Source organism: Leptinotarsa decemlineata, unplaced genomic scaffold (genome assembly GCF_025532065.1).
Source record: "Leptinotarsa decemlineata unplaced genomic scaffold, Ldec_3_MD MMD2_tig00000690_RagTag_RagTag, whole genome shotgun sequence".
NCBI lineage: Eukaryota > Metazoa > Arthropoda > Insecta > Coleoptera > Chrysomelidae > Leptinotarsa > Leptinotarsa decemlineata.
Window position 1 is genome coordinate 629,587 of NW_027412554.1, and position 281,238 is coordinate 910,824.

Genomic DNA, 281,238 nt, shown 5'->3' on the forward strand with positions numbered 1-281,238 from the left:
TGGTTTTGCCTTTTCAAGAAAGCAATTAATTTTGGGTATTTAATATCCATATTTTCTTTTATTTGAAGCATGGTACGTAGCATCAAATACTTGGACCACAATGTAGAGGCTTTTAGTGGATTTGCTAATATCGAAAAATATCCCAACATAACATTTTCTGAGTAAATACGAATATGCTTTTCTTCGGCCCATCGCTTGAAATGTAAATATTGTTTTTCGTATTTATCTTTAGATTTTTGGGGCAATAAAGATTGTACCGTTACATTAACTTGTTCCAAAATATCCGGTGGTGTATTATTTATATCTTCAAAATCGCTTGAATCACTCATTTTTTAAATATTCTTAATATTTTACAGATATACATTATGTATGGTGAATCACACTTTGAAACTGTCAAACGACCATAGCATGCTATAAAATTTGTCATAAAATCGAAAACCGGATGGATCTATGAATCTAACAAATTATCAATGAAAAAATCGTTAAATTTAAATACCTACTAATTTATACCATATTGCAAAATACAGGTTGTTCTATAAATAAACGGTAAACTTTATATTTATATAATAGAATATAGTTTAGGTTGTCAATGCCGTATAAATTATTTCATTGATTATATTATGTACCATATGACGTCACTTTTACTTTTCCTCCCTAGTGAGGAAAAGTACGACTTTGCTCCCTACAATGAGGCCAGGAAATGTATACTTTGGATAGAGGTAGGCGGAAAAATGGTTTCATATTCGGTTTGAATTTGAAGAAAATGCTCATTATTAAAACAATCTGGATTCTGTGTTTCCTCTCCTTTTTTCTCAACTGTGATATTGGAAGCGGCTAACTGAGTTTGCAAGTTGTTTCCCTGTAACTGGTTTGGATTTACAACACTATTCGGGTGGAGTAAGCAGTTATGTTATTTTTCGCATTTCTGTAGACCACAACGTCTTCGATTTTTACATTTGAAAGTACGATGAGACGAATTGAGGCAAGAAAAGAAAACTTTTTTTTCTTTCACCGATTCCCATCTCTTATCAGTGTATATGGAATGAGTAGATTTAGAGCAAAATCGGCAAAACTTTTCCACTGATAAATTTTCTGTTCTGTTTATAAAGTATATTGGAGTGTCCAAGGGTGGTAATAATTTCACTTTGTTCATCAAGGATTCCATTATAAATTCAGGTCGTCCAAATCTAGCCTCTAACGTCTTAAGTATGTCATTGAGATTATCTGGAGAGACAAATAGTGGCTTCACTGCATCTAAAGCTTCATTTCTCAGAGCTCAGAGTTCTTCATCAGAGTAAGCACATGTTTCAGTGGATCGTTGATATAGAGAAATAAACATCGGCCAATCCTCAAAATTGCTGTAACTATTTAAAACGATAAACAATTTCAACTTCAATACTAGATGTGAAATTAATTCACAACAATACATTCATTCATTTTTTTTCGTGAAACCATTCAACATCAACTCTTCATTTCCTGGAATCTGCATCATATTTTTGGAACGAATATCTTTATTGACAATATCTAAAAAGTCAAGAGTCTTCACTCATCATTAGTGTCCGACCGAAACTGGTTTTTACGACCGAAACCGAAGTTCGACAACGGTCTCAGTTTCGGTAGAAACCGAAACTTCCTTAGAAGGATTATGTTTTGAGGGAAAAATAAAGAAAACGTTATAACAATCAGTCAGTCTTTATTTTTTCATCTTTAAATAACAACGTTATGCAGTTTTCGACATTTTTACTTATTGATAAATCAACATAACAAACCCTTACTTAAGAAAAAATATTAATTGCACCTTGAAAATACTTAAAATAGGTGAGATGTTTATTTGAGTAGGTGTAGATCCTTCTTTTAAATATAATTGATGGTTTTTCAAAAATATTCAACATAAAATTTATTATTTAAGTTGTTACCTAAAATCACAGTAGGTACTTAATATTTATGTAATAAACAAAGTAAATCACAAAGTTACGAGTCATGACATGATTAGGCATGTGGACTCGGCAAAATGTCTTCGTCGCTTGTATGAAATTCAACGCGCCGAACATGACCGAACACAGCGCGGGAACTCCCGAATGCAGTTTCGATTTCGGTTGTAGTTTCGGCAAGTTTGCCGCCGAAACCGAAACTTAACCGAAACTTGTTTTTTTGCCGAAACTCGACCGAAACCGAACTTTCGGTCGGACACTACTTAGGAAAAAACTTTAAACAAATCAGATTATTTCTGTAAGTTAAATTCATATATTGGGTTGTCGTGTAAGTGACAAGAATTAAAACCTTCCTTAAACTGATTTTCACTTACAAACAACTGAGCGGAATTTTTTTAGCATGCTTCTATTTGCTTCGATACCATCCACACCCAAAGAATTTTTTTATTTTTGTTTTGCTTTCATACACTGTTTTTATATTACCAGAATTTCGTTGAATTGTCTGATAAAATGTATTTTTATTTTTCTGTTTATGTTTATTGTGAGCATGCGCAACTAAATGCTCATAAATACATCATTGTAATCATTTATGACTAGTTCATCATAAGTAATATCACTATTAAAATATTTTATTTGATTTACAAGATTTTTTATTCTGTCTCCTATTTTCCTCTTAATGTAATGTAATGTAATGAAGTAATTTCCTCAAGAGAATAAAACTAAATCACGACGGTTTTAAACCACTAAACCATAAAATAAGAGAAATATAAAATGAAAATAACTAAACAAATCAATGAACTCAACATCAATAATTCGAAATAAAAAAAAAATAGACTTTATAGTTTCGCAACCAAGGCGTGAAATAAATAAAATACGATTCACAATTACCTAGATTTTTCAACTTTGGTCTCCGACAATTTCCAGTCAAGAGCATAAAAGCATATCATGCAGCAGAACTGACAGTGCATTAAAACAATATTTACTTACTGAGGTGCGCTAGGTTGAAATGAGATAATATTAAAATAAACATAACTCAGTAATTAAGCTGCACACCAAAATGTTTATTTTGTTGAAATGTAGAAAATTGTATTTCCTTTCAATTATGTCTCTTGAGTTTTTCTCACGATATTACGGTTTTTTCTATGCTCCCGGTATTTTGAAGGACTGAAAATTCGTTATTCACTATATAATATTTTCATCAACATTTTTCGCTAGGTTATGTTTGGAGACACGAGCCAGTTTGAGAAGGCAAAAATTATACATCTAATGTGGAAGGGGGGGTGTTTTTTTTATATGATCCCGGTATTTTGGAGGACTGAAAATTCAGTGTTCAGTATATCATCTCCATTAACATTTCTCACTAGGTCAAATTTGGGACACAAGACAGTTTGAGAAGGATACAATTATACATCTGTCTAAATACTTCAATTATTTCATGCACATTATAATTTAAGTTGATATCTCGGGAGTTATCACAAAATTGAAACTATGGCGCGACAAAATAAATTTAAGCGGTTTCACTCAACGATGCGACATTGCAATTGCGTTGATTTTGTTTTACGTATTGAATCCCTTTGTCATTAGGTGGATAGAAACTAACCTACCTATCTAAAAACTATAATTGATAGTTGTGAACATACTTTTGTTTGTGTGAATTTCATCACAGGTCATTATTATTTATTAGTTACGAACTGATGGCTCACTATGAAGCGAAGCTAGTGGGTTGCTAGTTATGATAAACGAGTATGGACGATATTTGTATATTATTCAAAATACATAAGAAGAATCTACAATAAGCATTCAAAGTAACATTTTTTATTCATATATGTAAATAATGATACAAAGCCCAAAAATATGCAAAGTTCATAACATTAACATAAAATATATGTTGTATCGTAGCTTTGCTCGAAGACTTTTTAAAAACACTTTTTATTTGTTAGTTGTTACTTCTTTATTGTTTCTTTGTTTGCTTTCTTAACCTATACTGGTTAGGTTCACCAGGAAACTAGTCGATATTACGATAGCAAGTGACCGTACTAGAACTGTGTTGAATCGCGCCAGGACTCTAGGAGGTGTGACGTTAGTCAGGGACCGCACTAGTAATGCGGGCGAGTCTCGAAGAATTGAATTTATAAGTTTCCAAGTGATGATTTAGCATCTGTGAAGCACAGGAAATGAATCCACACTTTTAATTAAGATGCACTAGTTTCAGGGTGACCCTTATACATAATGCGCAATAGGGTTATAAAAGACCCATTGTATTGGAATATATAACAACTCCCTTTCGTAGAAAAAAGTTAATGCGAAGTTGCATTGACTTTTAGAAAATTCAACAATGGTTTTCCAAAATTACTTGATTTGTTCAATGCACCTCCGTTAAATAAAATAATATAATTAAACATCAAAAGCAATATGGTTATGATAAATGGTTACATGTAGGCATGTACGAATATAAATGTTTTCACGATTATGGTGAAAAGTCTCTTAATGGGTTGTCTTGATCATCCTCATCGGAGTATTCCGATGATAGGTCTGATGTTGGGTCGTCTTCTGGGTAAAATACGTAAAATTCTTCGCAAAGACTTGTTTCTGCTTCGGTCTGAGGGAGAAGGTGGAGAGTCTCCAGGTTGTATGGCCAATACTGCTCGTCTTAGTCTTTTGCATTGGTAACAGCACAACATAATTATAATTATTACATCAATGGTAATGGTAAAGTTAGTGAACCAGGAAACATGTTTATTCACAAAGGGTTCATTAATAAGATCGTCAAGTACTTTAGAATTTTGGTCAAGCTTGTGTTTTGCAATTTCCAAATCGTCTATGTTCAAGTTACTTAGCTTTAAAGGTTTTAAATGAGGCAACTTCAACTTAGCTGGTAAATCTGCACAACATTCATAAGGAATGCTAATCGAATGTGGATCTGCTTCGACATCTGTTTAAAAAATCTGTTTAAAATCTGTTTTTCCGTTAACCTGCTGTCGCACCCCTACGAACGACAACCCTCAGAAGTCGAAACTTGTGCGAGCTAAGGATTAACGAGGTCTTACCTTTTAACGTGTGATTCCTAACACGGGTTGAACGATAGCAAGTGGAGATCGATCGTTCAGACTAGGGCTTGAACCACCGACCAACACGGCAGTCAATTCGAGTGAGTGAACAAATCACCCACGCCGAATCGCTTGGCTACCGACCGCTTGCATAAAGTTTTCAGCTCAAAAATAGAGTTTCGATAGATTACTTCTGTAACTGTGTTTTTATTTTCACAATTGATTGTAATGTGCAATGGTTGTGCAACAATGATTAGCCATGTGTTATCTTCAAGTTTTTGTATGTTATACCCTTGTGTGTATATTATAAGACTTTGACAATTGTCAGGAATATCTTTAGAATTTCTGAATAGTTTCGCTTCACATGGAGGGTATTCATTAATAGGATATACATATAATTTGGAACATAGCAATAGCGTAGGTAATAATGTTTTACATATTTTTGGATCTGGTACAATAGCATATAGTAAGCTGTCATCATCTTTCGCGATATATTTTGAGTTTACAGAAAGGTCGTCATGTAAATCAGTTCTGTTGTCCTTAATTGGGATAGGGAACAGGTTATACATAGTAAATAATTGTGAGTCAATTAAGGGTATTTTCAAAATGAATATTAAATTTTGCTGAGTTTGAAAAGCTTCTAGCTCGATGATTTCTAAATATTGGGCGATTTTTGAGGTTTTCGCTAGTAAAGGTAGATTATGTCTTTGTAAGCTTTGAGAGATTTCTTGCAGTGAACTTACTAGTTGTTCAGGTGTTATTATTGAAGAATGGATTATTCCTAATCTTGCAAAAGTGATAGCGTTTAAGATATCATCTAAGTTCTCTTCAATATAATTATAGCTTATCATGAGTTGATCAGCTAATTCCAAAAATTTTAATTTTATTGTGATTAAGGAAAATTCGTCTGCATAATCTTGAAGTGTAGTCTGTATTATTTGAATATCTATGTTGAAAGTTTCTTCATCTATCTGAAGTTTTCTAATGCTATTATTAAATTTTTTTATGACAGATGTCACGGAAATTTGATTTTTCATTAGATATTCAAGTTCATGTTCGTCGTTATTTATTTTGTTTATACAGTTTGTATAATATTCACCATCGGAAGCGTCTAAGTTTCCTGTAATGGCTTTGAATATTGTTCCTATACCGTCTATGATTCCTCGTTTGTAACGTTTAGAATCAAAACAGATTTCTTGAAATTTCTCTTGAATAGATTTTGAAAGTTGTGTCAAAAGACTGATATGTGTTTTGACTTTAGCGAAAAATGCTCGGGTTTGGATTGTTTCTATATTTTTAGGAAAAATGGTTGAAAGAGATTCTAAAATTCTATTATTATTTTCGTAAGTTTGGTGTAAAACACTCGTATTCTTGTTTACCAGTAATTTCCAATTCGCGTTGGATATAACCATATCCGAATCTTCATGGTAGTATATTCCTAAGGTGTTGTTGATTGGCTTGATCGTGTATTGGGTTGCTATTATCCGAAAAAGCAGGGATAACAGATTATTCCAGTCTATTGTAGTATAGGGTTTCATTTTATCAAAATTATATTTTGATTTTTGTTTAGTTTCCTCATTTACCACAATAGCTGAATTTTGAAACATTTCTTCTATTTTGAAGGGTCCTTTAAATTTATCTTGTAGTTTATTTCCTATTTGAGATTCTTTTATATATACTAGATCTCCGATTTTATATTCGTATTGATTTTTCGAGATCCGTTCGTCAAAGCGTTCTTTAGCCTTTTGTTTGGTTTCTTGCATTCGTTTTCTCGCAATTTTATAATAATAAGATATTCTATTATTTAAGTCTCTTACGTATTTTGTAATAAGGGATTTTTCGTTATAGAGTGTATCCGGGGGTCTACCAGAGGTATGTCCAAAGATTAACTCGTACGGAGTGAATCTATGGGTTCGATTCTTTGAGTTGTTGTACGTAATTACCGCGTATGGCAGTACATTAAAGGGATATTCGTCAGGGTGGTTTGACATGTGTATTCTGATGATTTCCATAAGGGTAGCATGGAATCGTTCTATAGATCCATTCGATTGTGGATGATGGTCTATGCTTGAATGTGTCAATTTAATGATCATAAAGATTGCATAAATCTTTCATTAAGGCTGAAGTAAATTCTTTACCAGAATCACAATGTATTCTTAAAGGGGTACCGTAGTGTTGGAAAAATAACTATAGTGTATTTACAATCGTTTGTGATGTTTTATCTGGAATTGGATATATTTAAACAAATTTTGTCAACTCGTCATTAATTGTAAGGGCGTAATTTTTCGTTGGGACTTCGAGAATGTCAATATTAATTCGTTCAAAGGGTGCTTTAGGTGCTTCGGTAATTACGAAGGGATTACTTAGATTTCTTCTACAAATTTTAGTTTTTTGACATAATTCGCAATTTTTTATATAGTTTTCAACGTCTTTTGATAATCCCGTCCAATTATATTTATTTCTTATGCGTCTGATCGTTTCGTTTATTCCGCGATGTAAGTTCGTTTTTCCGTTATGGTATTGATTTAATATGATCGGAATTTCAGCTTGACTTGGGGTGGTTACTACATTTTGACAAATTATAAATTTGGTATTTTCATTTTCGGCAAGAATGTATGATAACATTTCTTGAACTGGAAGTTGTTTTCAAGATGATACTTTTATATAAAGTTACAAATATTTGTGCTAAAGCATCGTTGTTTTCAAAAGGAATTAATATTATAAAATATTTCCTATCTTTTATTGTTCTGCTGGGAACTATGATTATTTTGTTATAGCTAAATTCTATTTCTTCGTCGTCTATCAAATCTTCTGATATTTTTTCATGAAGTTCAATAGTTTCATTTTGTTGTAGGAGAGTTACAATATTTTTATATTTCTTATCTAGTAATTGGTCGTTAGTAGTTTCAAATTTTGAATAATCAATTAGAGATTTTGTTTCGAGTAATGAAGTAATTTTTCGTTTATAGTTTCGGGTGAAATTTCGGTTTCAGTGTCTGAAAATTCGTTATCTGTGTTTGCCATTAGTATTGAATGAAACTTTGAGCATTCTTTAAGATGATTGATTTTTATTCTTGAAAGAGCATCCGCATTTTTATTTATTCTTCCAGGTTTATATACGATTTCGTAATCGTATTCCTCTAATTTCAATCTCCAGCGAGCTAGTCTGCTGCCAGGATCTTTAATTGAAAATAGCCATGTAAGAGGTCTATGATCGGTGATCAATTTAAATTTTCTTCCATACAAGTAGGTCGAAAATGTTTGACGGACCATACTATAGCAAGTAATTCTCGCTCTAGGTTGAATACTTTGTTTCATCTGGGCATAATGTTCTTGAAGCGTAAGCAATGGGAAGATCTTTTCCTATTGGTCCTTGGGAAAGAATAGCACCGATTGCGAATGAGCTTGCCTCAGTTGTTAATAGAAATTCATCATTAAAATCAGGGTATCTTAGTATTGGGGAATTCATTAGTTTTTCTTTTAGTTCCTCGAATGATTTTTTACATTCGGTGTCAAAATTAAAAGAAATATCTTTTTGAAGCAATTTTGTTAATGGCTTTGAAATTTTGGCATAATTTGGGATAAAACGTCGGTAATATCCGGTTAATCCTAAAAATGATTTTATTTCTTTTACGTTTGTAGGTTGTGGGAAATTTTGTATAGCTTTGACTTTGTCTGCGTTGCGTCTACTGTTGCGGAGTATATTATGATATCGTCCATTGGTCGGTCGGTAGCCAAGCGGTTCGGCGTGGGTGATTTGTTCACTCACTCGAATTGACTGCCGTGTTGGTCGGTGGTTCAAGCCCTAGTCTGAACGATCGTTCTTCACTTGCTATCGTCCAACCCGTGTTAGGAATCACACGTTAAAAGGTAAGACCTCGGTAATCCCTAGCTCGCACAAGTTTCGACTTCTGAGGGTTGTCGTTCGTAAGGGTGCGACAGCTGGTTAACGGAAAAACAGATTTTAAACAGATTTTTAAACAGATATATACTAAGCATCGTTCACCTTGTAAACCTAGTAGAATGTTATCTAGGAGTCTACAAAAAACACTTGGACTATTTTTCATTCCAAACGGCATTCTAAGGTATTCGTAATGTCCGTTTTCAACCGAAAAAGCTATTTTTTAAATATCACTTTCTTGTATTTCAATTTGGTGAAAACCATAAGCTAAATCTAAAGTCGTAAAACATGTGCATTTACCAAGTTTATCTAATATGTCAGATATGTTCGGAAGTGGATATTTGTCATAAATCGTGACTTCATTTAATTTCCTGTAATCGATAACGATTCGCCATTTTTGTTTTCCCGAAGCGTCGATTTTTTTCGGAACTACCCAAACAGGGGAAGACCAGGGAGATATTGAAGGTCTTATAATTCCTTGTTGTAACATTTTATTAATTTGATTTTTGACTTCTTGTTTGTGTATTTGTGGATACCTATACGATTTTGTGAAAATTGGTTTTGCATTGCCCGTATCTATGCTGTGTTTAATTTCGTTTGTAAATGTCAGTTTGTCTCCATCAAGGTAGAAAATGTCAGAAAAATTTAAACATAGTTCAGTGATTTTTTTTCTATCTTCGTCATTTAAATGTTCTAATCACGATTGATTTTTTATTTCTTGAACTCTATCAAAATTTGGTTGTATGGTTTCATCAAGGGGATTTATTTGAAAATTTTGAGTTGATTCAATTTTTTCAAGTTGAATATTTTCAAAATTTATAGTTTTTGAAATTGCGTTTAGATTTATTATGGAGGTTAGAAATTCTCCTTTTTCATTAATTTTTACTAATGCGTTCGGAAGACGTACCTTTTCAATTACTTGAGCTACCAGTATAGCTTCGCAATTTTCTAAGGTCGAATTCAGTTTAATATTTTTTCTGTTCGAGGTTCAATCTCAATGATGTTGGTATTTTTTGAAATTTGTCTCATGTTAGGTTGTTTTAAATTTTCATTTGAGATTTCAATTCGAATCTCGTTTCGATTTTCTTGTTCATCACCTATTTTAAAAAGTGGTACGGTTTTGAAATTTGTTATGTCTAGTATACAATCGTAATGTTCTAGAAAGTCTGAACCTAAAAGTCCATCAAATTGTATATCGAGATTATAAATAAAAACTTTGTGTCGATCATCAGTTTTGAAAGGAACGAGTATTGATTCGTTAATGTGAATTTTTTGATCCAGTGATTCCTTGAATTGTTACGTTTTCTTTGCATTTATTTTTATAATTTTCTACAGTGTGAGGTTTGAAAATAGAAATTCCTGCACCGCTGTCTATTAATATTTTGAATTTTTTTGTGATGTCTTTAATGTAATAGACATTTCTATTGTCCATCGACATTAGAGGTTGATTTAAATGAAAAGTTGTTCTAGTTTTGCTCTGTTCGATTTTTGGATCGACAAGATTTGAGTTGGAGTTTCTACAGGTATATCTGGAGGTTTGGTATCGATAGTTGTAGGAAAATTTTCGTTTTGAACGTTTTCTTGAGGGTTATAATAATTAGGGTCGTTATTTTGCTACCAGTCTTGAATATAATCGGTATTATATTCCTTCATTTCATCATAGTAGGGATTTTGGTCATTGAAACACGCATTTTCGTAATTTCCCGAAAAGTATTCATCATTCACTGTACTATTATCAGTGTAAATAATATTCGGGTTGATGATCGAAGTTTATTATTGAGGATTCTGCTGAATAACAGAAGGTCTTTGCTGATTATTAGATTTATTTTGTTGAGTCGTATGTGGGTTAGTTTGCTGCTGTTGTCTATTCTGATAAGAATTAGCAGAGTACTGTTGTTGCTGCGGATAAGAATATCGCTGATAATTTGAACTCTGATTTAATTGAGGTCTCGCGAAGTTTTGTCTTGGCGTATTATAATTATTAGAATAATGCTGAGCTTGTGGGTAATTTATTCTTTGTGGATTTGAATTAAAGGTTTTTTGTTGAAAATTTATTTTTAGTGGTGGAGGGTTTCGTTGCAAATTTTGTTTAAATTGGGGAGGTTTTGAGAATTTTTGATTTTCAAAATAACTTAGTTGTAATTCTCTTTTGATTCTTTCGGAAGCTGTTAGAATATTACCAGGGTTACTAGCTCTTATAATTTGTCCTAACTTTGCAGAAGAGTTTCGCATCAAACGACATCAAACCCGCTCGTCCACCATTATTTGAAATGAATAATTATCAAAGCAGAAATAATAATGATAACGTTAATTCAACAACATTTATAACAGGAATAATACAAAGTATGCTAAAATGAAGTCGTAAACAAAAAGTACAGTACCTATATGGAAGTTTAAGTCACAATTGTGTTAGCAGATATTTTTTCAAAAGAAATATCAAGTTCTGTAAATTCGTGGTGTTTTTAAACTAACAAGCTACTCTACTATGAAATATCGAATTTATTCCATATTTTGTATGTACATAATACGTGTGGAATAATCACGTTTCGTGTTGATCAGTTATCTGAATCTCATGAAACTCAACATTCGAATGTTTCAAATTCTTCTTCACAGCTAAACTGTTGAGGAGTTTCACTGATAATTATAATTTTATGGGAGAAATTATTTAACACGAATCTAAATTTAGCTGAAAAAACGCACATCGGAAAAAATATTTACTATACTAATAAAAAGCAAACGAATGGACTACAAAAACGGCTGCACATGATCAGGTGAAAAATATCCAGGGAATAATTATGTTCCATTTCTTTCACAGATGTTGACAAAAAAACCTTTTAGAAAGTTTTGATAAAAAATGAGAAACTGGAATGCGATTTTGTTTTGTTGAGTGGTGCGTTGTCATATGACTATCATTGTATTGTCAATATTCTATAGGATATTTTGAATTTTTTTGATATGGCCGAACAGTTTACATTCAATAAATATGCAGATATGCATGTATTTTATGGACGAGCAGAAGCTCGTCGTCTGTATTCCGAGCATTTTCCCAATCGAACGGTACCGTCAAGAGAAACATTCGAGCGTGTCGATCGCAGCTTGAGGGAGACAGGTATAATAATTGATAATTAATTTGAGCACGTTGTTTTATTTCAATATTATTGTAGGTACAGTTTTGCCAAAACGAGGTGGTGAGGGCGCTCCTAGGACTGTACGTACCGTTGTATTGGAGGAAAATATTTTGGAAGCCGTCGCTGATGACGCTTCAATGAGCATCAGAAATCTATCAGAACAGTTCCATACATCCAAGTCCACTATTCATAGAATAATTAGGGAACAACTGCTCCACCCATTTCACATCCAGAAGGTACATGCCATGACACTTCAAGATTTTCCAGCACGACTGGAATATGCCAATTGGTTCATGGATAGGCAAAGAGAGGATATGACTTTTATTAATCGAGTTTTATTCACTGATGAAGCAGGTTTCAGTAGAGATGGAGTTATCAACTCTCATAATCTCCATATATGGGCCGAAGAAAATCCCCATGGGATATTGCAAACCAAACACCAACGGAAATTCAATGTGAATGTTTGGGCTGGTATCATAGGAAACCATCTTATAGGACCATTCGTTCTACAGGACCGATTGAATGGAGAACGTTATTTGGAGTTCATTCAGAACGATTTGAATGGACTTTTGGAACATGTTCCATTGCAAACCCGAAGAGATATGTGGTTTATGCATGATGGCGCTCCTCCTCATTTTAGTTTGATTGTGCGTGACCATCTGAACCATATTTTCCACAATAGATGGATTGGTAGAGGTGGGCCATATTCATGGCCATCGCGGTCTCCGGATTTAAATCCATTGGATTTCTTTCTGTGGGGGCATCTAAAAAGCCTTGTTTACGCTACACCTATTCACACAAGAGATGCATTGTTGAATAGAATAACATTACATTGTGAAGCCATACGAAACGACCCTGGAATGCTATTTCAAGTACAGAGAGGGTGTCTTCGCAGACTAAGAAAATGTATAGAGAGAGAAGGTGGTCATATCGAGCAGTTTCTGTAGCGGATTTTTCATTTCTGTTTGCTCTTGAGGCTCTTGAGTTTCGTTAGTTAAACGTGTTTGCATTATAAAAATTCGTTATGAACATTTTACCTATCATTTCCATTTTCCTTAAAAACTAATATTTTCGAATAATGGTAGACATCTCAGGATAAATGTTGTTGAATTAACGTTATCATTATTATTTCTGCTTTGATAATTATTCATTTCAAATAATGGTGGACGAGCGGGTTTGATGTCGTCGAGTGAAACTACATTTTTATCAAGACTCGTTGCTCCGATCGACTTTCCACACGAGTACTTTTATTCATAAAATTGTCCAAGTAACCTTAATTTGTTGAAAAATATTGAAAAATATCTGTCATTTCAAAGTTTTGGGGTGTGGACCATCGGGGGTAGTCCGTTCCTGACTTTGTAGCAAAACAACTGACTCCTGCATGAAAGCTCATCGAAGGAATTCATTTGTTTAGTCAATTACCAAAATTTGGATGATTTTGAATATTCACTTGAAAAGTTATCAAAGAAAAACATTTTTCATTTTGTAACTTCGAGGGCCCGTTACTTGGTAACGAAGGATTTTAGGAAAAAAAGTTATATGAAGTACTGGTGATATTTTGACCCCATCCATACATTCCCGAGAGGAAAAGAGGAAGTCCAGGGACACCCTGTATATATATATATATATATATATATATATATATATATATATATATATATAAAAAAATGAATAGATTAGTACTCTTTGATCATTCCCATATTGATTTCAATTTAAGAGCCACCGGTATACAGCTGTTTCAGCCTATTGGGCATCGTCAGTACCGGGCAGGCGGTTCTCGATTGAAGACAAAATGAGAAAAAACCAAGAAAGTACTTGATAAAAATAGCTGCGTAAACGCAAGCGAAACATAAGTGGAAACACCTATTGGTGTGACACCCAAGTCAACTTGCCAAGTTTTTATGTCAGTGTTGGTGGTTTGACCAATCAACCGACAACTGCGGTAGCAGAAATTTGGGAAGCTAACCTGAAATGCCATCGGAAAACGAATCCACATGTTTCTAGAAATGATATGAAATCTAGAAAGGTTAATGCAGTCAAGCTGCTGGAAAATAATTCCATGAAAATCAAAAAATGAATAGATTAGTACTCTTTGATCATTCCCATATTGATTTCAATTTAAGAGCCACCGGTATACAGCTGTTTCAGCCTATTGGGCATCGTCAGTACCGGGCAGGCGGTCCTCGATTGAAGACAAAATGAGAAAAAACCAAGAAAGTACTTGATAAAAATAGCTGCGTAAACGCAAGCGAAACATAAGTGGAACCACCTATTGGTGTGACACCCAAGTCAACTTGCCAAGTTTTTATGTCAGTGTTGGCTCTTAAATTGAAATCAATATATATATATATATATATATATATATATATATATATATATATATATATATATATATATATATTGTTGGCAACTCCGCGCAGGAACTGATGAGTCCCTGTCAGTCAAGGGACTCTCTGGCAACCTTCGGACGGCCAGTCATTCCCGATGCATAATGTAGATCGCCCGCTCATGGATTATCTTATTGATTTTGAAAATAGTTTGCAACTTTAATATACGTTCGAGTTTAAAGTTTGTTATTTTCATTTTTCTAATATCAGAAGTAGGATTCTTATTTACGTCATTTGTTTGTTTCTTTCGCGAGTTTGTTTGTCAGTGCAAAAAAAATGGCATGCGAAGCTTCGCAAGTGATCTTGGAGGAATTGATCAAAGCATTACAATCGCAAAAATCAAATTCTACAGAACAAGTAGATCTGCCGTATTTTCGGCCTGAGACGGACGATTCCAGTAAATGGGTGAGCAATGTTGAAATCATTCGAAGTGAGTTTGGTTGGTCGGACATTCAGACTTTAGTGAGAATTGATCGTTTCTTATTGCGTGGGGCTAAGAATTGGTTTGAACGATGGTCGCCTGAAACTCGCGATAGGCTTTTCCACCTAAAAGGAATCTGGAGCATTTATTAGAGTTAGCATGTACCCTTACCAGTGCTCGCGTTAATACCTACGAAACATATGTTCACGAAAAAAAACCGCAAAATTAAAGAGCTTACGTGCAAATTCTGTGCTCGATGTCTGTAATGCCGCGACCAATCGCAACTGTCAAACTATTTCTGAACTTATGGTGTGTTTGTCCTCATTTATTAAGCAACAGTCAGGGGAGTACAGGGCGAATGACGAATCTGTTTCTTGAAAAAGACGATATCCTAATGACGAACTTCCCAGTACCAGTAAAATTACAAAAAAGTGTTTTCAATGCGGCAAATCGGGTTATATTTGTATTAATTGCCGAAGCAAGCGTGTCAATTCACACTATAAACAAACGACAAATAATAACAAAGCTGACTTGTTTAGTGTGGCTGAATCAACAAGAAGCGGACAATGCGCGTTCTGTGCTAAGACAGGTCGCGATGTTTCTAAGTGTTTTACAAAGGCCGCTATAGAGAAACGCCGTAGTATTAATTTTTGTTCGGCTATGGAACTCATGAATAGTGGGTTCATAGAAATTTTTATCGATGAGCATCGCTTTAGGGCTTTAATCGATACTGGTGCCGATCTTTCGCTGATTTCGGAAAAATATTCCTACCTGTTTGAAAATAAATTAGAATCATGCGATTTGTCTTTCAAAGGGATCACTTCTCAAGTAGGTCGTGCTAAGAGAATGTTTACTGCTAACACCAAGGTAAACGATACGCATACAAAAGTCACTTATGTGGTCGTACCCGACAAATGCCTTGATTACGATGTTTTTATCGGTCGTAATTTGTACGAAGACCCTTCAATTATGACAATAACTGATTACCAAGGATCAAGAGTATTGCGACAGCAACTTCCAGGCATAAATCGTATAATCGAAATAAGTGAGGAATCTGATATACAGGTTCCTCAAGAATTTCGTGACCAGTTATTGTCGGTTTTGTCAAATTACTTCGATATGTTTACCATTGGTCATAAAGTTGGAACTGTCAACAATGTAAGTTTAAAAATCCGTCTTGATAAAGACATAATTGTGAATAGGTCGCCGTATCGATTGGCACAAAGTGAACAATCTGTCGTGAATGTCATCATATCTGATTTATTGGAGAATAAAATTATACGGGCAAGTGAATCACCGTTCGCTAGTCCCATACCACTTGTGAAAAAGAAAGAAGGTTCTCTGCGCATGATTTTCGAGAGCTAAACCGGAACACTATTGAAGATCGTTACCCCCTCCCATTAATCGATGACCAACTTGATCGTTTGGGTAAAGGATGTTTCTTCACATCATTGGATATGGCGTCGGGATTCCACCAGATACCAATCGAAGAAGAATATATTCACAAAACTGCATTTGTTGTCCCAAACGGCCATTACGAGTACCTGAAAATGCCTTACGGTTTGGCCAATGCACCAGCGGTATTTCAGCGTTCTCTGCACTTAGCTCTGGGTTCTCTGAAAGACAATATTGCTTTAGTTTACATGGATGACATTTTGATTCTGAGCAAAACCCTACCCAATCTACCATCGATTATCTGGGTAGAGAAATATCAAGTGAGGGTATTCGACCAGGTACACGAAAAATTCAGGCATTGTTAGATTCCCCAGTACCTGATAATGTGAAGCAAGTAAGACAATTCATGGGCCTCGCTGGGTACTTCAGAAAATTCATTCCAGATTTTGCAAGTCGGACGGCTTGCATTACTAGGCTTACAAAAAAATAATGTGCCATTTGAATGGGGCCAAGATCAAGAAAACGCCAGATCTTATGTGATTGGTCATTCAACTTCAAGACCCCTTCTAGTAGTTTATGATCCTGCTCAACCAACTGAGCTCCACACCGATGCTAGCAGTCTGGGCTATGGTGCGATTTTGATCCAGAAGTATGAGAGGATAAGCCCAGAATTGTAGCATATTTTAGTAAACGAACTACTGACAGTGAGTCCAAATTCCATTCGTATGAGCTCGAAACGTTGGCTGTGGTGGAAGCATTAAAACATTTTCGAACATATTTTGATCCAGAAGTATGAGGATAAGCCCAAAGTTGTAGCATATTTTAGTAAACGAACTACTGACAATTCCATTCGTATGAGCTCGAAACGTTGGCTGTGGTAAAAGCATTAAAACATTTTCGAACATATCTGCTTCGTATCAAATTTACATTGGTTACCGACTGCAATGCTTTGAAAGCTACAGCTACAAAAAGGGATTTGCTTCCTCGTGTAGCTAGATGGTGGGTGTACATGCAAGATTTCAATTTTGACATTGTTTACCGAAAAGGGAAAAATTTACTTGAGTAGAAATCCGTCAACCACTGTTCGCCGTATTTCTCATAATAATTGGGCCTATCTGTATCTGTAGAGTAGGGAGGGTGAGTGTAAGCCCACGCACTTAGGCCACATGTGACCCATTGTACATCCTCCCGAGGAGTTGTCCTCCTAGGTGGTCGCCCATCCTGTCCTTTCCAGGAAGGTGGACAGGTCGCTGGGAGACATCTCCTTTATATCGGCAGGTGTAGGCCAAGACTCGCCGAACACACACTCTCTTATTGACGATAACTCCGGGCACTCGCACAGGACATGCCTGACAGTCTCATCTTCCTGTTCACACATCCTGCATAGAGGTGTGTCCACTAGCCCCATATTATGTAGGTGTTTCCTTAGCTGACAGTGGCCAGTCAGAAATCCTACTGTAAGGCGTAGATTTTTCCTGGTCATCGCCAGATATTTCTTCGGCGCCAGCTTCCCAGGGTCGCCCAAGGTGATCCTGGCAAGATTACATCCTTTGATTTCATCCCATCTCTTTAGAGATTGAGCATGGGTGTAACTTTTGACTAGTTCCGCAATTGTCGAAGTCATCAGGCCGTGGGTGCCACTTGGTCCTAAAATTCTTAGTCCAGCCGCTTCCTTGGCTAAAGAGTCGGCAATGCGATTACCTTTACTCCTGTTGTGCCCTTTAACCCACCTCAGGATAATGTTATTATCTATCGAGGCTATGGCTAAATCTTCGTGGCACTCTAGTGCTAGCCCTGAAGTAACACGGTGTCTGTTCAAGGCTAATAGTGCTTGTCTGCTATCAGTGCAGATTGTAATGTTTTTGCCAGAAATTCTTTTCTTGGTTATTTCTTTTGTGGCGATTGAGATACCAGCCAGTTCTGTTTGGACCACGCTGGTATTTCTTCCCATTCCCCACTTAATCCTTAGGCTTAGTGATCTGGAATTGGGCCTACATAGAACAGAACGAAAATGAAGAAATCCAAAACATGCTGACATTACTTCGAGATGGAAAACTTGATCCCAATCAATATGTCGAAAAAAAATGGGTTGCTTTATCATAAACGAACCAATGTCGATGAAACAGTGAATTTGCAGTATTTTGTTCTAAGGCAAAGTCGTTTGGGCTTACTCCGAATTTTTCATGATGAGCAATGCCACATAGGTACCGACAAAACATACGAGTCAGTAGCAATGCATTTTTGGTTTCCGCGTATGCGAAATTTCATTCGGAATTACATACGACACTGTGTTGTCTCCGCTGTGAAGAAAACACGATCAGGTCCCTTACAAGGACTGATCTACCCTGTGGAAAAACCGAATGAACCATTTCACACATTACATGCAGATTGCTTATTCAGAGGGCTATAAACACATATTTGTTGTTGTGGATGCATTCACGAAATATTGTATTCTGATGCCCATGAAATCTGTGACGACTCACGAAGCTCGCGAAAAGTTGCAAGTTGTCATATCACTTTTTGGTACTCCCAAGAGATTGATAAGAGATGCTGCAACCTCTTTCAAAAACACCACGTTCCCAAAATATTTGAGCAAATGGAAAATTGAGTTTCACTATGTTACTCCAGATGTACATCGCGGCAATGGTCAGGTTGAGAGGTACATGAGAACAATTAGAAACTTACTAAGAATTGAAACACATGTAAAGTCAGCAACTTGTGGAAAATCCAACTGGTGTTGAACACAACATTTCAAAAAAGTACGAATGTTTCTCCATTACAACTGCTGATTGGCATCAAAAGTAGCACCCCACTCATTAAAGCTTTGTTGAAAGAGATTTCTCCCGATTTATCGCCCATTCGTGACAGAGAATTAGACAGAAAACGGGTCGCTGAAAAGTTGTCCAAGAAAACCAATCTAGATGAAGCGAATCGGCGACGATGAAATAATTTAAATTTCTCACCTGGTGATTTTGTTTTGATGCATCGGGACTCACAGATGCATATAAGTAAATCAGATTATGAATTTTTGAGACCTTACGAGGTAGTTGCTTGCTTAGATTGTGATCGATTCGAATTCAAGAAGGTTGGCAAAAATATTGTGACAAGAGCAGCAAAGGAACACCTGAGGCGTTGGCCTTCACAGTGGGCTGTGTCATGTGATATGGAGAAAATTCTAGAATTTTTAGAGAACGATGTGCCAGTTGAAAGTAACGGTGATCGTGAGTATGAGCATTTATAAGTATTACGATGAGTTTTATTCAGTTTTTTCTTAAAGTTAAGTGAAATTTCCGGTCTCTGTCCCGTCAGCGGTAGAGCCGAGGTGATGGCTGCGGTCTCACTGTTGATGATTGAATGATCTGAAGGAAATGTGTCGGTCTCTGTCCCGTCAGCGGTAGAGCCGGGGTGATGGCTGAGGCCTCACCAGTTGAAAATATGATATTCATGTGAATTTTTGTTGGTCTCTCCCGTTACAGGTAGAACCGAAGTGATAGCTGCGGTCTCACTACTATTAGAAATATATATATATATATATATATATATATATATATATATATATATATATATATATATATATATATATATATATATATATATATATATATATATATATAACGTTATAATTAATGATATCAGAGAATCAAGTAATAAACCTAAAACCATCTGGAAACATATCAATAATATTACTGGTAAAAAGATTTTAAATAATCAACTCGAGCATTCTCCAACTGAGTTCAACATTCATTTTTCCACCCAAACTTCTGCCCACTTCCAAAAAGTCATTTGAAGATTTCCTTTTACAATCCAACTTAGTTGCGCATACCTCACTTACTTTTCTACCAGCTACAGAAAAGGACATTCATGATGTAATCAACTGTGTTAGAAACTCACCCGCTACAGATATTTTCGAACATTATTATTTAAAGAGAACATTCAATTTCTTGTTAGCCCCATCACTCATTTAATTAATACTATTTTGTGTGATGGGACATTTCCTGACAAATTAAAAATGGCAAAAGTAATACCCCTTCACAAGGGAGGAGACAGAAGAGAGCTCAACAATTATCGGGGAATAGCTTTAGTTCCCATAACGGCGAAAATGGTGGAAAAGTATATGTATCTTAAAATCAGGGAATATTTTGAAAGTAATAAACTGTTCACGGAATGCCAGTTTGGGTTTCGTAATGGTAGATCTACATCTGATGCAGTGACGAGATTTGTAGAGTTTGTAACTGAAGGATTTGAGACCTCTTCTAACTCATTAGCTATTTTTGCGGATGTCAGCAAAGCTTTTGACTGCGTTTGCCATTATATTCTCATAAAAAAGTTAAAATTTTATGGTTTTTCGCACATAGCTATACAATTGATGATCTCATATCTTCAAAACAGATCACAATCAGTGTACTGTAATAACCAAATGGTTTATGGTATCGTTAACTGGGGATATTCCTGTCACAATACATCAGTATTTACCGTCCAGAAAAGAGCTATACGAGTATTAGCGGGTATACCAAACACTGAGACTTGTAAACCATGGTATATCAAATTCAAGATCTTGACACTTCCCTCAGCTATAATATATTATAACTTGATTCATGTGAAAACACACAGACATAAGTACCGGAGGATTGGAGATAACCATAACTATTCCACAAGGACCAGATCCCATTTAGCAATTCCTCACAACAGGTTGACATCCACCCATAAACAGTTGATAGGAATTAAATTATTCAATTCAGTACTCATCATGTTGACTTTTATATATACCTCAGGTTTACCATTTTTATATGTAATTATTTTTTATTAATGATTATTGTCTGTTAGGTCTATGTTATATTCGTAAGGAAGATATTTATTTACCAGACATATGTACATAGTGTGTCTATATATGTTCTATTATTTAACAAATTGTGTTACTTTTAATTGTTCACTGTGATATTTTACATTTATACATTTTTACTTTTTGAATCTATTATATGTGACGTATGTATATGCACTTCTGTGTAATGACATGAATAAAATATCTATCTATCTATCTATCTATCTATCTATCTATCTATCTATATAAAAACAAACATAATTTCCCCCCACCTGAGAACATAAAACTCATAACACAAGTCAACAAGGGAAACCGCATGGACATTTGGGAAAACTTGAACATCCATAAATTTAACAGTCATAAATCACTTATCAAGGAACAAGAACAAATCAAAACACAACAAGACCTCACATTCAGTATATTAAACAAAACCATACACATTCCTAGGGAAAATCTAACACAAAGAAGAGTACCTGATGCAGTACAAATACAGGCAAATTTACCTAAAGTACCTGAAATACCTGAGTTGAGACGTTCGGACCGTATAAAGAGGCAGACGACAGGATGACAAGTTCAGTTTGAGGAGTGCCTAGAAGATGACAGTACGACCAGCTGTCGAAAGCGCTCGCAGATAATTATTAGAAGATATAAAGCTTCAAATCCTTTTTGTGAAATTTAATATTAAAACACTGAAAATAAAAGAAAATTAGTTGCATCATTCAAAAAAAAATAAAAAATATATATATAGAGTTGGTTGAATGAGTAGACCACTCATGATAACTAATCGGTCCTCATACTCTGATCATACAATGTGATCGGAAACAAAACGTCAGATTAAAAATCTGAGAAAGGCATCTTTACAGCTTGAGAATTCGCACTGTGAACCTGTCAAAATAAAACCTTATCATGGTAACTTTACTGAAGTGTGGTATTGTTCGCGACACAAACTCTCCTTATCCATCACCAGTTTTACTAATTCTCAAATCGTCGGGCGAGAAAAGGCTAGCGATAGACTTTACAAAATTGAACTCTCAAACTGTAGTGAAAAATTTTCCGATTCCTCATATTGACGATTGTTTTAAATTTCTTACTGGAAGTAAATTGTTTTGTACATTAGATCTTATGTCAGGCTATTTGCAAATGCCTCTTAATGAACAATCAAAACATAAAACTGCATTTATTTATCCAGATGACACTGCAGAATTTGAAAGAACGTGTTTTGGTTTGGTTAACGCACCATTTGAGACTCATGACTTTGACGTTAGGTAAGAAACACAATCACATTGCCTAAATGTTAATTTGGAAAGAAATCTGTAAAATTTTTGGATTTTCAACCAACAGAAAATGGTTTATTACCTGGTGCTTAGAAACTTGAAGCTCTAAAAAAATGTTCAGTCCCCAGAAATGAACATGAAGTTATACGATTTTTAGGTCTAACAGAATTTTTTCATAGGTTCATCAAAAATTATGCAATAATAACTAGAACTTTGACTGATTTGATCAAAAGTTGTAACACTTTTTTGTGGAAAATTAAACAACAAACTGCTTTTGATATTTGAAAGATTTATTGTAGAAAACTCCTATTTTACAATTATACAATTCAAAGGCTGAAAGTGAGTTGCACTGTGACACATCAAGTTATGGTGTTGGAGGCATATTGTTACAAAAAGGCCCGGAGGATAAAATGCATCTTGTACATTGTGTATCTAAGAAGACCAGCGATGCTGAAAGAACATACTATTCATCAAAACTTGAATTGCAGACCACTGTTTGGTGTGTGTGTGTGTGTGTGGAACTACTGAACGACTGAGACCATTACTTTTGGGTATCCAGTTCACCACTGTAAGTGACTGCCAGGCTCTAGTTCATTTGAACTCGAAGAAAACATTGTTAACACAGATTGCTAGGTAGTATTCGACTTTATCTGAGTATTCATTTGTGAATTAAACATAGAAGTGGAGACAAAATGTCTCACATAGATAGTTAGAGTCGTACTTCAGTAGAAAATGCATCAGATGATGGAATGATTGAGGGAGTTTATGCAAAGAAAATTAATTTGTTCATAATATTTCCTGAAGAAGAATTTTGATGACCAAATTGTTGAAATCTTGAGCAAAGATGAACAAGAAAGAACTGCATGAGAAAATAATTTAAATAAGAGATATGGAATAGACACAGGAAGACTGTTTTAGAGAGTAAAAATAAACAAAGAAATGAAGCATTTACATGTTATCCCCGATTCAATGAGAAAGACAACAGTTGTAAAATAAAATGATCAAATGGGACACTGGTCATTGGATCATACTGTATCAGCAATATTATAAAAATTTAGGTTCAGGGGTGTGAGGAGATATGTGAAAAAGCACATACAAGGCTGGTTCGAATATTTTTTAACAAAGGTAGGTAGAAGCCAGGAATATCACACCCATCACCTTGGACCTTTTCCGGGAAGTACCACAAGAAAAATGTATATATTAATCATGGTGGATGCTTTTTCAATATTCGTGAATTTTTATGCACAGAAAAATACACAGTCGGAGGAAACAAATACAAAAATTAAACTTTTCATCAACGATTACGGTGCACCCAGAGTCAATGTTAGCGACGGAGGAAGTGCCTTCATGAGCAACAAGTTCACCGAGTTTTGTATGATATCAAACAAAAGCTCATTTTTGCACAATTTTCAGAAGCAAATGGTATGGCAGAGAGTAAAAATAAGTCAATTGTATCCTATATTATAACTTCAATTGATTTTGAAGACAAGATGGGACAAAACATTGAATGCAGTGGAAAATGAAATGAATAATGCTGCAAATAAAATAACAGACTTTACCTCTTGCGAATGTCTGTACGGAATTGAACCCAGATTTGAAGAAGTTGCTATGGTTAATTTGGTCGAAGAGGAAGGTAAACAGAAGGATCATGAAGGAGTAAGAAGAAAACTTATATAAGATATACTTTGATAAAAAGCAGTTTAATGGAGATAAGTTTCAACTGGGAGATATAGTAGCCATTAGAAAACCACACATATTCACTGGTCAACCAACAAAAACTCAAATGAAATATCTTGGACCATTTGTGGTAATAGAAATTTCTCAAGGTGATACATACAGGTTGGAGAACTACAATAAAAAGACAGTTGTTTGAGTTTAACTACAGTAGCACATATATCATAAATGAAAATATATCATAATCATGAAGAAGATAATGATTCAGGAGAAGCAGGTGAAAAAAATAATTTGTTATTGAGAAAGTTGGAAGAGATAGAAAAAACAAAATTTACTTATCAAGTGAATATAGATATAGTGATAAATACTGGATTCCTGAATGCCAAGAGTAGGAGAAAATGTTTCAATTAATGACAGACCTAAACAAAGAACAAGATAACCAAAGAAATTGGATGATTATGTTTGAGAACAAATATACATTCAAAATGGGCGAATGTTGTAGCTTATTTATTTTGACTAACCATATAGATGTTTGGAAGAGCAATGTCACGCTTTGAGAGTAATGTCATATACTAAAAGTTAAATTAAACTTCATCAAAAATGCTACATACCCAGAACAAGAAACCGTGAATCCTGACCGATATTTCCAACAGATATAAAACTTTGAGAAGCAGCGCTGGATTTTCAACATTGAAAACAAAATGTTATGAATTTTCACTTTCCTTGAACTTGCAGGAAGTGCAGGTATAGAAAACAGTTTGCCCTTCATCTGCAGATCTCAACTGCAATGTAGCATAAGACATTCTATTATTTCCACACTTAGGACATATTCTCTCAACTATAGGTCCATCATCATCTTCTTCATCATGTTTGTTTTCTTCTTTAATGTTCCTCTTTTTTGCCTCTTGCGAGTTGAAATTAATACAAGTTTCCACTTTGGATGTTCGAAATGCTGTAAAAAGTCAATAGAATTGATCATAAATTAGTTTTCTGTGTTCATTATTGAAAAGAAATGTATACCTTCTTCCTCTGAGAAGACTCTTGCACACACGTAACAGGTTACGCCACCCTTTTCACGCAATCGTGGTAGTATCGACCCACAGTCATCACAAAATCCAGGTGTTTTGACGAAAAAGCTAGACATATCTGTGATTATACACGTGTTATTTTTCAAGTATTGACTATATATTGAAAGTTTTACAACGCAATTATGTTATAAAAAAAATTGTAAACTACCAAAATAACATGATCTACTTTTTGAACTTAACAAATATAAGGTTACCTTTTCTTCTACTTCTCTCTTCCTACACTTTACGCACGGAGAAAAGAATTCTGTGTTCTTTGCTTCACGATTAGGCGGGTTCTTAAATTCAACACTCATGGCAAGGCCGTCAGAGGGCGCTAGAAGTGCTTGAAAGATGGATGTTTGATTTTGGCTTGTTGAAGGGATTTCAAGTTCATTTTGCAAGGTTTTGACATACAAATAAAGTGTTGATAACATACCCCCTAATTGCTCAGGGCGTCTTCGATCCGTGAGTAGTTTCGATCACAAATTTTCAAATGATAAACATATCCTTGCCAAATGGCTTATCGAGTGCAAAAAACATTCAACTTCGAATTATCACGAGTTGGCAATCAAATCTATCTGAGAAGAAAAAACATTAAATAAAATTATTCATGTGAGGGAATATAGAACACATGATGTGTAATATATGTAAATATATATTGTGGTTCGGGAATAGATAGATTTCTTTTAGACCATCCAAAATAGAGAGAGAGAGAGAGAGAGAGAGAGATAGATTTCTTTTGATTCAGAAACTAAACGACGGTCCTGTGATTCATAATATGTAACATTTCAGCCAGACCGCGATAGTGTTAATGAAAAAATTCATGTACTTGTTTATTGGCCAGACGCACCGTCATGTGAAATACTTACTTATCGGAATTCAACTAAACGGAAAGACTAATATTTCAGTTTCCGAACTTTGAATTCTTTAGATTGCGAGTTAAGCGAAATAGGTTGGTGACCTCAGTCGCGCGTGGGCGACGGTTGCTAAGACATGATAATTAGCAACCATCTTACTAAGGCGGAGCCCTAGACTCATTAATTAAAGAATTTGGCAAATCGCGAATAATCGATGAAAGGTTCGAGAAACGGAAGGGAACGAGGACCTGTGATTTCTTCCTGGCTTTCGAGAGTCAGTGGTGCGGGAAATTTTCTGCCTGGACTTTGAAAACAGGCGGTTGGCACGATTTAAGGCCGTAGTCAGGGGGATCAAGGGGGATTATTCACCCCCGAAAGTTCTACAAGCAACGACCATCCGAAAATTATATCAAATACAACGATTGGCTTGGTTAAACATCACAGGAGCCATGAGAATGACACCAACCGCGGCAATGGAATTAATTACTGATCTGTCCCCTCTGGACCTGTACGTTAAGAAGGTTGCGTTAATGGCCGTGTTACGATTGCACACGGCTGGTGTTAACCTCGAAGTAGGAATGGGTCAATTGAGGCTGAGACTATGGCGGGAAGCGCTCACTGCGCAACCTCTGCTGCAGGCAACCAGTGATGCAATTGTACCCAGGTTTGTGTTTAATACACTCTACAAAATACAAATAAAACAGAAAACAGAGTCAGATGCTACAAATGCAATACGTATATATACAGAACGGCTCGAAAACCAAAGAAGGCTCAGGATATGGAGTGTACTCCAGATCACTAAGCCTAAGGACTAAGTGGGGAATGGAAAAAAATACCAGTTCAAACAGAACTGGCTGGTATCTCAATTGCCACAAAAGAAATAACCAGGAAAGGAGTTTCTGGTAAAAAAAATAACAATCTGCACTGATAGCAGACAAGCCCTATTAGCCTAAAACAGCGTGTTACCTCAGGGCTAGTACTGGAGTGCCACCAAGATTTAGCCAAAGCCTCGATAGATAATAATATTATCCTGAGGTGGATTAAAGGGCACGACAGGAGTAAAGGTAATCGCGTTGCCGACTCTTTTGCCAAGGAAGCGGCTGGACTAAGAATTTTACAACCCAGTGGCACCTACGGCCTGATGACTTCGACAATTGCGGAACTAGCCAAGCGTTACACCTATGCTCAATCCCTAAAGAGATGGGATGAAATCAAAGGATGCAATCTTGCTAGGATCACCCTGGGAAGCTGGCACCGAAGAAATATCTAGCGATGACCAGGAAAAAATCTACCCTTAACAGTAGGATTTCTGACTGGCCACTGTCAACTAAGAAAACACATCCATAATATGGGGCTAGTGGACACACCTCTATGCAAGATGTGTGAATAGAAAGATGAAACTGTCAGGCATATCCTATGCGAGTGTCCAGAGTTATTGTCAATAAGAGAGTGTGTATTCGGCGAGTCTTGGCCTACACCTGCCGATATAAAGGAGATGTCTACTAGTTACCTGTCCACCTTCCTGGAAAGGACAGGATGGACGATGACCTAGGAGGACAACTCCTTGGGAGGATGTGGCCTTAGTGCAGTGGGCCTACACTCACCCTCCCTACTCACAGATACAGATACTATTGGAATTATGAAATCCGTTAGACTTTTTATCAAGTCCTTGGCAAAACGAACCAAGTGCTTGAAAGAGAATATTAAAAAAAATTCCCCGAAACACAATGGAAAAACCTTACAGCAATTTCATTTTTTATGTCACTATTACTAAATATAACAGTTATCAACTTGTTAGGCAAGTTGAATAAAAAAACATAGAATACGGCACGACTAAAAGAATGAGATGATGACGACGATGACTAGGAGGGCCTAACGTTTTAACGTGCGATCCAAAATGCCAGAAGGACGCTGAGCTGCATCTTCGTTAACCGTTCCACTCCCGCATCTTCGTTAACCGACTACTCCCGGTCGCCGTCTTTGATGTATCAGGTCGATATTTTCTTTTTTTGCTGGCGTGTGGCGGGGCAGGAGGGTGTCGGCAAAGAGCTGTTGTGCACCTCTGCCCGAGGTTCGATAAAAAAATTTGTGACATTGATCTGACTTCATTCTTGCTACGAGGAGCTCACAATAAATATCTCATATGATTGTGAACTGTTTAGAAATTGATAAAAAATAAGACAAGGTGGTGAAATAAACGTATATTTTTTAAAGTAAGATTATACAATTTAGGACAAAAACTAATCTATTCTAAAGATTTTTCAGAATGATGAGTTTTTGATTTTTTAACATTTGTTTTCAAATTTCTATTGGCAAATTTCAAAGTATAATAAATTCTCACCCTTGTGTGAAGAGAAAATAAATAATCAAAAGAAAATTATTACAAGGGTGAGAAATGTTGATTTTTGAAAACATTGTTTTGAGCTGGTTGCCTATACATAGTTATACATATACATATACTATATATATATATATATATATATATATATATATATATATATATAGTTGCACATACATAGTTGAAATGATTAAGAAAATCTGTCTATAGATGAATGATATGATATGAATCTGGAGGCATATATAAACTTCCAAACTGTTTGGCTTCTGTATTAGTGTATGCCTTGAATTAAATATATACATTTGTTTCATTCTGTGTGGTACTAGCTGCCGTGGCAAAATTTGTACATTTTCTCAAAAGATATCCAAACTGTTGCCTTCGGGAGTGGCTAGAGTTCTATAATAATTTGTTCCTACTCTCAAAGGTTTATAGGGATTTTTGGAACTTTCTCAAGAATCTTCATTCTATTTATGTCAGCATCTATAATATTAGATAGGATCTCACTAGTATCTTCTAGACAGTTACTTCCTTCTGCTTATGTGAAATACTGAAGAGTTAATGTGTTTTTGAAAGTTCTGGTAATTTGAATAGGCATTTTCACAAGTATTTCTCAGTCAATATGTAGAAGTGTCCTTCACTATGTAGGTTTTACCAAAATTGCAGAAATGCCAAAATTCAGAAAATCAGAATTTGATGATAGACAAAAAAGAGGCAGTTTAGCAAACGTTTATTTCGTTTGGTTTTGAATCGTTTTCCTTGAATAAACTTTTTTATATTATTGGGTTGGTTGTTGTAAATCAAAACTTCAATATAAAATACAGATTTCTTAGTTTTGGGTTGCCTAGTTTGCTAATTATGAAGTGTGTCAATCGAATGAAATTCTAATGTTTTTTGTTATTGATGACAGAATGTGAGAATAGACATATTTGATATTTATAGTAGATTATTTGGAACGTATAAATGGAAAGTAGGCTCCAAAAAAGATTATTTGAATATACATTTGATACTTTGATTTTGTAGAGATTTCAGTGGGAGTAATTTTTTTCCTACAGATACATACAAGCCACATCAAAAACTTGATGTGGTTTAACAATTATTTTCATTTGTAGATTTCCAGTGGAACTTCGATTGTTTTGTCATTTTATATCATTACTTGTGAGGCATATATTATTCGTAAAGTTCAATTTCATAAAAAAAAGTTTGCATACTAATGGCCCACTATATAAGGTCTATAACAATTTATTTTATGATTTTCGTCATATGTTCATTCCTTCAATCTTACATAATAAATACTAGAAAAACATACCTTTTTTCGTCAATTGAAAATCGAAAAAAATTAATGCCGACATCACCCTACAAATTACCTCAACCCACAGCTCGACATTAGTTCATTTTGAAACCAGACACGAATTTTTCACAAATACAAAACCACCATCACTTACAACGACTCATTCTGTAATGATATTCCATGCCTCAACTTGTCTCGCTTGGTAAACGCTTCAGCATAGGCTTCAGATTGTGCTGTGATCCTGTGATTCAGTCAGTTGCACTGTAGGTCGACTGAGCATAAAATTCGAGTTGGGGAATCTTGACCAAAATATGGCGGAGAGTGAACTTATTTGTGTTCACTTCTATATGGTGTTACAACACAGGAAACCGTTTAAGATAGTCGGTTGATCGTAGGGGGCTTGTGATATTATTTCCATGTAAAACATAAGAACCCAGAATCAAAATTTCTTTAAAGGTAGGGAAAAACGAAATTTTATAAGACATTGGTGAAATCAACGGTAATGGTTTCGTGTTCTTTGAAATGTTTTATTTAGTTGCTTGAAATTTCAAGGAGAGGTCCAGGGTTCGGAATAGTCACGTTTATTGAGCCGAAACAACTGTGAGACATCGTAGTTCAAGCATATGCCCTTTATCTTGCAAACGATTTCAAAATCTTGTTTTCCAGTACTCCAAAGCCTGAAATTGCAATTTTTCTGAATTGGCTGATCAGATCCTCAAAAATTAAATGTTGGATAGATAATTGAAAAGCTCATCAAACAAATTATTTCAAAACCCCCTATAGCGCCTTTGATCAGTTAGCATCATCAGAAGATGTCTAAGATTAAAAAATCTCAGATGTGTGTAAATATAACAGAAAACATTTACAGGGTGTCTTGAAATACATTGTTTAGGAAAAATACGTGACAGTTCAACGATAGAGTGATCTAACGTTTCAACGTGCGATTTCAATCAGGAACGTATACCGGGTGTGTGGGTGTGATCCCAATTAGGAACGTATACACGATGCCTCAAAATACATCGTTCAAGAAAAACATTACGGTCGTCTTTGGACTGAGGAAAGTAACTTTATTATTTTTCAGAGATACAGAGACGTGTGTGGGTACTGTCACCTTACAATTTTACTAGAGAGCATGAAAATAAAAACATTTATATTCAACAAATTTAGAGAAGTCAACATTATTTCAGTAATGAGTGATTCAATATGAAATGTATTTCATTTGATAATATAATGCATATCAAAATTTACGCAAGAATATAATGCGTTGAAACGGTTATTTTGAACACTTCAAAAACCCATATGATTTGCCTTGTAACGATAATCGCTTAAAAAAATACATAAAAAATATAGCGCGATGAGACGTTCATTTTTGTACGTCTTTAAAAAATCAAAAATAATACTTGACAGAAAAGCAGTAAACCGTTATTGGAAGTCGATTAATCGTTGGGAAATTGTAACGTCATTCGACGTCAGCGAGTGATAGAAAGAAGTAAACATAGCGGCTTCGTTAATAATAGTTGACCTGTGAGAGATACTTTATTTAATAAGGAAGAAAACAAATTAAGATTTTGATGTGCCGAAAGAGCGCTTCAAATAATAATTTATTGGAATAGTCATACAGCGCGTACGGACGAGGGAATTTTGAAATCATTCACAGCAATATGATTTCATACAAAGTTTAGTAAATTTCTTGCGTTAACGCGTTGTGTGAAGATTTGTTCTCGTTTTGATTTTCAGTTTTTTTTATTCATATGAATGATTTGAAATCGGCTCCTTTTTTAAAGAAGTTGCTGATTGCATAATATTTTTTGTGTTGCTACATGAGCATTTAGTGATTACATTATGTACAATATTATTGTGGAATAAATAGTAATTTATTGATAAATGGATGTAATTTTCTTCAGTTCATTGAGCTGGTGCAAAAATCCTTCTGCAGGGCATGGAACACCGAATACATTTCAATCTAATTATCTACCTTCAACTATTTTTCGAATGAACTGAATATGTGTCGAATATTAATGGAGTTTTTTCCCAACACCAAATCGTTATTTTTACACCTCGACACGTGTTTCGATAACCAAGTGATCATCTTCAAGAGAGGAAGATAAAACTAATAACTATTCAAAACTAAAGCTACTTATACTAATCAGGTACATCATACAGGTAGGTAATCAGTAATACCACCCATAAAAGTGTACCACCCTAAATTAATTTTACAATTGGCCGGGACCGAAATTGACTCATTTTATATACTTGACCTCATTTTTGTGATTTCCGTAGAATGTTAGGGAAATTTTAATCATCATTATCCTGTTGTTGATAGAAAAATATACTTAGATTTGGGAAATAATTAATATTTTACATAAAGATGTGTATGTGTCTGTAAGAGCGAGAGACGCGTGTGACGTAATCGAGGCAAAGAGAGATGGAGATGGTATCGATGTTTTACCTTCCTAGCGCAGCAGGTGTTGTCGGTTATTGAATAAATCGTTGTTTATAGCGCAATGTAGCGTTGCCGGTTTTGAAATTAATCGTGAACAACTCGATGAAAATTGGAAGCGCGAAAGTGATATATAATTAATAATAAATCAGATTCAAGAAGAAAAATTACAGATTAATGAGGGTGTATCGTTTCAAAGTGCGATCCCTTAATGTTACAAGGTATCTCAAAATACATTATTGAAAACAAACATGGCGTCGAAGTGTACAGGGTGCGTCAAAATACATCATTAAAGAAAAAAACATGATACTTCAACAGAAGTCTGGCGTTCCAACATGTCAGAAGGTCACTAAGCCTCGTTTCTTTGTTAACCAAGTTAGCATCATCAGGAGAAGGAGGAGATGGCACTAAAGGTGTCGAAGAATTATACGTATTGTGGAGTTAACATTCGAAAATGGGGAAAGCGACCGTTTTACAAACGTTTCGACCGTTTTGCGTGCGATCGTTTTTCGTGCGACCGTTTTCCGTGCGTTTTCGATCGTTTGCGTGCGTTTATTCATTATCGTTTCATCGTTATTGTGGTAACCGTTTTTCGTGTTTCAATATGACAGTCATTTATCATTTTAAGCGTTCCGCTAACCAAGTGAGCATCATCATGAAATGACTAAAGTCCATGCTTTGTCGTATGAGGATTCATTTTGCGAATTTTCAGACTCTTGAACGGAACCTTGTGGAAAACTCAACCTAACTTCTGTTACAGAGTAGTGTTGGTCGGCCAATCAGAATGGAGAAATCAAATATCGCTCGATTGATTGTGCCAGATGAAATTGAACTGGAGAATGAGGTTCGAATAATAATAATAATAATAGTGATAAAACATTGAAATTTTGAAAGTGACGTAGTCAGCGTGAGAGGTAGTGGCATGTGTGTTGACTTGTGGAAATTAATGAGTTATTACAAAAAAATAATTGCGCAACTTTCAGAAGGGCACTTAGTTGAATCTTCGCTAATAATGATCGGATCGTCGCGTCAGCACGTCAAATGAAAGGATAAGAAATGCAGAATACATCGACAAAGTAAAATCAAAGATGATGCAACATATCATGAAAGAACTAAGCCAAATATTCGTTAATGATAATTGAATATCAACGTGCAGTACATCAAATGGAAGGGAAACGAATACAGAGTGTACCGACAGAGAAAAAACAATGATGGCGTGACGAATATAATATCCAACGCCTAATATGAAATAGCATAGGAAAAATTGCAAATTCAATAAAAATCATTGAACAAACTTGAAATTAAAAAATGTTGGGTTATGAACAACTATAAGTTTATTCCAATTGCAGAAGCTTGATTCAAAACGCAGAATTTATTGACAAAAAAATTGAAAAAATCATTGTAAACTGAAACATAGGAGATATTTGGATTCCTTAGGGTGAGAAGGTTTCAAATCCATCAAAAAACGGCCACTTCCTTTTTTCACTTCCGGTCGTCCGATTTCGATGATTTCGACATCGATGGATTCGTTTACATGTCATGAAACATAATTAATCATTTATCGAAACCAAAAGGGCCTTATAACCTATTTTCATTATACTAGCCGCAACGGACCGATGTGGTTACTCATTTCAAACGATTTCATTTGTAGATTATGGAATTTCTACCTGTGTAGTTTTAAAAGTGAATTTGGGATAATGAAATTTGGATTAAAAATATAAAGTACATTATTCTATTGATTTGATTGATTTGATAAATTCATTGAAACATTATTGTATGTATTTTTACCCAACGTCGAAAGATAGGAATATATCTCACTGAGATGATTAATATCTGTTTTTTTATTAATGCAATTTTTATTTTCAGCAATGAAGGCCATTACAAGAAAGGACCTTTTGGTTAAATGTGTTTCACTAGCTAAGACCTTAGTGGCATCAAAATTCATATGATGGTCAAATTTGTTAACATGTTCAGCTAGAGCGCATCTTTCAGGATGGTGTCTACAATCTCTTTTGTGAGAGGTTTTTCTGGAACTTGAAGTTCTTTTTGTACTCATTTTTGTATTCATAACCCCATTTGACCCCCTTCGACGAGCGGTCTCATGTTATGATTCTCACAGATTGTTATTATGATCGAAATGGATTTTTCCAGCACGAAATTGTTGTGACAGGATTTTTCCTTCTATGAGTTTCGATTTATTTTACATTCATAACCCCATTTGACCCTCTTCGACGGTCGGTCTCATATTATGATTCTCACAGATTGTTATTATGATAGAAATCGATTTTTCCAGCATGAAATTGTTGTGAGAGGATTTTTCCTTCTATGAGTTTCGATTTATTTTTGTATTCATAACCCCATTTGACCCCCTTCGACGGGCGGTCTCATGTTATGATTCTCACAGATTGTTATTATGATCGAATTCGATTTTTCCAGTATGAAATTGTTGTGACAGGATTTTTCCTTCTATGAGTTTCGATTTATTTTTGTATTCATAACCACATTTGACCCCCTTCGACGGGCGGTCTCATGTTATGATTCTCACAGATTGTTATTATGATCGAATTCGATTTTTCCAGTATGAAATTGTTGTGACAGGATTTTTCTTTCTATGAGTTTTGATTTATTTTTGTTTTCATAACCCCATTTGACCCCCTTCGACGGGCGGTCTCATGTTGTGATCTCCACAGATTGTTATTATGATCGAATTCGATTTTTCCAGTATGAAATTGTTGTGACAGGATTTTTCCTTCTATGAGTTTCGATTTATTTTTGTATTCATAACCCCATTTGACCCCCTTCGACGGGCGGTCTCATGTTGTGATTTCCACAGATTGTTATTATGATCGATATTGATTTTCCCAGTATGAAATTGTTGTGACAGGATTCTTCCTTCTATGAGTTTCGATTTATTTTTGTATTCATAACCCCATTTGACCCCCTTCGACGGGCGGTCTCATGTTATGATTCTCACAGATTGTTATTATGATCGAATTCGATTTTTCCAGTATAAACTTGTTGTGAGAGGATTTTTCCTTCTATGAGTTTCGATTTATTTTTGTATTCATAACCCCATTTGACCCCCTTCGACGGGCGGTCTCATGTTGTGATTTCCACAGATTGTTATTATGATCGATATTGATTTTCCCAGTATGAAATTGTTGTGACAGGATTCTTCCTTCTATGAGTTTCGATTTATTTTTGTATTCATAACCCCATTTGACCCCCTTCGACGGGCGGTCTCATGTTGTGATTTCCACAGATTGTTATTATGATCGATATCGATTTTCCCAGTATGAAATTGTTGTGACAGGATTTTTCCTTCTATGAGTTTCGATTTATTTTTGTATTCATAACCCCATTTGACCCCCTTCGACGGGCGGTCTCATGTTGTGATTCCCACAGATTGTTATTATGATCGATATTGATTTTCCCAGTATGAAATTGTTGTGACAGGATTCTTCCTTCTATGAGTTTCGATTTATTTTTGTATTCATAACCCCATTTGACCCCCTTCGACGGGCGGTCTCATGTTGTGATTTCCACAGATTGTTATTATGATCGATATCGATTTTCCCAGTATGAAATTGTTGTGACAGGATTTTTCCTTCTATGAGTTTCGATTTATTTTTGTATTCATAACCCCATTTGACCCCCTTCGACGGGCGGTCTCATGTTATGATTCTCACAGATTGTTATTATGATCGAATTCGATTTTTCCAGCATGAAATTGTTGTGACAGGATTTTTCCTCCTATGAGTTTCGATTTATTTTTGTATTCATAACCCCATTTGACCCCCTTCGACGGGCGGTCTCATGTTGTGATTCTCACAGATTGTTATTATGATCGAATTCGATTTTTCCAGCATAAAATTGTTGTGACAGGATTTTTCCTTCTATGAGTTTCGATTTATTTTACATTCATAACCCCATTTGACCCCTTCGACGGGCGGTCTCATGTTGAGATTTTCACCGATTGTTATTATGATTGAATTCGATTTTTTCAATATGAAATTATTTTGACAGGATATTTCCTTCCATGAGTTTCAAATTATTTTTGTATTTGTATCCCTGGGCGGTTTTATCTTTTGCTTCTCACAGTTCAATATCATTCTCAAAATCGATTATTCTAACGTAAAATTATGGTGAGAGGATTTTGTCCTTTTATGACTTTCGATTCAGATTTGAATTTTATCCCCATTTGACAGGCTTTTTTCTTCTAGGAGTTTTGATTACTTTTTATAGGTATGTCTCCATGTGACCCCCTTCAATCATTTCACTATTTGAGCCCTTCTAACTGCTGGTCTCATCTAGTACGTGTGATAACAAAACATGTTTTCAGTGATAGATAATTTCTTACAAATGTACTCATCCCCTATTTATAATTTTTTTTCATTCTGCTTTTTCAGTAGGCACATTCGAAAGAGTTGCCCGAGGTGTTCGTTTAGCGATAATAATAGAGCTTCTAATCATTTTTCACCTTTTTAATGTTTATTTCTCCGTAATAATTTTTCGACGTACGTCTATGTGCGCTCGGGTGTTTTCGGGATTTTGGCTGCTACCTTTTAGCTGCCAAGTTCACACCGGTATAGACTCAACTGGTCTGCACATATTTCTCAACTGAAGAGAAAACTTTCGGGTTCACTATTTGTTCTTCGCCAATTGAAGTACTTCACTAGTGCAAATATATTGAAAACCTCATATTTTTCACTGTTTCACTGTCATATTAGTTATGGTGTACAACTTTGGGGAAACTCATGCCATTCTATTCAAATATTTAGGATGCAAAAGAAGGCATTGAGAGTGCTGGCTGATATTGGATCAGGGATCACTGTCAAGAATATTTAAAAAAAAACTCAGAATTATGCCATTGCCAACTTAATTTCTTTATAACGTTTTGATTGAAATCCATAAGAAGAAACCATCCTTGGCGAAACAATGTCACATCCACGAACATAACACACGAAACGCTCACCACATTAGAATAAATCGATTTCGTCTTCACTTATCGCAAAAAAAATCCATAGAATACTCTCTGTACAATATTTTGCCCCAAGAATTGAAAGAACTCAATCTAAACACACAAGAGAAAATTGAAAAATTATTTGTTGAGGCATTGCTTCTATTCTGTCGATGACTTCAGAACACATTTTTGTGGTAACATACAAGTTACTACTTCTTTTTGATTTTCAAAGTTTTTACATATGTGATTGTTGTGTGAATTTTAACTTGTAAATGTTATGTAAATTTTAACTTGTAAATTTTAGATGTAAAGCCAAACATGACTTGCTACAAACATATTGTATTATGTAACGTAGTCAAATAAATATGTATGAGATATGTAATATCGTTTAATGTCTTAAGAACTAATATCTTGTTGACAAAACACTTTGTAACTCTAATGCGTGTTACCATACGATAGATGCAATATATTAAAAATGGGGAATAAGCTTTTTTCCATTGGCAGGTACTTATTAAACATTAAGTTACAATGTAAATAATACTAAGTTCAGATCATAGATGAGGGAGAGAGTATCTTATAAATATGTATAAATTAAGTTTTTATGTATAAATAAAATTGTCTTAAAAAATTAAAATTGTAAGATAAAATTAAATTAAAATTAAAATAAGATTAAAATTAGAGTTACACTTGTATAGATAAAATTAATATTGTATAAATAAAATTAATGTTGTATAAATAAAGTTGTCAATAGAATTAAAATTTGTATAAATAAAATTATTTCGTCATGAGTTTAGTTAATCATCGTAATATTCTGTCAAGTTATAATAAACCTTGTCGATGAGATGATTTTTTAGGTTTTTCCTGAATATTTCATAACTTTCAGATACTCTTATGGACAAAGGTACCTTGTTGAATATTTTTAAACCGTTGTAAATAACAGAATTTTTTATTAAAGTCGAGTTTGGTTTTGTAGTTCTAAGCTGATCAACCTGTCGTGTATCATATGCTATGTTACCTTCAGTATATTTGAACTTGTTTTTGTATATTAGGCTTGCTGTTTCTAGAATGAATATCGACGTCAGGGTTAATATTTTAGTCTTTCTGAATAACGGCCTACAAGATTCTGTCCATTGGGCTTTGCAAATGTATCTAACTGCCCTTTTTTGTATTACAAAGATAGAATCGAATAACTGGGATGTGCATGCTCCCCAGAACGCTATTCCGTATCTCAAATGTGCATCTACCAATGCATAGTATGCACATTTGGCCGCCTGGAATCCTAATTCATTTGAAACCACTCTAAGAGCATAACATCCTGAGGCATTTTTTTTTTTAAGGTTTGTTATGTGGTCCTCAAATTTTATTCTACCATCTATTTGAAGCCCCAAGCCCCAATATTATTATTATGAATTTCTATTTGTATATACATATATATATATATATATATATATATATATATATATATATATATATATATATATATATATAAGTACTTCTTGATCATTCCCATATTGATTTCAATTCAAGAGCCACCGGTAGACAGCTGTTTCAGCCTATTGGGCATCGTCAATACCTGGCAAGCGGTCCTCGATTAAAAACAAAATGAGAAAAAACCAAGAAAGTATTGTCAAACCAATGGGTGGTTCCACTTATGTTTCGCTTGCGATTACGCAGCTTTCTTTATCAAGTACTTTCTTGGTTTTTTCTCATTTTGTCTTCAATCGAGGACCGCCTGCCCGGTACTGACGATGCCTAATAGGCTGAAACAGCTGTCTACCGGTGGCTCTTAAATTGAAATCAGTATGGGAATGATTGAAAAGTACTTATCTATTTATTTTTTGATTTTCATGGAATTATTTTCCAGCAGCTTGACTGCATTAACCTTTCTAGATTTCATATCATTCCTAGAAACATGTGGATTCGTTTTTCAATGACATTTCAGGTAAGCTTCCCAAATGTCTGCCACCGCAGTTGTCGGTTGATTGGTCAAACCACCAACACTGACATAAAAACTTGGCAAATTACCTTGGTTGTCACATCAATAGGTGGTTTCACTTATGTCTCGCTTGCGTTTACGCAGTTGTTTCTATTAAGTTACTTTCTTGGTTTTTCACAGGCCGCCAGGCCGACCGAGGTGCCCAGTAGTCCCCGCCCGTCGAAGGTTAGTGACATCTGTTCCTCTCTGGACCAGAAGAAGAAATTAGAAATTAGATTTTGAGAATTTTCTAATACAACAAAACATCGATGTTGCACTGGTGCAGGAAACCCACCTTCACAATGAACCTTTTGGTATTCCAAACTACCGTTTTTACCACAGATAACGCGTTGGACGTGCTGGAGGAGGAGTTAGCATTTTTGTCAAACGTAATCTTCCTCACGTACAATTCGGCATTGACTCGGATCAGTTACATGGCACGGAAGCCGTGGGCGTTGAGCTCCAACTGAGAAGAGGTCGTCAATCCAGAAAAAACTCAGGCGATAGACTTGGGGAGACGTAAAGTTTCTCCAGACACAAGGGTCACGATTTCAAGAAGGGAGATCGAATAGCAAACGCGAGTCAAGTACCTATGTCTTTGGGTAGACCGCCGACTCACCTGAGCAAATCACATTTATCATATCAAGAGCAAAGTGCAGATGAGGATAGCTAAACTCTATCCTCTGGTCAATAGAAATTCAAAACTCAATCTTAAAATTAAGATTTAACTATACAACACGATGTTCAAGCCTGTCATCATGTATGCTTCAGGTGCTTGGGGACAAACCGCCCCGTCAAACCTCTATATTTTGGAAAGGTTGCAAAATAAACTTCTCAGGATGCTGGTGAATGCTCCATGGTTCGTGTGGAATGAAGCCATGCGCAGAGATTTGAAGCTGTTAACTATACGGCAGTCCATTCAGTGGAGGAATCAGAGAGTTTTCGAGTCAGCGGAATCTCATGGTAACCTATTAGTTAGGGAAGCTGTAGGCCCCACGACGTCTGTTAAAATGAACAGTTTGTTCATCAAATACTCCAGTCAGGAAGGCGTACACAAGGTCAGAACGGCATAGAGGTTATTGACCTTTATGTCGCCACCAAAACACCTTACGCTATGAACCATTCGTCCTCCTGACGAATATCAGTTGAAAAGGTAAGGGAAAAAATTTCCAACCTGTTAGAAATGAAGATAACCCAGACTCATTTTGTCTTCAATCGAGAGGACCGCCTGCCCGGTACTGACTATGCCCAATAGGCTGAAACAGCTGTCTAGCGGTGGCTCTTAAATTGAAATCAATATGGGAATGATGAAGGAGTACTTATCTATTCATTTTTTGATTTTCATGGAATTATTTTCCAGCAGCTTGACTGCATTAATCTTTCTAGATTATATATTATATTTTATATTTTATGTATCTAGATTATATATATATATATATATATATATATATATATATATATATATATATATATATATATATATATATATATATATATATACTCTCTTTTCGGGGGTACAAACCCCCGAAAAGAGCGACACCTCTCCTCAACCTTTTCCGCCACAAGTTATATTTCTTCTCATTAAGGCGGGAAAAAATGGTCTTGGTCAAGACGTTCGAGTTGGTTTCATCCCGCTCCTCATCACTCCCTCCGAAGGGGTGAACGACTAACCTATGGTCGTCCATCAGAGACGACATTTTACAAGGAATCCGAGGATACCCATTTGTAAAGGGTCTTCCTTATTAACCATACAGTCTCCGTTTGTCTTCAGGTTTCGTTTGGTTCAACTCATTTACATTTATAGGAATACATATAGAAACTGTTCCAAGTGTTAGCACAGCATAATGTTTTGCTTTCCCTCAACAGTGAGTTGATAATCCAATAATAAAGATGGAAATCGTCAGACCGTTTTATTTGAAGTTATTGAATCCTCATAACCATCCGGCGAAAAGGATTATTTATAAGTGAAATGCGCCTTGTAACTGGGCTTATGTATGAATAGAATGTAGAATGCATACAATCTCCTGAATAGTGATTAGGTTTAAAAATCGATCACATGACTCTACTCATTTTCTTCCGCTTGAATAAGTTTATTTTTGTTTTTTTCTCAAGTTAGTCAGGTTATAATATTTTTTAACTATGGTTGCAAGACAGGGAAATATCGGCTATCGGCTTCCACATAGTTGTCATAATAGTAATAGAATTTTCGAATTCCTCTTCTCCTTATCATTAGGAGCTCTTTTTGAAAGAGCAATCAGCTGATATCTTTTAACTGGAAGGTAATATCTAAAGAAGTATATGCTAGAAGGTATGGAAAAGATTCGGGATAAATTGATTGGGGGCTACTTATCAACCACTCCATTTTCCCTGAATGACAAGTTAGGGGACACGTTTTGGGGTTTCCTTGGTATTGTTTAAATCTGTCTAAAATCTGTTTCTCCGTTAATCAGCTGTCGCCCTCATACGAACGACAACTCTCAGAAGTTGAGAAACTTGTGCGATCCGTGAGCAGTGTCCTTACGATCCAACTCAAATCTTCGCTTTTGAGGAAGCTGTTATGGATTGTATTGATCCTTGCCAGGGTTACTGCCATTTCTAAGTCATTCAGTGTTTGTAAAATAACTTGAAGTATCAGGTTGATTTGATCCAATACGTTTCTGATTTCCAGATAGTGATTGAAGTCAAGAACGAGTCTATTGAGATCGGTTTCAATTCTCTTGACTTCTATTGAGATGGTATCTTGATTATGTGTTAATAGAGAGATGGTTTCATTGTAGCTCTCCATTATTCTTGTGTTTAAACTGATGTGTTGGTTCACATGCCTTATTATGTTCTTTTGGTTGTTTTCTAGGGAAGCAGTAGCATTCTCATATTTCCTTGCATCTTCTTGGTCCAAGTTTCCAGAAATTGCTTTGATCACACTTCTTAAGCCATCTATGAGTCCTCTTTTGGGTCTACTGAGAGGATAAAGAGTCTGTAGCTTTTCCTTGGCAGTTTTCAGTTGGTACTTCAGTCCTCGATCGAAATTTTGCAAGTTGAAGAAATAAGGGTCACTTAGTCCGTTACGAATTGCTGTGGAGACGGCATCATATTGGGATTCTATAGCGAATATCTCTTCGTGGATGGGTTGAAGATCGTAGTAGTGGATGAAATCGTGGGTACTAGTCTTGATCTTTGCTTGTCCCATCTTGAGGGGAAGTAGTCCTGGATTTGTCTTGAGGTTCTGGATTTCGATCTCCTGTCCTCTCGTCAGATGAAGGCTGTAAACGGACGAAGAATTTAGTTATCTTATTAGGCAAATGTCTTATATTTTTCTTATGGACGTTTGCATTTTCTGTCTCGACAGTTACTGTTTGGTCTTTTTGGATGGATTTTGGGAAGAAGGGTGGCAGTAGTTTGTTTCTTTTTATTGTTTTTCTTGTGTACACCTTGGTGCAGGGTTTGTAGGTAATAGGAGTTTCTCTTTTCTTGTTTCTCTTCTCTATGATATTTGTTTTCTGTTTCTGTAAATCTTCGTTGATTTTCCTATATATTTCCTTCGTTTTTCCCTGTGTTGTTGGACGTAGTTGTTAATCAAGGCTCGTCTTATGTCGATATCGAATGGGTCTTGACTATTGAGATGTCCGTTCAGAATATCCATAGGTTTCTGTCTTGTTGCTGAATGGATAGAGTTGTTGTATCCTAGGATGGCATAGAGCATCTGTTCTTTGATATCTCTTTTCTTATGCGTATCTCTCAATATTCTCAAGTGCTCGATCAATGTGGAATGGAATCTTTCGACTATCCCGTTTGACTGAGGGTTTTCTGGAGTGGTATAGTGAATGTTGACTTTATGTGTGTCAACAAATTCTTGGATCAGTCCATTTTGGAATTCCGTTCCATTATCAGTGACAATCATATGTAGTATTCCATGATGGTTGATGAATACTAAGAGAGCATTGAGAGTGTTGATAGCATTACATCCCTCTATTGGATACGCCTGGCCATATTTTGAAAATGCATCCACGAACGTCAGGAATTTTTGTCCACTAGCCTGAAAGGTATCCATGTGTATTATTTCAAGAGGCTTTGTTGGGGTAGGTGTCAGCATGAACTTTGGCTTCTCTGGTCTTCGATCATACTTGTTGATTTGACAAGTTTCGCATAAGTTGATAGCTTCTTCGATATCCTTTTTTATATTGGGCCAATAATACAATCTTTTGATCCGAGTTTCCGTTTCGGTGATTCCTCTATGGTTTGTTTTTCCTTCATGCTGCTGCTTGATTATTTCTTTTTGTCTAGCTGAGCAATTGACATCTTCCAAAAGGCGGTTACATTTTATGAGATCGAAAGAGGAATTCTTGAATGTCTCTCTCAAGATTCTGCACATGCTGGGGTAGAATTCTTCATCTTCGAACATCAAAGCGTATTTCTTTCCCGGGCTGATATATTCTTTGAAAAAGTTGAAAACATTTTCGTCCATATTGTCGTTTTCCAACTGAGCATGGTATCTTCTTTTATTCGGAAATATTTCTTCTATCACCGTTCTTGCTGGGTTATAGCTTACTCGTTTGAAGATGACTTGGTTATTGAAGACATTAACATGTTTCTCTGATATTGGTATTTCTAATATTGGACTTTCTCTGGCTGTATGGTTGGTGATGCCATTAGTATCTTCGTCTGGGGTAACTTCCGGGTTCAGGTTCACGCATTCCTTGTCTCCTTCGGTTGGGGGTTCATTCTGAATTTCTTGTTCTTGCGGTATGGGGTCCTTATCTTCAGGAAAATGGTGATGAAAGCAATCTTTAAACAGATCGTTGATGATGTCATCTGCAGACTCAGGAACTTCTGATGGAGGATGTTTGAATAGAGATGCCTTGTCGTCGTCGTAGTTTGCTTCATGGAGCTCCTTTGTATGTATCTCTATTCTGGAGAGCGCATCGGCGTTGGTATTGCTTGTGCCTTTTTTGTACACCACTTCGTAGTCATACTCTTCTAGCTTCAGGCGCCATCGGACCAGTTTTGAGTTTGGATCCTTCAAGGAGAAGAGCCACTGGAGGGAACGGTGATCTGAGTGAATTTTGAATTTTCTGACGAAAAGATACGGTCGGAAATATTTGGTGGCCCAAACTATTGCTAGCATTTCCTTTTCGATGGTAGAGTACTTCATTTCAGTTTCGTTCAGGGTCCTGGATGCATAAGCTATTGGCTTGTCTTTTCCTATGGGTCCTTGGGACAGAACGGCACCTATGGCGAAATTGCTGGCATCTGTGGTCAGATTAAAGGGCTTTGTGAAGTCCGGATACTGTAGTAGTGGTTCATTGGTAAGCAGGTTTTTACAAGTTTGAACACATTTTAGGAATTCTGGCGTATGCTCTATATGGGCATCTTTCTTGAGACAGGAGGTTAACGGTTTGGTAGTCTTGGCGAAGTCCTTGATGAACTTCCTGTAGTCCCCAGGAGTCCTAGGAATCCTCTGATCTCTTTGACAGTTCGAGGTACAGGATAGTCCATGATTGCTTTGACTTTTGCTGGGTTTGGTTTTATCCCATTTGGAGTGACGATGTGTCCTAGAAAGGTGACTTCTTTTTTCAGGAATTGTATTTTGAAACCAGTTTCTCGTAGACGTTGGGAAACTTTTGTGAGATTGACCATATGCTCCTGCAGAGATGTAGAGAAGATGATTATGTCATCCATATAAACCAAGCAGATAGTCCCTTGTAGACCCTTTAGGACACTATCCATAACCCTTTGAAAGGTCGCTGGAGCATTTTTCAGTCCAAACGGCATACGCAGGTACTCGTAGTGTCCATTTTCGACGTTAAATGCGGTCTTAGGGATGTCCTCCTCTGCCATCTCTATTTGGTGAAATCCGCTTGCCAAATCCAGGGTAGTGAAATATTGACACCTTCCCAGTTTGTCGAGGATGTCAGAAATGTTCGGAATAGGGTAGCGGTCGTCTATTGTCTTCTCGTTGACTTTGCGGAAATCCACAACGATACGCCATTTCGCTTTTCCAGAGGCGTCCAGTTTTTTTGGAACGACCCAAATTGGTGAGGACCAGGGAGATTGGCTAGGTCTGATGATTCCTTGGTCCAATAACGAAGTTATTTGCTTCTTGACTTCTTCCTTGTGTATATACGGATATCGGTGTGATTTTGTGTAGACTGGGATTTCGTCTCTGATTTTTATATGGTGTTTGACCTGATTGGTGAATGTGAGTGAGGAATCTGGATGGTGAAAAATATCAGCATATCTTCCGCATAATTTTCTGATATGCATCTCCTCTTCTGGATTTAAGTGGTCTGTTCTGATTAGATCGTCTATGTTGTTGATTGGGTCTCTGCTTCCTGATGGGATTATGTCAGCAGAATAGATATGATACTCTTGAAGATTTATTGGGCTGCTGCGTACTGGTTCGGCTAGAACGATTTAGAGTTTATCTGGACTGAAGTTGACAATTTCCGTCCAGGCTAGATGATCACGGGCATCAGTGAGAGCTTCACAGATGTAAGCGCTTTGCAGTTCCTGTCTTGGTATCATGATAGTTCCATTCTTCTCCTTCACCGGTAGTCGTACTTGGGTCACGCTGTCTGGTTCCAATTGAATAGAGTAGAACTGGGTCTTATTGGTTTCGTAGTACTGGATTGGGAGAGTCCAATGAGGCCATCAAGAGTTTTGTGGAATTTGAAGAGGTAGAATTTCAGAATGCCGTTTGAGTTAAACTCAGGAAATATGGGAATTTCTGCACTGTAATCTTGAGAATAGTTTTGGAAAATGGAAGTGACGACGAAGGTATCTTTTTTGATGCAATCTTTGTAATATTGTAAAGCTAATTCAGGATTGAGAAAGGATTTTGTTGATCCGGTGTCAATGAGGAGTTTGAGGGGAGGATTTGCAATGGTTATATAAGGAAGTTCTCTCTTATCGTCGAATGTATGCAGTTCCACTATATTTCTTGGTTTTGTCCTGGATCCAATGGAAAATTTACATCTGGTTCCTGTTAGTCTTCTTGAACCTGGAATTCTTCAGTTGGTTCTTGATTGGGATAAGAGCAGGTTTCTTCAATATAATAGGGGTTTGCTTCATATCTAAAGTCTTCGTCATGTTGCTCAATGTTGAACATGGGAGCTGGATTGAAATTTGGTCTTGCCTGGAGTTGGGTTCTCATGCTCCTCGTTGGTGCTCCATAAGTATTTCTGGTACTGATGCTCATTGGTGTTGGTTCTTGTCCGTGCTGCCTGTTTGGTTGATTCTGTCCAAAACGTTGTGGTTGGACTGAAGGCCACATCTGTCTCTGTTGAGTATTTGGTTGCCAATGTGGTCTGAAGGTCGGTTGTTGAAATTGTGGTTGGAGTCCCATTGCCTGATGAGGTTGTTGTCCGGGTCGTTGAAAGTGTTGCATGGGTTGGTACATCCGCTGTGGTATTGATTGTTGGGCATATTGGTGATTTGCAGTTCTTTGCTGGATCTGGAGTGGTTTTTTGGAGACTTGTGGGGGTCCAAACGTCTTTTGTAGATAACGGATATTGTTTTCTTCTTGGATGTACTGTATTGCTGTTGCCAAGTCTATTGGTTTCATTGCTCTTATGGTGGATCCCATGGGCTGTCGTAGTCCGGCTGGAATGGTGTTAGAGCTTGTTGTTGGAAAAAGCTTTTCTTGCTGATTTTTATCGTATCATCGGCGGTGTGTAATTCGATATAGTTTGATATTGTGTTTAAAAGTCCCATGACTTTTTCGTAAAAACGTTGTGGTGTTTCGTTCTGGTCTTGTCGCAGGTTTACCAAATCTCTTGTTAAGGAATTTTCATTCCGTTGGTCGGCGAAGTTTTGGATTAGAGTTCCTTTGATGCTGTTCCACTCACTACATTCATAAACTGAGATGACGTCTTTGGCTCCGCCTCGTAGCTATCTGCCTCGTATCAATATATGGTTCTGAAAACAACCGGGGTCTTCAGTATTCCAATATTCGTTCAGAATCATTGTTGATACGTTGATGAACTGGTATAATTCATTTGGGCTTCTATCGTATTCGGGTACAATCCAAAAATTCTTCAGGTCGAATTGTTTTGCCATGTTGATGGGATTTAAAGGTTGGTCAATTGTTTGAGGAATAATGGATGGGCAAGAATTGGTATTTGAAGGTGAATTTGGTAAAACTAAGGTAGGGGACGTAAAATAGTATTTGCAATTGATGAAGTTGAGTTCATTTGTGCTTACAGGATGACGATGATGGCTCGTTGCATATTCTGTCATCAAAAACTTATTTCTATGTAGATATTCCTTGACGCACGATAGTGAAGAGGTATTCTTGTCTACGACTGGAATTCTTCCTGGAGTACTTGCTTTTCGGGGGAACTTGGTTCGGGAGAATAGTGGATCAACGTTTGAGAACGACGAGGATCTTCTAAGGACTCTTCCACTATCCTATCGACTGCGCCAATTATATGTCTCGTTCACACAAAAGGGTTTTTAAAAACTTTTTATTTGAACAGAGTAACAACTAATAACTATGAAATATAAGTACTGGCTATTACAAATCAATTGCACCTATTTATATATAAATTATTGCCGACTTTGCAGATCTCAGCAAAATAATTGATGTCGTCTTCGGGTCATCGAACAATATCCTGCTGATGTAAGGGGTTATCGAACTGTAACTCACGGTTGCAGAATCATCCCAGCTTCAACCAGATAAATTATGTCGAGAAAAATATCTGGCCGAGGCAGGAATCGAACCCACGGCCTTCTGATCGTGAGTCGAGCGCATTACCACCGCGGCCAATTCCAGTTTTTTTCGGGGTTGTCAAATTATTTTTTCGTGACGAAATATAAGTAAAATGGGATAAAGTCATAATAAACTTAAACAATTTCATGTTTTAATTATTTTGGGTTTTAGACAAGATTTTTCCAAACCATTATGACCTGGTCAGGACTTTGTTCTCATGGGTGCGGAGGTTCGTACTCACGCCTATAATCCGGAGACAGATGATTTAAGTTAACTGTCTATAATGTGTATGAAGATTTTGAGAATTTTGTTATTGTTTTGTTCTCTCTCAGGGTATTTGGATTCATATTAGGTATGTTATGTGTAGAAACCTTCAAGACTAAAGTATAATTGTTTTACAAGTGGGGCGCCTTCGTCAAGAAAAAATAATTTTTGCTTAGTAGGATAATGAGGAAGGCAAAATAGGGAGCACTACCTACCAGATATTATTTATAAATCAACATTGAAACCGAATTGAGGACTGACTTTGTTTGTGTATTTTGTAATTTTTGTTGGGCTATGATTTTAACATTGTGGAACGTTGTTTTGTTTTACTATTTGCTCGGGTATATTATATTTTTCTTGCTATTGATTTTAACATGGTGGAACATTATTTTCTTATCCTAGCAGAGATGACTCTGCCTCTGCTAATGATTTATTTAATCGGTATTAATTTTTTAGAAAGGGGTAGAAATGGTCACTAACGTAGCCTTAGTCCATAGGGGCAAACCACCATCAGCAGAAAGATAGACGGTGGTAGAATGTCGACCTAAAAGGTGAGCACCATCATTTTGGGAGTAACCTTACTTATGCCCGGCTTCATCACCCAGGTGAAGACCCTAATAGCCTACGATTGTGACGACAAAGCGACAGAAATTTCTGCAGTGTCTCTTCGCGATGTCGCAGAGTGTCCAGAACCACAGACAACTTATCAAAGTGAACCCAGTACCGTTAAAATAATCCAAAAGGACGAAGTTGCTTTGCCACATGCGTGGACTTGTTTGATCGAAATTACGCGAGTGATTATGCCTTGCAGGATGCACAGCCATAGCTCGATCGTGGCCAGAGGAGTTCAAAATTATGCGAACCGACTAGGTGCAGACATATATATCGCAGCGCGCACTGATACCGATCCATTCGAATACAGCACCAAAAGATTGAGGACCTGGCAATGAATGGAACTACTATCTCTTTGCTAACATTGGAAGGATTAGTAAACCCGAATGGAACCTGCGAAGGAACTACTCATCATGAAAATGGACAACTATGGACAGGGATAATTATGTTAGCCAATGTGAAAATTATTATGACGGCCTTCGAGGCCAAAGTGGAGTTAGACGATAACGAAATAGTTGTTACAGGAAATGTGGTGTGCCCATATTTGAAGGCATACTGTTTTGACCTTAGCGTCGGCGAGGCCACCTGGAATACTACTTCAGAACGGTGTTAATAAAAGTTCAGCTTGCTTCACGCAGGCTTTGTAGAAAAGATAAACAATAAGATATATGATGGAATTGGCCGATACTAGATGAAAATCTATAACTGACGTTTTCAAAAAAACACTTTATTGTGGTTTTCACTAAACAGTTTTACAAAAACGCAACACGTATTTCGCCATACAATGGCTTCTTCGGGCGTGTCTTTATTGTAAAGACACTGCAGTAACTAACGTTACTGATGTTTCCTCCTATGAGGAAATTTTCAAACCAATACAATAATGTCTGTGGTAAAAAACAAAGGAAGTTTTATGTCTCTTATTTCATAATCACGTCGTACCACAAAATAAACTATCATTAACAGGATCAGGTTAACTGAGAGAACCTGAGAAAATGTCTGTCTCTTGCGCGAGAAAAACATTTCACTTTTTTCGCGTTGTGGAAAGGGATTTCTGATTATTCAATATTCTGTGCCTTCAGTTTTCAGTTTCGTCACAGAATTCGTTTGGTGTTTGAATACTGTTGTCCATAGAAATTCCTGTAAGTCAGGTCAAGAGCATGGAATGGAAGTGTCAAGTCAAAAAGGGATATTTGAAATCAAATTAATTATCCATTCTGGCAGCAGGATATTGAATAGATAATATGTTTATTTTGCGAATATAGAGAACGAAATTTTGAAATATTTCCAGTATTCCAGATGTTACACAACAGATAATTTTATATACCTTCCCGAAAAAGATTAAGGTTAAATAAACATTATGGATAATATAGTTGATGAAGTGCTGATTAGATTTTGTAAGTACTAGTTAAATAAGATATCAGTTCACTAATGTGTTAGTTTATACCATTATTTGATTTGTCACACTGCAATTACATTAATTGGAAATCGTAACCTGTAAGGTTGGATGATATTGGGCATGAAGTAATTTTCAGATTATAGAAAATATTTGTAACTACATATTTGATATTTGAAATATGTATTGTTCCAGGGTTCAAGTTGTTTCAAGTTAAATTTACTTTTTGATGGTACAACATTTATTCCAATAAAATTGAGTGTTATTTGCTGTGAAGTTCAGAAAAACCTCTTATTGTATCTACTTCCTGCAAGTTCAGAGATGAAAAAAATTAGTCCCAGAGTACGACATGTACCTACCTAGAAGTAAGTGAAATAAGAAATTATTTATTTACCTTGTATAGTTTGTATTGAATATATGGTAGGCAAATTATCACAAACATCTATAATTTACAACATTGAAAATTAAACATTGAAATCTTTGATAAAAATCAGCAGTAATATTATTCACATCATTTACAACATTTTTAGGTGGTCTGTCTTGATCACAAAATGATTTGAGAAAATCACATTCTAAAATATATTGCATACTAAGCTCTGTAAGAATTGTTTTGTACTGAAACATTTGAAAAATGCATGCATACCCTTCAATATATTACTATAGGTTAAGTACTTTGGCTTTGAACCCTCAAATCAATCGTATGATTTGATATTAGGGAAATTCAAGCCATTCAACTGATTCAGATTTTCATTGTATGTACGTTAATATGTCAATAATCGAATAAATGTATTTCTCTTCATTCTTATTATACTCGTATTCCTTTTTTTTAATAGATTTCTATCCTGTTTGATTATTTTTCTGATCAATTATTCAGTTAGAAACCCAAAATATCATACTTTTCTGTAAACTAAACATTGACCTACAGTTTCATAACTATTCGAAAGGTCTTTGTTTTAGCGATTTGTACTAAACATTATGTAAAATTTTGTGATTTTAAACATTACAAGACTAATGTAATATGTCGGGAAGGTACTGATCAAATCGAAAAAAAAATTCCCTTAGGCTTTTGAAACAAATTTTTAGTTTTTTTGGTTAATGTCAAATTATTGTGTTTAATGAATTAGTTGTTTTGTGTATAGATTTTTGTACATTTACAACTCACAAATAAACTTTATGTACAATGTTATCCACACAAGACAAAGCGGAAATCGTTCTTTTATGTTGTGAAAATGTTCCATATCGAGATGTTGCTTGTATTTTCAATCACCGGCATCTAGGAAAAAATATTCACTTCAGTACCGTGGGAAGGATATTGAAAAGATTAAAATAATCAGGGGTTGGCAGAGAAACTGTGAGAAGAATTATGCACAAAAATAAATTCCATCGCTATAAGCTAAAGTTCATACACACTCTTAAAGAAAGAGATTTCGATATTCGAGTAGAATTTTCATTTTGGTTCCAAACTGAGAGAGAAAATAATATCGCATTTCCCTACAGAATTTTATGAATAGGCGAGGAAACTTTCACGTCGAACGGAAGAGTTAGTTCCCAAAATTGTCGCTGGTGGTCCAACAATAATCCAAATTTTGTAATAGAATGCTGTGACCAATATTCATTCAAGACAAGTGTGTGGTGTGGATTATTACATAACCAACTAATTGGACCATATTTTTTTTAAAGAAAATTTGAATGCATGTGCAGAAATTTCATTATAAATCAGTTTTGGATAATCTGCCTCTAAGTATTAGTTGAAATTCGTGGTATCAGCTTGAAGGGACACTGATTCACCAAACGGTAGAAGTAAAACAGTTTCTTAGTCAGGGGCAAAGTGATCAAATCAAATATACTTTATTGTCAGAAGAAAATACATCTTATAGGTAAAGTCTGAAAATACAAACAACACTACTAGTTAAAATATATAAATGAAATAGAAGACATGAATACATATATTAAGCGAGAAAATATTAGTTCTGGAGTGTATCAGGAGACGAAAGTATCGTCAAAATACTCCTGAACTGAGTAATAGAACCCATCAACCAGAAGCATTTTGAACTCTTTTCTGAATTTATTGTAAACTTTGCCTGGTTTGGTGATCTAAAATATTTTCAAATGCAGTTTTTTTCTATTGGTTGGGAAAGGAATAAAAAATGTTCGTAGATAAACAATTTAGTTTTATGCCAACGTTTCGGACTTTACTAAATCCATGAGCAGGGCTCTATAATAAAATAATTTGAAAAGTGAACACATTAAAAATGAAAACGATATCAAGGGAGACAAACTGATTACAAATAGACGTTTTTGTTTGCCTTTAAAAAAAATTATAAACAATAGAAGGATATCAGATTACACAGGATGGTGGAAACTTATGTGTATTAAAATATTAAGGAATACGATTTAGTTAATTAAAATAAGCACTATTCAGTCCTTCTATGTCCCTTCTAGTGTTAACACTTCCCTGTTTGAAATTGTGGATCATCTTACTAAACAGTCGCGTACCTAATAAAGGTTGAATATCTAAAATTTTGGGGTTTGCAAAGTCAAAACTGTGGTTGTTTTCTTTTGTGTGTTCAACGAGGGCTGTTGTATTGGCAACATTCAACTTCCTTGTATCTCTTTCATGTTCAGGCAACCTGCTTTTAAGTAACGTCCCGTTAGCCCTACATAACATTCTGGACAATCCTTGCAGTTAATTTTATATACGACGTTTGATTGCATATTCATCGGAGTTTTGGTTTTTGTTTCAACAAAAATCTTTTACCTATAGTGTAGCATTTCCAAACGCAGTTTTGATGTGTTCATTATTTAGATCTGATCCAAGTTTTTCAGAAAGGTTATGTATATACGGAATTTTGAAATATTTTGAATTGTTAATTTCCATTGTAGGTTGTCTATTTTCATTTATAATTTTTTTCACCAATGAAGGAGGGTAATTATTTTTAATAAGAAAATCTTCTATAATTCTGATGTTTTTGTTATGAAACTCAGTATCAGAAATTGTGAGTGCTCTTGATTTTAAGTTCCTAATGATATTAATTTTATTGTTGAAACTGTGTTGTGAAAAATAATTAATAATCCTTTCTGAAAAAGTAGTTTTGTGGTACCTGTCGACTTTTAAAATCTGGTTAGGTGTTCTCAATATCTTAGTTTATAAAATTAACTGTAAGTATTGTCCAGAATGTTATGTAGGGCAAACGAGACCTTACTTAAAAAACAGGTTGTCTGAACATGAAAGAGATATGAGGGAGTTGAATGATGCCAATCCAAAAGCCCTCGTTGAACACACAAGAAAAAACAACCACAGTTTTGACTTTGCAAATCCCAAGATTTTAGATATTTAACCTTTATTAGGAACGCGACTGTTTAGTGAGATGATCCACATTTTCAAAGAAAAAAGTGTTAACACTAGAAGGTACATAAAAGGACTGAATAGTGCTTATTTTAATTTACTAAATCGTATTCCTTAATATTTTAATACACATAAGTTTCCATCCTGTGTAATCTGATATCCTTCTATTGTTTATAATTTTTTTTAAAGGCAAACAAAAACGTCCATTTCTGATCAGTTTGTCTCCCTTGATATCGTTTTCATTTTTAATGTGTCTGTGGTGTATGTGTTTTCATTTGGTTAGTCCTCATTTTCGTTTGTACCTATGTTGTCTGACACATATATTTTAAAGGTTTTTTTGACATGGATAACTAATGTTTGGTAACTGCATTTTTTTGTTTCTCTTTCACATAATATGAGATTGTATGAACTTTATAAATTTTGCAATATGTATTGGAATATACTGTTCACTTATCGAATTATTTCATTATAGATCCCTGATGGTGGATTTAATAAAGTCCGAAACGTTGGCATAAAACTAAATTGTTTATTGTAAACATTGATTTCTTTTATTTTAACTGGCAGGTGATTGTACAGTTTGATGCCACTGAAAATAATTTGAGTCCCTAACTAATGAGCTCATGCGAATAGGCAGTTCAATATTGCTAATGTGACTTCAGGTATTATATTTCGTATCTAATATGGGAATCTATGAGAGAAAAATAGGCTGTTACTGATTGGGCATAGTCAAGTTCTGTAAAGATGACTCTCAGTGCGTAGCAGCCTGAGGCAAGCTTCTTGCTTTAAGTTTATTGTATGGTCCTTGAACTACCATTTATCATCTATATTCAGCCCAAGAAATTAATAAGTATGTATACTTTCTAAGATTTCGTTACCAAGGCAGATCTCCGGTAAAGTGCAGCGAATAGTGAGAATGCTGGTTTTATTGATGTTGAAGGATAACATTGCAGTCACACCTTTCTTTCATTTTTTTGATGTCTTTAGAGATGATCTCACGCAGAACGGCATTATCCTTGTTGCGCCATAATAAGGTGGTGTTGTCAGCAGAGAGGGTGACTGTGGCTGACATATCTATGAGAGCTAAGTCATTTATATAGATGAGATAGAATTGGGCCAAGAATCGAGCCTTGAGGCACTCCACATTTGATGGACTGTTCAGAAGAGCATTCCAATGTTTTTACTATTTGTTTGCGGCCCGATAAGTATGATTGGAACCACTGAAGGGTCATGCCTCTAAATCGTACTTCTGCAATTTATTTAGAAGTATCTGTTGACACAGTCGAATGCTTTCGATAAGTCACAGAAAATTGCAGCCAGGGATTCTTTAGCATTGAATTGGGAATAAACTGTTTCTAGTAGAGAGAACATTGCATCATTAGTACCCTTATTTTCTTGGAATTTTCTTGGTGAGGAGTAAGAATGTTATTGTCATAACAGAAGGATAAAATTCTTATTTTGACCAGTTTTTCTACTATTTTTGCAAGGGCAGGAATAAGTTCTATAGGCCTGTAGTTGGAAGGATTATCAGTAGGTCCACCCTTATGAAGAAGGATTATGAGAGAAGTCTTCAGGAACGATGGGAACTCTCCATATTGAAAAGACAGATTGATACAATGTGATAAAACAACCAAAGTTGAAAAACATAGAGTTTCAAATATTTTAATATAAATGCCATCCACACTCCTGCAATTCTTGTTTTTGATATCCTTGATAACCACTATTGATCCTTCGGGGTTAGTTTCATAAAAGAAGAAACTATCAGATATGTCGACATTGCATAGAAACTATAAAGGATTTAAAGATGATGATATATTTCTAGTGAGTTTGCTACAGATCAATAAAAATCATTTAAAGAGTTGGGGTTTGAGCAAACCTCAGCTGAACGTGTATTTGCCTTTCCTCTGAGATCATTAATAATGGACCAGCTTTCTTTTGATTCATTTCCAGCCTTATCCAGTCTTTCTTTTCAGTAGATCTGCTTAGCAAGCTTCAAAGTTTTTCTGTACACTGACCTGCACTTATTATAGTAATCCATAAACGAGGTTTGGGTAGGATCTGTAAATTCCCTTATATGATGTAAAGATCTCAAGTTCTCGGCGGAGGTTTTAATTCCTTTTGTTAACCAGGGTCTTTTATTTATTTTGATTTTTTGAAGAGGGAAAGATTTGTTGAAATTTTCTAATAATCCGTTATAGAACACACCAAAAGGTCGAGTATTATCTAAGAAAGAAAGCCAATTTGTTTGCTCACAACGTTGATAAAACCTATTATAGTTATGCTTGCTGAATAAACAACACACTTTTCTCGACAGTTTTGAAAGCAAAAGCTACAGCGTCATGATCTGATAACCCAGAAGGAATAAAGAGCAATCAGTTACTGAAGACGAGTATTGACAGATATGAGTATGACAGTTGATATGCATAATTAAATTGAACGAGGTAAGGACACTAGATAACAATGAGGTGCTCATAGAGTGTGTCTTCAAAATTGATACTGAGGTCCCCTGCAAGAATAATCGATGAATTAATTTGATAGTTAGGAAAGTAAAGATTCCAAATGTTTTAAGGACAAATAAATGTATGTCTGATGACGGGAGTCCTATAATCGCAAATTACGTATAATTTAGGAACTGATCACATGTTTCGTTCGAATCGGTAGAGCGAAAGATTCGAAATATAATGAAAATTGGAAAAAAGTCAAAGTGACAGTAGCGAGTTTAAATTTCGAGCAAGGGTATAAAATTGGAAACTGAGCAACTTTTTTCTTTGGTATTTTTCAAAATTTACAAAGAAACTTATTTTTTGAGGATTTTCGAAAATAATTTGACAGGTATAAAGTAGCACATGACAAAAGGAAAAGGCGGTTCTTTACTCATTTTTCAAGCACAAATTAACAGCGAAGTCAGAGAAAGCAATGTGTATTATATAATGAAGAACTCAGTAGCTTACAAACAATCTTGAATGGTGTTCTACAAGGTAGTGTGCTTGGGCCATTACTTTTCTTAATTTATATCAATGACCTGCCAAATTCAATGACGATGTTCGTTCACAATGTTATTCGCTGAAGACACTTTTTTCGCTATTCGGAAATAAAATACTGAGGAGTTATCAGAATTAGAAAAGTAAGTTATTCAGGAAGCTATGGACTGGTTCGATGCAAATAGCTTATGTGTGAATAAAAGCAATACCCAAACAGGTATGTTCTTGCTGTCTCATGATCTCTCAGATGATGTGAAATTATTGATTCAAACAGTTCAGCATCGGCAGTCAAACTGTCTACAGGTGTTCGGGCTAGATAAAAAATTTGCGATTTGTGAAATCCGAGAGTGACATTTAAGAATAACGTACTCGATATCAAATCAGTAGGAGTTAATAGGGTTAAAGTTATTTTCTCATCCATTGAGGCAGCCAATGGTCTTATAAATCATGAAACTATCACAAAAAACGATCTGATTGCATACACCCAGAAAAAGGGGATCATTAGAATGGTGGACACCTTTTTCTCTGAAAAGTACCTCGAGAAGCAATTATTTCTTCCAAACAAGTTATGGAAGTCCATAGAATAAAACGAAAAATCGTAGATAAGGATGGCAAAGAGGTTTATGTTGATCGACAAATGATAATAGTATCCTTCTTGGGAAGTGAACTACCTCCGAATGTACAAATCAATCTAGTAAATTTTGTGGTTGAACCATACATTCATCCAGTAGTTCAATGTTTCAAATGTCTGAGATACGGACACACGAACAGACAATGTAAATCCAAACAACAACGCTGCCGTAATTGCTCTAAAACTCACCCAGAAGATGAACAATGCCAGGAAGAATCATACTGTATATATTGTAAAAGTAATGATCACACTTCCATATCTAAAAAGTGTCCTCATTTTTCTCGGCAAAAAGAAATTAAAAAAATAATGGCCCAAGAGTCTTCTTCATTCAAAGAAGTTGAGTTATTATTCGATAACCCTTCATACAGTAAGGTTGTTACTAATAATAGATTTTCGATTTTAAATAATCTACAAAATTTTCCCAATTTGCTCCCCACTCAATTAGAGTCATCACAAGTCAACTTCGTTCACAAACCGGTACGTAGACCATCTTTCACTACAATAAATAATCCAAAAAAACGGAAACAAAACACTCCTCCTTTATCACCTACGCCACCCCTCAATAAAAACCCCCAACTATCTCAATCAAAACCAATAATACCAAACCCATACAGAGATGAATTCATGCAATATAAAGAAAAACTTGTAACAAAAATAACTTACTTCATTAATGGGATATTTAAAAAAAGTACAGTTGAAGTTAATAATATTGAAGAACGCACAGAGCAATTTGTCAGAGATAATATAACTGAAATATTCAATACAGAAAATAATACAGATATAATAACCTTAAGTGATAATGAATCTACGTATTAACAGAAAAATTCAAATATTACAATGGAATTGTCGATCTTTTAATAAAAATAGGGCAAACTTGCAGAATTATTTAAATACATCACCAACTGACATAATCATTTTGTCAGAAACATGGAAAAAGCCGACTCAAAACTTAATAATGAAGGGATACAATACAGTTCACATAGACCGTCCAGATGGAACAGGTGGCGTAGCTATCCTGATTTCCAAGGAAAATATATTTCGGAATATTACATTGAAAAAAAACTATCATAAATACATTGAAATCTGTGCGGTATATATAGAGCAGATCAACCTCTCTGTTTTGTCAATTTATAAACCACCAAATGCACGTGTCAAAAGAAAAGACTGGGAAAATATTTTTTCTCAATTTCAAAGTCCAGTTTTATTTTGTGGGGATTTCAACTGTCATGCAACACTATGGGGTTCAAATAATGATACGGTTAGTGGTAGGGAATTGGTCGAAGCAATCGATAACTATAACTTGGTCGTGCTCAATGATGGAACACCTACAAGAGTAACTAGGCCGAATCAATGTCCTTCTGCCGTTGACTTAAGCATTGCATCTGTTAACCTAATCAGTAAATGTGACTGGCAAGTACTATCTGATACTTGGGGATCTGATCACTACCCAATCTTGATCAATTTTGAAGTTGATATTCTGCCTGGCAAAATCAACCCTACAACAAAATGGAACGAAAAATCCGCCAACTGGGAGAGGTTTCAGTCATTATTAGCAAACTTTGATTTTGAAACAACAAAAATCAATGCAGGAACAAAAGATAAATGTTCTTGTTTTCTGGAAACTATTACGGAAGCAGCATCTCAGTCAATGACCGAGAAATTGCCCTTCCAACCCTCCTTCTCTCGACCATTATGGTGGGATGAAGAATGTACTCAAATCACTAAACAACGAAAAGAAAAATTATCAAATTACAGAACTCTGTCAAATTATGATAATTATCTGGAGTATAAAAATATTGAGGCTAAGACTAAGTTGTTATTTAAAAAAAAGTCATTAGATTGTTGGGTCACATTCATTAATAGGTTGAATAAAAACACTAGCCCCACTAAAATATGGCAATTCATGAAAAAAATATCGAACAAAAATTATCAGATAGGTAGGACAACATTGCATCCGGAATTGATCGATAAACTTTTGGATAATCTTGCCCCAAGTTTTGCCATAAACACTCCTATCAGAATAAATAAGCAAAATAGCAATTCCGCACATGAGGAATTTTATGAAAACTTTACAATAGAAGAAATGGAGAATGTCATTAAATTAACTAATAGTTCATCGCCAGGCATCGACAGTGTCACTTACAGGATGATTGGTTTACTCCCTCTGAATGCGAAGCAATATTTATTAGAAATTTTTAATGACTGGTGGTTGAAAGGTGAATTTTCAAATAATTTAAAAAAAATTATAACTTTTATTGCAAAACCAGGGAAGGATAAAACTCTACCCTCCTCATATAGACCTATTGCCCTCATGTCATGCCTAACAAAGGTTTTTGAGAGGATGTTAAAATTAAGATTGGAATTACATGTGGAAAAAAAAATCTATTTCCAGTTACTCAGTTCGGTTTTCGAAGAGGTTTGGGCACAATTGATGCCTTAGCACATATAGTTACTGATATCCAAAACAATTTTTCTGATAATACGATATTAGCCTGCTTTTTCTTGGACCTGAAAGGGGCATATGATTCTGTGGACTTGAATATTCTCGAGGAGAAATTGAATCACTTTGGTATCGATATAAAGGCTGCCTGCAGGATTACCGAACTATATCGTGAGAGACAAGTTTTTGTGAGAGATTCTCATAACAACTTGCATGGACCTAGATTTGTTTCTCAAGGATTACCACAGGGATCAGTGATGAGCCCCATTTTATTCAATGTGTATACAGCTGAATTGCACAACATGTTTGATAACTCAATCAAAGTCATACAGTATGCAGATGATTTCTGTATATACACGGTTCGTAAGTCGTACGGTGAATGTGTATCGGACCTAGAATGCATAATGTACTGCTTAAAGAATTGGCTCACACAACATGGTTTTACACTTTCCGCCGAAAAATCATGCATCACATTTTTCTCAAGACTTCGCCTCTCTACTCCAAATACGATAAGATTATGTGGTATCAATATACCAGTTAAGCACGAGCATAAGTATCTAGATATGGTTTTGGACAGAAAACTTACCTGGACGTCTCATATTAAGCATGTGCAAAAAAAATGTGAAAAAGGCATGAATATGTTAAGATGTGTAGCAAACACTAAGCAAGGTTCAGATCCAAAAATAGCATTGATGTTTTATAGAGCCTATGTACGCTCTATCGTCGACTATGGATGTGTGTTGTATGGTTCATCATCTTCCACGAATTTAACCTCAATAGATAGAATTCAATATAGAGCAATTAGAATAAGTATAGGAGCAATTAGATCTTCTCCATGTCCTGCAATTCTGGCGGAGGCACAAGAGCCACCTCTATATATAAGAAGACAATTCTCGGCATGCAAGATGTTAGTGAAAAAAATGAGATTCTCATCAGATGGGTTCACAGACAAGATCTGTAGTCTATCTGTAGAGAATTTAACAAATTACTACTGGAGAATAAAAAATAGTCCACCTCTTGCAGAGGCCTTTATAGAGATGAAGTCAATCGGAGCCTTGCCAACAACCGATAAGTTTCCTATTTATCATCTTAACTTACAAGAAATAGTGCTCAAGCCCATTGTCTTAATTCCCCAATATTCGGAAACTCCTAGTGTAAATAATAACCTCATCAAAACCTTGCTGAGTGGCTATAAGCCTAATGTAGAAAAAATATAGACTAATGGCTCCAAGACTGAGCTAGGTACTGGATGTGCGTTTTACGTTTCATCCACCAAAATGGCTCACAAAGTCCGAATATCTAATGATGCATCTATTTATACAGCTGAGATTTACGCGATAGAGAGGGCATTACTATGGATAACGAGCAACAGGGTGAGCGAATCAATTATCTTGTCAGATTCCAAATCGGCACTAGATTCTATCAGTCATCCAATCATGAAAAAATATGACAATGTATTGCTTTGCAACATCAGAAGACACATACATACTATCATTTCTTCTTCAGGTAGAGTTAGATTCGTTTGGGTGAAAGGTCATGCGGGAATACTGGGCAATGAGTTGGTCGATCGCGCAGCTAAAGAAGCTACCCAATTAAGTGAAAAAGAAAATATATATACTTCTCTAGACCTAATAGCTAAGTTAAAAAAAATTCATAAGGACAAATGGCGAGATAATTGGCATAACTATACTATCAAATCTAATAATCCTTATACTCTGATTCATCCCATTCTTCCCATGTCAATTCCACATATTGAATTATATACAGTACCAAGGTTTTATGCCGTCACAATAACACGGCTCAAACTCAATCACGGAAGTTTTCCAGCACATTTATTTAGAATTGGCGCACACAACACTAGGTTATGTACATGTGATGATAACTCTGTAGCGGATTTGAACCATTTATTTTTTGCATGTAAAAACCATGTTCAAGAAACACAAAACCTACTGTCCACACTTACATCCCTCAATATCCAACTCCCGGTAAACATTACAAGCCTTCTAGCAAGGGAAAACAAGTTGATCTGTGATGCATTGATTAGGTTTGTGGTAAAAAGTAAATTAATTATATGACTGACTACATATATCCAACACTCTGTGGCAAAAGGATAATTCCAATGCCAATTCTCCCATACACACACACACACACTTATTGATTCAAAGTTAACTTGGAAACTCCATATTGACATACTAACAAAAAATCTATCATGCAAGGTCTGTGCAATCAGACATAAAAAATAAAGTTGTAATGAAGCTGCCCATACCGCTTATCATGCAATGTTTCATAGTTCCTTAACTTATGGATTGATAAACTGGGGCACATCTATTCATATCTAGAAAATATTTACAATTCAAAAACAAACAATCAGAGCTTTACCTGGAATAGTTCAAATGGAGAGCTGTAAGAATTTGTTCATAAAGTTCAATATATTAAGTCTGCCATCACGTTTAATATACTGCAATGTGATACACATTCAAGAAAATTTACAGAAGTTTACTACAAATAGAAACAACCATTTATATAATACTAGGAACAAAGTTAATATTAGAGCACGAAACCAAAGACTAGAAATAACAAGATGTTATCATTGTACAACTTACTTCCTCAATCATTGAAAAATGGAACCCTCTATAATTTCAAAAGGAAACTGAAGAAACATCTCTCAGAGAATGCTTACTATGATGCGTCTGACTTCAGTTTTACTGGGTGACTATCGTCAATGTAGGTTCTGTCTCTATGCATTTCTGTTTTTACATTTATATATTTATTTACTTCATTTTGTGCTCGTATTAAATATAATTTTTATCAACTACCTACTGGGAAAATTCTAAATTCAATTATTAGCAGTATCTTCTTTACTCATAAAGATATTGGAAATTTGTTAAAACTTTTTGACAGAAGCTTTCATTCATCTGGTCTGAGTCATCCTCAACTTTGAAATTTTAAATAAGGACCTGTTTTTAAACCATAATAAAATTAATTTATTATTATTTATTATGACCCTGGTAATTATATGAATGGAAACAGTATTTTTTTGTGTACCACAGAAGATTCTCAAAAAATACATACACTTCATTATTAGAATAAATTAAGTACCAAATACCTTAAATGTCTTGGTATCTGAACCTTTTATTTCCATTGAGGTTTTTTCACATGGTACAACCTACAGAAGTTTAAAAAGAACATTTATGTTGGGCACCGCACTGTTCAATGGTCTAATATCTCGCAGAATATAACAAAATAATACACTTTGAAACCATTGAAAAATATGAAAATTGGTCTTCGGAAAAATGAACTGGTGTTTTCATCTTTCCTATTTTGATTGAATGTCTTTCGTGAAATTCACCAACATAAAAGATACAAAAACAGGTAATTGATTTTATTTCTCCAGTATCTTCAAAACATTTTCGGTTTCTGGGATATGTCTGGAATTTCGCATGAGTTTTGAATTAGAATATAATGTTCATTGAACCCCTCGAGAGTTGGAATCGGGGCAGGATATGAAAGTTCTTCTTTAACATCTAGAGGTTGTATGACGTGGAAACCCCTTACTGGAAATATTAGCGAGAAACAAATTTCACGTACTTGACACTTCATCTATAATAATGGCAATAATGGAAAAAATATAATTTGCCTGATGATTAATACATTCTCGAAACTCTTGGGAATATTGAGCACCATTTATTTTCTCTATATAATACATTGTAAAATAACAAATACTACATAAAATACAGTTCAGTATTCAAAATTCCGAAGTAAAGGTAGATGAAGTTGTGTGACATCATGATCATATTCTGAAAGTCCATCGAAACTTCCCACAGCAGAGACTGAATAAATTTTCAATATCTCTGCCAATAAAGAAGAAACAGCATAAATCACATGGTATCATTCTGAAATAGTCAATTCGACTGTTCATCTTTTACCGTATATGAAATCCTCATGCGTGGTCTTGAATTTAAATAGCTTATACAGGGTGTTTTTCAACTAAGCTACGATACTTCAGAAGGTGATTCGGTAGATCGTTTTAGGAAAAAAATGTTCGTATGAATATATATCGTAAGATACAGAAAACGGTAATTGTAAAATATCATTAATATACTTAAATTGACGATTGAAATTCGGTACAGATATTTGAAGTAATAAGGCACTGTAGCCAATATTATTGAGGAAAGAAAAGTACGCCACTGCCTGTTTTTTTTATAGTTTTTCATTTTTTTTTAGTTCAAACAACTGAAAATACATTAGTCTTTCGCGTTTTCTTCATATCTACTTACCTTCTTTGGAGAACAAGTGACAGTGATAGTTGTATTGTCATATCAGTAAAATTCAGAGTTGTCAGCAGTGCTTACATCATGAATAATTTTGTTGACATGCACTTTATATTTATGGATTAGTAAATGGAAATGCGGAAGAAACACGGATAATTTACCAGGACAAATATCCTAACATAGTAATTCCATGTGCTATAAAACATTCAGAATGATAAATGCAAGATTATGTGAAACTGGAAGTTTTAGTAAAAATACTGAAAGATTTACTTAATGTGATTGAAGAAGATCCTTCAATTAGTATGAGGAAGTACCAGACATCACATACAACGGGTTCAAGATCTACTACCTCGAAATTTTCAACCAAGATTATTGGTTTGCAGGTATTTTCATACAATGACACACAATAATATTTTTAAAAAAATATTTTATTTACGTACGAGGCAAATGTTTCAGGAGATGCTATTAAGAACTGTTACAATAACCATTTTTGGGCCTACATAAACTCCGTGATATTAGAGAAAATAATTGTTAGCAACAATTTCCGCTGAAAGTTTGGGTGGGAGTTATTTGTGACTACCTAAGCAACTACGAAGCAACTCCGGACATATGTTCACAGTAACTTTGTCCTTAAAATGGCATAACGAATCACCCTCTGAAGTTTAATATCGTGGTTAGGAAATACTGTATATTTTGATGAGTATCATACCTAACCTATTTTCAATGTTTCAGTTCTTGAGGAATCTAGATAATTGCAATCAATTATAACTCCAATTAAATAAATTGAAAAAAATGTGGAGTTTAAATTTTGATTGGTAATTCAGACAGATACTTTTAGGAAAAAAATCAGTGCGGAATTATTTATGTGCTTCAATTTATAGTTCGAACAATTATGGATATTCCAAGCTCTGCAGATAGTGATGAATTGACTGAATATGATATTTATGGCAAAACTCCACCTCGAACGAAAATTTCAAGAAAGAATCGTGAAAGAAAGCAAAAAGAAAGGATTTTGAGGTTAGTACATTTATTTCTTCATCTTTTTAGTGTTTTGTTCATCCATCATTCTTTATCTCTATCCAAATATATATTGCACAAGTGAAGACACTTTCGAGAGTTGGCGTTGGGAAGCAACTGATTGGCAGTTGAAGTTATTTCTACTATGTCTCAATTTTTCTGAAGAATACTTAGTTATTTTCTTCAACGATGATAGAAAAGACTGTTAATCAAAATTAAATGTCAACGATCAACGTCTTCAGTTCTTATTCAGCTGACACCCACTTTCCAGGGATAAAAGTGCCCTTTGAAGAAAGGTGATGTATCTGTATGTTTTCAAGACATAAAAAAACATGTAGAAATGTTGGTGAAAGTGACTTGCAAAATGATTTGGAGCCCACAGTAAAATACCGTTATATGTATACTGAGTGAGAAGGCACATAACTCCGGATAATATGGTTATATTTATCACGTATCAACATATTTCGTCATGCTGAATATCGTAATAAAGAAACTACCCACAGAAGAAATTCAAAATATTTTTTTTAATATTTGGTATCAGCTATGACGTCAAGGATAAACTATATAAACCTTCAACATGGTCAAAGGCAATTATGTAAGGGGAAGATGCTGTACCTCAATACCATTTTACTTCAATATTTTTACACTAATCATGATTCTGTTCGTTTCATAAACTAATGAAACGAACAGAATTTAAAAGGCTAACTAATAAAACAAGTAATATAAAGTTAACAACAGCCTGAGAAAATATTTTATATATAAATTATTGGGTTTAAAAAAAATAGTACTTGGATCAAGGTACAGCATTGCCTGGATAACTTAATCCATATGTGCTGTACCTTGATCGTAGGTGCTGATCCATTGAAGCAAAAAACGATTTATTGACCTATTTCAATATAATTAAAGTTTTTTGGTTAAAAATTCTTAGTGTGTCAACAATCAACTAAAATTTTATGAAAAACACTTGAGTATTCTGAAAATGAAAATCACAAAACGGCAATGAAAAAAGTTTTCTTTGCAGTCTTCTTCCGTATAATTATGTTTAATCATGAAATATATCTTAGCAACTAATTGATACTTTGTAAATCAAATTCATATAGTATTTAAGTGAAATCTGAAGGAAATTAAAAACATCAATATAAGTAGTATCAGAAGAAGATAGATTTATTTGATCATTTTATGTGTAAATTACATTTGACAGAAAAATAGATGACAGAAAAATAGATGGGTACAAGGTATAAAGTTGTGTATAAATAAAAAAAAAGTAAAATTTGTAACAAGTTTACAAGGTACATACAACATATATTCAAATTGTGTGGAGGTATGGCAAGCATATTCCTTGCATCAAAAGTGTGTCTACGAACATGCTCTAAATATTTCGTAGAGGAATAAAAACATTTTTTTTAAATAATTTTTTATAACTTGTTTAAAACAAAACATATTCATATTTTGAATATTGGCAGGTAGTGCATTATACAATCTAAAATCATAGTTTTTTTTGTGATTTCATCAGTCTGAAACGTTGGGGTCTAATGAAATTGTTGTTACGTGTATCATGATTGTGTAAACTGGATTGATTGGGAAACCAAGGAGCCCTTTCGTGAATATCTAATAGACTTGAGTAAACCTACAAAGATAATTTCATGAGTGGTGAATGATTCTCTTCCTTAGCTTTTTTCAAAGTGTCCTTACCAGTTGTAATTTCTGGAGCTACAGAAAAATCTTTAGAGAGTTTATTTCTATCCTCACTCCTCGATCTTTTTTTTCTGTTTTTCTGGTCTTTATTTTTGGATCTGGAGAATATGGATCTTGACTCCCTGTTGGCAGGTTTGTCATAAAGCATGTATTCTTCATCTTCGGTGGAATTTATAGATAACTTATTCTTCAATCCATCTTTTTTCTTGGGTAAGGTTGCATATATTTCGATATTTTTCGTTGGCTGAAGTTTCTCTTTTTCAGGAACTAATAGCTCCCTACTGTTTTGTCTGGAGTGATTACCCTTGTCTCTAGAATTTTGCCTTGAGTGTCTACCACTGCCGCTGCTACCTTCTCGGGTATGTCTTATTTCAGGGGGTTCTCCTTGTTCGAAATCTGCACCTGCGTTATTCTACGATGTAAACTTCTTGCTCTCATCATCAGGGCTCTACAATAAAATAATAAGTGAACAGTATATGCCAATACATATTGCAAAATTTATAAGGTTTATACAATCTCATATTATGTAAAAGAGAAACAAGCAGGTGCCCTTACCAAATATTAGTTATCCATGTCAAAAAAACGTTTAAAATATAAGTGTCAGACAACATAGGTACAAATAAAAATGAGGACTAACCAAATGAAAACACATACACCACAGACACATTATTAATGAAAACGATATTCAGGAAGACAAACTGATTAGGAATGGCCGTTTTTGTTTGCCTTTTAAAAAATTATAAACAATAGAAGGTTATCAGATTACACAGGACGGTGGAAACTTATGTGTATTAAAATATTAAGGAATACGATTTAGTAAATCAAAATAAGCACTATTTAGTCCTTCTATGTCCCTTCTAATGTTAACACTTCTTTGTTTGAAAATGTGGATCATCTCACTAAACAGTCGTTTACCTAATAAAGGTTGAATATCTAAAATCTTGGGGTTTGCAAAGTCAAAACTGTGGTTGTTTTCTTTTGTGTATTCAACGAGGGCTGTTGGATTGGCAACATTCAACTTCCTTGTATCTTTTTCATGTTCAGACAACCTGTTTTTGAAGTAACGTCCCGTTTGCCCTACATAACATTCTGGACAATCCTTGCAGTTAATTTTATAAACGACGTTTGATTGCATATTCATCGGAATTTTTGTTTTTTGTTTCGAAAAAATCTTTTACCTACAGTGTTATCATTTGCAAACGCAATTTTAATGTGTTCATTATTTAGAACTGATCCAAGTTTTTCAGAAAGGTTATGTACATAAGGAAATTTGAAATATTTGAAATATTTGAATTGTTAATTTCCAGTATAGGTTGTCTATTTTCATTTATAACTCAGTATCAGAAATTGTGAGTGCTCTTGATTTTAAGTTCCTAATGATAATTAATTTTTTTGTTAAAACTCTGTTGTGAAAAATAATTAATAAATATTTTTTTTGTTTGCATTGTAAAAGAAATTTGCTATGATTCCTTTGTTTGGCTAATTTGGTGATCAAATTTCTCCACAATTTGAGATTAAAATATGCTTCATCGCTGTAAGTCCTCCTTATTTCACTGAGAAAGCCCATTGTACCTAGTCTGTTGTCGTATCAATCCAAAAAGTATATTAACTTTGCCTGGTTTGGTGATCCAAAATATTTTCAAATGCGGTTTTTTCGATTGGTTGGGAAAGGGATCAAAAATATTCGTAGATAAACAATTTAGTTTTATGCCAACCTTTCGGACTTTATTAAATCCATCATCAGGGCTCTACAATAAAATAATTTAATAAGTGAACAGTATATGCCAATACATATTGCAAAATTTATAAGGTTTATACAATCTCATATTATGTAAAAGAGAAACAAACAGGTGCACTTACCAAATATTAGTTATCCATGTCAAAAAAACGTTTAAAATATAAGTGGCAGACAACATAGGTACAAATAAAAATTTGGACTAACCAAATGAAAACACATACACCACAGACACATTATTAATGAAAACGATATCCAGGGAGACAAACTGATTAGGAATGGCCGTTTTTGTTTGCCTTTAAAAAAATTATAAACAATAGAAGGATATCAGATTACACAGGACGGTGGAAACTTATGTGTATTAAAATATTGAGGAATACGATTTAGTAAATTAAAATAAGCACTATTCAGTCCTTCTATGTACCTTCTAGTGTTACCACTTTTTTGTTTGAAAATGTGGATCATCTCACTAAACAGTCGTTTACCTAATAAAGGTTGAATATCTAAAATCTTGGGGTTTGCAAAGTCAAAACTGTGGTTGTTTTCTTTTGTGTGTTCAACGAGGGCTGTTGGATTGGCAACATTCAACTTCCTTGTATCTTTTTCATGTTCAGACAACCTGTTTTTGAAGTAACGTCCCGTTTGCCCTACATAACATTCTGGACAATCCTTGCAGTTAATTTTATAAACGACGTTTGATTGCATATTCATCGGAATTTTTGTTTTTTGTTTCGAAAAAATCTTTTACCTACAGTGTTATCATTTGCAAACGCAATTTTAATGTGTTCATTATTTAGAACTGATCCAAGTTTTTCAGAAAGGTTATGTACATAAGGAAATTTGAAATATTTGAAATATTTGAATTGTTAATTTCCAGTATAGGTTGTCTATTTTCATTTATAACTCAGTATCAGAAATTGTGAGTGCTCTTGATTTTAAGTTCCTAATGATAATTAATTTTATTGTTAAAACTCTGTTGTGAAAAATAATTAATAAATATTTTTTTTGTTTGCATTGTAAAAGAAATTTGCTATGATTCCTTTGTTTGGCTAATTTGGTGATCAAATTTCTCCACAATTTGAGATTAAAATATGCTTCATCGCTGTAAGTCCTCCTTATTTCACTGAGAAAGCCCATTGTACCTAGTCTGTTGTCGTATCAATCCAAAAAGTATATTAACTTTGCCTGGTTTGGTGATCCAAAATATTTTCAAATGCGGTTTTTTCGATTGGTTGGGAAAGGGATCAAAAATATTCGTAGATAAACAATTTAGTTTTATGCCAACCTTTCGGACTTTATTAAATCCATCATCAGGGCTCTACAATAAAATAATTTAATAAGTGAACAGTATATGCCAATACATATTGCAAAATTTATAAGGTTTATACAATCTCATATTATGTAAAAGAGAAACAAACAGGTGCACTTACCAAATATTAGTTATCCATGTCAAAAAAACGTTTAAAATATAAGTGGCAGACAACATAGGTACAAATAAAAATTTGGACTAACCAAATGAAAACACATACACCACAGACACATTATTAATGAAAACGATATCCAGGGAGACAAACTGATTAGGAATGGCCGTTTTTGTTTGCCTTTTAAAAAATTATAAACAATAGAAGGATATCAGATTACACAGGACGGTGGAAACTTATGTGTATTAAAATATTGAGGAATACGATTTAGTAAATTAAAATAAGCACTATTCAGTCCTTCTATGTACCTTCTAGTGTTAACACTTTTTTGTTTGAAAATGTGGATCATCTCACTAAACAGTCGTTTACCTAATAAAGGTTGAATATCTAAAATCTTGGGGTTTGCAAAGTCAAAACTGTGGTTGTTTTCTTTTGTGTGTTCAACGAGGGCTGTTGGATTGGCAACATTCAACTTCCTTGTATCTCTTTCATGTTCTGACATGGTCAGTTTGTCTCCCTTGATATCGTTTTCATTTTTAATGTGTCTGTGGTGTATGTGTTTTCATTTGGTGGTCCAACAATAATCCAAATTTTGTAATAGAATGTGACCAATATTCATTCAAGACAAGTGTGTGGTGTGGATTATTACATAACCAACTAATTGGACCATATTTTTTTTAAAGAAAATTTGAATGCATGTGCAGAAATTTCATTATAAATCAGTTTTGGATAATCTGCCTCTAAGTATTAGTTGAAATTCGTGGTATTAACTTGAAGGGACACTGATTCACCAAACGGTAGAAGTAAAACAGTTTCTGATTCAGGGGCAAAGTGATCAAATCAAATATACTTTATTGTCAGGAGAAAATACATCTTATAGGTAAAGTCTGAAAATACAAACAACACTACTAGTTAAAATATATAAATGAAATAGAAGACATGAATACATATATTAAGCGAGAAAATATTAGTTCTTGAGTGTATCAGGAGACGAAAGTATCGTCAAAATACTCCTGAACAGAGTAATAGAACCCATCAACCAGAAGCATTTTGAACTCTTTTCTGAATTTATTGTAAACTTTGCCTGGTTTGGTGATCTAAAATATTTTCAAATGCGGTTTTTTCTATTGGTTGGGAAAGGGATCAAAAATATTCGTAGATAAAAAAATTTAGTTTTATGCCAACGTTTCGGACTTTACTAAATCCATCAGCAGGGCTCTATAATAAAATAATTTAATAAGTGAACACATTAAAAATGAAAACGATATCAAGGGAGACAAACTGATTAGGAATGGCCGTTTTTGTTTGCCTTTTAAAAATGTTTGCGTTTGCGTTTGGAAATGCTAACACTATAGGTAAAAGATTTTTTTCGAAACAAAAACCAAAACTCCGATGAATATTGTCCAGAATGTTATGTAGGGCAAACGGGACGTTACTTAAAAAACAGGTTGTCTGAACATGAAAGAGATATGAGGAAGTTGAATGATGCCAATCCAAAAGCCCTCGTTGAACACACAAGAAAAAACAACCACAGTTTTGACTTTGCAAACCCCAAGATTTTAGATATTTAACTTTTATTACGTACGCGACTGTTTAGTGAGATGATCCACATTTTCAAAGAAAAAAGTATTAACACTAGAAGGTACATAAAAGGACTGAATAGTGCTTATTTTAATTTACTAAATCGTATTCCTTAATATTTTAATACACATATATTTCCACCATCCTGTGTGATCTGATATCCTTCTATTGTTTATAATTTTTTCATTTTTTTATTTTTTGAAAGGCAAACAAAAACGGCCATTCCTAATCAGTTTGTCTCCCTGAATATCGTTTTCATTTTTAATGTGTCTGTGGTGTATGTGTTTTTATTTGGTTAGTCCTCATTTTCGTTTGTACCTATGTAGTCTGACACTTATATTTTAACCGTTTTTTTGACATGGTAACTGCACCTGTTTGTTTCTCTTTTACATAATATGAAATTGTATAAACTTTATAAATTTTGCAATATGTATTGGCATATACTGTTCACTTATTAAATTATTTTATTGTAGATCCATGATGATGGATTTAATAAAGTCCGAAACGTTAGCATAAAACTACATTGTTTATCTACGAATATTTTTGATCCCTTTCTTAACCAATCGAAAAAACCGCATTTGAAAATATTTTGGATCACCAAACCAGGCAAAGATAATTTGTATCAATGGTGAAAGATATACAGGTCGTTTTTCTTGTTATTTCGGAAACGGTGAGACCTACAAGGTCGGTTAATTGGATTAAAGTTCCTTTTGAGGGGGGAGGGGAACTAGGATAATCTCTTTTCATATCGAGAATATCAGTGGTTGTTTTTGTCTGTCTGTGAGACAGACAGAAAAACTAGAATTGTCAAATTCAGTTTTTGGCTCTACCGCCATCATTTCGAATGATATAAGAAAAGGCAGAGGCAGAGGAACTTTCAACACTGTTTCATAATTTGTTATAATCTTATATAAATTAATTTGCAACGCGACGTTTCGTTCATTAGATTTTATCATCAACTTTATATTTATAAATTCGGGCCTCTATTTTTTCATCAATTTTTGTAGCCACTGTAATAACAAATTCAGCTTTGTATTACAATACATGTGTTTCCCGACATCTATAACTCCACAAATGCTGAAAAATTACCATAAAAATACTATTGCAAGAGCAAATATGTGTTTGAGAAACGATGGACCGCAATTTGAACATTTAATGAGATATCGTGAACGACACAGATGGTTAGGAGTATTTTAACATTAATTTTTTCTGTTTTTTACTTTGTATACTACATGTTCCGGGCGATATGTGGAGTATATGTATAGCTTCGAGTTCTAGACCCAAAAAATATTGTTGTAATAATTAACTGAATTTGTCACTACAGTGGTTATATAAATCGATGAAACAACTAGTGGTCCCTATTTAAGTTTATGAAATCTAATGGACGAACATCGCATTGCAAATTGGTTTATATCAGATTCTAACAAATATGAAACAGTATTGAAAGTTTCCTTGTTTTTTTTTATATAATTCGAAATGGAGACGGTGGAGTCAAAAAACGAAATTTGACAATTCCAGGTCGACGACATCTTCATCCTCGGATATTAAATATAAATGAGGCTCCTCTAGGCAATCAGTTGCAAAGCCAAGTCTCGACATCGACAAGATTCGTCCTCTGCCTGTCAATCTGTCTTTTACTGCAGCTTTCACTGTAAGGTAATTAGTTTAAGGCAGAGGACGAATCTCGCCTACGGTCGATGTTGGAGCTTGGCTTCGCAACTGATCGCCTTGGGGTCTCATTTATCTTTGATATCCGAGGATTGAGTTCTCTTTTGATCCAATAGATGACGTCTTCGCAAGGAAAGATATCGTCGACCTCACTTAGTCAGCCTTGTCCTTTAAGGACAGTCGAGTCCAGAAACGCGTTTGTGTTTTAGCCTGTCACCAGTGATGAGACCTTTGTTGGGTCGAAACAGCGCTAACAAGCCTTGTAAACAGACTTTTTTATTGTCAGGAAGTGGATAGTAAACATTTTCAACATTTATTAGAGTGAACTGGAGTGAGTTTTGAATAATTTTTTCTTGAAATTATGATATTTACCGTTTGTTTACAGGTTCCTACAACGAATATTAAACTGCTAATCACTCGAAATGGCTAATCCGATTTCCAAAAATAAAAAAGTATTGGATAGAAAATTTAAATACCCATTAAACAACATCACAAGACTCCCCTTTAAAAAAATAGATGTTTTGTTTGAAATGAAATTGGAAGCGCTCCTTCGTCGACGAGTGATGCAACACTATTGTTTTTCTTATCAAGGAATACTAAAAATAATACCTTTTTACGTTCAAAAGTTGAGAGGGGTGGGGACTATTTACGACCGCACGCACTCATTCTGGAGATCTATTTCTGTAGAGTAGGGAGGGTGAGTGTAGACCCACAGCCCTTAGGCGACATGTGACCCATTGTACATCCTCTCGAGGAGTTGTCCTCCTAGGTCATCGTCAATCCTGTCCTGTCCAGGAAGGTAGACAAGTCACTAGGACACATCTCCTTTATATTGGCAGGTGTAGGCCAAGACTCACCGAACAGACACTCTCTTTGGCAACCTCGAGGTGTCTCTCGGTGGCCTCCGCTAGGGTTTTGGAAAGTGCAGCGACATTACTGTCGTTGCGCGGCTTTTTCAACCTTTTTGGTATTCTCTCCGTGGAGGTGCACAAGTGAGGGAGCTTTCCTGCAGGGGCAGCCGGTTCCTTGCCTTTATTCAAGGCGGAGCTCTTGGCGCCCGCCGCAGGAAGTGCCCTTGCTGTTGGAGGTGGAGTGGGGGAGGAGAAGGGTGCCTTTATAGTTGCTGCCACTCCTGCCTCTTTCACTCTGTTTCTCCTTTTGGCCTCGGCGCCACAAATGCGCTTACGCCTTGGCCTTTGTATTATATCACGAGGTGATCTACTATGTCCAGCTTCATTCCAAGCGGTAGATTGGGGCGGATATTTCTATTCACCCCCAGCCACCGCCTTAGATTGAGGTGAGCACTTCTGTCCAGCCTCGAAATTGGTTTTTGTTTTTGTTGTTTCTGTTTTTTCCCCAAGTGGATCGTTCGTAACCGCATATCACCCTGCGGCCATTCAGCTGTCAGCACGATTCCTTACACCTTAGCTTGGGTAGGCTGGTCCACGGTGGCATGTTTTGCAAAGGCTTTAGGAGAATTTTAGTCCCCCACGCCCTACTTATTTCTGCCATTGACCAGGAGTCCCGCGACCCCGTACGTAAGGCCACATTGGCTTCCCGGACAGGGCCTCCAGTCCCTTGGCCGTTCCCCTGTCCGCCACCTGGGGACACGCCCGATAAGTAGCCCAACCCACGGGACATTCTGGAGATAATTAGGTTGCCAAAAACGGCAAAAACGGAAAGTTTTAGTGAGGGCCATCAATGAAAAGTAAGACAAAGGAACAGATCGAATCATGGTATGGCGGAGAAAATTAAATAAGTACAAAATAGTAATCTTGTTCAATTATTTTATTTTAAACCTTAAGATGACAATGTCGAAACGTCGTCGAATAAAAATGCATAGACTGAATAAGACCCTTAATCCAAGATATATATATATATATATATATATATATATATATATATATATATACTGAACTTGTCATCCTGTCGTCTGCCTCTTTATACGGTCCGAACGTCTCAACTCAGGTATTTCAGGTACTTTAGGTAAATTTGCCTGTATTTGTACTGCATCAGGTACTCTTCTTTGTGTTAGATCTTCTTCAGGAGTGTGTATGGTTTTGTTTAATATATTGAATGTGAGGTCTTGTTGTGTTTTGATTTGTACTTGTTCCTCGATAAGTGATTTATGACTGTTAAATTTATGGATGTTCAAGTTTTCCCAAATGTCCATGCGGTTTCCCTTGTTGACTTGTTTTATGAGTTTTATGTTCTCTGGTGGGGGGAAATTATGTTTGTTTTGTATGGCGTGTGTTGCGAGGTTTGATTTATATACTATTGGATTTATGTATGCCTTTTTGTGTTCATTGTACCTTTGGATCAGTTTTTTCTTGGTTTGGCCGATATAGAATTTGTTGCAGTCCGAACATTGTATACTGTATATCCCGTTTTGTCTTTGTCTTATTCTTTTTCATAGTTGCTTATTTATTTTTTTATCTTCTTGTTTGGCTTGTATGTGATGTTGATGTTCAGTGGTTTGAAGACGTTTGTTAGTTTTTTGGTTTGGTGTCCTACGTACGTAAATGCTGTCCATCTTTGTGTTGTTTTGTCTGTTGGGGTGGCTTGATCCTTGTTTCGAAAAATGCCAAAGAAAAAAGTTGCTCAGTTTCCAATTTTATACCTTTGCTCGAAATTTGGACTCGCTATTGTCACTTCGACTTTTTTCAATTCTTATTATTTTTCGAATCTTCACTCTATCGATTCGAACGAAACATTATTCAAATTTCATAATTTTAATGAATACGAGACTTCGATGTCATATCTTACACAGAAAATACCCGCATTGGCCTGTTACCAGAAAAAGAAATGAATACACTTCCAGAAATTCGTCTTTGTTGTTGCAAAGTTCATTTTGTATTTTAATTTCATTGTTAAACTGATTCGGATTTTCAATGTATGGACGTTAATATGTCAGTAATCTAATAAAGGTATTTTCCTTCATTCTTATTACATTTGTATTATTTTTTTAATAGATTTTTATCCAGTTCGATTATTTTTCTGAACAAGTTACAAACTAACCCGAAATATAATTTTATGTAAACTAAACATTGACCTAGAGGTTCATAACTATTCAAAAGATTTTCGTTCTAGCGATTTGCACTAAACATCATATAAATTTTCGTGATTTTAAACACTACAAAACTAATGCAACATGCCAGGAAGAAAATAGTAGGTACTAATCAAATCAAAATAAAATTTTCGCTTAGTAGGCTTTTGAAACAAATTTTCAGTTTTGTTTAATGAATCGAGTTGTTTTGTGTACAGATTTTCGTACATTTATAATTCACAAATAAACTTTATGTACTATGTTATCTACCCAAGACAAAGTGGAAATCGTCCTTTTATGTAGTGAGAATGTGCCATATCGAGGTGTTGCCTCGGCATCCAGCAAGAAATATTCACTTCAGTACCGAGGAAAGGTAATTGAAAACATTCAAAGAAAGTGGCTCTGTGGACAATCGTTTCAAGAAACCACATAATTCAATAAATTATACTGAAGAAGAGCAAATCAATGCTTTTTTGAGCGTTGTTGATAACATAAAAACGAATATTGGGAGTATTAGTGAAGATACAGGGGTTGGCAGAGAAACTGTGAGCCAAAGTTCATACACATTCTTAAAGAAAGAGATTTCGAAATTCGAGTAGGATTTTCATTTTGGTTCCAAAGTGAGTGAGAAAATGATATCGCATTTCCCTACAGGATTTTATGGACAAACGAGGCAATTTTCACGTCGAACTGAACAGTTAGTTCCTAAAATTGTCGCTGGTGGTCCAACAATAATCAAAATTTTGTAATAGAATGCTATGATCAATATCATCCGAGACAAATGTGTGATGTGGGTTATTACATAACCAAATAATTGGATCATATTTTTTTAGAGAAAACAAAAACAGAAATTTTATTATCAATCAGTTTTCTGAATTTTTAGATAATCTGCCTCTTAAGTGTTAGACGAAATTTGTGGTATCAGCTTGACGGGCATGCGTTTATTCGATTACTGACATATTAACGTCCATACATTGAAGATCCGAATAACTTTAACAATGAAATGAAAAACTAAATGAACTTTGCAACAACAAAGATGAATTTCTGGAGGTGTATTCATTTCTTTTTCTGGTTACAGGTCAATCCGGGTATTTTCTGTGAGATATGACATTATAGTATCGTATTCATCAAAATTATGAAATTTGAATCGTTTCGTTTGAATTGATAGAGCGAAAGATTCGAAAAATTAAAAAAATTGGAAAAAAGTCGAAATGTTAAGCAATGGAAACTTGGTAGCTGAGCAACTTTTATCTTTGGCATTTCTCGAAATTTACAAAAAAAATGTTTTGAGAATTTTCGAAAAAATGTCAAATTTGACAGGTTTAGAGTAGCACTTGACAAAATGATTCCTTGATTACTAATCGGTATGTGAAACAAACTAATTCAGGAAGATATATCAATTACTATTCCTTTCATAAAAAATCAGTTAAAATCAATTTAATACTGTTTCAAAAAAAGAATAGAAAAATTAGTACACCCTTCCCTAAAGCAAAAAAATCTCAGAATTCTTTGAGACATATTAATCGAAAACTTCTCAATAAAATAATGTTTAATACTGGCAGTAATACAAATTCCGATGTAATCAACAGAAATGTCTGTAATGATAGTTCACCTATCAATTTTTTTTACAAATCTATACCTAACCTTGGAAATTTATCTTCAAATATCATAAAACTTTTTCATAATGAACAAAATATCAAGATGGGATAAACTTATGAAAGTATTGTATTTTCACCAATTCTTGATAATTACTTATCAACTAAGTCAAGTTTTTTCAGATACACTCAAGTAGGGGGTTGCCATTTGAGAATATGAAGTTGGGGTGGCTGAGGGCGAAGGGGTACGTGAAAACAGGTTAGATATTACATCATTTTGTTTTACCCTCCCTATTATGGAAGTTGTTTTCAGCGATTTCTTATATTTTATTTGGTTGCTCAGATATAGGCATTATAAGTTTTCAAATTGTCACCCTGTACATTAGTTTTCTACAAATATTTAAATTTATTATGAGTTTTCATTGATAAATTAACATTTTTGAATAGATTGTTTTATTTTATTTATTATTTGCATTATCGAATACATAAGTAATTACTGTTGGTTGATTGTAATACCGAGACAATAGGCTAATTTATCTTGTAGAAAAAACATATGATACTTTTCTCCAAATTCTTCAAAGCCTACTCTACCGTAAATGTGTGCTCGCACCTCTTGGTCTTGCCCCTACAATAATATACGAAACGTAACTCTGTCTCTTTCTATCTTCACTAACTTATACATCCCTCTCAACTTCTGTTCGCCTCGCCCGATCACACACTTTCTGTAACGCGCTCGTCACGCATTCACCAGCTTACTCCAAAGTCAAACGCACGTAAATAGAATTCTGTATGATTCTAAGAAAGTTGTTAAGTCTAACTAGAACTAATTCTTGAATGTAGCATACAAATATACATCATTGTGGTGTGATTTAAAAACTAACCGTGCGTCTAAATGCTGATCCCTACAGCTAAGCCAATGAAACAGTTCCCTAAATGTACAGTACAATCTGCACATTTAACAGAGAATAGTTTCTTTTGTTTCAATGCAAGTGCAAGTAACAGCATAACATTTCTGTCGGACATTTTCCTCAGGTGTAATCCGACCTTTAATCACATGGACATATGCAACTGTTGAATCTCCAAAAAAGTCTCGTTCAGATCTGAAATAAACAAGTATTTAAGTACTCGAAGATAATTGTTGATGAAAATCGATTTTTTAGCATACATCAAATCATTACATATTTATATAGGTATTTACAAAAAATTAATGAATCTATCTTACTTGAGTGAACTGCAATAATATAGAATTATGTATGAGATATTATGATATAGATGTAAAATAGTTTTGTAACAATTTTAATGACAAATGTTTATGTATGGGTTATGTTTTGGTATATTATAAACTGCTGTGCTTTTATGAATAAAATATATCAGCTTTCATTTTTTCGATCTCTGCACAAGTAAAATCAATATTTGATGAAAAAATATGGTGTCATCATAAATGCATCTATTTTCGGTAGATTGTCCGATTGTGCTTTGACAAAACAGTTTCAGTAATCGCCCTAGATTCACTGCAAATCTAGATTCATTAGAAATCACCACGGGAATACAGGTTAGAACTATTTTTCTCTCAAACATCTAACATAGTATGAAAATCAATGCCGTTGAATACAATGTTGTGTCATCTGACGTCGCATTTCGTTTCGACTAATGGTGACGCGTTTTGTAAGTTTCAATTTCCCTCCCTTATTTTTCACTTTTTGTATATTTTATGAGTTTAAATAATAACTAAATAAAAAAATACCTTTCAATTATAGTATAACGATAATAAAGACTCGAGAAAAATATTCAAGACAAAATTAAATTTTATGCATCATCTTCTCTATTGTTCTCAGATAAAGGTTTCAATAAATCATACCTAGTACGAGGACGTGTCTTGAATAAATTATGTAAAGGGCTAAACCCTGTTGAGGCAGTTGCTATATTTTTGTATGTAGATAAGAAATTTTGTATTCGCGAATCGATATTATTTTTACTGGTAGTCGCTTCCTTCTCAAGAAAAAGAGTCTTGTTTAATCCTTTATTGATAGTTTTTACTGCTATTTCTGCTGCTGCATTGTCAAATGGGTGGTAAGGTGGGGATTTCAAAGGTTCAATGCCATTAAATTGCAAAACCATTATTATAAACTCATTTGAATTAAATGAAAGACCATTCCGAAATTAGCTCAATTGAAAATTCGAATGCTGAAAAAATTTCCTTCAGCTTTAAAAATTATATCTTGAGACGTAGTGCCAAGAAATTTTGTATCTGTGAGTGAAACCCATTTTGGATCTAACATAGGCTGTCTGTGAAAAAGTAAGAGTTTTTCTTATTGTGGAACTTTTGGAATAACTACTCTGTTTCCCTTCATTAAATAATTTTTTTACTTTATATTAACATATGAGACAATATATTACAAGACAATGACAGGTGATAAGGTATAACATACTATGATGAAGTTCTCTCAGTTCTTTCACTTTGAAAAAGATATTTCCTAAAAAAATATGTTGTATATATTTAACTCTGTTTCAGCGAAAAACCCATGAAAAAGTAAAAATTTCATTACATTTATTTGTAAAAAAATACGTTGTGGCTTCTACTTAACCATCTTCATCCAGAAATACCTAATTGGAAACTTTAGAAGGAAGGAAAAAAATTACGTTCGAAATAAACTCTTTACAAAGTTGTGTAGGTTATACATAGAAGTTAGTTTCAGATACAAACTGGAAGAAAAAGCCCCTTCAAAACAACTACTTTCACATGAACATTGAATTACACGAAACTATTGTGAATTTTTCAAAAACCGTTTACAAAACCGCCAGTTGAAATGATTAACTGAAATTATTACAGTGCAGATATGTTAATTATTAATTCTTGTTTCAGCACTAAATCAACCAAAGTAGTGAAAGTTCAGACTCCCAGCCCTGCCACAATTGATATCATGTATGACAATAACTCAGTGAGTGACGAAAATTCTGAAGAGATTGGAGGTGAAAATGAACTGATGTGCAAATCTGCTATAAAGGTTTCATGCTTATATTTTTTAAGGTTCAAAACGTACTAGCAAAAGGCAGATGCAGTTACTTCGTGGTTCAGAACGTGACTTGAAACTTGATATTGCCAGAGCACAGGCAATTAACACAGAGGACATTAACGACCATCAAGACACTAACATTATGAGAACTCCCAGCTATCAAATAGAGAGTTATAAACGATTCAAAAGCTTAGTTTGCCGAACATTTCCTTGCCAGAAGCAAGAATTGAATAACGTTGAGACTAAGGTTAAGTTCAATCCATTACCAGCAATTGAAAGTACACAACATGATGCTGTCAAGTGTCCTACACCAAGAGTTGAATTCTATGAAACATTGCGTTGTCTTGTCAGAATGGGCGGTGGAACCTCACAAGACAAGAATCGTAGAAGAGGGGTAATTGAATTTCATTTTGTTGAATGATTGATTCATCGTAATTATTCATAGCTGAGGAAAATCAATTGATTAGCAAACTATCGTTGGGATAGTCAAAAATAGATCGACTTGAAAATATGTTGAAAAAATGCATTTTCTTTATTGGTCATATTTTATGTGAATTCTGACACTTTTTTAAATACTCGTATATATTTAAGCTCTGATGTATATGCACCACTTCAACATCAATTGATATTTATGTTTCCAGATAACTCGTGAAGAGGTTCTTTGGCAGAATGAACTGAAAGACTTGATATGGCTAGAATTACAAGCCTATCATGCGGATCGAACTCCTATGGAACAAGATGATTATCTATGTGCTGCTAGAGAATGTGTTGAACCTCTACTTGATGACATAAAAAATTACAAATTTCAGAGACATGTCAGAAGGTATGAATACATATAAAATTGTTTTTCTTTTTGTGATTTTATGCATGCTAATCTCAAAAAAGGCTTAACCGATTTTGCTGCGGTTTTCTCTAAGGAGTTGTAAAAAGCTTATTACAACTCAAAAGAATCTGGTTGGTTGAATTCAACAATCAAATCCAAACATTGATCTATGGCTTCATTTCATAAGATGCTCAAAATCAATACATATCAATGTGTAATTGATCGATGTCTGTAGATGAAAGATATTTGAGAAAAACTATTATTGGGAATCTCTATGAACGCAAAACAATTATTTATAGAATTTTTACTATTTTTAAAAGCGCCATAATCGATTTCGTAGTGATTTTCACTATTATATTTTGAACACTATTACATTTAGCATTGATTTTTTGAACACAGAAAAACAGACCTTTAAATAATCTGGAAATTGGTTATATACCTTTGAGCCAATGTATTCTGGTCTACGTGACGTTACTTTGAATCTAATTGAAGGGTAAATGAAAGTGGTTATTGTTACTAGTTGGGCCCGCTTTTGTTCGTTATTTACATCAATGATACATCCTTGATATACTCTTCTATGAATTATTCAGCTCTTGTTGGAAATACAAGAAAAAGCGAAGCACTGGTTCAGTATCAACAAACACATGATGAATAAGGAAAAATCACAAAACATTATTATTTCTATGGCTCTGCCATTACCTGAATTCCAGTGTGTCAAATTATTGGGTTTTATTATGGACAATAGGCTAAATTGGTCAAGTCACATTTCAAGTTTGAAAAGTATGTTATCAAGTGGCCTATTTTTACTTAGACAGCTGAAACCAATAACAAATTTCACTACGCTGAAAATAGTATTTTGCTCGCTCATACAGTCTCACATTTCTTCCCCATCTACTTTGGGGAAATTCTAGTGATGCCCAATGCATTTTATATATTACAGAAAAAAGCTCTGAGAATTCTTGCTGGAATCGGTTTTAGGAATTCTTCCCGTCTATATATATATATATATATATATATAGACACGTGTTTCGGGCTTTTGGCCCATCATCAGTATGGTGCAGCCAAAAGATAGAAATACAAATGCACGGAGCCACCAGCTCCGTGCATTTGTATTAACGATATTAACTTCTGTTTCTATATCAAGATACTCAATAACTTTCATATTCGTATATATATATATATATATATATATATATATATATATATATATATATATATATATATATATATATATATATATATATATATATATATATATATATATATATATATATATATATATGTATGTATGTATGTATGTATGGAGAGAGAGAGAGATGAAGATGTTATTGAGTGTGTATGAAATCACAAATGTGCAGTTAGCTCCTGTTGGTGACAAGGTGCATATGTGAAGTTTTTAATTTTTGGTAACCAGTTGTTGTCCATCTTTGCAATTGGCTGCACCGCGCTAATGAGGCCAATAGCCAGAAACACGTGTCCGCGGTTTGCCCCCATTTTTCAAGTGTTCTGTCCACGAATTTCCCCCTTTTGATTTATACCATACAAACTCGATAAAATCTCTGTATATATATTTTAATATTAAATGTAAGTCACAAAAAGGATTTGAAGCTCTATAACTTCTATTCTATTGATTCTGTTTTCTAATTTATCTATTGTCTTTTGGGTGTATCCGTTCTCGTTCGCTATTTGAATATGATTTTCCGTTCTTTGTTTCGGGCTTCATTGCTGAGTGATATCCTTAACATTCTATGTGATGGTGGATGGTTTGAACTTGCGGGTATGGTGGAGCTTGTTTGTGTAGGTTTCCTGTATATTGCCATTTGAAATTGTGTTTTGTTGTGGTTATATCCGCTGGTTATGTCCAGGTAGTTAAGTTGTGAGTTGTTTTCTTCCTCAATGCTGAAAAATAGTTTTTGATTTATTTCGTTAATTTCTTTTGTTATTTGATCTATTCTTATTCCATTGTTTTGTGATATGTACAGTCCATCGTCAACGTATCTGAACCAGTTTCCTTTTTCATCATGTGTTTTTATTATTGTTAAGATTGTCTCATCTATGGTTTGCAGGTATATTTCGGATACAATGCTAGATAGTGGGGATCCCATCGCCAGTCCATCTGTTTGTTTATAAATTTTTCCTTCAAATTCGAAATAATTTTGATTGAGTATTATATTTAGACTGAGTTTCATTTGGTTGATGTAGGTTTTGTCTATGTTTTGGTGTTTTAGTTTATCAGATATGGCGTTTATACTTTCGTTGACTGGTATGTTGGGGTACATGTTTTTTATGTTGAATGAGAATAGTTTATTGTTTGGGCTGACCTTTATCATTGAGATTCTGTCCGTGAGTTCCATTGAGTTTTTCACGCTGTGGTTGTTGTTCCTGTTGATTTTGTTTTTCAGTTCATCGGCTATGATTTTTGAAATTTTGTATGAAAGTGCTTTGGTAAAATTGATAACCGGTCTTATAGGTTTATTTTCCTTATGTATTTTTATCTGTGCGTTGAGTTTTGGTGCTTTTGGGTTGTTGACTATGTATCTGTTCAATGTTTTGTTGTTAAAGATCTGTTTGTTGGATTTTATTAGGCTATTACTTTGTCTTTCATATTTTGTGGTTGGATCGTGATTCATCATACTAAAATCGTTTTCCGTTATGTACTTGTTCACTTTCATACTTAATTCCTGTTTTTCAATAATAACTGGTGTCACTTTTTTCGGCTTCAACTGCTGTGAGGTTGTTGGAGATTAACTTCTTTTTTATTGATTTGATGGCTTTCGTGAATGCTGGTTTCTCCGGAGTCTTTTCTGGTTTTATGATTATTTGTTTCAGCGTGTTGATTGCTTCTGATCTGATTTCGTCTACTTTTGATGCTTCTACTTGATTTAAAGCCATCTCTGTGTCAACAATTAGGTTCTCAATGGTTTGTGGTGTGATTTTCTGGTATGGACTGAATTTTGGACCTAGTTCAAGTGTTTGTATTTCTATATCGTTGAAGTGTACGTTTGTTAGGTTGATGACTCTCGGATGGAATGTGTGGTGTTTTCTCATCGTTTCTCATCGTATACACCCAAAAGACAATAGATAAATTAGAAAACAGAATCAAACAAAAAATACATAGCAAGGATCAAACCACCCCAACAGACAAAACAAAACAACGATGGACAGCATTTACGTACATAGGACACCAAACCAAAAAACTAACAAACGTCTTTAAGCCACTGAACATCAACATCACATACAAGCCAAACACGAAAATAACACAAAAAATAAACAACTATGGAAAAGAAGAAGACAAAAATCAAAACGGGATATACAGTAAACAATGCTCGGACTGCAACAAATTCTATATCGGCCAAACCAAGAAAAAACTGATCCGAAAGAGCGCTTTCGATAGCAGGCTGTACTATCATCTTCATGGCAGTTTGATGAGTAATGTGGAGTTAATGTTCACAAAATATTCAACACAGCAATATCGCACAATAATAATTTTTTATCACTACAGTATCCACAAAATTTTATCATGTAATGAATCGTTTTATATGAAAAACTGGGTCAGGGGAAAAAAATCCGTGATCAGGATTTTTTCAAGTTCCTATTCCTCGCTATTAACACGCTTATATTACGTTTATTTGAAGGTGGTTGACAATGTTTCGTGGTGCATTTTATTAGTACGGACTTCCATTGTCTAATATGATATAAAATTGATTTGAAATCCCTGAAAGAATCTCTAGAAAATTGAAAAGATTAGCTGAAAAATAACAATTATGTCAAGCATAAAAAAAAGAAATTACAATGAAATAAAATACAAGCAAAACCAAAAAATTAAAAAATTGAACTGTTAACACGATATTAAAATTAAAATATTATTGACAAGAAATAAAAATTAAGATTTCAAACCAAGTTACTTCAAGACGTTTCGATTGTTAGTATCCACAATCGTCGCAGTTATCACCTGAAGACGATTCTTTATTGAACGACTAATATAATTTTATATGGTTGTTCTTGTAAACACATTAGTAACAGTAATTACAAACAAATGTGTTAATAGAATATAGTTTTTTCTTTAGTTTTATATGCATCTAGACGACCTATCACCTTGCAAAATAAGGTTCATTGATTATACTCCTTGTACTTTGTTAGTGTCCCCAATGTTACTTACTACCTGTTTTGATAACTACTCTTAATTGTTTTCTTTCTGTCACTTTTACCTAAGAGAATGAACAACAGGCTGTCTGAAATGGAAGCTTTGTCACTGTTCATAGATTTCATTCCACATTATTCAATTTCTAAACATTCGAAGATAGCTAAAAACCTGTGTCATGGCCGTGGAAAGTAATCAAACTCTTCTTTGCTTTCATTTCAAATCTGCTCATGAACAGATTAGCCATGAAAAGAGACAATGGGCAACCCATTACTTTCTAGGGACTTGGAGCCTATAAGTAGATAACATATGCATTTGCCGTTTTCGACAAGAATAGTAGTAAGGTAAAATATTTTCTATCTTATAAACTGTGACTCTCGCGATAAACTGACTCTCACGACACTCAACTATTAACTGCCCTAGTTTCTTGTTTTGATATGAATCAAATTGTAGAAAATTCTACTCGGATAATGACAACTTCTGAATCTCTGATTGATGTCATTTGCATTAGTAAGGAAGTAATGGTAAGAAATTCTAATACACTTGATATGAATGGTATAACTGATCATCTGATGGTATTTTGCGATATTGATTTCGAAGGCGAAGCCAACTTATGACAACTTGATTTTTTATAGAAATTTCAAGAATTTCAATCATGAACTTTTTTCTCAAGATGCTGCTAACTTACCATGGGGTGATATTGTGACTATGCAAGATATTATTTCCAAAGTAAATTTTCTCAACGAATGCATCATTATGCTTTTTGACAAACATGCTCCAACTTGCACTGTAAACAGAAAACATAAATCATCCCCGTATATAACTTATAATATCAAATTGATGATGAAAACCCGTGATAGAGCTCATGCCAAATATCTTAAAGACAAGACAGCAGCCGCTAGACAGTACTATGTAACTTTACGCAACTACGTCAATGACGCAGTAAAACGTGAAAAAACAGCATATATACAATTTGTTTTGAACAAAAATAAAAACAATTCAAAAATGACATGGAGAAATCTTACAGATTGGGGTGTTACTACAAAATCATCCTCGCAAACCAATAGCCTGCCAATTGAACTACGTAGACCAGAAGAAATCAATGACTATTTTTTAAACGTGGCTGGACATTTAATAGTTAATAATGACACTCTTTTATTCTACAATAATAATAAATTGCATAAAATCTAATGCTTTAGGTATTGACAATATAAATATCAAGATGATTTCTTTAGTGATACCACACTGTATTGATGAAGTTAAACATATTTTCAACGAGTCCTTCTGACAGGGTATTTTTCCAGATGTTTGGAAGGTTGCTAATATAATTCCAATTCCGAAAAAGAATGCACCTACCACGTTCAGTGACCTACGCCCTATCAGCACTCTGCCCTCATTCTCTAAAATATTCGAGAAAAATGTTTCCCGTCAAATAAGAGCTTTTCTTGAAGAAAATCGAATACTCCCATACGAGCAGTCTGGATTTCGCAAAAAACACGGAAAACAGACTGCCCTCTTGAAAGTAATCGACGATCTTGCGAGATTCAGAAATCAATCAAAAGTCATCATTTTAGTACTGCTTGCTCAAAGTAAAGCTTTCGATTTAGTTATTTTCGATTTACTCATCAGCAAGCTCAAGTTCATAGGATTCGATGACATTTCTCTTAACTGGATGACCAGCTATCTCACAGGCCGATCACAGAGGGTCAAACTGGATGATTACTCATGGTCATCCCTAAAAGAAACAATCTCAGGTGTATCGCAGGGAAGTATTTTAGGACCCTTGATGATTTCAGTGTTTATTTTTGATTACCCTGCTTTCTTATCACATTGTCAAGTACATCTATACGCAGATGATATACAATTATATTTGTCTTCTCATAACACCGATACAGAAAGTTGCGAGGCCAATATAAACACAGATTTGCACAAAACATTCCTATACTCGGAGAATCATGGACTGAAAATCAATCCAAATAAAACTTTGGCCTTATGCATAAGCTCTCAAAGACAAATAGTAGAAACTCAGTGTAGCTTTAGGCTCACTCTCAATAACGCAGACATTGACTGGTAGACAGTGCTAAAAATCTTGGCGTAACCATAGATAGCTCTTTGTCTTTCCATGAACATGCGACAAACATTTTCAAAGTATCATTCTTCAAACTCAAATCGCTATATAAATTCAAGTATCAGTTATCAGAAGAAATGAAACTCGGGTTAGTTAAAACTCTTATTTACCCCCATATCGAGTATTGTTATTATTATCATTATCTTATAATTGAATAGAACTGGCCGATACTTGATAAAAATCCATATTGAAACTAATTAATACAGTTTATTGTATGATTTTCACTTTATATGCTTGAGTAAGCTATTATATAACGAAACACGTGTTGCTGTTTTTGTAAAACCCAAAGTGAAAATCATACAATAAACTGCATCCAGTTCTATTATAAGGAATGCTGATAAGGGTTTACAATTTGATGTATATAGGAAAAACACTAGCACTTTCGGATATACATATCTCTAAAAGGTCCCACCATTGTGTTTAACAAAAATGGCAAGGCTACATGGGCTGTTTAAGTTGCTTGAGCAAAGTAAGATAAGGATATTGAGAAAAAAGTTTTAAAAGAAATAGCTGAAAGTAACGGACATCTTTCATAGTGGATGAGGAAGAGAAAATTTAGGCAGTATCTTCGTAAATCCTCGAGCATTCGGAAAATCGAAGATTCAAAATTTATAGATCAATATGAATCAAAATAAAACAATGGATTGCTCCTAATTTTTGAAAAATGTATCTTTCAGAAAAGGGGAAGTATGGGATTTACGAAATAAACTATGAGAATTGCGATGTTGGTCAAACTAAGTGGACTAAGTGGATTCATAAAACAAGCACATCGACTGCTTAGGAGAACCCTAGGGATAATAAAGGATAACTGTTATAATAATGTATGTTGATCTAAGTATCTTGTTATATCGAAATTAAAATAAAATTGAATTGAATAATAGCTCTCTACAAGGAACAAACTTCACATATTTGGTTTCAAAGATCAGAGAAGTCTAGTGTTGCTCAACATGCCATAGAGACAACATATGAACAGGTTTTCAGATGCCTTCGATGCTTCAAATAACAAAACGAGGCAAAAAATTAAACAAATTATAATGGAAACGATACAAAATGTTTCAAAAGACTTTCAGCAACACCACCATTATTGTCAAGTAAAGTTGAATAGTTTGAATATTTGTCACGTTCCTTTGTATACTTATCAAAATGTCATGTTTTTCAATAGAATAAGCATGAAGATTAAAAAACACATTGTTGGATAAAGAAAAGAGGTTGCAGTATTAAGCTGTTTTCCAGTGATTACCTATTCAGTTTCATCTAAATAAACGCCATTTGGATCGGTGCACTTTTGCCAACGTAACACAAGTCTATTAATTCCGTCGGCATAAAAATTAGATGCTCGGGATTAGGTATTATCGAAGTGCTTGAAAAGATGGTATTTGGTTGGCGAGAGGTGAGTGTGGTGCAACTTTGATTTGTTTAATTTTCGTACGGTAATTTGTGAAACGTGCGGACGGGCGTTGTCCTGGAGTAGGATCGGACCTTTTCTGTTGACCAGTGCCGGCTGCTGCTGAAGCAATTTTTGATACATTTTGACGTTTTCTTCACAATAGGACTCTGCCGTGATGGTTTGGCCCGATTGTAGAAAGTTATAGTGAATCACAGTAGCCGCTGACCACCATACTGTAACCATGTTTTTTTATGGGTTTTCTCATTTGGGGAGTGCCTGGTTAGCTCATCGGTGTCCAATCAGTCCTGAATGTCTCCTTTTCATCACACTTGACTATCCGATCCAAAAAAGGATCGGGGAATGCCTGGGTAGCTCATCGGTGTCCAACCACTATCTTGAACGTCTCCTTTTCATCACACCTGACTCTCTGATCCAAAAAAAGGATCGTTTTGGTTGCGCAGAAGTAAAGAATTACAGACCTAGAAACATGACAGTTTCGTTCAAATCTTAAGGCACCCACTTTTCGAGCTTTTTGACTTCTCCAATACGTTTTAATACATCAAAAACCGCATAGGAGCTGACACCCCGTATTTCGGCCATCCCACGCACTGTTTGTGATAGGTCAGTCTCCATCGGGATCCTCAAATTTTCGTTCTGGATTACTGTAGGTCGACCACTTCAGAGCTCATCTTTGAGGCTGAAATCTCCGGAACGAAATTTCGCATACAAACATCGAACGGTGCGGTGCGTTCATTAACACTATCATTGTCAAATGCCTTGTTGATTTTTTGGGCCGTTTCGGCACCGCTTTGTTTCAATTTGAATTGGTAGAGAAAAATTGGCCGAAAATCGCTTAACGACGTCATATAAGTAATAAGCTGAAAAGAGGCAAAACATTAAAATTTGGGGTAAGTCAATAGCATCAATTTATAGAGTACAAAATTCTCTATCGATCAGTATTTACCACTACACAGTAGAATAAATAATTATTGAGATAAGGAGCTACAAAAACATGACATTAAAACGTACAAAACTTTTGAAACATAATATTTATAAATAATTTTTTCGAGGTCGAACAAAAGTAGAACAGTCATTGCTGTGGCGAAGAGAAAATACTAATACTAATACACATTTAATGTATGGTTACTACCGGAAGTATTAATATATTAATAACTTAAGTGTTCGGATTTCATAGAATATAATTTGAAGATTTGAAATACCTAGTTTTGAAGTGTATAAATGAACTGAGAAAGTGCATGCTTGAAAAAACAAGTGTCGTCTGTATTGCTATTGTAAGTAAATATCATTATCGTACAACATTCATTGATAGAAAAACGAGGTGAAGGAATGCAAAGAAGCATAGAATATCAGATGTAGGCACAGTAGATTGTCACTTATCAGCTATCAGTAGTAAACAAATTGTGTAGAGTGACGATTGTCCGTCAATTCATTTTAAGCACTACTAATTAACATTCACGATCGATAGCAATTGGATGCAATGAGTGTTTCTCTAGATGCCGTTTTCAAGTTAATAGAAAATAGTACCAAGGAAATAAAACAAGAGATAAAAAAACCTAAAATTAGAACTCATAACAGAAATTGAAGATCTGAAAGTGAAAAATAAAAACTTAGAAACTCAAAATATTACTTTAAGGAATAAAGTTACCAGTTTAGAAAATAACTGAAAAAATGTAATTTTGTTATTTATGGAATTGATGAGAGTGAAAATGAAGATACCTATGAGAAAGTATATGATAGTCTCCATGTAGAATGTGATCAGACAGAATTTCGAGATATATACAGGATTGGCAAATTAGAAGTAGGAAAAGCCAGACCGATTGTCTGTGAGGTGTTAAGTTACAAACAGAAACAAGTAATTATTGCGAGTTTCATAAAGTTATCCAAGGAACTGAAATCAAAAAAAATATTTTTTGGATACGACTATACAGAGGAGGATTATAATAAAAGAAAATTTTTGAACGAGTGTAGAAAAAAAGCGATTTCCAGAAACCACAAAGCTAATATTAAAAATAACTCGTTGATTATTAATGATGTTACATATTCGTACGAGCAATTGAGAAAAGGAGAGTTTTTTGGTACTGTAGTTGCAGAGGAGGATATTCCGGCAGAGGGGCAAGAAGAAAAAAGACGTAAAATCTCAACACGTTCTCAGAAGAAACCGTGAAACCTTATATTCGAATATTTGAAAATTTTTGTATATAACGTTTGCGTTTATTGAATAATTTAGTTAAAAGTTTTTTTACCGTAATTATTGTATTTTCTACTAGATTATTACGGAATAAATTTATTTGTGATGGATGATTATATAAAAATGTTTGATGCTGTGTCAGTAACTTGTAAATCGGTAGAAACAATTCGAGAGTTGGACAGTCAAATAAATACATGCAAAAAATGCAATTTAAATATATTTCACAACAACATACGGAGTTTACAAAAAAACTTCGATGAATTACAAATCATGTTGATGGATTTAAATACTAAATTTGATGTAATTGTTCTAACTGAATCGTGGAAATTGCACAATACAGAATTATACAACATTCCTGAATATGACATGATTTATTCTGAAGGTGACTTGAATAGGGCCGATGGAGTAGTTGTATATACAAAAAAGTGTCTTACTGCAAATAGCAGTATAATAGATTCAAACAAAACAAAAGCAGTTGAAATTAGCTTTGAGGTAACTGGCAAAAAATTTAAAATCTTATCGGTATACAGGTCACCGTCTTCATGTCCTCTTGCTTTCAATAGTACGCTGGAAACTTACCTTAGGATAGACAACCAATATGCTGACTCCAAATTAATCATTGGTGATATGAATATTGACATACTCGAAATTAATGAAGTCAGTGTTGAATATCTAAATATATTACAAGAATACGGCTATATGTCATTAATAAATAAAGAAACACGTGTAAAAGGTCAATCTAAGACATGTATTGATCACATTTTTATACAAACTAAAGATAGCCTTGATAAAATTCAACCTATAATTTTTAAATCTACATTGTCAGATCACTTTTCCCAAGTGCTTCATTATGATCTTCAATCTGAAATAAAAGAAACGAAACCTGAAATTTTTTTTAAAACTTATATTAATTTCGATAAACTAAATATACTTTTGAAAAATGAAAATTGGCATGAACTTCTGTCAGAATATGATGTCAACAAAATTACTAATCTATTCGTTGAAAAATTAAGTTCCTATATAGACTTGAGTAGTAATACTTTTCGAATCAAGAGAAGAGACGTTAAAAGAAGTCCATGGATAACAAACAGTTTAGTAAAATCAGTGAATACAAAAAATGATTTATATAAAAAAGTACAAAAAAACCCAGGTGATACCGTGATTTTAAATGAGTATAAGAAATATAAGAATATGCTTAGTGGTTTAATAGATAAGACAAAAACTGATTATTATAGGAAAGAAATACGAAATAATGAAAATAGCCCCAAACATATGTGGCAGTTCGTAAAAAAAATTCAAGGAAAAAACAGTTCTGAAAAAATAGTAATTGAATCGGATGGAATGAAAATTAATGATAGCTCAATAATTTCGGAAAAATTCAATGAATACTTCACAAATGTAGCTACAAAACTAGCAAATAAAATAAAAAACCGGGAAAAAAAATCACAACAAAAAGATTGAGTAATTCCATCTATTTGAACGAGGTAGAGGAAGATGAAGTTAGGAAGGTAATCAGAGAGTTGAAGTCCAAAAAAGCACCAGGCATTGATAATATCACAACGGATACTTTTAAAAATTGTATTGAATATCTAGTGAAACCCATAACGTGTATTGCAAATAAGATGATACAATTAGGTATTTTTCCTCAAATTGCGAAAGTTGCAGTGGTCAAACCCTTATTTAAGTCAGGAAACAAGATGGAAATGTCAAATTATCGGCCTATATATTCACTACCAACCATCAGTAAAATTTTGGAAAAGTTGATCAAATCAAGAATCTTAGATTTTCTGAAAAAATTCGATGTCATCTCAAAAAACCAATACGGATTTATGGAAGGAAAGTCGACGCAAGATGCAATCGTGAACCTAACTTCAAAGATATACAAAGCTATTGATTCTAAAGAACCTGCAATATGCATATTTCTTGACCTTGCGAAGGCTTTTGATACTGTCAGCCACACGGACTTATTAGAAACCCTAGAAAACATTGGATTCAGGGGAAACGCACTTAAACTTCTGAAAAGTTATTTGGAAGAGAGAAAACAATGTGTAAAAATTGGAAATATAATGAGCGGGGAGAGAAATGTTCAATATGGTGTTCCTCAGGGAACAGTTCTCGGTCCAATTCTGTTTTTAATTTATATTAATGATATTTTCAACTTGCCTGTAGATGCTGAAATAAGTTCATTTGCGGATGACACAGTTATATTCTTCAAGGACAGTAACTGGTTCAGTCTGAAACAAAAAATCATTAAATCATTTCCTATAGTAGTAGATTTCCTAAGGAAAAAATTACTCACCATAAATTTGAAAAAAACCATTTATGTACCCTTCACAAGCTACGAATCGAACTTACCCCCATTCACGAAAATAGAGTTTGAACATGGAGATGAGATGATATTGATTAAATCAGATAAGAAAGTTAAGTTTCTAGGGATATATCTTGATTGCCACCTAAAATGGAACGATCAAATTGAAAATGTCATAAAAAAAGTAAGATACTGCTTACCCAAATTTCGATATTTAAAAAAATTTTTTGATATTAAACATTTGAAAATAATGTACTATGCCTTAATACAAACTCATTTGATTTATGGTATCATAGTATGGGGTGGAGCCACGAATTTATATATGAGACACTTGGAAATCACACAAAAATGGATTTTAAAGGTGATCACTGGAAACGGTTACAGATATTCTAGTGATCAGCTTTTTAAAGATGCTGAAGTACTAGATATTCATCAGTTATTTGTTCTGTATCTGGCATTATACCAACACAGAAATGCATATAACACCAAAAACATTGAACATAGTTATCCGACTAGATACAAAGAATGTTCCCTAAGTATACCCTGTATGCTGAAAACAATAGGACAGAGATGTCATTTATATCTTGCACCAAAAATTTATAATATTTTGCCATACTCATTTAAAATACTCAACTCGGTATCTCTATTCAAGTCTAAAGTACGGAAATGGTTAATGAGTAAACCGCGCAATGCAATCCATAGTCTTATTGACCTGAAAAATAACTAACATTGCATTATTTACAATATTAGGACACAATTAAACGTAATATTATTCTTCTTATTTTTTTTTTCAATAATTATTAAACCTTATATTAACATATTTCATTAACATATTAACATATTTCTACATCATTTATATATACATATTTATATTTATTTCAATTACATAGGTAGGTACAGCATCAATCCATCGATTTTGAAACGATTATGAGAAATCAAAGTTGAGAAGATATGTATACCCACGCAAAGGATTTCCTTTGTGGGTTTCTTGAATTTGTTCAAAATAAATTAGGATCATTGTAACCAATGTATCGTATCAATGTGTTTTACATATTATTCGTGCCTGTAACAGTTTATGTTATGTCTTTGCCTGAATAAATTCATTATTATTATTATTAATTTAGCCGTTTCGTATGGACCGAACCGAATAAATTGGACTAACACTAATTGTTAACGCTAAATAATAATAAGAATAATTTTTATTTCAACCTAAAATACATAATACTCCGCTCGTCTTATCTCAACAAGTGAGGAACAAAAATACACACATAATCACAATTTAGAGTATAATTTTTTGGATTTATCAAGTAATCATAGTTAGTCTTCTAGAATAATTACTATAGGTTCAAAGTGAGTGGGTCTATTCGACCCACTAGCCCTTACTAGCGCCCGACGAAGCAGGATCATAAAAGTTTTTTTTGGGATTATAATCAATTGTCCGATTATTGGACCGTACGTAGCCAATAATATTATTAGAGCATAAAATGGTGTTAACTTGGAATTAATTTATCATTCTCCTTGACAAAGCTTATAGCAAAATACATGTCGATGTTTTGAAAACCTTTTATAGCCGAAATTTCACACTAAATTGTGATAGTATGTATTAGTATGGATTTTCATCAACTATCGGTCAGTTCCATTTAAATGCGTGTTTGCCAGATTGTTAAAATAACGTCATTATCCTCCGACATTAGATGGAATATTTCCATCTCAAGTTCAATATTTCAGAATTTAATTAGAAGGCATGCCAATGTACAAACATTTCGAAACTAACTACGAAACTAACAGAGGTGGATTTGTGATGTGATGGTTTTCATAGCATATTATAACTAGAAATTTATGAAAACCCACATTCACATTTTAATATAATTTCATTGTTTTCAGTGTTTACTTTTGAATTCATATTTATAGGATATGTTTAGCGAGTTGTTTGAACTTATTTAAAATTGATTGTTTTTATAAGTCAAAGTCTCAGCAATGACTGGAGAGCTCCTTATTCACTCGTATTTATAATTCTAGGAGGTGAAGGGATGAACCCTCCATTGAAACATATCTGTTGGTTTCACTATGTTGATGATAATTTCGTTATTTCAAGCTACGGATAACAAGCATTAGAAACGCAACATCCACTCCATTCTCCCATGCATACACTTCAGCATATAAATAGGAAACAGAAAGGCTGACTGAAAATTAGGTGACACAGTTTATAGCAAACCTACTAATACTGATCAGAACTCTAACCACCATCCAGGGCAAAAACATGCTATGATGAAAACATCCCAGCAGAAATGCCCCAATAATTTACCTCGATCTATTTTTAGGAGAGATTAATTTTTGGGAAAGGAATGTTTTAGTTGTCTACTTCTCCGTCTTTATACAAAAAAATGTGGGAATCTTACAAAGAAACCAAGGAAGCAATCAATTTCAAAAAGGTAACTCTATATAAAGATGTGTAGAGATCATGCAAAGAATTAACTTTGAGACACAAATTGAAAGAAAAACCTTCTTGAAACAGCTACTTCCATATAAACATTGAATTACAGGAAAGAAAAATACTTTTGAAATAAATATTTTTATATGAACACCGAATTATACAAAAAAATTTTCTTTATTCAGTTTGTATTTCAAACGTTCGTTATGGAATTGAATCAGATATCATTCACAGATCTATAAGTATCCCATACAATTTCAAAATAAGAGAAAAAGGTATATGGGTCAACAAAACGTGGTATCCAGTACTCAAGAAGACCAGCAATGGAGTAAATACAACTTCAGTAGTCATCCCACCTGTCAACAACAACCAATCAGAACAACTTAGCACAAGTGCAAACCAATCACGAGTGAGCATTCTCATGTTACCTCCACCACTCCCTAAAATTATGAATACGAGTGAACACGGAGCTCCCAATCAGTTGCTGAGACTTTGAGATGCTCTTTCTACCTCACAGTCAACGCATATACCATTGAAAATGTCTGCCCCAGTAGCAGACGAAACGTTTGCTGCTGCGTGTTTCATTTGTTCATGGTCTACCAGCCCACATTTTGTTATTTCTAATAGTTATAAGTTTTTGTAATAAAGCACTGAGTTCTCTATAGTTTTGTGATGAAGCATGTTCTTTCTACTTTTCCAGGTATTCTTTTCAAAACAGTGACAGTGGGGTAGAAGATGACTGTCCAGGATGTATATCGGTTTACTGTCTAGCGTGTATGGAATCTCAAAATGAAGCTCTGAGAGACGTTGACAATCTTCTTATGAGATTAGAGGAAGCTGAAAGCTTATTTCCTTCTAGTAAAGCATTTGCAGAATTGTATCCTTTGTATAGCTCACCAGAAATCGTAGGCAGAGTCAAAGCTATGTGCTTGTGGTACAATCTGACAAAACATCACAGGCTGAAATTGAATATTCTCGGAAGACTTCTAACCACTTTGGATAGTAAGCATACATGTTGGGCTATATCTGGTGACGATACCAATTCAGGTAATTATTCTCAAAAGACAAGACAACTCTTCATTCATCCACAAAGCTTTTGAAAGTGCAGCACAGAATTATTATTCAACTTGCAAAAATTTCGGGAATCGATTTGATGAGAATTATTTTAAAATTTGAAGTGACAAAAACTCTTCATCGAAAAAAAGCTTTGTAGAACTGGAGGTACAAATACTTTTTATGAATAGTATATTCTAAAACCTAGAAATGTGTATATTATTAAGGCTCTCTCAATTACCGCACCTATAACTTTTGGTCTCTCCTGGTATCAGTGAAAATTTTAGTGGTTCATTTGGTATCACAATTTGGAATGATTAGGTGAAAATTATTTTTTATAGCATTAGCAGGAGATTATCACGCCCACTATATTTTTACTATATTTGGAGTCAGCTGTTCATTTAATATATGAAAATTCTTTTTTAATGAAAAACACAGAGAACATACCATTTGTTTCTATACTAATATTAAGAGATAATAAATGCTTACTATAAATGCGAAACGCTAAGAGTGCTCAAACAAAACTTTATGATTTCTCCATAACTTGTCACAGATGGTATAGAGAGGATTACAATACTTTACCGCAAATTTATGAGCCCTCGAGTCGTTCTATATCTGCAGTGGCGTGAGTTTGGGTATTTAATCAAAAATGCTTGTCGAAAATAATAACTATGTTTATTTATATAAGTAATATTGTTATAACACTTTAATTTAAAATATACTCATGCTAATAAATAAGTATGTATAGGTATTCAAGATGATTTAGGTATAAGCAAAAATGATGGTTTGTTATTATTTGATGAATCCGATGAATCTTAGTGAAATGTTATGATTGAAGATTTTACAATTTTCTCATCTAAATGGCCTAATTTTCACATGTTGTCTGTCCTCTTCTTTTATAACATGTTATATACATTTTCGACATTTCTCGGAATCGACATTTTACAAGAACTCTTTGGATAGTTTTTAAGAAAGAAAGTTTGACTTTCTACTACTCCTTCCACGAAGAGTATTTTAACATCTTCTGAAAGTCGTGTTTCTTCCCGCAACAAAACCTTTTTCTTGAACTCAAACGATTTCAGTGGGATTAATTTCGCACTGATGAGATGTGGCAGACGTAGAAAAATAGTATTTCCCTGAAACAAGCTTCATTTGGAGATACAATGGAAAATAGTTTTTTTTTTTCAGTCGCTTTCCTTTTGTATAAGGCGACTTTAAATCGGTTAACCGGAATTCTTAAATGGTTCGACGTGAACTTATAATTTTTTTTGTCTTGCCACATCTTTCCAAAGGTATATGCTTCATTGAGCCGAGTTTCATCCAGATAATAAATCTTTCTACTCTCGCGTCGAAACGTGAGAATAGAAAGATAGGTAATGTCTCCTCCAACAAATAATTTCATCATTTTCTATTTTGTTTTTTCCAGCTCAAATTAATTAATAATAATAAGATGTATCAAGATGGAGTAGTAGAAAGCTAAAAACTTTCTTTGCCAAAAATTAATCAATCCTGAAATATAACCCTTTCAATTAAAACAATAATTTAATTTGCAAACTCAATATTATTTATATAATAATAACAAAAATGTATCGAATCATGACGTCATTCTCTTTTCCAGCAAAAATTGAAGATATCTCGGGTATGCTTGATTAAAAAGTATTTTTCATATAAAGTTTTAAAAATTTTATTCGAAATTGAAAAGTAGAAACAATTTTGAGTGTTTGATTAAAAACAAAAATAATTATTATTTATGTGAGTTTTCCATATTTTTGTTACTCACCATATACATACAACTATAAAAAGTCTTAAGATTTGTCATATCAAATCATACAACAAAATTGAATGTTTAAAATAAATACTACACATTTCACTTTTCAACTGACCCAATTATGTACGCTTATGTAACAGCGACTTGAAAATGATTTATTACTCTGCTGGAGAAGAAGGCTGAAAATCACAATTATGATTTTTTACAAGGCTGTACATAGTATCAATATTTTGGTGAAATAGGAATCTTTCTGAATAATTTGATGGGTTCTAAAATTTATAGGGGCGAACCAGAATCTTTTTGAATGATTGTATTAAAATAATTCATAACTTTTATGTGATCGGTTGAAAAGTCAGGTATGTAAAAAACGTTTATTTCATTTCAGGTAGTCCTTCAGACAGTAAAAACAGCACAACCTCTTCCTCGAGTGATTCGATTACCTCTATAAGGAATGATTTGTTCAATATAACTCCTCTAGCAACGCTCCTATTTCAAACAGCTCAGAATAAGGTATCACCTTATAGACGATATATAGAAAATGTGTTGAAAATAAGGGCTTTGGACAAAAGTTTGAACTTCCTGAATCATTTGCACCGCCACTTGCTGAAAAAGGCTCAATTGACTCTGGTTTTTCCAGAAGATGAAGAAATATTTTCTGAAGTAAACTTCTATTCAGAAGCTGTGGAATTACAACGGTTTGGAGCCTGGAGCCCAGAAGCTAAAAGCCTGAATCTTCCTTCATACCGTTCAATGTTTGTGTTACTTGCTATGGTGCCATTAGAGGTTTTACATGAGTATTTAATGATGCGCCTGGAACAGAAACCAAAAAATCCATCTCATCTTAGTATCAGACAGTTAATGCGAGAATTGAAAGAGGGGTTAAAATTAGCTATCAAAGAGAGGCACTTGTCCCGCAGCTACATAAAAGCAGCTACTTGGGGCACTGAGATCATCACCGAAAATTATCAAGAAAGACTCGAAAGTTTTGACAAATGTCTTAAGCAAGTTTTTATAGACTTCTTGGACTACTTGCAACAGTGGATTCTCTTTGACAAGTCTAAATTTCAGAAAGACGTATTTGAAGAAGAGTACAAATTTTCAGTATTTGTTTACCAAAATGTTCCTGATGTTAAAGAAAAGGTTGGCAATACGTTCACCTTCATTTCGGGGACTATTCTGCAAAGGATCGGTCAGAGACTAATAACTAGGATAGAAGAAATACTAAGTTTAGTCATCAATAGTAACCAAGGAATGAACAAGTATGTATGTTGAAAATTACCGAATTTATAACGTTTTTCTTACTATCTTCATTTCTTACTATCTTCATTCGGGTTTGAAGAATGTCGTAGTTTGGAACTGCATCTTTTTTTTTTAAGTTTCGCCAGCACGAGTACCATCTTCTTCAGATGATTCACCGATCACTCGGTGAATCAAGATGAATAAACCTCTGAATAAGCCGGCTACTCATGCGGGCAAACCCTAAAAAAAAGGATGCAGTTCCAAACTACGATGGCCTTGAAACCCGATTGAAGATAGTAACACTGAACTCTATATTAAAATATTTCAGAAATATGGTAAAAAATTTGTAGAAACAAATTGGAAAATATTGGAATCTTGTTTATAATGATTAATCATTTATACCCCATTATCCCATTATTATCCCAACACCAAACCGTTACAGGTACTGAAATAGTAATATTCGTTACTACACCAAACAGTGCATCACAAATGATGAAATAATGAAAAAAATTATAGGCTAACCCGCCAAAACAAAGTTGAACAGCAATAAAATGCTTCTGAATAGCGATAAACTGACAGCCAAAAAATGAACAGTAGTATCGATGGTTCTCATATCGATGCATTGAGCTGAGAATATTTCAGGAAATAATCTTTACTAATACCACTCGATATAAAAATTTGTTCACTGTTGCATTTTTGTAAAATTGTTTAGTAAAAATCTCACAATAAAGTGTTTTTTGAAAACATTAAAAATTCGAGGTATGAAACTGTTTTTTATTTTTCATCAATTGGTTGATATTAGGTTTGATAGAAGAAGTTGAAGTCTCACATAGGTTCGGTGTCCAGTCTATTGCGGTATTTTTTTTTCGTGGCTGCATAGGTTGAGAATCCTGTTTCGCACAAATATATTGTTGGGAACGGGAGAAGAATATTCAGAGCCATTTCGGCAAGCATTGAATATTCATCACGAATTCTGCACCAAAAATTGTTGAGAAACATCGCATCGTTTTGAACAATGACAAGATACTTGTGTCTTCTGATGACATTTCTAAAAGAGAGTCATATATCTCGTTTGACATACTTTCAGGCTTTTGGAGGTTGGGTAAAAAAGGATTATGAATCCATAAATTCATGAATAAAAAAACTGACTTAATCTCAGTCAAATTTATACTTATTTATTTAAATTAGATAATGATAGTCGAAGAAGAAATAGTAATGCTGATTCATCTATTTTGTAACTGACTGATTGTAAAACAAACTATTATTTTTGTTATCAACAAATAATTGCAATCATCTTTTCAGTTGTCCCGAAGAAGGAAATAAACATTTTCGAAAGCTTGACAAACTGGCAGAGTTTTCATCCTTGACCTTGACTACAACCTCAAGATATTATCTAATTAAATTATATATATATATATATATATATATATATATATATATATATATATATATATATATATATATATATATATATTTCAATATTGAATTTTACAAAAAGGATTTGAAGCTTTATATCTTCTATTAATTATCTGCGAGCACTTTCGACAGTTGGTAGTACTGTCATCCTCTAGGCACTCCTAACCGTTTACATGTTAACTTTTACGTCAATTTATATCTTCAATATATATATATATATATATATATATATATATATATATATATATATATATATATATATATATATATACATATATTGTAACTGACTGATATATATATATATATATATATATATATATATATATATATATATATATATATATATATATATATATATAAAAGTTCTCCCCTGATGATGGAACAATTTATTAAATTATGCTTATGCTTGGTTTTACGTCCGGTACCGATGATGCCCAACAGGCTGTAACAGCTGTCTACCGATGGCTCTTAAATTTAAATCAAATTGGGAATGATCAGAATAGTAATCTTCTTTATCATTTGAATTTCATGGAATTATTTTGCAGCAGCTTAACTACATTAACTAACTATATTATTTCTAGAAACAGGTGGATTCGTTTTCCGATGATATTCCATTAAAGCCTTCAAAATTTCTGCCAATGCAGTTGTCAATTGATCACAATATCAAATCAAACCTGTGAAGCATTTATGCACAGTTCTAATATTTAGTCACAATCATATTTGAATATTTGATTCCATTGGTTCAATTTGATTAGGACATTGACTGAAATTGTGAGAATAATGTATAACTAGGTCCCGAGAGTCACATATAATTCAAGAATAATTACAACTAGACGTTAATTTCATAGCTGTCAGTTTTATCACTGTTGAAAAGAAGTGGTTCATCGCTGTGAAATTTTATATTGGTGGCTCTTTTTATTGAATAGACTACAAGAACACTAACCTCTAAATTAAATAGATACGGTTCATCAATTCGTCTAGTGGCATTTTTTTCTCAACTAGTATGGCTCTTTTTTTCCCAACTAGTATGTCTTGTGCGAGCTAAGGACTAACGAGGTCTTACCTTTTAACGTGTGATTCCTAACACGGAAAACTGTAATTGTCATGAAACTAATTTTTGGGGCCTCCGGATACAAATTCGGTTATATGTGAGCCAGAGCCATAACCTGTTAACTCATCAGTTATATCACCAACAAGCTGTCCTGTGGGGGATATCATATTCCTTCGATTTAGACACGTGGATCACAGAATCTGTATCGTAATACAGGACTATCACATCAAGCCTCTCAACGATCAAAATGAAAAATTAGCTGTTTTTACATAGCTTTGTAACGATTTGGTTGCATATTTCGAATCGATCAACAATCACCTATTTTAATAAAAAAAAGGGCTAATGAATGTAATGAAGTGTTTGGAGAGCAATCTTTCCGCTGTTAGAACCTTAAAAGAAACTGAAAATTGTTCTGCCTTTTCTGTGGTCTAATGAAAATTATTCACTCCACAAATCTTTATGTGGTTGAGGTAAGTGAACCACCTGAAAGGGGGAATCTTTTCAATCTAAACAAAAGCAACACATCATAACCGTAGATTTTATATACCTTCTATCCTTCATTTGCCCTTACCCATTCCTATAATTAACAAAATTCAAATTGACGAACTCATCGTGATATTGTACGAAATAATGAATCATCTCCATTAATTTAGAGATGACCAGTTGTGTAATCTATTCAATAAAAAGAACAATATGTACTATGTTAGAGTTACCCATTTCTTGATTTCTGATTGTTTGATCTGGGGGTATATTAATCTGTAAGTGAATTTACGGCTTTGTTTTCTGACTAGCTTCTGGATTGTATCTCCGTTGAAACCATCTGTGTAATTATATCAATTTCCCTAACCAGATTGTTAGCCAACAAAGGCAGTGAGAATGCTCTGTGCAACATTGAATTGTAGGCTGCTAATTTATGACTGTCTGACAGGGTTTCTGAAAACATTGAACTCAAATTTATTCTGATCGCGTGTAATGGTCAGGTCTAAGAAATTTATCTGTTTCTCTATCTCTGTTTCGGGTGTGAATTGAATGTTGCTATTGAAATTGTCATAAATTGGTTCACCTGAAACAGGCGAGAGTATCTCGCCTGTTTCAGAGGTACTACACGACAGATTTGTTTCAGATCTAACAATCAGAAATCAAGAAATTGGTAACTGTAACATATTTTGGTAAAAGAACAGAGATAATTGTGGGTTTGTTCAGAAAATCAACGTGGAAGTGGCATTCAGACCACATGCCAGGTTATCTGATTTTCTTTTCAATGTCAAAGATAAAGTGGACAAGTTGGAGAAATCTGGAGTTTATAAGCTTAAGTGTCCGAAGTGTAATAGTGTTCATGTGGGACAATGTGGCCGAAATTTCTCAAAACGGTATGCTGAACATGAAAGGTCATTCAGACTAGGTAAAAATGATTCCACGTTGGGGTTGGTAGAGCCACACTGCATCGCGCTCCTTGAGGCTCAACTGGCAGCGACTTTTTGTCGAATCTTATTTTCATCCTGTCGCTGGAAAGCTGTTATTTGGTCCCGGCAAATTCGTGTACAATTTCCAGTCTCTCCTTCAGGTCATTCACATACTCTGAAAGCGGTACCTCTTGAGATTCATCGAAAGGACTGTCATACAATACTTTTATCGGAAGCTTCAACTCCCTACCAGTTAACAACAAGTATGGTGTATAACCTGCCGCGTCATGTTGGGAGCTCCCGTATGCCAACAGAAAAAGATGAACCAATTTATCTCAGTCTCTTTGGATTTCAGAGACAAACATCGAGAGGTAGTTATTGATGGTGCGATTATGCCTGTCGACCATTCCATCGGATTGTGTTGCAGTTGTTCTTGTCTTCTTTATTCCCAACAGAGTCATCATTTCCTTCCATAAATCAGATTCGAAATTGCGGCCCTGATCCGAGTGTAGATCTTGGGGTACTCCATGTCTGGCCATTACGTTCTGCAATAGGGCTTCTGCCACCGTTTTAGCCTCTTGGTTGAGTAAGGCTACTATTTCAGACCATATGACAAAGTAGACCGTCACAACCATAAGGTACTTGTTACCAGATGAGGTCATAGGGATTGGTCCCAAAATGTCGACTTCGATTCTCTCGAAAGGATACCCACTGAGGTACTGCTTCAACTTTCCTCTTTGCCCTGTCTTCGGACCCTTTCTCGAGGAGCACAGTTCACAGCGCTTACACCACTCTTCCACGTCTCGACGGCAATTGACCCAATAGTACCTCTCACGCACTCTCACTAAAGTTCTATTTACTCCGAAATGCCCTCCAGTGCGACCATCGTGAAGCTGTTCGAGGATACTCAGGATATACGTCTCACGATCATCTAGAATTTGTGGGTTCTTCCATCCGGGCTTTCCCATTTCCGAGTGAGTAGGTCATCTCGAATGCTCAAGGAGTCCCATTAGAGCCAGTGCTTGGAAATGTCTTGCTATTCCGGCCTCACTCCTTTGGCAATCCATTCTTGCACAGTTTTCAAGGCGGGATCCTCCTTCTGCGCTACGATGATGTCTTGCCTCGTCAGGAGGGTAGTGTCACCCTCAGAGGCTCTTAACGACCGTACCACACCATGGTCAGGTGATTCCTCAAATTATCTGTCCATATCTCTGGACAAGGGACCCTTACAGGTTGCTACCCTCCGGATCAGTGGGAACCCGATGCGGCGGGAGATAGGGGAGAGTTTATCTCCCTATCAGAGCTGTCTATAATGGAGTCTCTGCCCGCTACCTTATTACGTCTGGTGGGAAGTTCTTCTGGTAGCTGAGTATCCTTGTCATCCTGGCGTTGACAAAATTTGCATCCGGATGTCAGGCATGGTCTTCTTGAGAGGCTATCTGCGTTTCCGTGACTCTTTCCTTCCCGATGTTGAATTTCAAAAACGTAAGTTTGTAACTTTTCAATCCACCTAGCTATTTGTCCTTCTGGTGTTCTGAAGTTGAAGAGCCATCGAAGTGTTGAATGGTCTGATCTGATAAAAAATTTACGGTCATATAAAAAGGAGTGGTAGTGATCCACCGCTTTGACCACTGCGAGGAGTTCTTTTCTAGTAACGCAGTAATTTCTTTCTGACGTTCCCAGGGACTTACTAAAATAGCTGATGACCACTTCTTCCTCTTGTACCTGGGAAAGTACTGCCCCTATTCCATGTCGGGATGCATCCATGTCCAATATGAACAAGCCCTACTCCTTTGGGTATGCCAGGATCGGTGCGCTGATCAAATGTCTCTTCAGGACAGCAAATGCTTGCTGGCAGTCTGGAGACCAAACGAAAGGTGTTCTCTTTTCAGTTATGCAGCGGTCTGGAGATTTTTCCAAAGTCCTTCACGAAACGCCGGTCATAGCTACTTAGTCCAAGGAAAATTCTTACGTCGTGCTTGCTCTTTAGTGTTGGCCATTCTTGCACTGCCTTGATTTTATCTGGATCTGTTTCAACTCATTTTGGAGACACAACGTGTCCTAAGAAATTCACCTTTTCCTGAAAGAGGCAGCACTTCTTAGGATTAATCTGCAAATGGGCATTCCGTAGCCTTGTGAAAACACTCCTCAAGTTTGACAGATGTTCGTCAAAACTTTTTCCGGTGACTATAATGTCATCAAGATAGACCAAGCATGTTGTTCAGGTAAGTCCTCTCAACACCAACTCCATCAAGCGTTCAAATGTTGCGGGTGCGTTACCTAACCTGAACGGCATAAACTTAAACTGGTATAATCCATTGCCGGTGGAAAAAGCAGTCTTCTCTTTATCCTTGGGGCAAACTTCCACCTACCAATATCCGCTTTTCAGATCTAATGTTGAGAACCATCTGCATTCGGCCAAGATATTCAGGGTGTCATCTATTTTAGGGAGAGTGTAACTGTCCTTTCTGGTGACATCATTAAGCTTCCTGTAGTCTACGCAAAATCTCGTCGATATATCTTTCTTAGTCACAACAGGTGACGACCAGGGGCTGTTTGATTCCTTGATTACTCCTTCCTCCAACATGTCCTTAACAATGGATGCAGCTTTGTCTTGTTTTGGGAAGGGAAGACGTCTCGGTGGTTGACGTATGGGATTGGCATCGCCAGTATCGATGCGATGTTGAACTAAATCCGTTCGCCCAATGATTTTGCCCTTCACATCGTTCTCTTCTTCGACGAATCAGGTGTCCTTGCATAGTTCTTCTTCAGACTGATGGTTCCACGTCTTGTTGAAAGAGTTTATGAGATCTTTTGCGGGTTGTTGAGCACGCTGTAGAGGGACTTCTTCTTTTATCCTGGCGATTTTCACGATAGGTTCGCAAGTGCCTATCACTTGCTCTTTCTTGAGAGTCACCGTGTTATTATTAGGGTTGATTATTCTTACTGGAATGGTCTGATTGTTACCATTCACGAGGGATCTGGCCACGATAATTCCTGATTCAGAGCCGTTAGATGGCTCTATCAATGCTGTACTCAAGCCGCCAGGTCCAGCTATTTCCGCTTGAAGAATTTTCTCGGTGTTAGAAGAGATTCTGGAATCTTCCAGTATAACCACCTTGACGCTGTCATAAGACTGAGACGGCACGTCGAAAAAAAAATCCTCATTTCCGACTTTCAGCAGTTTAGCAATGATGAGACTATTATTAGCGAAGATACAACTCAGTACCCTTCTGGCAGTATCTGTATCTGTAGAGTAGGGAGGGTGAGTGTAGACCCTCAGCACTTAGGCCACATGTGACCCATTGTACATGTGTCCTCCTAGGTCATCGTCCATCCTGTCCTTTCCAGGAAGGTGGACAGGTCACTAGGAGACATCTCCTTTCTATTGGCAGGTGTAGGCCAAGACTCGCCGAACACATTATCTTTGGCAACCTTGAGGTGTCTTACGGTGGCCTTCGCGTAGGTTTTGGAAGCTGCAGCGACATTACTGTCGTTGCGCGGCTTCTTCAACCGGGGCAGCCGGTTCCTTGCCTTTATTCAAGGGAATACTTTATTTTCTAATAAGTCATTTTTTGTGAAGGAAACTCAATTTTTTATTGACCTCCTTTGGATATTTCCACCTTCCACAATCAGAAAAATATGAAAATTGTAATGGATAACTTAATTAATGGAGAACTTAACACACGTGTAGAAAGTGCAAACTTTTATTTTCCACCGATGAGTTACCGCGTAAATTCAAAGTGTTTTTCACATTTATTTCATTTCATCTGAGTCTAGACTAATGGTCCTGCATCATTATACCCAGAAATTTTAATTTCAATAACCCTTTGATATTCACAAATCAGATTCAATAATCATCAAGGACAAATCATACGAGTCATGATTATGAATTCAACTTGTACAATTTGGTAATAGTGAAGAATGTTTTTAATTATTTTTTGTCTTATTATTATAGAATTTCCGCGTTTCGCTACACATTGGCTTCCATCAGTTAGTGGTAAATTAAACTCTTCTTCAATGTCTTTTATATAACAGTAGGTAATGACGAAACTTATCAGATAAATGATAAAATCTGGTAAAACAGACATATAATTTATACTTTTATAGGAATAGTGTTATTAATTCACCATAACTTCTCAAATAATTTTCTCAATTGTGAATGGTGATTTTAGGCACAATTTATTCTCGGTTTGCCGAGAGTTACAAACTCTCTTCAATGAAGAGCGTGAGATGAGTCTCAAAACGATGTTTTTTCTCAAGACTAACTACGAAGAGAACTTTGCACCATCAGAAAATATGAAATTTGTTGGGGTGAGCAGAAAAATAATAGTGAAACTTTGGAAGTCTTTGTTTAATTTTATTTTTTACAGGAATCAATTATTGCCTTGAAATGCATTATACCTGACGCCATAGGCAGAGTTCAAAGGTTATTTGACCATATAAGTACTGCTAATCTGGACGACTGTGATAAAACGGCACTAAATATTAGAATAAGAGAAATCCTAATGCAAGTTTACCGTTTTGGATTTGAGGTTGGTTTATACTTTCATTGTGAAGCAATATTTAACCTGGAAATGTGGTGGACGTAATTCCTCAATATCAGTCCATTAACAGTTTTTTTTTAAACAGTGACTCCTTAAAAAAACAAGAAAACTTTTTGTAGAGAACTGTATAGCAAACAAAAAACAACAAGCGATAAATGTGGTTGTTACTGGTGAGAATAAAGTTATTCATTCGAATGAATCGTATACATGTTAACTTTTACGTCAATTTATATCTTCAATTTATTGTTTTTCACTCATCTCTATTGTATGATTTGTAATGTTATTTAAAGGCGAAAATATTCAAAAATCATTAAATTATAGGCCCTGAAGTAGCTTCCCATTAAAAGCGAAAGCTTGGCAAAGTAAAGCAGAGTTTGATTTTTGACTGAGAGACCCTGTTAATCCATTTTACCATACCAGTCGCTATATTTTTTGAATGATGCAACTAATTTTCCTTTATTTTCAGTATTTTAATATTAAATTTCACAAAAAGGATTTGAAGCTTTATATCTTCTATTAATTATCTGCGAGCGCTTTCGACAGCTGGTCGTACTGTCATCTTCTAGGCACTCCTCAAACTGAACTTGTCATCCTGTCGTCAGTCTCTTTATACAGTCAGATCGTCTCAACTCAGGTATTTCTGGTACTTTAGGTAAATTTGCATGTATTTGTACTGCATCAGGTACTACTCTGTGTGTTAGATCTTCTCTAGGAATGTGTATGGTTTTTGTTTAATATATTGAATGTGAGGTCTTGTTGTGTTTTGATTTGTACCTGTTCCTCGATAAGTGATTTATGATTGTTAAATTTATGGATGTTCAAGTTTTCCCAAATGTCCATGCGGTTTCCCATGTTGACTTGTTTTATGAGTTTTATGTTCTCTGTTGGGGGAAATTATGTTTGTTTTGTATGGCGTGTGTTGCGAGGTTTGATTTATATACTATTGGATTTATGTATGCCTTTTTGTCTTCACTGTACCTTTGGATCAGTTTTTTCTTGGTTTGGCCTTGGTTTTTCTTGGTTTGTTGCAGTCCGAGCATTGTATACTGTATATCCCGTTTTGGTCTTTGTCTTCTTCTTTTTCATAGTTGTTTATTTTTTGTGTTATCTTCGTGTTTGTCTTGTATGTGATGTTGATGTTCAGTGGTTTGAAGACGTTTGTTAGTTTTTTGGTTTGGTGTCCTACGTACGTAAATGCTGTCCATCGTTGTTGTTTTGTCTGTTGGGGTGGCTTGATCCTTGTTCTGTATTTTTTGTTTGATTCTGTTTTCTAGTTTATCTATTGTCTTTTGGGTGTATCCGTTTTCGTTCGCTATTTGGTAAATGAATTTCTGTTCTTTGTTTCGGGCTCCATTGCTGAGTGGTATCCTTAACATTCTGTATATGAATGCGTTATAGGCAGCCATTTTGTGTGATGGTGGATGGTTTGAACTTGCGGGTATGGTGGAGCTTGTTTGTGTAGGTTTCCTGTATATTGCCATTTGAAATTGTGTTTTGTTGTGGTTACATCCTATGGTTATGTCCAGGTAGTTGAGTTTTGAGTTGTGTTCTTCCTCAATGCTGAAACATATTTTTTCATTTATTTCGTTAATTTCTTTTTTTATTTGATCTATTCTTATTCCATTGTTTTGTGATATGTACAGTCCATCGCCAACGTATCTGAACCATTCTCCTTTTTCATCATGTGTTTTTATTGTTGTTAAGATTTTCTCATCTATGGTTTGCAGGTATATTTCGGATATAATGCTAGATAGTGGGGATCCCATCGCTAGTCCATCTGTTTGTTTATAAATTTTCCCTTCAGATTCGAAACAATTTTGATTTAAGTATTGTATTTAGACTGTGTTCAATTTGGTTAATGTAGGTTTTGTCTATGTTTTGGTGTTTTAGTTTCTCAGATATGATGTTTATACTTTCGTTGACTGGTATGTTGGAGTACATGTTTTTTATGTCGATCGAGAACAGTTTAGTGTTCGAGCTGACATTTGTCGTTGAGATTCTGTCTGTGAGTTCCATTGAATTTTTGATGCTGTGGTCGTTGTTCCTGTTGATTTTGTTTATTTTGTTTTTCAGTTCGTCGGCTATGAATTTTGAAATTTTGTATGAAGGTGCTTTGGTGAAATTGATAACCGGTCTTATAGGTTTATTTTCCTTATGTATCTATATCTGTGCTTTGAGTTTTGGTGCTTTTGGGTTGTCGACTGTGTATCTGTTTAATGTTTTGTTGTTAAAGATCTGTTTGTTGGATTTTATTAGACTATTAATTTGTCTTTCATATTTTGTGGTTGGATCGTGATTCATAGTGCTAAAATCGTTTTCCGTTATATAATTGTTCACTTTCATACTCGATTCCTGTTTTTCAATAATAACTGTGACGCCACAGTTATATATATATATATATATATATATATATATATATATATATATATAAAGAGAGATTTTATCGAGTGGGTATGATATAAAAATCAAAAATGAAACAATTAGTGGACACAACACTCCAAAAGTGGGGCAAACCGCGGACACGTGTTTCTGGCCATTGGCCTCATCAGCGCGGTGCAGCCAAGTGTAAAGATGGGCAACACTTGTTTGCCGAAAGCAGGAAATAACACATATGCACGGAGTCAACAACAGAAGCCAACCGCACATTTGTGGTTCCAGTTAGATGACCTAGAATTCCCAGGCTACATCTAACACGACCACGTAGGCAGCTATAGCTACCTGCGTGACATCCGGGTCCAGGATATAAATACAAAGAGAGATTTTATCGAGTGGGTATGATATAAAAATCAAAAATGAAACAATTAGTGGACACAACACTCCAAAAGTGGGGCAAACCGCGGACACGTGTTTCTGGCCATTGGCCTCATCAGCGCGGTGCAGCCAAGTGTAAAGACGAGCAACACTTGTTTGCCCCCCTTTTTGGAGTGTTATGTCCACTATTTGTTATATTTTTGATTTGTATCGTACACACACTCGATAAAATCTCTCTCTGTATTTATATCCTGGACCCGGATGTTACGCAGGTAGCTATAGCTGCCTACGTGGTCATGTTAGATGTAGCCTGGGAATTCTAGGTCTTCTAACTGGAACCACAAATGTGCGGTTGGCTCCTGTTGTTGACTCCGTGCGTATGTGCTGTATCCTGCTTTCGGCAAACAAGTATTGCCCATCTTTACACTTAGCTGCACCGCGCTGATGAGGCCAATAGCCAGAAATACGTGTCCGCGGTTTGCCCCCCTTTTTGGAGTGTTATGTCCACTATTTGTTACATTTTTTATTTGTATCATACACACTCGATAAAATCTCTCTCTCTCTGTATATATATATATATATATATATATATATATATATATATATATATATATATATATATATATATATATATATATATATATATATATATATATATATTGTGCTACAGATGCACATCTTCACAGGAGGTTGCATATCTTATTGAGGATCTAGAAGTAATTTCGAACTGGGGTGAAAATAATCAGGTTCAATTCAGTGCCTCAAAAACCCAGACATCGGTTTTCTTCAAGAAAAATGTTTCCGAACCGGATATGGTAATGCCAGGTCAGACAATTCCACTTTCTGCTTCAATAAGTCTGTTGGGGGTTAAAATGGACACCAATATGTCTTGGCACAATCATGTTGCTGGAATTGCAAAAGTTGTACACATTCAGCAACTTTTGATGCTTTATAAAGCTCAGATCATATCCTCCTTGGAGTATTGTTCTCATGTATGGAGATCCGCCCCTAAGCATACCCTGAAGCTGCTAGATTCCATCCAGAAAAGAGCCATCCCCTGATTGGAGACTCGAACATCATTTGCAACCTTGATACCTTGATACTCTGGAACATCGAAGAAAGGTTGGAGCTTTGTCTCTCTTCTATAGATACTTTCACGGGAAGTGTTCAAGTGACTTGGCACATTTGATTCCACCAAGAGCGGTACATATCAGAAATACGCGACAGACTGTGGCTGCTCATCTTTGTGAGGTTCAACTCAGTACACCTTGAACTTCTCTGTTTAAGAACTCTTTCATTTGGAGAACTGCCTTATGTGGAATAAACTTCCTGAGAACGAACAATGTGAATTACCGCATCCAAATATTTTGAACTCGTCTGCAGCTAACCGCAAACGAATCTACTAAAAAAAGGAATAGGAGTGTAATAAGAATGAAGAGAAATACGTTTATTCGATCACTGACATATTAACGTCATTGAAAATTTGAATCAGTTTAACAATGAAATGAAAAACTAGATGAACATTACAACAAAGACGAAATTTTGCAGGTGAATTTATTTCCCCCAGGAAATACCCCAATGCGGGTATTTCCTGGGCAAAATATGACATTAAAGTCTCATATATATCAAAATTATGAAATTTGAATCATATTTCGTTAGAATCGATAGAGCGAAAGATTTGAAAAATTAGAAAAATTGGGAAAAAGTCGAAGTTACAGTAGACAGTCCAAATTTTGAGCAAGGGTATAAAATTTGAAATTTTTCTTTGGCATATTACTAAAAACACAGATTTTTGAGGATTTTGGAAAAAAATGTTGAATTTGACAGGTTTAGAGTAGCACATTACAGAAGTAAAGAGGCTGCTTTTTACTAATTGTAATTTATTTTTATTGTAATTGATTGAAAATGTCCTTATGGGAGGAAACTGCAGTAACATTAGTTACAAATACAAGAGGTTAAAAAACATAGGAAGTTTTATTTCTCATTTTTCATAATGATCTCCTACCACGTAGTAAGGGCTAGATCCATCAATTCACAAATGATTCTTCTGAACAGAAAAATCAATAGTTCTTCTGATAGTGTTTCAATTGAATTTCTGTTTCTTTTCTATTATTGTATTCTATGGCTTTCTTGCAGCTGAAAAAGCAAATGCGTCACTGGAATCAATGAAATCATCCCAGAGCGCCGATTAATTTTTGTTGTTTCATAATTTAATTATTTGTATTACCTTCTTTAATGGACAAATGATATATTCTATGGTAAACTTTGAAGAATAAATAAATTTAATATATTTTCGTTTGTAGTTCTACAAGGAAATGGGAGATTCAACTCCAGCAGAATATCGTCCTCGTTTGGTTGAAAGCTTGCTATCATTTGCAAAGCTATGGATGAAATTTGTCACAGAACGTTGTGAACGAGGAAGAGGCATGCGGCCAAGATGGGCTCATCAGGGCATGGAGTTTCTCCTTACAGTATGCGAACCTGCTAACACTAAACATTTATCTGAAGAAATGTTTGAAGATCTCAAGAAGGACATGGACGTTTGTATCTCACATGTTATCGGTACTACTGCTCCTTCGACTCCGGAGAGTGGTTTTCATTCAGCCTCAACAAGGAGCAGTTTGGAACATGTTCGGGCTAGATCAAGGGGTTCATCGCCCAGCCCTCGACCAACTTATAAAAGTCAAAGATCCAAGGGAAGAAAAATCAGTACAGAGCAACAATCTCCAGTGACAGACTATTTGGATGCAGTTAATTTAAATTCAAGGTTAGTTTATTGCTATATCATACGCCACTTTAATATTTGATCAAGACTAAATAGTTTTCTGATTTTAATGTCATTTAGAAATCTTCCGAACTTTCAGAAAAAAATAAGAATACTTTGTTAACTATCACCTTTCCTTCCATCGAACCGCCCTTCTGTTCAAAGAGAACACAATCGGGCTAGTAGGCCATGACCGAATGGAACCTAAAGTACTAAAAGTTTCGTTTGCTACTGTGGCAGACATTACCAGAGATATGTGGGTTTACTGCGAGGACAAAAGTTATATCCTTAAGTCTCAGCAACGGTCGTTTATTGCTGTCCACCTAGGACAATCACGCTGGTCTAGCAGTACCACCACTCCATCCGAGATGCTGACAATACGTTTCTCAAAGGAGCAGGAATCTGCCAAGCATTGCATCTCCAGTCAGTTACATTACAGATTTTAAAGTAACAACACATATAAATTTACCCCTGTAAATTTGATTTTCTTAGTAATAAAAGTAATCTTTTAAAAGCAAGTTAAGTGCCGTCTGTAGTTTATTCGTGTCGATCTTTTGCAATCACCTTGTTAAAACATTGATGTTTTGGGTTACCTGATGTAACCCAAATACAGGCAAATTTACCTGCAGTACTTGCACTAAGGCGATCCAACCGGAATAAACAAGAAGATAAAACATTTAGTTTGAGTAGAGCGAAGAAGATGATAGCACAGCCAGCTATCGAAAGCGCTCGCATATAATAAATATAAGGTATATTATATGCGAGCACTTTCGACAGCTGAAGAAGCTAGCCACTCATGATGGCGAAACGTCGATAATAAATATCAAAAATCGACTGCCTTAAAACTCGAAAAATAGTTATATTGACTATCCCATATGATTAGGACATAAATAATACAGTTTTGGAATTTGATATTTTCAGAAAAGAAGAGAAAGCTGATGGTCAGTTGGTAAGGATCAGGGTTTTCAGTAAATCCCACACCGGTCAATTTCAAGAAGCAGTGAAAGTTTTAGAAACAGAACTCAACAACAAGTTGATCAAACAAAACCTTATTGGTAAAGTCTTTCATAATAGGACAGCAAATAAGAATATTCAGACAAAAAACGTTACATTTTCATGGCAGAGAGGTATAAAAATAGGACAAGGGAGGTTTGGCAAGGTATATGGGGCAGTTAATAATAATACTGGTGACATGATGGCAGTTAAGGAAATACCTCTCCAACATGATACTAGTTCATCGAAACATATAGCTGAAGAAATCAAGATTTTGGAGGGAATTGTTAACAAAAATCTGGTTAGGTATTATGGTGTTGAAGTACATAAGGTAGTCTATTTTGTGTTATTTTAAAGAAATGGAATAATGTGAACTCATTTTAGGATGAGATGTTGATATTCATGGAGTACTGCTCTGAAGGAACGCTGGAGAGTCTTATAGCAGGAACAGAAAGAGGTCTGACAGAACCTTTATGTAGAAGATATACATTCCAATTGGTGTCGGGAGTAGCCTGTTTACACGAACACGGAATAGTCCATAGAGATATCAAGACAGCAAATTTGTTCCTTACCAATGGAGGGAACTGTTTAAAAATTGGGGATTTTGGATGTGCGGCCAAGATAAAGTCCAACATAACCATGCCAGGAGAATTGAAAGGATTCGTTGGGACACAAGGTGAATAGATGTTCAAAAAATGATTGAAATAACTTGCTTGCTTTTGAGTTAATTGCATATTTGTTTCGATTTTCAGCTTATATGGCACCAGAAGTTTTTACTAAAAATATGTCAGAAGGTCATGGAAGGGCAGCAGATATTTGGTCTATTGGTTGTGTGGTCGTGGAAATGGTTTCAGGAAAGGTATTCAAATTACTTATTTGTATGCTGATGATTTTTGCACAGAACATCTTGAATTAAAAAGCAAAGTATTGCTGTCATTCCCTAAAAGAAAATAACATCTGCCGCCGCTGGACGTTTCTAGACGTGGCGTTGCTTTGAGAATAATGCTTCGATGAATTTCGGCGAATTTTCTACCGCCTTCGATTGCCATATATAAACGTTATCCACGTGCTTATCGATATAGTCAAGTGAAGTTTCGCGGACAGTGCGGTACAGAGCGATCTAATTAGGTGATAGACATTTGAATAATAGTTAAAGTTTAGGTTATATTAACAGGATCAGGGCCGCAACTTCGAATCGGATTTGTGGAAGGAAATGATGGCACTGTTGGGAATAAAGAAGACAAGAACAACTACACTTCACCCACAGTACGATGGAATGGTCGAGAGGCATAATCGCACCATAAATAACTACCTCTCGATGTTTGTCTGTGAAAACCAAATTGACTGGAATGAATAGGTTCCTTTCTTTTCTGTTGGCCTACAGAAGCTCCCAACATCATGCGACAGGTTACACATCATCTGTGTTGTTAATTGGCCGAGAATTGAAGCTTCAGATAAATGTAATGTGTGACAATAAATCCGAAATTTGTAAACAAACTTACCGGATCCAAATTACAGCTCTCCAGCGACAGGATGAAGACAAGATTTGACAAAAAGTCGCTGCTGGTGAGCTTCAAGGAGGGCAATGCAGTGTGGCTCTATCAACCCCAAAGTAAGAAAGGTTTGTGTCCCAAATTACAGAGACCATGGCAAGGTCTGTTTTTTGGTACCTTGGGAGCTGTCTGACTTGTCCATTCAGTCCAAGTCTGCAGAAAACACTGCAGCCTCTTGAGCTTATTGCGTTGTTCATTTTCCCATATTCTCATGACACCCATTCCATCAGTCTCGTTCCCTGTACTAGTTTGTACAGGTTCCGTGTTGGATGTTCGTTATATTCTTCTGGACGTAATTTCGTGCGTCTATATAATATTGCCTGCCTCCTGTGACTCAGTGCCTCACATTCCCACAAGATGTGTAGAGCTGTTTCTATCCCTTCGTTGGATAATCTGCAACTGAAGTCTCCGTTGTACAGCCCCATTTTATTCAGGTGTCCTCTAAGCGGACAATGACCGGTTAGTAACCCTGTAATGATTCTGAGCCGATCCCTACTATATTGAAGTAGTTCTTCGGTTTTTTTCTCGGACGGCTCCCGAATGAAGTTTCTACTGTGTTTGTTGCCAGGTACTTTTGTCCAGTACTCTGTGTGCTCCTTATTGGTCCATGTACTAATCTGGTTTCTTACCAATGATTTTGGTACCCCCAGAGCTGGTTCAGGACCTATATATGAAGTTGATGATCCGCGTCTAGCGCATTCATCAGCTATATCATTACCTGAGATTCCTGAATGCCCTGGCACCCAGTACAAAGTTAATTTGTTCCTGATTGCAAGTTCATTCAGTTCTTTATGGCATTCCCAGACCAGTTTTGATGTCACCTTCAGGTTTGTCAGAGCCCCTAGTGCGCTCTTGCTGTCTGTAAAAATATTGATCCGCTCATTTCTTTGAGGTCTCAATTTAATAAGCCTTGCACACTGCAAGATAGCATACCCTTCCGCCTGAAAGACGGATTTGTATGGTCCTAGCGGATAGCTGTAGTTTAAATTTCTATCCGCTCGGTATATTCCAGCTCCTGTTCCATGTTTGGTCTTCGATCCATCTGTATACCAAGTGTTTTTCCCAAACATGTTTTCGGGATGACTAATAGTCTTCCACTCTTCACGGCTTATGATTTTGGCCGTGAAGTTTGTGTTAAAGGTGTACTTCGGTGTCATGTGGTCCGTGCACATATTCAATATGCGCTCCTCCACTCGTTCCGAAATTTCTGTTCGGTGAGTTTTCCAGTCTGAATTGGCCCATCCTGGCCTCCCCCATTGTAAAGGAGGTAGATTCAGGAGTGTCTCCAATGCAGCTGTTGGGGTAGTTCTCATTGCTCCTGTCATTCCCAAACATGCAAGTCTTTGCACCTTGCCTAGTTTGTTGATGGCGGTCGCCTGCTTCATCTCTGGCCACCAGACCAGAGATGCATATGTTATCATGGGTTTAACCACCATCGTGTATACCCAATATACCATGTCTGGTTTTAGTCCCCATATTTTTCCATAGGTGCGTCTGGCGAGCATCAGTGCTAACTCCGCTTTCCTCTTTATCCTGTTCTTTGAATCTCAATTTTTGATCTAGTATCAAACCCAAGTTCTTTGCAGTCTCACTAAAAGGTATTGTGTCATTTCCTATCTTTTCTCTCTTTCTTTTATCTTTTTTTTTCTCTTGCTTTTCTCTAGTCTTCTTCTTCTTCTTGTTTACTGGTACTAGTCAGTAGGTATATCTTAGTTTTTAGTAAGGGTCTGAGTGGAAGACCAGTTTCTCTTTTCCTGGTGTTGAAAGAAAAGTGAACTCTCTCCTATTATTTACCTAGTTTTATTGAAATTTAATATTGGTTGTGAATTTTTGGTGAATAATAAACGTATTATATATATATATATATATATATATATATATATATATATATATATATATATATATATATATATATATATATATATATATATACATACAGCACATACGCACGGAGTCAACAACAGCTATAGCCATAGCTGCCTACGTGGTCATTTAGATGTAGCCTGGGAATTCTAGCTCTTCTAACTGAAACCACAAATATGGGGTTGGCTCCTGTTGTTGACTCCGTGCGTATGTGCTGTATCCTGCTTTGGGCAAACAAGTGTTGCCCATCTTTACACTTGGCTGCACCGCGCTGATGAGACCAATAGCCAGAAACACGTGTCCGCAGTTTGCCCCCTTTTTGGAGTGTTATGTCCACTATTTGTTACATTTTTTATTTGTATCATACACATTCGATAAAATCTCTCTCTGTATTTATATCCTGGACCCGGATGTCACGCAGGTAGCTATAGCTGCCTACGTGGTCATGTTAGATGTAGCTTGGGAATTCTAGCTCTTCTAACTGAAACCACAAATATGCGGTTGGCTACTGTTGTTGACTCCGTGCGTATGTGCTGTATCCTGCTTTCGGCAAACAAGTGCTGCCCATCTTTACACGCTGCACCGCGCTGATGAGGCCAATAACCAGAAACACGTGTCCGCGGTTTGCCCCCCTTTTTGGAGTGTTATGTCCAGTATTATATATATATATATATATATATATATATATATATATATATATATATATATATATATATCACCACATCTTTATTAAACCCTGTACTATACAAGATATCGAATTTTCAATCCCGATAGTTACTCTCACAGATATAACAGATACTCAACCATTATTGTTCAAGAAGTATTCGGAAAAAACACTGAACCAAAAAAATATGAGAAAAAAACCATAAGACAGCTCAATGAAAAAAAGTTTATTGAAAATATAAAAAACACAAATTGGCAAAACATTTTTTCAGATAGTAACTTGGATATTGTAGTTGAGAGATTTGTTGCACATTTACAATATGAAGCTGAGCAATGCACCAGTTATATACCAATAAAAAGAAACCAAAAAAAAGGAAAGATTGGATATCTACATCTTTGGTCAAATCGGTAAATAAAAAAAATAGTATATACCTACAACTCAAAAACAACCCAAACAATTTACGACTCAAAGATGAGTATAAAAATTACAAAAACACGCTTGAAAAGATAATAGAAAAAACAAAAAATGCATACTATAAAAGAAAAATTAATGAAAACAAGAATAATGCTGCCAACCTGTGGCGAAACATAAATGAAATGTTTGGTGGAGATCAGAAAAAGGTTGAAATAAAATCTATAAAAAATGAAAATGGAAACATGGTTAATGATATGAATGAAATTGTAGACATTTTTAACAGTACCTTCATCAATACAGGAAAAGAACTTGCAAAAAAAATCAATAGAGCATCAAACCATAAATTCACTGAATATATAAACGAAAAATCTATATTTTTGAGTCCTACAACCCCTAAAGAAGTTTCAAGCGTTATAAAAGAACTTAAAAATCAAAAAGCACCTGGAATTGACAATTTAAAGGGTGAAACATTAAAATTAGTTACTGAATTCATCGCTGAACCGATAACGCATATTTTCAACAAGGCTGTAGAAACTGGACACTTTCCATCATGCTTGAAAACATCGATAGTAACTCCAATATATAAAAGTGGAAGCAGAGATGAAGTGGTTAACTATAGGCCAGTTTCATTAATAACAGACTTCAGCAAAATTATAGAAAAGTTAATTAAATCCAGACTAAATTCATTCATCCAAAAACACAAAATATTATCAAAATCACAATTTGGTTTTCAGGAAGGGAAATGCACCCAAAATGCACTATTGCAGCTAACTGATAGCATATACAAAGCACTAGATAGAAGCAAACCGTCAATAGGAGTTTTCATCGATCTATCAAAAGCATTTGACACAGTTAACCACTCCATACTATTAACCACTCTGGAGAACATTGGAATAAGAGGGAACGCAATCAAATTATTGAAATCATATTTGACAGATCGGAAACAAATCGTGAGAATTCAAAATATAAAAAGTACTGAAAGGAAAATTGAATATGGAGTACCACAAGGAACGGTTTTAGGTCCAGTACTATTCTGTATATATGTGAACCAATTATTTTCTATAGGATCTTCAGGTGAAATAACTAGTTTTGCAGATGACACTGCGGTTTTCTACTCTGGGGAAACCTGGCTTGAGGTCAAAGAACAAGCAGAAAAAGACCTGGAAATGATTAAAGATTGGTTTGATTACAAACAACTTTCCTTAAATTTCAACAAGACATTTTCCTTACCTTTCTGTAATTATAAATCTTCCTTGCCACAATATCAATTCATAACTATTCAAAATACATTCAGAATATCTTCAACGACAAATATAAAATACTTAGGAGTTTTAATAGATTCTCATTTGAGATGGAACTTCCATATAAATTATTTGGTGAAAAAATTAAGAACTATTCTTTATAAGTTCCGCCAACTTAACAACAGATTGGATCTGAAACAGAAAAAAATAGTTTATTATAGTCTGGTACAAAGTCATTTGACATACTGCCTAATAGGATGGGGAGGAGTATCCAAAACTTATCTGTATCCATTAAACGTAATACAGAGGAAATTCTTAAAACTAATGTTGAACAAGTCTCTCCGCTATAGTAGTGACAAGTTGTATGAGGAATCTGGGATGTTCGACCTAAGACAATTATTTTATAAGACACTTGTGCTAAATCAATTCAAGGAAAAGAGAAAACTAAGTCGGCCGAACCATGAGTATATCACACGTCACAAAAATAAATATATTATACCATATGCATCCAAGAATGTAGGTCAGAGGTCCTATAATTTTCTGGGACCAACTGTATTCAACTCCCTACCAGATAGCATACATTCCCTAGAATCATTTTCACATCTGAAAAAAGCGGTCGATAAATTAATTACAAGCCAACCTCGTGAGAAAATTGGTCAAATATTTGATGATGCCATTTGAAATGTTCTATTCAAATAAAAAAAAAATTACTCACCGTTACGCTCTCGCAAGACAATTTCCAACTTGTAAGAAATTTTATTTACACCTCCCATGTGATCTATTTCATCCTTACACGTGTCCAATTGTTTTGTGATCCGAATGATTTTTCTTATACATGTGATTCATTTTATATATAAAAGTCTCGGATGTTCTTATGATTGTTATAATGGTTATTTTAATCTATTTTATTTATACCACATATGATTAATTTTATATCTACTTACACGTCTACAAAGTTTTTGAATGTTCTGTATATATTTATTTCACCCTTTTGTTAACCTTATACTCATTATTAATTTTAGTATCTGAAGTTATAAAAATTTATTTACACCACGCACAAGCAACACCTGTTGCTTCTGTGGGTTTCCCAATGTTTATTTGCAAAATGTATAGCCTTATTATGGTTGCTGTTTTTCTTTTGTGTAAATAAACGATGATATATATATATATATATATATATATATATATATATATATATATATATATATATATATATATATATATATATATATATATATATATATATATATGAAATAGTAAAATTGAAAATTCTCATTTTAAATGTTCAAAATGAAATAAAAGTAGGTACAATTTTTTTAAATAATAAATATATACTATGTTCAACAGTATTAACTACACAGAAAAATATTTTTTTTATAAGTTGATTAATTACAGATTATTTTATTGATTCTTCAATACTACATACAAAAGTAGTGCTTATTTAAGGATGTCCTCAAGATTAAGTTGACCGTTGCGTTTTACCCGTGTGTTCAATAATAATCGATAATACAATAATAAAACTCAACTTTATTTCACTGTTGATACAACCTAACACTTCAACTATTATTCAAATGTCTATCACCTTATTAGACGGCACTGTACCGCACTGTCCGCGAAACTTAACTTCACTTGACTATATCGATAAGCACGTGGATATCGTTTATATATCGCAATCGAAGGCGGTAAAAAATTCGCCGGAATTCCATGATATCCGGTAGAATTATTCTCGAAGCAACGGTCGCGAGCGCACGTCGAGTCGAGCATGTCACCGGCGGCGGCCGGTGCTATTTGGAAATCATTTCGGCCTACTCCTTTGTAAACCCATTCTCTTATAGTTTTCAAAACCAAATCCTCCTTCTGCGCTTCGATGATATCTTACCTCGTCATGAAGGTAGTATCACCCTCGGAGGCTGTTAACGGTCGTACCACACATGGTCAGGTGGTACCTCTCTGTCCCTTTCTTGTTACGCCTGAATATTCGGTAATAATTCACGGTTTTCATTTCGGCGTAATCGTTCTTCCTCCCTCCTTCATTCATATTTCTCTCTTCTGCTTTCATCTTCTTTTTTTCGGAGATTTTCATTCTCAGCCTGGCCAGCTTGCAAAGCCTCGAACATTTTTTCAAACTCTTCCATGTCGTCGTAATCGACACTCCTTGTTTTTACCATAAACAGAAAATTTTCAGCCAATCAATCCACTTCCGACACCAAATGTTACATTTTCCCGTGGGTTTAATAATTGACTACACTATACAATAATCAAACTTAACTTTATTTCACTGTTAACTTCAACTATTATTCAAATGTCTATCGCCTTATTAGATCGCTCTGTACCGCATTGTTTGCAAAACTTCACTTCACTTAACTAGCACGTGGATAACTTTTATATATGGCAATCGAAGGCGGTAGTAAATTCGCCAGAATTCCATCGAAGCTGGTAGCATTATTCTCGAAGCAACGGCCGCGAGCGCACATCGAGTTGAACAGGTCACAATTGATTTATGACGTACAGCGGCGGCCAGTGTTATTTTCTTTTAAGGAATGATTTACAACACTACCTCCTTCCCTGAGATTGTTCGCCCCGATCAACATTTCAAAAGGGAACATCCCGACCCATGTACGGACTCAGTCTTTCAATGTGGATAACTTTAGACTTGCTTTTGGGTGACAATTGGATTCTGAAAATCAGAATGTTTATCTTTATAGTTACCAAGTTAGGTCCTTACCCCTCTCGCGAGGGGTCTTCACCTTGTCGCGGTGGGATGGCTTGGGTACTGTGATGAAGTTACGGGCTATGTCGGCGGCAGCTCAGCTGCTGGTAGGGTGTCCCATGCCGAAGAGGCCGTAACAGAAAAGTCGGACTAAGAAGGACCCAGGCCTAATCCAAGATGTTATGCGACCCGTGCCAAAAAATGAATGGTACCTGAGCCTTATCAGGTATCACTAACGGAGCCTTTGGGATACCAGGCGACCTCCCAAAGGCCTTACATCTATACAGGGGGCACCATGGATGTGGACAACCCTTTCCCCCATACTCGTGGGAATTGGACGAATACAACAAGAACTACCAGAATATCAGAGAAGGACTCTTCAAGCGAATCCTCGTAAAATCAAACTATCCCGGGGTTGCAAACTGACCAGGAAAGTCATAGTCAAACGGCGAGAAACACCAAACCTGGGGAAGCATCAACACCAACTAAAGAGGTGAGCACTTATCATGGCAAATAACTTTGACATTTTAAACATAGGCAACAAACCTACTTTCGTAAATGCGAGACGTAGTGAAGTGATAAACGTAAGGATAGGAACTATGTTCGGAAATGGAATATGTCCGATGAGGAAAGTTGTTCAGACCATCGGCATATAAACTTCGAAATCGGAGGGATTCAGACCTCGATCCTAACATATCAAAATCCCCGGAAAAAAAACTGGGGACCGGTGGACCTGGAAACCTGTTTAGACCGCATGGATTTTGACATCAGAGATTCCATAGACCTAGAGCTGGCAGCAGATCGATTACAGAGAGCTATCAACTCTACGTACAACGAACATTGTCCCATAGTAAATCAGAGATCAAACAGGAATGTGCCCTGATGGAATGAAGATCTGACGAGGATGAGGAAAAAAACTAGAAAAGCCTTCAAATGTGCAAGGAAATCAGGTTCATGGGACCAATAGAGAAGGTCCCTAACTGAGTATAACAAAGTCCTGAGAAAATCCAAGGGAGATATGTGGAGAAGGAAATTTGAGGAGGTCGAACAGACCCAAGCATGTGCCAGGCTCTACAAAATACTCTCGAAGGACAGTCTCAATAAATAATCTGAAAACAAATACGGGGTAGTATACAAAAATGGAGATGAGACTATTAGAGAGCTTTTCCGGGTACGTTTGTTTGAAGGTGATTGACAATGTTTCATGATGAATTTCACTAGTTCGGACTTCCATTGTCTACTATATAAAATGATTTGAAATCCCTGAAAATTCAATAAAGCCGCATACATGTTGTCCAACAACGTATTCAGCCAAGCCAGCGTAGAAATACGCAACATATGGAAATCCATCATCAAGCGAAAAATGGCCAACTCCCGCCAAAAGCCAAAACGGTCATCTCCCACGGAACCAGTGAAGCGGAAAATGGAAAGCGGGGATAAGTGAAAGGACTCGAATGACCTATAAATAGGCATCTCTCGGAGGAATCAGTCCAGTCATCACCCGAAGACGATTGTAGATACTAACAATCGAAACGTCGTGAACTAACGTGACTTGGAATCTCTCCACTTTTTTATTTTCTTTTTTCATTTCTTTATTTTTATTTATTCAATTGTTCTATTTTTACTTGTATTTTATTTCACTATTATTTCATGTCAGGTTTATTTTGGTCAATATAATTGTTATTTTCAGCTATTCATTTTCAATTCTTCTTTTTTATTTGTTTCAGGGATTTCAAATCATTTTATATAGTAGACAAAGGAAGTCCGAACTAGTGAAATTCATCATGAAACATTGTCAATCACCTTCAAACAAACGTACCCGGAAAAGCTCTCTAATAGTCTCATCTCCATTTTTGTATACTACCCCGTATTTGTTTTCAGATTATTTATTGAGACTCTCCTTCGAGAGTATTTTGTAGAGCCTGGCACATGCTTGGGTCTGTTCGACCTCCTCAAATTTCCTTCTCCACATATCTCTCTTGGATTTTCTCAGGACTTTGTTATACTCAGTTAGGGACCTTCTCTATTGGTCCCATGAACCTGATTTCCTTGCACATTTGAAGGCTTTTCTAGTTTTTTTCCTCATCCTCGCCAGATCTTCATTCCACCAGGGCACATTCCTGTTTGATCTCTGATTTACTATGGGACAATGTTCGTTGTACGTAGAGATGATAGCTCCCTGTAATCGATCTGCTGCCAGCTCTAGGTCTATGGAATCTCTGATGTCAAAATCCATGCGGCCTTAACAGGTTTCCAGGTCCACCGGTCCCCAGTTTTTTTTCCGGGGATTTTGATATGTTAGGATCGAGGTCTGAATCCCTCCGATTTCAAAGTTTATATGCCGATAGTCTGAACAACTTTCCTCATCGGACATATTCCATTTCCGAACATAGTTCCTATCCTTACGTTTATCACTTCACTACGTCTCGCATTTACGAAAGTAGGTTTGTTGCCTATGTTTAAAATGTCAAAGTTATTTGCCATGATAAGTGCTCACCTCTTTAGTTGGTGTTGATGCTTCCCCAGGTTAGGTGTTTCCCGCCGTTTGACTATGACTTTCCTGGTCAGTTTGCAACCCCGGGATAGTCTGATTTTACGAGGATTCGCTTGAAGAGTCCTTCTCTGATATTCTGGTAGTTCTTGTTGTATTCGTCCAATTCCCACGAGTATGGGGGAAAGGGTTGTCCACATCCATGGTGCCCCCTGTATAGATGTAAGGCCTTTGGGAGGTCGCCTGGTATCCCAAAGGCTCCGTTAGTGATACCTGATAAGGCTTAGGTACCATTCATTTTTTGGCACGGGTCACATAACATCTTGGATTAGGCCTGGGTCCTTCTTAGTCTGACTTTTCTGTTACGGCCTCTTCGGCATGGGACACCCTACCAGCAGCTGAGCTGCCGCCGACATAGCCCGTAACTTCATCACAGTACGCAAGCCCTCCTACCGCGACAAGGTGAAGATCCCTCGCGAGAGGGGTAAGGACCTAACTTGGTAACTATAAATATAAACATTCTGATTTTCAGAATCCAATTGTCACCCAAAAGCAAGTCTAAAGTTATCCGCATTGAAAGACTGAGTCCGTACATGGGTCGGGATGTTCCCTTTTGAAATGTTGATCGGGGCGAACAATCTCAGGGAAGGAGGTAGTGTTGTAAATCATTCCTTAAAAGAAAATAACACTGGCCGCCGCTGTACGTCATAAATCAATTGTGACCTGTTCAACTCGATGTGCGCTCGCGGCCGTTGCTTCGAGAAAAATGCTACCAGCTTCGATGGAATTCTGGCGAATTTTCTACCGCCTTCGATTGCCATATATAAAAGTTATCCACGTGCTAGTTAAGTGAAGTGAAGTTTTGCAAACAATGCGGTACAGAGCGATCTAATAAGGCGATAGACATTTGAATAATAGTTGTAGTTAACAGTGAAATAAAGTTAAGTTTGATTATTGTACAGTGTAGTCAATTATTAAACCCACGGGAAAATGTAACATTTGGTGTCGGAAGTGGATTGATTGGCTGAAAATTTTCTGTTTATGGTAAAAACAAGGAGTGTCGATTACGACGACATGGAAGAATTTGAAAAAATGTTCGAGGCTTTGCAAGCTGGCCAGGCTGAGAATGAAAATCTCCGAAGAAAAGAAGATGAAAGCAGAAGAGAGAAATATGAATGAAGGAGGGAGGAAGAACGATTACGCCGAAATGAAAACTGTGAATTATTACCGAATATTCACCGGCCGCCGCCGGTGACATGCTCGACTCGACGTGCGCTCGCGACCGTTGCTTCGAGAATAATTCTACCGGATATGATGGAATTCCGGCGAATTTTTTACCGCCTTCGATTGCCATATATAAACGATATCCACGTGCTTATCGATATAGTCAAGTGAAGTTAAGTTTCGCGGACAGTGCGGTACAGTGCCATCTAATAAGGTGATAGACATTTGAATAATAGTTGAAGTGTTAGGTTGTATCAACAGTGAAATAAAGTTGAGTTTTATTATTGTATTATCGATTATTATTGAACACACGGTTAAAACGCAACGGTCTACTTAATCTTGAGGACATCCTTAAATAAGCACTACTTTTGTATGTAGTATTGAAGAATCAATAAAATGATCTGTAATTAATCAACTTATAAAAAAAATATTTTTCTGTGTAGTTAATACTGTTGAACATAGTATATACAGGCTGATTCACGGTGGATGGCACATTAGACGTTTCTGGTGAACCAGACAACGGATCACTTTGAAAATTTAATGGAGGGCATATTCGGACATTCTCTAGCCAACTAAAATATTTTCGACAATACGGTGTTGCCGCTTCTATTAGAAAGCAGTAGCAACTTTGATTTTTCAAATGGAACACTCTGTATATAATATTATTTTTGGAATCTCCAACAATTGCCCGACAACTTTTCTTGATATTTCCCTATACCTATCTGTTACCGTTTTCGAAATAAAAATTAATTTCAATTTTTTTCTTCGAAAATCATGACTTCTAAAAATGCCGATATCTTTTAGTTAAGAAGTACTATGATATCGAAATTTGGTTTGGAGTTAGGTGATACTTGGACACTTCCCACACGTCAGCCTAATCTCCGTTACTTCAATACAGGGTGGGAAAAAAATACAGTTTTTTCGTTTGCTTGAAAAAGTTGCTGAAATTTGATTATTTTAAATGGAACACCCTGTATATTATTGAAAATTCGGAAAGCTGCTGAAATTTGCTTTCTTTCTATGTATATCATACCTATACCTAACTAGTCAAGTTTCAGACTTATGAACATTTATTTGTGAAAATGTCCCTTCAGAATGGTATTTCCATTCGGTATTTGGTAAGCAGGCCATGATTACTATTTGACAGTAGCGTTGTGACATTCTCCTAATAATATCGACATTTTCGTCACTTCAGAAGTTGCAAATACCTTCAAAACGATGAAACAAAACTATTCAAACGAAGTTCTTATGAATTTGTTTATTATTTTTGGACAGTGTGACAAAATTATCAGCAGAACATGTAGAAAGTTCAATGAAATGTATCCGAATCTACCGCCAATGAACCTCAAGAAATTTATACGAATTCAGAACAGTATCATCCAAACCAAATTTCGATATCATAGTACTTCTTAACTAAAAGATATCGGCATTTTTAGAAGTCATGATTTTCGAAGAAAAAAATTGAAATTAATTTTTATTTCGAAAACGGTAACAGATAGGTATAGGGAAATATCAAGAAAAGTTGTCGGGCAATTGTTGGAGATTCCAAAAATAATATTATATACAGAGTGTTCCATTTGAAAAATCAAAGTTGCTACTGCTTTCTAATAGAAGCTGCAACACCGCATTGGTCGAAAATATTTTAGTTGGCTAGAGAATGTCCGAATATGCCCTCCATATATATATATATATATATATATATATATATATATATATATATATATATATATATATATATATATATATATATATATATATATATATATATATATATATATATATATATATATATAGATAGATAGATAGATAGATAGATCTTTATTTAAATAGGATATCCTAATAATATACAAATCAACTAGAATGGTAGAAATAAAAAAAAGGTATGTGTTACATCTAGAAATGACTTAAATGTATGACAAACATAAGTTCAATAAAATATTTTTAAAGACATTACTACAAAACAGCAACATTATACATTCGAAAAATTTCAATGCAACATGTAGAAAGATAAATTACATAATTATTTGAAATATATAACGAACATTAGATGAATGGAATTATACAAATTACAGCTACAGGTAACAAAGACATAATACATATCATATTTGTTCATTTAAAACAAATTTCTTCATTTCATTTTTGAACATGTTCAGAGATGGGCTATTTTTAATTGCATTAGGTAATTTGTTGAACCAATCAAAACCCTTGAAAAACAATGATTTCATGGTATTTTTGTTTTTTGTTCTGTTAATATATAAGTTATTATTATTTCGAGTGAAGTGGTAGTGAATATCGTGATGAAAGACAATATACTGATTAAAATAAGATGGTCCTAAATTGTTCAATATTTTGTATACGAAGATCATTGTGAAGTATAGCAGTCTTTGGGAAATGGATTGCCAATTTAAAACATTGAGCATAATAGTGATAGGAGTATCTCTACGGCACTTCAAAATGATTCTCATACCACGATTCTGAAGTTTTTGGAGTTGAGACAATTTATTCTGATTGAATAGATATAGGATAGAGGAACAATAGTCGAAGTGTGGCTGAACAATTGACTTGTAAACTGTGATACTTGACTCCGTTGAAAGATTATTGGCAATTCTAGAAAAAAAGAATAATTTCTTTGAAATTTTTTTATGAATATACTCAAAATGTTCATCAAACGATAGAGTGTTATCTATCTGGAATCCCAGATATTTAGTTGAATTCACTATTTCAATTTTGTCATCATCAATGTTGAGATTAATAGTTTTAGAGTCTATTTGGCTGTATTTAAACTTGGTGGTGATTATCATCGATTTAGTTTTCATCACATTCAGCTTGAGTTTATTAATTTTTAAATACTTGTTGACACTTGCTAGAGTATTATTCATTTTTTGTATAGCCATCGTAAGGTTCACATCGCTACATGCCAATAGAGTATCATCAGCAAAAAAGTTCATAAATTCACAGTCGACAAACAATGGCATGTCGTATGAATAGAAGGGGTTCCAGAACACTACCCTGGGGAATTCCAACGTAATTGTCAATTTCACAAGAGAACATGTCTTTAACTCTTACCCGTTGTTTTCTGTTGGTCAAGTAATTAGATAACCAATTATACACTTTGCCCTCAATTCCATATATATTCAATTTGGCTAGTAGTATAGACCTATCAATGGTCTCAAATGCTCTTTTGAGGTCAAGGAACACGACTACAACAAACTTATTATCCAGCTCAGATTTAAATTTGTTTAGAGATAGTTGCACTGATGACTCACACGAATGCAATTTGCGAAAACCCGATTGATTGTTGATTAAAATGTCGTTTTTTTTCCACATATTCTATTAGTTGGTTATATACTGCTGTTTCAAGTACCTTCTCAATCGGAGGTAAAGTGTTGATTGGCCTGAATTCTTTACATTTAATAGTATGAGGAATTTTGGGTATAGGAACAATAGTACTACTTTTCAATCTTTCTGGTATTTCGCCAGTTTCAAGAGAGGTGTTGATAAGGTGCAATATAACGTGACCGATAGTCTCAAAAACTTGTTTCAATATTTTGAAGTTGAGGATTTCATGTATACTGCACTTATTATCCAAGGAAATTATAATTTTACGTAGGTCATTTAACAAAAGCAATCTGAATTCTGAGAAAGTTTTGTATAAATTAAAGTTTTTATTGCACCATGACTCTGAATAGTCAATGCTCGCCACAATTTCATTTATGCTTTCAACAAAATAACCTTTGAAGTTATCTGATATTTCAATAACATCTTTTAGTTATATAAGTTCACCAGTTTTCTCAAACTGAATACAATTTGGAAAGTCAATGTCATCTCCATTAACTAGTTTTTTGAGAGTTTTCCACATTTGTTTAGAGTTGTTTCTATACCGATCAATTTTTTCAAAATAATATTGATCTTTTTTTCTTTTCAACACATTGACAACATCATTTCTCAATTTCTTGAAAGTTTCCCAGTTATTTTGTTTTTCTAGCTTTGAACAGTTTCTGAAAGCTCTGAATGCCCTATCACGATTCTTAATTTTACAGTGAACTTCGTTATCAAACCATGGCAAATGACTGTTAATACTACAGTTTTGTATTGGAGAAATATCATCAATGACTGCTTTGCAATTATTCAGTATTTCTTTATAAATAACTTCAACATCAGTAATCAGAATTTAAAGACCATTTACATGATATTAAGTTAATTTTTATAAGGTCCAAATTGATTTCACTTAAGTTTCTATATTTTTTTTATAGTTTGATTTTCGTTATTATGAATATTAGTAAAGTTGACAGTGATTGTTGAATGGTCTGTTATTATTGGATATGAGTGCACCGACGCTTGACATCTATTTACGTTCGTTAATACATAATCTATAAGCGATTCGCTGTGGTAATATATAAAATTATATATATATATATATATATATATATATATATATATATATATATATATATATATATAATTGGTCAAACCACCAACACTGACATAAAAAACTTGGCAAGTTGACTTGGGTGTCACACCAATAGGTGGTTCCACTTATGTTTCGCTTGCGTTTACGCAGCTATTTTTATCAAGTACTTTCTTGGTTTTTTCTCATTTTGTCTTCAATCGAGGACCGCCTGCCCGGTACTGACGATGCCCAATAGGCTGAAACAGCTGTATACCGGTGGCTCTTAAATTGAAATCAATATGGGAATGATCAAAGAGTACTTATCTATTTATTTTTTGATTTTCATGGAATTATTTTCCAGCAGCTTGACTGCATTAACCTTTCTAGATTTTATATATATATATATATATATATATATATATATATATATATATTATATATATATATATATATATATATATATATATATATATATATATATATATATATATATATATATATATATATATATATATATATATATAATTTTATCAGGACGCATAACGTCACATAAAAATGATAGTAATACGAATAAAACTACATGTGCACTTGCAGAACATGTCATCAACACAAAGCACACAATGAACTACACCGAAGTTGGAGTTTTGTGTACTGAAAGCAACTTACAAAAACGGTTGTTTAAAGAAATGTTCTTTATCAAAAGGAATACCAACAACATGAACAAAAAGACTGAGATCAACAACCTCAGCAACATACATCTTAAATTTGGAACTCATTCCTCCAGGTTCCCCAAGCAACATATAGTGTGTGGGTTTGGACGCAGTGCTGAGTCTGTAATTCACTTAAATTGTGAGTGAGTACTTGGCAACGCTGTACCCATATTCAAATACTTTTGAATGTGCTAGTGTCAATCATGCTGTTGTTATGCTTTTTGGTAATCCTGTTTTTGTTTTTTTACTGTCAATTTTTAAACTTCAAATATCATAATGTCAATTATCAATTTTCAAATATGTGTGACACTTTTCTATAGGATGAAAAGTATTAACTTTGTTAATACATATATATATATATATATATATATATATATATATATATATATATATATATATATATATATATATATATATATATATATATATATATATATATATATATATATATATATATGATGTGTTGTTTTTCCGGGTGTTCATCCGTTGTGTACTATTCGATAGTCGACGTTTCGTCATCATCTCAGATGGCATTATCAAGACGAGTTACTGCTTCGCTTCGAGAGGTGTAACTGATGTCAGGTTCTTCTTGTGGTGTTTTTATATGGTTTCGCTTGCGTAAGTTGTATGGATTTGTTACCTGTTTTTCTACCTGAGGGTTGTTGATGGCTTTTGGTAGTTCTCCTACCTGTTTTTCTACCTGAGGGTTGTTAATGGCTTCTGGCGGTTCTCCTACCTGCGATGGTTCATTATCAATTTGTGGTTGTCTTTGGTGGTTGTTTTTAATTATTGTTTTCCAAATCCTTGGGATGTTTAGTGAGTCATCTCTTTTGTTGATGAGGCCTTGCTTTTCGATTTCGATAGCTTCCCTGATTTGTCGTATTCTTGGGTTTTGCACCTGTGCTATCTGTTTTGTGGACTCAAAATTAATCTTGTGACCTGTTTGTAGATGGTGTTGAAAGAGGGCAGAGGAGGTTTGTTTAGTTCTTATCGAGTTTTTGTGCTCCTGGGTTCTGGCAGATATACGTCTGTTGGTCTGACCGATATATTATTGTCCACAGTCCTCGCATGTGATGCTATATATCCCTTGGTTTTCTAGGGAAATTCTCTCTTTCGGTCTGGGCAGCCAACTGGATATCGTTTTGTGTGGTTTGTAGGTTGTCCGAATGTTTTTACGTCTTAGTATTCTCCCGATTTTGTCGGTCACACCTTTGATATAAGGTAGTGTCACAGATTGTCTGTCGTGTGGAGAGTCTTCTGTCGATCTAGTGGATGTTTTGTTGGTTCTTCTTTGTCTGTCGATGGCCTTTTGAATGATCTTTGGTCCGTAGCCATTTTGTCGCAGAGCCTTTGTTGTCTCCTCCAATTCTGTTGCCCTGTTTGTTGGTTCTGTTAGGCGGAAACTGCGGGATATTAACGTGTTGGCTACGGATTGTAGCTGGGTAGGGTGGTGGTGTGATGTTGCTTGTAGGTAGCGGTTGGTGTGTGTGGGTTTTCGGTAAACTGTATAACCCAAGTTGCCAGTTGGTTTTCGTGTTATGAGTAGGTCTAGGAAAGGTAGCTGCCTGTTCTCCTCTCTTTCGGTAGTGAACTGGATGCGGGGATGGATGGTGTTCAGGTAGGTCACAAACCGGTCTAGTTCTTGTTTTCCGTGGGGCCAGATGATGAATATGTCGTCTACATATCTTTTCCACAGGGTTGGTTTGAGGCGGGCGTTGTTAAGTGCTTCTTTCTCGAAGTGCATCATGAACAGGTTTGCGATCACGGGCGATAGGGAGGAACCCATCGGAGCTCCCTCTACCTGTTTATAGATCTGGTTGTCAAATATGAAATAGGTGTTTTTAAGGCAGTGCTCTGCTAGATCCGTGATATGTTGCGGAAAACTATGATCAGTTCTAATGGTGGCTAGGGCTTCGTTTATGGGTATACTCGGGTAGAGGGATTTTATGTCTAGGCTGGCAAGGATGTCGGTGTCGTTTAGTTTGATGTTTTTAATGATATCCACCAAGTGCTCTGAGTTTCTCACATAAGATTCTGCCAGCTCTGTCTTTGGTTGCATGATTTTGGATAAGTATTTCTCTAGCTTTTGTGTCGGTGAGTTGATGGCACTCACTATTGGTCTTAGTGGAACGTCCGTCTTGTGAATTTTTGGAAGACCATACAACTTCGGGCATTTGCTGGACTTTTCCCGAGGTATGGTTTTCTGCTCGATTTCCCGACCTAGCTTGAAAGACTGGATTTTGGCCTTTGTGGTTTTCTCTAAATATGTCGTCGGGTCTCTGGCTGATGGTTTACGCAAGCGAAACCATATAAAATCACCACAAGAAGAACCTGACATCAGTTACACCTCTCGAAGCGAAGCAGTAGCTCGTCTTGATAATGCCATCTGAGATGATGGCGAAACGTCGACTATCGAATAGTACACAACGGATGAACACCCGGAAAAACAACACATCATATTCTACCATCCGTGAAAACCTACATTGTAATATATATATATATATATATATATATATATATATATATATATATATGTTTTTACCTGGTATTTAATGCTGTTTGTTTAATGCTGGTGAACTGTTCATGTATTTGAAATAAATAATAATCATTCCTTTCTAATTATATAAATTATTTCTATTTCTTTGCAGCGTCCTTGGTTTCAGTATGATTCAAACTTCCAAATAATGTTCAAAGTAGGCATGGGACAGAGTCCTGATCCACCAGATGACATCACAGATGAGGGTTTGGACTTTTTGGACATGTGCTTTAAACACGAACCAAAGGAAAGAGCGACAGCTAGTGAACTTTTAAATCACAACTTTGTTAAAATTGGGGAAGACTTATTATGAAGGAAATTGAGAAGTTCACAAATTTTATATTGATTTGTTAGATGAAAGCTTTTTTTCCAAGGGCTTAGATATCTTATTGATGAAAGTGTTGAATAATTGCTAAATGATCATAGATGCCATTTAACTGCTGAACTTGACATATCTGAAAGTGAGATTGAATAGTATCCTAACAGTGTTATGAAACATGTTATAAGTTATCTATAATATGGAAAACAGGTTTTCAGTTACACTCCTAATAAAATATTGAGGAATATAATGGAGTTGATACCATAAGTCAAAGTCAACTTCAATGGGTCATCTTATACAATCTTTGATAATTTTTCACAAAACTTTAATAAAATGAAATTCTGATTTTTTTGTTCAATGATGATGAATGTCAAAAAGTTTTTTCCTTCACCAGAACAAAAATGCTTTCTCTCGACATTTTGCTAACCATGTTAGGTGGAGAGTCGAATAGACCCACTCACTTTTAACCTAACCTAATCATCAAGAGATGACTGAAACCGAAACTAGTCATCTGATGATGCTAACTTGGTTAGCGAAACGCTCGTTGAGAGACAACATTTTTGTTTTGGTGTTTTTGAAAAAGTTTTTTCAATAATTCCTCTCAATACTTTCAAATATCAATGGTAATTTCTCTGTTCGAAATATACTGCTACAATATATTTGGTAGGTTGGTCTCACGTCGAATCGCCCGGCTCGACGTGAGTGCTTTGTTCACTCTCTCATTTGACTGGTGTATGAGTCAGTGGTTCATCGATCGATTTTCATTTGCTTTCGTCCAACCCGTGCTAGGAATCATACGTTAAAAGATAAAACCTCGTTAGTTCTTAGCTCACACAAGCTTTATTCTAAACATATTAGAATGTTGAACTGAACTTATCATTTTCCCTTGATTTTCACAATTTCCCTAGAATTATGTAGACCTATATATTGAGAAAACAAAAAAAAAGGTTAAAATATAAACGAAAAAAAAAAAGGTTAATAATATTTCATTATGTGACCATTCATAATATGTTTGTAGTTGCTAGAAACGTTTGATATTGTGTTGGTTCGATTAACCTTTATTTACTCTGGTTTTACTTTTTTTTTTTGCTACATATGATTTTTTTCTCTGTCCAGGGATAATAGTGATACTGACACATATCTCATAATGACTATTGAATTATGACTACACTCACCGACTCTTGATGAAAATTAATAATTCCAGTATAACTATTATCATGGTTAATAAGTATTGATTTGATAACATCTAATAATTTTTGAGAAATCAAGGATTGATTAGGATCACCCAGTGATTATGTTACACTTTTATTTAATTTATAAATGTTAATGTTTATGAACAAATCCATGAAAAATAAGTAATCACTGTACCAGAAGTTAAAATGTTCTTTTACAAGTTGTCAGTTCTTGTTGTTTTTATGTACTTATTAGGTTTAAATCTTATGACCTCCATTGTTTATCTATCATATTTTTAATTAATTTAACTGATTATTGATCATTGGTAATTTGTGATAGCTGTTTAGGCATTTTTATAGTCAGTTTTTTATATGGTATCAGGAAAGTGATATAAATGTATTTGTTGAGATAGTATTTTACAGTTATTGTAAAAAGTTGTGAAATATATAAATGTTACCTGATTTTTTTTAATAGTGATGATAATTTATTCTCTAATAGAAATATTTGAAACAGAGCCAAGTGGTTATCAAATTATAGTTATTCAGTTTGTATCAAGTATTCATTTCTGCTGTCATTGATATTGACTGTGTGATTGAAAATACTAGAGATTCAATGAACATTTCATGTTTGATTTTTTTAAATCTATTTTCATTATTTTCAAATAACAAAGATGATGCACATAATTTGAAAAAGTATACATACACCTATTCATTAGTATATACATGATTAAAAAGATGAAATGGCGACGAAACGACCTCAGTAGTCGATGCCGCCAAATTATAAAACAAGAAAATCCTGCTGTCCAAATTTTTAAGCATTACTCATCTCGATACGTTATATTTTTCATTTATTTGCTCCCAATAATAGACTTTCAGCGCGATGACCGTCGGTTAGCCCTATTTTGGGAAATAATAATATTCAAATCTTCAAAATTTTACAAAAATAGGTTTTTTTAATATGATTTATCGAATGAAAATATTGACGTTTTTTCAACACTTCTGGTTATACATACCAGAAATTGGTACCAACTACCATAATTCAAATGTAACACCCTGGCATAAATTCTAACAACCTGGCATAATTCTAATGTAAGTTTTTGTGATACACCCTATACAAAAAATTAACGTTCTCAAGATATTCATTTGTTTACTTAAAAAAAACTAGGTTTTCAAAAGTTTGAAAGAATACATGAATAAGCTATTGATTCATCAAAATACTCCAGTTCATCGTCTTGTAGGAGTAACATTTACGAAATGTCATACAAGGTGTTCGGAATCGATGATTAATTCTGAAGATATACAAATTGGCAAAAACTAAGGTTTTTTCAAGTGGAGGATAGTTTTGAAATTTGACCTATTTTTATGGAACATTCCATATATCAAAAATTAACCGTTCACGAGATATTTCCACTAGTTATTTTATTTTTACAAGTGGTTTTGGGTTTTATCAAGTATATAATGGGGTAATAAAAAGTGATCATAATTTTCCACAAAATAAACAATTCATCAACACCCATACAACTGATTTCATTGGCATCTAGGTTATTGGATGAAATTTTCCATTTATCGTTTATGAGTACTTTATCGCTGAATACAATAGGAATAGCTATGGAAACAAATGATAGTAGCTGTTGATTTATTAATGATGCCATTTGTATAGATGTATTTTACGAATTCGTGAGCAAAATGTCTCGTTTAAGTTATATTAACGAAGATTTTTTAAATTTGATTATGATCTATGATGAAAGTTATCGAATTATCAAACGGACATGCAGGTTATTTGCCAAAAGGTATGCAGAAAACTTAAACTGAATCGTAATACGGCGAAAAGGCTGTTGAAAAATTATTTGCATCATTAATCATTTTTTTCAAAACTAACCAAACGAAAGCCTCAGATTTGGAAATCTTATTGTTGGATATTTTGCCGCTCATCCGAAAGCATCTTTCAAAAATTGTGAGAAAACTTTACTAGTTGAACTCAGAACCACTCACAGCATTAAAAAAAAAGAATAAATGAAAACTGTTCAAATATCATATGGTACATCATCATCAAATGAATTTTTCAGTTGATACGTTAAGAAGATTACTTCGACCATGCCACTGAAGATGACTGCCGCAGTTACAGTTGAACCGTTTGGAGATTGTAACCAAAGAAGACCTCGGCAAAACCCGGAAACCAACCAAAACAGAAAAAAATTATCTGAAACAAATAACTGCACAGTTGAAGGACAAAGTTAATTATCTGGAATCTGAGGCTATAAAAGTGATGAAGAAAATCGCTAATGCCTTATATAAGAATGTCAACTAAAAAACAAAGATATAATAGACTGTTATATAAAGAAAACAATAAAAAGAAACATACTTCTTGCAGAGTTGGCAAACCTTGAAATAAAAAGCATAGTTCTAATAAATAGAAAGAAACGCTAATAAATAGAAAGAAATGCAGCCTTGATTCTGCAATGTTAAAAAGTAACAAGAATGAAACCGAAGCAAAAACCAAAATATTCATTAATGAACAGTTGACACCCCGTAACAGAAAACTATTCAATATGGCACACAAGTATAAGAGAGAAGGAGTACAAGTTTTCATGGACCAAAGATGGAAAAATCCTCAATAGAAAGGATGAGAATGAAACAGTAATTTGCATAAATAGTGAGGATGCTATATCTAAACCTAATTGAAATGGCCGAAATATATAAATCAAGTGCTAGTCTTTATCATAACATTAAGGAATATGTAGACAACAATGGGGACAATAGTAACTTCACTGTCTTATATCTGAATGCATGCTCAATAAAAAACAGAATGGAAGAGCTATAAATATTGATCAACAATTCTGTTCATCCTGATGCTGTGAAAGTGATTCCTGGCTAAAACTAGAAAATGGAAAATGTTATAGATAACATACCAGGATATAAAATTGTATTTGTTAGCAGAGGCAAACGGAGTGGAGGAGTTGGAATCTCGATTAGGGATAACTATACCTACAGAAAAATAGCTAGACAAGCAGATAATTGCTCAATGGTATTCATTCACATAGAGAAACTAAACTTAATTCTGTGTGGGATATACACTGACCAACATATTATAATCTCTCCAGTTCTCTGGAAGGAAAACTGGAAAACATAAATAATGGAAACAAAAAATGCTGGATGATGGGAGATCTCAATATTGACTCCCTAACAAACAGTTGTCAAAAGGAAAATCTAGATATAATGCTTGAAGCGAATGGTTTGAAGAAATTGAACAGCACAATGCCAACAAGAGTGACTCGGCACAGTGAAACCTTGATTGACTACTCATTACTAATGATGATGCCAATGAATACTCCTTAGCTACAGTTAAAAATGCTGTAAGTGACCACTGATCCCAAATATTACAAATAGTGACGATGGAATCGCCACAAGTAAACCTCAATGATTATTGTATCATCAAAGATTTGAAAGAAATGACATTCAGAAATGAACTGCAAAGATTTGCCAGGCACATCTGAGAAGATCCAGATATTCTTTGTGATGTAGTGATTAGCGCTTACCAAAAAATATTATAATAAGAAAACTGAAGAACAGATTCGGAAAGGACAGTGCCTCGTGGTACGTCACATACATAAACTTAAAGAAGATAGAGACTATTATTATCAAAGACATCGACTATTCCCTAATAGTGCACATTTATAAAGTATGTTCCAGAATGCACAGAAAATACTGTCTACCGGGAGAGACAATATTATCAAGACAGGCTCAAACAGGTAAAAAACAATCCAAAAAAATCTGGGAAGTTTTGAACACCATTGTACACAAAAAAACCTCAGGATATTGCCAATGAATTGAACAACTTCTTCACCAACATTGGCCCAACCTTAGCAAGGATAATTCCGAAAACAAATTTTGAGCCTCCAATAATAATTACAAGGGATGTATTTGCTTTAGAACCAACAACCCCGGAAGAAATAAAGCTGTAGGAGTTGACCGCATATACTTTACAGATGAAATCACCACTATTGTAAGTCTTCTGGTGAATCTTACCTTCACTACAGGGTCTGTACCTCGAGCACTAAAGAGTGCAAGAGTCATCCCCATCTACAAAGAGATTGATCCCTTAGTAACAACTATAGACCTATATCCCTGTTATCAGTTATCTCAAAAATATCCGAAACATGCGTGAACAATAACCTTATCACATTTCTTAATCACAAATTTCTGGTATCATTGTCAATATGTTTTCAGGAGAAATAGCAGTACCCAAACCACAACAACTGACTTAATTACAAACATGATAGAGAAGTTGGATAAAGGTTTGAATTGTATTTTTGTCTTCCTAGACTTAAGGAAGGTATTCGACATGGTGGATTATAGACTTCTGTTGGAAGTACTACAATCAGCCGGTTTGCATGGTATTCTGATATGGCTCAGCGACTAACTGGTGGGACGTATTCAAAATGTGGTGCTTAATGATGCAGTTAGCGGAACAACTGACATAACATATAAAAAAATCGTTAATTCATCACAAATTAACTCTTAATGCAAACAAGTCAAACTATATGATAGCGTAGTATGAAGATCTTTATACTATGATAATAGTAACAAGGAGCATGGGATGATATCACAGATGAAATTGGAACAAGTCGCCTAACCAGAACAACTTGTATCAAGTACCTCGGCCTTTATATTGATGATAAGCTGAAGTGGGACAAATATATACAGCAAATCTGTGAAAAAATAGCCCCTGCCATTGGTGTCTTGGAAAGAATTTCAAAATTCACTTTTATAAGCCAGAGAAAAACAATGTATTACTCCTTTGTGCATAGTCATGTCACATACCCGACATTCATCCGGAGTTGTGCGACATAAAATCGAATAGATCAATTAAAAGTATTGCAGAATAAAGCTATTAAAAAAGTATATAATCTTCTGTGCCAGTATCCAACAGCACAACTATATGTAACTAGACGAATCATGGATGTGCACTCACTGTACATAATTCAAACCTGTACATACATACATAGACCCAGCTGCATAATATCTATTCAAACATTCATTTTACATCGAATCTACTAGGCCATAACTCTACAGTACTAAAAATAGGCAACAATTACGAGCAACTGCTATGAAGGCTTCCGTTGGTCAGGAGAGTATTACACATCAAGGCGTCAAATCATACAACTCAATTTCCGAGAATCTATAAAGACTCTTGGAGTACTTACTGTCTTTTAAAAAGAGATTGAAGGATTTAATATTTAGTGGTTATTTTCTGAAAAAGCATTAGTATTAATAGTATTATCTATCCTATGAGATTGATGCTGTGATATATATATATATATATATATATATATATATATATATATATATATATATATATATATATATATATATATATATATATATCGAGAAAGGTTAATGCAGTCAAGCTGCTGGAAAATAATTCCATGAAAATCAAAAGATGAATAGATTAGTACTTTTTGATCATTCCCATATTGATTTCAATTTAAGAGCCACCGGTATACAGCTGTTTCAGCCTATTGGGCATCGTCAGTACCGGGCAGGCGGTCCTCGATTGAAGACAAAATGAGAAAAAACCAAGAAAGTACTTGATAAAAATAGCTGCGTAAACGCAAGCGAAACATAAGTGGAACCACCTATTGGTGTGACACCCAAGTCAACTTGCCAAGTTTTTATGTCAGTGTTGTTTTACACGTGTTTCGGGCTTTTGGCCCATCATCAGTATGGTGCAGCCAAGTGTAGGGATGGGCAACACTTGGTTACCAAAAGATAGAAATACAAATGCATGAAGCAGATCTCCACAACAGAAGGCCACTTAGATGTCCACCTTTGTCGAGAGGCAATCGCGGTAGAAGATTAGAGTGGTGTTAAGAACATCAAAACTGGGATGCAAATGATTGGGCCACAGGATTTGCAATGGTTATATAAGGAAGTTCTCTCTTATCGTCGAATGTATGCAGTTCCACTATATTTCTTGGTTTTGTCCTGGATCCAATGGAAAATTTACATATTGTTCCTGTTGGTCTTCTTGAACCTGGAATTCTTCAGTTGGTTCTTGATTGGAATAAGAGCAGGTTTCTTCAATGTAATAGGGGTTTGCTTCATATCCAAAGTCTTCGTTATGTTGCTCAATGTTGAACATGGGAGCTGTATTGAAATTTGGTCTTGCCTGAGGTTGGGTGCTCATGCTCTTCGTTGGTGCTCCATAAGTATTTCTGGTACTGATGCTCATTGGTGTTGGCTCTTGTCCGTTCTGCTTGTTTGGTTGATTCTGTCCAAAACCTTGTGGTTGGACTGAAGGCCACATCTGTCTCTGTTGAGTATTTGGTTGCCAATGTGGTCTAAAGGTCGGTTGTTGAAATTGTGGTTGGAGTCCCATTGCCTGATGAGGTTGTTGTTGTCCGGGTTGGTACATCCGCTGTGGTATTGATTGTTGGGCATATTGGTGATTTGCAGTTCTTTGCTGGGTCTGGAGTGGTTTCTTGGAGACTTGTGGGGGTCCAAACGTCCTTTGTAGATAACGGATATTGTTTTCTTCGTGGATGTACTGCATTGCTGTTGCCAAGTCTATTGGTTTCATTGCTCTTATGGTGGATCCCATGGGTTCTCGTAGTCCGGCTAGGAATGTTGTTAGAGCTTGTTGTTGGAAAAAGCTTTTCTTTCTGATCTTTATCGTATCATCGGCGGTGTGTAATTCGATATAGCTTGATATTGTGTTTAAAAGTCCCATGACTGTTTCGTAAAAACGTTGTGGTGTTTCGTTTTGGTCTTGTCGCAGGTTTACCAAATCTCTTGTTAAGGAATTTTCATTCCGTTGGTCGGCGAAGTTTTGGATTAGAGTTCCTTTGATGCTGTTCCACTCACTACATCCATAAACTGAGATGACGTCTTTGGCTCTGCCTCGTAGCTTGTTGAGTAGTCCTTGTATCAATATATGGTTCTGAAAACAACCGGGGTCTTCAGTATTCCAATATTCGTTCAGAATCATTGTTGATACGTTGATGAACTGATATAAATCATTTGGGCTTCCATCGTATTCGGGTACAATCCAAAAATTCTTCAGGTCGAATTGTTTTGCCATGTTGATGGGATTTAAAGGTTGGTCAATTGTTTGAGGAATAATGGATGGGCGAGAATTGGTACTTGAAGGTGAATTTGGTAAAACTAAGGTAGGGGACGTAAAATAGTATTTGCAATTGATGAAGTTGAGTTCATTTGTGCTTACAGGATGACGATGATGGCTCGTTGCATATTCTGTCACCAAAAACTTATTTCTATGTAGATATTCCTTGACGGACGATAGTGAAGAGGTATTCTTGTCTACGGCCAAAATTCTTCCTGGAGTACTTGCTTCTAGGTGGAACTTGGTTCGGGATAATAGTGGATGAACGTTTGAGAATGACGAGGATCTTCTAAGGACTCTTCCACTATCCTACCGACTGCGCCAATTATATTTCTCGTTCACACAAAAGGGTTTTTAAAAACTTTTTATTTGAACAGAGTAACAACTAATAACTATGAAATATAAGTACTGACTATTACAAATCAATTGCACCTATTTATATATAAATTATTGCCGACTTTGCAGATATCAGCAAAATTGATGTCGTCTTCGGGTCATCGAACAATATCCTGCTGATGTTATCGAACTGTATTTTTGAAATGTTAGTAATATATGGTGAAGTCCTGTTCGAGCATCCAAGATTGGTATTGGATATAAATGAAAAAGTGTGTACGTTTCAGGCTCTACGAGGGGAATATTTAAATCAAGTACTACTTTATTGTCTCTTTGATATGCTTGCAATTCAACAAGGTCTAAGTATTGGGGGATATTTCCAATACTGACGTATAATGGTAAATTATTTTTGTTTAATGTTTCTGATATTTCTTGAAGTGAATAAAGTAAATCTCTCGATTGGATTGAACCATGAATTATTTTCAATCCAGCGAAAGTGATTGAATTGATAATATCACCAATAAAAGTTTCAAGGAATATGTAGCTTTCCATGAGTGATTCGCATATCTCTAGAGTTTTTGGATAAGAAGAAAATTTTGATCTATGTGTGCAAATAAACTGAAATCGGATTGTTGAAAAAGTGGAGATATCCTTAAAAACCATTTTATAATAAGAGATAAGTTGGGGAACAAAAAAGAATAAAATAGTGTGGAAAAAAACAAAACAAAAAAACGAAATTGCACATAGATAAAAAACTTTGGCTTCTGGTAATAATTTGAATACAGTGGTGTACAATATCGTTTTTACTAAGGTTAAAGATGCGAAGAAATTGTCAAACCTGTAAAGAGGAAATGCATGAGAAGGACAAACTTGTAACCTGTGACAGCTGTCATACAACAATGCACGCCAATGAAAACTATACAAAACTAGGTCCTTCAGAGTACCGAGCCGTTATACTGCAAAATAGATCTCTGAATTTTTTTTGCTATGAATGTAGAGGTACATTTAAAAAAATACCTCTGCTTCTCAGACAAATAGAAGATTTCAGAAATGAAGTTAATATTATGAAGCAAGAAATATCTGAACTGAAAAACAAAAATGTGTCAATGGAAGCGGAATTATTGAAATTGAAGAACGGAGAAGAAAAAATGGAAATGGAAGAATTTATCAATGAGATGGAAGAAAGAAGAAAAAGAGCGAATAATGTAATGATCATTAATGTAAATGAGTCGAATGCTGAAAACAGAATCCATAGGCTTGAGGATGAAAAAAACACTGTTAAACAACTACTACAGAATATAGATAGTAATATAGAGAATTTTAGAGTTAGGAGGGTTGGAAAATATGATGGAAGAAAAAGCCGTCCTATCAAAGTTATATTGAATTCAAATGAATCGGTAATAAATATACTGAAAAATAGTAGAAAATTAACAGAAAAGGTACCTTCAGTAAAAATATCTAGCGACCAAACGCCTAGGCAGAGAAATTACTATAAAGAATTAAAATCAAAACTTGAATCAATAATGAGTGCTGGTGATAATTCGAAATATATATATATAAATCCTTTATTTAGTCAAAGACTAATAAATTATACATATAAGTGAATAACAATTTTAAAGAAATCGATACAATCTAAAAATTATAGTATTTTTTTTTTTTGTAACTTGTACAATGTCATTAAGCTGTAATATACTTATATTAAAAATAATTAATTACTAATTTACATCTCACCTCAAATATATTGTAAAATCTTATAAGTGAAATTAATAAATTAAACGTCGCGTCGTTCTATAGAACTGAAGTCAACAAAGTAAAATATTTACAATCTATACATATATATACATATATATACACATATACATAAGATATATAAGAGGAATGCCAAAAATTGTAAATAAATATTATGACAAAAAAGATTCAAAAAACTAAACTACTCATATATTAGTCATCATAACAAACTTGAATATAATTCAGATATAGTTTACTTAAATATTGAAAGTTTATTAGCTCATAAACCTCAACTCTTAGCTGAGATATCCTACTACAATCCATCATTTATATTGCTCAGTGAATCAAGAACTACAGTGGAAATGAATAATCATGAACTAGATATAAAAAATCACTCCTTAATCAGATGCGACTCAGATTCTAGACATACAGGGGGTGTTACTATCTTTGTAAGAAAAGAAATTCAATATACAGTATATAAAACATTTGTCCATAACCGTAATTACTGGTGTAAATTTATCACAACCACAAATGCTGGTACAAAATGGGTAATTGGTTGTTTGTATCATTCTCCAAACGAAAGTCATGCAACTTTTTTGGATCATTTGGAAAATATATGTGAAGAAATATTCTGTAACAACTGTCGTACAATCTTGGTTGGAGACTTTAATTTGAATTTCTTTTCAGGTGACTTTTATACAAACAAAATCAAGGATATATTTAATACATACGACATAACTCAAGAGGTAAAAACGTTCACCAGAGTGACGAATACAAGTAAAACACTAATTGATTATGTACTAACGAATTTCGAAAATAGTCAAGTGAATGTACTAGACGAACCAAAAATTACTGATCATGCTGTAATATCAATCAAATGTTTCTATTCTGAAAAAATTAATTTTAGCAACAAATGTATGAAAACTGTAAGATGATTAACTGATAAAAATCTCGATGATATCAATTTAAACTTGATTAACTGCACTTTTCTGCTAAATAGTACCAATATAGATGATATTTTCATTAATATAAAAGAACACTTCAACCAAGTTGTAAATGAGATAGCTCCCTTAAAAACAATTAGGTACTCATTATGAAAATGAATTACCCTGGTACGACAACGAAGTCAGAAAACTAAGTAGAGATAGAGACATGGCATATAAGTGTTTTAAACTGAATTCAAGTGAGGTGAATTGGGAAAATTTTAAGCTTAAACGAAATGCTGTTGTAAATATCATTAAAAAAAAGAAAGATCACTTTTACTTCAACCATAGAAATGTACATAATCCACGTTTAATGTGGAAAACGTTGAAAAACTTAATAAATCCGAAAAAAAACCACAATTACTATTTTAATGGTGTATACTTTGAACGAAATGGACGAAATATATTGATAAAAGACAGTAATGACATAGCAGATTGTTTTAATAAATACTTTCTAAGTAGTATCAACGATATTATCCAAAGTATTGAAGAGTGTGAGTTAGTTTGCTATATTGAAAATTATGAAGATAGTTTAGTGCCTTCGAACTAATAGACCTAAAACAGCTGAAAATAGTAATATCGAAAATTGATGCTAATAAAGGTTCACCTATTGATGAAATGTACGGTAAAATTATAAAAAACAGTTTTCAGGTAATTGGTCATGTATGGTGTTATTTTATAAATACATCATTAGAAAAAGGTATGGTTCCTACAGAATTGAAGATTAGTACTGTTACTCCAACTGAAAAAGTGACTAATACAAATAAATGTAGTGAATTCCGCCCTATCAACACTTTACCTTGTGCTGAAAAACTGTTAGAGCTAGTAGTTTATAAACAACTGTTGCAATATTGTAATGAAAAGAGTATACTTTTTATGAATCAATCTGGTTTTAGATCCAATCATTCATGTGAGTCAGCCATTCAGTTAACTGTTAATGAATGGAAAAGTAGTATGAGTAAAAATATGTTCACTGTGGTTGTGTTTTTGGATTTGAGGCGAGCATTTGAAACCATTAACCATAATATACTCCTAAAAAAACTGAAACTCTACGGCATAAGGGGAAAAGTACTTGATTGGATTAACAACTATTTAACAGGTAGACAACAACAAACAAAAGTTGGTTATTCATTGTCAGCTCCATTGGAAGTGCAACATGGAGTTCCACAAGGAAGCATTTTGGGTCCGCTATTGTTTCTTTTATACATAAATGACATAAAGCATTACAATGAATGTGACTATATACACTTGTTCGCAGATGACACGTTAATATCAGTAACTGATAAAGATTTGAATAATGCCGTACAAAAGATGAATAATTCTTTAAATAGAATAACAGAATACCTCAAAATGAATAAATTGAAACTGAATGTAGACAAAACAAAGGGGATGATAATTGCCACACCATTTAAATACAGACAATTTGATATAAATGAAATTCACATCAAAATAGAAAATAATACAATTGAATTAGTTCAAGAGTTTAAATATTTAGGGTTTATGCTTGACAACCACTTAACGTTGAATGGTCATTTCAATTATATTCAGAAAAAAATACTCAAAAAACTATATTTTTTTTCGAGGGTATCTCAGCATTTGAGTATGAGCTCAAGAATTACCGTATATAATACAATTATCAAACCTCACTTCGAATATTGCCCGACCTTATTGTATGGTTTTGACCTCAATAAAATGAGATCACTACAAAAACTTCAAAATCGTGCAATGAGAATCACTTTGAGATGTAACAGATATACACCAATATCATTGATGTTGGGAACATTACAATGGCTGTCAATAGAAAATAGACTTATTTATTTAACTATGAGTTATATCTTCAAAATGTTGCATAATCTTCTTCCATCATATTTTCACAAATATATAACTATCAATACGCAAGTTCACCAGCATGATACGAGAAGTAAACATAACTTACATGTGACTAGGCAAACAAAAGCTTACAATATTAAAACCTTGGTGTTCAAGGGATTCATTGCTTACAACAGGTTGCCAGATGATATAAAGAAATCAGAAACTCTGCAACAGTTTAAAATAAAAATGATAAACCATTTACAGCAAAAGTAAAATCGTTGTATTGTATATCTATCAGGATTAATAATTTTTAGTATCAATACGAGTATTATTATATGTATCTTCTTACGGGATATGAGTGTATAGTGGGTAGTGGGATAGCATAACTTATTGGTTTCATATGTATGTTTGTATATGATTATTGTGGTATTTGGCTGTAGGTGAATGGTATCAATATATGTATTTTCTTTCGGGCTATAAGTGTATATTGGGATAGCATTCTTATTGGTTCATGTAGGATTGTATATGATTATTATGGTATTTGGCTGTACTTGAATGATTTTCTTTTAGCAAAACAATGGAAAATATAACTCGAAATGTAAATACCTAGTGTGTACGTTTAAATTTAAAACAAAACAAATATATTAATACTATCGAAGGAGCTGCTAATTACTATATATAAGATTATACTTTGTAAATGTAGATTAGGATTACCTATTTCAATAAAGATTATTATTATTATTTTATTTGAGCTTCGTAAAATGCCGTTTCGTCTGATATTTCCATTAGTGATTTTTCGATTTCTTTTATGTCTTGATTGAAAGTCTCTTCATTAACTTGTAGCTTTTGAATTGTTGAATTGAAGTTTTTGATCACCAAAGTGGTTACAGATATTTGATTTTTTAATAGATTTTCGATTTGGTGTTCGTCTTGACTTATTTTATTGATACAATCCGTGAAGTATTCTCCATCGGATGCGTCAAGGTTTCCGGTTATTGCTTTCCAAAAAGTTCCTACACCATTTATTAAACCACGTTTTGTTCTTTTTTCAAATTTTTCTGTGTCCGTGAAGATATCTCTAAACTTTACTTGTAGTGAGTCTGATATCTGTCTTAAAAGACTGGTATGTGTTTTTATTTGAGTTTTGAAAGCTAGTATTCTAGGCTCATCTCTATCGAGAAAATAAATGAGGTTTTCTAGGATTTTATCATTATTGTACAGAGCGTCTTTGATGGATGATAAATCTTTGTAGACCAAAAAGGTCCATGTTTCGTTTGTTATTTTGAGGGTTCCTTCTTGATGGAAGAAAACGCCGATCGAGTTATTGATTGACTCTAAGTTGTATTGGGCACTAGCTGTTGATGACAGCAGGAGTGTCCTGAAAAAGATTATTATTATTCATGAAAAGGTTTCAAGCGGTCGAAATTTACTTTAGTTTTATTTCGCGTTTTCCAATTTACTAACATCGCGGAGTTGGGATAAATTTCTAATATTTCAAATGGTCCATTAAACTTATTTTCGAGTTTATTTGAAATTTGTGACTCTTTCACATAAACCTTGTCTCCTACTTTATATTTAGGGACGTTTTCGGAAACATTTATCAAATCTGATTTTAGACTTTTCTTTTTGTCTTTCGGTTTTTGCTCTGGCCAATTTATAGAAATATGTCATGCGGTTATTAAGATCTCTAATATATTTTGAAATTAGGTCTTTTTGGTTATAGAGCGTTTCTGGGGATCGACTAGCTGTATGTCCGAATATTAATTCGTACGGTGTGAAACCTGTTGTTTTGTTTCTCGTATTATTATAACAAATAACTACATATGGTAAAACGTTCATGGGGTAACGTTCGTCGGGATTTTCGGCTTTATGGGCGCGACTCATTTCAGCAAATGTGGGGTGGAATCTTTCGATTGATCCGTTCGATTGTGGGTGATTTACACTCGAATATGTGAGTTTAATGTCGTACAGAAAGCATAAGTCTTTCATAAGTCGACTTGTGAATTCTCGACCGTAGTCGCAATGTATCCTAAGTGGTGTACCGTAGTGTTGAAAGTAAAGAAGAAGGGTATTCACGACTGATTTCGAGGATTTGTCCTCTATGGCGTATGCTTGCGTGAATTTAGTCAATTCGTCACTTATTGTCAAAGCGTAGTATTTTGTAGGAATTTCGAAAATGTCTACATTGATACGTTCGAAAGAGGTTTTTGGTGTTTCGGTTATGACGAGAAGTGTGCTAAGGTTTTTTCGGCAAATTTTGACTCTGACAAATTTCGCATTTTTTCACGAAATTTTCGGCGTCTTTAATGAGACCTTGCCAGTTGTATTTCTGTTTTACTCTTCTGATGGTTTCATTAATGCCACGGTGCCGAATGACATTGATCAATGATTATGGGAATTTGATCGGGGTCAGGAGTTGTCGTTAGGTTTTGACAGACTTTTAATTTGATTTCTTTATCGGCAAAAATAAATGAAAATATTTCTAATATGGGTAATTCTAGGTTGTTTTCAATTGAAAAAGTTTTTCTAAGATCAAACTCATTTTGGGATTTATAAATAATATAGAACATGTGTTCTATGACAGATTCAGGGTCAAAAGGAAGGGGTATGATGTAGTATTTACGATCTTTTACTGATTTGTTAGAAAGTATGTTGATTCTGTCATTGTAAAAGTCTGGGTGTTCTTCGAAGAAGTCTTCGATGATTTCATAGGGTAATGGTTCTAGTTTGTTTTGCCAAAAGAAACTAACAATGTTTTTATGGTGTTTATCAAGGAGTTGAGAATTATCGAACTCTATTTTAGAATAATCGATTAGAGATTTTGATTTATATAAATTGACAAATGTATTGAATTCTTCTTGAATGGTTTCTACGGGGATTTTCTTTTCGGGGATGTCGTTTCCTTCGGGGTTATTATTTTCTTCAGGGTTGTTTTCGTTAGGGTTGTCATTCATTTCGTGGTCCTCTTTTACTTCGGTCTCGTTTTCGTTAGATACGTGTATGGAAATTTTGTGTTGGAAATTCGCACATTCTTTGAAGTAGTTGAGTTTGATTCGGGATAGTGAATCTGCATTTTTGTTGATTTTGCCGGGTTTGTATTCTATCTGGTAATCATACTCTTCGAGGCGTGCCAGCCTACTACTTGGGTCTTTTATTGAAAAAAGCCAGGTGAGGGGTCTATGATCAGTAATTAATCGGAATTTTCGTCCGAAAAGATATGGGCGAAAATGCTTTACTGCCCAAACGATGGCGAGAAGTTCTCTTTCTATTGTGGAGTACTTCGATTCTGCGCTACAAAGTGTTCTAGACGCATATACTATTGGGAGATCTTTGCCAATGGAACCTTGCGATAAAATGGCACCAATTGCAAACGCACTGGCGTCAGTTGTGAGCAAAAATGGTTCCTCAAAATTAGGGTAAATGAGAATGGGTCTCGTTATGAGTGCATGCTTAAGTTGTTCGAATGCTTGTCTGCATTCTGCGTCAAAGTTAAAGGGGGCATCTTTTTGTAGTAATTTAGTCAATGGTTTCGAAATTTTTGCGAAATTGCAAATGAATCGTCGATTGTATCTAGCTAAACCTAGAAATGATTTTATTTCTTTTTGGGTTTTTGGTTCGGGGAAATTTTGGATACATTCAATTTTCGTTGGATTGGGTTTGACTCCGTTTTGGGTAATGACATGTCCAAGATAGGCGACTTCTTTTCTCAAGAATTCGCACTTATCCGGTTGGATTTTCAGGTTCGCTTTTCGAAGTCTTTTAAATACTTCGGTCAACCTTGCTATGTGCTCATGGATGGTAGGAGAATATACGATGATGTCATCCATGTATACGAGACATCTTTCATTTTGTATACCTAGAAGAACATTAGCCATAACTCTCTGGAACATACTTGGAGCATTCTTCAAGCCAAATGGCATACGAACAAATTCGTAGTGGCCATTGTCTACGGAGAAAGCCGTTTTGGGAATATCTCGATTCGATTTCAATTTGATGAAATCCGGAGGCGAGATCAAGCGTGGTGAAATATTCGCATTTACCAAGCTGGTCTAAGAGGTCCGAGATGTTTGGTAATGGGTATTTGTCGTCAACCGTTAGCTCGTTGAGTTTTCGGTAATCGATGACAACTCTCCATTTCTGTTTACCGATGGCATCCATCTTTTTGGATACAACCCAAACTGGAGATGACCATGCGGATATTGATGGCTGAATAATACCTTGATTTAGCATTTTTCATATTTTTGTTTTAACTTCCCCTTGTGTACCTGTGGGTACCTGTAGGATTTCGTAAAGACGGGTCTAGTATCCTTAGTATCAATGGTGTGCTTTATTTCATTGGCAAAAGTGAGATTATCTCCTTCTAAATAGAAGATATCTTCGAATTGGAGGCATAAATCAGTTATTGATTGATGTTCCTCTTCTTTCAAATGTTCGGTTCTAAGTTGCGCTTTGATTTCTTGAATACGGTCAATATGGAGTTTGTTTTGGGAAAACAATTCGTTAATATTGAAAATTGTTTCGTGTGTTGGAAGGGGTTCGAGTTTTATTTCAGAAAGATCAATTTGTTTTGGGATCGCGTTTGTATTTACGATAGTAGTGTAGAATATACCGTTTTCATCAATTTTGACTATGGCGTTGGGAATTTTTACTTTTTCTCTTTCTTCAGCTTGCAGTATAGCTTCCGTGTTCTTGAGGTTGCAATGTAATTTGACTATTTTCTCCATTCGGGGTTCTATTTGAATTTGGTTCGGTTTTTCAGTGAGTATATGTCTGAAACTTTGAACAAAGGGACCGTTTTAGAATTTGTTATAGGTTGTTTATTTTTCAGGTCAATTATAAAATTGTAATGTTTGAGAAAATCAGATCCGATTAAACCATCAAAGTCGATGTATAAGTCGTAGATAAAGACTTTGTGTGGATCGTTTTGTGTGAAATTCATTAAAGTGGATTCATTCACGACAATTTTCTGGTCAGTGATACCTTGTATAGTGACATTTTCAGGTAATCAGAATTTTTCGCATATTTTGGATTTAAAAATGGATATTCCTGCACCTGTATCGATGAGAATTTTGAAAGTATTGGAAGAGTGTTTGATGTAGTAAATATTCTTCGGGTTCATAGAAAGCATAGGGCTTACATGAAAATTTGTTCCGAGAAGTTCACGTTCGGGTTGAAGTCTTGTATGTTCAGAGACTGAATTTGGGATTGAACTTCTGATATAGGGTCGATCGATTGGTTGTTGGCGGTTGGGGTTGAATAGGTGGGTGGTTCGCATTTGGGAGTGAGAGAAAATCCTGGTACATTGACGGATCTTCGGGTGTTTCAATTTGGTTGTATTGGTAATATTGATCACTAAGGGTATTATAATCATAGTCATTATCGGTGGGGTAGTAATCGTTGTATTGATAGTTATAGCTATCAGCTGTATGATAGACTTGATTATCACCTGTATGATAATCTTGAGATTCATATGTCATGAAATGAGCTCTTTGGTTTTGATTGAAATTAACAGGGTAATTCGAATTTCTTTGAATTACAGGTGGTCTGAATTGGTTTTGAGATTGAGGTCGAATTTGATTTTGATTAGTCTGGGACCTGTTTGGCTGAGAATTAGTTTGAAAGTTTGGTCTTGAAAAATTCTGATTGGGTTGAGGGTTTGTTTGGCTCGAAAAATTTTGATTGAGTTGAGGGTTTGGTCTCGCAAACTTTTGGTTGGAATATTGATAATTATTTTGGGGTCTTTGTTATCTCATTCGACATTCTGTGGAAATATGACCTATCTGACCACAAGTGTGACAGGTTCTTTGGGATGTTGGTTGGGGGTTTCGTCTGATTGATTGTTTGATGTTCGAAATAGGATAGTTGCATTTCTCTCCTAATTCCAACGTGTGCTTCAAGTAGATCTGCCGGATTGGAGGCACGGATTACTTGACCTATTCGCGGTTCTAGTCCGGTTAAAAGCGTATTTAATGCCATTGTTTCGATTAGTGCGGATTGCGCGTGTTTCTGTTCTGCAGAAAGAGCGGATTCTTGTACACATGCGTGCATTTTGGCATTGTGGACTTGAAGGCGATTGAAAAATATTGGAAGTTGTTTGATACGCTGGAGATCGTGAATCAATGATGTTAGATCTCTAGAGTCTCCAAAATATAAATTTAATAAATGTTTGATTTCGGGATAAGTTCCAGGATTCCTTGAACTTATCAATTGTGCTGCTCTACCTCTAAGTTTGCTTTTGATGTGAATCACTAATAGATCGCGTTGGTCTGCTGTTAAGATGCGATATGCACAATTACAAGCATTTAAGAAAGAGTTCAAAAATATTTGATCACCTTCGAATTCAGGCACTATTGAATATATTTCCGATAACTTGTATAGTTCGATTGCTTCTGGTTCTGATTGGTTTTGAGGCATTTTGATTTATCTTAACAAATTTTTGGTGTCAAAATTTGAATGATCGAACAGTACTTATTTACTACTTACAATAATCAATCAGTATGATTATTGATTTTGCAAAGAAATAAAGTGATGGTAAATTAGATTGCAAAATAAATCGAGACAATTCAATATCGACTTACAGTATTACAATCTTCATTCCGATTCGTCGTGTTCTCGAAGTCGTCCAGCCAGGGGCTTCACCAGATGTTCCTTCCGCTGCTTCCTCGAGTGATGACTCCTCAGGGGTTGTTGATTCTTTCTCTGTTGAGGGATTAGGATCCGCCGATACTAGTTAGGGTTTCCTTTTTCTAGCAACGTTGTCAGATCCTACAACGACTGCTCCAATTGTTATATTCACTGTTTTGACTTTGACTTTTTAAAAAACTTTATTTTCAATTACAGACTTTCTTTGAATAATAATTGAAACTATCCATTTATAATTTGTAGACAGCGGTGTCAGCAGGAGACGATGGGAAATAACAAAAGTATCACGTTCTGCTGACTCAAAGTCTGGGAAGTCGTTATCTTGGTAATCTGATACCGGTGAGAAAGTCTTACTCACGATATATCAGGTATGATCAACATTTATATTATGTAACTCGCCTGTGCATAGTAGGTACTATGTTCAGCGTAACAAGTGTGAGTCTTATAATGACTCGCTGTAAAAAAATGATTGATTCTTCAAAGTAATTATTTTAAATGAATTACACGTGATAAATATATCAGTAGTAAATAGGCTGCAAGAGTTCTAGATCAAAACCCCATGTATTTTCTTATGGAGGTCCATTCTGGCGTTTTTGGTTCCTTTCAAGGTCACGCGTACGGCAGAGTCCAATCAGAGCGCTCCAAATTGTCACGTGACTCAGATGCATCGTCGCGAGTACACCACACTACACTGGCGCCACCTATGAGTCACTAGCTGAACTATCTATTGGTTGAAGAAGGACACTGTAAACACTAGACATATGGGTGTTGTCATGCGACGCAGTATGCGCAGTTGCCGGTTTTATGATGTCTGTCAATACGGATCGGTGTCTGTGCAACTGTCAAATGTCAATGAGGGTGCAGGACGGTGTCTGTGAGGGGGAAACGTGTGACGTCATCGACGCAGGATGGAACGAGTATAGTAGCGATTTAAGCGTAGAACTCCGCCCCTCGGCCCCCTTGGTACTTCCCCTAACCTATCGGCCCCCTTGGTACTCCACCTAACCTATCAGCTCCCTCGGCCCCCTTCAGTCACGTGATTTTAATTAAAAAAAGTTTATAGTTATGAGATTCGAACCTGGGTCGTCCGCGCCGTAAACATTGTCCTTAGCCTCTACACCATCGTAAGATATTGAAGTTAACTGCGAATGTTTGGTATTTACAGCGTTAGTTTTGTCGGGACCGAAATTGACTCATTCATTATACTTGACAGCATTTTTATTTTTGATTTCCATAGAATGTAATTGTCATTATCATATTGAAGATAGGAAAATATACTTAGATTTGGGAAATAATTAATATTTCATGTAAAGAGGTGCATGTGTGTGTAAGAGCGAGAGGCGCGTGTGACGTAATCGATGCACAAATTTACGTGGCTTTGCGTATATTGAGAGATTCATTTGAATAATTTATCGTACAGAATTGTTTCATGTCCTGTTATCAGTAACCGCACAAAAATAGGCGCTCGATTCATCGATACAAAAGTATATGGAAACACCAAAGTTATAGAACACACAGAGTCATCTATGAGTCACTAGCTGAACTATCTATTGGTTGAAGAAGGACACTGTAAACACTAGACTCATAAGACGGCATCTGTCAAATGTCAATACATGCCAGCATGGCAGGTTCAGCGTTGCCAGTTGTACAATAAATCAATGGTTATGGAGTAATGTAGCGTTGCCGGTTTTGGAATTAATCGTGAACGACTCGATGAAAATTGGAAGCGTGAAAGTGATATATTAATAATAATGAATCAGATTAAAGAAAAACTATGACAACCTGCGATCCGTCATTGTATACGGGGTGTCTCAAAATACATCATTGAAAACAAACATGACGTCGAAGTGTACAGGGTGCGTCAAAATATACCATTTAAGAAAAAACATGTCGGTTCAACAGAAGTCTAGCATTCCAACATGCCAAAAGGGCACTACGTCTCGTATCTTTGTCAACCAAGTTAGCATCATCAGGAGAAAGAGGAGATCCAAAAGTGTCGAGAGGTTGAGCGTTGTGGACTCAACGTGAGGGCAATGGGGGAGCGGAGTATTCGACAATGACATTTCAAAATACGTTGTTTTCCATGCGTTTACGATCGTTTTTCGTGCGTTTACGATCGTTTTTCGTGCGTTTACGATCGTTTTTCGTGCGTTTACGATCGTTTTTCGTGCGTTTTCGATCGTTTTTCGTGCGTGTTCGACCGTTTTCCGTGCGTTCATTCGTTATCGTTTCATCGTTATTGTCGTAACGGTTTTTCGTGTTTCAATATGACAGTCATTTATCATTTAACGCGTTTCGCTAACCAGGTTAGCATCTTCAGGAAATGACTAAAGTCCATGCTTTGTCATATGAAGATTCATTTTGCGAATTTTCAGACTCTTGAACGGAACCTTGTGGAACACCCAACCTAACTTCTGTTACAGAGTGGTGTCGGTCAGCCAATCAGAATGGTGAAATCAAATATCGCTCGATTGATTGTGCTAGATGAAATTGAACTGGAGAATGAGGGTCGAATAATAATAATAATAGTGATAAAACATTAAAAGCTTGAAAGTGACGTAGTCAGCGTGATAGGTGGTGGCGTGTGTGATAATGAATGAGTTATTACAAAGAATAATAACGCAACTGTCAGAAGGGCACTGAGTTGTATATTTACTAATAATGATCAGATCGTCGCATACGGCATGTCAAATGAAAGGATAAGAAATGGAGAATTCGTCGACAGAGAAAAAACAAATATGGCGTAATGAATATAATATCCAACGCCTAATGTGAAATAACATAGGAAGAATTGCAAATTCAACAAAAATCACTGAAAAAACTTGTAATTAGAAATTGTTGGGTTATGAACAACTATAAGTTTATTCCAATTGCAGAAGCTTGATTCAAAACGCAGAATTTATTAACAAAGAAAATTAAAAAAATCATTGGATACTGAAACATATGATATATTTGGATTCCTTAGGGTGAGAAGGATTCGAATCTATCAAAAAACGACCACTTCCGGTTTTCACTTCCGGTCCTCCGATTTCGATGATTTCAACATCAATGGATTCGTTTAGATGTCATGAAACATAATTAATCATTTGTCGAAGCCAAAAGGGCCTTATAACCTATTTTCATTATACTAGCAGCAACGGACCGATGTGGGTACTCATTTCAAATGATTTCATTTGTAGATTATGAAAAGTATAATATCGAGCATCTAATGTGAAATAGCATAGAAAGAATTGCACATTTGAAGAAAATCATTGAACATATTTGAAATTAAAAGTTGTTGGGTTATGAACAACTACGAGTGTAATGTAATTGCAAAACTTTCATTCAAAACACATAATTTGTTGACAAAAAATGAAATAATCATCGTATACTGAAACATATGGTATTTTTGGATTCCTTAGGGTGAGAAGGTTTCGAATCCGTCAAAAACAGGTCACTTCCGGTTTTTACTTCCGGTCGTCCGATTCCGATGATTTTGATATCAATGGATTCCTTTAGATGTCAAAAAACAAAGTTAATCATTTTACGAAGCCAAAAGGACCTCATAACCTATTTTCGCTATACTAGTCGCAACAGGTCGGTGTGGGTACTCATTTCAAATGATTTAATGTGTAGACAATGAAAAATATAATATCGAGCGCCTAATGTGAAACAGCATAGGAAGAATTGCAAAGAGAATCATTGAAAAAACTTTGGATCGGTACGTACATCATGTCAAATGAAAGAAGAAAAATTGCAGAATTCATCTATAAAGAAAAAACAAATATGGTGCAACATGTCAGAAGGGCACTAACCCACATCTTTATTAATGATAACTGAATCTCAACGTGCAGCACATCAAATGAAAGGGAAACGAATGCAGAATTCATCAACAGAGAAAAAAAACGGAGACGATGCCAAGAGGGCACAAAGTTGTATCTTCACTAATAATAGTCGCATCATCACATGTAGTACTTCAAATTAAATGGGGAAAAAAATCAGAATTCATGTGTTTGTTGCGCTATTCAAATCCAAGGTGACATGGATCAATGTCAACGCTGAATATGCATATAACAAAGACTCTTTGATTTTCTTTTGTTTCATTTCAGAATATGTCATCACTAATTTTTATATTCAAACCCAAAGTGACATTGATCACTGTCAATGTCGAATCTACATCCGGAGATATGCAGTTCTCAAAGCGACGAAACAAAGGCTCTTTGTTTCATTTTAAAATATGTCATCACTTATTTTACTATAAATACGTCATGCATGGCGAAATGAGTTAGTTGCATCCGTTGAAAGTGATACCAGTGACAAGTGCACCGATTCTATTTGAAAGTAAGTGTTTTAGGTTTGACTCTTTCCTCAGATGAATTTATTCAAATGTAATTTAATTGAAAATTGGTGAGAATTGTTGAATCATTTGATTTCCAAAATTTTTTTCGATATATATATATATATATATATATATATATATATATGTTGGATGATTTCAGTCAAATGTTTTACATGTCGTGGTTTGTTTGAGATAGTATTCGCATATATTGTGAATCAAAACATAAAGCTTTCATTTTTTATTTTTCACAGATGGATTTACAAAAGTTGAATGCAAGTTCGATCGTGAAGAAAAAGCCAAGTATCAAAGTAGCAGATTTGCCTGTGGAGATGCCGCAGAGGATATTCACTGCCAAAATCGTGAAATGAAAATTTGGTGAGGCGGTCTTGTTAGATTTGGGAGATAAAATATCATTTCTGCCCCACCGAGTGACGGAGGCGTATCGTCCTCACTTAGAAGAATTTTCATTAGGAAAATACGCTATTGTGTTCAAAGGGTTAATGGACATTGGGAAACCGAATCTTGTCGTTTCATTTGAAATTGTACGAAATTAAGGTTAGTACTGTTTCCAATTTTATAAGCAAAGAGTTTTGGATGTATACAATATTTTTCATTCGGGTCAAAAATTCTCACTCACAGATATGATCTGCATGAAGTAGTGTTTTCATACAATATATTTCCTTCACTTAGTACGTGCAGAATATGTGTTTTAAATTCTTTATTTTGAATGACACTTGATTTTTTATTTTCATTATAAGTGTAGCAATTACTTCATGAAAGACATTACCCTCTCTGTTGGCAAAAAATTTTTTTTAGTGTATGTTTTTATTGAAAAATCGAATTTATTTCAGAATAATACATCAACGTGTGCAGTATCAGTCAGAGTCAACTCAACAACAACATTCAAAACCGTCATAGCAACCTTTCCAGAACGAGATTCAAATCTCAGCAGTTTCCATTTTTTTCAGTCTATAGTTGCACATTATGAGGCTAGAATTTGTCGATATTCAGTGATTTGTTGGACAAACTGCGTCTATTCAATATATAGGTACACAACCGTAATGAATTTGGAAGACTTTGAAGATTCATCGTGGTGTGTTCCAAAATTCAAGAAAAACACGCCGTTCTGTATGGGTCATTTCAAAGGAAATTTGTTCAGCTGCAGTCTCAATAACGTTGATATTTTATATAAATGGCTTTATAATATACTACCAAAATAAATAAAATACATATCACACACATCTTTTTTTGAAAATGAAAACTTATCTTCTACAGGGAAAGTTGTCAAAAATATGCAATAACAAAAAATTATATACCAGATTTTATAGAGATGAAGAAACATCATATTGAAAGATACTAAGTTGACAAAAAAAGGACATTTTAGAAATAAAGGAAATAAGTTTGTCTGTCATTTTAAATTCTGATTCGTTGGGTCGATATAACAAAATGTGGCATTTTATATCTTGAATTTTATTCAGGACATTATTATAGATGATTGACATTTGTCATTAAATTTCAAGTGTGATATTTATAAATTCATTTCGTATTGTAGTTTTTTCGAAATTCCCATTCAAAATAGCATCCTTTGATATAGATACCACCGGACGAGTCTATTATGTGTAGATAACCTGAGTTTTAATTTTTCGGAGTTCTGAGTTCTTGTACATATAAACATAACAAAGTAACGATACAGACAAATATGAAAAATCGTCATAAAATAATTCAAATCCATTCAAGTGAATACATGAATTGAAAGATATTTTAACCTCAACTTCGATATTCTGAAACAAAAACACACAGTATTCACAATTCCATCTTTCGTTATTCCAAGTTCATAGTCATCAAAATTGATACGATTATAATATATATATATATATATATATATATATATATATATATATATATATATATATATATATATATATATATATATAGGAATATAAAACTATCTTCAAATACAGTTGCATGAATGCACATCAAGCATTTTGTCGTAGTACGGTGACCGGGGCAAAGTTACAACTTCAGCATAATATGAATGTTTATAAATATTAGGGAAGGTCAAGATCATCAACAGGTATTAAGAAATTCATTCGGTCTCCAAAGCTTTCGGAATACAATGCAAATAATTTTCTTTATGACTATTCGTTCGATATTAAATATTATTACCTCAAAATATATCGAAATCATAACACGTTTGCGATTCATTTTTTCAGTTACATTTGAAAAGTGAGTTTCAGTTTGCAGAAATAATAGCCCACACATGTTGGAAATTTTGCCATAGTGTGGTGAAAATCGTATTGAAAATTCTACGAAATATAAGCGCATACATACAGAGTGAATCAATATTTGAAATATGTCGTTTGGAACCCCCCATAACCCTTCTCTATCGAATTTTGGCAGAAATAATGCTGAGTCGTATTGTAGAGTTAACGTTCGAAATTGGGGAACGTGAAGTATTCAACAGTTTTGCGTGCGACGGTTTTGCGTGCGTTTTCGAACAGTTTACGTGCATTTATTCGTTATCGTTTCGTCGTTATTGTCGTTTTTTTTCCCCATTTCAATATGACAGTCATTTAACACTTAACGCATTTCGCTTACCAAGTAAGCATCATCAGGAGATGAATAAAGTCCACGCTTTGTCGTATGAAGGTTCGTTTTGCGAATTTTCAGACTCCTGAACCGAACCATGAGGAACAATCAGCCTAACTTCTGGTACAGAGTGGTGTCGTAAGCCAATCAGACTGGAGAAATCAAATATCAGTAGAATGATTGTTTTATATGAAATTGAACTGAAGAATGTGGGTCGAATAATAATAATAATAATAATGATAAAACATTAAAACTCAACCTATGTTACAGAGTGGTGTCGGTCAGCCAATCAGAATGGAGGAATCAAATATCGGTCTAATAATTGTGTTAGATGATATCGAACTGGGGAATGTGGGTCGAAAAATAATAATAATAATGATAAAATATTAAAACTTTGAAAGTGACGTAGTCAGCGTAGGAGGTGGTGGCGTGGTAGAAAATGTGTGAGAATTTGTGGAAATGAATGAGTTATTAGAAAAAAAAAATGGAGCAACTGTCAGAAGGGCACTAAGTTGTATATTCGCTGATAATAATCAAATCTTCGCTTATAGCACGTCAAATGAAAGGACAAAAAATCCAGAATTCATTGACGAGAGAATACAAAGATGGCGCAACATGTCAGAAAGACATTAAGTCACAATTTCACTCATGATATTTGGACCTTAACGTGCAGCACATCAAATGAAAGAGAAACGAATGCAAAATGTTATCGACAAAGAAAAAACAAAGATGACGCAACATGTCAGGAAGGAACGAAGCCACATCTCCGTTAATGACAATTGAATCTCAACGTGCAGTACATTGACTGAAAAAGAAAAAAAATGCAGAATTCATCGACAGAGAAAAAAAAACAAAGACAACGTAACATATCAGAAGGGCAATGAGCCGTATTTTCGTTAATAATGATTTGTTCTCAACGTAAAGCACATCAAATGAAATGGAAACGAATGCAAAATTCATCGACAGAGAAAAAAACAAAGATGGCGCAACATGTCAGAAGTGCACTAACCTGCTTCTTTGTTAATAAAAGTCGCTTCGTCACGTGCAGCATATCAAAGAAAAAAACAAAAGAGGCAACCAAAAGGGTACTGAACCACATTTTCGTTAATAATAGTCGGATCGTCGCATTTGACATGATTCATTCACTCAAAACTGAAATGTTTAGAAGATACCAAAGGAGATCTTACGGTCACTATAAGTTTTGGTATGCTTTGTTAGGTATCGAATGATGCGTGCAATTTCTTTAATTCCAGCGACGTGATTATTCCAAGATATATTGGTGTCTATTTGAACCTCAATAAACTTATTGAAGCAGAAGGTGGAACCCCAAAAAAATATCAGATATAGTACAACAAGTCAGTGAAGAGCGGCTTTTTTCTGCAGAAAAATGTTTGAATTTCTTCAAATTTTCCAAATATTTGTAACAGAAATACAAAACTCAGATACGGAACGCTTCTATCTACTAAAGTTAAGTATGTATCGGTAGTGTGTAACGAAGGTTTCCATTAAATTCACTGGTTGCGCCCTCTGGAGGATGTTTGTTGCGATACACCATAGATGACAATATTTATTGTTTATCATTTCGAATCCGTTGAATACAAGGGGTTTGGAAATAGAAAAAAACAACGTTTCAACGCTTTGTAGACGTGTTTGATGCTCTATGACCAACACCCGTTATCCATATTTCCATTATTATTCCGATTGTATGACCACCAAACATTCAATTTTATTGGGATTGAAGGGAGCTGATAGGTTAGGTGCAGTACCAAGGGGGCCGATAGGTTAGGTGGAGTACCAAGGGGGCCGAGGGGCGGAGTTACACGCTTAAATCACTGCGATACTCGTTCCATCCAGCGGCCCTGATGATGCTTACTTGGTAAGCGAAACGCGTTAAGTGTTAAATGACTGTCATATTGAAATGGGGAAAAAAAACGACAATAACGACGAAACGATAACGAATAAATGCACGTAAACTGTTCGAAAACGCACGCAAAACCGTCGCACGCAAAACTGTTGAATACTTCACGTTCCCCAATTTCGAACGTTAACTCTACAATACGACTCAGCATTATTTCTGCCAAAATTCGATAGAGAAGGGTTATGGGGGGTTCCAAACGACATATTTCAAATATTGATTCACTCTGTATGTATGCGCTTATATTTCGTAGAATTTTCAATACGATTTTCACCACACTATGGCAAAATTTCCAACATGTGTGGGCTATTATTTCTGCAAACTGAAACTCACTTTTCAAATGTAACTGAAAAAATGAATCGCAAACGTGTTATGATTTCGATATATTTTGAGGTAATAATATTTAATATCGAACGAATAGTCATAAAGAAAATTATTTGCATTGTATTCCGAAAGCTTTGGAGACCGAATGAATTTCTTAATACCTGTTGATGATCTTGACCTTCCCTAATATTTATAAACATTCATATTATGCTGAAGTTGTAACTTTGCCCCGGTCACCGTACTACGACAAAATGCTTGATGTGCATTCATGCAACTGTATTTGAAGATAGTTTTATATTCCTATATATATATATATATATATATATATATATATATATATATATATATATATATATATATATATATATATATATATATATATATATATATATTATAATCGTATCAATTTTGATGACTATGAACTTGGAATAACGAAAGATGGAATTGTGAATACTGTGTGTTTTGTTTCAGAATATCGAAGTTGAGGTTAAAATATCTTTCAATTCATGTATTCACTTGAATGGATTTGAATTATTTTATGACGATTTTTCATATTTGTCTGTATCGTTACTTTGTTATGTTTATATGTACAAGAACTCAGAACTCCGAAAAATTAAAACTCAGGTTATCTACACATAATAGACTCGTCCGGTGGTATCTATATCAAAGGATGCTATTTTGAATGGGAATTTCGAAAAAACTACAATACGAAATGAATTTATAAATATCACACTTGAAATTTAATGACAAATGTCAATCATCTATAATAATGTCCTGAATAAAATTCAAGATATAAAATGCCACATTTTGTTATATCGACCCAACGAATCAGAATTTAAAATGACAGACAAACTTATTTCCTTTATTTCTAAAATGTCCTTTTTTTGTCAACTTAGTATCTTTCAATATGATGTTTCTTCATCTCTATAAAATCTGGTATATAATTTTTTGTTATTGCATATTTTTGACAACTTTCCCTGTAGAAGATAAGTTTTCATTTTCAAAAAAAGATGTGTGTGATATGTATTTTATTTATTTTGGTAGTATATTATAAAGCCATTTATATAAAATATCAACGTTATTGAGACTGCAGCTGAACAAATTTCCTTTGAAATGACCCATACAGAACGGCGTGTTTTTCTTGAATTTTGGAACACACCACGATGAATCTTCAAAGTCTTCCAAATTCATTACGGTTGTGTACCTATATATTGAATAGACGCAGTTTGTCCAACAAATCACTGAATATCGACAAATTCTAGCCTCATAATGTGCAACTATAGACTGAAAAAAATGGAAACTGCTGAGATTTGAATCTCGTTCTGGAAAGGTTGCTATGACGGTTTTGAATGTTGTTGTTGAGTTGACTCTGACTGATACTGCACACGTTGATGTATTATTCTGAAATAAATTCGATTTTTCAATAAAAACATACACTAAAAAAAAATTTTTGCCAACAGAGAGGGTAATGTCTTTCATGAAGTAATTGCTACACTTATAATGAAAATAAAAAATCAAGTGTCATTCAAAATAAAGAATTTAAAACACATATTCTGCACGTACTAAGTGAAGGAAATATATTGTATGAAAACACTACTTCATGCAGATCATATCTGTGAGTGAGAATTTTTGACCCGAATGAAAAATATTGTATACATCCAAAACTCTTTGCTTATAAAATTGGAAACAGTACTAACCTTAATTTCGTACAATTTCAAATGAAACGACAAGATTCGGTTTCCCAATGTCCATTAACCCTTTGAACACAATAGCGTATTTTCCTAATGAAAATTCTTCTAAGTGAGGACGATACGCCTCCGTCACTCGGTGGGGCAGAAATGATATTTTATCTCCCAAATCTAACAAGACCGCCTCACCAAATTTTCATTTCACGATTTTGGCAGTGAATATCCTCTGCGGCATCTCCACAGGCAAATCTGCTACTTTGATACTTGGCTTTTTCTTCACGATCGAACTTGCATTCAACTTTTGTAAATCCATCTGTGAAAAATAAAAAATGAAAGCTTTATGTTTTGATTCACAATATATGCGAATACTATCTCAAACAAACCACGACATGTAAAACATTTGACTGAAATCATCCAACATATATATATATATATATATATCGAAAAAAATTTTGGAAATCAAATGATTCAACAATTCTCACCAATTTTCAATTAAATTACATTTGAATAAATTCATCTGAGGAAAGAGTCAAACCTAAAACACTTACTTTCAAATAGAATCGGTGCACTTGTCACTGGTATCACTTTCAACGGATGCAACTAACTCATTTCGCCATGCATGACGTATTTATAGTAAAATAAGTGATGACATATTTTAAAATGAAACAAAGAGCCTTTGTTTCGTCGCTTTGAGAACTGCATATCTCCGGATGTAGATTCGACATTGACAGTGATCAATGTCACTTTGGGTTTGAATATAAAAATTAGTGATGACATATTCTGAAATGAAACAAAAGAAAATCAAAGAGTCTTTGTTATATGCATATTCAGCGTTGACATTGATCCATGTCACCTTGGATTTGAATAGCGCAACAAACACATGAATTCTGATTTTTTTCCCCATTTAATTTGAAGTACTACATGTGATGATGCGACTATTATTAGTGAAGATACAACTTTGTGCCCTCTTGGCATCGTCTCCGTTTTTTTTCTCTGTTGATGAATTCTGCATTCGTTTCCCTTTCATTTGATGTGCTGCACGTTGAGATTCAGTTATCATTAATAAAGATGTGGGTTAGTGCCCTTCTGACATGTTGCACCATATTTGTTTTTTCTTTATAGATGAATTCTGCAATTTTTCTTCTTTCATTTGACATGATGTACGTACCGATCCAAAGTTTTTTCAATGATTCTCTTTGCAATTCTTCCTATGCTGTTTCACATTAGGCGCTCGATATTATATTTTTCATTGTCTACACATTAAATCATTTGAAATGAGTACCCACACCGACCTGTTGCGACTAGTATAGCGAAAATAGGTTATGAGGTCCTTTTGGCTTCGTAAAATGATTAACTTTGTTTTTTGACATCTAAAGGAATCCATTGATATCAAAATCATCGGAATCGGACGACCGGAAGTAAAAACCGGAAGTGACCTGTTTTTGACGGATTCGAAACCTTCTCACCCTAAGGAATCCAAAAATACCATATGTTTCAGTATACGATGATTATTTCATTTTTTGTCAACAAATTATGTGTTTTGAATGAAAGTTTTGCAATTACATTACACTCGTAGTTGTTCATAACCCAACAACTTTTAATTTCAAATATGTTCAATGATTTTCTTCAAATGTGCAATTCTTTCTATGCTATTTCACATTAGATGCTCGATATTATACTTTTCATAATCTACACATGAAATCATTTGAAATGAGTACCCACATCGGTCCGTTGCTGCTAGTATAATGAAAATAGGTTATAAGGCCCTTTTGGCTTCGACAAATGATTAATTATGTTTCATGACATCTAAACGAATCCATTGATGTTGAAATCATCGAAATCGGAGGACCGGAAGTGAAAACCGGAAGTGGTCGTTTTTTGATGGATTCGAATCCTTCTCACCCTAAGGAATCCAAATATATCATATGTTTCAGTATCCAATGATTTTTTTAATTTTCTTTGTTAATAAATTCTGCGTTTTGGCAACGCTGAACCTGCCATGCTGGCATGTATTGACATTTGACAGATGCCGTCTTATGAGTCTAGTGTTTACAGTGTCCTTCTTCAACCAATAGATAGTTCAGCTAGCGACTCATAGATGACTCTGTGTGTTCTATAACTTTGGTGTTTCCATATACTTTTGTATCGATGAATCGAGCGCCTATTTTTGTGCGGTTACTGATAACAGGACATGAAACAATTCTGTACGATAAATTATTCAAATGAATCTCTCAATATACGCAAAGCCACGTAAATTTGTGCATCGATTACGTCACACGCGCCTCTCGCTCTTACACACACATGCACCTCTTTACATGAAATATTAATTATTTCCCAAATCTAAGTATATTTTCCTATCTTCAATATGATAATGACAATTACATTCTATGGAAATCAAAAATAAAAATGCTGTCAAGTATAATGAATGAGTCAATTTCGGTCCCGACAAAACTAACGCTGTAAATACCAAACATTCGCAGTTAACTTCAATATCTTACGATGGTGTAGAGGCTAAGGACAATGTCTACGGCGCGGGCGACCCAGGTTCGAATCTCATAAGTATAAACTTTTTTTAATTAAAATCACGTGACTGAAGGGGGCCGAGGGAGCTGATAGGTTAGGTGGAGTACCAAGGGGGCCGATAGGTTAGGGGAAGTACCAAGGGGGCCGAGGGGCGGAGTTCTACGCTTAAATCGCTACTATACTCGTTCCATCCTGCGTCGATGACGTCACACGTTTCCCCCTCACACGACGCATACTGCGTCGCATGACAACATCCATATGTCTAGTGTTTACAGTGTCCTTCTTCAACCAATAGATAGTTCAGCTAGTGACTCATAGGTGGCGCCAGTGTAGTGTGGTGTACTCGCGACGATGCATCTGAGTCACGTGACAATTTGGAGCGCTCTGATTGGACTCTGCCGTACGCGTGACCTTGAAAGGAACCAAAAACGCCAGAATGGACCTCCATAAGAAAATACATGGGGTTTTGATCTAGAACTCTTGCAGCCTATTTACTATCAGTGCCAATAATTTTTCATTATCAGTTACGGAGGAGAAAATAATAATATCATCTAATTATCGGTTATCAAATAAAAAAATAATGAATCAGGAAATATCGAAAATCTGGCCTTAATTTCCCACGATGGATGATGGTACTTGGAGTTCTTGGTAATGTCCTAAAGAGATGAAGATAACTTGAAGCAGTGTTCTTATGTAAAAAAAATGTTCCACTGTTAAATGAATGTAGAGTAGAGGAGTTCTCAGGAAATGTAGAAATCTGATTCTGCCAATTAGTACCAAATACTTCGGATTCGGCTGACGAAGATGATTCGGATACTGGAGTCGATCTAATTTATTATATAACTAATTCCAAATTCGGAAGCTTTTCTCAGGTGGATGAGTTGGTACTCTCCAGAAAAAACCCTACGAGAGAATTATGAATAAATTTTCACGTGATTGGAAAATAGGCCAATTCCCCTTTTTTTTAAAGCAAATGAAATTATAAAGAACTATGGACTAAAAAAACTTACCCCAGTAAAGGAAGGTTTCTATTCCAAATAGGTATAAAACCTACTATTAAATGATCTACAAATAAGTGATGAAAAAGCAATAGCCAAACAGCATAACAAATCCAATTAAGAAATAATGCATAAACGCAATTTGCTGAGGCAGAGAGAGGCAAAGCCGCTCATCATATCACATCACCTTGGTAACTATCCACAATATTCAAAAATATTTTCAGAGGACAGAAATGGAGTTTGGGATTCGGAAGAGTGAAGTCGTGTGCCATCTAATAGAAGTTAGAATGTTCTAGGTATAGATAACATTATAAATGATAAATATTAGGTTCGAATTCATTGTTGGCTGGTGGTACCTATCAGTAAAGAGCATCACTAGGACAGTACGAAATGAATTGATCGTGATCGAATATGACATGTATACAGGAAATTTTATAAAATAGTTCGCGTTATACTCTGAACAAACAGAACGTTACGTTTTATACAAATATTTTTTTAATCATCTTTTCAGGGGTCCTGAAGAAGGAAATAAACATTTCCGAAAGCTTGACAAACAAGTCTAAAAGCAGTTTTTCCCTATAATCTTTTTTTTCCTCAACTTTCTCGACAGATGTCAAAGAAGAAAAGAAAAAGCTATGAACTTCAATCGAATATGGAATCCCATTCTGAGAAGCTTAGCAAACAGCATATGACTATGTTATGAATATGAGAATATGTTATTGACAATTTACCTTACAGGGTACAGGGTATTATACAGGAGCCCGGTCACGACATACAATGCTAATGATACACTGGTACAGATATGTGACGTCACTTGTGAAACGTACAGAGATATTACGTCACTTATGGAACGTACAGAGATATTACGTCACTTGTGCAACGTACAGAGATAGGTATTATGTCACATTGGTATGCGTAATTTGAAATATAATGAATGGCTGGTTTTCTATTACTTTTTTCTATTCATTTATATATGTTAATAGTATAGTAATTAATTTTGAATCAATGATTGTTAGCAATGCGGTGGTTTCGTAATAATTTAATTAAGAAATATTTCACAGAGGGTTACATTCAGCCTGAAATCGTGTTTTTTTTGTTCTTTCACCATAATTTATGCATTTCTGTTAAGCAGTTACAAAGAATATTGAAAAAATTGAATCTGAAACGAAAAAATGTTGAAAAATCACCCATAGAGGATGTGGTTTTTCGGGTGTTAAAAGAAATTGAAGATGGTAGTGGAACCTGCCTAGGATTCAAATCGTTATGGAGGAGGTTGAAACTGGTATATGGTACCAAGTGAAAAGGAATACTTTTTTGGAAATACTAAGGATAGCTGATCCGGAAGGTGTTGAGGCAAGGCCACGTAGGAGGCTAAAGCGACGTAAATATATAGTTCCGGGACCCAATTTTATATGACACATGGATGGTTATGACAAACTGAAGCCATTTGGTTACGCAATCCACGGAGCTATAGATGGATTTTCCAGAAAAATATTGTGGCTACGAGTAGCTTCAAGTAATAACAATCCTAGGATAATAGCGTCATATTACTTAGAAACAATTAGACAATTGAAACTTGTGCCAACATTGCTGAGAAAAGACAAAGGAACAGAAAATAGCATAGTTGGGTCTTTGCAGAACTATTTAAGGTATTATCACAATGACAATTCAGCAGGATTCAAGATTATATTGAAGGAAAGAGTACATACTTCCAATCAAAAAAGTGAATGCTTCTGATCACAATGACACACAGTGACAGTGACAAGCCACAAATTATGTATGCTGTTTTCTAGTGACATAATTTATGTTTGATTTTAATGGCTTACCTTAAACGATTGAATAATCTATACTGTACCTCCAATTTTTCTCATAAATTCAAACCTCTTTAATTCGATAATGAAAAAAATGCTTATATTGTCACTGAAAAAAAATGTGTGGTTACCTCCAGTCAAGATAAGACAATTATAGTACTATAGTAACCTATTAATTTGAAACCTGTATTTTCCAAACTATAGAAAAATGGGGGGTGTACCGCATCTCGTTACCCGTTACTCAAATTTAATGTTACTGAACAAGTAACAGTAACAGATAGTAAATAAGAGATTTGTTTTATTCACTATTATTATCATTTGTAATAATGTTTTGAATATATTTGTGTTCAAAATACCTTTTTTTCTTTGTGTTTGAGAGGCTTGTGCAAGCATACCTTTTAGCGTGGGTGGCAACGCAGGGAACCGGTGACCTTGCTGGGATTTGAACCCAATGTATTATGGTTGAGAAGCGAATGATCCACCATTAGGGTCCATGGTATATGTTTCTAAAAATTAATTTCTTTCAATTGTATGACATGTGATATTTATTTAGTCAAATATTAAATAAATTATTTAACAACCATGTCTCGACATAAATAATACATAGGTAAGTGCAAGTAGAATTTTTCTGGATTATCTAGAAAACAAAGAAAATTAATTCTCTGCATGTATTTGAGTCACGACGTTTCAACAGTAACATATACTGTCTATTAAGTGTAAATTCAGTTGACAGATGCAGAAAAATTTCTTTGTTTTCTAGACAATGGAAGACTCGAAAAATTGTATTCATACTGATACATTACATTACATTATAATAGTTGGAATGAAAAATGTGGATAGTTCTTGAATAAATCGGTACAGCCCAGCACATATAACCAATATATTTTCTGTGAAATGAAACAAAACTCATCCTCATATTGTAGAGTAATAAAATAATTTCAGAAAGAATTTATTGTTTCTAACAGAGCACAGAACAAACGCGTTCCTTCTCCCAATGTTTTTGGTGGATTGATACTGGAAAATAATATTTTCAATAGTTCTTCAATGAGTGGATCATACATAAGTGGCTTGTGAAAAAGTTTCTTCCAAATAATTAGTTTCTGTTTCTTCCACATCTTTTCCATAGTCAATTGTATCAAATAGCTGGGGAATATCATACATAATTTGTGGTTTGTCACATGGAAGTTCTATATTGTTTGGTTTCCTTATGGTATGTGTGTTCCATTCTCTCACCAAAAGGTCTAGTTCACCCTGAACTAGACCTTTTGGTGAACCAAATAGAACCAAAACAGTATCTGTGACTTTCCACAATTAGCTGATCACTATCATCATAGTTCATGCTGTCTTTGAGATCTTTGAAAAAACTTATCCAATAACTTAAACCCTGTCGTCGCATTTTTGATCAGAAGCATTCAACTTTTTGATTGGAAGTACTCTTTCCTTCAATATGACTGTTGAATCCTGCTGAATTGTCATTGTGATACCTTAAATAGTTCTGCAAAGACCCAACTATGTTATTTTCTGTTCCTTTGTCGGTTCTCAGCAATGTTGGCACAAGTTTCAATTATCTAATTGTTTCTAAGTAATATGACGCTATTATCCTAGGATTGTTATTACTTGAAGCTACTCGTAGCCACAATATTTTTCTGGAAAATCCATCTATATCTCCGTGGATTGCGTAACCAAATGGCTTCAGTTTGTCATAACCATCCATGTGTCATATAAAATTGGGTCCCGGAACTATGTATTTATGCCGCTTTAGCCTCCTACGTGACCTTGCCTCAACACCTTCCGGATCAGCTATCCTTAGTATTTCCAAAACAGTATTCCTTTTCACTTGGATACCATATACCAGTTTTAACCTCCTCCATAACGATTTGTATCCTAGGCAGGTTCCACTACCATCTTCAATTTCTTCTAACATCCCAAAAACCACATCCTCTATGGGTGATTTTTCAACATTTTTTCTCAATATTCTTTCTAACTGCCTAACAGAAATGCATAAATTATGGTGAAAGAACAAAAAAAAACACGATTTCAGGCTGAGTTTAACCCTCTCTGAAATATTTCTCGATTAAATTGTTAAGAAACCACCGCATTGCTAACAATCATTGATTCAAAATTAATTACTATTCTATTGACATATATAAATGGATAGAAAAAAGAAATAGAAAACCAGCCATTCTTTATATTTCAAATTACGCATACCAATATGTGACATAATACCTATCTCTGTACGTTGCACAAGTGACGTAATATCTCTGTACGTTTCACAAATGACGTCACATATTTGTACCAGTGTGTCATTTACATTGTATGTCGTGACCGGGCTTCCGTAATATTAGCACACAAAACTACTTATGTCAACATGAACACGCTTTATTAGAGTACACGTATTATTAGCACACTAAACTATCTGAGTCAACATAAATACGCCTTACGCAGCCGTAATATCTAGTTATCGGAGATCACTAAAGATGTATAAACCTCTAGGGAAGCTAGTCACTCGCGCCAGGAAAAAAATCCAAAAATCAGCGGCCTTCAAACCCGAAAAATAGTGATATTGCTAATATGGTTCATAGTAAATAACTCTTTCCCGAATTCTCCAATGTGTTTACCTTGCAAATAAAGTTATTTCAAAATATAAATTCAAAATAATACCGCTTTTTCCCCTCAATGTCAATCCACCTACGAGAAACTCGTCGCGCTAACGCAAACACCACAAGTATAATGCTAAAAGAGGCAGTAGTCATACTATCCACACTTTTTGATAATAAATCACAGCACGCATGATCGAACTGTAGCAGGTAGTTTTTGAATGCGCTTTGGACTGCTTGAATAATCCCAACATTTTTATGTCCAAAATTTTTCATGTAATTTATCGCTTTTGGCCTATCAGACTGACGACGTTTCCCTTATGGAATCATGATAAAGAGAAGTTATATTGTGGCTAATATTATGTATAGGCCCTACTGATTATACAAGATTGGATTCAGGACAAAAACATACTTTCACATATTATATTTGTGATTATTTCATTACAAAATGTTCAGATATGCATAGATGTAATATAGGTATGTCTAGAATTTGGAAAAGAAAACAATGTTCTCAATATCGAAAATAATTTTTTCCATTTTGGAGCATATCCAAATTCTAACCAGGATATATTTGTAAATTTACAGTGTCCTCATACAACTTTTGTTGAGTCCATTGATTCATTAGAGAATCATTTCAGTCATCTCTTCACATAACTTTCGGTGATGCAAACTGTTGGAAAAAAGAGCAATGTTGTTATCGTTGTTTGTGAGATTGAGATATTTTTCTACCAAGTTCATGTACAGACAGTTGAAAAGCTGGAAAATAAATAAAAAAGAAAAAAATCAAAAACTACTATAATTGTAATAATAATTACATAATTGTAATAATAATAAACTTTATTCATCCTTTGAAATCATGCACATGATATGGGAAAAGTCATAAAATTTATATACCTACACAGAAATATATAGGTACACAAATTTTTTTTTAAACATATCGTCCATACAAACAAGCAATCAACAAATTACAATATTATGAATTGGCATTCGGTAATCCAAGCCAAATATGAGACGAATTAGCTTTTTTTGACTGATAACTCTGCAAGCATTGACCGTACTTCCCCAAACGACAATATTATAAATATTTGAATATGAGAGGTCATATATAGTACACATTTATTAATTGCTCTAGTGTGAATATATTTTTCAGCTGCAAAATTGCATAACTACGATTGAGCAATAATTCATTTGTTGATTATTCCTTACCATGTTATTTTCTGTATGCAATTTTATGCTACATACAAGTTTTGCAACAACTAGGTCAATTTATTTTTTGTGTAATTGATGACTTTTACAGAATAGTTTAGATGAATTAGTTTTTACACTTGATATTGGAATAAAACCCGAAACCGGTCTTGAAAATAAAATAACTAGTGGAAATTAAACAACAGTATTTTCAATCATTTCATTAAAGTATTGTAAGTACCTATATGGAAATGTAATATTTTGTACTTATATTTTTAAATGCATGCAGTATGCAAAAATATTGCATTTTTATCCAGTTCTCAAACGCTGACAAATCCTCTCGTGGCAAAAATTTATGGATGCGCTTTATTACTAAAAAATGAAACTGCGAAAAAAAACATCAAAGGTTCCAACAAAAGTGAAAAAACATAATAGTAAAATTCTGTGGTGAAACCACAATAAACTACTGATTAGCATTATCACAGCATAGGTATGCTGTAGCATTATACTGTGCTAACCTTACCTAACCCCTAACCTAACTTATTCTGTGATGTAGTGTTCATTTATGTTTACATATTTTTTTATTCATTCAAAAATTGAAGAATTGAAGAATTTCCGTATTGAACGATTCAATTGGATTTTAAATTTACTAATGAGAATGGTTCTTGTCGGATATTTCCAAACTTATTAATCATGTTACTGAAATTAGCGACAACCAAAGTTTTTCCTAAAATATTACCTAGAAAAATGTTTTCTTCCAGCAGTAATAATTGTAAGTAGAAGCCTCTATATATGATAAATGCTTAAAAACAGACTTTTTCTCTAGTCTCTTTGTAGATGTAATAGTCGAGAGAGTAGGTCAAATTACTACAATAGGCTTAAATAGACCTAAGACACGAAACTCTTTAAATCTCGAAACTGCAGTACTTCTCAAGAGGGCAATTGAAGAATTCGAAGATGATAAAAACTCTTATGTTGCTGTTATATATGGAAATGGAGGCAGCTTTTGTTCTGGTTTTGATCTGAAAGAACTAGCAGATAGTGAAATTGAGCATGACATACAGAACTTCTTGGAACATGGTTTTATGGTAAGTTAATTAAAATTAGTCTATATCAATAATAATAATAATACACAATGTTGAATGTAGAGTATTTCAAAATTTGTGAAAAAACTGATGATAGCAGCCGTAAATGGCTATGCGGTAGCTGGAGGCTTAGAACTTGCATTAATGTGTGATATGAGAGTTATGGAAGAAACGGCAGTAATGGGTTTATTTGGGAGAAGATTTGGTAAATATTCAGAAAATCAGAAGTATTGGAAAATATTCATTCATTTTTCTAGGTGTACCTTTAACTGATGGTGCAACAGTTAGATTACAAGCTTTGATTGGTTTATCCAGGGCCTTGGATATGGTTGTTACTGGTAGATCTCTCAGTGCACAGGAAGCATTTGAATGGGGACTGGCTAACAGAATAGTTGCTTGTGGAACAGGTAAACATATTTAAACATTTTAAACTTTTATTTCTTTATGGATGTATGAAGTGAAGATTAATGAAGTAAAAACTCATTATTAAAAAAAGTTTGGATTGACAGGAGTACATTTTTAGGAAAGATAATTTTTTTGTCAAAAAAGTGCTTACTAGGCAATTGAATGTTGATTGAAAAGTATTTTTTTTTAGATGAGTTTTGTATCAATTCAGATCTGCTTCTGGTGTGAAATTTTTATACCAATTTTTAATGAGGTTTTTGATTGGCTTTTATGAAATCATTTCATCTAAGATTCAGTCTGGGATAATAGTTCAGAAATGGACTTACACTGTAGTATCTCATTATGAAACTTGATATCTGAAATATGTTGTATGAGTTGAGTTCTTGCAATTTTTTATTTCCGCAAACGACCCAGTCGTCAAAACTTAATACCAGCAACAATCATGTGAATATGCACAATTCATTGATCATCAGACAAATTCAACATTTAATTTCATTCATTTATTGACCTGAGACTAATTCACAAGAATAAATCGTTGATTGTTTAACATTCAGATATAAAAAAAACATACCTGCACACTATGCCAATTTGACTTAAAAAAAAGCATTTCTTATTATACAGGTGCGGATAAGTTGTAAATTTTTTTGATTTGAAACAAAAACATATTTGTTTTGGTTGGTTTCAAGGTTTTGCCGTAGTGTTCTTTGTTTACAATCTCCAAAAATTTCAATTGCAACTGCGGCAGTCATCTACGTGGTCAAAGTACTCTGGAAATTTTCAGTGGATATGTCAAGAAAAGTGCTTCGACCACGCCACTGAAGATGATTGCCGCAGTTGCAGTTGAAATGTTTGGAGAGTATCACTGAAGAGGACTGTCGTAGTTGCAACGTTTGGAGATTGTAATCATAGAAGACCACGGCAAAAATCTGGAAACCAACTGAAACATTGACGCCAGCCGTGAAAGCCTACATTCCTATAAACCCTAAGTTACAATGTTGTAAAATATGCATGTTTAAAATATACTTCAATTCAAAAACAGTTACAAAGTTCATACGAATATTGAAATATATAAATTAAAAAGCAACCTAAAAACTAAATAAAACAATTATAATTAACTCCAGCACTAAAAACTAACATACATACAAGGCATACGTATATAGACTAAATACATAATTGACAGCAGACTTTTTGAAGACCTCCAAAGAGTAAGTAAAGAAACTGAGTTCTGATGCATTAGCTTACCTTAACATTCTTGACAGTGGAGTGGACTATTAAATTCATAATCAGTAAAATGTGAGTTCTCAACGAAAAAAGGTCTATCGTCCTTTGTTACTCTTTGCTTGATTCTCAGGCCAACCAAAGAGAGAAGTTCTGAGCAATTGATTTGGTCTGACAATAACTTGAATAGAAATATTGAGCCAGTATGAATCCTCCTGTTTTTCAATGTGGTTAGATTTGGTATAGAAAGAATTTCGGCGTAGTTACTTCGCTGGTCAATTTGAACACCCATTTTGTAGACACTAGGCAAAAATTCATTTTGGACCTTTTCCAGTGATTTTTTGTACACTAAGTAAGAGGGACACCACACAATGGATGCATACTTAACCTAATTAATGAAGAATACAGAATTTTCAATGAGCTTGCCTATAAGTCTTTAGCAATCCTACCTACATATCCAAAAAGTTTTAGTGATTTCAAAATTATTTTATTATAAAGGGATGAGAATTACAACTTTCTATCAAATATAACACCAAGATCTTCAACTTCATCAACTTGGTTCAAGGGCAAAGAGTTTATGCAGTGAGAACAATTGAAATATATGACTAGACATTTGTCAAGATTTAGTTCCAAGCAGTTATTTTCACACCAATTGATTATAAATGGTTCAAATCATCTTGAAGTTTCAGACAATCAACATATTATTCAATCACACGTTATAGCTTGAGATCATCAACAAATAATCCCTCTGAGCCAGTAATATGTGCAATACGATCATTAATAAAGATATTGAAAAGTAATGGTCGACAGTGACTACCCTGGGGAACACCAGAACAGGCTTCAATTGTATGTGATATGTAATTAATAATTTTCAACCACTGAATTCTACCTGTAAGGAAGCTGCCTATCCAATCCAAAACACTATCCTCAAAACCAAAGAATTCTAATCTTTGAAGCAATGATTAACTATATCATCATCATTAACTCTATCAAACGCCTTTGAAAAATCTATATAAATTGAGTAAACCTGATACGGTTTCTCAAACGCGCCCAATATGTCCCTCTGATAGATCAGTGGGACTAGTGGACTAGTTTGAACTTTAGATATTGTTGGTGTAAATACCTGGTTTCTCTCCTTTATATGTGAAGTGATGTAACAATTTGATGAAAATCACCGAGACTGGCCTTTGGAGATCTGAATTCTGCTTCAAGATACTTTCTCTTTTTCTTCCTTGATGGATTGGCTTTTGCAGGTAGGTAGTATTAGATTTCATTCAGTTTTAATTTATTATTATTAATAATAATAATAATAATAATAATAATTTATTTAGCCACTGAGGTACAATATGTACATATGGTATGTCAACAGGTACTATTTATACTAAATATATACATTTGAAATATAGCAAGTAAGTAAGATATAAAGTTTAAAATCTCAATGAGATTTTTTTAGTATACTAAACAAAATAAAACTCAGCTGAAGTTGCCATCCAGATACTCTTGTACATTATAAAAACATTTTTCAATAAAAAATTCCTTAGTACTTTTATAAAAAATATTGTCTGATTTGGAGTTTTTTAAAAAGTTGGGTAGTTTATTATAAAACGTAATAGCACTATACTGGGGAAAGTTTTTAAATTTAGATGTGGTGTGGGCTGGTATTCTCAATAAGCTACCATGCCGTGTGTTATGATTGTGGGATGATGCATTGGTTGCAAAAGTGGACAGATTTTTTCTCGCAAAATTAACACATTTGAACAGATAAATTGATGGTGCCGATAATAGTTGCATTCTGACAAATATCTACCAGAACCCCAAGACATTATATTGAGTGAAATATGGGAATAAGCCATAGCGAAATAGATTGGCAATAGACCTTGTTGGTCAACACAGTTTTTCATTTGCTTGATCGCAAAATATGCTTTATTTAGTTTTTTACAGACACTATCAATGTGTTGATCCCAACTTAATGTTTCATTCAAAATTGTTCCTAAAAATTTAACTTCGTTTGCTGCATTGATATTATCGCACTGAGCTAATTCACTTATGGTACCCCTACTTCTAAAATCTCATCGATACCGACTTTGAGGTATTCAGAACTAGACGATTACAATCACACCAGCTTGTGAACTGGTCTATAATCAGTCTAACTCTTGTTAGCAAATCATCTGTAGTAGGTCCAGCGACTGTAATGGTGGTGTCGTCAGCGAACATAGTTAAATAGCAATCACTCATATATTCCGACAGATCATTGACAAAAATTAAAAACAATAGGGGACCAAGAACAGAGGCTTGGGGAACCCCCAATCTAACCTCGCGTTCATTAGACATTGAATTTATTTGCTTTACAATTATGCTACGACCACTCAAGTAAGACTTAAACCATAGTACTATGTTATTAGGCAAACCAAGCACACTTAATTTGGTCATCACAAAATTAGTTGATACCGTGTCAAATGCTTTTGACAGGTCAAAAAACACACTGATAATAAAATCATTTTTATCAAATTTTTCATAAATATGATTGAGAAAACAATAGCTAGCTGTTTCAATAGAATGATTTTTCCTAAAACCGCGTTGGCAGTTTGATAGCAGGGTATTACTTTCCAGATAGCTGATAATTCTGCTAGCCACTAATTTCTCATATAGTTTGGAAAGTTCACAAAGCAGAGAAATTTGTCTGTAGTTATCTATTTCGTCTCTACTACCTTTTTTAAACAACGCTAAAATTAGAGCTTTTTTGAATTCATCAGGAAAATATCCTTGGATGAATGATTGATTGAAAAGATAAGTGAGTGGGTCGATTATAGCATCTATTATGCTCTTAATAGTACTCATAGATAGATCATCAACGCCTGATGACTTTTTATTTTTTATTAATTTTAGGGTATCATGTATCTCACGTTTAGTTATCGGACTGTCTTCGTATGGTTAGAGAATATTAAGCTTAGCGTCGCTTCTCTCTTTAGGCTTGGGAAAGAATCCTCTTGTTGACAAACATTTGAATAACATCTCGTTTCATATGTAGTCAGTGGGCATACTTGAAGACTGACTATAAATCAAATCATCTAAAGGAATAATTTGTTCAGGCCAGCCTCAACTCCCTACACTGTAGGTTAATGGACTGACACCTCTCAGAAAACAATTACCCCCTGGCTAATACCACGAAGAGCGTTGGATTATATCCGACAGGTGTCAGTGCAGGATTCTTCACTGAAGATATTCCTGCATATGCTGTTGGCGATATAACTGCCGCAATAGATTTTCAATTATTGGAACATACTTACAGACCGGTTTCGGGCGGTTTGGCCATTCGTCAGTGCAAGGTAGTGTCTATCATCAACATAAAGTCGATGATTTCTGATAATTAAAAATCGAATTCCGTCAGAGATCATTCCTTCCTTCCTGAGGAAGCTGTTTACAACTCTTCTTTTCAAACATTTCATTATTTCCAATTAATTATAATGATTATATTATGTTTCTTCCAATTTCCTACAACAGATACTTTTTTTGTATTGCTAGTATTGTACAAATCCTGTCTGTTTGATTATAATTTTATACTAAATTTTTTACATTTCTTATATATCCCTCTCTTTGTCACGTGATTTCTGCTTAGAGAACTGCATTTCTGTTCATGTACAGGGTGATCAAACTTTGTTCCTTTTCATATTTATGTTCCATTTGTATATACAGGGCTTTTCATGATGAGAGTTAATTAGCCGTTTCTGACAAACTATTTAACGGATCAACCTGAAAATTTCACAGTATGCATAAATCAATATGACCTACACACCTAAAATATTTCAGACGAAGCAGAGTTGTCGCTTCTACTATAAAGTAGCGGCTTCTTTGATTTTTCAAATGGAACACCCCGTATATAATATCATATTATGATTCATTATCACTTTGTCAACAAATTCATATACTATTTCCCTATATCTATCTATTACCGTTTATTAGAAGATATAAATTAATTTCGATATTTTTTTTATCAAACATGAACTTTTATAAATGCTGATAATCTTGAACTCTCTTGCACTAAAACGATCAGATTTGAAATGGAGTGGAGTGATACTATGAGGATCTTCACTCCCAGTCATATTTTCATTTGCCTCATACAGGATCTTCAAAAAATGCAGATACTTTGATCTCATGAAAAAATGAGTGGAACTCAATTTTTTCAAATGGAACACCCTATATATTTTAACGTTTTTGAGCTTTACATCCAATTTTAGATCAACTTTGTTCAGATAATACTATTTCTATTTTGAACCGTTTTCGAGATAAACTGTTTCAAACGGAAACTGATGTGGTTTTCTTGCTCGTTTTTTTGAATTCATCACTTATTTAGGATATTCAACATTTTTTTTATACTTTGTAATATTTCTTTTTAATCCAGTTTTTTAACTGTCTCAGATCAGTCAATTCGAAATTGGTATGTACCTACCTAAGAAAATGTTACAATTTGTATACATTGAGGTATTGGTCTCTAACGTACAACAGTACACATTAATATTTTTTAATAGTGTGCTTTGGAAAAATAAATAAACCAATTATTTAACGTCAGACTTTCGTTGGTGGTTTTGACTGATTGTGATAGCTACCAATTATAATAGAATAATGTCAAGATTAGGTTACGGTAATGAAGATTTCTTGAATTTATTAATAATTTATGGTGAGTGCAATAGAATTGCAAGTAGAAATAGAATGCCGAGTATTTCATGAAAGATATCCACAACTTCCGAAGCCGAATAATAATGTGATAAATCGACTACTAAAAAACTGTAGGTTGAATGGAACCTTCCGTCCAAAAAATCATTCGTAAGAAGACTAAAGTGGATGATGATGACAATGGTATAACAGTTTTGGGATACTTTCATGCATTTCCAAATGCTTCTCTGCACGAGGCTGAAAGGGAGATAGGTATACCCTACGTGACAATTTGTCGAATTCTTAATAAGCATAAATGACATCCCTGTAAGTTCTACTGTGTCCAACATTTGAAAGAGACTGATTTACCTCGTAGAGTGGAATTCTTTGAATGGTTACTTGTCAAGACTCAAGAGGATGAACATTTCCTTGATAATATCATATGGACAGATGAGGCCAAGTTCACAAAAAATTGAGTTTTCAATAGACACAATAGTCACTACTGGGCGCAAGAAAATCCCCATGTTGTCCGCCAAAGGGGTTTTCAAGAAAGATGGCAATTCAATGTATTTTGTGCCATAAAGAATGAGTCAATTTTTTATATCGAGTTTTATGATGATAATTTGAATGCATCAAAATATGAAGATTCACTGAGGAATGGAATTCAAATGATTTTAAATAATAGACCAGGAAGAGAACGTGTATGGTACCAAATGGATGGTGCTCCACCCCATAATTCTCATTCAGTCAGCGAAGCTTTAACCGTCTTCGAAGACAGATGGATTGGTAATAATGGACCTTTTCGTTGGCCTCCTAGAACACCAGATGACAATCCATTAGATTATTTCGTGTGGGGTTCCATTAAAAATATGGTTTACTCTACTCCAATAACAACAATGGAAGATATGAAATCGAGAGTTACAACTGCTTTCAAAAGTTTGACTCCAGACTTGATCAAAAGCGCTACACATGACAATCTTTTGAAGAGATTACATGTTTATTTAAGTAGAGGTGGAGATGTGTTTGAACATATTCTGAAATACACTGACGATTTATTAACTCATTAATTTATGGCTTTATTATTTTCAGTTCGTGTTTCAGCGTTAATAAAACTATTGTTTGAAGAGAAGTTTCATTCGATGGTTGAGGAGTATTTTAATAATTATCTTTTCATTGTATCATCTGTGACTAATTGAGAAACATCAAACGAAATCTGTTTTACAAAAATGAGTGATGAACAAAGAAACCATGTCAATTTCCGTTTGAAACAGTTTATCTCAAAAACGGTTCAAAATAGAAATAGTATTATCTGAACAAAGTTAATCTAAAATTGGATGTAGAGCTCAAAAATGTTGAAATATACAGGGTATTCCATTTGAAAAAATTGAGTTCCACTCATTTTTTCATGAGATCAAAGTATCTGCATTTTTTGAAGACCCTGTATAAGACAAATGAAAATATGACTCGGAGTGAAGATCCTCATAGTATCACTCCACTCCATTTCAAATTTGATCGTTTTAGTGCAAGAGAGTTCAAGATTATCAGCATTTATAAAAGTTCATGTTTGGTAAAAAAAATATCGAAATTGATTTATATCTTCTAATAAACGGTAATAGATAGATATAGGGAAATAGTATATGAATTTGTTGACAAAGTGATAATGAATCATAATATGATACTATATACGGGGTGTTCCATTTGAAAAATCAAAGAAGCCGCTACTTTATAGTAGCGCTCATCATGAAAAGCCCTGTATGTATATACACATTATATACAGCTCTATATATATATATATATATATATATATATATATATATATATATATATATATCTGTATATATAAATCAACAAATAAATAAATAAGTACCATTCTGATCATTTCCATATTGATTTCAATTTAAGAGCCACCAGTGGAAAGCTGTTTCAGCCTATTGGGCATCTTCAGTACCGGGCAGGCAGTCCTAGATTGAAGACAAAATGTGAAAAACCAAGAAACGTACTTAATAAAAATATCTGCATAAACACAAGCGAGAAATTGAAATCAATATGGGAATGATCCGAATGGTACTTACTTATTTATTTATCTTTTGATTTTCATGGAATTATTTTCCAGCAGCTTGACTGCATTAACCTTTCTTGGTTTTATATATATATATATATATATATATATATATATATATATATATATATATATATATATATATATATATATATATATATATATATATATATATAAATTTGAAAAAGTATTTCACATTATTCAATGTCAAAAAGTTGTCATTTTGATGTTGAAGACTTCTTTCAAAATTGAAATTTTCAAATTGAATATTCTCAAATAGCACAGGTATTCTGTTTTATCCGTTATTATGTTTTATATATCTATATTTATCATGTCCTTTTTATATTACAGCCCTCGATAAAGCCAATAAACATTAGCGAAAGCTCGGGCAGCTAAAAAGAGTAAATATTTATTCTAATCAGACCGAATCCCCGAAAAACTACTATTCTATACATATATACGGTCGTTACACTATCAATTATATATATATATATATATATATATATATATATATATATATATATATATATATATATATATATATATATATATATATATGTATATATATATATATATATATATATATATATATATATATATATATATATATATATATATATATATATATATATATATATATATATATATATATATATATATATATATATATATATATATATATATATATATATATATATATATATATATATATATATATAAATGATTAGATAAGTATTCTTCGATCATTCCCATATTGATTTCAATTTAAGAGCTACCGGTAGACAGCTGTTTCAGCCTATTGGGCATCGTCAGTACCGGGCAGGCGGTCCTCGATTGAAGACAAAATGAGAAAAAACCAAGAAAGTACTTGATAAAAATAGCTGCGTAAACGCAAGCGAAACATAAGTGGAAACATAAGTGGAAACACCTATTGGTGTGACACCCAAGTCAACTTGCCCAGTTTTTATGTCAGTGTTGGTGGTTTGACCAATCAACTGACAACTGCGGTAGCAGAAATTTGGGAAGCTAACCTGAAATGCCATGGGAAAACGAATCCACGTTTCTAGAAATGATAGGAAATCTAGAAAGGTTAATGCAGTCAAGCTGCTGGAAAATAATTCCATGAAAATCAAAAAATGAATAGATGAGTACTCTTTGATCATTCCTATATTGATTTCAATTTAAGAGCCATCGGTAGACAGCTGTTTCAGGCTATTGGGCATCGTCAGTACCGGGCAGGCGGTCCTCGATTGAAGACAAAATGAGAAAAAACTGTTAGGGCTCTTTAGAACGTTGGAATTTAGAAGGGGTCTTCAGAACTTGGAACATTTGTGTTACAGTATGCCAAAAACTGCATTGGTAGGTGCTAATAATAAAAAGTTACATGAAGTAACAAAAAAAATTAACAGTTTCATAAAATTCAATAATAAAGAATATGCCATGCATATTTTAATAATAGACAATTTACTATACGACGCTATAATTGGAACAGACGAACTAGACAGAATCAATGTAATGATAGACGAGAGAAGTACAATACAGATAAGGGAAGTAGTTGAATTCATGGAAAATTATGATTATAAACATGAAGTAAATATATATATTATCTGTTTAAAATCTGGTTAAAATCTGTTTTTCCGGTAATCAGCTATCGCCCCCATACGAACGACAACTCTCAAAAGTTGAGAACTTGTGCGAGCTAAGGACTAACGAGGTCTTACCTTTTAACTTGTGATTCCTAACACGGTAGCAAAATCATTCCAGCTTCAACCAGATAAATTCTCTCGAGAAAAATTCTGGTTGAGGCGGGAATCTAACCCACGATCTTCCGATCGTGAGTCGGGCGCACTACCACCGCGGCCAATTCCACATTATTAATCGAATAAATAAATAGATCAGAGAAAGAAATAGAAACCATATAGGACATTGAGTGTGCACAAGAGATGAAAGATGAAGTCATAAGAATACTAAATGAACATCACAACTTAGTGAATAATGAAAATAGAGTTACTGATCAATACAGGCCGTATCTTTTATAATGTGATAACGTTGTTATATTCTAAACCGTAACAGATACGAAGACGATTAAATGGGAAAAAAGGTAACTGTCATCGGGAACAATACAATGGTCGAAGAAAATTTACGGGGACTCTTGCCCTTCTCGAGTTATACGGGGACTCTTGCCCTTCTCGATTTATACGGGAAAAACCAAAAATGGTGTTTTTGTTTTTTTTTCGAATGGAATTGTTATTTCGGAAAATATAAAAAAATGGTAAAGGAAAATGTTATTGTATTCGAAGTGTTCTGTGACGATGTAATAATAAATGTTCGATAACATGGCCACCATCAACTTTTTTTTTTAAATACGGACCTGTCTTTTTTATTACAGATATTGATAAAGCGATAAATTCCCAATCCAAAGGTATATTACATTTGATATTTTTATAGCGTTTCATTTGAAATAACCACCATCATCAGTGACAACAATCAAACAGAAAAACAATCTATTCTATCACGAACTTTTGGGAAAAATGAAACTAATATGGAAAATCAAAGCTACATGGCAATCTACAATAAATGCTTGAATCGACGACCTATTTGTTGAATGCACATAAGTTGTCGGTCCAGACAATTTCCGTGGCAATTTTCTAGCATAATAGGTGTAATATCAATATACCCATCTCTTATTTTTTGTTTGAGATGGTCGATATCTGTACTTGGGTGTTGAAAAACTTTATCCTTTATGTATCCTCAGACAAAAAATCTAAAGGAGTGAGATCTGGAGATTAAGCTGGCCAGTTAATTGGTCCATCGTTTCCAATTCATTTTCTTGGGAACATTGCATCTAAATGTTCCCTTTCTATTGAGGCATTATGGGGAGGAGCGCCGTCCTGTTGAAAATATTGTATTTCATGACGAATATTCAGTGGCAATTCATCTAAGTAGTCATCATATTTATTGAATAGAAAATGAAGATATATTCAAATGATGTAAAAGAAAGGGCCAAAGATGTTTGTTCCTACAATTCCCAACTAAACATTAATTACGAACCTTTCCTGGAAATTGGTTTCCCTATGTAAATGTTCATTTGTATTATTTCACCTATAATGGATACTTCTGTTTAACCAACCATTGTTGGAGAATTTTGATTCGTCAGTCCATATTATTTTTTTACTGATATTTCCACTTCCCCATTTTTGACAGTTCTCAACTACGGAAGCGCAGAATGGCCACATATTTTTATTATTTGTTTCTTGGAAATTGCGATTTTGAATCTCGAAATTTCGACTTTCATCTCGAAATTTCGACTTTAATCTCGTGATTTCGAAATTATGACTTCAAATTCGAAATTTTGACTCGAGATAAAAGTCGAAATTTCGAGATAAAAGTCGAAATTTCGAGATAAAAGTCGATATTTCGAGATTCATAGTCGTAATATTCAAGAAACAAATAAAAATATGTGGCCTTTCTGCGCTTCCGTACTCAACAGATATCAACAACCCATTTCCTGTCATAGAAACCAAGCAAAGCTTACGTGTTTAAGATGGTAAATGAATTTAGATGCTATTTGATCATACCACTGCCACTGTATCGCCGGCAGTACCGGGAAGTAGTGACGTACATGACTAAATACACTCTTGCATACTCACCGGTTTTTTACCGACCATTCCAGTCTCGAATGCTCGGTGAAATTGTAGTTACTACGCATTAACTTCGTTTTGGTAGTGCGTGCTAATTACGACAATAAAGCAACTGATCGTTTGACCAATAAAAATCCGGTGAGTGTGCAAGCACCCGCTACCAATAAAATATCGGCCGATTTTATACTGGCCGTCCAAAATCGGTGTGTGTGCAACTAGCGTTACGCTACGCTAGCGTAGGGTACCTACCTGTCGAATTTATTGGATTGTCTGAATTATATTTTGAAGAAATCGAAACAATTTACAAAAGAAGTAACGACAGGATCGTAATTTAAAATTGATGTCACTGATGATGGTAGTTATTTCAAATGAAACGCAATGAAAATATCAAATGTGATATACCCTTGGATTGTGAATTTATTGCTTTATCAATATCTGTAATTAAAAAGACAGGTCTGTATTTAAAATAAAGTTGATGGTGGTCATGTTGACACGAAACGTTTTATCGAATAGTTATCATTACGTCGTTATAGTAATTTTCGAATACAATAACACTTTCCTTTTCCATTTTTTTTATATTCTCCGAAATAACAATTCCCTTCGAAAAAAAAAATAAAAACAGTATTTTTTGTTTTCACCTTATAACTCGAGAAGGGCGAGAGACCCCGTAAATTTTCTTCGACCATTGTATTGTTTCCGATGACAGTTACCTTTTTTCCCATTTAATCGTCTTCGTATCTGTTACGGTTTAAAATATAGCAATGTTACCAGATGATAAAAGAAACGGTCTGCATACACACAAAATAGAAGTTGAAGGAATACAAAATGCAAATATATAAAAATTGTTGATGAACATTTTTTTTTCAATTGATATTTAGTTATGCCTGTTTTCACATTAAACAATGGCAGTTATTAACATAGGATATGAATTTTTTACGTAATTTGTTTATTAAATTTTTTCAAACAAATATAGAAATTCAATATTTTTGAAAGTTTTTTTTTGCTATTTTGTTAACAAATCAATAAATTTTTATGAACTTTCATCGCAGGATCCTATGAAGTATATATATATCAAAAGGGCTCCACGAAGTTTAAAATGTATAGGCCAATTATTTATACCTTTTATCCCATTATTTATGCCAATGGAGATTGTTAGTTAACAATTGAATAACTTTTTTGGAAAAATGGTGATAAAACTATTTTTTCTACGGGACTCGATTCACTCAAGCGCTGAGAAGATACTAGATTTTTTCAAATTTTTAAAATACATTTTATGTTATTTAAAAATAATTTCTTAAACTCTCTTTAGCGGCAGCGCGCGCATGCCGTAACAGCCTCGCGGAACCCTATTTTCAAATTCAAATTAAAATTATAAATAATGGAGATAGAGTTTCGGGAGTCGAGACTTTTTTATCGGAAATTTCCTCTTCCTTAACGAGCTTTTTTCAAAATGCTTAAATATTAATATTTTTTGAGTTAATAACAAAAAACTAAATACCATTTTTTTAAGTCTTATTTTGTTAATAACAATTGCAATTTTTTACCTGCACCAAAATCCTTCGAAAACATTTTTCTAGAGGTGATTCCGAATCGAATGAGCTATCGCTCATATTTTTAGGACCTGTAAATCTATTTTTCATGTTTTTGAACTTGTTGATTAGACTAGTAAAATATTCGTTCAAATAGACAATAAGGACAATAAATTTGAAAATATATTCATGAATATTTCTTGCATTTGCAAATAACAAAAAGGCGATTTGTGTCAGAGCTAATACTTGACGTTTCCACAAAATAAAGTGCGTTTTGTATTCAATTCACAGTTCGGTATAGCACAGAACATATTTTTAGGCTAGATTGATGTATTGCGACTTTTTATAATTTTCCATTCTTTTACAATTCTATTAAATTGTTTTGTATTCATAACTCTATTGTGTTTTTTCCAAAATTCACCCACAGGTACCTCTGCAGATCATGTTGTTTCCTGGTAAGTGATATTTATATTTGAGTAAGAATCCACCTGAGGTGTTGAGAAAAATTCCTTTACATTGACAAAAGAGTCAACCCAAATTTATAAAACTTGAATAATAAAAAAACAACAATCTTTTTAAAAAATTCAAAATTCATCACTTACCCATTTAGCTACATCATTATAATATATTAGAACTTAGAAAACTGACAACTCTGTTCGGGTCCAGTATTTATGCTGCTTGACAGGTATAGAGAAGAGATATCGCAGGTACCCGACCTGCGATATCTCTTCTGGACTGAAGAGTTTTCTTCAAAGCAATGGTTTTGGTATTTCTGAAGCTTTTTGTGTGGGCCTGTTTTCAAGGTGGTGTTTGAAGAAGGGGGAAGTTGGATCTAATTGCGAAACAGCTAGTTTATGTTCATAGGCACTGTTGGAAATTCTTCTATTGGTCTGGCCGATGTAAAGTTCTGGAGCAGGTAGAACATGGTATTTCGTATATGCCCTGTGTCTTATTGCGTATCGTATCCTTGGGTGTTCGTAAAAAAAGTGAATATTTGTTGGCTGTAAATACTGTTCTTACATTACGCTTCTTCAGAATTCACCATGGATGTAAGGGAGAAAAGCTTTTGGTCAACCTATTTATGTGGTACTTTGGAGTGTGGGGTTTGGGTTTGTTGTTGTTGAATCTTTTGATTTGGGAGACGTGCTAGTAGTTTTGGTGAAGGGCTGCTTTGAGTTTGTATGGTTCTTTGGATCTGTTATGGTTGTCAGTGAGTCTTATAGATCGCTTCATGAGAGAATTCAAAAAGGACGTCAGCTGGGCAGGTGGTCCTCGATTGAAGACAAACTGCTTTGTTCCTGCCCAGCTGGAACAAAGCAACAACAAAGCCAGTGACGAGACTTGGGGTCAGGTAGATTACGACATCGTCCTCGAGTCATGTAACTTCAGTTTTAAGTGATCTCAGGGGATTTTTTAGAAAATACAATATGGAAGTCGCATTCAAACCACCTACCCAGTTATCTAATTACCTTTCCAATGCCAAAGATAAAATGGACAAGATGGAGAAATCTGCAGTTCCTAAGCTTAAGTGTCCGGAGTGTAATAGTGTTCATGTGGGACAATGTGGCCGAAATTTCTCAAAACGGTATGCTGAACATGAAAGGTCCTTCATGTTTTCAAATCATTCCTTGGAATGCATCCATTCCGAATCTAAACGATACGGAAAGGTCTACAAAAAGTCTGCGATGGTATATCTCTTAGGGATAACCCACAATAACCATTTTTTATCCTTTACTTTTTTACGAAGCGATGTTTAAGCAATACAGCATTAATCCTTATCCAATTGAGTATCTTGAATACATTGTGCATTCAATGTAGATCAATATAGCCCTTTACATCATGTATAGTCGAAGTAACTGATATAGCAATTCTTAAAGCTATCGGCGAAGTCAAAGGCCAAAAAAACCAATACAAAGAATTAATGCCGCTACGAATTAGTCCACGTGGACTGAAGAACTGGCGGTTCGTATTAGATTTTTTTAATAACCGAATTTTATGATTGGCTGAAGAGTCATAAAATTGAATTTGAAGTCATGTTACGGTGACCAATAGAATGTAGCGATGAGTACCGCCGTTGTGTCGTCAATGTTCAGTTCAGGAACTGATCGCAATTTGAGTGTTGAAATTCGATATTGGTGAAGTTATAATTACTTGAAATTTTTGTTATTGGAAAAGTACTAATAGTAATAACGAATGTGATAACAACTTTTTTCTATGTAGTGATTTTAATAGCGCTGGCGAACAGTGCGAAAAAGAAATACCGGTGAATAAGATTCGGATGCATTCGAATATTGAAACCCAGAGAGTATGTTTCAATGTATATAAGAATCTACCTATCAAGTTTGGTTTAGAGGGAAAAAAAACTATCACTAGCAACATCGGATTTGACGGAAATTCCTTTCTCAACTGTACGTAAAATAGTCAAAAACAAACCTTATTAACGAAAAAACGCGATGTGATGCGGGAACTAAATATAGACAAGAACAACGGCAAATTTTCTATTTGGTATGACACTAACGACACAGTTACGAAAAGGTGGATTGATGGTTCGAGAATGTGTACGCCTAACATGCCTGCAAACAAAGAATCGCGACTAATCACTGTGCATTGCGGAGGAAGTAAAGGATGAGTTCCGAATTCTTTGAAATTATGTAGAAAAAAACTTGAGGACTGCAATGTTGACTATCATAAGAACATATTTTTGAGGAATGGTTTGAAAACACATTGTTCCCAAATTTGGATGCGAATAGTTAATAAATAGTTCTTGACAACGCTTCTAGTCCAAGAGTCAGTGACGCATGTTTCATGAAGTGTTTGATGCACCCTGAAATTTTGTAAGGCTAGTATCTATGGAATAAGAAGTACGAATACCTGTGTTTGCCTGACCCTGCCCGGGACACCAGGTACTGCACATAATAGAAAGGTGTAAAAAATATAAGCCAAAATAAGTGTTTGATTCACCGGCCAAAAAACTTCAATGGAAAGATTAGTTAATTTTTATTTATATTTAAGATGGCAGATACTTTGGAGAGGTTTACATACAATTAATTTCCTTCAAAGTAATTTTTTTTTTAACAAAATGAAATGTTTGATTCATTATGAAATTTTAACAGCTACTTAATCAAATATTTAGAAAGTTAATTACATAAAGCCAGACAGTTTTGTTGGGGTTTGATTCCCGACAAACATGAAAATGAATTTTATTTCAAATAGAAAGAGATAGGATGCGCGTAGTTGGCGGCGATCACCATAGTAGCTACGCTCCCCTTCTACGCTCTCATTGGTTGTTAATCACGTGATCTTTAGCAGCTGTGCCGGCAGTACATCGTGTGTTTTCAGTTGACCGTTGTTAGTGTGAGCACGTGTTCTACAATTTTTTTTAGTAAGTTTCTTAACAAAATGTGGAGTGAAAAAAATAAATTTGGCTACAAGAACGTTGCAGATATTAATTATGCGCGTTTTCAAAAGTTTTTGTTCAACCTATAAAAGTAAAAGCACAGATGAACCTTTTCAAAAGACGTTGCTTGAATATGATGCTTCGAATTTGCCACCTTGTTAAGCTGAGTTACATCAACACCTAATGCAGACTCAGTACATAACAAGTATTTGGCGAAACGCTCATCTTCGCACTCTCAACATATTTATTACCTGGATCCCAAGGTTGGGCAATTAAAGACGACTGATATGAATTTAAATGGTTTGAAGGTGAATGCATACCACAAACTGTTCTGGATGGGATTAAAACTGGTTCAAATATTGGACGAAATGTCAACAATGGCGGTTTGTATTTCTTGATAATTCGAATTTTTCAATTTTCTAGGAATAACATTAATTATATTTATTTTTTTTCAGACAACGAAGAAACTTCTCCTGATCCGGACATTTATTCGAGTGATGATTCTCCAAAAGAAGTGATTCTTCAGAGAACAGTAGTGATGAGAAAAATTAAAGATATTTTCCCAATTTTTTTTTAATAATATATGTTTGTAATAAATATTTTCTACGACAATAAACCTACAAAATTAACTATATCCTGCAATGATGGAATTTTCAATGATAACCTCACAATTTATTTTAATCAATAAAATTCAATAATAATTTTCCATCCCCACTTAACTACAGTATTTTCCAATTTTGATTTATTAAAAGTTCTTTGAAAGTCATAACTATCTTTTTACTACTATCTTTTACATCTTGCTATCTCTTACTATCTTTTTACATCTTGAATTTCTTTACATTACATCTATTCATAAGTATGAATTTTATTTTAAATGTCCGCTGGTAAAGATCACGTGATTAACAACCAATGAAAGCGTAGCTACTATGGTGATCGGTGCTCTCACTCACGCCGCCAACTAGAATTTATATTCATGTTTGATGGAAATTAAACCCCAATAAAACTGTCTGGCGTTTTGTAATTAACTTTTTAAATATTTGATTAAGTAGCTGTTAAAATTTCATAAAGAATCAAACATTTAATTTTGTTAAAAAAAATAATGTATTATATGTAAACCCTCTCCAAAGTGTCTGCCATCTTAAATTATAATTAAAAATTAACTAATCTTTTCATTGGCATTGGCACTGGCTCTCCGACTATTCCTATCATTCGCGGCAGCTCATCTCAGTACGAATAAAAATTCGAGGAAAGATGAAATACAAAGTTTTTTAATGGATAACAATTTGCATTTTGAAGATAACTATACTAAAAATCAACTACTGGACGTTTTACAGACAAAAACATTTGAAAAAGTGTATGCCCTTGAGAGTATTGCTGAAAAGTATGGACACACCATATTGAGACTTTCCCCCTATTTTTGTATTTTCAATCCCATCGAGTTGATTTGGGGAAAATTGAAGCAAAGCATCGGGCGTAAAAATAATTTTCCAAAGTTTGATAAGAAGGTGATAGAGCTAGATAAAGGAGAAGTATCTAATATTACTGAAGAAGACTGACAGAAAAGAATTGAAAAAGTAATTTTAGTTGAAAAAGACTATATGGAGATTGGAAACTTCCATATCAATGGTGGAAATAAATTCATTATTGATTTAAATGACGACAGTGATAGTGAAACGAAGAATATGGAATATTGTCCCAATGATACTCTCTCGCCTTGTGTGAAGAATCCGTCCCAAAGTTGGAAGTAGCAGTAGCAAAGTTCTGTGATTACTCTTCGAGGTAACCTAGTTCTACCTTCGAAGTCTTATTTTTCGGTGAGCTCACTTTGAGTTTTTTTTTATCAGGAAAACTGGTGTACAAGCTTATTATGTCGAAACCGACAATTGGTCCCGTTCTGCGATCTCCATTGCCTGCGGTAGTTCGATAAAAATACTTGAATTCTTCACAAAAACGAGGGTTTTCCCTGTAGTGGTTGAATGATTGGGAGTAGGAATCTGGATAAGTTATGAGTGGCTGAGTCTCTGGAACTGATGATCGTGGAATATCCTTCTTGTGGATGTTGGGTAGTCCATGCGGGTGAGAGAGCTTATTGAAGTGCGGTGTTAGCAATGGAATATCATGCGATCTTCGTGTATAAAACATCCTCAACTTCTGCTCCTTCACAAAGGTAGCATCCCCCTTGCCCGTGGGTAGAATATTGATGATTTTTATCTCTTCGTGGGCCATTCGTAGCTCTTCATACTTCATGACTAATGACATATTGGGAGCCATCATTTAACGACGTTGATGGCTTTTTGGGTGCCCTGTTCTCAGTCTTCAATCGAGGATCGTGTTCTCACCAATCTTTTTCACTTCCGATTGTAGGTATTTTTCATGTTTTTCTGATTTCTACCAATTCAATTAGATTTTTTCAATGCTTTCTCATTTCTGACATTATTTCTGTTTTAACTAACGCATCTGGATATTCCAGTTCGGGTGTTTTTTGTATAATTTTATTACTCGTATTTCATTCACTATAATTTTATTTTTTGCACAATGGAAGTCCGAACTTGTAGTATTGTCAGTAATGACAAAAAAGGCATCCTAAAAAACTATTTTAAATAGTATACAACGAGGTGTTTCAAAACTGATAATGTGCAGTATTATTAAATACCTCTAAAATACATTTTTTAATGTCATTATGATTTGCAGCATTGGGTCAGTCCATGAATTTGACATCTGTTTTAACTAACTTATCTAAATATTTCGGTTCGGGTTTTTTTCTATAATTTAATTACTCGTATTTCAATAACTATAATTTTATTTTTTACACAATGGAAGTCCGAACTTGTAGTAGGTATTCACTATGGTCAGTATTGATAAAAAGGCATCTTAAACAACTATTTTAAATATTATACAACGAGGTGTTTCGAAACTGATGATTTGCACAATTGTCAAATATCTCCAAAATACATTTTTTATTGTTATTTTGATTTGCAGCATTGGGTCAGTCCATGAATTTGGCATCATCACTCTTAAAATTCCCTCAAGAATGTCTCAACATTGACAGGGAATCAACTTACAATGCAGCTTTCCAAGGAGCTTATGAAGATCTTCTCAAACAAGAACAAAATAATGCAAAGAAGCTTTCAGTGGCAGGTATTCTGGAAGGTGCAAAAAAATTTGTTTCGGGACTTGGCAGACATGGAAAATTTTACAATTTGACTCAAAAGGAAGTTTGTGAATGGGAAACAGAATTCAAGAAAAGTTGTAAAGTTGAGTCTAAAAGTAAACTGTAGATATTTATTATCAATTATTTACAATAAAGTCTTATTGATTTTTGAAAATGTAGCTTGATGAGTTGACCCTTCTTGGTTTAGAGTCCGCACTGGTTGAAGATATCTTGCTTGATCTACTTATGAGTGAACGTTTCTGAAAAATAAAATTGATCTGATTTGATCAATCACAAAATTGAACAAGTACATTATAGGAAACAAAAGTACTGTCAGTCGGTAGGCTGTTGGTTGGTGACTTTTACTTATGAAGCCAATGTTACAATGAGAGCAGTTTACTCCCTGCCTGTTCTCGGAATTATATATATAATTATTATAACTCATGGAAAGTCAAATGTATCAGTTTTGTAATTTCCTTATATAAAAAGGTTATATGATATTTCTTGCCCTTTTCGGGCAAGAAAAATCTTTCAAATGACTATAGACCAGATGCTTTACTATCAGTGATATCAAAACTCATATGAAGAAAGCCGTAAACCACCATATTCTTGAATATTTGGAAGGCTTTAACATCTTGAGCGATCAATATAGCTATCGAAAACATAAATCAACAGGCGACCTTCCATTGTATGTCACCCATATCTGGAATAACGCAATCAAGAAACATGGCGATTCGAGAGCTGTTGCGCTTGATTTTTTAAAGGCCTTCGACCGTGTGTGGCAGCACACTTGTTTGGTTAGTTCATTTGGATTCCAGGACATCGGCTGCGGATGCTCATTTTCACCGGCAGCAGGACGTTGCATATCTTAATGAGGATCTAGAGGTGATATCGAATTGGGGTGAAAGTAACCAGGTTCATTTCAATGCCAAAAAGATAAATGTTCTCCAATTGCAAAAGTAAAGGAATTGCAAAGACTGCTTCACAAAAGCTAGGAACAATGTTCCGAACCAGAAAATTAAAAACCCCAGCAACTTTTGATACTTTACAAAGCTCAGATCAGATCTTTGGAGTATTATTCGCATATATGGACATCACGAACGTCACTTGCAACCTTGACAGTCTCGATCATCGAAGAAAGGTTGGAGATTTACTTTTATTTTATAGATACTTTCACGGGAGGTGTTCAAGTAACTTGGTACTCGGCATGAATAGTTCTCAAGTCGTCATCTTGTTTATTAACTTTCCATATAAAATCCACACTAATTTCGTATTGGAAATTACTTACCTTGATACCTCCAGATCATCTTCGCCAAAGAGGTGTTTTGGCTTTATCATGCTTGGATTTGGAATAAATAATGTGCTCAAATGATTCAATTTTGTTCCAAATGAATTTATATCTACACTTTGGCAAGGTAAGTCTGAGTCTTTTATTACATAAACAAAAGTTCATTCGGAAGAATAGTTTCTATTGACCAAAAATTTCAAAAGGACAACATTTTGAGATTTATTTAAATAATCATTTCCATTTCCTGGTCGTCGTTATGTGATTTGTTTTGTTGCGGTTCCTCCTGTTGCTTCTATTCTGCTGTGGTTGTGCGATGGACTGTAGAAGCATTTGGGTATTCATCAATACTGCATGGTTTGGGCTATTCTGTGGCGTCCCTTTTGGCAGCAAATGCATAAATTCTTGTTGGTAATGACATTAAATTCTTATCACAATTCAATAAGTACAAAATCAGTGCATTTGTCTATAATACGACCTTTTTTACAAATTATCCAGAATAATTAGTTTTTGTAAAATGCTTGTCTTTTATGTTTAGAAAGCAGATTTGTATCGTTCGTTCTCGAGGGAAGGATATTTTTGGTTTTCAATAGAAATTTGAATATAAATAGTAGATTCTGATTTTCTCCTTATCAATTCCCTAAAGTCTTCGTGGTTCATCAAGGATGCTTTTGCATTATGTAATTTTTATTCCTAGGAAAGTTGGATATTGTAAAGGCAGTAATTTCTCATGAGTTTTAAACATTCCAAGTAGTTCATCATTTCCATCAACTTAAAATTAGCTATCAGATCAGTGAATTTTTTGGCAAAGTATGTCATTATTTCTACATTACGAACTCTACTATTAAATCACTATGGTCAATCGTTCAATTCACCACATAATATAGGGAATTCTTTGGGTATACACTGTCATGCCATATTTGTTCGTAACAGATTTTTCATTTTCATTATAGTTTCCATAACATAACATTATTAACATGTTTTTTTTTCACCGTTGGGGCTAGTTTTATTGATTTCAGTTATTGATGAACTTCAGAATGTGATTTCTTCCAATACCTCATTCCTACTTCTCTGTTGAAACTTATCTTAGCTTTTTCTATGGCTGATTTGTTTTGGATAGTATATCTTGCTTGAAACGTAAATACAATCGTCTTCAGATTTTTGGTCTCTATTATTGTCATTTCGACGAATAGTTTATGATCTACACAATATAGGACAACCGGTATTGCAAAGAAGGATATATTATTCATCATACTCATGAGAAACTTATCTTTGAAAACTAAAATGGTACCAGAAACACAAAAACAATATACGTTAGGTTTAACGAGCAAGGAATTGAGCAAGGTGAGTTCTCGTTAACATCTAGCTCGCAGAATTTTCCACCGTTACCGTTCGTAGGGGGCGACAGCTGGTTAACGGAAAACATATTTTTAACAGGAACACATGGTCGTTATTATCATTATTTCAGCAGACAAGTTGTGACTTGAAAATGGAAAAATGAGATCATACCATTTTCATCATAAAAAATTTCAGAAACGCTAAAATAATGGCTGTTAGATTTTCGATCTTAATTATTATTATTTCGACAAGTAATTTATGATCTACAAAGTATGGGACAACCGGTATTCGAAAGGATATATTATTTATCATACTCATAAATAACTCATAAAAAAAACAAAAGTGGTATAGTCGAAGTAACTGGTATAGTAATTCTTAAAGCTATCGGCTAACTCAAAGGCCAAAAAAAACAATACAAAGAAATAATGCCGCTACGAATTAGTCCACGTGGACTGAAGAACTGGGGGTTCGTAATGGATAATTTTTACTAACCGAGTTTCATGATTGGTTGAAAAGTCATAAAATTAAATTTGAAGTCATGTTATGGTGAACAATAGAATGTAGCGATGAGTACCTCCGTTGTGTCGTCAATGTTCAGTTCAGGAACTGATCGTGATTTGAGTGTTGAAATTCGATATTGGTGAAGTTATAATTACTTAAAATGTTTGTTATTTGTTTAAAATGTGGCGTCCTTGGACAAGTTCTAATAGTAGTACCGAGTGTGATAAAAACGCAGACTTTTTCCTGTGTAGTGTCCAATAACGCTGGTGAACAATGCGTAAAAGAGATTCCAGTGAATACGATTCGGATGCATTTGAATATTGAAACCCAGAGAGTATGTTTCAATGTATATAAGAATCTACATATCAAGTTTGGTTCCGAAGGAAAGAAACTATTACAAGCAACATCAGATTTGACCGAAATTCCTTTCGCAACTGTTCGTAAAATAGTCAAAAACAAACCTTATGAACGCAAGACGCGATGTGATGCGGGATTACCAAAACCTTTAGATGTTCATCTAATAAAATCAATAAAAAAACAATATACGACTGTTACAAAAGCAATGAGATTCCTACAATTGAAATCATAAGGAAGAAATAGAATACTTCCGGCCATAACGTGAGATGCTGTGACAAAACTCTTCAGAATTGGATAAAGCAACCAGGATTCAGATTTAAAATAATAAACAAATATAGACAAGAACAACAGCAAATTTTCTATTTGGACGAAACTTGGTTTGACACTCACGACACAGTTATGAAAGGGTGGACTGATGTTCAAGAATGTGTACGCCTAACATGCCTGCAAACAAAGGATCGCGACTAATCATTGTGCATTGCGGAGGAAGTAAAGGATGGGTTCCGAATTATTTGAAATTATGTGGAAAAAACTTGAGGACTGCAATGTTGACTATCATAAGAACATGGAAACTAATATTTTTGAGGAATGGTTTGAAAACACATTGGTCCCAAATTTGGATGCGAATAGTGTAATAGTTCTTGACAACGCTTCCTATCATTCGCGACAGCTCATCAAAGTACCGAATAAAAATTCGAGGAAAGATGAAATACAAAGTTTTTTAATGGATAACAATTTGTATTTTGAAGATAACTATACCAAAAACCAACTACTTGAAGATTTACAGACAAAAACATTTGAAAAAGTGTATGCCCTTGAGAGTATTGCGGAAAAGTATGGACACACCATATTGAGACTTCCCCCTCTATTTTTATGTTTTCAATCCCATTGAGTTGATTTGGGGAAAATTGAAACAAAGCATATATATATATATATATGTATATATATATATATATATATATATATATATATATATATATATATATATATATATATATATATATATATATATATATATACAGGGTCCTGCAACAGTGGCGCGGTGTTCCATATCTCTATATAGGAAGCAGATAGGAATCTAATTTTCTATAATATTACCTTATTGCTCGAGCTCGACAAAATAAAAATATTGGCGGTCACACAGGGTGTTCGATTTTTTCTGGGCGGATCCCAACTGTGTCTTTTTAAATGGCAACCTATATTTTTTATCGCTTTTTCGGTTTCTTCATAGAAAATAAAATAAACTTTATGTATATCTGCACTTCGAAAATATTGATGGTTTTCGAGATATCTAGCATGACAGGTTTTTTTTTCCAATATTCGTCACTCAGAATATTTGAAATTATAAAGTGGTGCCAAGTCCGGTTGAAATTTTTTTTTGGTCGAATATTCTACATTAGTAACTCTCTCAAACGATATATCTGAAATCGACCTGTGATATACAGGGTATGAAAAACCGCTTGCCAAATATTGTAAATGAACATTTGCAAAATCTTCCTTATATTAAATGGAACACCCTGTATATTATTGATCCATAAGAAGCGCCAACGAAACCTCTACAAATTTCATTAAGTATTCCCTATGGCTAAGTTCAATAGTTTTTCTTAAATGAGCATTTCTTTCGAAAAATGGTCATTTTTTCAAAGCGAAATCCATTTGACGACTGATAAGAATATACAAAAAATACCCTTTCCTTAAAATATCGCCCATTCCTAAAATTACCTGTTGCTAGATAAACAAGTTGCGAATTACACCACAAAATGGACGTTCTTGAATAGTTACAATAATTTCAAAAATCTCGGAATTTGTGCAATATTCTTTCGGTCTAAAACAACCTTTCAGCGAATGAAATATTTATTGGAAATCAAGTAGTCTGGCAAATGACAGAACAAAATATTTGGCTGCAAATGAATATTGAAATTTTTAGTCAATCGTGAAGTTGAACTGTCGGTATAATTTCATCAGAATGTTGTTATCAAAAAGTGATTTGATTGATATGATTTTCATATTAGGTGAATCAGACAGGAATTGTTTATTGGCAAGTAGAATTTATTCTCAACGGTATCCAGATAGAAGGCATCCAGATGAAAGATCTTTCCGAAAGGTCTTGGGACGATTCGTTGAAACTGGATCTATTAATTATTCCAAACATGAGCGCATCAAGCCAGCTACTAATGAAGATAATGAATTGCAAGTTCTTGCTGTTGAAGAAGATCCTAGTAGGAGTCAACGACAAATTGGGGAAATAGTGGATATAAGTGAGAGATCAGTGCAACGAGTATTGAAGAAACATCGCTTGCATCCATACCACGTTCAGTTACATCAAGAACTACTGTATGCTGATTTCGAGAAAAGAGTGAGATTTTGCAATTGGGCCATGAACAAAATTCGTCGAAACGAATATTTTTTCAATAATATTTTATGGTCGGATGAATCGACATTCCATAAAAATGGATTTGTAAATCGACATAATTACCATTATTATGCGACAGAAAATCCTCACTTATTGAGACAGGTGGATTATCAACATAGGTGGTCGATAAATGTCTGGGGAGGCATCATTGGAGAATATGTAATTGGTCCATACTTTTTTGAGGGACATATGAATGGTGCAATGTATCTCAATTTCTTACGAAATGATTTACCAGGTTTGTTAGATGATATTCCTTTCGACCTCCGCAATAGAATGTGGTTACAACATGATGGTGCACCTGCTCACTATTCGGCAGAAGTGAGAGATCATCTAAATGAAGTATTTCCCAATAAATGGATAGGACGGAATGGGCCTGTACGGTGGCCCGCTAGATCACCAGATTTGACGAAACTAGATTTTTTCTTATGGGGATACATAAAAAACATGGTTTACGTTGAGCCACCAACTTCTCCCGAAAATATGCGACTTAGAATAACGAATGCTTTTCGCAGCATTACACCAGCTGTCTTGCGCAGGGTAGAACAGTCTTTCAAACATAGACTTCAGCTCTGCATTCAAGAAAATGGAAGACATGTTGAACATATTTTATAAAAGTTTCATTATCAACCTTAATTAAACTCTCCCTTTTGTAGTTTTGTAATTTGCCAGTTGACAAATTTGAATATCTAGAACTCAAGCTCTGAATGAATATAATAACATGAAAAAAATAGTTATTTATAATGTTTCTTTCTTTTAACTTGTTTGGTTTGATATTGCACGATTTATGAGTGAAATTCTGCATCCAATGAAAAAATAATTTTCCATTTAGCAAAAAGTGATAGGCACATACATTTATTTCGTTAAAAAATATTTGTTTGGACACCTTCTAATGTACAAAATTGAAACAAGATATCTTTCGTATATTTTTATCAGTCGTCAAATGGATTTCGCTTTGAAAAAATGACCATTTTTCGAAAGAAATGCTCATTTAAGAAAAACTATTGAACTTAGCCATAGGGAATACTTAATGAAATTTGTAGAGGTTTCGTTGGCGCTTCTTATGGATCAATAATATACAGGGTGTTCCATTTAATCTAAGGAAGATTTTGCAAATTTTCATTTACAATATTTGGCAAGCGGTTTTTCATACCCTGTATATCACAGGTCGATTTCAGATATATCGTTTGAGAGAGTTACCAATGTAGAATATTCGACCAAAAAAAAATTTCAACTGAACTTGGCACCACTTTATAATTTCAAATATTCTGAGTGACGAATATTGGAAAAAAAAAACCTGTCATGCTAGATATCTCGAAAACCGTCAATATTTTCTAAGTGCAGATATACATAAAGTTTATTTTATTTTCTATGAAGAAACCGAAAAAGCGATATAGGTTGCCATTTAAAAAGACACAGTTGGGATCCGCCCAGAAAAAATCGAATACCCTGTGTGACCGCCAATATTTTTATTTTGTCGAGCTCGAGCAATAAGGTAATATTATAGAAAATTAGATTCCTATCTGCTTCCTATATAGAGATATGGAACACCGCGCCACTGTTGATTAAACGGCATATTTTTCAAATTTCATTCCTTTATAACTTTTTTATTGATTGACGCATTTCAACGTAATTTACATGTTACCCATTTGAAAATGTCACAAATCCAGTGGTGTAGTCAGAGTTTTTCTAAAAAAATCGCTAGTAATTTTTTTAGATTTTTGACCTTGAAAAATAAGATTAGTTGGCCCTGGAAATTGAGATTTATTCATGATATTTGGTGTCCCAATAGACTTTTTGAATATCTACCTAACAAAAAAAAACATTCCAATCGGTTGAAAAATGTAAGTTTTATAAGGGTGCTTCCATCTTAAATGGGTCACACTGTATATATATATATATATATATATATATATATATATACAGGGTCCTGCAACAGTGGCGCGGTGTTCCATATCTCTATATAGGAAGCAGATAGGAATCTAATTTTCTATAATATTACCTTATTGCTCGAGCTCGACAAAATAAAAATATTGGCGGTCACACAGGGTGTTCGATTTTTTCTGGGCGGATCCCAACTGTGTCTTTTTAAATGGCAACCTATATTTTTTATCGCTTTTTCGGTTTCTTCATAGAAAATAAAATAAACTTTATGTATATCTGCACTTCGAAAATATTGATGGTTTTCGAGATATCTAGCATGACAGGTTTTTTTTTCCAATATTCGTCACTCAGAATATTTGAAATTATAAAGTGGTGCCAAGTCCAGTTGAAATTTTTTTTTGGTCGAATATTCTACATTGGTAACTCTCTCAAACGATATATCTGAAATCGACCTGTGATATACAGGGTATGATAAACCGCTTGCCAAATATTGTAAATGAAAATTTGCAAAATCTTCCTTATATTAAATGGAACACCCTGTATATTATTGATCCATAAGAAGCGCCAACGAAACCTCTACAAATTTCATTAAGTATTCCCTATGGCTAAGTTCAATAGTTTTTCTTAAATGAGCATTTCTTTCGAAAAACGGTCATTTTTTCAAAGCGAAATCCATTTGACGACTGATAAGAATATACAAAAAATACCCTTTCCTTAAAATATCGCCCATTCCTAAAATTACCTGTTGCTAGATAAACAAGTTGCGAATTACACCACAAAATGGACGTTCTTGAATAGTTACAATAATTTCAAAAATCTCGGAATTTGTGCCATATTCTTTCGGTCTAAAACAACCTTTCAGCGAATGAAATATTTATTGGAAATCAAGTAGTCTGGCAAATGACAGAACAAAATATTTGGCTGCAAATGAATATTGAAATTTTTAGTCAATCGTGAAGTTGAACTGTCGGTATAATTTCATCAGAATGTTGTTATCAAAAAGTGATTTGATTGATATGATTTTCATATTGGGTGAATCAGACAGGAATTGTTTATTGGCAAGTAGAATTTATTCTCAACGGTATCCAGATAGAAGGCATCCAGATGAAAGATCTTTCCGAAAGGTCTTGGGACGATTCGTTGAAACTGGATCTATTAATTATTCCAAACATGAGCGCATCAAGCCAGCTACTAATGAAGATAATGAATTGCAAGTTCTTCTTGCTGTTGAAGAAGATCCTAGTAGGAGTCAACGACAAATTGGGTAAAAAGTGGATATAAGTGAGAGATCAGTGCAACGAGTATTGAAGAAACATCGCTTGCATCCATACCACGTTCAGTTACATCAAGAACTACTGTATGCTGATTTCGAGAAAAGAGTGAGATTTTGCAATTGGGCCATGAACAAAATTCGTCGTACCACGTTCAGTTACATCAAGAACTACTGTATGCTGATTTCGAGAAAAGAGTGAGATTTTGCAATTGGGCCATGAACAAAATTCGTCGAAACGAATATTTTTTCAATAATATTTTATGGTCGGATGAATCGACATTCCATAAAAATGGATTTGTAAATCGACATAATTACCATTATTATGCGACAGAAAATCCTCACTTATTGAGACAGGTGGATTATCAACATAGGTGGTCGATAAATGTCTGGGGAGGCATCATTGGAGAATATGTAATTGGTCCATACTTTTTTGAGGGACATATGAATGGTGCAATGTATCTCAATTTCTTACGAAATGATTTACCAGGTTTGTTAGATGATATTCCTCTTGACCTCCGCAATAGAATGTGGTTACAACATGATGGTGCACCTGCTCACTATTCGGCAGAAGTGAGAGATCATCTAAATGAAGTATTTTCCAATAAATGGATAGGACGGAATGGGCCTGTACGGTGGCCCGCTAGATCACCAGATTTGACGAAACTAGATTTTTTCTTATGGGGATACATAAAAAATATGGTTTACGTTGAGCCACCAACTTCTCCCGAAAATATGCGACTTAGAATAACGAATGCTTTTCGCAGCATTACACCAGCTGTCTTGCGCAGGGTAGAACAGTCTTTCAAACATAGACTTCAGCTCTGCATTCAAGAAAATGAAAGACATGTTGAACATATTTTATAAAAAATTCATTATCAACCTTAATTAAACTCTCCCGTTTGTAGTTTTGTAATTTGCCAGATATTTGTTTGGACACCTTCTAATGTACAAAATTGAAACAAGATATCTTTCGTATATTTTTATCAGTCGTCAAATGGATTTCGCTTTGAAAAAATGACCATTTTTCGAAAGAAATGCTCATTTAAGAAAAACTATTGAACTTAGCCATAGGGAATACTTAATGAAATTTGTAGAGGTTTCGTTGGCGCTTCTTATGGATCAATAATATACAGGGTGTTCCATTTAATCTAAGGAAGATTTTGCAAATTTTCATTTACAATATTTGGCAAGCGGTTTTTCATACCCTGTATATCACAGGTCGATTTCAGGTATATCGTTTGAGAGAGTTACCAATGTAGAATATTCGACCAAAAAAAAATTTCAACTGGACTTGGCACCACTTTATAATTTCAAATATTCTGAGTGACGAATATTGGAAAAAAAAACCTGTCATGCTAGATATCTCGAAAACCATCAATATTTTCGAAGTGCAGATATACATAAAGTTTATTTTATTTTCTATGAAGAAACCGAAAAATCGATAAAAAATATAGGTTGCCATTTGAAAAGACACAGTTGGGATCCGCCCAGAAAAAATCGAACACCCTGTGTGACCGCCAATATTTTTATTTTGTCGAGCTCGAGCAATAAGGTAATATTATAGAAAATTAGATTCCTATCTGCTTCCTATATAGAGATATGGAACACCGCGCCACTGTTGCAGGACCCTGTATATATATATATATATATATATACAGGGTGTCCCTGGACTTCCTCTTTTCCTCTCGGGAATGCATAGATGGGGTCAAAATATCACCAGTACTTCATATAACTTTTTTTCCTAAAATCCTTCGTTACCAAGTAACGGGCCCTCGAAGTTACAAAATGAAAAATGTTTTTCTTTGATAACTTTTCAAGTGAATATTCAAAATCATCCAAATTTTGGTGATTGACTAAACAAATGATGAGCTTTCATGCAGGAGTCAGTTGTTTTGCTACAAAGTCAGGAACGGACTACCCCCGATGGTCCACACCCCAAAACTTTGAAATGACAGATATTTTTCAATATTTTTCAACGAATTAAGGTTACTTGGACAATTTTATGAATAAAAATACTCGTGTGGAAAGTCGATCGGAGCAACGAGTCTTGATAAAAATGTAGTTTCACTCGACGACATCAAACCCGCTCGTCCACCATTATTTGAAATGAATAATTATCAAAGCAGAAATAATAATGATAACGTTAATTCAACAACATTTATCCTGAGATGTCTACCATTATTCGAAAATATTAGTTTTTAAGGAAAATGGAAATGATAGGTAAAATGTTCATAACGAATTTTTATAATGCAAACACGTTTAACTAACGAAACTCAAGAGCCTCAAGAGCAAACAGAAATGAAAAATCCGCTACAGAAACTGCTCGATATGACCACCTTCTCTCTCTATACATTTTCTTAGTCTGCGAAGACACCCTCTCTGTACTTGAAATAGCATTCCAGGGTCGTTTCGTATGGCTTCACAATGTAATGTTATTCTATTCAACAATGCATCTCTTGTGTGAATAGGTGTAGCGTAAACAAGGCTTTTTAGATGCCCCCACAGAAAGAAATCCAATGGATTTAAATCCGGAGACCGCGATGGCCATGAATATGGCCCACCTCTACCAATCCATCTATTGTGGAAAATATGGTTCAGATGGTCACGCACAATCAAACTAAAATGAGGAGGAGCGCCATCATTCATAAACCACATATCTCTTCGGGTTTGCAATGGAACATGTTCCAAAAGTCCATTCAAATCGTTCTGAATGAACTCCAAATAACGTTCTCCATTCAATCGGTCCTGTAGAACGAATGGTCCTATAAGATGGTTTCCTATGATACCACCCCAAACATTCACGTTGAATTTCCGTTGGTGTCTGGTTTGCAATATCCCATGGGGATTTTCTTCGGCCATATATGGAGATTATGAGAGTTGATAACTCCATCTCTACTGAAACCTGCTTCATCAGTGAATAAAACTCGATTAATAAAAGTCATATCCTCTCTTTGCCTATCCATGAACCAATTGGCATATTCCAGTCGTGCTGGAAAATCTTGAGGTGTCATGGCATGTACCTTCTGGATGTGAAATGGGTGGAGCAGTTGTTCCCTAATTATTCTATGAATAGTGGACTTGGATGTATGGAACTGTTCTGATAGATTTCTGATGCTCATTGAAGGATCATCAGCGACGGCTTCCAAAATATTTTCCTCCAATACAACGGTACGTACAGTCCCAGGAGCGCCCTCACCACCTCGTTTTGGCAAAACTGTACCTACAATAATATCGAAATAAAACAACGTGCTCAAATTAATTATCAATTATTACATACCTGTCTCCCTCAAGCTGCGATCGACACGCTCGAATGTTTCTCTTGACGGTACCGTTCGATTGGGAAAATGCTCGGAATACAGACGACGAGCTTCTGCAGCATTACAAAATGCTCGTCCATAAAATACATGCATATCTGCATATTCATTGAATGTAAACTGTTCGGCCATATCAAAAAAATTCAAAATATCCTATAGAATATTGACAATACAATGATAGTCATATGACAACGCACCACTCAACAAAACAAAATCGCATTCCAGTTTCTCATTTTTTATCAAAACTTTCTAAAAGGTTTTTTTGTCAACATCTGTGAAAGAAATGGAACATAATTATTCCCTGGATATTTTTCACCTGATCATGTGCAGCCGTTTTTGTAGTTCATTCGTTTGCTTTTTATTAGTATAGTAAATATTTTTTCCGATGTGCGTTTTTTCAGCTAAATTTAGATTCGTGTTAAAGAATTTCTCCCATAAAATTATAATTATCAGTGAAACTCCTCAACAGTTTAGCTGTGAAGAAGAATTTGAAACATTCGAATGTTGAGTTTCATGAGATTCAGATAACTGATCAACACGAAACGTGATTATTCCACACGTATTATGTACATACAAAATATGGAATGAATTCGATATTTCATAGTAGAGTAGCTTGTTAGTTTAAAAACACCACGAATCTACAGAACTTGATATTTCTTTTGAAAAAATATCTGCTATCACAATTGTGACTTAAACTTCCATATAGGTACTGTACTTTTTGTTTACGACTTCATTTTAGCATACTTTGTATTATTCCTGTTATAAATGTTGTTGAATTAACGTTATCATTATTATTTCTGCTTTGATAATTATTCATTTCAAATAATGGTGGACGAGCGGGTTTGATGTCGTCGAGTAGAACTACATTTTTATCAAAACTCGTTGCTCCGATCGACTTTCCACACGAGTACTTTTATTCATAAAATTGTCCAAGTAACCTTATTTTGTTGAAAAATATTGAAAAATATCTGTCATTTCAAAGTTTTGGGGTGTGGACCATCGGGGGTAGTCCGTTCCTGACTTTGTAGCAAAACAACTGACTCCTGCATGAAAGCTCATCGACGGAATTCATTTGTTTAGTCAATTACCAAAATTTGGATGATTTTGAATATTCACTTGAAAAGGTATCAAAGAAAAACATTTTTCATTTTGTAACTTCGAGGGCCCGTAACTTGGTTACGAAGACTTTTAGGAAAAAAAGTTATATGAAGTACTGGTGATATTTTGACCCCATCTATACATTCCCGAAAGGAAAAGAGGAAGTCCAGGGACACCCTGTATATACAGGGTCCTGCAACAGTGGCGCGGTGTTCCATATCTCTATATAGGAAGCAGATAGGAATCTAATTTCCTATAATATTACCTTATTGCTCGAGCTCGACAAAATAAAAATATTGGCGGTCACACAGGGTGTTCGATTTTTTCTGGGCGGATCCCAACTGTGTCTTTTTAAATGGTAACCTATATTTTTTATCGCTTTTTCGGTTTCTTCATAGAAAATAAAATGAACTTTATGTATAACTGCACTTCGAAAATATTGACGGTTTTCGAGATATCTAGCATGACAGGTTTTTTTTTCCAATATTCGTCACTCAGAATATTTGAAATTATAAAGTGGTGCCAAGTCCAGTTGAAATTTTTTTTTGGTCGAATATTCTACATTGGTAACTCTCTCAAACGATATATCTGAAATCGACCTGTGATATACAGGATATGAAAAACCGCTTGCCAAATATTGTAAATCAAAATTTGCAAAATCTTCCTTAGATTAAATGGAACACCCTGTATATTATTGATCCATAAGAAGCGCCAACGAAACCTCTACAAATTTCATCAAGTATTCCCTATGGCTAAGTTCAATAGTTTTTCTTAAATGAGCATTTCTTTCGAAAAATGGTCATTTTTTCAAAGCGAAATCCATTTGACGACTGATAAAAATATACGAAAGATATCTTGTTTCAATTTTGTACATTAGAAGGTGTCCAAACAAATATTTTTTAACGAAATAAATGTATGTACCTATCACTTTTTGCTAAATGGAAAATTATTTTTTCATTGGATGCAGAATTTCACTCATAAATCGTGCAATATCAAACCAAACAAGTTAAAAGAAAGAAACATTATAAATAACTATTTTTTTCATGTTATTATATTCATTCAGAGCTTGAGTTCTAGATATTCAAATTTGTCAACTGGCAAATTACAAAACTACAAAAGGGAGAGTTTAATTAAGGTTGATAATGAAACTTTTATAAAATATGTTCAACATGTCTTCCATTTTCTTGAATGCAGAGCTGAAATCTATGTTTGAAAGACTGTTCTACCCTGCGCAAGACAGCTGGTGTAATGCTGCGAAAAGCATTCGTTATTCTAAGTCGCATATTTTCGGGAGAAGTTGGTGGCTCAACGTAAACCATATTTTTTATGTATCCCCATAAGAAAAAATCTAGTTTCGTCAAATCTGGTGATCTAGCGGGCCACCGTACAGGCCCATTTCGTCCTATCCATTTATTGGGAAATACTTCATTTAGATGATCTCTCACTTCTGCCGAATAGTGAGCAGGTGCACCATCATGTTGTAACCACAACCTGGTAAATCATTTCGTAAGAAATTGAGATACATTGCACCATTCATATGTCCCTCAAAAAAGTATGGACCAATTACATATTCTCCAATGATGCCTCCCCAGACATTTATCGACCACCTATGTTGATAATCCACCTGTCTCAATAAGTGAGGATTTTCTGTCGCATAATAATGGTAATTATGTCGATTTACAAATCCATTTTTATGGAATGTCGATTCATCCGACCATAAAATATTATTGAAAAAATATTCGTTTCGACGAATTTTGTTCATGGCCCAATTGCAAAATCTCACTCTTTTCTCGAAATCAGCATACAGTAGTTCTTGATGTAACTGAACGTGGTATGGATGCAAGCGATGTTTCTTCAATACTCGTTGCACTGATCTCTCACTTATATCCACTATTTCCCCAATTTGTCGTTGACTCCTACTAGGATCTTCTTCAACAGCAAGAAGAACTTGCAATTCATTATCTTCATTAGTAGCTGGCTTGATGCGCTCATGTTTGGAATAATTAATAGATCCAGTTTCAACGAATCGTCCCAAGACCTTTCGGAAAGATCTTTCATCTGGATGCCTTCTATCTGGATACCGTTGAGAATAAATTCTACTTGCCAATAAACAATTCCTGTCTGATTCACCTAATATGAAAATCATATCAATCAAATCACTTTTTGATAACAACATTCTGATGAAATTATACCGACAGTTCAACTTCATGATTGACTAAAAATTTCAATATTCATTTGCAGCCAAATATTTTGTTCTGTCATTTGCCAGACTACTTGATTTCCAATAAATATTTCATTCGCTGAAAGGTTGTTTTAGACCGAAAGAATATGGCACAAATTCCGAGATTTTTGAAATTATTGTAACTATTCAAGAACGTCCATTTTGTGGTATAATTCGCAACTTGTTTATCTAGCAACAGGTAATTTTAGGAATGGGCGATATTTTAAGGAAAGGGTATTTTTTGTATATTCTTATCAGTCGTCAAATGGATTTCGCTTTGAAAAAATGACCATTTTTCGAAAGAAATGCTCATTTAAGAAAAACTATTGAACTTAGCCATAGGGAATACTTAATGAAATTTGTAGAGGTTTCGTTGGCGCTTCTTATGGATCAATAATATACAGGGTGTTCCATTTAATATAAGGAAGATTTTGCAAATTTTCATTTACAATATTTGGCAAGCGGTTTTTCATACCCCGTATATCACAGGTCGATTTCAGATATATCGTTTGAGAGAGTTACCAATGTAGAATATTCGACCAAAAAAAATTTCAACTGGACTTGGCACCACTTTATAATTTCAAATATTCTGAGTGACGAATATTGGAAAAAAAAACCTGTCATGCTAGATATCTCGAAAACCGTCAATATTTTCGAAGTGCAGATATACATAAAGTTTATTTTATTTTCTATGAAGAAACCAAAAAAGCGATAAAAAATATAGGTTGCCATTTAAAAAGACACAGTTGGGATCCGCCCAGAAAAAATCGAACACCCTGTGTGACCGCCAATATTTTTATTTTGTCGAGCTCGAGCAATAAGGTAATATTATAGAAAATTAGATTCCTATCTGCCTCCTATATAGAGATATGGAACACCGCGCCACTGTTGCAGGACCCTGTATATATATATATATATATATATATATATATATATATATATAGCTCGGGCAGCTAAAAAGAGTAAATATTTATTCTAATCAGACCGAATCCCCGAAAAACTATTATTCTATACATACATACGGTCGTTACACTATCAATTATATATATATATATATATATATATATATATATATATATATATATATATATATATATATATATATATATATATATATATATATTTTGATTGATGCAACTAATTTTCCTTTATTTTGAGTATTTCAATATCAAATTCTACAAAAAGGATTTGAAGCTTCATATATTCTATTAATTATCTGCGAGCGCTTTCGACAATTGGTAGTACTGTCATCATCTGGCACTCCTCAAACTGAACTGGTCATCCTGTTGTCTGTCTCTTTATACGGTCAGAGCGTCTTAACTCAGGTATTTCAGGTACTTTGTTTGTTTTGTATGGCGTGTGTTGCAAGGTTTGATTTATATACTGTTGGATTTATGTATGCCTTTTTGTGCTCATTGTACCTTTGGATCAGTTTTTTTTCGGTTTGGCCGATATAGAATTTGTTGCAGTCCGAGTATTGTATACTGTATATCCCGTTTTGGTCTTTGTCTTCTTCTTTTTCATAGTTGTTTATTTTTTGTGTTATCTTCGTGTTCGACTTGTATGTGATGTTGATGTTCAGTGGTTTGAAGATGTTTGTTAGTTTATTGGTTTGGTGTCCTACGTACGTAAATGCTGTCCATCGTTGTGTTGTTTTGTCTGTTGGGGTAGCTTGATCCTTGTTCTGTATTTTTCGTTTGATTCTGTATCTATTGTCTTTTGGGTGTATCCGTTTTCGTTCGCTATTTGGTATATGATTTTCCGTTCTTTGTTTCGGGCTTCATTGCTGAGTGGTATCCTTAACATTCTATATATGAATGCGTTATAGGCAGCCATTTTGTGTGATGGTGGATGGTTTGAACTTGCGGGTATGGTGGAGCTTGTTTGTGTAGGTTTCCTGTATATTGCCATTTGAAATTGTGTTTTCTTGTGGTTATATCCTATGGTTATGTCCAGGTAGTTAAGTTTTGAGTTGTGTTCTTCCTCAATGCTGAAACAGTTTTTGATTTATTTCGTTAATTTCTTTTGTTATTTGTTCTATTCTTATTCCATTGTTTTGTGATATGTACAGTCCATCGTCAACGTATCTGAACCATTCTCCTTTTTCATCATGTGTTTTTATTATTGTTAAGATTTTCTCATCTATGGTTTGCAGGTATATTTCGGATATAATGCTAGATAGTGGGGATCCCATCGCTAGTCCATCTGTTTGTTTATAAATTTTCCCTACAGATTCGAAATAATTTTGATTGAGTATTGTATTTAGACTGTGTTCCATTTGGTTAATGTAGGTTTTGTCTATGTTTTGTTGTTTTAGGTTCTCAGATATGATGTTTATACTTTCGTTGACTGGTATGACGAACTGAAAAACAAAATCAACAAGAACAACGACCACAGCATCAAAAATTCAATGGAACTCACATACAGAATCTCTACGACAAATGTCAGTCCGAACACTAAACTGTACTCGTTCGACATAAAAAACATGTACTCCAACATACCAGTCAACGAAAGTATAAACATCATATCTGAGAACCTAAAACAACAAAACATAGACAAAACCTACATTAACCAAATGGAACACAGTCTAAATGAATACCTAATCAAAATTATTTCGAATCTGAAGGGAAAATCTGTAAACAATCAGATGGACTAGCGATAGGATCCCCACTATCTAGCATTATATCCGAAATATACCTGCAAACCATAGATGAGAAAATCTTAACAATAATAAAAACACATGAAGAAAAAGGAGAATGGTTCAGATACGTTGACGATGGACTGTACATATCACAAAACAATGGAATAAGAATAGAACAAATAACAAAAGAAATTAACGAAATAAATCAAAAACTGATTCAGCATTGAGGAAGAACACAACTCAAAACTTAACTACCTGGACATAACCATAGGATATAACCACAACAAAACACAATTTCAAATGGCAATATACAGGAAACCTACACAAACAAGCTCCACCATACCCGCAAGTTCAAACCATCCACCATCACACAAAATGGCTGCCTATAACGTATTCATATGTAGAATATTAAGGATACCACTCAGAAATGAATCCCGAAACAAAGAACGGAAAATCATATACCAAATAGCAAACGAAAACGGATACACCCAAACTAGAAAACTAGAAAACAGAATCAAACGAAAAATACAGAACAAGGATCAAGGTACCCCAACAGACAAAACAACACAACGATGGACAGCATTTACGTACGTAGGACACCAAACCAAGAAATCAACAAACATCTTCAAATCACTGAACATCAACATCACATACAAGCCGAACACGAAGATAACACAAAAAATAAACAACTATGAAAAAAAAGAAGACAAAGACCAAAACGGGATATACAGTATACAATGCTCGGACTGCAACAAATTCTATATCGGCCAAACCAAGAAAAAACTGATCCAAAGGTACAATGAGCACAAAAAAGGCATACATAAATCCAACAGTATATAAATCAAACCTTGCAACACACGCCATACAAAACAAACATAATTTCCCCCCACCAGAGAACATAAAACTAATAAAACAAATCAACAAGGGAAACCGCATGGACATTTGGGAAAACTTGAACATCCATAAATTCAACAGTCATAAATCACTTATCGAGAAACAAGTACAAATCAAAACACAACAAGATCTCACATTCAATATAATAAACAAAACCATACACATTCCTAGAGAAGATCTAACACGAAGAAGAGTACCTGATGCAGAACAAATACAGGCAAATTTACCTAAAGTACCTGAAATACCTGAGTTGAGACGCTCTGACCGTATAAAGAGACAGACAACAGGATGACCAGTTCAGTTTGAGGAGTGCCAGATGATGACAGTACTACCAATTGTCGAAAGCGCTCGCAGATAATTAATAGAATATATGAAGCTTCAAATCCTTTTTGTAGAATTTGATATTGAAATACTCAAAATAAAGGAAAATTAGTTGCATCAATCAAAATATATATATATATATATATATATATATATATATATATATATATATATATATATATATATATATATATAATTGATAGTGTAACGACCGTATGTATGTATAGAATAATAGTTTTTCGGGGATTCGGTCTGATTAGAATAAATATTTACTCTTTTTAGCTGCCCGAGCTATATATATATATATATATATATATATATATATATATATATACAAGGGAAACCGCATGGACATTTGGGAAAACTTGAACATCCATAAATTCAACAGTCATAAATCACTTATCGAGAAACAAGTACAAATCAAAACACAACAAGATCTCACATTCAATATAATAAACAAAACCATACACATTCCTAGAGAAGATCTAACACGAAGAAGAGTACCTGATGCAGAACAAATACAGGCAAATTTACCTAAAGTACCTGAAATACCTGAGTTGAGACGCTCTGACCGTATAAAGAGACAGACAACAGGATGACCAGTTCAGTTTGAGGAGTGCCAGCTACTACCAACTGTCGAAAGCGCTCGCAGATAATTAATAGAAGATCTAAAACTTCAAATCCTTTTTGTAGAATTTATTATTGAAATATATATATATATATATATATATATATATATATATATATATATATATATATATATATATATATATATATATATATATATATATATATATATGAAATCGAGAAAGGTTAATGCAGTTAAGCTGCTGGAAAATAATTCCATGAAAATCAAAAGATTAATAGTTAGTACCGGGCAGGCAGTCTTCGATCGATGACAAAATGTGAATAATAAAAAACTACTTAATGAAAATAACTGCGTAAAAGCAAGCGAGACATAAATGGAACCACCCATTGGTGTGACACCCAAGTCAACTTGCCAACCACCAATAATCGAAAAATTAAGATTTCAGAAATGGAGTAAAAAATACCAGGACCGCAAATATAATGATGCTTAGATTTTTGGTCTTCATAGGAACTGCTCCGACATTTTCTGCAGGTAAGGAAATCACAAGTCGATTATCAGTGTCCTTCGCCTTTTGATCTTCCATCCATTCAATTAACTAATTACAACTATACTGATGACAATTAATAACAGATAAAAAATTTATGTTTGTTTTTCTCATTTCCTTCACAATAAAAGGCAGATACATTGATGTCGAGTACTCCCGCTGCTCTTTTGTGCTCTAAACATCGCGTGTGTTTTGAAGACCATTTATACTTCATTCGTTAATCTCTTGACTACAGTCTTTATATTTCAAACTATTATAGACTCAAGTGATTTGCTTGACAAATATTTGGAAATTGTGGATTTGCACATTTAAACCAGTTTCTTGATATCTGAGTAGGTAAACATATTAGCATGCAAATTCTTCCATTTTATTTTGTTCATACTTTTTTTTGAAAATTTGTTTTGATTGCAGTTACAGTATATCACGTTTTTTCAAGCTCCTTCAATCCACTAGACTCGTGCCTCGATAAATATTTTGCGGACATTTCATCGGTACCTACTTGATTCTTTCACGTTTTTTTCTTCTGACGTTCGTCATTGGCATGAAAGCTTGTTTTCTGTATTTTCTGAGCTGAATCATTCGTTCGATACTGCGGATATGTTCGTAATTGTTTTGGTTAGAATAGACACGAAAATTTATTGCAGCGCAGACGTTGTCTCATCTAAACTCAAGTGTGCTGTACAATTCATCCATCATATTCATCCTTTCTATTAAATACAGCGATTTTTACGTGAATTTTTGGTTTCAATTGAAACGGGAGAACCACCTCAAGATGACCTTGATCATTATTTTAACCAGAGTACCCAACGCAATGGTGTTTTGAAATGAACTACATGAAATTCATTCACTGAAACATTTATGACAACGAAGCATCTACTATTTTGGCATTATAATTGTTGTTTTTAGTATTCAACTTTACTAGAAAGAGCTCGAATGAAGAAACTGAGAGAGATATGTTCTAGAGACGAAAGCTAAAATCGGATTTTTTTGTTCATCTGATCTTTAATTAAATTATCTTATCTGCACCTACTGTGATTTGTTTTGTGTTCTACTGATATTACTTTGATGTATAGCAATTACCTACCAAAATAATACTACCTACTAGTTCCTACTTTCCTGATCACCTTGTAACCATTGATTTCTTACCTTCAACACTGAAGATCGTCTCTCCTGGTAGGACATGAATTCTTCAAATTCTTTTGAAGTTGGACTCAGCACAGGACATAATTCTTTATCTTGTTGATAATTTGAGGTTCGATAATTAGAAAATGCATTAGAAAGTAAATGAATTTTACTCACTGTGGTAGTTAATAAGATAGTATGTCATTTTGTCATTAAATATTTGTTGACCGTTTGTTTCTGACGGAAAATTGTTGACCTGTAATAATTTTCCTTTGTCGGTTGCAAAATCGATATTGTCTAAAAAATGAAAAAGTGTTGAAACAAGTAAAAGTGTATATAGTCAACCAATCAATATTTTGAAACAAGGCGTATTTTAGTTTTCCCTTTTTTGCAACCAATATTGTACTATTATACTATTATTACAAGTGTTGACAGACAGTTGAAGTCGTAGCGTTACACGTGGTGACAGTTAAGTTAATGCCGATCGTTACAAGTGGTGACGGTTGGTGGGATCATTACAAGGGGTGACAAATAAATAAAGTGTTGGATCATTACCCTGGTGACCAATTAAGTGCCGTATCGTTATTCATTTTCCTGACTAGCCTGTCTCAGATTGTGAGGAATTTTTCAGTTTACTGTTGAATATGATTGGTTGCGAATTTGCCTGATTTTGAATGAAAATTGCCATTCTCAATGTTTCAAAGCAGTCTCATATTTTGTGTTTCAACGGTTTTCAATTTGAGCTAGAGTGTCATGGAAACAAATAAACTATCTATACCCCAAATGTCAGTTTGAAAGTGAACGCGTCAAAAATTGTAATAAAATGTACATTGAACGTTTTAGTTCACGTGAAAGAATTGAAATAATAATATTATTTGGTGATGGTGCTACAAGTAACTTACAAGTTGTTCAAGAATTCAACAGAAGACATCCGCAACGAAATCATATTCAACATGGAACGGCAGCCTCCGTGAATAAACTTTTTACTCAAACCGAAAGTATATTTGAGAATTGTGTGTATATTCACAATTCACATCGAAATAAAATGTACCATGATGATGAAAATGGCTCAGCTTCAATTCGTACCAATCCCCAAATGGGTCTGAACAGAGAGGTCTGAACAGATAAAGTTGAGTGAAAAGAAAATAAGAAGATGTCTTGTTCATCATGAAATTAAACCTTTCAACTCACATTGAAAGAAGGTGGCGAATATAAACGAATAGATTACTGCTATTGGGTTCGAAAGAATTTTTTATGTGATATAAGTTTCCTAAGAACAATTTTGTTCTCTGATGAGGCCTCGTTCACTATGAATGGAATAATATCTGCTGAAAATTGGAGATACTGGTCTACTGAAAATCTCTACTGATGGACCAATACTCTCAAAAAGTTAATGAATGGTGTGGTATTTTAGGCGAGAGAATAATTGGACCGTTTTTCTTCAATAATACCGTTAACGCTTAAAGAAAACTCTCAAAGTAAGGTAGTTGATCTTAATATTTTTAATTATATTGTAAAACAGAAAGATTATACAAGAACTTCGTGACACAGTAGATTTGATGCATGGACAAATTGTTCCATTGAAAGAAATGACGAATGTTTTATTGTAAAAAATCTTGGAGACACCAACAAAAAATTAAACACGGAAAAAAACTATTCAGATAAAGAAGATGTGTCCAGGTCTGTGAACCTGAACCCTCTCAACAGCGTTGCCGAGTGTTCAAAAACCTCTAACAGTCTGACTATTACCGAAAAACATCTTACACAACCCTTGCTGCAACTTGCCACGCAAAAAAATGTGAAGAGATTATCAATTTAGTGAATAACATGGAGGCCAGTAGTAGCAGTGTACATCTATAAAAATAACGATTTTTTTAAACAAAACAATCTTTCCGTGAATAGAATACCCGCATCAAAACATATTTTCACATACTGAGGTTAATATAATGCACTTCCGGACTTTTTCAAAATCATAACCAAGGAACAAGTATTCAAACATAAAATGAAACAACTACTTTTTGAAATTAGCCCCTATACAATCGATGAGTTTTTTCTTATCTACATTAGTAAAAATGTTTTGTATTATTTTTTATTTTTGCTGCTTCGTTCAGTTGTTTCAATAACTCTTGTTATATGAATGTGTCTGTTTTATAGTTGTATTTTATATATGTATCTGATATGTACTGATTTGTCCAATTGATTCTTTTAGGCTCATTCTAATGGATCAATGAAATATTATTATTATTAATAATATTTACAAGTCTAGGCCACGAAATCGACAAGAACTCTGTGAGAGATCACGGCAAGCCTGCCGTGAAATGAGTATTCTAGAACATAGGAGAATGGAAAATGATAGTAGAAAAATAATTGAAAAATGCATCAGAAATGAGGGCGTTTTAGTTGAGAGATACAATATTAGGAACTGACTTCTAATATTATTATTTATTTCATTTTCCGTTGAAAATGGCTTTTTAGTAATTACCAATCGAAATTTTCACAAGAACGCAGTAGCCTGGGTTTGAGGCTGTTACTAGGGCTAAGTATTGCGAATAGTGTGGCCCATGAAATATATATATATATATATATATATATATATATATATATATATATATATATATATATATATATATATATATATATATATATATGAAATCGAGAAAGGTTAATGCTGTCAAGCTGCTGGAAAATAATTCCATGAAAATCAAAAGATTAATAGTTAGTACCGGGCAGGCAGTCTTCGATCGATGACAAAATGTGAATAATAAAAAACTACTTAATGAAAATAACTGCGTAAAAGCAAGCGAGACATCGCTTGCTTTTACGCAGTAGCCTGGGTTCACAAGAACGCAGTAGCCTGGGTTTGAGGCTGTTACTAGGGCTAAGTATTGCGAATAGTGTGGCCCATGAAGGTCTATGCCTTTGCTGAAAATCAAATATCTGCTTTCAAAAATTACTAAAATACAGGAGTGTCTTCATCTTAAGTGTGTCAAACTGTATAAATCCTATGTACCCCAAATAACGGCTTCTAACCGGCTACAAAATTAGCAGAAGCACCGCTCATAGCTACCTGGGTGACTACAGGTTACCTGACAGGAGCAAGTGAGCCTGCGGCTTCAATAAGTACCTTCACTCATGGGAGGGCGTTCCTCTGAAATGCGTCACAGGAGGCCTACTTCATAAGCCACACATTTGTGCCGCTTGAATTGACGAAGGTAGTCGCAGACTGACCTCTGATCAGGCACTCACTGGAAGGCCCAATCTCTCTGGACCTACCCCTACAATACCCCATTCATATCATTCTATCGATAGAAGCGGAATGAAAAGTAGCAACTGAAAGGGGAATAAAAGAGTAGTTTACAAAAGACAAGAAAGGTAATATCGGTTCACAATTAAATTAAAATAAACAGCTATTCTTACATTACAACAAGATATATAAGAGATATTTTATGATATCCAAACTGGTAGAATGGCCATAATTACTGGTGCCCTAAAACCACAATGAAAACACTGACAGTATTGAATTATGAACGTACTGACCAGAAATTGATAAGACTATCTATGTTAATAATTAGAAATTAATTCACTTCTACCGAAGAAGCTACGGTATTAGCGAAACGCATCTAGAAATAAGAATGTTTGTGAACATTGTCTGTCTCATGGATACAGCCAGTATTTAGGTAACAATTTCGACAAGTACTTCAACAAATAATCTTTGATTTCACATTCCCCATAACTTTACTTCAAAGATTTCGTTGATTGCCACGGAATAAAAAGTAGAATTTGAAAGAAGAATCAAAGAGTATGAGACCGACGGAGTGGTCATTCCGATATCAGAATTGTATAAAAAACGGAGCTAGAAGCTGCGTTTCTGAAAATGGGATAACGGTTTCAAAATGACAATTCCGTTTTTTGAATTATAGACTCGAGTCGTGAGAGAACGCGAAATGTAAGATCATTTGTCGAAATGCTTGTCAAGATTGTCGCAACCTTGAATGATATTTTTGACATTTCTTTGGTATAAGTAATTTTGGTTTGCTAAAACACATCACTAATGGTGGGGTTAAAAAAATAATGGATTGATAATTATATGAATTTACCTCGCACTTCGGCTATCACCCCAATTTGTTCATAAACATATTCAAGGATTATTCCAATAAAACAATCAGGATTTACCAGAAGCTGTTTGTTGTCAATTTCCAAATTTTCTGTACCCTTCAAATTGATAATACTTTGAAAATCTTTGTAGTCTGCAATGCACGTTGAAAACAATATTATTTTGTGATTTCAATATCATTCTCTACATTATTTGGAAACTTACGTATGTATTTGATGAGACAATACATTTTCTTTCATAAATTTCAATTAGACAAAATGACAATTATTGTCAAATATTGTCAATTTCAATAGCTGCGATTATTCCTGCGAACATATTTGATCACGCGATAAAATGTGGTGTACAATGGAGCACGTATCAAACGGTCACTCTAACAACTAGATTGAAACATACATATCAAGCATGAGATTATTCGAATAAATGGATTTTTCTTCTTCCAAATCTAGAGACTATCAAATTCATCTGAATATTTTGCAAACAAAAAAAACTAAAATTTGATTTCCGAGGGTTACTCATTCGAAATTCCGAACGGATGTCCACCATCATATGTTAATCAAACCAGAATTAGACGAGAAAATAAAACAGGATCACCCGAAGTCATCATAGATAGCTTCATTTTGAAGACTTATAATTAGAAGAACTACAATCGATTAAAGCAGCCATTCTTCCAAATGGTAGCCCATAGCTCGAGTTTTTGGAATATATTCATTTGTACGCCTACGTCGCATACAAGAAGATGGGTTTCAACATATATCAACCGAAATGACCTAACCACCAACCACAAGAAGTTGATATGTCCAGGCTTCAGCTTCCTCGCTAACCCTTCTACACTGAATCTTCAGGGAGGATTATATCGTCTGTGTTCACTTTCATGAGAAGTTTTTTTTTCACGTGTGAGTCGTTGTATTCGTGCCAGTGTAGGAATGTCTGCAGTATGCTGGCGACTGTAAGTAGACCCACTATGATTCGTAGGTGTATATAGATTATAATGACAAGGAGTCATTGTCTGCTTCATAATTGCTCATATCTAATACATTCTGCGGAAATTCGATGGCAACAATCAACTTGGCTGTAAATTTTTCCGTTAAAGAGAATCTTTGAAAACGAATATTGATAGATACTTCGTGCATTTTCTTTTTCCTTTGCTACTCGAACATATCGGTTTTTCATGTTCATCCAAAATTTCCTCTCTTGAAAAGGATTCCAAGTGTTGTGACAAACTCAATTGGCCAGTTATTTGTTTCTTGCACTCCATTAAAAACCAATTTTGCTCCGATTCGTAGGTCCGTGTTTCTTAACTTTTCTATTGATAGTGAGAAATGCAAATTCTACCACCAGCACACATATTTTCCGAGAGATTCACTGATGTTGTCAAAACTATTGAAGGAATGTGTTGAAAATTAAATCGAGGACGTAGAAGTAATAAATATGCAGTATACTACACCTGTAATTCGTAGGTTTGATGTAGAGAGGAATTTTCAGAATTGAAATCTCAGAGGCAAAAAGTATCCTTTATTTTGAAAAATTCATAAATCTGAGTCGACAACGTTTTCTCCTTCTATTCGAAAATGTGCACCAATTAATGAATCCAAGCGTGGTGCATGCTCTACCAAAGCTGTCATTGATAGACTTTCTCTATATAAACTCCATCCTCACATATGGAAGAGAATTCCCAAAGGAGCAAGGATGTGTGCTGCAGAAGATTTGAGAAAAACTATTGATGAATGCATTCAGAGCAATTCGTTAGATCATTGAGAGTATTTGATTTGTTCCGCTTACAGATACTTTTGCCTTCCACCACTCTCACTTCACTCATCAAGAATAACATTCCCAACACCTGATCAGCAAGGTTCATTCAAAAATTCGAGGGCTGATCTGAAAAGAAAACTAATTTCTCAACATCTGTGTCGAATGAAGTTTTGCAGACGATGGATCTTACCCCAACTGAACTTCGAGCTAAATATTGACGCTGTCAAAAACCAATACATGACACAAACTGTATTTCACTCCATGTTGACGAAAAATAAGTCTTGACGGCGATCAGATCATTTCGCACAGGTTTTGCAGAAGAAATAGTCTCTCTCAGACTTTCCCATTCACAAGACTCAACATCAAAGAGTTCTGGTTGTAAAGGTGAAAAACTTCTTCTTCTTTGAGGATCGGTATGCGAATGCTCAATGTCAGTGAGACATTAGAAGATCTATTGGACTTATATTGTGCAATGGATGCATACGTGTTGATCAGCACAATTGATGGTGGTAACAAGAAACTATGTTGGTGCTGCTTTCGTTTTTATTCACACAGAAATAACAATGGAGGGTGGTATCATCATGTCAACACCCACAACACCGTCTTTATTATGGAAATGAGGCAGAATTGTTGTGATGCTTGCGAGAGGCCCCCAACAAACTTCACCGGAGTGTCGACATGCATTATATGTAACAATGTCAAACCTGTGGCACAGATTTCATATTCGATACCTTTTCGGGGAGATGAGGTCAACTAAGAAGAAGAAGAACTCAGGTAAAACTCAACAACATTCAAGTAGTAGGTAGTAGAGAGTTTATGGACACTCTATCTCTGAACACGTAACGAATACCATTTTACCAGTATAGTAAGAAGTAACAAACTTCTGAACACGTAACAGCAAACCTAGATAATGACAAATGAGATTTTGTCGAAACATCGGTGAAATTAGAGATAATATCACATACACGGATCAAATACCCGGAAAAACCAGTTCAGCATATATATATATATATATATATATATATATATATATATATATATATATATATATATATATATATACAGAGTGGGATGATGGTACTTTCACACAAGTAGAAACAATGATGATGATGTCATCATCTGAATCATCTGTATCTGATGATGTCGTCCTCATATTCATCTGAATCAGATGATATACTAATTATATCATCCACATGATCGTGTAGCTCGTTATCCTCTCGATCGTCTAACTCTACATCTACTTCCTCTTGCATACGTTCTTCTACGCGTTCTGGGAAATTATCAGGAAGATCATAGATGCGTTGCAGAAATTCTGTGAAGCTTGTATTGGAATGAGTAAGTGTTGAATCTATTTCATGTACCTGGATGGGTCTTGTACTTGATATAGAGTACACTCATCGGTTCGGTAGAGGAATCGGCACTCGACATTGTGAAATAATGATGTAGAACTGGGATTGATGCTATATTTATATAAAAAAAAGTGGAGGGGTGAAGTGTAAATGTAGAACAATTTAGTGTTTGAAATTCGAAAGCAACAAGAATGACAATCTTCATGGTACTCTGAGTGATAATTAAGAAAAAACTGATAAGGGAGAGGGAAAAGACACTGCCCCAACCACGCAGTGTCTCGTGTACACCAACCAAAAAAGTGTGTACTTCGAGGAAGGAAAGGATTAAGGGTGGGAGAGAGAGAGAGAGAAACAAGGAAACGATTACAAGTCGTCATCAGAATTCAATATTTCCCAATTGTGTATGAGAGCTCGCCTTTCTGACCAAATTTCAGCAGCTACTGAATCAGGGGCCATATTAGGGTCTGGATACTCCAAGTCTGACTCCCTTTCCCTACCATCAGTGCTTGTAACAAGAAGCACTTGAATTCGAGAATCGAAGTTTTCCAACGTTGAAGGACATCTATGTGGTTCTGTTGTGGAATCGACTTCCATGTCCTTGTCCACATCCGAATCATTATCGTTGTTTTCGAAGTTGGGATCTCTAGGTATCGACTCGGGTCCCAACTGGGGTCCGGTCGTGGAATCAGATTTCTGAGTTGTCGACATGCTGGCGTAAACTACTCAACTGAATATTAGATTGAGGAACTCCTACATTTATACTATTCAAATGTAGGTGGGGATAGGTGGGGGCTATGCAATGTTGTAAAACTAATAAGGGAAAGGGAGAGGGAGAGACACTGCCCCAACCTCGCAGTGTCTTGTGTACACCAACCAACAGTTTTTGTACTCCTAGGAAAGGATTAGGGATTGATTAGGGGGTTGATTAGGGGTAAGGGAATTACTCTATTAGGATAGGAGATGGTGGAGGACTGTCCTCGATGAGGATAGGCGGGTCAGGAGGATCTTCCTCATCGGACTCGTAGGAGTCGCCCCACTCATCGAGCTCGTCAACCCCGTACCAGTTCCAGAACTCATGATGATCCTCAGCCGATTGGGAAGGATCCGGGTACTCACTGTCCGAAAGGTCTGCTTGGTCGGTCCTGGTGACGTGTAACACTTGCACCCTGTAATCATGATCCGGGAAGTCGGGCTCAAGCGAGTGAGGTGATGTGGTGGAAGTAACAAATCCTTCCTGGTAGTTCTCCCAGTAATTAAACTGATACCCCGGGTAGCTGAATGGTTCGCTAGTTGAATCAGGTTCCATCTCGAAGCTAGCTGATCAACTGATTGTTTCATCAGATGATTCCTACTTTTATACTTTTGAGAGGTAGTGGGGGAGGAGTGGGGATTAAGTGGGGGTGAATTGCAAAGTGACATAAGACATATTCAATGAAAGAGATACTTGAATGAATAAAATACAAATGAATTATACTTGTTGATTTCATTATGAAACATTTTCTTCCCAAGAGATTATTTACAAGAGATTAGAGAACACAAAAATTGATGTGAGGTATTTGTCTAGAAGAACTTGGAATTGAAATAAAAAAAGAAAATAATGATAAGACGAAGTGAAGAAAAATGCTCCAACCATCGCATTGTTCAAAGTGTACAAAACAATGTACACTCTTTATTTCATGTCTTTTTTATTTTTATTTTTTTTCCTAAAATTACATATATAAATAAACTTAAAACTAACATTATATTACTAACTGACTAACTAATCTAAATCTATTCTACAAAATCAATTTTAAAAATTATATTTGTAATTGTTCGATATCGCTCTATCGAAGAGGTCACCACTTTACGACTTTCCTCCAGAGATGCAATGTCCCGATCTACTTCGGCCAATTCTTTCAACAATTGACTTCGTCGGCTGACAAGTCTCGCCTCATTGCGAGTCCGTTTCTTCTTTGACCAAGGCGTTATAATGACCAAATTCAACGCCAGAACCACAGTGAACAATGACTGCATGAATATTATAACAGTGGTCTGCTAGGTTGAAATGTTCATCTATTTCGAACCTTCCAAAGAGTTTCTTGCCTCCATTAGAGGTTGAGTCTTGTTTGAAAATCATCAGTGTTATTATTAGATTGACTGGTGCCTCAGCTATACTTGTTTCCTTATAACAGTCAGTTAGTTTGGCGCATGTTTGACAATACAGTCGATCATCACCTGTTGAAAATTCCATTTTCAGATGATTTAACAATAAGCTTTGCACGGACTGGTAATTAGTCGTATTAGGAAAAGCTAGATGAAGTTCCAGAAATTCACATAAGTTTTCAGTACTTCTTGAACATTCACCACAAAGTAAACAAGTGAGGATTTTTCCAGCAAAAGATTTACAAACACAAGACAAGATGGGTTGTACGGAATCATTCAGTCCAGAGCGGCTGGGAGTATTGATTTTGCTATTGTTTTGCTCACGAAGAGTATTCAACAAGAACCCCAAGAATTCGGAACAATCCTCTTGTTGTCCTAACGAGTATCTAGTGGACTTCAAAGACTCCAGGAAATCGGTTGGAGGGAAAGATGATACCTTCTTACGAAACTGCAGCTGCATGAACAGTTGTTTGAGTTCGATAAATAAGCAGGAAACATTCCCGTTCTCGGTCATCATTAAAACTTCGTTCTTGAACAACACTTGTAAAATGCTATTCATGTAGCAAGTGTTTCCTAAATTATCCAATCCAATTTTCTTCTCTAGATTTTCAGGACAACTCTCTACTGATTCGTTGTTAGACCTATTACGCATTTCAGTATTGAGATCTATATAGGGTTTTATCCATAGTGATTGTTTGAATTTTAATACTCTATGTGTATTCATTACAATCAAACCATTTTTGATGGCTTGCTGTAGATTTCTATAATGAACAATATATTTTCTTTTATCATTCAAATTTGGAATTAATTTGGGAATTTTCGATTGTGTACGAGGTGGTATTAATTTTTCAACTAAAAATGGAAGATCAGAATGTTCATCATGCAACTCTTGTGGATAATGAATGTCCACTTCAAACACATACCCATACGGACTATCAGAACTCACATTCATCACATCAAGGTTAAGAATTTCATTAGGTGTCAACCATGTAAATTCACTTGTTGGTAGAGGTTGTGACATGCTATGACCGTATAGATTCGTTGCATCTAAATATATAATGAATGTGGAAGGTTCATTGGGATTATAATTTGGTAAAAATTTATTATTTGCTATATGTTTTCTCTCACTACACCGACTAATTCCACCTCGTATACCTTTTTGAAAAAAGTGAATCATATCAATGTCAGTTAGTAATTCTAATTCAATATTCGTATACTTCAACATAGCATCCCAAGATAATCCAGGTGCAGTGTAATAATGTGATGGATCTAAGTTATGAATCTCCAAACTTGTGGTGCGAAAGTTTTGAAAAATATCACATAATAGCAATACATCCGATTTCAAATACAAATCAGAATATTCACCCAAATTCTGACACTCGAATAAATTCCACACATTTCTAGCCCTATCATAATCATTTTCTGATATATGTTCACAAATGAGTTTGTTATAAAACTGGATTTTTTGTTGGAAGTGATGGATAATTCAATTTGTCAATGTCATCAACGGAGCTATATGGAAATACACCTTTCTGCCTCATCAAATTGAATTTATCAATTTGTGGGAAATGTTTATGCATCTCCAAACATTGATCAGAGGTCAAGTTAGCACCCAACTTCTCCAACGAATTAGTCATAAATTTATAACTATCGATAAATCTCATTTTGATATATTTCTTCTCAACCTTACCATCTTTATCGATATAGGTGTGTGTGAAGAGATGCTTAGTGAAAGATATATATTTCTACTTTGTTTGTGGGATGACATCAACTTTCTCTTTATTCCTATACAATTCTTTTTTGAATAAATGGCAATCATAGTCGCTTAAATTGTGGAAAATAATAGGTACAAAGTTAGGGATTTTGAAATTCAAATTACATTTGGAATGAGCGGCATGTGATCTTTTCTTTCCTGTAACATGACAATGATCTCTAACTTTGACTTCACCATCAATAAATGGTTTATTACATATACCACAAGTTCCGGCTGCAGCAAATTGTTCCTCTTATTCGAGGGTTTGTGCATCCATTGGTATAGGGTATCTGAGATGATTTCATATATCTTTTTCAAATCATCTTCAATGCTACTCACAAATTTCTGAGCTGCATCTACAGCCCTATATGTAACAAGTTTTGACAAATCATCATTATATGAACATTTTATCAGATAAGCAAATGAATATGGAGCATGTTTGAATGTTTTAATCGTGTATGAACTTTCAGGATTTGGCTCATTCACGTGAATCGGTTCAAGTACTGATTCAAAATCAGCATATACTACAAATGGTACCCTCATTTGTCGCTCAAAATTTTGAAACATTAATTTATTTTCCGCAACCATCCGACCATATTTATTGATCTTAAAATTGGTGGTTGGTGTTGTTGTACTAACGAGATTGCAATCATTCATCTTAGATAGATAGATAGATAGATAGATACTTTATTCATGTTGTTACACAAAAGTGTTTATACATACGTCACATAAAACAGTTACAACAGAAAGTAAAAATGTGAAAATTACAGCGAATAATTAAGTTATTTAAAATCCATTACAATCAACACCATTTGTCAGACAATAAAAACATATTCAAACACAAATATGTATAGCTTTGTATACTTCATAAATACATAAATTCAGTTACTTGATTACAAATAGGGTATCGGATTTGAAAAGTAATTGAAATACTCTTCAAAGGAGTAGAAACATTCCTCGATCAGAATACTCTTTACTTTCTTTTTGAAGTTGCTCAAACTCAACGTTTCGTTTTTCAGATTCTTAGGAAGAGCGTTAAAAAATTTTATCGATAGATACAGAGATGATTGTTGTTCTAGGCTTTGGCAGTCTTATATCACTTTTTCTTCTTGTGAAATATTCATGTACCTGCTCATATTTGACGGTATCACCACGAATATTTTTATTTTTTATATAAATCAAACATTCATATATGAAACAAGAGGGAAGTGTAAGTATCTTAAATTTTTTAAATAGTGGTTTGCAATGATCATTATAATCAACCCCTGTCATAATTCTTAGAACTCTTTTCTGCAAGACAAAAATTTTGGCTGTATGACTTGATGCACCCCAAACAACTATAGCATACGTCATTGCTGCGTGAAATATTGAAAAGTAAGATACCCTGATGAATTCTTCAGTTAGCTTGCCCTTCAATTGTCTAATAATAAAAGTTGCCGTCGATAACCGTTTGGATAAATGGCTTATGTGTGACAAAAAATTTAAACTGACGTCTAGATGCACTCCTAATAACTTAATATCATTATTAGCTATCGTATTGTTCAGTATGAAAGAGATTCTTTGTGTTTTGTCCAGATTTAATGTCAGATAGTTGCTTTTGTTCCATATTTTCAGTAATTCTTCAGATTCCATTATATTTTGTTCGACAATACATTTGTCCCTGTTACAATGTATGATGGAGACATCGTCAGCATAACTAGTTACATGTATATTAGTTGGTTTGGACAAATTGAACATCATATCAATAACATAGATTATAAAAAGTAGAGGACCTAAAACAGAGCCCTGCGGAACTCCATGTTCCATTACAACAAAATCCGAGATATTGTCTTGCCACTTGACTCTTGATTTCCTATCCATAAGATACGATTTAAATAATTCCAGTTCGTTTCCTCGCACTCCATAGTACTCCATTTTATTTATCAAAATTTTATGATTTACAGTATCAAATGCGCGGGAAAGGTCATAGAGATTTGCCATACAACATTGTTGATTCTCGAATGAGTCTAATATTTTTTCATAGGCTTCGCAGTAATTGTCAATCTGTTTGACCTATAACCGTGTTGGAATTTTGTTAGCAAGCTATTTGTTTCAAAATAATTTGTAAGTCTGTTTTTTAAAATAATTTCAAAATTTTTTGCTAATATTGGAATTATTGAGACTGGTCTATAGCTGCTTGTGTCCTCAAAGTTTCCCTTTTTATGTATAGGTGTTATTTGAGAAAGTTTGAAAATTTCTGGAAATAAACCCTGTTCTATACAGGAATTCATCAGGTTTGTCAGTGGCTCGATCAGAAAATCCCTTATCAGATTTAATAATACGCTGTTCAAATTAAACACATCCATTGCTGGTGATTTTTTGAGGTTACTAATAATATCTCTAGTTTCACTGACAGTAACAGGAAATAGGAAAAAAGATTTTTGTGTGGATGGGGCAATCTTCAAGAAATTTCAAAATCTTGATCATTTACACCAACGAAATCTGTTAAGAGTTCTTCAATAATATTAACATAATATTCTGAAAATTCATCCGAAGTCACGTCCGATTTGTAGTTGCTAGTCCTTTTAGTCGCTCTGTTGGCATTTATTATATTCCAGGCAGCCTTCTGTTTATTTTTAGATTGATTGATATACTCCGAATTACTTTCAAGTTTAGACTGTTTTATTTTATTTTTATATATGCATTTCAGTTTTCTGTATGCTTCCAAATCTTCTTTATTTTGAGTCGAGTTAGCAATGACTTGTGTTGCCGCTAAAGAGTTTTGTAATTGAACCAGTTCTGAATCAAATTTAAAATTTATTTTTTCAAATTTTTGTTTCTTTACTGTTTTTTCCTTGAAGCATGATTCATAGCAATATGATAGAAAATGTGTAAGATAATTAGCTTATGACGTAAAGGCAATCTCTTGCTGGAAAAATATATCAAACATCCATCACAAAAATATTTTTTGTGATCATGAGCTGATAGTTGACTAGAAACTAATCTTGAAAGATATTTGATCCAACAATAGTGACTATTACCGGAGTCATCAGTTATAAGTAACAAATTGACATGTACCCGGAGTCTTCTCTGTGAGTATCGCAATGGACCAATCACATCATATTTCACTTTACCCTCATCAAATTTACTCTCTAAACCGTAAACATTAATTGAAATATCATTCCTATCTTCAAATCTTTCAATACTCTTATTATTAACTTTAACCGGAAAATCCGTACCTGTGACATCTGAAACATTGGAAAAATGTGGATATGACGTAACTTCGGACACTCTACCTTTTGCAGGATATAATGCTGATGTTATAGCCCAAGCAAAACAGTGTTGATCTTCGTTACGAACATTCACGACAGCTTTCCTCCATTCAGTGCATTCAGGCAGCTTCACATATGAACGTCCTCCCAGTGGACTGTATTTATTAATATTGACTTCGAAAAATAGTATTTTTTCACAAGTCCAACCTAAATTACAAAAAAATAAATATTACTACTCAATCTCGTTGGAATTTACAACAAAATTAATACCTGAGTCACGTTCCTGGAATTCAGTTCGTTTGAGCCACAATTACATCACGGAATCCATCAAAAACAGCATTCAAATCTGAAGATTGGTCCACTATTTCATTTTGGGAATTAAACGACTTCGTGTCCCTCGAATCTTGAGTCTGAAGAATATAATTCCCAAAAACTTCCATATTCACCTTGATGCTTTTATGGATCCTGATGGCCGATTCCAGTAATTCAATAACCTTCTGCCTAATCTCATTGAAAAATGACATGTAGTCACTGGATACAATCGAACTCTCAACCCTGTACGTAGCAATGCGGCAATTGAATGCATTCGTTATAATTTGAACACCTTCAGACAATTGAACACTTGCATTATTTTTATGACTCATGGTTCTTCGGTGAGAGTTCACTTGCGTCAGAGGAATTGTCACATTACAGCAATTGCAAGTATACATTGGTGTTGCATTGTCCACTCTCATCCGTTTCACTGAAGGTCCTCGTTGGCAACTTTGGAGCTGATGCCGACGAAGATTATCACTACGAGTGAGAGATTTACCACATTCACAGGAATACATTTTACATAATAGTTCTCACTAACTCACTTGATGTAAACTGACACAACCAACACTCGTCCGCTTCTTAAATGCAGTCTGATCGGGCCCGTCAAGACGTCATAGCCAACCCCACCTCTCAACTACATGCGCCAACCCCACCTCTCAACTACATGCGCCAAGCCCACCTCCCAACTGAATGCGATAACAGATGTCGATACGAACAGGCAGTGCTCGTTGCGCTCTCGTAGAGGGTAGACGTTAGGCAGACGGTCCTCGGCTGCCGTGGTGTCACCATCGATAGCGGGCTAGAGCGATGCGTTACGTCACAGCCTTCATCGCATCGGGTGAGGTGAGGGCAGACCGATGAATACGCATTACTCAGCCACACGTCGTGGAGTGAACATCTTGCTCTCTTACCGTTGGACGGATGCTGCTGTGACGTCACACCACTACTAACTTGGTGGGCTCACACCGATGGAACATTCATTACTTGAAGGATCTTCGAAGTATGCAGACGTATGTTTGTACATAGACAAGCACATGATGAAACCCTTTATCGTGCATTCTCTCACACACACACACCAGTCAAATGTAATTACGTCACTGTCACACACACACCCAAAAATCTCATATGAAAAAAAATCTGAACGATCCCTTCACCAGACCCTTCAAGGTCACATCGCCTTGATGTTACTAAACAACAACAAAAAAAAGCAAATAGTACGTCATAGTGGTGGGGGGAGGCCGAGAACCGGCTGTAATCTGCTACTTGTGTTTTCTAGCTGGGCGTTTGTTTTCAAAAAATTCATCTTTGAGAAACATGTTTCACATACGTATATTGAGCCAAACATAGTGGCCAAATTTATAGCTAGTTTTTTGCAATTTTCATATTTTTCAGGGACATGTTTGGCCCAAAATTTTTCATGGGATACCGTGTTATACATTTGCAAAGACACATATCTTTGCAAATCAATTATCTCTATTTGAAGTGATACCTTTGACAGATTAAACAGCTTGGCAGCTACATCTGTCCATTCTGCTACTAAATCAACTTCAAATGGCGATGAGAGTGGCAATTGGAAGCAACACAAAGAAAAAACTCATCAGCAATTTCATAAAAACTTTCCTCTTGGCAGTGAGGCTCGTAAAGAAAAACTTCGTGCATATCTCAGTTCTTACAAAAAAAAATAACGAAATTACTAGTTCGTTGCATGACCCAGCAAGAAAAATGCACAGAAACAGTGTTACGTGTGTGCTGGACGCTTAATAAACACCAGAAACCATTTTCAGATTCTGAGATGGTGAAGGAATGTATGTTGAAAGTAGTCACGGCACTTTATGAAGAAAAAAATGATGTCGCTGCATTTCAAAGTATTCCATTATCAGCGAGAAGTAATACACGAAAAACGGAAATTTCAGCTGCTGATATCAAAAAATTCTTCTTGAACTCCTGCAAAAAACACCTTGCTACGCCATAGCATGAACAAATGTTTATTTTCGTAAGATTTATTGATATCGAGTGTCTGATTTTCAGAAAAGAGTTGCTAGTAATATCGCCGTTGAAAGGTAACACTAGAGGAGAAGATTAAATCAAGTTCATTGATTAGTTAATTACTGAATCTAACATTAGTTATGATAAAATGGTGTCGCTTTCAACTGACGTGGCCCCAGCAATGATTGGCAAAGAAAAAGGTGCAGTAAAGAGAATCATGGATACAAATTCGGATCAAATATCATATCAGTGCACAATTCACCAGGCATACCTTTGTGGAAAACTTAGTGCTACACTGAAAGAGGTGATGGACAGCTTTGCGTCCATCACCTCACGTCTCTGATGATATTAGACTTGAATTTGATTTCGACAAATGTGAAATTTTTGCTCCTTGGTCATTAATCCATTCACAATGATTTCTTCACAAATTCAAATCGTCCCCAGAGCACATTTGTCGTTATTGGGAGCTCCTCTTTCTGTAGAGTCTTCATCACGTTGCCTTACACAGAAAACAGAGTCTCTAATTCTATTGTCATCTCGTCTCAATTGTCTTTCTTCCCATGTTGCATAGTTTCTCTTGAAATATCTACTGTCTGGCAAGGCAATCTCCAAAGTATTATATAACCTTGAGATGCAGTCCAACTTGGATGTGTCAAAAGAAGTTACAAGAATTCGCTTCCACCTCACGCCAATATTTATAAGAAATTATATTTGCTCAATATAATTGTTATTTTTTTAGCAATTTTTTTTATTTTATTGATTTTTTCAGGAATTTTATATAATTTAATATCATATTAGACAGTGGAAGTCCGAATTAATGAAATGCGCATGAAACATTGTCAACCGATTTCCCGATTGCAGAGAGATATGAGCAAGTTCTGGAATGATCATTTTCTCACAAACTTGAGAAGTCTACCATAAATCTATCCAATTCAGTTTCAAGAAATTCAACTCCATTTCTGGTCCCGTTGGTCCAATTATGAGGAGAATCATCACATCCGTGATTACTCGGAAGAAGACAGCAGAGGCGAACGTAGCATCAACAGTTACAACATTAGATCAGTGATATATTCAGTGATACAGTCAAAACCCTTGGGCCCAATGGCCTGAAACATATTGGAAATACATGTTTCATGAACAGTGTAATCCAATGTTTATCGAACACGAGATGGTTACCGGAATATTTAAAAAAGTATGAATACATGAAAGATATCAATACTAGTATTTCTAATATGGAGGGTGCTTCAATTAATTTGTTCGGCAGAAGTTATCAAGGAATTGTGGTCAGAAGATTGGTCGGTCGGTAGCCAAGCGGTTCGGCGTGGGTGCTTTGTTCACTCACTCGAATTGACTGCCGTGTTGGTCGATAGTTCAAGCCCTAGTCTGAACGATCTATCTTCACTTGCTATCGTCCAACCCGTGTTAGGAATCACACGTTAAAAGGTAAGACCTCGTTAATCCTTAGCTCGCACAAGTTTCGACTTCTGAGGGTTGTCGTTCGTAGGGGTGCGACAGCTGGTTAACGGAAAAACAGATTTTTTAAACAGACCTGATAGAGTTAAGTTAGGATAGGTCCAAAGTGAATGGGTCTATTCGACTTTCCACCGCAACCCGCAAGGGTTTATTGTGGTTCACACATATTCATACTTGACCAAATGAACCCAGTTTCTCAACGAAGCCGATTAGTGTGTATGGTGAGTGGTCTTTCTGGTCAGATGGTAAGAGTACGGCTCTGCCGAACTCTGAAAACCTGATTCGGTCCCCAGCGGGGCAGGCATCAAGTATATGCTCTGCTGTTTCATCATTTTCCAAAAAGAGGCGACACACACTGTCTTCCGACAGTCCGAATCTCTGCATGAGATGATTCAAACGACAGTAACCTGTTAGGAGGCCTGTTAGACATCGTAGTTTATCCCTACTGTAATCCAAAAACTGTTTGGTATCAAGCTTCGAATGGTGAATAAACGCCTTGGAGTGACCCATTCCTGGAAGATTCTGCCAGAAGTCTAGAAATCTTCTTGCCATACAGTTGTTTAATGTTTGTTTGGTAAAGCCTGAAGCGGTACCAATGACAGGTTCTGGTCCGATGAAACTGCTTGCAGCACCCTCTTTTGCAAGGGAGTCAGCAGCCTCATTGTCTTTCAGGTCAGTATATCAAGGAGAGTATTTTTTGACAATTTGCTACCAATTTAGACGTTGCTCGGTAGGAGCCAAAAGCTTCCAACGCCGCTTGACTGTCTGAGAATATTTTTATTGACTTGTGTATGAGGTTGGATTTTTCCAATCTCTCCGCACAAAATTCATTAGCGTAAATTTCCGCTTGAAATCTGATAGAGTAGTGAACACAGTCTTTCAAAAAAGTTGGTCAATTGAAATCCACGATGAAGTGCACACACTGTGGACTTTCATCAGTAACCTTCGAACCTTCCTAGGATTTGTAACTACCCAAACCACAAAAAAAATTCCAATTGAGTTTGTCACAATACTTGGATTTCTTCACAAGAGAGAAAATATTGGATGGACATGAAAAACTGATGTGTTCCAGTTCCAAGGAAAGAAGAAAATGAGTTTTCCCGTATTTTAGAATTCATTTCAAAAGATTCTCTTCAACGAGAATATTTACAGGCAATTTAATTGTTGCCATCAAATTTCCATTGAAAGGATTATATATGAGCAATTATGCAGCAGACAATGTGACTCCTTGTCGTTATAATCTATTTACATTTTCGAATCACAGTGGGTCTACTTAAAGCGGACATTACACATCTCTACACTAGCACGAATACAACGACTCATACGTGTCACAAATTTCACCAAAATCGCCTGTGAGTGGAGAGGCATAGTCCTATTTTATGGAAAGGAGAAAACGAGTTCGCAACTTCGAGATACCCGAGATGATGTTTTTTTTTAGCTTTCTGACCTGTTAATTATTGTTATAATATATACTTTTTTGTAAAAAAAAGAGTCTTCACATGAAAGTGAACACATGGAAACCAATATATAACACCCCCTGAAGATTCAGTGTCGAAGAGTTAGCGGGGTAGCTGAACCCGGGACATCTCAACTTCTTGTGGTTAGTGGTTAGGATTTCGGTTTACATATGTTGGAACCCTGTATGTGACGTAGGCGCATGAATGAAAACCGGCCTATCGTGCTATCATTTGGAATCAATTGTAGTTCGTCCAATTATAAGTCTTCAAGATGAAGGGCTATTATCGCTTCAGGTGATTACATTTTTTTCTCATCTAATTATGGTTTGATTAGCGTATGATAGTGGGCATACGTTCGGAATTTCGAATAAGTTACCCCCCAGAAACCATATTTTAATTTTTTTTGTTTTCGAAATATATAGATGAATTCGAACGTTTCGGAATGTGGTAGGAGAAAAGTCCATTTATTCGAATAACCAAGTTGTCTTATGTCTGGCCTTGACAGTTGTTTTTTTGAAAGTGGAGGTATTTCAGATATTAAGTATATTAATTTTTTTTGAAAGTGGAAGTATTTCAGATATTTAGTATTTTTATTATTATTATTTTCACCGTAGTGTACGCTGGTCAGGCCTTATCTCCCGAAGCCCCGATACATTCGGGAGAGCGCGCCAGTATTATCAATCAACGACCACTGCCCACAACGTGGTATAAGTTATCATTGGGTCCGAGAACCATGTGCCCTGAGCAAGCGCAGTGAGATAAGAATGACAGCCTTCTGCCTGCATCTGTCCAGCTAAGATTTCTGCCTTAGCGCGGAAGGACGGTATGATTTCAAGATTCGAGAGTAGTTAGGGGATCATTCCACCAAGGACTTCAATAATCAGAACAACCATCTTGACAAAGTTTTCTGGATAGAGTCTGCGGAGTTCGAAGAGAAAATCTCGATATTTTATCCGTTTCTTCTCCTCTTTTCAGACGGTATTAGTCTCTCCAGGAACTGAAAACTCCACGACAAATATCGTCTTGCTTTTGTGGTCGAGAAGGACTACATCAGGCTTATTAGCTTGTATGAGCCTGAGGGTGAGGAACGAATAGTTCCAATAAATTCGGCACTTCTCGTTCTCCACAACGGATTCAATATCCCCCAGAGCGTAGGGCAACACCGGTGTCTCGTCAATACCGTAAAAGTGCTGTAAATTGGAAAGTAGCACCCTAAGGGCCGCGTTATGTCGATGGAGCGCCTCGCGGCAGGCCCTGCGCCTTGTGTCAGAAATCTATATACCCATCACGCGACTGCGGTAGACTAAGGTGTTGAAGACACCATCCTGGCAAGCCATGATGAACCCCTCAGTTTTCGACTTCAGCCCACTCGACCTAAGGAAAGCAAAAGTCAGGCGCTTTGATAAGCCAAGGTCTCCAATGTTATTGAAGAAGACCCCATGCATTGGCTTATCCTTGTGTTTCCGCAGAAGTGAGGTTATCTCTGCGGCTTTTATAAAGGCTTTTTGCTGAACGGGTTCCAATTCGGTGACAGAGTTGTGGTACCTCGTTCAGTGTCGAAAACTATACCGAGTTCATTAGCTGCTCGGGCAACTGCCCTAAAGAGAAATGCTCCAAGTCCTGCCCTCTCATAGTCACGGACCATGTAGAGAAGGGGATCCGAACTCCTAACGACTTTACAGGCTGTATCCAGTACCATTCTGTCATGTAGACACTTCAAACTCAAAAGTCCACGGCCTCCCTGTTGTCGGGGGAAGTACAACCGTGGTAAGGACGATTTGGAATGCAAACTCCTATAGAGATGCATCATTTTTCGGGTCTTTACGTCGAGTTGATACAGCTCCTCCCGAGTCCACTTCACTATTCCAAACGAGCAGAGTAAGATTGGAACTACAAACATATTTGTTGCAGCAACTATGTTCTTCCCCGACAGTTCCGATGACCAGATCTGTCGAAGTTTATGCTGATACTTGCCGCGGAGAGAGTTCTTCACTGCTGTTACCTCTTGTGAGTGGCGTTGTTCCACCCCGAGGTAAGTATACATCTCTCTGGCATCCGAATGGTGTAGGATGCTTTCATTTGGGAGCTGCACATCTTCTCTGTAGTCCCCGCATCGTCCTCTCTTGAGATGGATTATTGCACATTTATCTATCCCGAATTTCATACCGATAGCATGCCTTCCACCACCCTCAACGACTGATGGAGATCCTTCTCTCCAGAGGCATAAAGTTTAAAATCATCCATATAAAACAAATGGGTGATTTTGTGCTTCCGATTTCCGGGGGTGCCACAGTTATACCCTCGAGTATTTCTGAGCGCAACGGATAATGGCAATTGTGAGATGCAGAAGAGAAGGGGACTGCGGGAATTACCCTGAAATACACCCCTTCTGAAAGTGACCCACCCTGTTTGGACTCACAGTGGCCACAGTGGTTCAGTTGTTCAATGCATCTCACTATTTTGTCGAGTACCGCAAGGCATCTGAGCAAATGCAAGATGAGCTCAGATGAAATCAAATGCCTTGCGGTAATCGATCCAGGCCATAGAGAGGTTACGCTTATATTGTCGCAACCCAGTACTCGTTTGGCTATTAACGAGAGGAATTTATTCGCTGTTTCACCCATTCATCATTCATCCAAATAATGGAAGAACTCATTTGAAAACTTAATTAGATATTTATTGTGAAGAAACGGAAAAAATACTTTGGGAATAAACTCACACTCAAATTTTAATAAAAAAAATACATCAAAACACCAAAAACTTACATTATAATGCCACCTAGCAGGATTGAAGAGAAGGAGATGTGCTGCATTGCTGATGATCAATAGATACTCAAATGAATTTCTGAATACTGTCTGTTCATGATTTTGACCTTACTCAATATTTATGAAGATTTATACGCTGACATTGTAACTTGATCTGGTCACTGTACTAAGGTAAAATGCTCGGTATGCAATCTGTGCAAAGTTTGCGTATTTTGAGATTGTCTTATATTTCTATATCTTGTGATCGGAAAAATGTCGATGTCTATGAACTTGGAAGATGGAATCGAAGATGGAGTGTTTTTGTTTTAGAATATTGAAGTTGGTTGGAATATTGAAGTTGAGGTTGGAAAATGTTTCAATTTATGTATTCGCTTAACTGAATTCGAATTATTTCATAATTATTTTCCATATATTTGACAATATTGCATTACACATCTATCGATGAACAGGTTCTCTTTACATCCAGCGACTCCTCTCTTCGACCCTCTCTGCTCATATATCCGTTCGAACACTCGGTCAACTGCGGTGAGTATTCGTGTGTATAAGATGCTTGTAAACAACTTATAACACGAATTCAAGCATGTTATCGGTCTGTAATTCTTAGGAATCGACAAATATCCGCTTTTGGGGATAAGAACGGTCCGCCCCTCGACAAACCAATCTGGAATCGGCTGCTCTCCGTCCAACAATAAGTGTTCAGCCCACTGGGCCTGGAGCAGCAAAGTCCTTAGAACCCACAAGGGCTCTTCGAACGTCATCTGGGGTTATCGGCTTGCGCAGTTCATTGAGCTCGACTGTCGAAGCTCTCTGTTGAAAACTTCGAACTGCACTAGGGCTGGGGTTGGCTGCGGGTGTTCATAGATATAAGCCCAGAAGGATTCCACCTGATCAGCGGTCAGATGATTATCCACAACACGTGGAGGTTCTTGGAATAAGAGAGAAGGTTTCTTGCGGAACCTAAGATTGTCCGCAATACTTCTCGCTCGCCTCACTAGTGACTTCTTAGCAGCCACCTGCATTCGTATCCTATCAAGGTAGTGATGTTTAGTGATCAGCAGTACGCCTTGACTTGAAGTGTGATGGATACGTCGTAGTTTGGCGGCTATTCGCTGCACTGCGGGTGCGAAAGGCCTGTTGGCTGCCCTGTAATCCATCACACATTGGATACGAGACACGTGTTGTTTCGCCGACGTGATCTTAGTCTCCATCTTGTGTACACGCCGACCTATCTTCTGTCATAACACTATGAATCCCTGCATCCTTGTGGCTTCAAGGGCCTAATTCTTTGGAGCGCCCTGCGTGTTCTGATTGACTCCAGTGGCATGGTGCGAGTCTCCAGCTGTGCCAACGGGTGGTAGAATTGTCATTTATACCACTTCGTTAGCAGGCTGGAAAGGAGTTATATATCCCTGCCGCCCAAGATAGGATACGTAATCCCGAAGATTTCGGGCGGAAAAGGCGTCAAGCTCCGGATGTGTTTCACACCACAGAGCATACAATCTCGCCATGTACCCTCTTCGCGCGGGCTCACTACTCTCGTAGCAATGCATAAGGCTATCTCTTAGTTCATAAGTCCATTCAAAGCTTCCGTTGTCATTGCCAGGGTTGTCATCGGTAGGCAAATAATTGTTATGGGCCCCATCACCTTGTCTCTGACGCCTTCGGGCGAGTCTATTGTGGGATTAGGAACTAGATTACTAGGAACCAAGTGTTTGGTCCATCGGGTGATTAGCCCTGTGGACACGCGGCCCGCACCGGAGGGAGAGTAGTGTTCTGCTTCCCGGGTGCGCCTGGGCTGCCGGTCCGGTTTCGCACCAGCTGCTCGGGTAAGTGGTGGCGCAATTCACCAAAGGCCAATGGTGTTAGTGGCCATCCCTGCTTATTTATTATTATTATTATTATTATTATTATCAACAAGGCGTCTGGTCTTGATGAAGTGCCCGTCATCAAACTCAGAAAGTACGCCAATGAATTCACACCAGTATTTTGCAGACTTACAAGAAATGGGTTTTTCTTTTTTGTTGGAAGATTGTTCGCGTTCAGCCTATTCCCTAAAAGGGCAAGAAAATAACTTTGCTTTGCTATCAGTGATGTCAAAAATCATAAAGAAAGCCGCAAATCACCATATCCTTAACATAAAGAGTCAATAATTGTTGCGCTTGATATTTTTAAGGCCTTCGACCCTGTGTGGCATGAGGGTTTGCTGACCAAACTTCGATGTTATGGCTTGTTAGATCATTTCTGTGTATGGCTCTCCAGCTTCCTGAAGGAAAGTTCCCTGCAAGTGGCCGTCGATGGGTATCACTCGAATACTTTTGCCAACAACACTGGAGTTCCTCAAGGAGCCATATCATCTCTAACCCTCTTTTTATTGTATATCAACGACCTGCTTCACCGGCAGCAGGAGGTTGCATATTTCAATGAGTGTCTAGAGGTGATTTCGAATTAGGGTGAAAGTAACCAGGTGTAATTCAATGCCAAAAGATGAATGTCTCCGAACTGGATATAATAATGTCAGGACAGACAATTCCGCTTTTTGCTTCGATGAATTTGTTGGGGGTTTCAAATGGATATCGATATGTCTTGGCACAATCATATCGCTGGATTTGCAAAGGCTGCTTCTCAAAAGCTTGAAACACTGTTCCGAACCAGAAAACTGTACAAATCCCAGCAACTTTCTATGTTTTATAAAGCTCAGATCAGACTTTCCTTGGAGTATGGTTCACATGTATGGAGCTCCACCCCTAAGCATACCTTGAATGTGCTGGATTCCATCCAGAAAAGAGATCCACATGACTGGAGACACGAACATCACTTGCAACCTTGATAGTCTAGAACATCGAAAAAGTGTCGGAGATTTGTCTGTCTTCTACAGGGAGGAGTGTTCAAGTGACTTGGCACATTTGATCCCACGAAGGTCCATACATATCAGCAATAAGCGTCGGACTTTGGCTCATCGTTCTGAGGTTCAACGCAGTACACCTCGAACTTCACTGTTTAGAAAATCTTTCATTTGGAGAACTGCGTTTATGTGGAAATAATTTCCTGAGAACGTTTTTCCAAATGAATTCAATCTCCAGCGATTCAAATCCAACGTGAATTGCTACTTTCGAACAGGCATCGCCTTAGAGCACCTTAACGATTTTTATGTAGTGTATGTGTTTTGCCCTCAAAAAATATCGAAACCGTGATTTTTAATAAATATTCCTGATAGGGTAAAATGTAGATATATAATTTAGGATGATATTACTCAATTTTCCTATAATTTATATCGTTCCTATTATAAAATTCAAATAATCTGATAATGCAACTCTTCATGATCAAAATTCAAAATTCTTGTACACATGTATGGAGATTTCCAGATCAAGAGTTAATATGATCAAATTTTTCATATGTCAAAGTGCAAAAGCGTTATTCCGGGTTTAACTTGGAATTTAACAAAATTTTGAGTTCAAAGGCGAAATTCAATAAAATTCACCCTTTTTTAAAAATTTCGATATGAAGTTGGAAATTAACATAATTATTATCTTCAAATTTCAACTTCAATTTTTAAAAACTGCAAAACTTCGACTTTTTTTTTTTTGGAATTTTGTTGAAATACGAATTTAATTTCGGAATTTTTTTTTTTTTGGGAAAGAAAGTTTTTGGCTTTCTACTACTCCATCTTGATACAAAAAAAGAATGAGGGAATCTTCCAAAGAAAGGAAGAAAGTAATCTATTTGAAAATAAGTAACTCTATACATGGATGTATAGAGTTATTTTCTTTAAATTGATTGCTCAATTCCTTTTTTGGGAAGATTCACACATGTTTGTATAAATATGGAGAAGTAGGAAGCCAAAACCTTTTTTTCTCACGAAATGAATATAATACAACATAATAATAAACATTACTGATCAATATACTAACAGTATCGAACCCAGAACATGAAGAGAGCTGGAAATCTGAGAAGACATATCGTTCTCTAGATAGATTTCTTTCTTTCTTTCTTCTAAAAATATAACCCCTTCAATTGGAATTTTTCTTATGAAGTTCATCGCATGAAAGTACAGGGTGAATCAACAAGATTCCCTCGGTCCATTCGAACTGTTCATTTTTTTTACAGTCATATCGATAAATACTATCTTTAAAAATTATTTTCTCGCATACTGGGTGATTCAGCCGAGCGTGGCCATCCAAAGTTATATATTTTTTTAAATAGAACACCCAGTAAATGAATACGTCATTCAATTCCATATTTTTTAGGCTCTAAGGAATTTTTGTTTTCGAATTTCCATTGCGGCATTGCCAAGTTATTCAAAAAAAACCTATTTTGCAGACAATAATTTTTTAATTCACTACCCGCATGTCTACAGTAGTTGAGTGGATTTTTTTAAGGAATAGTTAGTCAACAAAACTATGATAATTTCGGGAATCTCAACTTTCGGAAACAATATTGTATAGGGTTCGGTCAAGTTTCATTCATTTTCAAACAGACATAATTCAAGTTTTTCAAATGGAACACCCTGTATTTTATCATTTATATGAATGTTTCAACATTTAACTACACTTTTTTCACAGATATTCTATACGAAAAACTGATCATTTACAAATTTTACCAAGTTTTAGTAATTGTTGTACGTTCACTTACTCAAATGTGTTTTTTGAATATTCAAACTAATCGCTATTACGTTAGCATTTTTCATACCATCTAGTGATAGTTATCAGCGGTTTCAACGGTAAGAAATGCGTAAAAACCTAAAGAATATTTATTTTATACTGCTTTTTTCTTTAAAAACCCAGTTATTCATGACAGACATCAAAAAATGAATCTCGGAATTTGTCAATAACGCCATGTGTTGAAGTTTCTTTCGCGTGTAGATTGAATCATTTTCATTATGAATTATGTATTAGAAGATACGGTGCAAATGGACTATGCTTTGGAGGAAAGTGACGGAAACTGTCTCCTTGCTTCTAGGATTTACAAAGAGAAGGTCTCGGAAAGGAGACAACCAAATGGAAGGGCATCTCAGGGTTTAAAAACAAGATTTGAAAGAACTGGAAATGTAAATTACGAGAAGTTCGAACGTGTCTGCCCTGTAATGAAAGAAGAAAATACATTTCAAATTGCTCTTCACTTTGTTGAGCAGGGAATTAGGATTTTCTCAAACCGAATGATACGAGCAAGAAAATTTCATCCTTGCTACATGCAATTGATGCAAGAGTTAAGACGAAGCGATTTTGAAAAACGTGTTCAATGTTAGAAAAGATCAATCAGGAAAATTATTTTTTCGATTTCGTGTTTTTTTCTGATATAGCGACCTTTCATAAAAATTGAACTGTGAGTCGGTATAACATCAACCATCAACAGCGTTGGTGACGAAATTTTCGGAAAAAGAGTTATCAGTCCGTATTTTTTGAATGGGCATCTCACTGGGAGAAAATACGTAAGATTTCTTCGGCTTGAGTTCTCGAATTAATTGGACGAGGATACATATGGAACGAAGAATGTGGCTACAACAAGACGGTGCACCACCACATTTCAAAAATGAGGTACGGGAATACCTCAATGATCATTTCAATAAAAAATGGATAGGTAGGGGTGGGCCTGTGGTGTGACCACCCAGATCACCTGACCTAACCAAAATGGATTTTTTAATGGAGATATATCAAATGGATTGTCTACCAAACTTCTCCAACATCTATAGAAGAGATGAAATGAAGAATCACTAAAGCTTTCAGGGAAATCCCGAAGGATATGCTGAAACGTGTAGGGAATTTGTTAAAAAAAAGGCTGACATTATGTGTTGCAGAAAATGGCCATTTTGAACATCTTTTGGATTTCTGTATTCAATAAAGAATTTAGGCGTCATTATTCATAGTGAAAAAATTTGTGTTAGTAAATGTAAATAAATGAATTTTTTGTGGTTACAACAGATATTAAAACTGAGTATAATTTATGAAATATTTGTTTTTCGTATTGTATACTTCCGATAAAAAATGTAGTGAACTTTTGAAACAATTTACTACATTCTGTTTGAAAATGAATGACACTTCACTGGTTTTACCCTATATATTGTTTTCGAAAGTTGAGATTCCCGTAATTATCATATTGATGTTGACTAACTTTTCCTAAAAAAAAATCCAATTAGTTGCTGTAGACATGCGGGTGGTAAATTAAAAAAAGATTGTCTGCAAAATAGGTTTTTCTGGAATAACTTGGCAATGCCGCAATGGAAATTTGAAAACAAACATTTCTTAGAGAGCTAAAAAAATATGGAATCCAATGACGTATTCATATACTGGGTGTTCTTTTTAAAAAAATATAACTTTGGATGGCCACGCTCGGCTGAATCACCCAGTATGCGAAAAATTATTTAAAGAAATAGTATTTATCAATATGACAGTGAAAAAAAATTGATAAATTTAAAAAATTGTTTTCCCTGATGGCAATGGACTGAGGGAACCTTGTTGACTCACCCTGTATAGAAGAAACTACCATGCCTCTCTCTAGAAACTTTACCAACATTTTTCAGGTCATGCTCTGTCGAGCATTGGCTAGTAAACAACCCTCTGTTTTTTAACGTTGATATAACATTATGACGTCAATTTGGTATTGTATACTCGAGGAAACCGTGTAAACAAAACTGAATGCTTTGAAGTAATTCGGTCGTGTTGCTAGGTAACTACAATACCTACAAATACATTCTAGTGTCAAATTAGGAAATATATTCTTTTATTTATATAAATAGGTACTTTGTGAAAGACTAAAGATGGATTGGAAATATATTCTCGCTTTGAATATCGAAGAAATACACGAGGAAGAAAAAGAAGAGTTGTATAATATAGTGACGTGGTTTGAATATGAAAAAGAGGAAGTAGATTTAGACAAACTTAAAGTACTATTTAGGGTGAGTCAAGAGATTTTGAAGTATAAGGGGGTACAAGTTGAAACTTTGTTGCACGAGTTGGAGGAAATAGCATTAAAAAAGGACGAAGAAGAGGTTAGGAAACAAGACTCCGATACAGAGCCCAGAAGCATTCGATCCAGAAAGTCTAATTCTTTGGAATATGGAAGTGAGTAAAAATAGATAGTACTTTATACTTTTTGACGTTGTTATTGCAAGATTTTCTGTTTACCCGAGCAATATTTTTTTATAAAAAGCATTGCCTTTCCACGATCCTTTTGAATTCTTTTTGCGAGTAAGTTGCGCCCGATTGGGTGTATATGAAGAAATTTTCAGATTTATTTTTTGTATGAGCTAGACCATAGACTGAAACTAACCAATGAATACAAATTTGAGCCCCATTTAAACGTAAAACGAACGATACAATTTCCTAACCTGAATATTTTTAATTTTTGAAAAAAATGACCAGAATCTTAGAGCAGTAGTAATTTGGGAGTTTTATTTTTTTTTGAAAAATAAAAACAAATTGAAGAATGTAACAGAGGTTAGGTTAGGTCTGTCAGTCTGGAAGATTATAGTTGATTATGGTTGGTAAAAGTTGCACGAAAAATTAGGTGAAATATATTTGGCATGCTCACCAATGGCATACTTAGCGGGAAAACAATTAGTATCTCTGGATTTCAGATGAACTGGGTAGTTTTGCAGAATTTTTCTGCGGAAGAAGGGGAAACCACACCCTTTTTACAAGGGACTTTCTTATTGGTCGAATACCGAAATTAAAAAAAAAAGTATGACTATGAAGAGCAGAAGTTCAGTTTAAAACTGGATATTGGAGATGATTAAATTGCTGTCTTTTGATGCGCGTTTTGTTAACAAAGTTGTTGTTACCAGGAGGTTACTAAGACTACTCCTTGCTGATGTTTATGTGTGCATCTAAACGAATCATTACTTCACATAATGAGGAACAATTAATTATATTTCAGTATTTTGCTATTGTCCTTTTAATTACTTCCTAACTGATACCTAATCTTCATCTTTCTTTTCTTCCTACCTGTAATTAATTATATACCAGTGCGAACGATGAGCTTTTAGAAATGTGACTTTCATCACCTTTCATAGATCTCATTCTACATTTTTCCATATCTAGATTTTCGAAGCTATCGCCCTCTTACGAACGACCGACAACTCTCAAAAGTCGAAACTTGTGCGAGCTGTAAATTAACGAGATTTTACCTTTTGAGGTGCGATTTCTAGCACAGGTTGGGAAATACCGGACCTCTAAGAAAGGTTGGAAAGCATATTTTTTGGAGTGAGGTAACTTATGCCAATTTGATTTTTCAATTGTCAAGAGTGGAAATTACTGTTGTATTCTGTTACAGTACAAAAATATTGGGAATTTAAAAACTATAAAAATTTAAACAAACTTAATTTTTTTCAAATGTATTGAATTTAAAAAAAATCTACTTCTTTGTAAGAAATATAATTTGTTAATGTATCATTATTTCACTCACTTCGAGCACAGAAGAATAATAGAAAATGTACGTCATGTATTTTCATGATATGAATTTCAAGTGGTAGTTACTACTTCTCATGTGGTTTCGTTAACCATCAAAGATGATTTGAAAATTTATGGCGTTTTCAAATCATCATCAATGGTAACAAAAAATATAAAAACACATGTTGGCTTATATTCCAAATTGGATATTATTTGGATACCAAAAGAAAATATATGTCAGAAATAATTTCGATATTATTTTCATTCGCTAAATGTGCATGAATGGAACGGAAAGTTGAAAACACTAGGTTATTGAAATTATTATCAAATGAATTTTTCGGATATTTTTACTGAGTCTACTTTTTCAACTTTTCAATGCAATGCATATTGTTTTCCCTTTGTGAAATGCAACAATGGAACCTTACAACTAGTTACTTGTTGAAAAAGTGCAAGCTTGAAACGTACACTCATATATATATATATATATATATATATATATATATATATATATATATATATATATATATATATATATATATATAGAAACAGAAGTTAATATCGGACATAGCACTCATGAAAGTGGCAAACCATAGACACGTGTTTCGGGCTTTTGGCCCATCATCAGTATGGTGCAGCCAAGTGTAAGGATGGGCAACACTTGGTTACCAAAAGATAGAAATACAAATGCACGGAGCCACCAACAGGAGCCAACCGCACATTTGTGGTTTCAGTTGATAGATCTCGTGTTCACAAGAAAACTATCAAAATCACCACGGAGGCAGCTATAGCTACCTGCGTGACATCCGGGTCCAGGAAATTATACAAATATGAAAGTTATTGAGTGTCTTGATATAGAAACAGAAGTTAATATCGGACATAGCACTCATGAAAGTGGCAAACCATAGACACGTGTTTCGGGCTTTTGGCCCATCATCAGTATGGTGCAGCCAAGTGTAAGGATGGGCAACACTTGGTTACCAAAAGATAGAAATACAAATGTGCGGTTGGCTCCTGTTGGTGGCTCCGTGCATTTGTATTTCTATCTTTTGGTAACCAAGTGTTGCCCATCCTTACACTTGGCTGCACCATACTGATGATGGGCCAAAAGCCCGAAACACGTGTCTATGGTTTGCCACTTTCATGAGTGCTATGTCCGATATTAACTTCTGTTTCTATATCAAGACACTCAATAACTTTCATATTTGTATAATTTCCTGGACCCGGATGTCACGCAGGTAGCTATAGCTGCCTCCGTGGTGATTTTGATAGTTTTCTTGTGAACACGAGATCTATCAACTGAAACCACAAATGTGCGGTTGGCTCCTGTTGGTGGCTCCGTGCATTTGTATTTCTATCTTTTGGTAACCAAGTGTTGCCCATCCTTACACTTGGCTGCACCATACTGATGATGGGCCAAAAGCCCGAAACACGTGTCTATGGTTTGCCACTTTCATGAGTGCTATGTCCGATATTAACTTCTGTTTCTATATCAAGACACTCAATAACTTTCATATTTGTATAATTTCCTGGACCCGGATGTCACGCAGGTAGCTATAGCTGCCTCCGTGGTGATTTTGATAGTTTTCTTGTGAACACGAGATCTATCAACTGAAACCACAAATGTGCGGTTGGCTCCTGTTGGTGGCTCCGTGCATTTGTATTTCTATCTTTTGGTAACCAAGTGTTGCCCATCCTTACACTTGGCTGCACCATACTGATGATGGGCCAAAAGCCCGAAACACGTGTCTATGGTTTGCCACTTTCATGAGTGCTATGTCCGATATTAACTTCTGTTTCTATATCAAGACACTCAATAACTTTCATATTTGTATATATATATATATATATATATATATATATATATATATATATATATATATATATATATATATATATATATATATATATATATATATATATATATATATATATATATATATATATATATCATGATGACGAATGTTCCAGTGCGAAATTATCATGTTAATATCCTGAAAAACATTTCTGCTGATATTTCTGAACCACATACTAGCTTTAATATGCAATTTTGCTTATTAAAGCTTTCAGTAAGTAGACTCAATGTGACGAATTCGTTATTCTTTGAAAGACATTATTTCTTACTGGTTTTTATGGGTGTATAACCTTTCAGAATCTGAAAAATGATTAAAGCTAAATTAATAGAGAATCTGCTGAAGTGTAATGATGAGCAAACTGAAAGATTCACCCCGAGTCCAATTAGTCAGTAACCTATCGTAGGTTTCCATAAATTTTGCCTACAAATTGAAAAATCAATTGAGGAAAATAAAATATTTATACATAGTTAGTTATAGTTAGTTATAGTAGTCGACATTTCGAAAAACAATACATTTTCATTTTCACAATTAATTTTAAAATTTTTGCATCAGTTGTGAATAGCTGTACCTATTTCTTTTGGCATATGTCAAAATATAAATCCATACATCCATCCTTTCGTTTCCATAAATTTTGCCTACAAATTGAAAAATCAATTGAGGAAAATAAAATATTTATACATAGTTAGTTATAGTTAGTTATAGTAGTCGACATTTCGAAAAACAATACATTTTCACAATTAATTTTAAAATTTTTGCATCAGTTGTGAATAGCTGTACCTATTTCTTTTGGCGTATGTCAAAATATAAATCCATACATCCATCCTTTCGCCTTCATAATATTACCAGGAGTAAAACAGGAAATTTAATTGTGAAGAAAAATCTTAAAAATATCATCAACTCTAATTTTATTGTTGGCGATTTCACGCTCAGAGTCCATTGACACGAGATTGTTAAGTTTTGTATCTTCGTTATCTTGTCAATTTTTTGAAATTTTCAACTTGTTGTTGATTATGCTCATAAAAAAGATTTTTTCAAATAAAAAAAATATTCAGAAATTTTTTTTTATTCATACAACTTTGAGAATGTCGTGAGGTCACACCACAGAAGGGGTTGTAATTGTGACGTAATCCATGTAGCTACTTGTGCCTGGCATCTAAAACTATGTAAGTGCCGGATGTCAACTCAGCTTGATCTTGAGCGGATCACCTTGGGGATATAACATGAATATGAAAAAATGTGACGGAACTGAAAATTCTCAATGTATTCAAGTTACACTTCATTGTGTGATTTTGACTAAGTAGTTCACAACACTGCAAAATGTATTTCATTACACAATTGCTTCATCAGGCGTGTTCATTCAAAGTGAAACACGTGTTGTGGTTTTGCAATCTGTGAAAATTTCACAATAAAGTGCCATTTAAATATAAAAAACAGGGTATAATTTTGTTCAGTTTTCGTCCAATTATAGTTTAGTAATTTTCAAGTTGAATTTCACACATTATTGGATCCAAGCGTAAGCGAGTCCAAGGAATCACGAGTACGAAAGTAGTAGGGTATCACTAAGGACACAGTTTTGAAATATACAATTTTTAAGTTGGTCTGTTCATGGGTCTCTCTTTCTCTCTCTATGTCATTGGCTTATGCTTCCATTCAGCCGCATTAGTTTTTCCTAAATTTTTGTTACCGCTATCGCTAATCACTGCTCATTGCTTGCATCATACAGTCCACAACTACTCAGCGCTTTGTTAGTTGAATTTGCAGCAGGGATTCCATAATTCAGGTGAGTGCATTTTCAACTTGGTTTCGCAATTTATATTCATATGAACTACGAACCGGATTCGTTTTCATCTCTTTGCATATATTTTTCTTCAATACTATAATCAACTGGATAATTTGTCTTCACGATTATGAAAGTTTCAGTTTTCATATAAATTTAAGGTTACTCCATACCGCTTCATAAAAATAATTTTTTGTTGATATTCGGCCCTTCGCTAACAATATTTGCTTTTGAAATTCGACAGCTGATCAGATCTTATTGAACTAAGAGCTATTTTAGTTTTCACATAGATTATATCGACATGTCTACCTCTACGTTGTTTAAAATGAAACAATGTAGAGCTCTTCAAAAGGTTACTATTAATCAAATGTCAGAAATTTTAGATATTATTAATGAGGCAGAAACTGATGAAAACGTGAGACTTCAATTCAGAATTTTTAGTTGCCTTGAAAGGTGAAAATGATGAATAAGTTCAAAGTACTTTCGATCATATTTGTTTTCAAATTAATTCATCATATTTAATTCAATAAAATCAAATCTGAACCATAATCCGCTTTGATTCATAGAAGGAGAAATCGTATTTCTTTTACAAATTTGTCATCAAAGATACTGTTAACAATTCTACAGAATTTGAGAGTTTTTTGGTTGGATCGGATACATTTTCTGTTCGCCGTAGCGTAGACTCTAATATATTCGGTTATATCGGCTTCCCCCTGGGAGCAAACGTAATTAATTTGACCTTTTGATCTTCTCTGGGAGAATGGCTTTTTTTAAAGTCGACGACACCAGTGACTTCAAAGCAAAGTTATCTTTCAATTCCTTGTCGAAAGGAATCGAATCCACCTTCGACTGAAAATCTATATTGAAAAACAGTTTTAAATGAAAAAATGGTTCTCGCGCATTTCGTTACCTGAAGAATTTTCATTTAGAATTCAGAAGTAACTGAAGGTCATCAAATTGTTTACTTATTAGTTCGGTACAGAGGTTGTATACCAAGCATTACATTTCTGAATAACATATTTAAGTGATATATTCTGAATAGCTAGATATGTATACAGGTTGATATTTTTTCAAAGCTCTGTATGACCGTATTAATCCCCCCTTTTCAGGGCAAAAAATAAAATGTTTTTTTATATTTTTTTATTCACCCCACAGTTTGTTCAATTTAAAATCTCTGTTTGTGTTTCCTATGACCTAATGTTAAGTAGTGACTACTTCATACTTTTTCTATCTATACTATAATTTACCTGTTATACTGCCTACAACTACTCATTCATGAATACGCCAGAGTTTTTCTATGTAACTATCATATCCTACCTAAACAAGTTTTCAGCAAACACAATGTTTTGCAAGTTTCAATCATTTTGACACTCTATAGATGAGTTGTTGTTCACTTGCCAAGGAGAAACAAAAGGATTCACTCACCGCTACTGAATCGTTAGAATCGTCCAACAAATCGGAAATAGATTCTGTAAACGGTTTTTAATCTTTGATATGCCAATTTCCAATATCAACGTTATCCTCATTCCTGAGATTGTATACCAATTTCGAAAGCATTTTATGTAACTTGAATAAAACATAACGAGTTGCTTATTTTCGAGCGAAATTGTGTGTCGACATTCCATATCTCGTTTTCGAAAATTATATAAGTATTTTAATTACGTTTATAACCATCGTTCAGTTTTTTCTGAGCATCAGACTGAACTTCAGACAAATTTGCAAGAGAATAAGCAAGACCATATTTTGTTTCACGCACCATTGCGGATATTGTTCAGGTTGCAATAATATATTTTTGTGCATTTTCTCATAGAAGCGATCTAAATTTAACAGGTCAATGTCAAAAGTTACACAATCATCTGCGTTGACGACGTCAAGGTATTTTGTCTCTTCTGCGGGTTCACCACTGGGTTGCGTAATATATAGCGAAAAACTTGCATTCATCTAGATTTACCGTCAGATCAGCATCTTTCAGGCGACGTGCTACTTCGCGTAATGAGCGTATATGATTTTCAAATGTTTTAGAGACGATTTCGACATCACATAGATAAACAAAGATGTTGGATTCGAGTTCTGGACCAAAAACGGCGTCCATTAAACGTTGCTGGCATTGCATGGCATTAGATAAACCAAACGATGGAACATTGTAGTGAATTAAACCCCTTGTGCCAACAGGATTTACCAAAATGCACTTTTCAAATCCACAGATGAAATATAGCGGGCATCGTTTAACATGTTCAGAATTCTATCAACAAATGGTAGTGGATATGAATTGGATATTGATTTGTTTTTGTTAGGAATTTGATTTTCGACCATCGAAACAAAAGCAAAAATCCCTATTTTGCTTTTTTACCAATAATACAGGTGACGACCGAGGTTTGATGAAGGTATACAACTTCAAGTTTTAAAATTTGATCTAATTCTTTATTCATGTGGTTTATCATAGAATAAAATACTGCCGTTGTCAGAAAAGTTCTGTATCAAAATTATGAATCTTCTTCCTAATTCTTCCTAATTTTTTGGAACCACATAACTACCAGCGAGTTAATAACTTTACAAAGATTTTCTGTTCAAAGAGGTACCGTTACAATTCCTCTAATATTTTGCTGGACCCTATCGGCAGTTTCAACACAATTATAGTGAGTTGGATTAATTTTGATTTCGAATAAATCCAAAATTGCTAAGCCACGCTTCTCAGTAACTGATTTAGTCGCAGAATCTGAAACAGCAACTATTTCTTCACCAAGTAAAATTAATTCAACCTAAGATCGGTAACAATTGTTTCTAATAAAACGGGTGCAGCCTGCACTTCTGTTGAATGACTAGTGAGATTCTCCTCATGAAATAATCTGATCCTGGCCCGAAAAATACAGTGAGGTAAATCCCGGCTAGTACGATTCACCTCCGCTGTTCGTTTCCCGCACACCTATCCCAAGTCGATGAAGTAACGCCCTGCTCACCATACTTATAACAAAATCTTCCTCTTTTTGTCTACAATGCCTATAAGTGTGATTCAACTCGCTGAAATTCCAACATTTTGATTGAGGCTGTGAAAAATTATTATTTTCTGCACTATGAAACTGAGCATTTGAAGTGTTTTCATCATGATTATCAATTAGTAAATTCCTGTCCGATTTCTTGTACAAAAATGATTACTATTTTGTGTGTTGAAAAAACTATTGCGGGGATTTCGTGAAGTTCATGATGAGAAGTTTGAATTGCTTGTTTCTTTTTCAGCGAGTGAAAAAATCTTCGAAAGACACCTGATCAGGTAGTGTCGAACTCTTTCCGACTAAAAAACCACCTTTGAGTCAAGCAGGCTACTGTGAAACTACCCTCTGGCATTACTTCGGAATAGTAGACTATGGTGATGATTCAGGGATCATCCTTTTTTTCAGTACTTCATCATTATTCGTTTTGTTCTTTTCTTTTCTTTGTCAGGATGGTCTTGGAGAGTTTACTAACGGCTTCCAGTTTTCTTTATTTTTGAGCATCTTCCCTATCATGTTTTCCGATGATGATTCTCCTGTCGTCATTTCTGCGTTTCGTCTCTGTTCTTCCCAACATATGCAATCAAAGATTGTATGTTCTACCATCTTTATCATTCCGCAATACTTGCACTCTTCGGTGTCACTCCCTTCAAACCTAAGCAGATACGCCTGAAAACACCTATGTCCCGTTAGGACTTGTGTGAGAAAGTAATTCACCCCTCCCCATTTTCTGTTCATCCATGGTTCTTTGTCTCTTATCAGTTGGCCTTTCCATCGTCTGTTTGCTAACCCTTTTGGTACGTTGCTTCGCGAAACTGTGAATGGCACACATTTCTTTATACATGATTAAAATCTTGGATTCTCATCTGGTCAACCGAAAATTTAGAGTAAGAATACACCAAGCGATCTCTACGGATTTTTCAATGGAAGCAGGTGTTCCGCAGGGGTCATGTTTATCCCCACACTTGTACTCTGTATACATATGACTTACCAATGTTCGCAGAAACGAATGTAGGCATATATGCAGATGATACTGCCATATATGCCCATTCTTACTCCATCTTAATCATCAGATGATTCCTACTTTTATACTTTTGAGAGGGAGTGGGGGAGGAGTGGGGATTAAGTGGGGGTGAATTGCAAAGTGACATAAGACACATTCAATGAAAGAGATACTTGAATGGATAAAATACAAATGAAATATACTTGTTGATTTCATTATGAAACATGTCTTTTTTTTCATCTCAAGAGAATATTTACAAGAGACTAGAGAACATAAAATGGTTGTGAGAGATTTGTCTAGAAGAGCATGGAATTGAAATAAAAAACAAATAATAATGAGACGAAGTGGAGAACAATGCCCCAACCATCGCATTGTTCAATGTGTACCAACCCAAAACAATGTACACTCAATGTACACTCTTTATTTCATTTCTTTTTTATTTTTATTTTTTTTCCTAAAATTACATATATAAATAAACTTAAAACTAACATTATATTACTAACTAACTAACTAATCTAAATCTATTCTACAAAATCAATTTCATAAATTATATTTGTAATTGTTCGATATCGCTCTATCGAAGAGGTCACCACTTTACGACTTTCCTCCAGAGATGCAATCTCCCGATCTACTTCGGCCAATTCTTTCAACAATTCACTTCGTCGGCTGACAAGTCTCGCCTCATTGCGAGAAATGTCAACCAACGCGGCCTCACCAGATCGAGAAGCATCTTATGCTTGCTCGCAATTCCGGAAGAAAGTTTTCAAGCGTTCACTCACCCCTCCGATAGGCTCCGAAACTGGCACTGGCACTGGTGGCGCGATCTCTCCAGCAGGCTCTGGCACTTGTTGTGCTGGTGTTAGCGCCAGTGGTGTCAATGGCGACACCGTCAATGGGGCGAACTGTGTGAGGATTTCACCCGGAGATGGCGCCCTCGGTGTTTCCACTGCTGCCACTGATTCCACTGCTGGCGTTGGTGGTGCGGGCGGCGTGGGGGGTCGCAAGCTGTTGCGAGCAGTCGACCAACTACCCGCATAGGGATTAGTTCTACTACAAGCACTCCTGTACTGTCAATAACACTAACCTTTGCGGATTGCCGCTTGACTCGCTTCGCGACAGACTCTTCAAACAAGCAAGGGCTGCTTGGTCGTCGCACGCCCTTCGAAATTGCCGCCTTCTCCTCAACGGCTGCTTCAACCATGCCTCCTTCCTCGAATAAGTCAGGGCTGACTGGTCGCACCACAGCACCCTCCTCCTGCATTATCGACGCCACAGCATCGGTCAATTGCTGAGTGTATCCTTCCATTCTGAAAATGATAAAAATAAAAAGTTAGTAGGGCGAGCAATGGTGGGAAGTGGGCGGGGCGAGCAATGGTGAAAAGAAAGCGGGCCGCGCTTCGATTCGCCCCGGCGTCGGTTGCGCTCCGCGCGGTCCCGGCGACGGTTGCGCTACGCGCGGTCCCGCCGCCCCGATTCGCTACTCCACAATTCACCATGTAGGTTCAATTGATACGTCATCTGTTGGTTTTGGTTTTGGTTCTAATACTCTGACATTTGGGTTTATGTCCATTCCTGGATACCATAGTACTGGTCCACCTCTTGAATTATCATTATGTTTTTTCTCCAGAACTACAACTCTCTGCTCCAAAGCGTCATATTTTTTCACTGTAGATGCTGTTACATCGGAAATTTTCATTTCTACATCGCGTTTAAGACTATCATATTCACGTGCCAGAGTTATCCGAGCCTCTGCAATTTTATCATCGAATGCTTGACGTGCATCGCGAGCAACATTACCTATTGTGAATTGTATTGCAGCTTGTAGGGCTAGAAGTATGACCTCCTTTGCTCCATTAGTTTCCCCCTCAAGGTAAGATACAGTTACACAATAACTCTTGTCAATTGGTTCGCTTGTATTTTTCAATATTTTTCTTTGCATGTCATAATGACCATCTTTTGTTAATTTAAATCCATTCCCGGGAGGACCTCGAATGACATTACTACCCCACTTTCTTTTTCTACCAAACTAATCTATCGTTTTAGACATTGTGCACCCTACGACGATTCTCTTCAAACTGATATTTCTTTCATTTACATTATGCTATATACTTTGCAGTAATTGGTTAGGAAAATATAAATGAAACAAATAATTTTTTTAATCATTTTATATTCATCAAAGTAATACATATACATACACAACACATAAACATACACAATACATTAATATCACATTGCAGTTTTATTTATGAATACCTACAAGAATATCAATATTGGATATTCCGGAATTGAATAGAATTTCAATTATTGATCTCGGCAGACAATAAATTGATTAGTTGATCCAGTGGACTCTCCTGAGTTTGTGATTCTTGAATAATATTAGTTATCCACCGAATATTATCATTCGGATCGTTTTGACAAAATTCAGTCTCATTATGACCCCAGGGAAGAGTGTGGGTAGTATTCGGAATGATAAATCGTTTATCGTCATGATATGATAATGCAATTTTATTCTTCAATTCAGTATACATATCATGCAACACGCTTCTAAATGAATTCATCTTTCTGAATATCATACCACCATGTTTCACGATTTTTTGGTAATCTTCGCATGTCAATTCATTCTTTACAACCGAGCGTTTCACCCCTTTAGCTTTCTTAAATTCACCATCAACAGATTTCACATAATACGCTTTTGCACCTGTACCATAAAAGCTCATGATTGGATCATTCGGAAATTCGTCTTTGAAGTTACCCAAGATTGAACTTGTTACTGGAATATTGAATTGGTTAACTATACTGTAATTGGATGTATCAAACCTACTTATGTTAGTTTTCATGAATTCATAAAAATTTTCTGTATTCACTTTCAAAATGAGTGAGTCGATATCTGTGTACAGTAAAGAGACATTTTCACCAAAGTGTTGTTTGATGCATCCATAGAAAAAGTCGTACATGACTGTTTTTGATAATTCTAATATAGAAAATCCCAAATATAATGGTTTATCATAATGGACTTTAACTTTACCCAATTGAATGACAACGAAATTTTCTGTGAAAATTGAACAATTTTTGAAATTTGGTCTGGATATGAGAGTGCTGGCACCTATATTTTTCTTTATATTTTCCCAATGTGTAACGAGTCTAACATCAATTCTGTTATCTACATTCTCCATTGTCTTTCCATATACCGCATTATTCATTAGTTTAGAGAAATCTTTTACAGATTTGTTAGACCTGTTACGCATTTCAGTATTAAGATCTATATAGGGTTTCATCCAACGTGATTGTTTGAATTTTAATACTCTATGTGTATTCATTACAATCAAACCATATTTGATGGCTTGCTGTAGATTTCTATAATGAACAATATATTTTTTTTTATCATTCAAATTTGGAATTAATTTGTGAATTTTCGATTGTGTACGAGGTGGTATTAATTTTTCAACTAAAAATGGAAGATCAGAATGTTTATCATGCAACTCTTCTGGATAATGAATGTCCACTTCAAACACATACCCATACGGACTATCAGAACTCACATTCATCACATCGATGTTAAGAATTTCATTAGGTGTCAACCATGTAAATTCACTTGTTGGTAGAGGTTGTGACATGCTATGACCGTATAGATTCGTTGCATCTAAATATGTAATGAATGTGGAAGGTTCATTGGGATTATAATTTGGTGAAAATTTATTATTTGCTATATGTTTCCTCTCACTACACTGACTAATTCCACCTCGTATATCTTTTTGAAAAAAGTGATTCATATCAATGTCAGTTAGTAATTCCAATCCAATATTCGTATACTTCAACATAGCATCCCAATATAATCCAGATGCAGTGTAATAATGTGCTGGATCTAAGTTATGAATCTCCAAACTTGTGGTGCGAAAGTTTTCAAAAATATCACATAATAGCAATACATCCGACTTCAAATACAAATCAGAGTTTTCACCCAAATTCTGACACTCGAATAAATTCCACACATTTCTAGCCCTATCATAATCATTTTCTGATATATGTTCACAAATGAGTTTGTCATAGAACTGATTTTTTGTTGGAAGTGATGGATAATTCAATTTGTCAATGTTATCAACGAAGCTATATGGAAATACCCCTTTCTGCCTCATCAAATTGAATTTCTCAATTTGTGAGAAATGTTGATGCATCTCCAAACATTGATCAGAGGTCAAGTTAGCACTCAACTTCTCCAACGAATTAGTCATAAATTTATAACTATCGATAAATCTCATTTTGGGATATTTCTTCTTAACCTTACCATCTTTATCGATATAGGTGTGTGTGAAGAGATGCTTAGTGAAAGATATGTATTTCTCTTTTGTTTGTGGGATGACATCAACTTTCTCTTTATTCCTTCACAATTCCCTTATGAATAAATGGCAATCATAGCCGCTTAAATTGTGGAAAATAATAGGTACAAAGTTAGGGATTTTGAAATTCAAATTACATTTGGAATGAGCGGCATGTGATCTTTTCTTTCCTGTAACATGACAATGATCTCTAACTTTGACTTCACCATCAATAAATGGTTTATTACATATACCACAAGTTCCGGCTGCAGCAAATTGTTCCTCTACTTCGAGGGTTTGTGCATCCATTGGTATAGGGTATCTGAGATGATTTTCATATATCTTTTTCAAATCATCTTCAATGCTACTCACAAATTTCTGAGCTGCATCTACACCCCTATATGTAACAAATTTCGACAAATCATCATTATATGAACATTTTATCACACAAGCAAATGAATATGGAGCATGTTTGAATGTTTTAATCGTGTATGAACTTTCTAGATTTGGCTCATTCACGTGAATCGGTTCAAGTACTGATTCAAAATCAGCATATACTACAAATGGTACCCTCATTTGTCTCTCAAAATTTTGAAACATTAATTTATTTTCCGCAACCATCTGACCATATTTATCGATCTTAAAATTGGTGGTTGGTGTTGTTGTACTAACGAGATTACAATCATTCATCTTATGACGTAAAAGCAATCTTTCGCTGGAAAAATATATCAAACATCCATCACAAAAATATTTTTTGTGATCATGAGCTGATAGTTGACTAGAAACTAATCTTGAAAGATCTTTGATCCAACAATAGTGACTATTACCGGAGTCATCAGTTATAAGTAACAAACAGTCGTAGACAGATCAATCGAAAGAATGCTATGTGATTCGCTAGTGTTATCTAAATTCAATGATTGTGATGTACTTTATAACTCCTACCTCATTCAGTGTGATGAAAACATACAATATTCCTGCTTGAAACCTTTCTGGAACCGGAAGTATGAATTATCCCTTATTAAATTCCCTAAAAATTCATCAAGTGGCTGCATATGACAAACTGCAGACATTGCACATTTGTTATCCATATTATAAAATTATCCACAAAAAATCTCCATATGATTTTTTTTTCTGAAATACGATTCAGAACTGACGCCCATACATACACTAAGACGCCCACACATTCATCTAAGACATCATCTCACCATTCCTCCTCATACCTCGAAACTTTTCAAACGTTCGCTTTCTTATTCAATAGTAGCTTCCGGGAGTGTTGGGAAAACGCCATTATTTTCATTCTATAAAGCATTAGAAAACATATATTTACCAATTTCCGGGATATGAATCCAAAATACCCACCGTCATCGCGCTTTATCCTGTTGTAAAGCGACTTTTTGGCTTTAGTTGGTGGAAGAGCAGACGTAGGCGTGGGTCAATTAGAAAATATTGACACGCGAACTGAACCTCTTTCGTGTTCTTCTATTTGTTAGATTTTATTTTGGTGAATTTGAAATGATAAAAACTTTTTTTCTAACTTATGTTTCCGCTGGTCAGGTGCTATCCCCCGAAGTCCCGATACATTTGGGAGAGCGCAACAGCTATATCAACCAACGACCACTCCCCACATTGTGTGGCAAGTAATCTTCCGGTCCCAGAATCATGTGCCCTGAACAGGCGCAGTGAGCCAAGAATGACAGACTTTTGCATCTGTCCGGCTGAGATGCGACAAGCCGGTATGATTTTGAGATTCGAGAGTAGTAGTGGCATCATTCCATCAAGGACTCCAATAATCTGAACAACTATTTTGACAGAGTGGTCTGGTAAAGTCTGCGAAGTTCGAAAAGGAAATCTCGATATTTTATCTTCTTTTCGGACGATATCCGTCTCGTCAGGAGCTGTAAACTCCACGACAAATATCGTCTTGCTCTGGTGGTCAAGAAGGACTACATCAGGTTCATTATTATCATCATTATCATTATCAATATTTGTGATGCACTTGTTATGTATTATCAATATTGTAATTCATATTATTTGATGTTGTAGTAGTAGTCAGTTGAGTTTTCATTTCCCAGGAATGAACTGGGAACATTCCACTTATTCGATCTTTGTCTTATTGAAAGTTGGAAAAATCGAACTTGAGAACAAGAACAATACTAGGTTAAAAAACATAAAATATTGTTATTGGTGTTTTTATATTCAACTTTTACAGATTTGGAGCAGAAATATTTGGAACTGAGATCAAAATTGAAAAAAATTGTTAAAACTAACGAGAAAAAAGACCTGGAAATAAGTAAGGTAACTATTTTGAAAGACGAATTTCATTCCATTGATGATTATAGAATATATTTCTAGTTATCGAATAAAGTAAAACTTTTGGGACAAGAGAATAGACGTTTACAAATGGAGCTACAAAGCGGAATTCATGACATGGAAAGTGAATCTGATGTTTCTGAGACTGGTAAAGAACAACGAAACCAACTCCTGGAATCTCTTAATACAAAAAATAAACAAATATCCGATCTTTTGATGGAGATTGAGGTAAGAATTTCAAATGTTACATTCATTGTTATTAGTCGTCTCTGGTAAGTTCGTTATTTTGGAGGGGGAGGCATACTTGAGATATCAGTCAGAGTATAAGTTTTCATGTGTAAAACTCTTCATTGAAAGTCTTCTTTCTGTTTCATTCAACAGCACTTCTGAGTAAGTGAGCAGTATTGATTATCAATCAGTTAGTAGTGCCGCTGATGTATTAGTGAACTAACGCATAGATCAAAAAAGAATAAAGAAACGCATCAGTTTATGGATTTGTATGTAATCTAGTGATATTGGAGGTGATTGTGTATGAGAACTTGACCTTGTTCAATACTTCTGGTTTTCTTGTAACCACCCCAATCTAGGTTTTTAAGTTAAGTTTAAGTTATGAAGTTATTTTGAATCGCACCATTGATCCAGATAAATATATTACTCAATTATGGTCCACAATATCATTGCATGAAATGAAAATGCTGCAATGTCGGGCTTTTAGTGTTTTCAAGCTACAAGAAAAAGGGTATTGCACAATATATCTTTCGCTATTTTACCATTTTCATTACATAAATTGACCTCCGAAACAATAAAAGACAAGGAAATACTCGAAGATAAAGTAACATATGCACATGTAGGATTCACAAATGAATGTTCCTCATTTTTTCAGTGAGTCCCACTTAATCCTCATGTATATATCTCAAACACGTATTACAAAGTCTCATATCAACTACTTTACCTGTCTCACTGAAACATAAATACCAATTACCTGTTGTTTTTTTGGTTTTCATTTTCTTTTCTCTCAATTTGTTTTATGCTCTTGAAGAAGTTTCTAGCTTTCTTTTTGGGCTCTGTGATTTAGTGATTTTTTCTATGGCTAATTTTTTCTTCAATTTCAGAAATGATTTTAAATTTTTTGAAATAATCCTTTTTCTCAAGTGTTGATAATGCAAAACAAATTATTCAGAATAGTAATCTCTGAAAGAATAATCATTATCTTCTTAAGAAGAATCTGAGATAGTTAACTGACATTTTCTGGTGTTTGTATTCTTCTGTAATCCAAGCTCATCATGGGAAAATATTAATTTATTTTCGAAGAAAAGAGAAATGAAACTTTCTATGTTTTTTACCACTTTTATTTGTAAATAACGTTACTGCAGTTTCTTCATATACGGACATTTTCAAACTTATACAATAAACTCAGAACGAAACTGCAGTAACGATAGTTACAAATAAAAGTGGTAAAAAACAGAGAAAGTTTCATTTCTCTTTTCTTCATTGTGATTTCCTACCACGTAGTAACGACTACATCCATCAATTTATTTATTTTTTTTCTTTGAATGTGATCAATTCATCTACTTTTATATTTTCTATTCGATCTTGAAAGATTATATTTTTTTGGTGATTTCCTGTTTTCTAAAACTCTTTGAATTCAAACATTCTCCATCATTTTGATTTCAATTCGTCACCCCTTTTCTTCTTAGCGTAAGCTCAGAAAAGGCGGAAGTACTGTCTGGGTTGATGTTTCGGTGTTGAAGCTTTGAGCTTCATCATTCATCATACTGCGATGAATATATTACCGAAATGAATTTTATTTATTCGATGAGTTGACATCCCAATAGGTCTCGAATGATCGAAAACCAGATTTGTCCATTGGCAATATTGAACAAAATTATATTTTTGGTTTTTAAAATGGGAAGATACACCGTTTTCATTTCATGTATTTATTTTATTGTGATAATTGATTCCTTCAGTATTTATCATAAATATTACTGCAGGGTGTTGAGAAAGAAAATTTTGCCTTGAGACAAAAAATTTCGAAAGTGAAAGATGAACTATTAGCCGCTACGGAAGAAATGACATCTGTGACTAAAACTTTGGAGTCCAAAGAAAAATGTTTGAAAGAATATACAGGTAACTCATCAGATCGAATGATAATAGTAATTGAATTTTGTTTTCTTTTTAGACAAATTAGAGAAAATGGAATTTCAATATAATGATTTGAAAAAAAACTTCAATGACTTGCATGAAACCAAAAACAGGATTGAAAATAATTTTCAGGAGAAACTGATCGAATTGAATTCATCAATAAAGGTACTTGAGGTGAGTATTTCTCTTTATTGCTCTGAGTCAAAACTCATCTATTCATTATTAAAACGATAAGTTCACTTTTTTCCAAAGATAAAATTATATATTTTGAAATTCTTACTCGACGTTCAATATGATTAATAATTTATATTTTATTTCATTTCATGTTTTTCTGTTAGTATATACAGGCCGTTTCTTTTATCATGTGATGATAACATTCTAAACCGCAACAGATACGAAGACGATTAAATGGAAAAAAAAGGTAACCGTCAACGAGAACAATACAATGATCGAAGAAAATTTACGGGAACTCTCGCCCTTTTCGAGTTTTCTGGGAAAACCAAAAATGCTGTTTTTTGTTTTTTTCGAATGCAGTTGTTATTTCGGAGAATATCAAAAACTGGAAAAAGAAAATGCTATTGTATTTAAAGTGTACTATGAGGATGTAATAATAAATATTCGATAAAACTTTTCGTGTCAACATGGTCACCATCAACTTTTTTTTTCAATACGGGCCTGTGTTTTTTATTACAGATATTGATGAAGCAAAAAATTCACAATCCAATAGTATATCACATTTGATATTTTTATAACGTTTCCTTTAAACAAACTACCATCATCAGTGGCAACAATTTTAAATAATTACGGTCATGTCGTTACCTCTTTGTAAATTGTTTCGATTTCTTCAAAATATGATTCAGACAACCCAATAAATTCGACAGGTAGGTACCCTAACACAAGAAAGTTTTGTACTTTTTCGGTTTTGATATTTTTGTATTGCCGTAATATTTCTTATTTCTCCCTAATCAATTATAATTCGTAATATTTTTATAATTCTCAATCCTGAAAGTAACGAAAATATCAGTTTTTGGTGAAAATTCGATTGTTTTATAATTTGGAATGATCAAATAGCATCTCAATTCATTTACCATCTTAAACGCGTAGGCTTTGCTTGGTTTCTATAGCAGGAAAAATGAATGCTTTGCTGATATCTGTTGAGAACTGCCAGACGTTTATAAACATATCAAAGTTGTATTCAAATGATGAAAGGACTGATATGCTATTTTGTTATGCAAAATCAAATAGAAAGCCACTTTTGGCAGGAAATATGTATGTTGAGCTATACCTGAATTGTGGTATTCCGAACATCTAAATGTTCAGACGATTAGAAAGAAATTTGAGAGACTATGGTGTATTTGACAGAAAGAAAACAAGAAAATATGTGGTTACTGGAAGTGTGAGGAATCAAATGAATGTTATGGGTAAGCAAACATAAAAATTTACACAGTAAAAACATCTTTTGTCCAGTTAAAAAAATTATGATAATCGAGATTGTTCTTTACGAGAACTATTAAGAATAAATATAAATGCTACAGGATATGCAAAGTTCTTCACCTCCATGGAAGAGATTATAGGTGGAATAATACAAATGACCATTTACATAAGCAAACCAATTTTCAAGAAAGGTTCGGAATAAATGTTGAATTGTGGGAACAAACATCCTTGGCCCTTTATTTTACGATGATCATTTGAATATTGAAATGTATCTTAATTTTCTATTCTATGAATTCGATGGCTACTTAGATGAATTGTCACTGAATATCCGCCATGAAATACAATATTTTCAACAGGACGTTGCTCCTCTCTATAATGCAGCAATAGTAAGGGAACATTTATATGCAGTATTCCCAAGAAAATGAAATGGAAACAATGGACCAATTAACTGGCCAGCTCGATCCCCAGATTTTACTTCTTTAGATTTTTTTTCTGGGGATACATAAAGGACGAAGTTTTTTCAACACCAAGTACTGATATCGACCATCTCAAACAAAAAATAAGAGATGCATGTATCAGTATTACACCTAATATGCTAAAAAGTTGATACAGAAATTGTCTGGACCGACAACTTATGTGCCTTCAACAAAGAGGTCGTCAATTCGATCATTTAATGTAGATTGCCATGTAGCTTTTATTTTTCGTATTGGTTTCATTATTTACAAAAGTTTATGATAAAAAAATTGTTTTATTTTTGATTGTTGCCACTGATGATGATTTCGATTTCGAATGAAACGCTATAAAAAATCAAATGTGATATACCCTCGGATTGTGAATTTATTGCTTTATCAATATCTGTAATGAAAAAGACAGGTCTGTATTAAAAAAAATTGATGGTGGCCCTGTTGAAACGAAACGTTTTATCGAATATTTATTATTACATCAGCATAGTACACTACGAATTCAATAACATTTCTTTTTTCCATTTTTTGATATTCTCCGAAATAACAGCATTTCTGGTTTTCCTCGTAAAACTCGAGAAGGGTGAGAGTCCACGTAAATTCACATATATATATATATATATATATATATTATATATATATATATATATATATATATATATATATATATATATATATATATAAATATCCGCATCAAATGGGATTTTTTTTGTTCATCTCTTCAAGCAACTTTTGATATCTCCATTAGGTTGTGCTTTAAAAATGATGCCAAATGACATGCATATGACCGATTAAGTGATTTTTTTCCCTGTCAAGTTTGACATTTTTTCCAAAAAATATTCAGAAAAGCAGTTATTGCTGGAAATTTCGAAAATCTGTGAAGAGAAAAGATGATAACTGCTTTTCTGAATATTTTTTGGAAAAAATGTCAAACTTGACAGGGAAGAAAAATCACTTAATCGGTCATATGCATGTCATTTGGCATCATTTTTAAAGCACAACCTAATGGAGATATCAAAAATTGCTTGAAGAGATGAACAAAAAAAATCCCATTTGATGCGGATATTTATATATATATATATATATATATATATATATATATATATATATATATATAGACAAAGCATTTTACGTCCACCAGAAGTAATGTCTTTAGGGTGAATATAATTGCGTATATTGAATATTTATGTTATTTCAGAAACGAGACACTATTTTCAAAAAAAAATATACGATTTTTCCACTTTCAAGTGATTTTGCTTCCTTTCGCTTCACTATCCGTATTGACTCCTTCCTGTATATTTTGTTCACATGTCTAGCACTTTTTTGCATCCGCAAATGTATATTATTTGTACATAACAACTATTTTGCATCCGCGATGTTGCCAAAGAATCAAATCGTAAGATACCAATTTAATTTTAGATTTCACCCCTCTCATTCATGTTATGTCATTCCCGACATATGTTAGGACAAAAATGAGCAAGTTTTATAAAAACTTTGTGAAAAAGTTATGAACAGAGATGAAAAATAATTTTTAAAAAGCAATCCAACTTCCAAATTCAGTACAAAATTGTATTTGATTGGGTGAGCGAAATTCCCAATAGTCATGTCAATAGTTAAGTTATCTGGATCAATAAAGGAAGTGGTCCAAAATATTCAGTTGAGATAGTTACAGAAAAATACTTATCAAAAATGGGAAGAGAAATGAAATGAAATGAACAATTAGAAGGAAATTGAAAAAATATTAGAACACTCAAATACGTATGCTTAAAATATGTTTTTTCGTTGACCAGCTGTCGCATTCCTACGAACGAAAACTCTCAGAAGTCGAAACTTGTGCGAGCTAAGGATTAACGAGGTCTTACCTTTCAACTTGTGATTCCTAACACGGGTTGGACGATAGCCTGCACTGCGGCTTGAACCATCGGTCGATTTAGAGAGTGAACAAAGCACCCACGTCGAACCGCCCAACAACCGACCTTATGTCTAATGAAAACAAATTCTAAAGAAAACAATAAGTGAAAAGTTATAAATGAAAATGAAATACTCATCAGTTTTCATTTGAGGACAATTGTAGGTACTAATAATCGAAACGTGTCGTGAAGTAGCTTGGTTTGGAATATCTGCTTTCATTTTTTCTTATTTTTATTTTTTCATCTTCATTGTAAATTGAACGTAAGGAAGGAATAGCAATAAAAATTAAAGTAATTGTAGATAAGACAGTTCTAATAATTTTCATAGTTTGCCCTTCTAATAAGTATCCATGTGAAAATTTATTTAAAAATAATCTTATAATCAATTGGCTTACTAATGCAGTAATAATAATTAAAATTATTCATGTATGATCATGAAAATAAGTTAATTGTTTTATCAAGGGGGAAGCTCTATATTGTATAGTTTTTCAAATCATCATTTCTAAAGAAAGTTTAAACTTTATAAATGGGGTTTGAATTCAGTACACTAATATGCCATATCAAAATTTATAAGTTGGTTCTGAGTAATCATGTACGGCAGGAGGAAAATTTTGTAATCAATCAAGAGATGATCGTAAATTATAAGCCAACAAATTTTTTCGTTGAAGGGTAAATGATTCTCATAAACTCCTGCACCTTGACCTGATTTCTTCTCTAATCAAAGATTTTGAATATTACTTTTCATTTTAAATATTCAAGCGACGGTATACAAACTAAGAAAAAAAGGTAATTTAAATCGTGGATTATCAATTACAGAACAGGTTTCTCTGAATAGACTAGAATACCACCTAAATCTTTAATTATTTATTTAATTATTCATTAAGTAATTTCACTAATAATTTAAATTCTTATCTATATACTAGTTCATCAAGTAGTTCCGCTACTTTATGAACTATTACTCTTTTTAAATAAGAATTTACCCAAAATTCTATCTATACAACAATCCTACTAGCACCGCTAACACTTTCAATTACCCCTTTTTGAATAGAAATTTTCCCAAAATTATATCTATTCAACAATCCAGTTAGCTCCGCTAACGGTTTCAATCATCCTTTTTGAACAGAAATTTTCCCAACAGTCTCAAGTAGTTTCGCTAATATTTTCAATTATCCTCATTTTGAATAGAAATTTTCCCAAAATGCTGTCTATTCAACAATCTCAAGTAGCTCCGCTAACACTTCCAATTCTCCCTTTTTGAATAAAAATTTCCCCAAAATTCTATCTATTCAAAAGTCTCAAGTAGCTCTGCTAACATTTTCAATTATCCTTATTTCAAATAGAAATTTCCCCGAAATTCTATGTATTTAACAGTCTCAAGTAGCTCCGCCAACATTTTCAATTGTCCCTATTTAAAAAAAAAATTCCCCAAAATTCTATATATTCAACAGTCTCAAGTATATCCGCTAACATTTACAATTATCCTTATTTTAAATAGTTATTTCCCCAAAATGCTGTCCATTCAACAATCTCAAGTAGCTCCGCTAACACTTCCAATTCTCCCTTCTTTGAATATAAATTTCCCAAAATTCTATCCATTCAATAGTTTCAAGTAGCTCCGCTAACACTTTCAATTATCCCTATTTTGAATAGAAATTTCTCCAAAATTCTGTCTATTCAACAGTCCAAAGTAGCTCCGCTAATATTTTCAATTATCCCTATTTTAAACAGAAATTTCTTCAAAATTCTATCTATTCAGGACATATTTCGGTGTGTCCTTTCCGAGGCTCTGGTCTATCATATATATTTCTCACAGTTGTAGAATATTTATTTAGAGTCGTAGGGGGCTGTAGAAAATCATTCCTCAGAGCCGTAGGGGGCTGTGTGGCTGTGCGTTAGAAACGCAAGTTCATAAATGCCCAAAATGGAAATCTCATATAACTTCACTGATGCTTTCAATTATCCCCATTTCAAAAAGAAAATTCACAAAAAATACTATCTACTCAACAATCAAATAGTCACTAACACTTTCATCTATCTTTTTCAATAGAATTTCCCCCCAAAATCCTATTTTATAACCATATATTTACCTCGAAAATATTTTAAATGAAAAAAAATTAAATAGATTAAAAATTTCTGATATTTTTTTGATTTAACATATTTCGGGAAAAAATTGTTTGCACAAATTTTGAAAAAAATTCAGCCTATTACAAAAATTCTATGAAACCTAGTAAAATTTTTGCAATTTTTAAAGGTACCTTACTCAAAATCGGTCAAAATTGAGTCTTTTTTTTGCGTACTTTCTGCTTTCAATTTTTTATTTTTATAACTTATATAATTTTTTTTTGATACTTTTTTCCTGTAATTTTATTTATTTCTTTTTCAAATATTCTTTAACATATTTTTCATCACTCATTTTTTAACAAATTCAGCACCTAAAACTTTCAAAATTAAATTTTTAATAATGTTACCAATAAATTATCATTTGCAATAATTCAATTCATATGATTTATATTCTTCAGTTATATAAAAATTTTCTGGTCTATTAAAGATAAAGGAACCTTTTTTTTCGAATAATTTTTTGGTATTATATAAAAATTATATTTATTAATAATTTATTATATTTTGTTAATCATACATAATTATATTTATATAATAATGAATATATTATTTTTAATTTTTAGTACCTACTTTAATATTGAATATAATTCCAATAATTTTGTGTAATGTAATTTTTTGCATTTTTTTGTATTTTTTTTTCTTAGGACTTTTTCTGATACAAAAATTTTTACTAGAAAATTCCTATGAAAATAAACATATACTACCAGAAAAAACTATGCGCCAAAAGTTCATACAAAAATTACATAAGCCATGGTATGAGTTATAAGAAAAAGTATAAGAAATAAGGGAAAATCCCCCTCATAGAGTTTCTCTAATATATTTAATTAGCCAAAAATGCGCGATACCTGACAAAAGGATAATTTTTAAAGAATCAATCATGTGTGAAATTGCCCACCACCACACCCTCGTAAATTACATTTACCCATTTTTACAAATATCAAAAATGTGTGTACATTGAATACTAAAATAAGATAAGCTAATTAAGCTTCTGGATCTATACCCCATTTATAAAGGTTTTACCCCTTTTCTTTATAATTATAAATATATTCAAATTATTATTTTTCCCTTTTTAATTTTTGGTGCTCTGATTGTTATTTCTTCATATTCTTGATTTGGAATATGAATTGGTTTGGAAATTAATCTTCTTTCAATCATTTCCTTATTGAAATCCCCGCAAAGATTATAACCCCCTGAATTAGCAATAAAATATTTTATCACACAAAGATTGGCACTTGTAGTTGTTTTGTTTTCAATTTTGATATTAAATAATTCAAATGAATTTATTTTCAGAAACTTTAATTTTTTCATAAATTTAATATTGAATTCAGCCCTTCTATTGAAAATTGGAATAGCAAAAATAGCATTTACTCTATTAACTTAGCAAAAATCAAGTCCTATAGTTATTTTAACATATAATCTTAATACAATTCATTTTTTTGTTTTTATTTCTGCTATAGTAAGAGGAATTTTAGGATGAAATCAAATTAGATTACGGAAAATTTTAGCTTATTCCTCTATTAATCATATAGCTCGAATATTAGCAAGAATTTCATTTATAAAAATAATTTGATTTTGGTATTTCTGTATTTACTCTCTAATATAATAATAATAATAATAATAATAATAATAATAATAATGTTTATTTGCATAATAAAATAAAATATTACAAAACCAATATAACACATGCAAAAAAAACAAATAAACAGAAAAATCACAGAAGCAGTTCAAACTGCTTGTACGTGATATAATGACACATCCGGGTAAAGTCATATTTGGGTTTTTTGATAAGTCACATGTTAGGTAAATTTCACACTTCGGTAAATGACATAATCAGGAGGTACTCTTTTTTCATTTTTCATACTCATTTGGAATTTATAATATTACTGAAAATATTACGTTCCGTCTTGAGAATCCACTCAGTTAAAAAAAATTTGAATTTTCTAAATTTCTCAATATTCAGAATCTCATGAGGTATTTGCTTGTATATTCTGGGTGCCAGATAATTGACACTTCGTTGTCCGATCGTTTTGTCACATCGGGGTAAAAATAAAGAATAATTACTTCGTGTATTATGAGTATGTTCAAAAACTTGTAATGAAATTTTTTTATTTTTAATGAATAATAATATTTTCATACAGAAAAGTTGTCTGATATCCATGATTTTAGCTTCTTTATATAAGAGATCACTACTATAATTACGTGTCTTGCCAAATATTAGTTTAAGAATCCATTTCTGAACCACATTTACGTTTTCTGTAAAACAATCACTAACACCCCCCCATCCTAGAATTCCGTATGTAAGTTGTGACTGTATTAGTGAAAAATAAATCATTTTTAATTGTCCGATGTCCATAAATTCTTTAAGATATCTAAATTTCGGAAGAAACCCTCTTAATTTTTTGAGAAGTTGTTTCATATGTAAATCCCACTTCATATGTCGATCTATCGTGACACCAAGGTATTTCACCGTTGTTGCTGAAGGGATTTGTTTGTTCAAACCTACTTTGAGAGGACCTAGGTTCGGTAATCCGCTAATATAAGACGTGAATGGTAAGTACCAAGTTTTTTTGTAGTTAACAGTCAATTTATTAAATTGGAACCATTCCAAAATTTTTGGAAAATCCTCTTCAACGGTTTGCTTCATATTTTGCCAAGTTGAAGAAGTGTACAAAATGGTAGTATCATCGGCGAAACTGACAGTTCGACCTGTGGTTTTCAAAGAAAACAGACTATTCATATAGATAGTGAAAAGAAGTGGCCCCAGTACAGTGCCTTGAGGAACACCATAGGTTACAGTTCTGGGAATACTCAGAACACCATCAATTTCAACACTCTGTTCACGATCTCTTAAATAACTGGACAAAAGATCGTATGTATTCCCACGGATACCATAGTCATTCAGCTTTCGTAAAAGATTTTTGTGACATACAGTGTCAAAAGCCCTAGAGAGGTCTATGAATATTCCAAGTATGGGTATTTTTTTATCTAGAGCATTATACACAACTGTAGTTAGTTTATAAATGGCATCCTCGGTTGATCTGCCTTCTCTAAAACCGTACTGAAATTCCGACAATAAGTTAAATTTCTTCAAAAACTTAGTCAGTCTGATTTTTATTAATCGTTCTAAAATTTTAGAAACATTTGACAGTAAAGAAATTGGTCTATAATTACTGATTTTTGATTTATCTCCATTTTTATATAAAGGTTTTATCAATCCATATTTCAAAACATCTGGAAAACACCCAGAGTCGAAACATTTGTTACACAAAACTTTTAGCGGAGAGCATATCTCATTCGCTATTATTTCTTTCAAAGTTTCTGATCGGATATTATCATATCCGGGTGACTTTCTTGGTTTTAATTTTTTTATTGTTTCAATAATTTCGAGCTCATTCGTAGGGTATAGGTACATTGTGTGTTCCAGATTGACAGATTCAACTGTATAATTTTGAGAGTCTGGTATATCGTTTGCTAAGTTTTCTCCCAATTCGCTATAATGCTTGTTGAAACTATCGGCAATCTCCATTTTCTCTGTGATGATAGACCCATCATCTAATTCTATTTTGTCAATAACTTTTTTTTGTTCATTTTCCCCACACACGTTTTTAATAAACTGCCAAATAGCTTTGGAGTTATTTTTACTCTTTTGAATTTGTTGTAAATAGAATGTTTTCTTAGCTACCTTAACGATTTTGTTAAGCTTATTTCTGTATGATACATATGTTTCTTTCAAATCGGTGTTAGTTGGGTCTTTCAATGACATTTGATATAATTTTTGTTTCACATTTATGGATTTGAGTATTGCCGGGGTGAGCCAATTTTTCTTATGTACATTTTTCCTTTTAATTTTTACAGTATTTGTGTTTTTTCCTATATAATATTTCAATTTTTCGATGAATATTAAAGCCATTTCGTCTACATGATTTTGAGAGTACATATCGTTCCAATTTTGTGCTCTCAAATCTAATTTAAGCTGATGATAGTCAATGTATGTTTTATAGATATCACTTCGACATACACTAGGTGAACATAGAGATTTTATTGTGAGAACAATGGGATAGTGGTCCGTTATATTATATCGAATTATGAAAGATTCAATTTTATTGTGTATTTTCTTAATTTTGCGTCTCACGAAGAAATGGTCCAAACAACTATGGCTTGGCAATCTAGTATAATCATTTATAAAAGAATCGTACCCGAAATTACTCATTATAGTTTTATATTCTTCAACATAATCGTTGTCACCCAATAGATTTATATTCAGATCTCCTGTGATAACATCAATATCATTTTGCTCTTGTTGTTCTAAGTATTCAATTAGTTCAGAATTAAAGATTTTTGGACACGTTCTAGGGGAGCGATATATGGCTGTAATCGATATCTTCATTTCATTCAAAATTAAAATTTTGATGACTTCTATTTCACCAATTTGAGTCTTATTTGTTGTAAAGTTTAGACTGTCTTTGATGAAAGCCATTATGCCATCATTTTTATTCATTTGACCCTCATTATAAAATGTAAGAAACCCCTTTATTTTGAAAAAATTCGGATTTTCAAGTTTATACGTTTCTGTCAAAATGATAACATCAAAATTTACTGATAACTGATCTAATAATATCAGAAGTTCATCAAAATTTTTCATGAGACTGCGAATATTCAAATGGAATATTTTTAAATCACCTGCAGTCATGTGTGTTTTGGCATCTCTTAAAGATTCAATTATTTGAGCTGATATGGGCTCATTAATGTACTCTCTAATAAAAGGGTCCATCCTGATATGATACAAAAATTGTAAGTAAATAGAACTAGCAAGATTTATATAAATTTTTACAATATTTGCTTGATATTCTATCAGGAATTATTGTTGGAATTCGTGAATTGATAGGAACTCATAAACTCCATAAAAACTAACAAGACTTTAAAAAAATTTATAATATGAATTTCTAATTTATAGGTTTTTTAAATTCACTTTAGGATTATTGGAACAAGAGTTTTTTTTATCACTGTTTATTCGTGCTGATTGTCTTATTTTATTAACTAATTCAGTCTTTTGGGAAGATTTCGCTTTACTTGGGCCCGATATTTTCTCTACTCCAATAACTTCTTGAACATCTATATTGAATAGCGAGGAGGTGAGCGTTGGTGTATCCGGTGCACTACTTCGTTTCTTATTTCCCTTAGATATTCGATTTGTGAACTCTTCTTCAGTTAACTCCGTAATTTCCACTTCAGCTTCCAGTTGTTGAGCGGTGTACTCCGTGTTGTTTACTAATAATTTTCTGTTTTTAATGTAGGCGGTGAGATTCTTTTCTCTTGCTAATTTCAGATGTTTATATAATATTTTATTTTCCTGTTGTTCTTCAGGTGTATATGTTTCAGATATACTAATATTAGTTTCTCGAAGTTTTTTACAACTTCTGAGTATTTCTACTTTTTTCAGATACGAAGATAGTTTGACAATGATTGGTTTTTTGTCGCCCTCTTTTCCAACCCTAAAAACGTTATTTAAGTCATTAAGAGTAAGTGGTATTTCTAACAAATTAGTTATTTTGTCAATGACAATTGCTGTTAGATTATCTGCTGAACTTTCTAGTCCAAAGATTATTATATCATTTTTTCTCACTTCTTTCTCCAATTTATCATACTTAGATTTGAAATCGTTGTATTTTATTTCGAATTCTCGACCTTTCTTTTCCAGTTCCTCTTCAAATTTAAAAGAAATTGCAGAAATTTCTTTATTTATGTATTCCTTTATGTTTCTTGATTGCCTTTCGTTTTCTTCCTGTACAACTTTTCTATTGCTGAGTTCAAACGACTTCAATAATTTTGAAATTTGATCTTCATTCATTCTTGAATTATCAATAGCCCTGGTATAATGGAATATTTATATTTAAATTTCTTTCCTCTGTACTTTATTGATGTGAATGAAGATAAAGATTAGCTTTTTTCTCTAGTTTTTGCGCACAACAAATTAATGTCTTGCTGGCTATTTTATTGATTATAGACTTATCTGCTATACAAAACTATGTTCAGACTCACCGTTACACAATTTTAGAGTCTCTTTTAGTCGAGAATGACTGGTGTAAATTTCAAAAATTTTCAAGCACTTTAAACCACTAAAACAAGACAATTCAGAGGGAGCAAACGGTAGCGTGCAACACTGAACATATGGCATGTTAATTTTAATAGACATTATTTTTATATATTTGAAATTTTGCAAATTTTTTATTTAAAACAAGTTATTTATTCATTTTTAGCTGAATGACTGATCACTGATAGTTTAATTGAAAATAATTTTGTTTTAGTAACTTTCATTCTAATTACTTTTACATTAATTCCTATGTTCTTATATATTCGAATAACTTCCTCAGTGTTAACTTTTTTCAGGAATGAATCAATTTTGATCAGCCCCTCAAAAGTTGATTTTTGAATTATTTTATTAAATAGATTTACTTTAGTTGGATTATTCAAGGTAGTACAAACTTTCAACCTTCAAAGTTCAATCCGTAATGATCAAATTTATAATGATATTGTAACTGCTTATGCTTTTGTTTTGAGTTTTTAATAGTTTATAAACTTCAACTTTTCAGACTTCAATACAAATATATGGAAATTCTGATATGGGAGTCCCGAAGTCACGTTTAATGGGTATTACAGGGTTGCCACGACTTTTGGTCAAATAGAAGTGAATTTAATGCGTGCAGTGAAATGAAAATATACATTATGTATATAACGTTCGCGCTCCCAATCGGATTTATGATGAACTAAAAATGTATATTTACTTTCATTTTTGGCACTAACTTACTTCCATTGGATTGTCTATTACTGACATCTGGTAAGGAGAGAAGGAAAATTATCTGAACCAGAAACAAGCCATGAATATATCCGTTGGGGATCTGTAATATGGTTGGTTTCAGTCGTTTATCTAGAGAGATATTTACGATGACTATTTTGCGTCCGATATACGGACGTAAAATAGTCCATATATATATATATATATATATATATATATATATATATATATATATATATATATATATATATATATATGATGTGTTGTTTTTCCGTGTGTTCATCCGTTGTGTACTATTCGATAGTCGACGTTTCGCCATTATCAAGACGTGTTACTGCTTCGCTTCGAGAGGTGTAAGTGATGTTAGGTTCTTCTTGTGGTGTTATTATATGGTTTCGCTTGCGTGAGGCTTTGTTCAAGTATCCTAGAAACTGATAGAGAACGTTTGTTTGCAAGGTTTTGGAAAGAAATGGACTGGAAACAGAGGCAAGTGTATATTAACGGTCTAGTCAGTTTTAAAGAAAGAAAGCGAGTCAGGAAAAATACTGATAGTCCATCAATAAAAAAAGGTACATTGCACTACAATCTGAAGACCAATACTCAGCTGTTTCCAGTTTGCAAAACTTTATTTCTGTCGACCTTTGGATTAAAAGAGTGGACAGTCAGAAATTGGGTCTTGAAAAGCAACGATGGAATATTATACCAGAATACCAGAAACTAATCAGGAAAATAATAATACATCCAGAAATCTTGGAAGAAGCCAAAATAGGGAATTTGCTGTTGATTTCTTAAAAAGGCTGCCAAAAATGCCGTCTCATTACTGCCGCTCTTTCACGTCGAAAGAATATTCAGAACCAGTAATTGAGTCCAAATCTGAATTGCATCGAATTTATCTTAAAGCATGCCAAAATGAGGGGAGAGCGGCATTAGCCAGAAAAATTTCTTGAAGAATTCGAGAATCCCAATCTAGGACTTTTTCAACCCAAAAAGGATCAGTGCGATACTTGCATTGTATATATACACAAGCAAGTATCTGAGGAAGTCTATGCACAGCATGTGAAACGTAAGGATGAGAAAAGGGAGCTTAAGGCACAGGAAAAAGATAAAGCCATTAGAGGAGAGCAATTGACATATACAATGGATTTGCAGGCTGTGAAGCTATCTCCAATGTTAAAAGCGAGTGCTCTGTATTATAAAATGAAATTATGTGTACATAATTTCACACTTCATAACATTGCCACAAAAGACATCAATTGCTATTTATGGAATAAAAGCGAAGGTGGTCTTGTAGCAGCGGTTTTCGCGAGTAAAATATTAGATTTCTTCGAAAAGGAAATAGAAAAACACCAGGCTAATTCGGTGGTTATCATAAGTGATGGTTGCACGTATCAAAACAGAAATGCTGTTTTGGGAAATGCACTGCTTAAATTTGCAATTGAGAACAAAGTCACGATTACTCAGCATTATCTAGAAAAGGGCCATACCCAAATGGAGGTCGACAGCGTACACAGCACTATTGAGGTTAAACTAAAGAATAAAGAAATCTACCTTCCATCTGATTATGCCAGAATATGTAGAAAGGTTAGACCAAAGCAGCCTTACCACGTGAACTACCTGGATCACACATTCTTCAAAGATTTTTCGACTATCCATTATGTCTCATCAGTGCGACCCGGAAAGGCATCCGGTGATCCTGTTGTTACAGATGTGTGTTCTTATAAATATTTACCTGAAGGCCAAATACATTATAAGTTAAATGTTTGTGACGAGTGGCTTCAACTACCACAACGTATGAAAAAAGGATTTTTTGAGTTGCCACAGCTTTATTTTCAAAAATTGAAAATATCAGAGGAAAAATTCAATCACCTCCAAGAGCCGAAAAAGGTAATTCCAAGTGACTGCCACAGATTTTACGATGAGCTTCCACATTCATAGTTTGTAAGAGAATAATGTTCGATTTGTTATATACTAAGGAATAATACAGTTTTTTCCACTGAAAGTTGTTATTTTTTGTGTTTTATAGCTAATAATAAAACCTCGTATCCATCAACATTGCCTAAATTATCTGTAGGAGAAATCCTCGTAAGCGACATTTTATTTTTTGTTGGTCATTATATTTATTTTGTTTTTATCAACTATACACTAAACTCATCGCTATCAGTTCTTTATATTACAGAAAAAAAAACATGTTCCATACTACTGAATTGAAATCATAACACAGTTTTTTGTGTCTCCTGTAAAATCACCAATTCGTCGCTTGCGAGTTTTTCGTAGATCAGCGACGATATATATATAAATATATATATATATATATATATATATATATATATATATATATATATATATGTATCATATCTCTTCTTTCTCCATTCGCGAAAGCCATTTTTCGCCAAAATTCAATGACTTGTACAATAACAAAATGTCATTGAGTGTAACAAATTGAAAGTCAAATTTACATAGTAACCTGAAATGCCAGGTTGACTTTCCAAATTTCTGCTACCGCAGTTGTCGGTTGATTGGTCAAACCACCAATACTGACATAAAAACCTGTCAAGTTGACTGGGTGTCACACCAATAGGTGGTTCCACTTATGTCTCGCTTGCGTTTACGCAGTTATTTTTATTAAGTACTTTTGTTGGTTATTCGCAATTTGTCTTCAATCGAGGACCGCCTGCCCGGTACTGACGATGCCCAATAGGCTGAAACAGCTGTCTACTGGTGGCTCTTATCATCATGAAATTTTGTACACATGTTCTTGGAGGTATTAGAAGTAATATAGGATACTTTATATTGAAAAAAACAATAATTTTTTACGTGAGATGAAAAAGTTGTTTGTAAAAAAATTCTACCACTCTACTACAAAATCTAGCTACTTTAACGTCATCTAGCAATCTAGTAATGAAGTTCCAACCCTTTGTACCGTAATACCGTCGCACTGTATTATTCACAGTCACGACATCCTTACTAATATTATATCCCTACTAATATTATGAATGCGAATGTAAGTTTGTTTGTTCGGTTTCACGCGAAAACCACTCAACTGATCATCATTAAATTCTGTACACATTTTCTTGTAGGTATTAGAAATAACATAGGCTACTTTTTATAAGAATAAAACAATTATTTTTTATGTAAGATAAAAAAAATTGTCAAAAAAATCTCAAAATCTAGCTACTATAACGTCATCTAGCATTTCAGTAATGAAGTTCCAACCCTTTGTACCGTAATACCGTCGCACTGTATTATTCACTGTCACGACAATATCTAATTCAATTGACTATAGTTTCAGCTGTTTGAAATTTTTCTATATTTATTGTTACTTTCTTCTGTCACCCGGTAGCTAAGCCGTGGGTGAAAGCTAGCTATATATACAGGGTGTTTCAGAATTCGACGGACAAACTTATACCACGTCATTCCTCTTGCAAAATGATGAAAAATGAGGTAGGACATGTGTGTCCGGAAATGAGCCGTTTCAGAAATACAGGGCGTTGAAGTTGCAAAATAAAAAGACCCTTTTCGTCGTAGCTCCCGGACTAAAAGGAATAAATTAATGAAACTCAGCAAATCGATTACGAGCTAGAATGTGCTTCCTCCAGTGGTATGTTTGCTTCAGTATCAGTAGCCAGTGGCGTTCCAGCGGGGTAATAGCTTATATTTCCCCCCTTATTTTTTACGCCACTGACTTTATATCCACAACCGTCTTTTTTTTGAATTCCTTGATCAATTTTACGTAAAAACCAAATTAACATTCACTTTGAAAAAACCAGTAGTTTTCGAGAAAAATTGAGTTGAACTGATAGGTGCATTCTCATATGGGAATATTAATAATCGAGTAAAATAATCGAAATTCCAAAACCGAAATTATTTGAACTCTTTCATCATTCTACC

At 34.6% G+C, this 281,238-nt stretch overlaps 5 protein-coding genes and 2 long non-coding RNA genes across 25 annotated transcripts in view; 4 read left to right on the forward strand and 3 right to left on the reverse strand.

Moving 5' to 3' along the window:
- Positions 1 to 22,572: 22,572 nt before the first annotated feature.
- On the reverse strand, positions 22,573 to 25,254 carry RpI12 (RNA polymerase I subunit RpI12). 4 transcript variants are annotated; one of them, XM_074174633.1, is made up of 4 exons: positions 25,232 to 25,254; positions 24,998 to 25,123; positions 24,589 to 24,929; positions 22,573 to 22,753 (listed from the first exon to the last, which is right to left on the reverse strand). In XM_074174633.1, exons 2-3 carry the CDS (start codon positions 25,119 to 25,121, stop codon positions 24,682 to 24,684), a joined length of 372 nt encoding a protein of 123 aa, XP_074030734.1. In that variant the 5' UTR covers positions 25,122 to 25,123; positions 25,232 to 25,254; the 3' UTR covers positions 22,573 to 22,753; positions 24,589 to 24,681. The 4 variants fall into 4 exon arrangements, with proteins under 4 accessions (XP_074030734.1, XP_074030732.1, XP_074030733.1 ...); XM_074174631.1 differs by having other exon boundaries at positions 25,214 to 25,238; XM_074174632.1 differs by lacking the exon at positions 25,232 to 25,254 and adding an exon at positions 25,179 to 25,197.
- Positions 25,255 to 49,492: 24,238 nt separating this feature from the next.
- Positions 49,493 to 136,480, forward strand: Mekk1 (mitogen-activated protein kinase kinase kinase 4). Of its 9 annotated transcripts, none has more exons than XM_074174639.1 (15): positions 49,495 to 49,882; positions 50,077 to 50,246; positions 64,376 to 64,564; positions 80,169 to 80,275; positions 80,334 to 80,713; positions 80,961 to 81,142; positions 96,447 to 96,793; positions 98,953 to 99,826; positions 107,852 to 107,990; positions 108,050 to 108,211; positions 113,278 to 113,741; positions 114,660 to 115,062; positions 115,116 to 115,407; positions 115,484 to 115,590; positions 134,640 to 136,480. In XM_074174639.1, exons 3-15 carry the CDS (start codon positions 64,440 to 64,442, stop codon positions 134,838 to 134,840), a joined length of 3,783 nt encoding a protein of 1,260 aa, XP_074030740.1. In that variant the 5' UTR covers positions 49,495 to 49,882; positions 50,077 to 50,246; positions 64,376 to 64,439; the 3' UTR covers positions 134,841 to 136,480. The 9 variants fall into 9 exon arrangements, with proteins under 9 accessions (XP_074030735.1, XP_074030740.1, XP_074030738.1 ...); XM_074174637.1 differs by having other exon boundaries at positions 64,386 to 64,564; XM_074174635.1 differs by having other exon boundaries at positions 64,429 to 64,564.
- A 21,597-nt stretch (positions 136,481 to 158,077) lies between these two features.
- Positions 158,078 to 160,196, forward strand: LOC141482070 (uncharacterized). Of its 2 annotated transcripts, XR_012465316.1 has the most exons (3): positions 158,084 to 158,959; positions 159,209 to 159,512; positions 159,809 to 160,196. It is a non-coding gene; the product is annotated as an uncharacterized lncRNA (long non-coding RNA). The 2 variants fall into 2 exon arrangements; XR_012465315.1 differs by having other exon boundaries at positions 158,078 to 159,512.
- Positions 160,197 to 164,798: 4,602 nt separating this feature from the next.
- On the reverse strand, positions 164,799 to 167,140 carry LOC141482071 (uncharacterized). Of its 2 annotated transcripts, XR_012465318.1 has the most exons (3): positions 166,022 to 167,140; positions 165,483 to 165,786; positions 164,799 to 165,186 (listed from the first exon to the last, which is right to left on the reverse strand). It is a non-coding gene; the product is annotated as an uncharacterized lncRNA (long non-coding RNA). The 2 variants fall into 2 exon arrangements; XR_012465317.1 differs by having other exon boundaries at positions 165,483 to 167,140.
- Positions 167,141 to 174,887: 7,747 nt separating this feature from the next.
- Positions 174,888 to 195,897, forward strand: LOC111507423 (probable enoyl-CoA hydratase echA8). Its single transcript, XM_074174644.1, has 5 exons — positions 174,888 to 175,359; positions 175,425 to 175,675; positions 175,736 to 175,877; positions 175,930 to 176,079; positions 195,551 to 195,897. Exons 1-5 carry the CDS (start codon positions 175,281 to 175,283, stop codon positions 195,847 to 195,849), a joined length of 921 nt encoding a protein of 306 aa, XP_074030745.1. The 5' UTR covers positions 174,888 to 175,280; the 3' UTR covers positions 195,850 to 195,897.
- LOC111502903 (uncharacterized) lies at positions 195,827 to 222,053 on the reverse strand. The gene is made up of 5 exons (XM_074174646.1): positions 221,833 to 222,053; positions 221,612 to 221,761; positions 217,692 to 217,811; positions 217,539 to 217,627; positions 195,827 to 195,982 (listed from the first exon to the last, which is right to left on the reverse strand). Exons 1-5 carry the CDS (start codon positions 221,855 to 221,857, stop codon positions 195,881 to 195,883), a joined length of 486 nt encoding a protein of 161 aa, XP_074030747.1. The 5' UTR covers positions 221,858 to 222,053; the 3' UTR covers positions 195,827 to 195,880.
- A 24,480-nt stretch (positions 222,054 to 246,533) lies between these two features.
- Positions 246,534 to 281,238, forward strand: part of LOC111509351 (Centrosomal protein 290kDa) — a 155,777-nt gene continuing 121,072 nt past the window's right edge. For 3 of the 6 annotated variants that reach the window (XM_074174649.1, XM_074174651.1, XM_074174652.1), the window contains exons 1-5: positions 246,534 to 246,923; positions 262,392 to 262,477; positions 262,535 to 262,720; positions 264,484 to 264,619; positions 264,672 to 264,808. In XM_074174649.1, the coding sequence (XP_074030750.1) occupies positions 246,620 to 246,923; positions 262,392 to 262,477; positions 262,535 to 262,720; positions 264,484 to 264,619; positions 264,672 to 264,808 (849 nt within the window). In that variant the 5' untranslated portion in view covers positions 246,534 to 246,619. Of the gene's footprint in view, positions 246,924 to 262,243; positions 262,340 to 262,391; positions 262,478 to 262,534; positions 262,721 to 264,483; positions 264,620 to 264,671; positions 264,809 to 281,238 lie in introns of those variants that run through there. The other 3 variants (XM_074174647.1, XM_074174648.1, XM_074174650.1) reach the window with 2 other exon arrangements.

Bases quoted from the DNA above. Each gene is read 5' to 3' on its own strand.
- RpI12 (XM_074174633.1), bottom strand. From the start codon at position 25,121: ATGTCTAGCTTTTTCGTCAAAACACCTGGATTTTGTGATGACTGTGGG. The intron at 24,930-24,997 runs GTATACATTTCT...GACTTTTTACAG, and splicing joins AGTCTTCTCAGAGGAAGAAG to CATTTCGAACATCCAAAGTG.
- Mekk1 (XM_074174634.1), top strand. From the start codon at position 49,846: ATGGATAATATAGTTGATGAAGTGCTGATTAGATTTT. The intron at 80,714-80,960 runs GTAATTGAATTT...TTATGTTTCCAG, and splicing joins ACAAGAATCGTAGAAGAGGG to ATAACTCGTGAAGAGGTTCT. The intron at 81,143-96,446 runs GTATGAATACAT...CTACTTTTCCAG, and splicing joins TTTCAGAGACATGTCAGAAG to GTATTCTTTTCAAAACAGTG.
- LOC111507423 (XM_074174644.1), top strand. From the start codon at position 175,281: ATGTTACTGAAATTAGCGACAACCAAAGTTTTTCCTAAAATATTACCT. The intron at 175,676-175,735 runs GTAAGTTAATTA...TGTTGAATGTAG, and splicing joins TCTTGGAACATGGTTTTATG to AGTATTTCAAAATTTGTGAA. The intron at 176,080-195,550 runs GTAAACATATTT...TTTGATTTGCAG, and splicing joins AATAGTTGCTTGTGGAACAG to CATTGGGTCAGTCCATGAAT.
- LOC111502903 (XM_074174646.1), bottom strand. From the start codon at position 221,857: ATGTATTGTCTCATCAAATACATAC. The intron at 217,812-221,611 runs GTAAATTCATAT...TTCATTTTTTAG, and splicing joins GGTGATAGCCGAAGTGCGAG to ACAATATCGATTTTGCAACC. The intron at 217,628-217,691 runs GTGAGTAAAATT...ATTATCAACAAG, and splicing joins CTATCTTATTAACTACCACA to ATAAAGAATTATGTCCTGTG.